Source organism: Nycticebus coucang, chromosome 14 (genome assembly GCF_027406575.1).
Source record: "Nycticebus coucang isolate mNycCou1 chromosome 14, mNycCou1.pri, whole genome shotgun sequence".
NCBI lineage: Eukaryota > Metazoa > Chordata > Mammalia > Primates > Lorisidae > Nycticebus > Nycticebus coucang.
This window is the reverse complement of record NC_069793.1, coordinates 12,449,798-12,738,155: the sequence shown is the minus strand read 5'-3', so window position 1 is coordinate 12,738,155 and position 288,358 is coordinate 12,449,798. Positions and strand designations below refer to the sequence as shown.

Sequence of the window (288,358 nt, the reverse complement as noted above, 5' to 3'; positions counted from 1 at the left end):
TTAGCAATGGTTATGATTTTATCAGGAACTACTATTTGATTTTGAAACCTAGAATCCCTCTAAGCCTGGGGTTTTTGTCACTTCTCTGGCTTTAAACATGTACTGGGATCCTCATCCCAGCTCTTTGGCAAGGATTCGGTGTCAATACTCTTCCCTTTCTAGTTCAGGCAACCCCACCCAGACTTCCACCCAGATTTCAAAATGCCCAGAAATAAAAATGAGCTCCTTACACAGAGAAATTAATTTTAAGTAACTCTTCAGTTAAGGTACTTGACGTCCAGAGAGCGTGAGACACTGGGCTAACGCAGGGATCTGGAAGTAGAAACATGGTGCAGGGTCACAAATATTTTTTTTGTTTTGAGACAGAGGCTCACTTGTTGCCCTGGGTAGAGTGCTGTGGTGTCATAGCTCACAACAACCTCAAACTCTTTCACTCAAACAATCCTCTTGCCTCAGCCTCCCAAGTAGCTGAGACTATGGGCACCCACCACAATCCTGGCTATTTTAATAGATGGGGTGTCACTTTTGCTCAGGCTGGTCTCAAACTCCTGAGCTCAGGCAATCCCCTGGCCTCAGCCTCCCAGAGTGTTAGGATTACAGGCATGAGCCACCACACCTGGCCACAAACATTTACTAAATATATTGGAGTGCTTGATATCACTCCAAGAGGCACACCACCAGGCAATCACATATACCATTCTCATCTTCACAAAGGTCTTTCATGATAGTATCATTACCCCCATTTTACAGAAAATGACTAGGACTCTAGATTTTAAGATCAAATACTAGTTCTTAATAAAATGATAACCAGTGCTAACAAGGAGGATGAATGAGGGGAAATAATCTGCCTGTGGACAGCTGGTCAATATCAGAGGACTTCCGATGAATGTTAGATGAAACTAATCTTCACTGAGAGTTTCTCAGGTGCCCCTCCCTACGATGAGCCCATTACGTGCATCATCTCATCTAACTCTCATCACAAACCTAGGAAGAGGCTAAAATAACTTGCTTATAGGGAATTCAGCAGTAATTGGTGGACATGGGGTGTGAATGTTGGACTGGACAGCAAGGCACACGCTCAGATGTGCAACTGGATGTCCAGGCATCAGGGACTCCCCTCCCAGGGCCCTTTGCCATCACCCCCACTCATAACAGCATTCTGGATGCCATTTTCAATCTTCACACACTACACATTCCATCAAAGAGAGCCTGGAACCATTCCTAAAACCCAAAGACATTGAGGAGAGACATCAGGGAGTAGACTGTGGCACTTTCAGAGGATCACAAGACTTTAACCAAACTCTGGCCTTGAGGAAGGAGAATGCAGTACCAAGCGCTGATCTGGGCAGCATTCCAGAGGCTGAGCTGGCAGGCAAGCAAACAACTGCTCCTTGAGTCTACACTGAAACTGTCAACGTCAGGGAGGAAGAAAGGGGAAGATGAGGAGAATGAATGTGGTACAGAGAAAAACATCTCATGCTTCTGACCCAGAAAGGCTCAGTCCAGTCATTTGCCAGTAACGCAAACGCAGGCGAGCGATAAGTATATTTGCTGCCATGTGTGCAACACATTCCATGTGCCAGGCTATGTGCCTTGAGTGACAATGCCATGTAACGAAAATCCATTAAATTACTAATTCCAAGTTTCTTATCTATAAAATGGATTTAATAACATTGAAGTCACAAGGTTATTACAAACATTAGAGCTACAATAGTGTCCGCAACATTAGGAAGGTTGAGAACCACTGATCTAGTGCCTGGAGTTCAGCAGGCAGGAGTTAAGTAAATGTTTATATTACTAATTGTTAAGCTAATGTAAGCATGGGGGAACCTTTTGGATGGGACAGTCCCTCTGGCTATGGGAAAGTGGAACAGCATCCAGACAACATATTAGTGCAAACAAAATGAAGACTGGAGGCCTTAGCAGGGCAAATGTAGCCCACAGCACAGGCCCAGGGGGTGGTGTGGGAATGCAGTGGAGGGGAAGCAGAGATGCGGGGGTGGGGGGAGACAAGCTAGAAGTCGGGGTCATTGCAGGGAGAGATGCAGAGCAGGCTCTGTGTAAACTGTTCCTCTCTCAACTGTAGGACTCGCAAAGGTGTCACAGCTTTCTACCGGTGCTGTCTTTCTTGTCCACGATGCAGAGAAAACCAGTCATGCTAGCTTTCCAAAGCTTTCTGGATCCCCCTGTTCTGGGGACAGGCAACACTTTAAGTAATGGAGAAAAACCTTCTGAGGTTCCTACAATGTCCATTCCAGAGTGGGGAATCTTTCCATGTTGGAAAGCCAAATGAATTGAGCTATAATCAAATAAGGCCGCATTCAATTGTACACTATCCTACAAAAACCTAACTGCTATGTATTTAATAATTTCAAAAAATGAAAGCTATTTGTTAATGTTAAAGTTTCCTAACCTTTGAATGACTTTGTTGTGCCTGCCACATGTGGTCTTAAGGCTGCAGGTCTCCCATCCCTGGGAGATTGAGGTCTGTAAGACTAATTTTGGAAACTAACCAAGGTCAGTGCCTCTTCCAGCACCATCAGCATCATGGTATCACAGGCCAAAACCAAAGGGGCTATTGACACCTTCACTCCAGAGGGCACAGTTATCCCCAAAACAGAGAAACCTGAACACACTTACCAAAAAGACAATTACCAACAGAATGATCTGCAAAAAGAAGCCACAGTTCTTGGGGTAAGTCCATCTCATTATAAGGGGGACACTGAGGAAATTTATTCTGAATGTATCAAGAAGACAGATGTATAGCGGATCTAGGGAAATCTTGCACTTGCTTCTGGCTGACCCCAGGCTACTTGGAATATGAAATGGAGTTTTGTTAAAAGACTATATTCTTCTGTACATTAAGTAAAACCACTAGGTCTTTTCTACAGAAATGCTCCACAATTAACAAACTAGTTTCTCTTAATTTGCCTTCAGTATGGTAGAGATTTTTACTCAATATGCTTGATTTTTACTAAACAATTTTCTCAGAATACTTAAATGAGAACTTACTTTGAGCTAGTTTTTAAACATTTTGAGATGATAAAATCTGTGCTAACATCACTATGTATTTAGCCCTGTTCACAGGAATAACTATAAGACACCCTAGCTCATCATTCTTCGTATCCAGAACTTTAACCTTCCTATGGTTCTGAATACTCCTTTGGATAATCCAAAAACTACCTCTTCCCAACTTAGAAACCTGCTCAACTGTGGCCTCTGAAATTTAGGGTCAGTTAGCATAATCATCTTTATACCCAACTCTGATTTTTCCTTAACTTCGTCAAGATTCATTGATTATATCCCTTTTCACAAAACCTTACTTCTTTATATGCTCACTTCTTTCCTCACCCAGCCAAGATCTCACGGTTCACTCTCTCTCATGAGCCCTCGACAACCATGTCCTCATCTTCCCATAGCATATGCTTCAAGTAAATGGAAACAGTGATTTAATTCTAACTCTCTGCCCATGTGCCTACTCCATACCTGCATGCAGGCAGCTGACTTCAGCTGAACACACACCCTTTAGATTTGTGACCATAACCTCCAATGGACTGTTAATGCTGCCCAAAAAGTAGATGATTATCTTCCATCTATTCACTTTCCTAAGACTCCAGAAAACTATAGTAGAACCTCTGTAAGTTGATCATCCAAGGGATTGGAACAGACTGCTCAAGGGATTGGAACAGACTGCTCAATGTGTGGAGGTGGCCAACATAAGGAACTAGGCCTGCGGTACTGATAAGTACATGAAGTGCGTGTCTAGGTTGTGAAAATTAGGTCAATTTAAACAGGTGGTCAATGTAGGGAGGTGGTCAACTGTGTCTACCGTATTTCATACTTTTCTCCCCTCAGACCTCTAATGATTCTTCCCTGCCCTCTTTCTCCATTGATAACTTTGTTAAGAGGCACATATAGCACTAAGAGGCAATCTGGAAAGTCCACAAGCTGACATGTGTCTCCAGTTACCCACATCCATGCCCATAATATCCTTTCTTTCCTCTCCGTTACCAGGAATAAATCTCCACCTTCTGTGTAATGATAACCCTCGATTTGTGCATTCTCTCCTATGTTAAATATATTTTTCACGTGGCTTCTTGAACAGCATGCCTTTCTTATTTTCCTCTTTCCTCAATGCTGCCCCTTTTTTACCTCCTTTACTGTTCCCAATTTATTTCTCTGACCCTAAAAATGGAGCACTACAGAGTTCTTTGCTTCTGTTCTCTTTCTATATCTGCTCCCCTGGTGGTCTCATCCATTAACATGGCTTTACATATCACTTTCACTTATGCTAGAAAATAATAAACTATCTTTTTTGCCTTGAGCTCTCCTCCAAACTCAAGACTCAGACATTCACCAGCCTACAAGCATTTCCACTTGGGTGTCTGCTCGACATTTCTCCCTTAACTTGTCCCAGGTTAGAACCCTGATCTTCCTCCCAAGCCCGCTTCTCATACAGTTATTTCCCATCTCAGGTAGATGTCAACACCATTATTTCAGTTACTCAGACCCAAACCCTTGGAGCCAACCTCATTCCTCTCTTTCATACCCCACTTTCAAACTGTCAAGAATTCCTGTGCTACTTCTCACTACCTCTGTTGTCAACATCAGCTCCCATATGAATTATCCAAATAGCCTCCTTAATCTTCTCCATGCCCCGTTTCTTTACAACCTGTTCTCAAAACAGCAGCTAGAGTGATTTTTTAAAATGTAAATATCTTTGTTCAAAATTACCTATTGGAATTTCCTTTTTGCTCAGAATGAAAAGCAAAGTTGCTTAAAAAAATTAGCCTACAAAGCCCTACACAGTTTGCACCGTGCTTCCAGTACTTCACAGACTTCATGCCCTACTATTTTATCTTAAGCCCATTCTGCCTTCCATGGAGCTTGTCTGTGGAGGACACAGTCCATGTAAGCTCTCCAATGGTCATGGCGTTCATTTCCTTTGTTCCCTGGTCCCTGGCAAGGAACAGGAATACAGGCGGTATCAATGGATATTAACTGTATGAATGACTGACTGCTTTCAACTTTATTTTTCCAGGATTTGCATCATTTTTCAATTGCATATGCATTAAACAGTGGGGAAAATATGGGCTGCAGATCAAACTAATGGCAAAAATCCCAGTTCTTCCTCTTGGCCATTTGTTCTAGTTAAAATGACTTTAACTTCCTGTGTCATACTTTTCTCATCTGTAAAATCGATGAGATGAACAGAACCTGGAACATAGAGCTTGTTCAAGAAATGTAAACTATTATGACAGGAAGCAGAAAAATTATTATTATTAAAATCCAATGACGAATAAAATAAGACAAACTGGTAGCAGTAGAGACAACCTGCTGTATTTATTTCAGTTGAGATCAAGACCTTCTTTAATAGTACTTTGAAAAGTTTACTCTTCACCTGACAGGACTGTTATCCAGAAGACTTTTCTCCTTTCACCTTTTAAAGAATTAAACAAAAAAGATTTGTCCAATGTCATCTTCAAGATAGTTAAAATGTTCATATGGTCAGTTCCTGATTTGCTAGTTTAAAAATCCTATCAGAGAAGAAAAGAAGTTAGCTATATGTGACTTTGTGCCTTATAAAACGTTTTTCCTTTTTAATATGACAAACTGTATTTTTATACTTTTTGTAATGCACGATGTGCACGCATTGAAGTAACAACTTTCATGTGTTCGAAGTGTGTTCTAGAATTTCCTTCTTGTGTCTTGCAGACTATCCAAATCCTATGTTGCCTGCTGATTTTAAGTTTGGGGGCCATTTTGGTTTCTGCTTCCTACCCCTCCCACTTCGATCCAGCGATTTCCAAGGTGTTGATGTCCGGGTACCCATTTGTAGGAGCTCTGTGTGTGAGTAGAGTGGGGTCCCTAAAAAGGTCATGCTTTGTAAATGCTAACTGGGTGCTTAGTTGTGGAGTGACTCAGTCTTCAGGAGGCAGGGAGCCAGGAGAAGTCCAAGGCCTCGATGCCCCCTCTACCGCTGCCCCACATCATGTTTCTCTTGTTCAAGAAGAGCAGCAGAGAGGCTTAATCCATCCTCCTGTGGGCGCATCCAGGGGCCAGCAACATGTGGGCATTCCAATATGATGGCTCTTACCTGACATTATAGCACGCTCCTGGAGAAAGAGAAGGGTTTTTTGATTTTGCAGCTTTGATGAGGCTACTGGATTTCTTCCATTTTAAGAATAATTCACTTGTCAGGTAGGAGTGAGAAGACAATTTTTAAACAATAAAATGAGCATAACTGGCAGATGCAGAGATTTTCATTAGCAATGGTGAGATTCATGGGAAGTAGGGGCACCCTTGCCAAGCATTCAGAGGTAACCCTGAGCAGCTGAGAAGCTGTTTGCTGCCTTCCAGATGATTACTCATGAACAAAGGTTCAGTGGATCTTTTTTATTTTCTTCCAGACAGTAGCCAGGGCAGACTCATGGGTCCTACAAAGGGTCATCTCTTTTCCATGTACTACCCTTGGCACACATTCTCTGCACACAGACAATTATGCCAAGGCACCATTTCTATGTGAATATAGTCCCTGTGTGGACACAAACTTTGATAACATGCAAGAAGGCCTGCTCCTGCCCCATAGCACAATTTGTTTTGACTTCTGTATGTAACTATGACCATGGGCCTCACGTTTCCTTGGGGAAGCTAGTGTTATTTCATGGCAGACCTTTGTCTGTGACTACATAATACCCAAACCACAAGCTTAACCAACATTTCAGCTTTTCAGACTATCCTCCATCCTTTATCTGGGTCCTTAATACTACTAGGACAAAATATTGACTTCTGGCGCTTTCTGATAAAGACTTAGCACTTCCCTCAACCCACAGACTGACTCAGCCCACCTGCCCCAATAGCTTCCAGTCCATACACTTCTGCACCTTATCTCACCAAAACTTCTTTCTTTTTTTTTTTTATATTGTGTGTGTGTTTATTTCTAAGTATTACAAGGGTACAAATATTTTTGGTTGATGAATCACTTTTATAATGCTTGAATCATGGTTTTAAGTGTGCCCATCACCCAGATAGTGTTCACATACCCATTAGGTTGGTTTTTGCCCAACCCATCCTTTACCACCTGCTTGATTTCCACTGAGCAAAACTTCTTTCTTAACTGCTTCTATTGGCAGCTCCCATCTCTCTATCCATTCAAGGCATTAGTCTCTCTCAGCCTCTTTCTTTCAACATTGTAATTTAGTAACACTTTCCTTCCCATGTACACCTTCTCTCCAGGGTTTCGCAGCTCCTAGTGACTTCCACTAAATTAAACCCACCTGTCCATGCATGTGCCTATTCTTCCAAGTCACAGTGGGCATCTTAACGGGAGAGATCAGGTCTCTCTGTCAGTAAGGACCTATACCCTTCCCGCTATGTTATCTTCCTAAAATTTTTCTAGTGTCACTTTTTGATGGAATGAGTGACAGTACCTTAGTGATCACATTTCCACAAGACAATTGAACTGATCATTTCTCTCTTCTTTGAGCAGTTTGGTGTTGCTGGATCTCTCTCAATTGTCTCTGGAATAAAATCAACTAAGCCCCTTGTAAGTATGAAGACTATAAAATCTCATTTGGTTAGAACTGTAAGAACATGTAAGAATCTGGAGTTAATGCTTCCAGTTCAAAATTTTCATTTTCCAATTTAGGGAAATGAAACTTGAAACAGATTATGGAGCCCGAGCTCTCCTGGCTGGTCCATTGGCAAGGCCAGGAGTGGAGCCCAAATTTCTTGTATTCTAGACCAGTGCTTTCTCCTAAAAATAGTGCTTCTGGGCTGGGCGTGGTGGCTCATGCCTACAATCCTAGCATTCTCAGGTGGGTGGATCCTTTACACTCAGGAGTTTGGGAGCAGCCTGACCAAGAACAAGACTCAGGAGTTTGAGACAGCCTGAGCAAGAAGATGACACCACGGTACTCTGGCCTGGGCAACAGAGTGAGACTCTGTCTTTAAACAACAACAACAAAAAAAAAATGATGCAAAAGTGATAGTTCTGTATCATATCCCAAGCTTGGAGGAGGAGGAGGTTCACCTCGGTTGTTAAAAAAGTAGAAAGTTTTAAGGGCGGCGCCTGTGGCTCAAGGAGTGGAGCGCTGGTCCCATATGCCGGAGCTGGCGGGTTCAAACCTAGCCCCGGCCAAAAACACACACACACACACACACACACACAAAAGTAGAAAGTTTTAAAGGTACCATAGACTTTTTACAAGTTGCTACTTTGACCTTTAACAGTGTAGCCAACTATCCCAGACAGGGCCTAAAGACCTTTTATGTTTTTTTTCCCTCAAAACCTTACCTCCTAATGAAAGTTCTTTTTGATGCCCAATATTCCTATTCCTAGAGTTGGAACTTCACACTAATTCCAGCCCTTTTGTATCAGGTTGACCGCCTAGAACTGTATCAGTTTTAGCCCCAAAAACCCCATATCCTAGGAAACTCCCTGGTCCCAGGCAAACCAGGATGGTTATTCACCCTACTCTGTGGCCATGGTAACAAGTTGTAACAAGTCCACGATATATTTTAAATTTTTCACGTCAAATGTCAGGTAGGAGGCATTCATTCTCCTGTCCCTCTCCTGCCCACAAGAGGATCTGGCCTTCTCTTTCTGGGCTGGAGGAGACTATTTCTACACAAAGACTCATCCTTGATAATTGGATGCCCAGGAAAGAAAATCAGTTCAAAGTGAAGTGGGGGAGAAGGAGGCTAAGCACATTTGAGTTCTGTCTGATGAGGTCTGCAGAGAGCACACAGGGGTGGGGAGAAGGGACACAGTTCAGCACTGACCGCAGCACAGAACACAGAGACAGCACTGCCCTGACCACTGCCGACACCTCCTTGATGTCCTCACAGCCTCAGAATCATATTGCCTTACGTGCCTCTAGGGCGTGGCCTTTGGTCCCTCCTGGGAAAGCCAATCTATGGCTGTGTTTTACTTAAAGGGTCAGCTTTGGAGAAAAGGCAAAGCAAACTGGAGATGCTGAAATACCTAACGGGTGGGTCAGGCCTATAAGAACCACATTCATCAGCCCATCCTCCTGAGTCCTAATCTACATTTTGGGGGGAAAGGGCATGATGATGCATTTGCAAAGACACTGAAACCCCAGCTTCCAGCACTTGCTCTTCTCTGTTCAAGCATCGCTGGAGGGTATGGTGTCTTGGGCAGGACCACCCTGCCCTCTTCTTCCCTGGCCCTAAAAATGGCTTCATGTGCTGAGTCCCTAAAGGAAGACTAGCTGGAAGGGGAAGAGCTTTTGCCCCAAATTTCCACATGAGAAATGGAGTCCGCACATTGTCCTGTGCCCCATATGTGGAGCCCATATTGTTGTCAGGTCACTCTAAGTATAGATTTCTCTTTCTGTGTATTCAGACACTTGGAAAGCCATTTCTGAGATCAGCATGTTCAACCTCCACATTTTATGAATGAGAAAACTGAAGCCCAGAGTAGGAAGGAACTTGTTCAAACACACAGACAAGTCAGTGTCAGAGCTAAGATGGGCGATCAAGTTTCCTGATTGCAAGCCCAGAACTCTGACCCCATCCAATGCTGTGAACTCTTTAAAACAGCAGCTTCAACCCCTGGGGGCGTATGCCAGGCACTATACCATCCATGTGTCCTCAAGCATGACCAGACGGACCCTGTGTTCTTGAATCAGGACGTGGCTTTTCCCTAAGTCACCTTGGTGGGTGTGCGGCGAGGGAGAAGGAAAGTTGCTGGAGAGAGAAGAGGCTTTTGTTGCTTCCTCCCCCAACCCCTCCAGGGTTTGTACAGAATGTGGCTACAGTCCCATAATTCCTTCATTTGAGTGGGTTGAGAGAGCACATGTTGTCTAAGTCCACACACATCCCCCTCATGCTTTGCCACTTAGGGAAACTGAGGATATGTGCCGCTTATCACCTTGAGCAAGCATTGAATGTCAATCGAAGGTCAGCGGCTTGTCAGTTGAAAGTGCATGCCATGTTCCCACAGGCCCGATTACCCTAGAGAAAGGTATTCCAGGTTCCCCTGGTTGCCCCTGCCTTTTCTCTGAAGCTGCTCCTTCGTGTAGGGCAAAGCCAGCCATAGACCAAAGCCAGCGGGGACCAAAGGCTATATTCTACAAGCCCCTTGGCAGTAGAATAATTCTAAAGCTGTTGAGGAAGTCAGGGGAAATGGTGGTGGTGGTATGAACAGTGCCATCCCTCTCTTGAGTGCTATAGAGAGTCACACAGCAGAAGCCCTCTCCCCAAAGGGGAATTATTCACGCAGTCTGTTATTCTACAAGCACTTACCAATCAGAGCATGTGATGCACTGCACAGTACAGAAGGAAACACGGAGGGATAAACATGATCTGTGCCCCTAGGTACACAGACTAGAGGAGGAAACAGACTCAGGAAGCTCCTTTGCAGCACGAGGGGCAGAGAGAGAACAGCAGGCCCCTGTGCCAGTTCTGCAAGGGGAGACAGATGTAGAAATTTCTCTTCCAGGCCCTGAGCAGCCTCATCTCAAATGCAGTGAGTTCTGTCAGCGCTGGAGCAGGCCTCCTCCTCCTCGCCGATGGCCTGGTGACCTTGGGGACAGCCTCTCAACACTGTGACTCAGACAAGGAATCTCTCTCCTCTTTGCCTTATTCGGAGTACTATTACTCATTGTATGAAGTAAAGGACTGTCTCTCAACCCGTGTTAGTCTAACGGTAAGTAGTTTCAGATTGCATATCCTGTCATATGAAATCTCAGTATCTCTCCTTTGCATAGTCTCTGCTTTGTCAGCAGTATTGTTGGTCTGAATGTCTGGAAGCAGACAGAAAAAAAACAAAAAAGTGTGGCTGAAAGAGGCCTATCAGGAGACTGCATGATGCTAGGAGACATTGTATAAATAGTCAAAAGAGGAAATCAAGAAGGGAAGTGGGGAGTCTATGCCTTCAGTGGTCTTTCTTAGATCATGCGCCTGTGGCTCAGTCGGTAAGGCGCCGGCCCCATATACCGAGGGTGGCGGGTTCAAACACGGCCCGGCCAAACTGCAACAAAAAATATCCGGGCGTTGTGGTGGGCGCCTGTAGTCCCAGCTACTCGGGAGGCTGAGGCAAGAGAATCGCTTAAGCCCAGGAGTTGGAGGTTGCTGTGAGCTGTGTGAGGCCACGGCACTCTACCGAGGGTGGTACAGTGAGACTCTGTCTCTACAAAAAAAAAAAAAAAAAAAAAAAGAATTCCAAACACAATAGGTTTACCTCCCAGAGTGCCCCCTTTCTAGAGCAGGCTTTTTTTTTTTTTCCTCAAGGCAGATAAATATTTTTTTTTATTTAAATTTGTTGTTTTCTCTTTTGGATCCTTCCCTGGAGTCAATTTCTTAGCGATGATTATCTTCTGATCTTCAGAGAACTGAGAACTAGGGAAAGCCACATGCCATAATTTCTTCAAATGTATACCAGTGGAGGCTAGACTAAGTTAGGCACAGAACTTGAACCTTAAACCCAAACCTTCCATTGTGGTACTTTGACCCGGCAGGGCTGGGAAAGTCAGGGGAGATGGAAGACAGCTCACCCATAGATTTGACTCCTCAGGGAAATGTCACCATCTCTTGCCACCTTTCCACCAGCTATTGACGGTGATGTGCCCGGCCTAGTCAATCCTCTAAATACAGAATCAGAGTTAAAACCACAAACCTGAAAGGTGTCTTCTGTGACTCCTCACAGTAGGAACAGGGGGACCCCAAGTCTATCTCTCATTCCCCTGGAGCTGTCTGGCAGATCTCAGCAAGTGTGTCCAAGCCTTTGCACTCCCAGCCTCCTGTGAGTTTGCCCGTGTGACCTGGAGGTTGTGAAAAGCAAGCCTGTTGATGTAGGAGGATGAGGAAGCAGCAAAGCACAGAGGCCCACCTGGGAGGGAGACGGTATAACCCCAAGGCAGGCAACAGACGCCAGGGAACGCAATGAGGGTGGAAGGAATCTCCCCCTATTGGGGGTTTAATTTAAAGGAAAAATAATTTCATTTCACCAAGCTGTCTCTAAGGAAGTATGGACAGAAACATTGGTGTCCAAGGCAAGATAATGGAGTTTTAATGCCCACGACAGGATTTGATTTTTCTCAGGCCCATGGAGCTCACATTGAGTATCACGCAAAAGCATTAGAAATTGAGACTGAATATTTAGTCAATTTGTGAAAATATGACAGATAAATCTTTCTGCACATCATTTCAAGAAGGGGATCCCTGCCATCAGCTCACTAAGCCTTGTGCAGATATGATATTCAAATTCATAATTACTTTTAAAATAGGGACCCTCAAATAAAGGGACTCACTTAAAAACTACTACTGGATCTGTGAAACCCCTAATATTCTAGCAGAATCAAACCTAAAACTACTATCTAAGGGGAGATCCATAAACCCATACCCACTTGTCAAAGGACCCCAACCACCACTATACACTGAAATTGTCTAATAATAAAAAGATTATCAGAAACATCATAACAACAACAAAACCATGGGAAATATTAGTAACCCAATAATTGTAGATAATATAATAATTTGAATGAAGCTATTGTGAAAATATATTTTAAATGATTAAAAATATAATAAGGCAATTGAAACCAAAATTAAAGAACTGGAAGATAAAGAAAAAAGTACAAGTAGATTTGGAACAGAACTAAATGACATGATTGGAAATGAAAACTGGGCTCTTTAAAGTAAAAAGCTGAGCAGATCAGTTCAACAAAGATTCAGCATATTTAAAGAAAGAGTAAGATCAAATTTGAGGCTGATTAAATCACGCAGAACACATGCACTAAAATAAAAACCTGGAAAATGTGAACAAGAGATTAAAAGAGAGGAAGTATACAAAAATAAATAAAGAATTTATTAAAAAAAAAAAAAGAATAAAAATGTGAAATTTCAGACTGTGGGAATGCACTGAGACCAATGTGGGGAAAACAGAATCAGATACATCTCTAGACACATTATTATGACAACAAAAAGCAACAAAAGCAAAAAGAAAGTGATAAAAGCAGCCAGAGATAAATGGCCGATTACGCTCACCTGTCATTATGCAAGGAGACAGTGGTTGCATATTTCCCTTCTTCTGTTAAGAAATCTGTAGGAGAAAGAGAGAAAGAAGATTCGACAGTTTTATCTTTTCCTTTTTTTTTTTTTTTTTTTTTTGTCTCTTCCTGGAGGCTCCATCCCCCAGGCTCCTTTTGGAAGAGGCACAAGTGCTAGCATGTGCTGGGTGCCAATTATTTGCATCCTGATTTGCAGGGTGCTCTGGTGGTGATGCTCACATTCACTGTGCTGGAGCTCTTACTAGCTGCATATGCTTCTGTCTTTTGGTGGAAACAGCTCTACGCTGAGAACCCTGGGGTGAGTATACTGACATGTTGCATGACACCCACTGCATCCCAGGTCTGAGCTATGATGATCCAGGCCCAAAAAGTGGTCGAAAGAGGAGATGCATGTGAAAGTGACTTTTTATCATGAGATGCAAGTGAAAGTGACTTTTATTCTTAAAAAATAAAAAAGAGTTCAATAATGGGCTCCTCCCTCAGGGACTGTGGTCCTCTGGGGTCAGCTGGGGCCTACCAGGCAGCAAGCAGACTGGACAGAGAATTGCTTAGCAGGGAGCTAGTTGGCATTAGTCATCACTTGGCCCAGCTCCTCCTGAAAGAACCAAGGCTTGGATAAAATTACGTGGAGAATGAATGATACAGATAATGGGCTGAGAATGAAAAGTTGTATCTCCTCACTGTCAGGAACACAGCCACCTGTCTGCCTAGGAAGTCTCCATAACTAAGTTCCTTTGCTAACATGACAGGATTTTACCAGGGACTTCTGTGCCCTTCCTTACTTCCTCTTAGCTTGTGATATCATATTTTCATTTCCTCTAAAATATTTTCATTTCCTCTAAAAGCTGGTTTAGTCTCAGAAAACAATATCCCTAACCCCAAAAGAAGGGATCAGATGCAGCCTTAGAAGGGAACATTTTTCCCTGACCTTTTCCTGTCCTCCTGACCCTTAGTGCCATCCTTCCCTGAGGTTAGGAATAGAAACTAGAATCCTCTCTTCTCATGGTAGGTCAGAGAAACCAGAATCTCTTCTCTCAAAAGCCAGCCATAAACCCAAAGAATATTCTATGTGAAAACTGGCCATAAGGAAATTATCTGCTCTACCTTGTACAGCTATCGGACATAAGATCCCTATTCTAGTGAGGAAAGAAATGCACGTTCAGTGAGACCAAGATGAATCAGACTGTACTTACTGGGCATCCCCACGCCATCTCTTTGTGTTAGACCATACTCTTTTTGTCGGATCATATTTCTTTCTATACAGCTGTCCGTACTTTGTTGAACCTAATTATAAAAGTGGACAAACTCCCCTGTAGCTTTGGCTCTTTATCCTGAAGGCTCTCATGTATGCAAGTTAAATAATGAATGCCTTTTTCCAATTCATCTTTCTTTTGGAAGTTGATTTTCCAGCAAAACTTCAGAGGACCAGGCTCCCTTGGCCCCAACAAGCTAGAGCAAAAACAGAAAAACTTCATAGGGTTTGTAAGAATTGATTTAACTGTGATCCTATTAGGAAACTGTAAATCAATCCACAGTGGGGAGCATGGTAGTTTTGGAACTAATATTGCTGCAATTATGCATGTGTACAGAGGGGGTCACAAAACGTACACAGGTTTTAGGAAAGGAAAAAAATTGTATTAAAATTGTAATACTCCAGACACATTTGACTTCTGCAATTAAAGAGATACAAGATTCCATATTATATGCCAGTAACATTTATCTTATACATTGCATCTTCTGTCTGTTTAATTGCAGAAGTCAAATGTGCCTAGAGTAACTTGAGTATTATAATTTTAATACAGCTTTTTCCTTTCTTAAGATGTGCATACATTTTTGACACTCTCTGTATTATGGTAATTTTGAGAAAGCTACCAATGTACAAAATTTGGGGGAAATGTATTATACATATTTATAAACTCTCCAGAATCAACATTTAAAAACTACTAACAAATCCTATTTTTTCTAGAGTAAATTATCCTTGCCTTAATCAGAAGATCATATCCAATATGCCCAGAAGAGTTCTTCATTAGAAGAAAAAGGAAGAAAAAGCTGACATGCATGCAAAGTATGATTAGACTTTCCTGAAATCTCAGCCATTTTAGATACTGTAAAATAGATTTTTTTTAAGAGAAACTTTTGTTTTGTACTTGTCCAGCACGTGTCATTTAATTTCTCTTGGAAATAATTTCCCAGAAGCCCAGGTCAGTAAAATGTTATTAGCCAGACTTCCAAAATGGCCATGCACGTTATAGACATCTCTAGGTAAAGTGAGTAGAAAGTGATTCATCTGTCTCTATATAAGAACAGAAAATGTGAACCCTTGTGCTCTTGTGGCTACACAGGTTCTGTTGCTGTATTATTTTTACACACACATTGCTTAAATATTAGATAGTAAGGATTTTAAGAACATTTTTTAAATAAAAATACTTTTAAAATATATGGCTCTTCTCTCTCTCATTTAATGACTTTACTCTTAAATACCTTGATACAAAGACTATAATTAAACTATTCTCTTCTTTTCTTGGTCCTTTCCTGCAGGCACGTGGCATATTCTTTCCTGGGGAATTTCTCAAGTTCAGGACCTTCTGTTTAGAATGATTGTCTTGCAAGCATTTCCTCTGCTTACTTTCTCACTTCCTTCAGGTCTTCCTTCAAATCTCTCAACCTCAATGAAAATGTCCCCCTTGATCTACACAAAATTCTAACCTTCTTTCACTTTCACTTGCTTATTTTTCTTCATAGTACTTACCACTATCTAAATATATAGAATTCCTGTAAGTTGGCTATACAAGGGACTGTAATAGACTGGTCAGCATACAGAGGGGCCAACATAAGGAGCTTTTAGCTTATAATATGATCTTGTATCTAGGCAACCCAAAAGACTCCACTGAGAGAGAGAGAGACTTCTGGAATTGCTAAATAAATTCAGCAAAGTCTCAGGATATAAAATCAGCATATACCAATCAGTAGCATTTCTATATGCAAATAACATTCAAGCTGAGAGTCAAATCAGAGACTCTATAGCATTCACAATAGCTACAAATAAAATAAAATACCTAGGAATATACTTACCCAAGGAGTGAAAGATCTCTACAAAGAGAACTATGAAACACTGAGGAAAGAAATTGCAAATGAAGAAACATAGCTCGTGAATTGGTAGAATCAACATTGTTAAAATGTCCATACTACCCAAAGTGATTTATGGATTCAATGCAATCACCATCAAAATACCAATGGTATATTTCATAGATCTAGAAAAAATAATTCTACACTTTGTTTGGGGCCAAATCAATCCTAAACAAAAAGAACAAAGCTGGAGGTATCACTCTACCAGACTTCAAACTATTCTACATGGCTATAGTAACCAACATAGCATGGTATTGATACAAACACAGAGACAGGGAACACTGGAAGAGAATGAAGAACCCAGATATAGACCATGTACCTATAACCAACTGAAGTTTGACAATGTAGTCAATAATGCAGAATGGGCAAAAGTAGCCCTCGTCTATAAAGGTACTGTGCAAATTGGATGGCCATGTGTAGAAGGATGAGACAGGAACCCTATCTCTCACCACTCACGCAAATTAATTCAAGATGGATAAAAGACTTAAATGTAAAGCTCGACACTGTAAGAATTTTAGGAGAATATGTAGGAAAAACTCATCTAGACATAAGTCTAGCCTAAAAATTTATGACTAATATCCTAACAGCATTCATAGCAAAAACAAAAAATAAATAAATAGGAGTTAATTAAATTAAAAAGCTTCTGTGCAGGAAAAGAAACAATCAACAGAGCAAAAAGACAACTTTCAGATTGGGAGAAAATACTTGTGCTCTACACATCTGATAAAGGGCTAATATCCAGAATCTACAATGAACTCAATGAAGCAGCAAGAAAAATATTAACCCCACTCTAAGTGGGCAAAAGACATAAACAGAAGCTTTTCACAAGAGAGTTGACAAATGGCTAACACGCCTAAGGAAAAATTCTCAACTTTACTATTCATCATGGAAATGCAAATTAAAACCACAGTGAGATTATCAACTTACTCCTATCAGAATGGCTTTTATTGAAAAGTCATAGGTATGGAGACTTATTTTTATGTATATCATCCATTTATTTGTGTTTACCATACTCAAATATTTACCAACAAATTGACAAGGGAGTAAGTCTTCCATATAAGTGCATCCTTCACCAGAAAGATAGGGGGCTATATATTCTCTAGAATTCTATGACTCTGTGACTCAATAGCCATGATTCTGGGGTTCTGCTATTGACTAGACTAAGTGCTAAGGGCTTCATTGCTAAGGACTCCATGTGATACTGGTGGAGAAGTAGATCATGACCTGGGCTGCAAAATTCACTCATTCTCGTAATAGAGTTCTGCCATTAAATCATGGAGTCACCATCCGAGGACAAAAGGGAAACTCATGTCATCACCATACAGCCAAAGGATACCATATTGACTGCATTGCCCTATAGACCTCATAGCTCTTTGCTGGAGTTCCTGAAGGGGGAGCCAAAAGTCTTGGGGGTAAGTCCTCTCTAATCAATAGGTCTTCTTGGAGGGGAGAAAAGAAGTTTCTTTATTCTTGTATGTCTACAGAGATGGCACTGTACAAAGATTTTCAGAGAGGGAGTTGATTCCATTTCCCCCCTTATCTTTCAACTGTAATGTATCCTTGATTCATTATAAATATTTCTGAGTCACTTGTACAAAGAATTAAATCACCAATAGAAAAGGCAATAGGTAGCCAATAATATCATTTCCCTAGATTTTGATAAGCAAGAGAAAGAAAAGTTTTGTTTAGAAAATACATGGTTTGCCTCAGGTCTTAGTTATAGTTCTGAACTCTTAACTCTAAAAAATAGATTACTTAACTCTAATTACTAAGTTTCCCAACCTGGAGGAAATTCTAGGGCTAGTAAGTACTAGTCTTTGAATCCTAGCAGAAGAGAGGCAGGAAACTGGTATATGTTTTTGAGATATCTTATCGAGGAAGTGACCTCAGGGGTATTTCTATTAAGAGAATAAGTGAGTGACCACCTCCCTTAGTGTTAAAAAGCCATGAAATGAGAGGCTATACTTCCCCTTTGTGCTCTTATAGCAGCAGTTCTCAACCTGTGGGTCACAACCCCTTTGGGGATCAAACGACCCTTTCACAGGAGTTGCCTAAATACATCCTGCATATCAGATATTTACATTACAATTCATAACAGTAGCAAAATTACAGTTATGAAGTAGCAATAAAAATAATTTTATGGTTGGGGGTCACCACAACATGAGGAACTGTATTAAAGGGTCGCAGCATTAGGAAAGTTGAGAACCACTGTCTTACAGGCATAGGTAGTTCTTTGAAAACTATATTTAAAGCACCATAGTGAACTACACGATAAATATACACAAAAAAAGTTTTGATCATAAATGTACTTAGGGGAGAGCTGTCTACACAGCCTCTATCATTAGTACAACAACAAAATCACTACTTGTGGTTTGGTGTCATAAAGGCGTGCTCTGGGGACAAAGCCTAGGCCTTCTAGACCGTCACTTTGCCCCATGATTAACCACTCCTGCAGGACCACTATTCATCTACCTGTAGAGGTGAATCCGGTCCTGTCTCTAGTCTGGCTTTTGGATAAACGATCTCTCTATGTCTGCAAACTTTAGAGAACTGGAATAAGTCCTAATTCCAAAAGCATATATTGAATGTTGGAAAATTGGGAGGAATGAGACTAGTGATAACATGCTTCTATAGAAGGGAAAAAATGTAAAGGGGAATAGTTTATACTTCCTGTTTTCAAGAAGCTTACATTCTAGGAGTAATCAGACATGTGCTCAAAACTATCTGACCCAAGATAATTTGCTAATGCCTGGGAATACAGAAAGTCACAAAGGACAAGAGCGAAGGATTCCAATGCAAAGGACTTAAGCAAATATGACAGGGAAAAAGACACTTGAACTAAGTCTTCTGAATGTCTGAGAGTGGTTGGCAAGTGGGAGGAGAAGGAGCTCAGATGGAGGGAAAAGTGTGCCATAGCACAGACAGGGGATGGGATGAGGGGGACCCCTTGCAACCTCATGTACCCTTTTCTCTCCTCACAGGCTCTTCAGATCCTGCTTGGTCTGTTCATTTTGGGCCTTGGAATTATATTTGTTTTTAGTTACATCGTTTTCTCCCAAAATTTCTCCCTCTTTTTCCTTGCAGGATATCCATTCTGGGGACCATTTATTGTGAGTACAATCAATTCGGAGCATTTGAGGAATTGATAAAGATTGATTTGAACTGTGTCAAGTCCTAGGATAATGAATTCCATAAATTTGGCCTCCCAGGGGACCAAAAAACACAGCCCCTTTCATGGCAAAAGAAGTGACTCCTTGTGGTCTTTGCCCTACCATCATTATAATAATAACTAATCTCAAGTGTAAAGTGTTTCAAAGTTTCCAATGCCCTTGTGTGAATTGTATGTCATTTATTCCTTACTACCAAAATGGGAGATTAAATGGGCAAATATCCTGTTTTCTCCTTTGCAAATAAGAAAACTGAGCTTGAGAGTAGATAGTGTTAATAACTTAAACATATCTAACTAGTGCTCACAGAATCACAGACTCTCGTAGCTGAAGGAGAATTTTAAGATTATTATAGCTCAACCCTCTTAGGCCCTGAGATAATTTTATGAATGTCACTCACCCAGATAGATAATAATAGAGCCATAGGGCAGCGCCTGTGGCTCAGTGAGTAGGGCGCAGGCCCCATATGCCGAGGGTGGCGGGTTCGGACCCAGCCCCCGCCAAACTGCAACAGAAAAATAGCCGTGTGTTGTGGCGCGCGCCTGTAGTCCCAGCTGCTCGGGAGGCTGAGGCAAGAGAATGGCGTAAGCCCAAGAGTTAGAGGTTGCTGTGAGCCGTGTGATGCCACGGCACTCTACCCGAGGGTGGTACAGTGAGACTCTGTCTCTACAAAAAATAAATAATAATAATAATAGAGCCATAAATATTATTCTTAGTACAGCGCTATGTTCATCCAATCCCCACAGCCTTAGTTCCTAACATTGGCCAAAATATTTAAGGATAGACTCATTAAAACCTTTTTCTATAATTTACATTTCAAAAACAACTGGAAGTGTTTTCACTTTCCCAATATAAATAAGACTGACTTTGATTTTGAAACTATACATGCTGCACTGCAGAAAATCAAACAAACCAACTCCTCACTTCCCCAGGTCACAACAGAACTTTCTCAGTGTGGCTGTGTGTAATCTGTGCACGTGAATCAGAATGACATCCTGGCCTGCTGCTTTTTAAAATGTCACTCTATTAAAAAGACACATACAGAGCATGTCTCTTCCCTCGATGCGAATGACAGTACTAATATTCAAGGCCCTGTATGAGAGCAGTGATGAATTATTCTTAGGATTAGACAAAGTTTGTCATCGACCAGGGAGGGTAGAAATGAAAAGCAAAAAGTAACAGATGTGTTCTTACACTATGTTAAGTGCACTAGGAGAGGAATTTCAGGTGCCATTTGAGGGCTTAATGGAGCATTCCCTGGGCCTTAGAGGTCCAGAAAATGCTTTGCACATAGGTGGTCACTGGGTGAAGTAGAAAGTAAGCATCTCCTCCCAAAGATGAGGCATGAATCAAAAATGGGAATCATGATGTGGGAAGGAACAGCCAAAGACCAATGAGTCTATGGTTGTGGCATAAAATAAGGCCATAAATCTAGGCTAAAATCAGGTCACCCCAGTCCTTGTACACATGCTAAGAATATGGAACTTCAAAATGAAAGCAAGGGAAATCCACTAAAAATTTTAAAAAGGGTGGTAATATTTGAAGACCTGTTATCATTGAAATATCACTGTTTTCTCAGTGGGAAATGAATTCAAGGATAGTAACAGCAAACCTGGGAGAGGTGACTGAACTAATCCAGGGAGGGAAGATGGTGCCCCGGGCTGGCAATGGAGCCAGGGAGAGATGGAGAGCTTGAGAGCGACTTGGTGGGAGAGCTGATAGGACCTGGAGATCTGAGGTGGGGAGTGGAGTGGAGGGAGGTATTAAAGGTACTTTTCCTCATCCAAGACCTGGATGTTCTCAAGGTCCAGTGCTAATTCCCACAGAGGAGGTCCCCATCCCCAGAACATTAAAAAAGTGACAGGTTCCATGTTGGGTGACAGAGTTCTCATCTTCCTTGAGGGGCACTAGTCTCTATGTTTATAGAAAAGAAGTAATGGAGAAAACCTCACTGGATTTCAGCCCCCATATCAGCCTTTACAGGTGTCTTCCCTGGGAAAGTCTCCCTCCACCTGCTCAGAAGGAGCAAAATTCCTTCTACCTTCTTCCAGGCAGGCCCAGAGCTCGGGAATCTCTTTCTTTTTTGGAGCCCACATGGGCCAAACATCTGACTGATATTTTCTGGACTTGAGCCTGCCTCTCCCCACTGAACCTGATAGAATGCTTTTGCTCAGCAGGGAGCAAATCCTCCACAGGAAGCTTTCTGACCTCAGTGCCTACCCTCCCTTGTCCCTAATCTCCCAGGGGGAAAGACTAGATGATCTGAGACTATACTGAAAGCTGGCCAAACACATCACCTGTTAACCTTTGGCTCTTATCTTCCTAACAGTTTATTCTTACAGGATACCTCACAGGAATAGATGATAAACCAAAAAAAATTCTGGTAAGTCACTATTGGGATGTCTATGTAATTTGAAATCTTCTATTTTATTTATGTGATTGTGTGTATAAAGCCTTTAGCCTCTCTCAGGAAAATGTCGATACATCAAATTTGCAATTCCTATTATTCCTATTTGTCAGTGCCACCATTAGCCCTCCATTATACTGTCCCCATTTTCCTGGTTAACTGAAAGTTGCTTATTGGACACCATTCCACATCCCTCTAAGTCCTTAAATGAGGATAATTCTCTGATTCCTCCCACCTCAGGAGTGTTTCACAACATCTAAAGACATGTTGGGCTGGCACAAGTGGGTGTAAGAAGCCATTGGCATCGGGTGGGTAGAAGCCAAGGATTGTAAGCACCCTACAATGAACAGAACAGTCTCACAGCAACAGCCACCAAAATTATCCCCTTCAAAACATGTATAGGACTGAGGCTGAGAAACCCTGCTCTAACCAAAACCAATTCTGGGATTCTAGGAATCCTCCCCCACAAAGCCAATTCTATCTCCAACCCCACCACAGGCTTTTCTTTGGAGCCTGCCCGAGGTTTAGGAGAGAGTCTGGTCACTGATGCTAGATTATTTTAAGATTGAATCAAGGCTACCACTGACTGCTTTGTCAACCTGAAGGGAAAAGTACCTACTTATAAGGGTAATCTTGAGGATTTACTAAGATATAAAAGGCCACATTATAATAAAGATATTTGTACCAGAATGTTTATTGCAGCCCAATTCATAATTGCTAAATCATGGAAAAAGCCCAAGTGCCCATCAATCCACAAATGGATTAATAAATTGTGGATTAATAAGTACACCATGGAGTATTATGCAGCCTTAAAGAAAGATGGAGACTTTACCTCTTTCATGTTTACATGGATGGAGCTGGAACATATTCTTCTTAGGAAAGTATCTCAAGAATGGAAGAAAAAGTATCCAATGTACTCAGCCCTACTATGAAACTGATTTATAGCTTTCGTATGAAAGCTATAACCAAATTATAACCTAAGAATATGGGGAAAGGGGAAAGGGACGTGAGGGGAGGAGAGAGGATGTGTGAAGGGAGGGTGATTGGTGGGATCACACCTATGGTGCATCTTACAAGGGTACATGTGAAACTTACTAAACGTAGAATATAAATGTCTCAACACAATAACTAAGAAAATGCCAGGAAGGCTATGTTAACCAGTGTGATGAAAATATGTCAAATGGTCTATAAAACCAGTGTATGGTGCCCCATGATCGCATTAATGGACACAGCTATGATTTAATAATAAATAAATTTTTAAAAATAATAATAATAATAAAATAAAAGGCATGATGACACTGGAATGTTGCTACTCCCTTCTAACTGCTCTCATCTGTGTAAGGTTCTGCACATGTGGCTTTCTCTCGGTCATTGTAACTGTGTTCCTACCGTCCTCTATCAGTCTCCTCCGGGGATAGTTACAAGCCATACAGAATTTGGGGGCAAGGGGATGAATGTTTCCATGTCTACCTATGAGAATAAGTGCAGACAATGCAGATAAAACCCCAGATGTTCTTTATGTATTGACTTCCATCCAGAGCTGAGAACTATCGTAAGGTTAAAGCAAACCTACCTCTGATTCAAAAAAGAGCCATGCAGACAGAGGTGGGCAGGAAGGCACGGGGGCTGGAGCTGAATTGGGCTGACTTTCCATCATAGCTCTGCCACCAAGTGTGGAATTGACTGCAGCCACTTAATTCCTAAATCCCATTCATCTGTAAAAAGGGCATGACAAGTGTCCTGCCTGCATCACAAAACTGTAATGAGGATCACAGGAGACGAGACTGGGCGTATTCTTTGTAAAGCACCATACACACGAGGGGTTACTTGTCTAGAGACATTAATCTATTAAATGTCCTGTGAGAGCCACAGTAGAGCCTTGAAAAAACAAAAGGCTAAAGACTGAGAGAGATGATACATCTGAATATGCTTTTGCATCTTCTGCCAAAATTCCTGTTTGCAATAAAGACCTGTGTTTAGGGAAAACATTAAATCATAAATGTGCCTCCAAGGCCTCCATGGCCTGCCGTGCTAAGCCATTAACTGCTCCAGGAAGCATCAGCGGGGTAAATACATCATTGCATTTACCATCCCAACAGACATAACAGTCAATAAAGTTATAGTGATGCCTGCAGAATTCAGATGGGAGGCTTTCTTTGTTTTTCCCTTTAAAGAGCAGTATCAGTGGTAGGGATGGGTAAGAAGAAACAGATGTTTCCTTTCCTTTGAAAGGACTCAGACATATGAGGGATGTCCAGAAAGCATCATGTGCTATGAAAAATATTATTTAAAATGTCTGGATAGTTTCCAGACAGCCCTCATACATACACACTTTTCTCTCCAAAAAAATAAGAATAAAGGGAATTGGGTGGGGCGATCTGAATTTTGCATGGCTACCGTGTTGGAACACTGAGATCAAGAACAGACACCTTTAAACCACAGACCAAATTTGTTATCATCTTTTTTTAATTTCAGATTAATATGAAGATACAAATGATTAGGCTAAATTCATTATCATCTGTGAATGTGTTAATGATTTTGTTGGTTATTGTTTGAATTATCCTGAAGAATGAATGTAAGCCAGGGCCTGGTACAGTGTCTGACACATATTTGGTGCACATTAATCACTTATTTTGTAAATGAATAAATAGATACTACCCTAAAGTGAGGTGATTCACATTTTTAAAGGTAGAAACTGAGATTCTAAGTATGAGGTAACAGTGAAACTATGACTCAAAATTAGGTCTCATTTTCTAAGCCAGTAAAGTTTCTAACATGCTCTACTGCTGCTAGATTATAAAATATGGTGCTTTGGGATAAAATAAACACTTTCTTTAGCATTAACCACAGATTATCCTTCGTCCATTCTAACATTTGGTTTCTGACTGTAATGAATGAGGATTTAACTTAATGAGACTTCCAACCCTACTGATCTGATGCAGTAATTTACCTGCATCAGAGGGGTAAATTACTTTATTCCTGAGAGGAATTCAGTAGGATAAAAGCACTATTGTATGAGTTTCTTACAATATATTTTTGCCTTGGTTTGGATTTTGTTTTATTAGTTTTTAAAACTATTTTTCAGGAACAAGGTATCATGGCCATGAATATTATCAGTTCATTCGTTGCGATAGCTGGGATTACACTCACCTTTATCAGCTACAAATATCAATATAAGTACTGCCAGAACCCTTCCCTGGAAGACATATGTGTTCTTTGGAGAACGTTTTTCATTGTAAGTGGTCTTGTTTTGTACAATGAATCTGTAAAATTGAATCTGAACTATGTCCTGATGCAATGATTCATTCATTTTTATTCCAATAATTGAAGCTGTGTCAGCATTTGAACTGACAGTTGTGGCGCGAGGGTTAAGTTGCAAAAGGAGCTATGGTGTATGGATTTAATCTTGATTTTGTCACAAATAAGCGTGTGATATTGGTCTAACTTCACATCCTCTCTGAGTCTTATTTTTCCTCATGTGGAAAATAAAGATAAGAATACCTACTTCTTGGAATCATGTATCCAGTGCCCCCCATCTAGGGACACAGGGCCAGCTTCTTCCTGCTTTGAATGGTCCCTAAACCAGTGTTCACTCTTCTCTACCTGTGCAGTTGACTCATCCTTACACTTTAAATCTCAACTCAAACATCACTTCTTTAGGAATTCCTTCCAGATCACCCCACTACAATCAGATGTGATCAGATTGCTCATTATAATAGCACATGGCCCCAGTCCTTCTTCATAGCATTTATCACAGCTTTAGTTGAATAAATAATTACCTAATTTTTACTGTCTGGCTTCCTTAATATGATGTAAGTTTCTCAAAAGCCATGACCATCTCCACCTTGTTCAATGGCTGCAGCCAGGAAATTGCACACAGCAAATTGCAATGTCTTCATACATTTCGGTTTTACCAACAATGGTGAATATCTAAGATTTGGGGGATGTATTAAAGGGAAACCAAGATTCAGAGAGAGAGTCACTTGTCCAAAGTTAAGTGTGACCTTGGACCCAGGTTGACCCAGTTCTGCCTTCAGATTTTAAGCTTGTTGGACATTATGCTGCTATACCATGCTATTTCTCGATCACAATATTACCTTAGAGCAGAGTGTACAGAATGGCCATCTGTGGGCTATTTCCAGCCTGCAGACATGTTCTATTTGGCTCACACAGGTGAATGAATAACCGAAAATTTTCACTTCGAATATAAGAATAAACAGCCTCCTAAGGAAAACAAAGCAAAGCAAAACAGGCATCAGAGTCCCTATATTCCCACAAAGCAACAATTAGCTGGAATGAGTAACAGACAACTCCTATGAACTCTCCTGCTTCACTCTGGATGGTTGACTGACTCCCACAGACATCGGAGTTTGTTATCCACTCCTTATCAGAAAGATGCAAAATGAAAATTGTGCAGCTTTTATCTTTAAAACCAAGTTTTCATTCCACTTATTTCTCATTATTTTCAGGGAATTTTGTCAATCTTACTGATCATCAGTATAGCAGAACTCAGCATCTCTGTGACTATTGCATCCTTTAGAAGCAAGTGTTGGACACATACAGATGAGGTACGTTCGATATAAGAGTACAAATGATTAGGTTACGTTGTTTGTGCTTGTTAGGTAAAGTTCAAGTTGTAGTTGAGCCTTTCACCCACGAGATGTGCCATATACCATGGTATAGTGCCATATACCATGCCATATACCATAGTATTCCATGGTATATATATACCATAATTTACTTATCCGTCCATGAGTTGATGGGCACTTGGGTTGGTTCCACGTCTTGGTGATTGTGAATTGAGCTGTGATAAACGTTCTAGTGCAAATGTCCTTAGATTTTTGTCTCCCTGCCAAATATATGAAATATCAGACTTAATGAGAACTCAAATTGCAGTGATATGGAGAACTTATTCCTGGGTGATAAGAGTCTGTGAAACAATCCCTAACCAGAGAGGAAGTGGAGGACAAAAATATTAACAGTGACATTAAATATTATTTATAATTATATCATTTCTATTTACAGAATGCTATGTCAGTCATTCTTACAATCACTGAGCATGGACTTAAGCTTTTATGAAACTATTATGACAGCTTTATTTTGCATATGGAGGAACTAAGGCCAAAGAGGTTAAATAACCTCACCAGTATGGCCTAACACTAGGTTTCTGAATTAGAGTCTCCAGAGCCTGTTCTGTCCCAAACACCACTCCAAGCCCTGTGATTGGAGGGATTTTTTTTCTCTTTTCTATATTAGCTTTATAAAAACATAATTTACAAACAATAAAACGTACCTATTTTAAATGTACCATTTGGTGAGTTCCAACAAATTGTAGAAATCAGTTTAGCCACCATCGGAATCGAGATATAGTACATTTCTATCTATTACCCAAAAAGGTCCACGGGACTCCTTGGAAGTAAATATCCTTATCATCTAGATTACGTCTGACCTTCCCAAATTTCATACATATGGAATTATAAGTACTCCTTGTATCTGGCTTCCTTCACATAGAAACCTGATTTCAGACTCATCCACGCTGTGGCATCCATTTGTAGTTTTTTTGGCCAGGGCTGGGTTTGAACCCACCACCTTCAGTATATGGGGCCAGCACCCTACTCCTTTGAGCCACAGGCACCGCCCTTTATAGGCCTTTTATTGTCATCACTAAAGAGTCCTGTTTAGTGAATGTATCTTGCTCTGTAAATCTACATCTTGCTCTTGCTCTGTAAACTGATTCTTTCTCTACCACAATAAACTTCGTTTCACACTCTAAAAAGAAATTCTATGTGTGGGTGCTCCATAATTTGTTTATCCACTTGGCTCTTTATGGGTATTTGGATAAAGTTCTGAACTCATCAATAGCTTGATAAGAACATTTGAGTTCAGGTCTTTACATGGCTATCTCTTTGTTCCTACTGGAGTGTTCTATCTACAATTTGATTGCTAGATCATATAGTAAGTGGATGTTAAACTTTATAAGAAAAGGCCAGTTTGTCAAAGTGGCTGTCCTGTTTTTTATTCTCATCGGCAATAAGGAGAGCTAGTTGTTCCATATCGTCACTAACCCTTGAAATTGTCAGTTGTTTTAGTAACTTAGCAATTTTAGTGGGTACATAGTGGTGTCTCATTGTGGTTCACATTTGTGCTTCCCTGTCCCAAGATCATAAAGATTTTCTTCTATATTTTCTTACACAAGTTTTATAGTTTCAGCTTTTATATTTAGGTCTATGCTTTGTTTTGATTAACTTTTGTTTAGAGTTGTGAAGTGAGGTTAGACGTTAACGGACATGCCCCATCACACAGCTATCCACTTGCTCTAACACCACTTTGTTGAGAATACAAAGCTTTCTCGCATCACCTTGGGATCTTTGTTGAAAATCAAATTACTGCTATTTACATGACTCTTTGGGATACTTTGTCTCTGATTGATATGACTATCCTTCCACCTATTTTGCACTGCTTTAATTTCTGTAGCTTTAGAGTAATTATTTTTGTTATAATAAATATACCTAAGACTTATCATTTGAACTATTTGTAAGTTTACAATTCAAGACATTAAGTGCAATCATAATGGTATGTAACTCTCATCACTATCTGTGCCCAAAACTTTTTCTTCATCCCAACAGAAACTCTATATCATGAAACGATAATTTCCCTTTATCCCCTCTCCCTCCAGCCTCTGATGACCTCTGTTCTATTTTGTATGTTGTAAATTTGCCTTTCCTGTGTATCTTTATTTTTTTTTTTTATTGTTGGGGATTCATTGAGGGTACAATAAGCCAGGTTAACTGATTGCAATTGTTAGGTAAAGTCCCTCTTGCAATCATGTCTTGCCCCTATAAAGTGTGACACACACCAAGGCCCCACCCCCCTCCCTCCGTCCCTCTTTCTGCTCCCCCCCATAACCTTAATTGTCATTAAATGTCCTCATATCAAAATTGAGTACATAGGATTCATGCTTCTCCATTCTTGTGATGCTTTACTAAGAATAATGTCTTCCACTTCCATCCAGGTTAATACGAAGGATGTAAAGTCTCCATTTTTTTTAATAGCTGAATAGTATTCCATGGTATACATATACCACAGCTTGTTAATCCATTCCTGGGTTGGTGGGCATTTAGGCTGTTTCCACATTTTGGCGATTGTAAATTGAGCTGCAATAAATAGTCTAGTACAAGTGTCCTTATGATAAAACGATTTTTTTCCTTCTGGGTAGATGCCCAGTAATGGGATTGCAGGATCGAATGGGAGGTCTAGGTTGAGTGCTTTGAGGTTTCTCCATACTTCCTTCCAGAAAGGTTGTACTAGTTTGCAGTCCCACCAGCAGTGTAAAAGTGTTCCCTTCTCTCCACATCCACGCCAGCATCTGCAGTTTTGAGATTTTGTGATGTGGACCATTCTCACTGGGGTTAGATGATATCTCAGGGTTGTTTTGATTTGCATTTCTCTAATATATAGAGATGATGAACATTTTTTCATGTGTTTGTTAGCCATTCGTCTGTCATCTTTAGAGAAAGTTCTATTCATGTCTCTTGCCCATTGATATATGGGATTGTTGGCTTTTTTCATGTGTATTAATTTGAGTTCTCTATAGATCCTAGTTATCAAGCTTTTGTCTGATTGAAAATATGCAAATATCCTTTCCCATTGTGTAGGTTGTCTCTTTGCTTTGGTTATTGTCTCCTTAGCTATACAGAAGCTTTTTAGTCATTAATTAATGAAGTCCCATTTGTTTATTTTTGTTGTTGTTGCAATTGCCATGGCAGTCTTCTTCATGAAGTCTTTCCCCAAGCCACTATCTTCCAGTATTTTTCCTACGCTTTCTTTGAGGATTCTTATTGTTTCATGCCTTAAATTTAAGTCCTTTATCCATCTTGAATCAATTTTTGTGAGTGGGGAAAGGTGTGGGTCCAGTTTCAGTCTTTTACATGTAGACATCCAGTTCTCCCAACACCATTTATTGAATACAGAGTCTTTCCCCCAAGGTATGTTCTTGTTTGTTTTATCAAAGATTAGGTGGTTATAAGATGTTAGTTTCATTTCTTAATTTTCAATTCAATTCCAAGTGTCTATGTCTCTGTTTTTGTGCCAGTACCATGCTGTCTTGACCACTATGGCTTTGTAGTACAGACTAAAATCTGGTATGCTGATGCCCCCAGCTTTATTTTTATTACTAAGAACTGCCTTAGCTATACGGGGTTTTTTCCGGTTCCATACAAAACGCAGAATCATTTTTTCCAAATCTTGAAAGTACGATGTTGGTATTTTGATAGGAATGGCATTGAATAGGTAGATTGAAGTGGAATTATATAATACCTGACGTTCTGTAATTAGCTAATTTACCTAAGCATGTTTTCAAGGTCTATCCATGAGTAGCATATATAAAACTTATATTCTTTTTTGGCTAAATAAAATTCCGTTATGTGCCCACACCACATTTTGTTGAACCATTCTACTGTTGATGAACACAGGTCATTTCTCTGTGTAGCCTGTCATGAATAATGCTGCTATGAACATTGGTACCCAAATATCTGATCCAGTTGCTATGATCAATTCTTTTGGATATATACCTGAGAGAGAAATTGCTGGGTTATATGGCAGTTTATGTTTAGCCTTTGGGGAAACTGCCAATCTGTTTTCCACATTGGTTACATGATTTTACATTCCCACCAGGAGTGCACAAGAGTTCCAACTTCTCCACATCCTCACCAACACTTGTCATTTTCTTTTTTTCAATTAATTTTTAAATTTATAATTGACACATAATAATTATACATGTTTATGCGGTACAGTGTGATGTCTCAAAGCATGTATACAATGGCTAATGATTAATTGTGGCAGTTACCACATTTATCACTTTAAACATTTGTCATTTCTTCGTGGTGACAACATCCAAAGTTTTCTAGGAATCTTGATAAATACACTGCATTGCTATTTGCTATAGTCACATTGCCATGTAATCAAACACTAGGACTTATTCTAACTGTAACTTCATATCTATTGACCAGCCTCTCCTGGATGCCTCTCTTCCCTCCCCTCCCCAAACTCTAGTAACCACTTTCTTACTCTTTTCTTCTATGAAATCAACTTTTTTGATTCCATGTATGGGTGAGATCACATGGTGTTTGTGTGTGTGATTGTTTCTCCATTCTCATGATGTTTCACTTAGAAGAATGATTTCCAGTTCTGTCAAGGTTTTCCAAAAAGACACTAGATTGTCATATTTTTTCAGGTAGAATAGGACTCGATAGTATGCATATACCACATTTTATTATTCATTCATGTATTGGTGAACACTTGGGTTGTTTCCACATCTTATTGTGAATTGCTCTGCTATAAACACTCAAGTTTAGGTGTTCTTTTTATGAAATGACTTTTTTTTTCCTTTGTGTATATCACCAGAAGAGGGATTTCTGGATCAAATGGTAGATCATTTGTCATTTGAGTTATCTCCATACAATTTTTTATAGAGGTTGTACTGGTTTGCAGTCCCATCAACAGTGTATAAGAGTTCCTTTCTCTCTTCATCCATGCCATCATCTATTGTTTTGTGATCTATTTGCATATGGTATAAGGTAAGGGTCATGTGGATACCCAGGTTTTCCAACACCTTTTGCTGCAGAGAATCTCCTTTTCCCATTGAATATTCTTTTTGAAAATTGAACGTCTATGCATGTACATGAGGGTTCATTTTTGGACTCCCTATCCTATGCTGGTACCATACTGTTATAATTATTGTCACTTTAAAATAAGTTTGAAATTTGGATAGTATGTTCTCTCAAACTTTATTATTATTATAACTGCCCATGTATTTTCCTTTACTGGGGATCTTTATTTCTTCAAATGGCTTCAAGTTACTGTCTAGTTTTTGCTTCAAGGACCTTTTGTTTCAAGGTCCTCCTTTAGCATTTCTTGTAGGGAAGTTCAAGTGGTAATGAAATTCCTCAGCTTCTGTTTATTTTGTAATATCTTCATTTCTCCCTGTTTTTGAGAGACAGTGTTCCAAAATAATAAATTTTATTTTAGCACTTTGAATATATTACCTCATTTCTTTCTAGCCTCCAAAGTTTCTGATCCCTACTTTTTGTTGCTTTATTAAACTGTAGAGTGTCTAGTACAGTGTTTAAAAGAAGCGCTGAGTATATCCAACTTTTTATTGCTCCTGATCTTAAAGTGAAAAGTTCAATATTTTATCATTAAACATGACATTACTTGTAGGTTTTTTACATAGTAAAGTTACCCTGTTTTTCAGAGATTTTAAAAATTGTGAATGGGTATTAGTTTTCCTTTGTAATTTTTCATCTCATGCTTACATCTTTATTGTATTATCTGTATATTATATCACACAACTACAGAAAACTCTTTTAAGCGCTTTAGGAGCAACACTAAAACAAATTGCTCATACTAAATAACTAGTCAGTTGAATTCAGTGAGTTGAGCTTTTCAAGGTAGTATGGAACAGAAATATGCAAAATACAACAGGGGTTCAAAAATAATGTGCATCCTGATCTCAAGAAAAGGAAAGAGAAAGTGAACTCTTTATATTTAGTAAGAAACTGCTGCGTGTCAATTATTCTGCTTAAAAGCATTATTTTATATGCTTGATTGTCAGTCATACCCTGAAGTAAAGAGTAATTACTTAAGTAATTATTACACAGAAGTAAAGAGTAATTACTTAATTATCACACTGAAGCATAGATTAGAGAGACAAGCACAGAACCTAGGATTTAATTGCAATGTATAAATCCTAGCTTCACAGGTAAATAGCTCTATGACACTTGTCTGGTTACTTAACATCTGTGAACCTCAGTTCCCTCAGTTGTAAAACAAGGATAGTAACCTCACAAGGATATTATAACAAGTACTTGAAATGACTCTGAAACCTTGTCTAGCACCTGGCCTCACCTAGTTATAATTAAGGATGAGGAAATTTAATACCATAGTTCTTAAAAGTTTAAATAGACTGTAATCCATTCTCTCAAGCTTCTATTTTAATAAATGAATAAATTCAAATTCAAATGAAACATTTGTGGATGTGTGTAAATACAGAAGGCTTCCGCAAAGTGCCATTTATTCTTCCCTAGATAGTCATTCACTAGGGATAAAATATAGACATGGAAACCAATAAGTAGGGTGGGGAATAACCATGTACAATTAACGAACTATTAAGAATCAGAAGGTTGTAAATGCAACAACAAATTCCTTTAAAAATTATAATAACATGAGAAAGAATGAGAAGCATTGACTAAAGCTTATAACAGATGCTGTCTCTTAGCTGTTAAAAGTAAATAAATAAAACTTCAATAGCCTCTCTTGTTTGTAAAGGAAAGTCCAAATTTCCTAACCTAGCATACCATCCACCATTATCTAGCTGCTTACCATCTGCCATGGCATCATGTTGTGTCACATCCCTGTGTTTTTATACCCACTGTTTCTCCTACCTGGACTATGATTCCTATCTTACTTCATCTTGCCCTCTACATGTGAAGAATTCCCACTCATCAGTAAAGATATAGATGAAATATCGCCTTTTCTGTGAAGCATTTCTTTCAGAATTAGGTCATTTTCTATGTTCCCATAAACCTATTTCTATAATAGAGGGTTTACTGAATTACATTACTGCTATCTACTTATATGCTGATCTACTTATAATTGTGAGCATCTTAATGGAAAAACCCACATTTAATTATCATTTATCCCCAGAATTTGGCTTACTTAAGTGATTAATAAATCATTATAAATTAAACATGATTATATGATATTGACTGGATGGTTTAAAATGTCTTAGAAGCTTTATAATATTAAGTATGACAATAATGTTTAAGGCAGTATTAATAAAATTCCTCTGTTCAATATTTGAGAAAATGAGAGGTGATGACTTGTCCAAAATAATACCAATGAGTTGATGGTGAAGACAGAAATGGTATTTACTTTCTGATTTCTCATCTTGATGTTATTTCCTATGCACTACTATTTTAAGTCAGGAATGAAAAATAATTTGAAAATACAAAACAAAAATATAATCAAAGGTGGATTCATCATACTAATTTCCACCCTCATTCATTTTATAGGTTGTGTTTTTCTTGCCTACAGATGTTGTTCCAGGTAATGAACCACATGGCCTAGGAGAAGATGCTCCATTACAATTTGAGCTGCAAGAAGAATCCTGTAGTGATGACACAACAACAACACGCATACAAACGGTCTTCTTTGGAGGCTATGCTTTCTTCAAGTTAAGAGTTACAAGAAGTCCTTTAGCCTCCCAACTCAGGTTACAACCTGGCAGGCATAGTTACCAGCCACCCTCTGCACCTGTGCCAAAAAAACAACAAAAAAGTTTCCCTTCACTTTTCCAATCTACAGAGGGAAATCCTTTGTCTCCACCAACGTTAGAAAAACAGCACTCAAAAAATATAACGCACACTCAGAAAGACTCTATATTTGAACTAAAAGATAAAGACCTGGAATCTGCTATCGTTCAACCCCCCAAGATCCAGACCCAACTGGTGCAAGATAAAGACTTACCACTCCAACTTTTGCCATCCTATTCTGTATTGAAACTCCAAAAATTATCACCTGAAGACTTGCCACCTCAAGGTCTGCCAGGACAAGCCTGGTCAAGTCAAAACCTTCCAGCAAAAGCCATGACATCTAAAACCCCAGCACCCCATGTTATGCAGTCTTATGATCTAACAAACAAAGATCTGCCCTTTCAAGACATATTATCCCAGGACACCCCTTCGGGATCCCAAAACATACCATCTCAAGACTTTTCTTCTCAAGATACGCTATCCCACACTCTGTCAAAAGCTATACTATCTGAAGCCTCAATGCCCCATATGGTGCAGCCCTCTAATACAAAATACCTGCTTCAGAAAACTCCAGATATTCAACCTCAAAACCAGCAACTTTTACAAAAATCATATAAAGACATTCAATCAGAAGTCAAGGAAGAGACCCAAAAATGGAACTCTGAGGAGGAATTCCCCAGAAAGAAATCCTCAAGACGACATTCCTTAGACTACCTTATCAAAGTCTGGAAATCCTCAAAGAAGAATTCCTTAGACAAGTCAAGCAAAAGCTGTCAATCCTCAAAGAGGAATTTTTTATACAAGCCAAGCAAAAGCTGGCAATCCTCAAAGAAGAATTCCTTAGACAAGCCGAGCAAAAGCTGGCAATCCCCAAAGAGGAATTCTTTAGACAAGCCAAGCCAAAGCTGGCAATCCTCAAAGAGGAATTCCTTAGACAAGCGGAGCAAAAGCTGGCAATCCTCAAAGCGGAATTCCTTAGACAAGCAAAACAAAGGCTGGCCATCTCCAACACGGAAAGCCCTAGACAGGAAAATCAAAGCCTTGCTAGCCCTGAAGAAAGTTCAGCATCATCACACTCCACAGCAACTCCCAGATCAGCAGGCTGAAGTCCAGCAGGCCAAAGGGGAACGATCCCCAAAGGGAATATTCAAAGATGGGCAAGATATGGACCAGCGGGCTGAGAAAGAGCAAGGCCCAGAGGAACAAACCCATGATCAAGAAGCTGATGACCAGCAGTCACCAAAGGAAAAATCCTCAAAGGGACAATCCCCATGTGCTCCCATCAAAGGACAGCAAAGTCAAGCAGAGAAAGCTCCAAATCAGCTGTGCCAGAACTGGGGATCTCAAACTCAGAAATACCGAGGCTGGCGATCCACAAACAAACAATCTTCAGACCATTCAATTCAAGATTTACAATTTTTCAGCCCACTGCAATCTCAAGAATCGGGAACTCAAAGTTGGAGAAGCAGAGATCAGATAGGATGTCAATGTGAAATGCAGCATTCTCTAAACTGGGGATCTCAAGCCTGCCAAGCCCAAAGTCCATCAGATAAAAAAGCCCTAAGGCAGAAAACTGTAGACCAAGAAACCCAGACCCAGCATACCACAGCCCAATATAACCTAGGTTGGCACTTACAAAACACAAAAAGCACAGGCCAATTTTCAAAGGAGCTGCAGTCAGAAGACACAAAACCAGATATTCTGTCTTCCTCTGGACAGAGTTCAGTGCAAGACACATCTTTAGGCTATTTCTCCAATATTGAATCAGAACAAGATATGCAACAAATCACTTCAGCTTGCTCCAATTCATACAGAGAAGATCCGAATGTAACTTCTGATTCTTCTTTTGCAAAATATCAACAATCTGAGGACTCGGACTAATGTGTGGAATCTGCTCCCCTAAAATGTGGTTGCTACCTAATCTCTCATCAAAATATGAAGGGGAATACAGAACACTCAATGAATCTGTCCCTGATTAAAATAAAATAACAACGAACCAAATGTTAACACTGTAGCCCTTTGTGGTGGCGAAGGCACAATTCACGTATAAACACTTCATCAAAGTTAGTGTTTCAATTACAATCAACTCAATTTATGACTTAATATTTGATGGAGCTACTTTTCTATGGTGCTAATATTTTTGCTTCATCTTTTATGCATAACAGGAGTTCAGAAAGTCACTTGGGGAGAAGCCTATATAGGCTCCCTAAGGGCTCATGAACCAAAAGAGTCAGCAAGGAACAAAAATTCCACCACTCTCCTAGTTTGCTGTTTCTAGTCCTCCCCTTTCCTCTCCCTCCCCAAATCTATATGGAGCTTCTATACACCAAGTTTGTTCAATTAATGAGGTAGAATGTGGCAATGAATACAGAATGTGATGGGGAGTTGTGGGGGCTGGCGAGGTTAAATCATACCTATAGACGGCAAAGTAGGAGTCAAGGAAAGGCAGAGATGCTGTCATATGGAAAATGCGACAAACTGTAATCTATTTAGGGAAGCTTTAGTTCCCTCGCTTCTACTTTCTCAACCCTTATGACATATAATTTCATCCTCTGTGGTCGAGGAAAATTGTGTCATCAAAAACCCTCAGTTATCCTCCATCTTCCAAGCTAATCACATTTTTTCCATCCTTTCTCTATGATCTCTTTAATACAGTTGGAGTTTTTAGCCGAGCCATCTTTCTGTGCTTTTCATCCTGCTCATTGGCTTCTGAGTTTGACTCCTCCTGTTTCGAAAATTCTATAATAGGTATTTCTAGGGATCTCTCCCCAATGCCCGTAATTTTCTGAAATCACGACGCACAATTGCAGTCTCTCACCTCCTTGTGAATAATCCAGACTGTGTCATATTCACATCTTTCACAGAATTCAGCACAAAAGCTTGCTTCTAGTAGACGGTCAATGAATTATTTTTAAAAGCATAAATGGGAGCCTGGACTCTCCACCTCCAGGCCTACCAGTGACTAATGACTGTAGGAGACTAATGAGGTATACGAGCCCCTTGCAGCCACTGCCTTCGAAGTGAGGATGAGCTTTCTGACCAAGGTAGGGCCCCGCCCCGAGTTGGCCTCCAGCTCCTGAATGGCCATCCATTCTTCATCTGACTCTGAAGGATCCTAATAATATGTTTGGGAATTATTAGTATCCCATCCAGCTTCAGCTGGATCAGAATATGTTTCTAAGGTGCTTGTGTCATGGGTTTGACTTTCAGTCCACAAACTCAGGTGTTCAGGAAATGCATGTTTATAATTTTTAATCAAATTCTGTCTTTGAGAACCTAACCCCTGCAGTCCTTCTTGCCCATTCAGCACATACCTAATCAACACACACATACAAGTTTATGCACACATGCACAAGGATCCTGGGGTCTTCAGGACTGCAAAGTCACTGGAGAGGCAATTCTGTCGTCAATGACTAACCCGCACTGATCACTGCTGTGAAACTCGTGGTCCCAATAGACCCCATGTGTCCTACCGCGTCCATACCATGCAGCTAAGTGAACTCCTTGCTCCCATGCTACACTGAGAACACAGGAATTTTTCCAAAATTGCAAGAATATAATGCCTATGGGCTAGACTTACAATGTAAGAATATAAAAATGTAAAAGACCATTCCCTCTGAGGTCTGTCTTTCCTACCAGGGGGCTGTGCTAGGGAGCAAGGCAGAAACACTCACAGTCCACCTTTCCAAGCTGCAGGAATCCCTCTTCCTTCTCATCTTTCAAAGGCATTCTTCCCCTATCTGCCGTTTCTGAGATTCCTAATAATATCCCATCAATAAGTTTGGGTCTAGAGTTGGCAAAATCAAATGTGTTTAGGGGCCAATAAAGAAATATGAATGTATGAAGTACCTGTCTATAAAACAAGATGCAGAAGACTGGGGGAAAGGAAAACATTCATGATTTACTTGAAAAGCAATTTAATTCTTTTAAATGCTGTCTTATTCCAAATATAATGTCTTTCTAGAATCTGTTAAGCTTGTTTTTTGGTAAAATTGTGATTTTGAGATGCTATGATCTTAAGCCCTCAGTTCCCAAGACACTTTTAGAAAAAAAGTGAGCTCACTGCTTACACATATTTTTTCATTTGTTGGATTAAATATCTTTCAGATAGATTATATATACTTCCCAGCCCCTTTGTGCCTAGGTGGGTGAGAAGGCAACTGTCACTAGTAGAATCTCACACTTCCAGGCTCAACCCCTAAAACCACCTGCATTATTTCCACAATATCTTTTTCCTTTATGCACTGACCAGATGCAGCAAATCCAGGACCCGGGAAATGCTGAGTCCCTAAATGTAGATTAAATCTGCTGCTGAATTCCAATTGGACTGTGACCTAAGAGAGAAATAAATCTTTTATGGTGTTAAGGCAAGGAAATCATGGTTTTCCTTTGTCATCGAAGTCAGCCTAAACAGAGTAACAGAGTCATTAACACAAAAACGTCAAATCTTACTCAAAATGACAAGCATCTCACTCTTATCCCCTTTGTGTTTGTCATCTATTGCTGTGTAATGAACTCCCTCAAATGTAGCTGCTTAAAACAGCACATTTATTCTCGCTACGTTCCTGCAGGTCACAAGTCCAGGAGAGCCTGGTTATCTTGTTCAAAATATGATGTGGCTAAAAGATTTTGATTTTGAGATGTTACAATCTTTTACTCTCAGTTCCCAAGACACTTTTTTTAAAAAGTGAGCTCACTGCTGGCCAGCGCTGTGGCTCTGGGCTTGGGTTTCTCTTTAAAGCCCATCCATTGTTCGAAGAATCTACTTCTTGCAGCTGTAGGACTGAGGTCCCTGTTTCCTTGCTTCCAGCTGGGAGCTGTTACCTGCTCCTAGAAGACGCCTGAGTTTCTTTTCAAGCAATCCTTTCCATCTTCAACCCAGCAACCATGTGTCTAGTCCTGCTCAGACTCCAAATCTGACTCCCTCCTGTCTCACCCACTCAAACTGAGACAATATACCTATTTTTAGATAAGTTTATTAACTGCAAAGTCCTTTTGCCCTTGAAGAATACATATTCATGGGTGCAATACCTCATCATAATTATAGTCGTGGGGATTAGGGCGTGGGATCTTTGTGAGTACCATAATTCTTATCACACCTTTCATAGGTGATAAAGAAAGAAAAAAATAAATACTTCAATATATACTAATGCACTATTTGTCCTTTTAATACGTTAACTTTTAGTGATACCCACAGCCAAATAGTTTTTTTAAATATTTTAGTAGTCACAGAAATATTCAGATAGTTTACAGAGTCGACTAGTCATACAGAACTATCTTGAGTAGCAAGTAGCAAGTAGACATTCCTATTTGGAACTCTAAATCCCTCTAGTTCAGAAATGCACAAGACAAATATCATTTTCAATAAATGTTGTATATGAGAAAAAGAAGGTTGAGGAGCAGTGGTCTTCTTACAATGGCAGATCAGGATGTAACTAGCTTTCCTCTTTCCAACTCCCAACCACCACGCACACACATTTCTCATCCCCCATGCTCCCTGTACAGTTATATCACCATTTGGGGTAGAGAGATGCATGCTGTTTATATCTCTAAATATTCAACTGGGGCTGAGCCACATCATAGAGATTTATTTTTCCTCAGCTGTGCCGTGTTTTCCTTTCCCTTCATTTATGTCTTTTCTTTCATTTTTCCTTTGTGTTTTCTTTATTTCAATGCCAAACTCTCCACCAGTTCTCAAAATCTCTGAACACATTACTTCATATTACAAATATATCCATTTCCCTTTCTTAAAGAAGTCTTTACTGGAGGTGCACAGGCTACATACACTTTCTCCATGACTGGTACCAGCTGCCATCCTGGGACCCCCTTGTCGTCATCCTGAGATTTTTTTCATTGACTTTCTTTTACCCTATACCTTACTTACTTCTCTTGCTGTCCTCCCTTGTTTTTAAAAAAGAAATATTCTGAGAGCTTTTCTTTTCTCTTTCCCCATATACAGATATAATACATTTTTCGTTTTTAATGTTCCTAAGAGCCATTTTCTGGGTTATTTTCTAGAATAGAAATAAAAATAAATACATGCGTTTGCTTTATTTTTATTTCATACTTCAATATACAATATGTACATATATGTTATTTTTCAAGTTCTGTAAATCTTTTTTATATTTTTGCATTTGGAATTAATTATAGACTCACCCCAAATCCTATCTTTGAAGGTGTTAAGACACTCAGGTGTACTCTTTATCCAGCTTCCCCCAGTAGTGACATCTCATGTAGCTGCCGTACAATATCAAAAGCAGGAAATTGACACTGGTACATTACCAACTAAACTACAGACTATTCCATTTTGGCCATTTTTTAATCCTGCATCCATTTGTTGTGTGTGTGTGGTTCTGTGCGATTTTATCCTAGGCATATATTTCTATAGCCATCATCACAATCAAGGTCCAAAATTGTTCCATCACCACAAAGAAACTTCTGCATGCTACTTCTTTTCATTAACACCCCACTCCCAACCCTGCCTTTGCTCCTTGGCGACCACTAATCTGCTCTCTATCTCCATTGGTTTGCCATTTTAAGAATGCTATATTAGTGTATTTATATTTCTTGAGACTGACTTTTTCACCAAGCATAATGCCTTTAAAGCCCATCAGTGTTGTGGGCTTTAAAGGCATTGATTCCTTTTCCTTTATCTCTGAGCAAATATTCCATTGTATGGATGTACAGAGTTAAACATTCATCCACTGAAGGACATTACTGATTTTTCTATTATGAATAAAAGGTATTAGAAATATTCATGTATAGGCTTGTGTGTGAACATAAAATTTCATTTCTGTGGGATAAATGCCCAACAGTACAATTGCTGGGTGGTGCGGTAAGTGTAAGTAAAGATTTATAAGAGACAGACAGACTGTTTTCCAGAGTGGCTTTACCATTTTTACATTCCCACCAACAGTGTATGAGAGAGCCCGTGTCTGCCTCTTCACCAGTATTTACTATTATCACTTTTGTCTTTGAACTATCTTAACAGGCTTATAGTGATATCTCATGGGGGCTTAATTTGCGTTTCCCTAAAGGTGAACAAGGGACATCCTTTCATGTTTCCAGCCGCTTTTTGAGAAAGAGCACAAGGGAGATGAAATTTGAGGATTATGCATGTCTGAAAATGTTTTAATTTATACCCTCTCAATTGTTTGATGATTTGTCTTGGCTACAGAATTCTAGATTAGAAGCAATTTTTCTTCTGAACATTTAGAGCTTCATTGTTTTCTTATTCCCAGTATAAAAAGTCCCAAACCATTCTGATCTAATAAACATTACTGGGATTATAAGATCTAGATTATTAGAGAAATAGGGGATTTCTGCAGTGATGTTGACTGTCCACATGGCACTGTTAAGCACAAATTTTCAGTGAACCATCTGTCTGGTTATATAATTTCTCTCCATGTTTTTCAACTCAATGAAATTCTGGTTTATTCATATGAATTGATTTTTTTTTCACCCTTGCAATCTTGAAGGATATTTCCTTTGTACCAACTGTTCTGAAATCTATTCATATGGGCCAATTTTTATCAACTTTTCTAGGTATTCACATGTAAATTATCTTCTTCCTTCTATTATTTCTCTCTTCTCTTTCCATAACTGCTATTGAACCTCTAGAATTGTCCATGTTGTTGTTATTATTATATTTTCTCTTCTCTTTTCTATCACTTTGTACTCTATATTCTGATTGTTTTACTTAACTAAATATCCCAATCCTTCCATTGAGATGTTCTTTTTTTTTTTGGTTATCATTTTTATTTCCAAGAGATCCAGTTGTTATATATTTTGCATTTTATAGTATTCTGTTTTCATTTATGCCATATTTTTCCTATACTTCTTTAGTGTATAAATGGATTTCTATCAAGTTTTCTTCTCCTACCTAGTCCTTAGTTTTTTCTCTTCTGGTCTCTATATTGGTCTACTAATTGTTGGTTGCCTGCTCATATGATAGAGTGAAATGAAGGAAAATTGTTTCAGAAGTGTGGAATACACAGAGTTTACCATCTGTGGGCTTCAATGTAGGATACACTTGCTATATTATTAGTTAAGAAACTCTAGATTTTGGTATCTCTAGCTTTTTCTTTCTCCTTTGATGTTCAGATTCCTTCAAAGAGACTATTCTATTCCCTTGCCTGGTTATTAAGGGCCAAATAGTAAGTGAAATAAGCAGACTGGGGGTATTAATATTTAAGAGCAATTGTTTCCATAATTATCCTATTTTCATCTGTTCCTCTCCCCTCACCTGTGACTGTACTGTGATCACTCAACCTCTAGTACTCTGTGGAATAATGCATTGTCTTCTACAGGGATGGAGACAGTCACTTGGCAGGGGGGTGTAGAGTCACAGACAATATTAATCCTCTTTATTTTGGAAACTCCTTTTTTGACTTCCCAACATAATTAATGCCCTCAATTTCTGAGGCTTTTGAGGACTCTGTAATATGCAGTTCTTAATGCTTCTTAGCACTGGCTTCAGATATAGATTCATTAGGTTTGTTACTGAACCATCTGTTTTCCAGATTTGAACATTTTTCTATTTTGTCTAATCTTCTATTCTCATTGTGATTCTAGGAATATGCCTTTATAAAATGTGGTCTGTGTCTACCATGTACTACTCAGCCATAAAAAGAAATTAATTAATGTCCTTTGCAACAATATGGATGGAACTAGAGAGCATTATCCTAAAGGAAGTATCTCAGGAACTCTCTAATCAGCTGGAACTAATCAATGGGCACACAAGTGCACAGGAAGAGGTAAAGGTCATTGGAAATCAAGAAGGAAAGAAGGGGAAGTGTGGAGGGGCAAAAGCCCACCTAACAGGTACGGGTGCTAGGCACTAGTAGCCCTGACTCAAGCATGATAAAAGCTATCTATGTAATAAAAACATTTGTACCCTCTTCATATTTTGAAATAAGAAAAAAGAAAAGGAAGGAGAAACTGGCAATGGAGACAGAGAAGAATGACAGAGAGAAAGAGAAGTAACAAAAAATTGGTCTGGGGTCTTACAAAGTAAGAGATGGTTTAAACTTGCCCCTGAGGTGACTCTCACAGGCTGATGGGATGTGTGATAATGATGGAAAAACATCCACTGGATTTGGCACGCTACTTGTTTTCAGTGAGCATGAAGAAGTAAAGACAAAGCAAGGAGCTCACTCTTTCAGGATTTCTTACTATAGAGCAGAGAAAAAGGTACAGAAACTAAAAGGGAGGAATTCTTTCTAACCTGGGTGACCCTGAGCCATTTATACTGATTGTCATAGTCAAGAGAAAGAGGAAGAGAGAGTGGCCAGATATGAAGGAAATAATTCAACTTTATGTAGACAGCAGGGGCATTTATATGAGGGGCATGGCTTTCACAGGAGGGACACTTCCTTCATTGTAACAAGAGCAAGGAGTAAGACTGGGTTTCACATGGGTTTTGAATTTGGCCACGTATGCTGCACTTCAGCTGGGAATTCAAATACCTGAGCTCATCCTTTCTCTCAACACGTTGTCCCCCAACATTAGAAGCAACCAGCCGATCATTCTTCACCAGCGTTCCAAAAGTGTTTGAAAGTGTCATATACATAAAAGAAAAAAGTGTCATATACAGCCACCCTGCCTCTTAGTCTTATAAGTTGTTATACTTAGGAGTATACAGTGGAGATATTTTTCATATCTCTATTTATACATCATGCCATGGACTATTGGTATTCTCTTTACTACTGAAAAAAAGTCATTGGTATCTTTAATTATATTTAATAAATACAATTAATTACATTTAGTTGTATTAGAAAGCCAATTTCAGAAATACCAGAAGCAATTTATAAATCCTACCCTTAAAATTTTATTCCTCTGGAACCCCTTCTATATGTCTTGCCCCCAGAAGGTGTGGCATGTACCAATCTTACTATTCGTGACTCACATAGACACAACAAGTGTCTAGGAGAGCACAGATCCCCTTTTCATGCATTAAGTTCTCCATAAATTCACCGGGTTCTGTCTGGACATTTGGGAATCCCCATCTTTCAATCTGCTCTCCCTATTAACACAGTGGATACACAGATCTTTCTTTGCTATGGTTGCTATGATATTGTTGTTGTTTTTTTTTTTTAATTGTTGGGGATTCATTGAGGGTACAATAAGCCAGGTTACACTGATTGCATTTGTTAGGTAAAGTCCCTCTTGCGTTGTTTTACTTCTCTGACCTGCCCCCAGAATTCAAGTATGGAGTTTCTGATCAGAGACATAAGGTTTTATGCATCACCAGAAAAATCTTTAGCCCTCAAGCCAAAGCTTGGAGGCATCAAACTGAGTCCATGGAAGGAATCCAAATCTAAACCATGAGATCATAATTTTGACTCCGCCATATTACTAGCAGGGATACTTTGGAAAGTTCCTTAAAGCCTCTGTGCCTCACTTTTCTCATCTATAAAATATGAATAGGACTAGTACAAAGCGCAGGGTTGTTGTAAAGATTAATTTTGCATGTACACTGCTTAAAACAACATCTGGGACAGAATAGGGGCTCCATTTTTTTCCATAATGAAACATCTGTAAAAAACGTATTTCTCTCACTAATAATTATTGCTTCTCATGTCATAATTTGGATCTAGTTTGGGCCAACAAAGTAGCTCTCTCTTTATTCCAAATTATATAAATTTATAGTCCATACTACTATGGACTGAACTCTTTCCCATCCCTGGATTCATATGGGAGAGCTCTAACACTCAATGTGATATTTGGAGATGAGGTCTTTGAGAAAGTATTAGGTTTAGATCATGATATATAGATGGGGCTCTGATGATAAGAGTAGTGCCCCTATAACAAAGATAGTAGAGAACTCCCTCTTTCTCTCTTTTTGTGCACGTGTGCATGTGTGTGCATGCATGCCTGGGTGCACACACATAGGAGAAAGCCCACAGGAAGATATAGCAAGAGAACAGCCATCTGCAAGCCAGGAAGAAAGTTCTTACAAGAAACAAAATTGGCTGCCACTTTGATCTTGGATTTTTCAGTCTCTAGAACTATAAGAATTTTGATTAGAAAATACAGCTAGTGGGAAATGTTTAGGGCCTGCCTTGGTGGGTGCTACAGAACTGCTTGCTATCATCATTTTTTAAAGTATGCTATACATTTCATATTGTGTTAGTACTACTTTCAGGTATTGAAGAATCAGGATAATAACTAAGGGACAATGCAGTGAGGAAAAGAGTCATTATACACAGGTGGCCAAACATGCAGAGAAAAGTCAGGATTCCATAGACCCAGGAAATCATAGCCTGAGGCCACTAGGTACCAGAGAGGCCCAAGTTGCTCCCTTCTCTCATATCCACTTGCTCCTTCCCTTGAGAGGCATACTGGGTTTTATAATAATTCATGGGATAAGATTTAGAAAAGGAACGCCTAAACTAACTAGCTCCATTTTGTTAATATCCTTTAACATGGAAGCTTCTGCTTAGCTCTGCACATAGGCTAAAGGAAGGACAACCGTTCCTTTCCCAAACCTAACTCCTGGAAAGATAAGGAAAGCATACATACAAGTAACAATGCTATGTTGAAGGTGGTTAGGAACATTCTGACCTGACCTTCCTTCTCCAGAGTTAACTGACCAAAACCAAAGAAGCTTTACAACCATCTCAGACTGTCACTGACACCCAGATGTCTGTGGTTCTTGGTTACCTCTCACAACCCACACTCCCTTTTCTCTTTCCCTTAAGATGAAAAAGAGCCTAAAGTTTATACAAACTTAAGATGGCTCCATAAAAACACTAGACTGACATTTTCTTGGTTTGTTGGCTAAAGTCCTTTTCCCAACCCCTCACCCCTTGACTTACTAGCTGTCTTGAGGCAAGTGCTTTATGTCTGACCTCAGTTATAATTTATTATTTATAATTTAAGGAGCAAGAAAAAACCAGAAGATTTAGGGACTCCTGAGCAAATGACATCTGGTCATGCTAGTTGCTAATATTGTGCTCTCCAGAGCATAGATATGGGTATTTTAAAAGGCATCCTTTTGCAAGGGAGAGAGAGAGAGACGAAAAACTTACAAAGAGCATTGAACTTCAGCTGAGGTAAGAAAAGAATGAGAGAACAGAGACTGTTTTTCTTGGAACTATCCAGCAAGGAAATCAGAGAAGAGGCTGAGAAGGACAGACCTAACCCCATTGACTTTAGATCCAAGAACAACTTTGATCATTATAACTTCACCAAAATAGCTAATAAGAAGCTTGAAATAAAAGTGTGATTTGTGAACATCAAGGAACAGCAGGATATTATTGTACATTGCTCCATAAACTACCTTAAGACTAATTTCCATGAAAAGAGCAGGTTGTGTTAGATTAGAAAATATGAAGAAATCTGGGCGGCGCCTGTGGCTCAAGGAGTAGGGCACCAGTCCCATATGCCAGAGGTGGCGGGTTCAAACCCAGCCCCAGCCAAAAACCACAAAAAAAAAAAAAAAAAAAAAAAAAAAAGAAAGAAAATATGAAGAAACCTAAGGATATGAGAATAAAGAAAAGAAGTAAACACATAGATGCCATCAATGTATAAATCATGGATTTAGCAGGAGGCCCTGGATTTTCACAGCCACCCCAAAATGGAGAAATTGTGTAAAATAACATCTGGACTGATTCAATATGAAATTTCCAGGATTTTTATAGCCAAACTCACAGAAATACACTTAGCTAATAATCAACAAAAATGAACTTTGGAAATAATGCAAACAAAAGGCAAGACAAAGTATTTGGCCACCATGATTAAAATGGTAATCATAAGAGAAATAATACTATTATTTTTATTATTACTACAATTATTATTTATTGTTTTATTTATTGAGTACTACTATGTTTTATTTATTTAGTACTACTATACTTTATAATTCACTCACAATAATCCTACAAGATAACAATTATTATTCCCATATAAGAAATTTAATGTTTAAATAAACATGTAAGTTAACTTAGCCTAAACCCAATAATGTGTAAATAAATGACTTTGGAATTAATTCTAGGTTTTTATGCTCCAAAAATTTAGTCTCCCACTACATATCCCACTACCAAAATTCACTTGCATGAATTGAAGCATTAAAAAAATTAAAAGTATTATTCTACTATTTGTCAGTTTTTAGGACATTCTAGTCATCACTCTTAGAGGAAAAAGGAAAGTGAAGCTAGAAAAGGTCTAGGGTAAAACTAAAGTGATGAGGGTGAAATGGTATTTTATAAAGTATACTGCAAAACAGTTTTCTTAACTCACAGAACACTGACCCAACATCATATGATATTCCTGAAGGATGACCACCTTTAGAATTCTATGTTTATGGAAAACTGAATTAGAGAGGGTAAATTCAAAGAAAAAAGGGGGATAAAATAGGGATGGTTCATAGGTAAAAAAAAAAAAAAAATACAGAATGAACAATATTAGCTCAACAAAATGACTATAATCATCAATAAGTTTGGGTACACTTTAAAATAACTAAATCAGTGGAATAGAAATTTTCCTAACAAAAGGAAATCGTAAATGCTTGAGGTGATGGATATTCCAGTTATCCTGGTTTGATTAATACACATTGTAATACCTGTATCAAAACATCACATGTACCCACCAATTTCATATACCCTTAATAATTAAAAATAAAATAATTTTTTAAAGAAGAAAAGATATTATAAGGGAGGAGTGGTCTTTCAAAATATTATAACTGACAAGTAGCTAGAGTATATGATATCAGAAAGAAGACATGATCTCAATGAGAAACACCAGAGGACGAGAAGGTAGTAGTAAAAATAGATAAATTCTTCCCTTCTTTTCATCCATGTCCTTGCAATACAGCAGTGCAGATCCTCCCATGAAGATTTGGAGGCTATTTCCTTATCCCTTGAATATGGGAGGGTCTATGCAATTTGCTTAGGCCAATGAGACATTAGCACACACGCCTCAGTAGAGGTTTGAAAAACATTTGTGAATTAAAGAATAATCAAGAATGTGCCAAATTCCAGATACAAGACTGAGGACATCCTAATAACTCATCTAACTCTGGATACATCACCAACTGACTACAGTTGCATGAGAGAATCTGGCAGAGAAGAGCTGAGCAGTACCAGAACAGAAAAACCATACATAGGACCCACAGAGTTGTGGAAAAGAAAAAACAAATAAAAAAGCGGGGGTGGTTGTTTGAAGTCACTAGGGGTAGGGACTTCATTACACAGCAAAAGCTACTAAAATCAGGTGGCAAAAAAAATAAAGTGACAGCCTAAATGGATGCTCTCTGCCTACTTTAAGAAGAAGCTAATTGGTTCGATGGCCTAAGAATTTTGTTCTTTAACCATCTAAAGAAACAGAATTGAGGCAATTGGAGGGAGGAGGGAAGGCAATTGGCAGAATCTCACCTCATATACACTATGTGAGGGTGTTCAGCATGCTTCCTGGGTGAAAGGCTCAACTACAAAACTTTACCTTGGAGTGAGAACAATGTAACCTAAAAATTTGTATCCTCATATAAACTTAATATAAGAAAACATTTTGTACAAAAAAATAAATGAAAGAAAGAAAGAGAATTGGAATAAATATGTAAGCATTTATTCCAGTTCTTATTAGTTTAGGAACTAAAATATATTTATATGTAAATCATCTACTCCCCTCTGGTCAATGTACATGTGAGGGAGCTAAAACTAAGAGAGGAGGCTATAACTTGGCCAAGGTCACAGCGACCTCCTGACCAAACCAGAACTATCTGCCACATCTTCCTCTCCCCAGTTCCAGGCATTTTACTTACTAACCTTCTTGGGACCTTGACCAGTCCCAAGATTCTATGGCTCTATGACATTATGAGTTTATAATTCCAAGCACAACAATGCCAGTGGTCCAGACAGCCTCAGCACAGGAAAACAACATAGTGTAGACTGAAGTACCAACTAAATGATTTTCTTTTATTTCAAAATATCAACTATGCCACCATGGATTCAAGCACTGCCCACAGTCCTGTGTTTCTGGTATTTCCTCCAGAGATCATGGCTCCTGAAGCTGAGTCAACAGAATTTTCAGGCATGACCTTTGGGAATCAAAACCCCTTGCAAAAATTAATTTCTTCAAAAATGAAAATCTTTGGGGTAAGTAAGACTTTCCCCTACATATATTCTACTGAGGCAGGGGAAAATGTCTGGTGGCACATGTTTTAAGATAGAAGCCAATTCCAATTTTCATTTCTATTCAATTCAGGGAGTAAGGATCACATTTTTATGTGATTTATATATAAGATTTTGTAGAGAGGAAAATCCAAGATGCATAAGCCAAGTTGCTGGGGTTCTTGAAGGTCACATTCCCTAAACTGACTATTTATGAGATTTATAAGTCAAGTTCAGAGAAAAAAAAAGGAAAAGGAAAATTAAGTAGAAGTCAATAGGCAGATTCTATATCCTAGATTATTATGTTCCAGAGTTTTATATTTACCAAATCAAAAGTCAGTATCAGAGTTTGACAACGTAACATGGTATTCTTTTTGTGTGTGGGGCTTTTAGAGAACATCCGCATAGTAGTTTAAGTGCTCATCTTTTTATCCATAAATTTATTCATTCCATAACTATTAATTCTCTTTTATTTACCACTTCTTATGTAAGCCAATGTGGGGGTTAAGTATATTTGAGGCTGTAATATTGCCTACATCCTTAAGAACATTTTTTCCATTCAATCCCCAGCCTCTAAAAATAGAAACTTAAAAAAAATTAATCTTTCCATTCTTGAGATACTTTGCTAAAAAGAATGTGTTCCAACTCTATCCAAATAAACATAAAAGATGTAATGTCTCCATCATTTTTAATGGCAGCATAGTATTCCATGCTATCCATTATGAAACCAATATATAAAACTCACACATTCATGCAAATGATAATACACAAATATAGTCTAGCAAGAGGGAGTGGTGAGGAGGGAGAGGAAGGGGAAGGGAGAGGGCAATTTGTGGGAGGTGGGAGGGCATTTGGTGCAATCTCACCTAATGTGCACAATGTAAGGGTATATTTCAAAATAACTAACAGTAAATTTTATTTTTTGTTGATTAAATCATAACTGTGTACATTGATGCACATATGGGGTTCAGTGTACTGATCTGATATACAATGTGAAATGCTTCCATCGAACTGATTAACACATCCATCACCTTGCTTACTTATTTGTTGTGGTAAGACAATTATACTCTTTTCTCAATAGTTTTGAAAGGTATCATTGCATTAGCACATTAGGTGAGGTCCCACCAAATACCCTCCTACCTCCCAGTGTCCCTTAGCCCCTCCCCTCTCCCTACTCTTCCCTCTTACTTTCTGGACTATAGTTATGATGAATGTGTAGGTGATTATATAGTGATTTCGTAGTAGCATTGAATATATTAGATACTTTTATTTTTCCATTCTTGAGATACTTTACTAAGAAGAATATGTTCCAGCTCCATCCAGATAAATATAAAAGATATGAAGTCTCCATCTTTTTATGGCTGTATAGTATTCCATGGTGTACATATACCACAATTGTTAATCCATTCATGGGTCATTGGTCACTTGAGCTGTTTCCATGTCTTGGCAATTATGAATTGGGCTGCAATAAACATTCTGGTGCAAATGTCTTCGTTGTAAAATGATTGTTGATCACATGGGTATTTATACTTAGTAGAGAAATTGCAGGAATGAATAGTAGGTCTATTTTTAGTTCCTTGAATATTCTCCAAAATTCTTTCAAAAAAGGCTGTAATAGCTTGCATTCCCATGAGCAAAGTAGAAGTATTCCCTTCTTTCTACATCCATGCCAACATCTGTAGTTGTGGTATTTTGTTATGAGGGCTAATCTTACTGGACTTAGATGATATCTCAAAGTGGTTTTGATTTGCATTTCTCTGATGATTAAAGATGGTGAGCATTTTTTCATGTGTTTGTAGGCCATGTGCTTGTCTTCTTCAGAGAAGTTTCTGTTTAAGTCTCTTGCCCACATAGAAATGGGGTTATTTGTTCTTTTCTTATTGATTAGTTTGAGTTTTCTGTGGATTCTAGTTATCAGACCTTTGTCAGAAGGATAACCTGCAAAAGTCTTCTCCCACTCTGAAGGTTGTCTGTTTTACCTACTGTGCTCTTAGCTGTGCAGAAACTTTTTAGTTTGATCAGATCCCAGTAATGTATTTTTTGTGTTGTTCCAATTGCACGGGGGTCCTCCTCATAAAATATTCTCACAGGCCAATTTCTTCAAGCATTTTCTCTGCTCTTTCTTCTAGTATTTTTATAGTTTCATATCTTAAGTTTAAATGTTTTATCCAGTGAGACTGTATTTTTGTTAATGGTGAAAGGTGAGGGGCAGTTTCAGTCTTCTACAATTCGCCAACTGGTTCACCCAGGACTATTTGCTAAGTAGGGGATCTTTCCCCCAACGAGTGTTTTTAATAGGCTTATCAAAGATCACATGACAGTAAGTGGCTGGATTCATCTCTTGGTTCTCTTCTGTTCCATAAATCTACTGCTCTATTTTTGCACCAATACCAAGCTGTTTTGATCACTATGGATTTATAGTATAGCCTGAAGTCTGATAATGTAAAACCTCCTGATTTTTTTTAATTTCTGATTAATGTATTGGCTATTAAAGGGTTTTTCTGATTCCAAATAAATCGAAGTACTATTTTTTCAAGTTCTTTAAAGTATAACAATGGTGTTTTAATAGGGATTGCATTAAATCTGTAGATTGCTTTGGGTAGTGTGGACATTTTAACAATGTTGATTCTTCCCAGTCATGAGCATGGTATGTTTTTCCATTCATTAACATCTTGAGCTATTTCTTTTCTCAGAATTTCATAATTCTCTTTATAGAGACCTTTCACATCCTTTATTAGGTAAATTCCCAGGTATTTTATCTTCTTTGGCACTACTGTAAAAGGAATAGATTCCTTGACTATATTTTTAGCTTGACTATTGTTACTATATATAAAAGCTACTGATTTGTAGGTATTAATTTTGTATCCTGATACTCTTCTGTGTTCTTCGATCACTTCTAAGAGTTTTGTAGTTGAGTTACTGGAGTTTTCCAGATATAGGTATGTTTTTCCATTCATATCATCAATGAAGAGTAAGAGTTTGATCTCCTTGACTCCATTTGAATACCCTTGATCCTCTTCTCTTGTCTGATTGAGATGGTTAGGACTTCTATTACTACGTGAATAGCAGTGGAGACAATGGGCATCCTTGCCTGGTTCCAGATCAGAATGGAAATGTTTTCAATTTTACTCCATTCAATATGATATTGGCTGTGGGTTTGCTGTATATGGCTCTGTCAATTTAAGAATGACCCTTCTAAGCCTATTAATCTTAAGTGTTCTAATCATGAACGGATATTGTATATTATCAAAAGCTTTTTCTGCATCAATTAAGAGAATCACATGATCTTTATTTTATTGATGTGATATATTATATTTATAGATTATGTATGTTGAACCAACCTTGTAACCCTGGGATAAAACCAACTTGATCATAGTGTATAATGTTTTTGATGTGTTGTTGAATTCTGTTTGCTAGGATCTTATTGAATATTTTTGCATTGATATTCATTAATGGTATTGTTCTACAGTTTTCTTTCTTTGTTGGTTCCTTTCCTGGTCTGGGGATCAGGATAATATTTGCTTCATAAAATGTGTTATGTGTCCTTCTTTTTCTATATTTTGGAAAATGTTATGTAATATAGGTACTAGTTCCTCCTTAAAGGTTTGGTAGAATTCTGATGTGAAGCTATCTGGTCCTGGACTTTTCTTTTTTGAGAGATTTGATATAGTCAATGCTATTTCAGTGCTCGATATAGTCTATTCATAATTTTTAATTCTTTCTAGCTGAGTCTAGGAAGGTGGCGTGCTTCCAAGTATTGGGACATTTCCTCCAGATTTTCATATTTCTGAGAATAGAGTATATGTAGTAATCATCAAGTATTTTTTTTGGATTTTGAGGTGTCTGTTATTTCTCCTTCATCATTTCTGATTGACAATATTAGAGATTTTACTTTTCTATTTCTGGTTAGGTTAGCCAAAGGCTTATCAATTTTATTGAACTTTTCAAACAACCAACTTTTTGATTCATTGATCTTCTGAATGATTCTTTTGTTTTCAATTTCATTTAATTCTGCCCTAATTCTGTTTATTTCTTGTCTTTTCCTGGGTTTCGGGTTGGAATGTCCTTCCTTTTCCAGTTGCTTGAGATGAACCATTAAATTATTGATGTCTTCTCTTTCTGTTTTCTTGATGAAGGCTTCCCACACTATAAATTTCCCTCTTAGGACTGCTTTTGCAGTATCGCACAGCTTTGATGATTTGTGTCTTCATTATCATTTTGTTCCAAAAATTTGGTGATTTCCTTCGTAATCTCATCTTTGACCCAGCTATTATTCAGCATAAGGTTATTTAGTTTCCATGACTTTCAGTATGAAGATTCCTATAGCTGTTGAGTTCTACTTTTATTCTGTGATGGTCCAAGAAGATACAAGGAATAATTTCTATCCTTTTAAATTTGCTGAGGTTAGAGCTGTGTCCTAAGACATGATCAATTTTGGAGGATGGTCCACAGGCAGATGAGAAGAATGTTTAGTCAGTTTTATTAGATGAAATGTTCTGTAGAAGTTGTTAAGTCCATATGTTCTAGGGGCAAGTTTAAGTCTAATATTTCTTTGTTTAGTTTCTCCTTGAAGGATCTATCCAAAATTACCAAAGGGGTGTTAAAATTTCCAACTATTATAGTGCATGAAGATATCAAATTGTTCATGTCTATTATGGTTTGCTTTATAAATTGAGGAGCGTTCTGGTAGGGCGCATAAATACTGAGTATTGAAATCTCTTCATGTTGAGGGTTTCCCTTGACAAATATGTAGTGACCATCCTTATCTTTCCTTATCTTTGTTGGTTTAAAGCCTATTGTATCTGCAAATAAAATTGCAACCCCTGCTTTTTCCTGATTTCCATTTGCCTATATTATAAAGGTCCATCCCTTCACCCTGAGTCTATTTTTATCCTTTAAAGTAAAACGAGACTCTTGTATTCAACGGATATCTAGTCCGAATTTATGTATCCAGCCAGGCAGCCTGTGCCTCTTTCGAGGCCAATTTAAGCCATTCACATTAATTGAAATAATTCATAAGCATGGAAATGTTTGGGGTGCCATATTCTTCAGATATTCAGTGGATATTTTTAATCCTTTCACCACTGTGGAAGTTAGGTTTTGTTCAAAAATTTCCAGGTGAGTTTACTTTGGTGGTAGACCATTGTGCTGATTATTATGGAAAATGGGCCTGAGAATATACTTGAGAGCTGGTTTAGTTATGCAAAATTTGTTCAACATGTGTACGTGAGTAAAATATGTGATTTCTCCGTCACAAACAAAAGCTCAGTTTAGCTGGATACAAGATCCTAGGCTGGAAATTGTTTTGTTTTAGGAGATTGATGGTGAATGACCATCTTCTTCTGGCTTGAAAGGTTTCACTTGAGAGGTCTGCAGTCATTCTAATATTTCTTCCTTTGTAAGTAATGCTTTTCTTATGTCTGGATGCTTGCAGAATTTTCTCTGTCTTAACTTTGGCAAAGTTAATTACAATGTGTCAAGGAGATGCTTTATTTGGATTGAGTCTTGCTAGGGTTCTGAAATGGTCTACTATCTGAATTTCTGTATCTCTTGCAATGCTTGGGAAGTTCTCCTCCATAATGTCTTAGAGTAGAGCATCTGTGCCTTTAGGATTATCCTCTTCTCCTTAAGGAATTCCTATAAGATGAATGTCTGATCTTTTAGAGTGTTCCCACAACTCTCTCAGGGAATAATCAATTTTTGCTCTCCATTTGTCTGCCTTTTTGAGCACTTAAGAACATTCAAAAGCTTTGTCTTCAATTTTAGAGATCCTTTCTTCAGCCTGCTCAACTCTATTACTGAGAGATTCTACAGTATTTTGGAGCTACTGAAATAACTTTTTCATTTCCTTGAGCTCTGCTATCTCCTTTCTCATTATGCGCATATCCTTGATGAGTTTATCTTTGAATTCATTAATTTCTTGCGACAACTTTTGCACAATTCTTTGGATTTCTATTTCCATCCTTTCCTCCATTCTATTCATCTTATTTGCCATCCATATTCTTAATTCTAATTCTGACATTTCAGCCATTTGTTTATGAATTGGATTTCTGATGTATCTCCTTTTGTCATTCCTTGGGGAAGTTGATCTACTCTGATTATTCATGTTTCCAGAGTTCTTCCACTGGTTCTACCCCATGATTATTTTCCACAGTTTGGCTAGTAAAGCTGGTAGGGTGAGATTAGATTGAGGGCTCCAAATTACCTTGTCTCAGAGTATATGTGATGAAGAGACCAGTTGGCATGAGGCCAAAATGAGAGGAAAGGTAGGGAACAGGAAGGGAGAAACAGGGGGAATAGAAGGAAAGAGTAAAAATGAATGAAAGAGTAAAAGAAAAGAAAAATGGAAGGAAAAATAAGTGTGGAAAAGAAAAGAAAAACAAACAAACAACAAAACCTGGAGAACAGGAGAGACAGAGGTCAGAAGAGAGGCTGAGAGTACAGAAGAATTGGTACTGATCAATGCTAAGTGGTGGTGCTAAGGCCACACTTGTAACTTAAGGTTTTTAAGGGGGCTGGACTTGGAGGTTTCTCAAAATCAGGCAGTCCTTACCAGCCTTAGCAGAGCCAGACTCTTCCTCTGCCAAAACTAGGAAGGGAAGGAAAAGAGAAAAAACAAAAAACACTAAGGAAAAATTAAGAGTGAAAATTAAATACAAAAATTCTGCAGCATGGTTTAGTCAATACTGTCTTCCGAGGACCAGAGATGTGGCCTACCTTCCAGGCCCTACCCATGTCTCCCCAGATCTCAGCAATAATAATAATAAAAAGAATAGTTAAAGGAAATTTATAAAAAAAAATTTTATCTACTAGAGGAGAGAGAGGAAGTGGAGTGAAGAAAGAATGGAGAATGACAAGAAAAAGGGAGGGGATATCTTAGCTGTTGCAGGGGCAATTATTGCCAGAGAGATGAGAAAGGTAGAAGTCTCTGTCCAAAGAAGAGAATGTACTGGAGAAAAATATGGAGAATGAATAAATGAGGCTAAGATATTGTATACAAAAAATACAGGAAGAGAAGATGAGAGTGAAAGAAGAATTAATGAAAGTGAAGATAGAAGTTAATAGAAGAACCAACCATACAAATAAGCAAGAAACCAAATGCAACAATATAAAATATTGAAAAGCCCTAAATAACCAAAAATAAGCAAACTTAGTAACAAAAGAAAAGAAAAAAGATAAGAAAAAAATCAAAAGAAAGAATACTAACAAGAAGAAAAAGACATGAACTCTATTCTCTTTATAGTAGTGCCAAAGAAGATGAAGTATCTGGGAGTGTATCTAACTAAGGACGTGAAAGATCTCTATAAAGAGAACTATGGAACTCTGAGATGAGAAATAGCTGAAGATGTCAACAAATGGAAAAACATAACATGATCATCACTGGGAAAAATCAACATTGTTAAAATGTCTATACTATCCAAAGCAATCTACAGATTTAATGCAATCCCCATTATGCACCTCTGTCATACTCTAAAGGTCTGGAAAAACTAGTACTTCATTTTATATGGAAACAGAAAAAAACCTCGAATAGCCAAGACATTACTCAAAAATAAAAACAAATCAGGTGGAATCATGCTACCAGACTTCAGACTATAGTATAAATCTATAGTGATCAAAACAGCATGGTATTGGCACAAAAATAGAGAGGTAGATGTATGGAATAGAATTGAGAACCAAGAGATGAATCCAGACACTTATTGTCATTTGATCTTCGATAAGCCTATCAAAAACTTAAATTGGGGGAAAGACTCCCTATTTAATAAATGGTGCTGGGTGAATTGGCTGACAGCTTGTAGAAGACTGAAACTGGACCCACACCTTTCACCTAACAAAAATTGACTCTCACTGGATAAAAGACTTAAACCTAAGAAATGAAACCATAAAGATTCTTGAAAAAAGTGCAGGGGAAACACTTGAAGAAATTGGCCTGGGAGAAAACTTTATGAGGAGGACCCCCAGGGCAATCGAAGCAATACCAAAAATATATTACTGGGATCTGATCAAACTAAACAGCTTCTGCACTGCCAAGAACACAGTAAGTCAAGCAAGCAGACTGCCCTCAAAACGGGAGATAATATTTGCAGGTTACATTTCGGACTAAGGTCTGATAACCAGAATCCACAAAGAACTCAAACTTATTAATAAGAAAAGAACAAGTGATCCCATTTCACTATGGGAAAGAGACCTGAACAGAAGTTTCTCTGAAAAAGACAGGAGCATGGTCTACAGACACATGAAAAAAATGCTCATCATCTTTAATTGTCAGAGAAATGCAAATCAAAACTACTTTGAGATGCCATCTAACTCCAGTAAGAGTAGACCACATAACAAAATACCAAAACTACAGATGTTGGTGTGGCTGTGGAGGAAAGGCACTTCTGCACTGCTGGTAGGAATGCAAACTAATATGTTCCTTTTGGAAAGAAGTTTGGAGAACACTCAGGGATCTAAAAATTGACCTGCCATTGGATCCTACAATTCCTCTACTAAGAGTATATCCAAAACACCAAAAATCACTTTGAAAGAAAGATATTTGCACCAGATTACTCGTTACAGCTCAATTCATAATAACTAAGTCATGGAAGAAGCCCAAGTGCCCATTGACTCATGAATGGATTAATAAATTGTGGTATATGTATACAATGGAATACTATGGAGCCTTTACCTCTTTTATGTTTACATGGAGGGACCTGGAACATATTCTCCTGAGTAAAGCATCTCAAGAATGGAGGAAAAAGTATCCAATGTAGTCAGTACTTCTATGAAACCAACTTATATTTACTCACACTTTCTTATGAAAGATAGAACACAACTATAGCCCAGGATAAAGAAGAGAAATGGAGTGGGAAGGCAGGGAAAGGGGAAGGTTTGATAGAGGGAAGGTAAATGGTGGGACCACACCTATGGAGCATATTGCAAGGGTACAAGTCAAATCTGTCAAGTGTAGAACATAAATGTCTTAGCACAATAATCAAGTAAATGAAGCAAAATGTTGCTTTAGTTTGATGTAAGCACGTCAGATGGTATTTAAAAAATCAACACATTGTACCCCACATATGCATAAATGTATTTATGATCATATATGACTTAATTTAAAAAAGAAAAAAGAAAACAAAACAAACAAAAAACCTAATTATATATACATATAAATAAACGCATATATATGTACATATATACCTCTGGAGAGTCCAACTTTAGTAGGAATATATTTGTGTTGCAATATATTGCTGGGACATCGGGTGGTGCTGTAGTTTTAGAGGACAACATTACCACTGCTCACATCTCTCTAGATCCTAGGCATAGACTAGATCCCCAGCTTCATTGTCCACTATGGTCGCCTGATTATTTCCTCAGCATTCAGGTTCCACTGGGTTGAGAACTCAGATTTCTTCTGGGTCCTTCTGAGGCAGGTCCCACTGTGCCCCCACACCACAGTTCTCCTGGGGTGCTGGAGTCCCTGAGCCTGTCGCGACTGGAGGATGGATCCTAGCAGGTTCCTGTAGGGGACCACCTTTATGACCTTCTCACGACCTCGCCATAATGGCCGACCTCTTGTTGCCCAGTCTTTCCCAAATTGGCCATCTCTACAGCTACCCAACTGGTGGCAAATCCGCTCCAACCAGCTCCTCAAATCTGGTATATACTATTCGGCTTTGCCCTCTCTTCCAGGCAATCCACTCAATGCCCTTCCCCTAAGAATCAAAAACTTCAAAAAGGCGTCCTCTCATCCCGGACCTCCGTGTCTCCAGCCAGCTGCTCACCCAAGACTTGCCTAGTGTGTCAGACATCCACCCTGCTGCATCAGTACAGCAACCAGCAACCCACAGTCTCGCAGCACACTCCAAGCCCCAGCTTCAGGCAAAGTTTCCTCACCAAACGTGCCCCGGAACTAATTCTCTTTTCTCAGTTGCTCTAGGAGAGCTCAGCCTGACAGTCTTCCTGATTTGCCATCTTGCTCGTCCTGTATAAGGACTTTTGACCTTCGTGGATATGGATGTTCATATCCCTCCTCACATTTGGGAAAATTTCAGCCCTTCTTTAAGTAACATTTCTTCCCCTTTCTCTGTCTCTTCTCCTTCAAGGATTACCAGAATGCCTAAATTAGTAACAGTAAATTTTAAATTTCTGACCACAAAAACCAAGTGAGGTGATGGCTATGTTAATCAGTTTGATTTAAGCATTCCACATGGTATATAAAATCGTCTCATTCTACCCTATGATTGTATACAGTTATGATTTTAATTAAAAATTAATTAACCTTTTTCAGACAAAAACAGAGTAGAGAAAGATGGCCTACCAAATGCATAAGAGGACCTTCCATCTAAACTGCTTTAGTATCTATTAAAATGTGATGGGATCCCAACTTCTGCTAAAGAGTTCAAATTATTTTAACAAATGTATATTAAACTTGGTGCAAGGAACTATGTTAGACACTGTGGAGTTTACAGAAATAAATACAACTTAGTTTTCCTTATTGAGGTGAAGAAATGTATGTATAATTCAGAAGTAGTAATAGAATGAAAATATTAAAAACTACATTTCAGTGGAGCATCCAAGAAGAGCCATACATGGTGGTGGTGATGGTGGGGGACCCAGAGAGATAAAAATTACTTCCAGCTAAAAGGGATGAGAAAACTTCATCACAAATTTAGCATTCAATCTGGACTCTGGAAAAGTTATGGTATTTCAGCAGGTATAAGTCATAGGAGGGAGACAAGATATTCTAGATGTGGAAAGCATCATAAACAGTCATATTCTAGCATAGTTGGGAATGACAAAGGAGAGATAGGAGGGGCTAACTTGCCTTAAAAAAATGTTAGAGGATTAAAAAATAAGAAGAAATAAGAAACAACTGGGATATATAAATAAACGGTGGCACGTCCACACAAGGAAGTGTTATTCAATGCCAAGAGAAGCCAACAAAGCCACAAAGAGACCTTCAATGCATATTTAAGTGAAAGAAGTCAGCTTGCAAAGGCTACAAACTATATAATCCCAACTATATGACATTCTGGAAAAGACCAAAAAAAATATGGGTGGTTTCCAGAGGAAGTGAGGGAGAGAGAGATGAAGATGGAGCACAGATGATTTTAAGGGAGGAAAACTATTCTGTGTGACACTATTATGGTACGTACATGTCATATGTCTGCCAAAAGTCACAGACTGTACAACACAAAGAGCAAAGTGAGAGAGCAGGGCAGTCTGGGGATGACGGAGAAGCATGTATGGGAACTCTGTTTTTCCTACTCAAATTTACTGTGAGCCTAAAAGCCTATACATTTTAATAAAACGGTAAGCATGATAAATTTTATGTTAGCTATATTTATCAAAATAAAAAATATAAAAAATAATACTAAGAAACTAGGAGGAGAAAAGAAACAACTAAGAAGGTGATTTGGAGAGCCAATTGCCAAGAATTCTATATCCCCTCCTTACTTATATTTTGTAATGTAGACAATTAATTTCCAATATTTAAAATTATTAAAACTATCTAAGGAATTTTATAAAATGCATACCAGGTTCCTAGGCCTTGTCCCAGAAGTGCTCAATCATGATTTTGAGAGAAGCTAGAAATCTGTATTCATAAAAGACCTTTCTGAGTAAATCGGATGACCACCAGATTTGGGAACTATTTTCCGGACAATACTGAGAGGAGTAATTGGATTGGAGTTCTGTACAGGGAATCTTATTTCAGCACTAATACAGCATTGGAATAGAGAAAAAATAAGACTGATGCAGAAAGGCAGTTAAATGAATGAGTAGTGGATATAGAAGTGAATGTACTCCCAAAATTTCCATTGCAAGAGAAAGGTTTGCCTCAGTAATACTCAGGGTATTAAAAAGTAGAGGATTGGGAGCTCACTTGCAAGAAGACAGGGAAAGGGGACTGTAGATGGAGAGAGGCCCAGAGACGGAGGACTATCTCTACATATATATCTAAGCATGGGAGAGACTTAGGGTGTATGAAGTAAGTGCCCCAATGTTGGCCACAACAATAAAGGGGGAAAGTCAAATATTTATGATTTTGCAGGTAGAGATAATAAGAAAGTTTAGTCATTTCTTGATTGTTGGGATGGAGAGGAGAACAGATGATGACCTTAGACTTGTAGCCTAAGAAAATGGTGCTAAGAAGAAACAAGGAACAAAGAAAGATCAAGTTTAGAAGGAGAAAAGTGAGCTTGCTTTTGGATATATTAGAATATAAAGTGTTACTAGGACATTCAAAGGCGGATGTTTGACAGGAGCTAAAATGATGAGTCTGGACTTGAAAAAAAAGGTGGTATTATTTAGCACTCACCTACTTAAAGTGAAAGGTGCTATGACAGCAAATGAGATTACTCAGATGAAGAAGGTGGTCTGAGCATAAAAGAGGGCAGAGAATATAGACCCATACATTGGGCACATCTTATTCTTTGTGTCCTTCTCCTCAGTCTTCCCTGGCTTGTGTGAATCACTGCTTGATGTTGCACTGTGCACCACAAGTGTGACTCAGGGAGAAAAAAGAGAAGAGATGAGGAGTACTCTAGGTCTGGAAGTACAGGACCTCAATAGCCTCCAAGTATCTGTCATCTCCAGGGAGTTTTCTGACAGTCCCCTGCTGCTCGAAGCCAGGTGGTACCATGATTTAGAATTCAGTGCTTCTCAAACCTTCACATTCATACGCTAGATAGGAGTATCTCAGTGGGTAGGGCACTGGCCACATACACCGAGGCTGGTGGGTTCGAACCCAGCCCAAGCCAGCTAAAACAATGACAACTGCAACAACAAAAAAAAATAGCCACCTGTACTCCCAGCTACTTGGGAGGCTGTGGCAAGAGAATCACTTAAGCCCAAGAGTTTGAGGTTGCTGATGCCACAGCACTCTACCGAGGGTGATATAGTAAGACTCTGTCTCAAAAAAAAAAAAAAAGATGCAGAGTTCTCTCCAAAGGGGCTGTATAAGTTTTCAGTATGACCAACTGTATAAGTGTTCCCTTCCACCCACACCAGCATCTGCAGCTTTGGGACTTTGTGATGTGAGTTATTCTCCCTGGGTTAAGCAATATCTCAGAATGGTTTTCATTTGCATTTCTCTGATGATTAGGGACGATGAACATTTTTTTCATCTTATACTCTTATATGGATTCAAAAAAATTTTCAAATGATGTAAAAACAAAAAAGACGCAGATTTCTCAGCCTCATCTGGAGAATCTTCTCAGTAAGTATGGTGCAGGACCTGACAGTTTGCATTTCTAGCTCCTAATTGATACTGATGTTGCTAATAAATGGACCATATTTTTAGGAGCTCTGATTTAGATCATTTTACTTATTACCAAATACCATATACATTATAGGGATTAAGAAAATACCCAGGAATGTCACAAAAGGATTTCTATCCTTCTCTTATTTACAAAAGAGGGTGACTGCCAACTTTTTAACCCCAAGATCTTCTAAACAGAAGGGAACTTCCAAATTCGCTTTTCCTTACCATGACTTTTTCATCTATTTGCAGAGTACCCAGATCCTGTTTGGAATTATGATCTTTTCTTTTGGAGTTGTTTTTCTTTTCACTTTGACAAAACCATACCCAAGGTATCCCTTCATATTTTTGTCAGGATATCCATTCTGGGGCTCTTCTTTGGTGAGTATAGTCAATCAAGTTCAATTTGACTCCATGATAACCACAATGGTAGGGGATTTTTTTGTTAGGAAACAAGCTAGATCCAGTTGTATGATATGCTTTGCATAGTACAAGAAAATTAACCTTGTTGAAATTATTTCCTCTTCATTTCATCAAAATTACTGATATTCCATCATTGGGTCTTTGTTGACAATCCTTTGGGAATATTTCTCTGGGTCTTGAAGTTATTTGTCCATTCATTCTTTCAAAATTGGTCCTTATAGGTATTATAAGCCAGATACACAGAGCAAGACAATGAGGGTCCAAGGGTTAGTAACACATGAGCCCTTCTCTCAAAGGGCTCTCGGTCCAGCATGAAAGAAAATATATAAATGGGTCACATCAAGGCACTGTGATAAATGGTATCACAGAGGGACAGGAAGTGTAAGCAGAGACCAAGAAGCAATTTACTCTTTAGAGAAATAGAGAAGCAGGAAAGGCTTCTCAGGTGTAACTTTTGAGCTACACAGAGGCATTGACTTAACCACATTTAATCATATTCAATAAACATCAATTTAGCACCCAATACTGCCAGAGAATGGGCAAGGTATACAGTTTCAGTAGAAGTTTCAGAAGAAAGGCAGTCGCTGGTCTCAATTGTCTGAGTCAGACAATTACTACAGAGCATGAAAAGGGATGGTGGGAGCCACAAAGGCTGCCTCCTATAAGGCACTGACAAAATGGAGGGGTTCCTGCCCAAAGACATTTCCAGCTTGCTTGAGCTTTAAAGGCCGTGTGATTAATCAGGTGAGAACTCACCCAGAGGGAGTAAGGGATGCCTAGAAGTAAGAGGGAGTGAGGGATGTCTTATTGAATACCAAGAAAGCAAAATGCTGGAGGTATGGAAGTGAGAGTGGAAGGATGAGGCCAGTGGAAATACTCAAGGGCTAGAAATTTAAACATGGATTTGAAATTTCCACTAGATAATGCTGTTACCACATTTGATTCATTTATATAAAAATTCTTGGCTATTTTTAAGACTTACCAGCACATTCGCTGCAACCCCTTCCTACATTCCCATTTCTAAGGGAATGCAGTGGATTGCAATAAGGTGGAATCCAGTCTTAATGGTTGTAAACTGATTTGACATCAGCATGTCATGATATCAAAGCTGAATCCACAATAGCTATGAAAGGAAGATGGATGAGAAAACTACAGCGTGGTATGATTTAAAATGTTCTCGTGTTCAAATACATACGTAAAGCAGATTGTCAGTCCAATGTTTTGTCCACTACTCATTTGAAGACAATTATACAAGGCAATGCACCTCCTCACTGCCCTAAGGATTGTGTAAACCTTGGGAGGAGGGCATGTAACAGAAATGCAAAGAGGTGTATTCTGTGAAAAGTCTTTGACATCAGCTAACCATTCAATCATTAAGATATTCATTCTTTGTAACAGTTCATTAATTCTGGAGCCTTCCTAATTGCGCTGAAAAGAAAAACCACAGAAACTCTGGTGAGTTAATTTCCACTTTATTAAAAATATACAACTTAGAAATAATTGATCCTGGCCTTGTTTTAAAATCATTAGGCCACCATAATTTCATGAGCTGTCAAGTAATAGCACCAATAAATGGCATTTGCTTCCTGTTTTCCTAGAATAATAAACCATTAGTATTAGTAGAGAGTTTTCTAGGTCACCCATTTTAATTGATTTTATATATATAGATAATTACATGATTTGTCCAAGTTCCCCAGACAATTAATGGTAGAATAGGTCTCAGTATTCCAGTTATTCATTCATTATTTCTATAAGTATTTTTGGTATCTACTGAATAAGAGACACTTTGATAGGCACCAGTTTGACTTCACCTGCAAGGTACACCATAGATTATCCAATTAAGCCATAAGCAGAGCATCAAAATATAGAATACGATGCTAATTCATGTGAAGTTATAAGTCACAGATAAATTATAAGTAGCATATTTTTGCTTTACTCAAAGAATAACAAATATAAGATATTAATATGCCAATAAATGATTTTCAGCAAAGGACATCTGTTAGTTTGTCATTTTGTGAAGAAATATAAATTTCAGAGGAATTCAATGTTTAAACACGTGGGTCTTAAAAATCCAAATAGACTACAATTTTTGTCAAAGCCTCAAAATACAATGCAACATGGCTACTTCCCCTTATATTTCCTTTGTTCTGCCAAATGAATGGGAGTTGAACTACACACAGAATGTGGGGGGATGGAAAGGTTATTAAATGCTCACTGGATCTTTTCTTCCTGTGGCTGAGGGCCCAAAGTCCAAAGGAATGAAGAGACTCACCTATGACCACATGGCTGCCTCTTGGCTTTATGATGTGACTAAAATCCTGCTCTCTTGTCTCCCCACCCATTGTTTCATCCATAGTACATGTTGTACCTGAGTCATCTTGCCAGGATCTTATTCTATTCCAGGTGCTAATGAGCCGACTAATGAACTTTCTTAGTGCCCTGGGAGCAATAGCTGGAATCCTTCTCCTCGCATTTGGTTTCATTCTAGATCGAGACTACATTTGTGGCTATTCTACAGGAAATAATCAGTGTGAGGCTATTACTGTCCTATTCATGGTAAGTATGTTGCATTTGTAGAGTGAGGACCAAATGGTTTCATGCAAATTACTTATTATCACCGAATCAACACCATCCAGATGTTGTGGACATGGATGTTTTGTATGTACTTTCTTTTATTCACAAACATTTATGGAATCCATAATACGTGATAGACATTGTACCCAGCATTGTGGAATAGAAAAATAAACACCTATAACTCCCACCTTTAGGAGTCCACGCATGATTAGAAGAGATAACACATGTATACAAATTAGTATTACAGAAATATAAACTGATATACTAAAAGAAAAATACAAGTACAGCAGTATGATCACAGTTCATAGTCCTAGATGTATCTTAGAATCACTGCCAAGTGTTTTTATGGTTTATTTGGTTTTAACATTAGGAGTTAAGCTGAACTGATGATAAAGAATGATAAACTGAAAAGAGACATTTCATTTTGTTCTTTCCAAAATATCAATACAATTATCTGTAAAGGAATGTAAAAGGTTTGAATCCACATGGAGAGAAAATTATGTCAATGAAAAATTGCTGAGGAAACTGAAAACTACCCACTTAATAGAAGTGAGATATTTTGAGCTTGGCATAACAACTCATACCCATAATCCAGCACTATGGGAAACGGAAGCAAGAGGCTCACTTGAGGCCTGGAGTTTGAGGCTAGGCTGGGCAACATAGTAAGACTCCATCTCAAAAAAAAAAAAGAAAAAGAAAGAAGGAAAGAAACAAAAGAAGGGAGGGAGGGAGGGAGGGAGGGAAGGAAGCTAGCAGGATGTGGTAGTATGCACCTGAAGTCCCACTTACTCAGGAGGATGAGGCAGGGGGATTGCTTGAGTCCAGGAGTTTGAGTTTGAAATAAGCTATGATGCTGCCGCTGTACTCCAGCTGGGGAGACAGAGCAAAATTATGTCTGGAAAAGCCTTTCCTTCATCATTTGAGAGAATCATATGGTCTTTGTTTCTGGTTTTCATTTTCTTTTTTTGTTAAGTCCTTTCCTGTTGTTATTTCCCCTTTATCATTTCTAATTAAAGTTATTAGAGATCTTACTTTCCTGTTTCTGGTTAGTCTAGCCAAGGGTCTATCAATTTTATTAACTTTTTCAAAGAACCAACTTTTTGTTTCACTGATTTTCTGAATGATTCTTTTGTTTTCAATTTCATTTAATTCTGCTCTAATTTTGGTTATTTCTTTTCTTCTGCTGGGCATGGAGCTAGATTATTCTTCCTTTTCCAATTGCTTAAGATGGCCCATTAGGTTTTTTATTTAAGGTTTTTGACAACATCCAGCATTCTTTTGGATAAGAACACTTAAGAAAATTGGCTTACGTGGGACATTTCTTAAACCAATAGAGGCCCTCTACAACAAATGCACAGCCAATATCATATTGAATGGAGTAAAAGTGAAAGCATTTCCACTCAGAACTGGAACTAGACAGGGATGCCCACTGTCACCACTGATATTTAACATAGTGCTGGAAGTCCTGGCCATCATAATCAGCCAAGAAAAAGAGGTCAAGGGTATAAAAATGGGGTCAGAGGAGGTCAAATTCTTGCTCTTTACAGATGACATGGTCTTATGTCTGAAAAACCCCAGGGACTCAACCACATAGCTCTTAGAAATAATCAAGGAATATAGCAGTGTCTCAGGATTCAAAATTAGTTTATTATGCAGCCTGAAAGAAAAATGTTTACATGGATGGAGCTGGAAAATATTCTTCTTAACAAAGTATCTCAAGAATGTAAGAAAAAGTATCCAATGTACTCAGCGCTACTATGAAACTAATTTATAGATTTCATATGAAAGCTATAACCCTATTAACAGCACAAGAATATGGAGAAAGGGGCAAGGGAGGGGAAAGGAGGGGAGAGGAAGGGTGGAGGGAGGGTAAATGTTGGGACCACACCTACGGAGCATCTTAGAAGGGTACAGGTGAAACTTACTAAATGCAGAATATAAATGTCTGAACACAATAACTAAGAAAATTCCATGAAGGCTATGTTAACCAGTTTGATGAAAATATTTCAAATTGTATATAAAACCAGCACATTGTACCCCATGATTGCGTTAATGTACACAGCTATGATTTAATTAAAAAAATTAATTCCCACAAATCAGTAGCCTTGACCAATAACAGTCAAGTTACGAATAAAATTAAATACTCTATACCTTTTACAATAGCTCTGAAGAAGATAAAATACCTGGAATTTATCTAACAGAAGATGTGAAAGATGTCTATAATAATAACTATGAAATCCTGAGAAAAGAAATAGCAGAAAATGTTAACAAATAGAAAAACATATCATGATCATGGCTGGTAAGAATCAACATCATTAAAATGTCCATTCTGCTCAAAGCAAACTACAGGTTTAATGCAATCCTCATCAAAGCATTAATGTTATACTCTGAAAAACTCGAAAAAATAGTACTTCACTTCATATGGAACCCAAATAGCAAATACAAGTCTTAAAAATAAAAACATATCTGGAGGTATCACGTTACCAGACTTCAGTTTATACCACAAGTCTATGAGAATCAAAACTGCATGGTACTGGCACAAAAATAGAGATATAGACCTATGAAACAGAATAGTGAATCTAGAGATAAACCAGCTACCTATCACTATTTGATCTTTGATAAACCAAACAAAAGCATGCACTAGGGAAAAGAATCCCTATTTAATAAATGGTGCTGGGAGAACTGGATAACCACATGTAAAAGACTGAAACTGGACCCACACCTTTCATCACTTACAAAAATTGACTCAAGATGGATGAATCTAAGGCATGAAGTAATAAAAATCCTAGAAGACAAAGCATGAGGGAAATTCTTAAGGATGTTGGACTGGATTTTATGGAGAAGACTTCCATGGCAATTGCAACAACAACAAAAATAAACGAATGGGACTTAATTAACCTGAAAAGCATCTGCACAGCTAAGGACACAGCAATTAAAGCAAATAGACAACTTTCAGAATGGGAGAAGACTTTTGCATGCTGCAAAGCTATTTGGCAGTTTTTTACAAAATTATGCATATACCTATTTTCTGCCTCATAATACATACAAGCATGTCACAGCCACCTCTATTCATGATAGTTAAAAACCGGAAGCAATAAAAATTCAAATCAACAGCAGAATGGCTAAACAAATGATAATTATTCAAATAACAGAATACTTCTCAGCAGTAAAAGACAACAACCTACTGCTACATTGAACAATATGCTGAATTTCAGTTCATTATAGTAAGCAATTTCAGATACAAAAATAAATAGTCACATTTAATATAATGTTAAAAGTTAGAAGAGTAGCTGACTCTTGACAGGGTGGGAGAAGTGACTGCTAATGGACACAAGTGAACTTATTGGGGGATAGAAATGTGCTATATCTTGATCTGGAAAGCAAAAAAAGAAGATAAAACACTTCTTTACATATAAAATTTGGTATGGTAAAAAAAACTAGCAAAATATGTTTGAAGCAGCTAACAGCAACATTTTAATGTTTTAATACAGATTACATTAACTAACAAAAAAGATCAAGAGCACAATAAAAAAATAGACAATATGAGGAAGGAATTTACAAAAAAAATAATAATAAGCTCTTCTAATGGCCTAACATACAGAGTGATGCCCAAATTCACTAGCAGTCAGAGAAATGCCAATTAAATTTAACAAGGGATTAATATTTGCATTCATTAGAATGGCAAAAATTAAAGAGTGCTAACATTTATGACTGGCCAGGGACATAGTGAAAAGAATACTCTTGTGTATCAGCTGTAGAACTGTGAAATGTTACTATCATTTTGGAAAGCAAGAAAACGACATTAATTTATCTGAAAAATATACTGGCCTTTTAACTCCAGTGTCTCTCTCCAGCGCAATTAAACCACCTATCTGGAAGGGTATACCTTCAGGAATACCATTGCAGCAGTGTTCAGAGTGGTAAAACAAACAAAAACCACAGCAAAGAAAAGGAGGAAGAAATCAGTTACTTCCTGTCACCCAAGAAGACATGCATGATGGCAAAACTACAGCATGAAATATTAGATGTCCATTTAAAACCATGTGGCTCTAAAATAAACCTATAGTTAAAAACATAGTAGACAAATAAGGCTGAAGAACAGGATGTATTAACCTTTGCGACGTACGTATAAAGTCCAGCTGTAAAAGGACCACAGACTTACCTGGCATAGTGCTGCGTCCAGCTCTGGGCCACGGAGGAGGTGTGTACCTGTATCTGTGCTCCCAGCACAAAGCATTTTAAAGGTCTCGTTTGCAGTGAGAAAAATAACTCAAAGTGGTACTCCTCACCACTGCTTTCCTTACGTCTTCTTATCTTTCTTTTACTATAAGTTCCTCTATTTTTCTGGGACTATAAGTTTTCCCTCTTTTTTCTTTCCTTTTTTACTTTTGCTTGTCTCTCTCATTTTTTTTTTCCTGTTTCTTCACCACTGTCTTCTTTCTCCTTCATCAGACCACTATTTTTTTTCCTCATTGGCTCAGGAGAATCTTGATACCAAACCTACCACAATCCATTACACTTTTTTAAGTGCATTTATTTGTATTTATAAAATGGACTGTTTCCTATACATAATTTAGAAAATGTATTATTTTTATGACTTTCTCTAAGAAAATAACATGCTGTTCTAAAATAGCTGTACACTCTCATGGTCCTCCATGAATTTAATTCCTAACCATCAGATACACTTGAGAGAGGTGGGGGAGCTTTTACTGTCTGGGCATTGCTACCTCATTCTAATCAGAAAAACTATGACTATTAATATCATGACTTTTCATTATTTTTCTTCTTCTGTTGCAGGGAATTTTGATTATGTTGATGATCCTCAGCATTTTTGAGTTATTGATTACATTGCCTTTCTCGATCGTGGGGTTCAACTCAGAAGACTGTGATTGTGGGGGATGGTGTTAAGTAGCACTATGAAAATAAAGAGGCCTTATAATAATATAACATTTAGAGATGACGCCTGCTTGTGAGGAAAAGCCAACTGGAGCATAAAATCTTAAGGCTGGCAACTCTTTAAAGGAAAGGGGAGCAACCCATCATAGGTGGTTCTGGTGACCTTTTGGCTAATAAAACACATCCTGCCTCTTAACAATGCCGCCTCACTCTCTCCCCAAATCAAATGGTCACCTTGGTGTTGTCACCTCTGTTAGTCATGCATTCTTTCAACTAAAGGACAAGCAAACATGTTCTTGCCTTTGTACAAAGATATGAACCAAAACCCAGGGTCTGGGGCGACCTCGTCAGCTCACTTGGCCTAGCTCATGGCATCTCTTGTTGATTTCTCCAAGAGATGCCACCCAGCGGCTCCTACTCTGTTGTTTTACAGAAAGATGAGTTGGTTGGAAGAACGGTCAGCCTGAAAATTTTGCATTAATGCTACAAGATCGTCAATGTTAAAAGCTGATCAGCTAGAATAAAAAAAAGGTAAAAAAAAAAAAAAAGAGGACAGATACTGGTTGAGCCGCTACTATGTTCCAGACATCATGCTAAGTGTTACGGGTGTGTTATTCACTTACTTTGACAAAAATCCTAAGAGGTGAATTTTATTATTTTATTCATTTTGTACACAAGGTGGATGAGGACGGAGAGGGTAAGTGATTTGCTCAAGGTCACAAAGTTTGCGATTGCTGAGCTATAATATCAACAGGCAGTCTGGCCGCAAAGCCCAACATCTCTTAAGCTCTTTGGTCTCAGAATCTCTTTGTATCTTAAAAATTATTGATGACTCATTACATATTGACACAAATAATATTTTTGCCAAAATAACCATATTATCCAAAATAAAATATCAGTGTAGAAGGTAGCCCTGATTTATATTTTTGCAAATTTCTTAAATGCAGCGGTTCTCAAACTTTACTGCACATTTAAATTATCTGAGGGATCTTTTTTTATATTGTTGGGGATTCATTGAGGGTGCAAGAAACCAGGTTACACTGATTGCATTTGTTAGGTAAAGTCCCTCTCATACTTATGTCCATCTGAGGGACTTTGATAAACCCCCAGGCTCTATAAACCACCCCAAACCAATTAAATGAGAATGTGGTAAGACCTGAGCATCAGTAAAGTCTAGAAGCCCCTGCTTTCCAGAGAAGAGAGACAACGGATTCTCTTAACAGCTTTTGCATTCAATCTATTACAACATCTTATGTTCTGCAGCTCACAGAACACCATTGACATCTTGTGAAAAAGAGAAAAAAAGTCTTAGTATTATTGTAAATATAGTTTTAAATCCATAGACCACCTACGGTAAAAGGATCTCACGGACCCCAGGAAATTCCCAGACCACACTGTGAGAACCATTGCCTGGTGCTCTCTTACCTCCCTCCCTAAGTATTAGAAACCTCACCTGCGCCATCACATGTGTCAGGACAGCCCTCCAGGGTATGTGCCTTTTGTCACGGTCATAAAAAATGAAGCTCGCAAAGTGCCTAACTTTCCTCACACCACAAAAGACATGTAATTTAAAATCAGCATTTGAAGCAAGATCTCTAACTCCAAATCCTATTACCCTACATACTGCTTCTGGTATAGGAAACAAAAAAAATACGTGGCTCACTCAAAGAAATAAACATATAGGCTTGTATTTATGCTAGGAGCTAGAAGGAGCTTATGTCCATAGGTGGATGTTGTCCTGAAGGTGAGGCACAAAGGATGATAGGAAAAAAAAAAAAAAAACTGTTAATTTCTTTATTTCCAGTAAAGTGAGGTTCTAATGAAAAAGATTTGATGAGGTTTGAGATACATTATAGTAAGAGCTTTTAAGTCAAACCTAGGTTTTAATGTCATTTTCCATTTAATGCTGTATGACTTGAACAAACTATTTAATCTTTGTGGGCTTTAAATCTTAGACTAAAAGATTGAACTAGTTGGCTAGAATAATACCTGCTAAATGGGTTCACCATGAATCTAAAATATGTGAAGTGATTTTGTCAATGCCTAGAACTCAAAAATCACTTAGTAAATGGTAGTTTCTAAAAATTTACCACAGATTTTCTTGCTTTTTAAACATCACTTATTTTATCCCTTTACTAGCTGTGTGATATTGGACCAGTTTCCCCTCTTTCTTGAACTTTACTTTCCACAATTATAAAGCAGACTCAATAGTATAAGTGTTACATATTTTAACACAATGCTATATATGTTACACTGTCAATATGGACAGTGCTTGGCCGTATAAGTAGGTTTTTAACTAACATTACGTCCCAGCTGTTAAAAATGTAATATTGCCCTTTAGAACAGAAAGAAGATCACAAACTATAAAACTTTCTTTCTTTGAAGCAACGATCTTACAGGCAATTTAATTTTATACAAAGAAGGGAAAACTGGGGGTGGCACCTGTGGCTCAAGGAGTAGGGCGCCAGTCCCATATGCTGGAGGTGGTGGGTTCAAACCCAACCCCGGCCAAAAAAAAAAAAAAAAACAAAGAAGGGAAAACTGACATATCAGATTTATGTATCATTCTAAATCAGTACTTTTATATCTATAATAAGACAACATTTAATGAAGTGAAAATTCTGCCTGCATGAAACTAGTCATAATAAAATTAGGTTGGTTTGCTCTTTCACAGAGAACATATTCCAGATGTTTAAGTGGTTCAAGGAAAACCCACATTATAAGGGCTCCCTTCAATGATAAACTATAAAGCTCTTAAGCATTCAGATTTGCATTTTCCTTAGTATGAGATTTTTATAAGTACAACATTGGGATCTTCTGACCTATAACTCAATTCTATTTGCAATTAGATCTTTAGGCTCACCTCTGGGGGACTTACTAATTCTCTGATACCAAAACTTAGTGCCTGGGGCGGCGCCTGGGGCTCAGCGGGTAGGGCGCTGGCCCCATATGCTGAGGGTGGCGGGTTCAAACCCAGCCCCAGCCAAACTGCAACAACAACAAAAAAAAAAAAAAAAAAATAGCCGGGCGTTGTGGCGGGCGCCTGTGGTCCCAGCTACTTGGGAGGCTGAGGCAAGAGAATCACCTAAGCCCAAGGATTTGGAGGTTGCTGTGAGCTATGTGAGGCCACGGCACTCTACCGAGGGTGATCAGGTGAGACTCTGTCTCTACAAAAAAAAAAAAAAAACTTAGTGCCGGGGCCTTGCTGAGCTGCTGGGAGGGAGCACGGCATAATGTTACTTCCTAATACTGAATACCTGGTGACAATCACCTAGATGGGAGAAAGAGCCCAAGCAGAGCTATTATTTCTCACAGAACCGCAGAGGACACAGCAATCAGGAGAAGCAACTCTGCTTTCAAGGGACGTAGAAACAAGGACCGAGAAAGTCAAGGGCAATGATGATGTACAATGGAGTTTTCATTCATAAGAGAGGCAAAATGTTTTAGGAGTTTTAAAAAAAATGGAGTGTGAGGAGGTGGGGAGGAAAATTCATACCAGGCAAATACTAACTGCATAAAAGTTGGCATACTTTATGGAGACTTTAAAAAAGAGATTGTCTTTTGGAAGCAAAAAGGTCACTAGATAATGACAATAGGCTTATTGATTCAAAGGGAAATATTTGTTTGTTTTTTTTAATATTTTTATTTTCTTAGTGGAGTGCCCTTAGTTGTAAAATGAGCAAACACCCCAAAGTAAGGCACCTGTAAAGCAAGGTTTATTGAGGAAGAGAAAGATAGGTTTACAGAGTAAGAGCAAGATACAGGCTTATAGGGCAAGATACATTCACCATAGACAGAGAATGGGCCCCCATTGTCATGACAAGGAAGGCAAAGATATTTTAAATGTGTTAATGACCTAATAAAATATCCTGAAGCTGGGGGTGGGAGTGGTGATACATAAAAGAAGGTGCTATGGTCAAATCCAAATTGTAGCAGGAATTTCCACACACACACAAACTGAAAAGTCAATCAGTTCAAATCAGCAAAGACAACGTCAACATTTATGCACTCATACAAATTCAAATTCAGGTTTATTGGGGAAGAATCACACATGGAACCACCTAAGTTATTCTATTAGCCTCAAAGATCAGAATAGCAACACTAGGGGTCGGGGGAGAAAGGACTTAACCAGAGAAAATGATACAAAAGATCAGGTTGTGCAAACCCAATTCAATCCTATGTTTGCCAGGTCCTGACTCCGCTCCCCCACCCACTAAAACGAAGGCACATGCCTCTAACCAGCCCACCTCCCGCACACAAATCTCAAGACTCTTGATCCCCCACAGCCCACACCCCATGTAACTGTCATCCCTGTCACCACCCATTGAAGGATTTTACCAGATATGCACAGACTAACAACTATAATCTCAAATGGGTGGTGGACCTTCTGTTTCCACTCTCCTACTCTTTAATAGCATTTCTGAGAGGTGACTGCCTGGGTGTTACTTGAGTATTCCTGATGACAGCAAATTCTCTATTCCAGTGGTAGCAAGTTCCCATAATGGACTGCTTCAATGATAAGAAAATATTTTTTTTCATGTTGCACCAAATTCAGCCTCCCCAGGAATACATCCACCAATTGCGTCTAACCTTGTGGTTCCAAATCCTCTACCAAAAAAGAGAAGCAGGGATAGAAATAGAAGAGAAGGAGGAAAAACCTGAATGGACCTCAGATTAGGTATCAGAGCTGCCAAGTTGAATCCCTTTAGATTAAATAAATAACTGTAACTAACTATAGCTCCATGTCTTAATAAAAATAAAACAATGGTGGAGGAAACTAAAAAGTTTAAAAAGATCCAACATCTGAACACAAAGTTTACATATGGTTGGGAGAGAGGGATGACAAGATCTTTGAGCGAAACTTTAAAGATCTCGAGATCTTTAAAGCCTGCTCGAAGTTTAGACTGTCCTGATGCCACCAACTTCCTCCATTTTCCCACTTGATCTAGCACTGAGCTTGATGATCTTACAGCTCCATTCCAGACTGAGAAGAGAAGGGACACCAGGGAAGTAGGCAGGTGGAAGAGAAAGGCCATCAGTGGGTTTGTAGGTGAAGGTGCTATTTCAATTTTTATCTCCAAATATGGAGGCTAACTCTTGCCTTGAGCTCCTGGGCACATGTTCTGTTACACCAAAGTGTATTTTAGACCATTTCTGCTAAACCTGACACAAGATATACACGGTCCACTAGAAGCCTAAGTGTGAGCAATTGAGGACAATATTTGGAGGCAAGTCAGTACAGCATCGAGCAGATGGGCTCGTGATTCTCGATTCTCTGCATGGATGTCTCCTCCCCACCTACTCACTCCTAAAAGTGAAACCAGAAGGTAAAAGTCAGTCCCAGCGGCCCATCTTTGAAGATTTTCTAGTGTCCCTGTTGTCCTTAGGGACGGACCATCCACACCTGCTCACAGGGTGGGGGCTGCAGAGTTTCTTCTAATTAAGGTAGCATGAACAAGGCCAGGCAGTCCCCAGGGATATTTTTCAAGAAGTGAAACCTCCGGGTAAGGCAAAAACTTGTTCATACAGCCTGCAGCACTGGTAAGCGTACATTAAACCAAAGTCATTGGAGCGAAGCACAAGGTAGCAGAAGCTACCAATTTCCTGTCACGTGGTATCTATCAGCAATTTCAGCCCCAGGTTTGGCCCATCACAGTCACTCTTCCTGTGTGCTTGAGAGCTAGCAGCATCCAAAATCAGCCCTTGAACCTTGAGGCCTTGGAGATTCAGGTGAGGAATCAATTTTCTTTCTTTAAATGACTAAAAGGAGGTGATGGATAAGGCATAGAATGGTTTTGGAGACCGAGATTCTCAGTTTCGATTCTAAGACTTCCCTGTCAGATTTTCTAATAATGTCGTGATTTGAGGAGAGGTGAGATCAAGGCTTGCTGCCCACTCACTCTCTTAACCACTCTCTCTCTATATATATACAATCAACTGTGATTCATTCCACAAAAGTTGGAGATTGCAGCCTGCAGATTAAATCATGGTTCCTAATCCCTTGGTTTCAAACTGGAGCTACCCTGTTACAACACAGCAGGGTTCCTTGCCCATTGCTTGGTGACATCCACCAATATACTAAGACAGCAGGTGTCGCAATGGATAAAGTTTTATTACACAAAGTGCCGGGTGAGGAGAAGGGGGTAATTTCTCAAATCCATCTCTCCAAAAACTTGTGATAAAGGCTTTTAAAAGATAGTTTCATGGGCAAAGGCCAATGCATTTGGGTCTGTTGGTTGGTGGAGGATGAGTTCACAGAGATTATCTCCTCAGCTGGGAGATTTTCTGAATGGAGGTCTCGAGGCTGTTGAATCCATTCCCACACCTATCTGTGGTCTGGTTGGCATCAGTCAATCCTCCCAAAATACAGAGCCTGAAAAATACTTCAATGTCCAGCCTTACCTATAGAATCACAAGTCCTTGGGCTGAGATAGCACTATTATCTATAGAAGTAGCAGGGGAAGTCACAAAGCTTGCACCTATCTAGAAGGACAGTGTCATTGAGAAGTAACCAGTTGCAGCAGTAAGGAAGTTACAGAACAATGGCTGGTTAATTTCTGGCTGTATCTATACTTTTATAAAAATAAGACTTTGATTGCTATTTATACCTCATGGCTCTACATTATTTTAATATTGACAGTTTCACTACCACTCACAAGCCATAGAACCTTGGGCAAGTTAGTAGGCCTCTACATGCCTCAGCTTCCTCATCTATAAAATGGAGACAATGGTTAACATCCGCCCCTACATTATGAAGATTAAACTAGCTATATTTCTGAATTCCTTAGGACTGCCTAGTACCAAATGAGAAAATAATCACCCATAGCCATAATGAAAATAACATCATTCCTCTTGCTTTAAATGCTTTTGTCTGCAAAGATACTCCATTAAATGTAAACACACCTAGATTATATGAAGACTGACTGGCTAACATTTTCTGGAGGGGGTTGGTGGACACAAAACTGAGCACATCCATCACATAGGAAGCTGAGAATGAGAATGGGCACTGGATTAATATTTATCATGCCATGATTACATCCAGAAACCAGTATGGAAGTGATTCCCCTTGCATGTTTCCCATAAAGTGGCGTGATCTCATTGAGCATCAGCTGAGATGAGATGTTTAATCCAGCATCCTAAGCATGTGTAAACCTACCCTGAGTTGGATAATCAGTTTAACATTTATTGAGCTCATCATGTGTAGAAAACAGGTTCCTCGTGTAATTCCGGTGTGATATATGATCCCATTAAGGAATTTACACACCATTAAAGGAGTTACAACATAGCTCCGGGAAGAAAAGCCGGGGGCTCTGAAGGTAGTGATCCTTGCAATCAGGCTGGAGAGCAGGAAGAGCCTCAGGTGATGTGAATCTGTGATGGAGTTTGATGGAAAGTGAAGAGGGAAGGAGGAGGAGGGAGGTGTCAATGTTGGGAGGTTTCAGGGAAGAAGACAGAAAATGTGTCCAGACCAGGGGCTCTGGTGGAAAGTGGTGGGATGAGAGCTTTGGGAGACATGCATGGCTGACCTGTGACGATCCCGAGGGGCCAGAGGAAGGGTTTCTCCAGGAAGCAATGACAGGCCAGCAAAACAGTTCAAGCTCAAGACTGGAGCTTGACTTAAGCAGTGATTGAAGGAGTCTGACTAAGCAGCCCTGTGGAGAATGGATTAGAAAAGAGGAAGATCACACAGAAAAGCAATATTTTTGTGCTAAACCTCCAAAGAAAATGAAAGCCAAATCCATGGAGAAACACTGGATGCAGGAAAAAGGCCGGCACGCAAGACACACTGGCGAGGCGGAACGGAAACAACGGCCAAGGTGAAGACCGGCTGAGAGGCCAAGGAGCTGGGGCAAACCTTCTGCCTCGGCGGCAGGAAACAGAAAGTAATCTGTGGCGTGGTGCCCAACAGGAGGCTTTTGATTTCATAGTACAGTCCTCAAAGAGTGCAGGTCAGTGGAGGCAGCGGCAGAAACTAGTAGCAAAGCGTTGAGGGGTGAGTGGCTGGTGAGGAAGTGGGGAAGAGGGTGGAGCACAAAGCTGTGAAGAAGCTGAGGTGAAGGGAGGGCCCTGGCACCAGCAGGGCGCATGGCCAAGTTGAAGGAAGGGGGCTTAGGGATTGGGGGAGGGGACGCAGCCGCACATTTTTGTCATTTAAAGGAGTCCAATAATAATGGTTATTCTGGGCGGCGCCTGTGGCTCAGTCGGTAAGGCGCCGGCCCCCTATACCGAGGGTGGCGGGTTCAAACCCAGCCCCGGCTGAACTGCAACCAAAAAATAGCCGGGTGTTGTGGCGGGCGCCTGTAGTCCCAGCTACTCGGGAGGCTGAGGCAAGAGAATCGCTTAAGCCCAGGAGTTGGAGGTTGCTGTGAGCTGTGTGACGCCACGGCACTCTACCCGAGGGCCATAAAAGTGAAACTCTGTCTCTACAAAGAAAAAAATAATAATAATAATAATGATTATTCTTTGAGTTTTTAGTGCCTTATCAATTTGCAAATCATCTCATGTTCTCACAATGATAATTTGAAACGGGCAAGGCAACCGTTAGTCTAAATTTACTGAGAGATCAAACGTAGCAAGCATCAGAGCTGGAACTCTTTTTTTGTTCCATGTTACCACAAATTGAGTGACAGACCGCAGATGTAAGGAAGAAACAATTCCCTGGAAGGGCTAAAATCTTGGTGGAAAGTGTTGGGCTGAAAACAAAGGGAAAGGAAGTAAGAACATTCTTCCCCGGAGATAAGTGCACAGAAGGCCAGAAAGGATAAAAATGCAAAGCTATTTTGAGTGGCACAGGAGGAAGTTGAGGTAACAAAAGTAAGCTAGCTCTGACCCCCTCAGTACATGATGGTGTTGGCAGATCTAAAAGTCACTATTCAAACCAAAACTCCTAAAGGCTCTGAGATCTCCTTCAGTAGATGGACACAGATGCCTTTTAAAAATGAAAAAATATTTACAGGAGTTACCGTCAGTAATAAAATGAGGTAGTGTGTGATAAACTGAATCCTGATTTGATTATCAGTGCTAATTTTAGTATTAGTGAAAATAAAATACTATTTTTACCATATCTTGACCAATTTGGTTAATAACCCTGTAATGCCAGTTTTCTAATTCAACCAGACCGGAGAGGAACTCTGACGTGGAGGGCAGGTATAAGATGCTTCACTCAGCTCACGGGCAGCTGGTGAGCTAAGTTACATGGCAGGTCCATCCTAGGTCCCGGTGGCCGGGGAGCTATTGCACATTGCAATCTGAAATCCACAATCTGTGCAAGGGGAAGGTACTGTGCATCTTCATACCCAAGGGAACAAAAGTAGCCACGTACCAAGCAGCATGATTTCACTGCGCACAGTTATGGCTATACCAGGCACCTTCCCATGGGAAGAAAGTCTAGACAGTTTCATCTTGTTCCACACCCACGGCCATGGCCCACTTTTTCTTATTCCTACTATGTCCACTTCCACAGCTGCAAAAGGATAAAGAATGACTACTTAGGAAGAAAGGTATTTGAATAGTTGGAATAGCATACACAATATCTCTGGAATATACTAAGTGCTCAGTAAACAGCTACACTTATCTATTAGCTGTAGCAGAAAAAGCATCAGTATCAGAGCCAGGGTGACGTCTCCTGATTTCATTTTGTTACTAAGTGTAAGATCTTTACCAGGCTGAAGTTTCCTCATTTGTGAAATGAGCAGAATAACTTGAAGTTCCGACTAGCTCTAGAAAATTCTCGTTGATGACCAGAGTCCATTTGAAAACTCTTTACTGAGATATATTTAATATAATCTCTTTTTGTTCATGGTCTTAGGGGGAGGTTTTGATACAAAGCAGATCCCCAGGACCATATGACATCTGGCTATAGAGGGCAGGGGCAAAATCAAGCAAGAAACATTCTATGAAAACCTCTTTTCTTCCCTCTAGCCCAGACCCCAAATAATCTGTTTTTAATTGATTTACAGTCATCCAAATAGTACAACTATTTGAAGGAGAAATGATGGGTTCATAAGGGAAAAACTGAAGTCTATTCCCCACAGGAGACAAAGTAATGTGGTATCATGGAGTGTCATTTGATAGGTATGAGTCTTCATTTGAAATCCTTAAGAATGATGTAACTTGTTCCAAGGTATTTTTCTGTGCCCTGTTTCCTCTTCTATAAAACAGAGGCAGTGATTCATCCCTTGCCTATTCCGTGAGACTCAGATGAAATGCCATATGTGAAATTTCCTTTTAAATCTAAAGTTAAATGTGAGTGACTTCCAGCTACCTAATTGTCTTACGAGCTACTTGTCCCAGCTCTGGTGGATGTGTTTTAACCTGTAGTCTAATGGCTAGCATTGGTACTGATTTAGCAAGATAAGCAACTGCATAGTCTTGGCTTCCAAGGACCCTTACACTGCCTAAAACCATTAAAGACAAGACCAAAGAAGTATCCCCAAACAGGGACTTCCAGGCCCCAGGGAAGACCCAATAAACTTCACATAAGTGGATGACATAAATGAATGTGCAAATACCAAAAGGAAGCCCATGATGTAGAAGATTGAACAAAGCCTTAAAATGTTAGAGCTGGAAGGACTTTAGAAATGAATAATCATGAACACCAATGAATAGCTTTTACTACGCTCTTCCTGTGGACTAGGCACAATTGCACGTCACATTATTTATTTCTGACAATATCTCCAAGAGAGGAGTATTATTCTTTTCACTTTACAGATGGATAAGAAACCAATGCTCAAAAGGTAAGAAGAAGAAGAGCAACAAAACAGCTTCTATTTACTCCCACGTGAGGGGTGCTTCAAGCATTATTTTAGAAACTCAACAAGAGAGAACAAAAGCTCTACTTTGATGGAACTAACATTCTCTGGGGAGAGACAGGTAACAAACAAGTAAATGAACAGGGTAATTTCCCACAGGCATGATAAATGCCATGAAGCAAATAAAATAGGATTTTGTGAGAGAAAGAGAGCAAACAGGAGTATGTGTTATAGAGCATTCGGGGAAAGCTTCTCAAAAGAGGTGACATTTGAGCTACACCTGGATGAAAAGATACCAGCTATGCACAGACTCTGAGCCCAGTTAAGCTTTATGACAGCTTACGAGATAAGAATTATTATTATCATCCCCATTTTATTGTTGAACAACTTGAGACCCGGTGAACTTAAAGCACTTGCCCAAAGTCTCAGAGCAAATAAAAGAATTGCCAATTCTAGGGCCATCCCGCTCAGGAAGCCACAAGTTTACATGCAGTATTAGATAGCCTTCTTTTCTTTCTTTTTTTTGAGCTGGGTCTCCTTGGCTACCCTGGGTAGAGTGCTATGGCATCATCATAGCTCACAGCAACCTCAACTCTTGAGCTCAAGTGATTCTCATGCCTCAGACTCCCAGACCAGCCAACCACACTGCCTGGCTAATTTTTTTTAGAGACGTGGTCTCAACTGTTGCTCAGGCTGGTCTCCAAGTCCTGATCTCAAGCAATTCCCCCATTTCAGCCTCCCAGATTGCTGGGATTACAGGTGAAGATAGCCTTCTTGACATGACTTGCTCAAGATAGCGGACTTAGAGGTAGAGGAAGGCCTAGAATCAGGTCTTCCCTGCTGCTTTCTGTTTGTTTTTAAAGTTTGTGTTTAATTTCAATAGATTGTAACTGGTGCAAGTGTTTTTTGGTTACATGGATGAATTATACAGTGGTAAAGTCTGGGCTTTTAGTGTACCTGTCACCCAAATAGTGTACTTTGTACCCAGTAGTTAATTTTTCTTCCCTTGTGCCCTTCCACATCCCCTTCTGAATCTCCAGTGTTCTTTGCACCACTTTCAGGACAGGAAAACGGTGGCATCTACCATGATGCTTCTGACCCACCACAATGGACAAAGGTAAATAAGCAAAAGGATAAAGCAAATTGATAGAAAATATAATTTATGCTATTAAATCATAAGAAAAGCATCTAGAGATGAGAGGCAAATAGGACATACAGTCATATATCTGCATGGTTTGAGGAAATGTATGTCCCAAAGACGGTTGCCAGGAACTCTGGCAGGGATCTGAGGCAAACACCTCCAGATCCTTTCTCAGAACTCAGCAGCAGGACTTGCCTCAGAGCCAAGGCCCCTGGGCACCAAGAAGAAGCCAGGTCTACCCTCAATGACACCACGGAGAGAAGGCTGAAAGAAGCCTTTAGAGGCATGACACGGGTTAAGATTGCTAAAAATCTTCTTACTTTCCTTGATTTGTTTTATTTTTAGGAGTTTTGAGAGCAAAATGACAACACCCAGAAATTCGGTAAATGGAACTTTCCCAGCAGAACCTATGAAAGGCCCTCTTTCTGCACAACCTGTTCAAAATGTGACCCTGAGAAGGATGTCTTCCCTGGTGGGCCCCACGCAGAGCTTCTTCATGAGGCAGGCTAAAGCCTTAGGGGTAAGTCAGGTGTCCTCCATGACTTATCCTAGGATTCTCTGGCTTATAAAAGCTGGTGCTATAGGCCATGTACAGAATTCAATCCAACTTGAAGGGTTTTCACCCAACCTGATGTGTCTGGCACAGTTGGCCAAAGCAGGGAGGTATTAGAGAAGTTATCACCTGGATCATCACAGGGCAATCTTATGTCACCTTTTGGTTCGAGGGCATGTAAGACTAGGGGTCTCCTATTGCAGTCCCTGCCTGGATCCCAGTTAGAAATGCCCCATGTGATAGGGACGATCAATCTGAACAAGAAAAAGACAAAATTGATCTCACCTCCACTGCTGCCTTTAGGCATTTTGCATGGCTCCAAGTCGGGAACCAGGGCTTCCAATCTTGCCTCTGCCTTCTAACAGACGATTTCAGTTCATCCATGGGTGCCCCTATTCTCTCCCCAGGCTGTCCAGATCATGAATGGGCTTTTCCACATTGCCCTGGGGGGCCTTCTGATGATCCCCACGGGGGAATATGCACCCATCTGTGTGACTGTGTGGTACCCTATCTGGGGAGGCATTATGGTGAGTAAAAAAATAGCAACCATTTGGGGGAGTGGGACAGACAAAAACATTAAAAAGTTCCACAGGGATATGCTAGATTATTTCTGTGTAAAAGGAAAATATGCATAGGAAATAGGTTACTGAGTTAAAAAAAAAAAAAAAAGCAGTAAGAGAGGCTGAATAAATTGAGCAGGTGCACCATGGTTAAGAGTCAGTGGTCATTGCTTCACATGTAATCAGAGAATGATAGACGTTTTCATGGATCTATGCAGGGACTATTTAAAGCAGAACCTCTCCATAGTCAATTTTGGTGGGGAGGGAGGCACCAGGGATTTGGACTACGGGGGATTGTGCTTGGGGATGTGAGGGGGGCAGGAACATCCCACTTCCTCCCGTCTACTTCTTCTCTAATAACACTGTTCTGTGACAATGGTTGTTTCATATACACTTTTTCTAAAGTAACCCTGCCCGGGCATGGCATGAGGCAGTGAGTGATCTTTATTTTCCCCATGATACTTTTTGTAGTTGCCACTGTAAAGATGAGTCCAGGATTGAAATTTTCAAAACAAGGAGAGAAGGGTTATAAGAAGACTTATCGTCATTCTATAGCTTAAACATTAGAAAAGGAATATAAATAATCCTCATTTCCTGTAGCAGCCAACATTTTAGTAGAATGCCTGTGACATTAAGGTCAAGTATTCTACACAGATTCACTCTTCATTAGAATCAAAGTCATCTAAATCAATGTGAATCCCAAAGAGTATTTCAACAAATTTAACAAAAAAGGAAAGAACTAAAAATGAAGACTTTTCAATTCACAGTGTAAGTATTAATTGACAGGGAAATAGGCGTTCTGTCTCTTCGGTCTTATTCTATTCTTAGCCATAGCTTTCCAGATGGTTGAATGAAAGTTATGGATTGAATGTAGCTGAAAAAAGGAGAAATATGACTTCTGAAAAATAAATGAACTTATGTAATAAAAATGGGTAGATACTTTGGTGAAAGTGGCTGAAACTATAGATGTCTTTTTTCTGGCCAGTCATCAATGTTAGAAAACGATCTCATCTCTCCCTTTTCTCTCTCCCCTCCCACCCCCTCTCCATCAATTACTTCTCTTTTTTACAGTATATTATTTCTGGATCACTCGTGGCAGCAGCAGAGAAAAACTCCAGGAAGAGTTTGGCAAGTAACCATAGTTCCTTCTTTCCCCACCCATCAGAGACACACCTATTCTTTAAGCTGAAAACTCCCTGAGAGAACCTTGACATCACAGACTTTCAACCCTAAAAGAGCGAACGGTCTTCCACAATGCTGTCATGATTTTATTCATGAAAAACTTGGAAGTGACATCTACCTGAAGTATGTCCATGGAAACAGAACTAAAGGCAGATCTATGAAGACCGTCTTACAGTCTTATGAATGTTAAATGCTATGTGAAAGCAGTAGACATTTTTGAAGGCCATGTCGTTTCTCTCAGACCATCATTTAGGAAAATGATCTGATCATTGTTGTGATTGGTTCAAATTCTAGCTAAGCTAATTTTTAGCTGTAACCATGAACATACCAGTTTATCTCTATGTACCTCTGAGTTTTCACCTATAAAGTGGAGGCAATAGCCCCTTCTACCATATGAAACTGGCATGAGGATGAAGTGGAGTAATGGGTGATGCAGTGTTTCGGCAGCTGTAAGGAGCTAGGGTGGTCTTGCTCGTATATCTGCCAGGTATGCATCTATACTAAGGCAGAAGCCACGCTGAGAGCTGGCAATTCTATGTAGGTGAGAAGGAGCTACCAGCAAGTTCCTTCCCAAGAAAAATTCCCCCAGCACTTTTACTTCCTATGCTGAGTCACTTTCAAAGTCAGTGAGAGAATAAGTGGATTAGATGGTTCCTCCTCGGTCTAACCAACTCAGTTTTGGGGGGAAATTTTATGAAAATCAATGAATTCTATTCTCCAAATACAGCCAGACCTACTGACTTGCCATTGGAAGGGCAAGTAGCCAGGGATGAAATATGTGTGTCATGAACTAATCCCAGATCACGAAGTAATCCCATATAATTATGGCACTTGCCACATATAATTTCCTGTTTCAACTTTTTATCATTCTGTTAGAGTAGAACATTCACACTGACATTTTCTTACCTATGATAGTTAAAGACACAAGCCCAAAATATATTTTGAAAGATTGGTGGACTGCGGCTGATTGTAGCCTATATCAATAGGGGAAAAAATATCATTGCTGATGCTTTTAATTTCCATTTGATAGTGCAGACCTAGGGGGCTCTATCTGCATCCTTCCCACCTATACCCACAATACCATGCACTTAAGCATCATGCAAGAACCTTCTTTTCTCTGTCCTCTATCTTCTTATGCAGACATGTGATCTGGAGACTATTTTTCTTATGTAGCAAATATTTACTGAATACCTACCAGAATGGTGAGTAGCAGTGAAGGAAGTGCAAGGGTACAAGATCTAAGAATTAGGGATCACTCCTAGAATTACGGTTTGATAAAATGAATGAATAGTGATGACAGAAACTGCAATGGGGAGGACTGAGGAAGGAGCAGGACAGAGACGTGCTATTATTTTATAGTGACCAAGAGGATAAAAACAACTCAGAGAAGAACTTTAGTATGATTTAGGGGGTGTACTTTTGTGAGTCAGGGGAATGACCTCTGGAATTCCTGCCTAACTTACATTCTTCAAACGGAAATAAAATCTAATTAGTATGTCTTTGCCTCCACTTTAGGTCAAAGGGAAAGTGATAATGAACTCACTGAGCCTCTTTGCTGCCATTTCTGGAATGATTCTTTCTATCTTGGACATACTTAATATTAAAATCTCCCATTTTTTAAAAATGGAGAGTCAGAATCTCATTAAAACGCCTGTGCCGTATATTAACATATACAACTGTGAACCAACTAGGCTCTCTGAGATAAGCTCTCCATCCACGCAATACTGTTACAGCATACGAGCTGTGTTTTTGGTAAGTAGTTTGGATTTCTCTTCAGGGAGGACGTATGGTGTTTATGAGCATCAACTCTGGATCCAGACATTCCGACTTTGCTACTTACTGCCTATGTAGGTTTGGGCAAGAACTTTAAGCACACTCTGCCTCAATTTCTACAACTATAAAATGGGGATGGTAACAGTATTTATTTCTTTGGGTTGTTTTGAGGAATAAATGAGTTAATGTATGCAAGTTACTTAGAAAAGTGTCTGATACATAGGCAGTACAATACAAGATGATCATTAACGGCATTACTATTTATCATATTATTAAGATGAACATGAAAGAAATACCTAAGGTGTTTTGAACATTTTTTGACTCAAGGAATTTTTAGGATAGAGTTTGAAGGGGGAAAAGAATGTGTCTCCCAAAATGGAGAGATTTCTTTGGTATGATGCCACATTGTTTAAATCTGAATACAGTGTAATTTGGGGCTCAGTAGTTATTATTTCCTACATAGAATTGATTCTTCAACTCACTATTCCTATCTTACTTCCTATCAGCACCATGCATTAACCCTCTCTTGTGTGCCAGTTGTGTTAAGGATTAGGGTTATGAGGAAACTGTCTGTTAGGCTAGCAGTGCTCACAGTCAGTAATCTACTTGCATAAAGAATCGATCTTTGAATCATTTAACTCAGTCAATAGTAATTTACTGAACACCAACCAGATTCTTTGTACCACTGTGACATTTTCACCTTCATCCTTCTGCTGTTTTCAGGCCATCTTGTCAGTGATGCTCATCTTCGCCTTCTTCCAGGAACTTGTGGTCGCTGGCATTGTTGAGAATGAATGGAAAAGAATGTGCTCCAGACCCAAAGCTGTAAGTGGTAGTCACTCTGTAGATAGCTGTTCTCTAGAAGATTCACCTCTACAAAGGATCATTTATGGAGAATGTAACCTGATGAGGCCTTGAAAAATGGGGAGCTTAACATAAATGGTTCTGATGTACTGCTAGAAAGAAAAAAATAGCAAGTGAAGAAAAATAGTGAACAAATATAATGAAGAAAACAGTGAAGAAAAATATCTTGAAATTTGAAATAAGTCTCTAGCTAGAAGACACTGTTCTAACTTTCCCTTTTGTTTGAGTTCAGGCTTCAGACTTCCATAAGCAAGGTGCAAAAGCAGGATGGTTAGTGATGGGTGAAAGCTGCTTAGTCACTAATTCTTTGATTTCATTTCTCCTCACTGCACCCTTTTCACCTAAATCCTCTTCCAAAACAATAAGTACAAAAATAATAATAATAGTAATAAAAACAAGTTCAAAGTCACTCCACAATTGGGAAATTTTTAGCTGTAACCTATCCAATGATAGGCCTATTGCCAACTGCTCAGAAGCAGACTGCTAGATTCAGAATAAAATTTAGAGATCATCCCTAATTCTTTCATTTAGCAGATGAAGAAAATAGGATTATAAAGAAAATTACTTTCACAGGATTACTTTCACAGAAGCCAAATCAGAAATAGAATCTATGATTGCCATGTTCCTAATACCATGGATCATTCCAGCAACAGTGGCAAATGTCAATTACCTTTGGGTTTTAATAAGTAAGTGTTTGATAACAATTTGAGCACATGGGAAATCAATCCTGGTATTTGGAGGAATATAGTAAATAAGATAAGTAGCACTAAAAACTAGGAAGTAGTTGATAAATATTTGTAGAGATTATTGAGAAAGGTATCAATAGTAAAAGTCAAGAGAAGTTTAATTTTGTGTTCTAGAACGTGGTTCTCCTGTCAGCTGAAGAAAAAAAAGAACAAGCCATTGAAATAAAAGAAGAACTAGTTGAGCTAGCTGAGATACCTTCCCAACCAAAGAATGAAGAAGACAGTGAAATTATTCCAATCCAAGAAGAAGAAGAAACAGAAGTAAACTTCCCTGAACCTCCCCAAGATCAGGAATCCTCACCAGTAGAAAATGACATCTCTGCTTAAAACATCTCTTCTTTTTCTGTTTCCTTTTCTAAGTATTAGTGTTCATAGCTACCAAGCAATACATTTACCTTCATTTCATGAGGTACGATGCATAGTTCCTCCATATTTCTATGTGGTCTTACTATAGAGTGGCCACAAATCTTGTTTTCTCACATTCAGAGAATATAGCCACTGTAGCAGATTGTGTTGTCACATTTCTTGTTTTGGGTAACTTTGCTACATTGAAAAAAGGCATAATAAATGCTGCAGAATGTGCTTTCCCATTAACCTTTTCTTGGATAGGCTTTTTCGTAGCAGAAGTAGCTTTTTTTTATTTTTTTTTTTTTTTTGCATTTCTTCCAGCAAAAGGAAGACTCTGTACCTTATAGAAAAAATATGTGACTGTTCCATGCCATCCTTAAACTATCTTTAATTCCCTCCATCTACATTTTTGGTGGAGTCCCTTTTATGCTATTGTTTTAAGGGCAATAATTAATAATATTAATGAGAAGCAATAGGAAGCTAACCCATCTATCTTTCTATGGGACTGACACATATACCAAACCAAAGTCAACAGGTTTTTATACTCTGACTAGAACTGAACAGGTGTTGAGAAAGATAAAAAGAGTCGGGATCAGATTTTACCCTTGGGAATCAAAAGACTTAAATATTCACATTTGGAAAATTACTTGCTTCATTATTATGTAATAAACTGGTAGATTGTATAATACAGATACTAAGTGCTAAGACATTCTCAGGAAGATTATGCTTGGAAGCACAATTAAAATGCCAAATCTCAGGCGATAGCCTCGCTGCTTTTCAATTCAGATATAGCAGTACCTTATCTAAAAAGAACGTTACCCTAGGATGACATCACTATAATCTAGGAACCACATTTAGGCATTTGCTACATGTTGATTGCTGGCAGTAGATAGGTAGACAATGTAATTTTCACTGCCTATGATATTTCCACTTCTTTAGGACCACTAATGGAAGATAGTCCAGGTAATTAGCAGAAAAAAAAAAGGAGACAGAATCTTTCTCTACATAGAGTCTTCAAAATTAGCTCTAAATGAATAAAACTATCTTTATTCCTGTCCTTGTTCACAATAGATGATTCCAGCATGGGTATTTCCCCATACTTCCTTATTCCCAGGACATCAGAAAATGAGACTTCCATGGACTCAAGTTCACATAATGCCAATTCTGGGTCTAAACTGTGAGATGTGGGTCATTAAATAGTCACATCAGCATATTTTTACCGATACACATTCCCAAGGGAAATTTTTATGGAATTTGTCATTGATAATGCATTCCTCACTCTCAGCACTCCAGACCATGACTGAACATGTGGCAGGTACTCTTGCCTGGACTGGTGAAGAGGGAAAAGGGCATGGCAATGTCAGGTTCAAAAAAAATAATAAAAATCAGAAAACTATCAAAAGATAATTGTTTCTATCTCAATATCTCCACTTCAGAAGTGGGTATAAGGATTCCTCTCCAAACTCATGGTCTCCTTAAAAGTTTTGAGACATCATGAATGCAAATAATTAGTTTTTACACATCCCACATAATTCATTATAATAGGAGACCCTTTTGATATCTACTATTAAAGAAGAAAAATTCTTGCTATGACCTTTTCCCCAATTAACCCTTTGTAAGATGGAATTTAAATAACAACATTGGGCAAGAGCAAACATATTGTCCAGAAATGGAAGATATATTCTCTGGTCTTAACTCAGTTTTGCCTCTCAATTTTTATTTTTGTAAAAATTTTATAATGACAAACTTTTAAAAATCAATTGTGCCCATTGACAAAGAAGTTGACCAACATCTCTTTTTCTTATGATCCTTGTTCATAAGAAGGATGATCAACCATCCAATTTGGTCACATCTGAGAGATTTCTTAAGATGTTGGATTTTCAATGTTAAAACCAAAATAGTCTCAGGTAAACAGTAGGGTTCATCAGCCTACTTCATAGTAATATATAACTTTACCCAGTTGCAATCACTGCATAATATAATCTGCCTTTTATATATAATAAAGATTTTCTTTATTGATATACAATTTTCATGAGTGTCACCTTTTTTATAAAAATAACTTTTAATTGCAACTTTAGATTTCATGAATCATTAAAAATAAATTCACGTTTCTTCTATAATTGGGTGCTTATGTTATTTCCAGTTTTTTTTTTTCTTTTTGAAAATCTCTTTTGAGGCTGCCCAGATTGTGAGCAAGACACATTTAAAGCCCTGTCAAAGTCTACCAGTCAGAAGTACTGTCACCTGCTAAAAATCAGGAAATTGACTTTTACTTTCACTTTAACCAGAGAATAGTCAAAGATCCAAAACATAGAAATGAGATCTTCAGATTGATTTAATATGAGTTCATTTATGGAACAAAATTTTATTTTTTTAACTTCTTAAAGAAAAACCTATTTTTCTAAGTTTTGAAGAAAAACCCGAACCTACACTGATTGGCTGGGGTGAGGGCATGGTTCAAATCTGAAATTTTCCTAGGTTAAGGCAAAATGGTTTCCTTTTATTCAAAACCTGGTCATGTATTCTGAGCTAAAGTGGACCAAGAAATGAATGGCAGAGTTCTGTGGTGGCAAAATCCAAGCAAAGTTAGTATAATCCCCTATCAATCCCAGCCCACTCTGCAGTGCAAAATGATAAACAACAATGAACACGTTGTCTCCTCTTAGATCTTACTATCTGATTGGAGAAAAAAATTAGTAAACCATCCATCAGGCACCTGTATGGGCAAGGCATTCTGTTAAGTATAAAGATGTATATCTAAAGAAAAGAGAAACCCCTGATCTCAAACTGAAGATTATAAAAATGTCGTAGAGGTCAGAGAAAATTCAATGGGGAAAGAAAAATCTTTTCAACAAATAATGATAGGGTAACTGGATAACCACAAGCAAAAGAATGAAATTGGACCTTTACTTCATATCTATACAAAAATTCACTCAATAGATAAGAGTCCTAAATGTAGAAGATAAAACTCTTAGGAGAAAACATAAGGATAAACCTTGTAAGCTTGGATCAGGCAATGAGTTCTTACATATGACATCAGAGGCACAAGCAACCAAGAAAAAATGGACATCATCAAAATTAAAACATGTGCTTCAAAGGACACTATAAAGAAAATGCAGAGTCAGTGGCCACACAGACATGGACTGTTTCCACGTCTAGATCTCACAGATTCTTTTTCCAGGTCAGTGGGCATTCACAGACTTTCTGATGCTTGGCGGCTATCTTGTTGTTGATCTATGACCCGCCCACCACCATGATGTACTAAAGTAGCATCATCTTGATGACTAGATGGTGGAGTAGAGTCTTCTCCAGCCTCCTCCCCACACTTGGAAGAAGCAAAATGGTGTGTAGAGATTCACACTGTGAACTTTCATTCAAGAAGGAACACAGTAATTCAACAGAAAAGCAAATATCCCAGGGGAAAAGGTGGTTATACATCCTGGATGGTGTCGTCCAGCTGAAAACTGAGTGAACATCCAATAAAGCAGAGAGGGAGAGAGTGTCCCTGTGTGAACTACTTTTCTACTGGGGAAGCACACAGCACAGTCCACAAGACAGCACCTTGTCCCTCTCAAGCCCTAGAGCTAGCCTGGGGAAGAGGTTAAGACACTGTGAAAAAGAAGAGCATCAAAAAGTGTCCCAGGATTTTCCTACACCCAGGACCCAATTGGAGGATTGAGTAGGATTCAGCAATCAAGAATCAGTGGCAGCTGCAGGCATTAGAAAGTTGTGAGGGAAGGGGCCTCAAAGCCAGAACTCAGAGCTGATTATGAGTGTACTCCAGCCATGGGCACTAGAATTGAGCTCTCTCCCTTCGTGGGACCAGAATAGGAGAAGATTTTTCCAGACAGCTGTGGTTTTGTTTGTCAGTGAGTTTTGCAGACAGGGATGGCTTTGGGATCTAAAGCCAGATTGTATTTGATTTTGTTCTTTGCTGAGTACCACATATAACACCCTTGGTTGGGACAGGGGAGTAGCCCCCACTGATTCTGAAGAGCGAAAGGGAGCTAGGTGCTTTGGCTGTCCCTTCCTTTCCTGTAAGGAACTTGGTGCAGCAGTGGCTTCTCTGCTGTTTTCCTTCCGGCATGTGGTGACTGCCCCCTGGACGAGCACAAGAGATGGTGCTTGCAACTGCCATCAGGAAGACAAAATGTGGGCTTGCCCACTCCAGGCTCTACTAGCTTCACTCCCACTCCCAAGGCTGAGTATGGAACCCATACGACTAGGCATTCCACAGGCCAGCCAGCCCATTGCCTGGGAAAGCAGAATCTTCTCCTGGTAAACAAAGATGAAGCATAAACCCCAATGCTACCATCACAGTTGGCTCTTACCTTCCAGCATCATCTATTGGTCTGGAGGTTGACCTGCACAACCCTATACAAAATCTGTGAATATGATCAAGTGCACAGCACATGGGAACAAGATAAGCTTCTTTTGACTGTGACAACCCCTGCTCCTTAGGAGGCCATGAGCCTCTTCACCCATCTGGTATATCACTGTTACAACTAGCATATGAAAAAGCCACCACACTAAGGCTATCTATAACCAAGGAATTCATGCAGTCTTTGCCACTGAATGCTTCCAGAAGCAAACCTGGTAGAGTAGGAGACAGGGTAAAGACTGGGTTCAGGAATTTAAAGATTGGATTCAGGTATTAAAACAAACAACCCTCAAGCAGAAGTTAACCAGAGAGGCTGATAACTGCAAGGAAGAGCCAGCTTCAACTGGCTTATCAGCTACCTCTGCCTCCTTACTTAAACTTTGCCTAATTATGACATCATTTACATTGTGGTTTTAAAATTTCTCTGCTTTTGAAATAACCATGACAATTCCAAACAACCTTATAAACTATGAAAATAGAAAGGGGCCCATTTCTAGGAATTACTCCCCAAATTCTCAGTAAAAGCCAACCTGCTAGCCCTGAATATTCCTGCCCTCAATTAGTAAGACTTCAAAAGACAAAAATCCACATCCCTCTAGTGTGGTTGCTCTTTTTGAACATGTCCTCTCTCTTTCTCTTGAGAAAGTATACTTTTGCTTTTAATCTTTCAATTACAAAAACTGCTCGGCTAATGTAATTCATCCTAAAATTCTTTTCTCCCAATGATCACTAAGAACCTGGGAAAATCACTCAGAGGCTGACAACAAAGCCATTGGCCCCATTAAACATACATTATACTAATAGATATCTCCTCAATAAAAAAACAAAAAACCTGTCCAAATGAAAGTAAATTTAAAGAACAAAACAAAAGCTAGGAGAATATAAGAAAGAGCAAACATCAGGGCAGAAATACCTAAAATTGAGACCAAAAAATCAATACAGAGTATCAGTGAAAGTTTGGTTCTTTGAAAGATAAATAAAATTAATTAACTACTAGCTAAACTAACCAAGAAAAAAAAATAGAGAAGATCCAAATAAAATCAGAAATGAAAAGGCAGACATTACAGCTGATATAATAGGAAGACAAAAGATCATCAGAAACTATTATGAATAACCTTAGGCTCACAAAGTAGAAAACCCAGAGGAAATGGATACATTCCTGGAAACATACAACCTCCCAAGCTTGAAGAAGGGATAAATAGAAATCCTGAATATACTAATAATGAGTTGTGAGATTGAATCAGCAATTTCAAAAATATCTCAACTAAAAAAAAAAATCCCAGGATCAGATAGATTCACAGTAGAATTCTATCAAATGTACAAAGAAGTGTTACCAATTCTTCCGAAATGGTTCCAAAAAGTTTGAGAGGAAGGAATTCTCTGTAACTTATTTTACAAAGCCAGTATCACCCTGACACCATAGCCAGAAAAGAATATAAGAACAAAAATTATTACCAATATCCCTGATAAACACAAATGTAAAAATCTCAACAAAATACTACCAAACCAAATCTAATAGCACATCATAAAGGTAATATACCATGACAAAGTGGGTTTTATCCCAGAGATGCAAGAATGGTTCAACACATGGAAATCAAGAAAAGTGATTCATCACATAAACAGAAGGAAGGACAAAAACCATATGATCATTTCTTTAAATGCTGAGAAGCATTTGATAAATTCAGCATCCCTTCATGATAAGAAAAAAACCTTATAACCTGGACACAGAAGAAACATAACTCAAAGTAATAAAGTCCATATATGACAAACCCACAGCCAACATCATATTGAATATGGAAAAGTTAAAAGCAATGCCTCTAAGAACTGGAACAAGACAAGAATGATCACTTTTACCACTCGTATTCTATGTGGCACTGGAAAGCCCAGCCAGAGCAATCAGGTAAGAAAGAGAAAAAAAATGTATCCAAATTGAAAAAGAAGAAGTCAAATTATATCTGCTCTTTGACATACAATTTTATATCTGAAAAACACCAAAGACTCTTCAAAAAAAACTCTTAAATTTGGTACATGAATTTAACAAAGTTTCATAATACAAAACCAATGCTCAAAATTTAATAGCATTTCTAAACACCAATAAAAATAAAGCTGAAAATCAAATCAAAAAGAGAAGCTAATTTACAGTAGCTACAAAAATAAAATAAGATATCTAGAAATATATTTTACCAAAAAGGTGAAAGATTTCTATAAGGAAGACTATAAAACACTCATAAAAGAAAGCAGATAATACAAATAGAAAAACATTCCATGTTCATGGATTGGAAGATACAATATTGTAAAAACGACAATACTGCCCAAAGCAGTCTACAGATTCAATGCAATCTCTACAAAATATTGTTATCATTTTTCACAGAATTAGAAAAAAACAATGCTAAAATTCATATGGAACTGCGAAAGACCCCAAACAGCCAAAGCAATGCTAAGCAACAAGAGCAAACTTAGAAGAATCACATTCCCTGACCTCAAATTATACTACAAGGGTATAGCAACCAAAACCGTATGCGGATCAATAAAACATAACAGAGAACCCAGAAATAAGGTCACATATCTATAGCCATCTATCTTTGACAAAATCAACAAAAATATACACTAGGGAAAGAACACCTTTTTCAACAAATGGTGCTGGGAAAACTGGATCCTTCTTTTCAGAAAAGTGAAACTAGACCTTTTTCATTCATCATGTACAACAAAAATCAACTCAAGATGGATTAAAGATGTGAAATTATTAAAATGATAGAAGAAACTCTAAGGAAAAATGTTCTGGAAATTAGTCTAGGCAAAGAATTCATGTCTTAGACCTCAAGAACACAAGTAACAAAATAGACAAATAGGAACTTAGGTAAACTAAAAATCTTCTGGACAGCAAAGGAAATAATCAAAAGAGTGAACAGATAACCTATAGAATGAAAGAAAATATTTACAAATTATACATTCAGCAGGGGCCTAATAACCAGAATTTACAAGAAAAACAACTCAACAACAACAACAAGAACAAATAACCCCATTAAAAAGTGGGCCAAGGACAGAAATAGACATTTGTCAAAAAAGCATATAAAAAAAAATGTTCAACATTACTATTTATCAGAGTAATGCAAACTACAACCACAATGAAATGCCATCTTCTCCACTGAGAATGGCTACTATTAAAAAGTCAAAAAGTAGCAGGTGTAGGGGAAGATGCAGAGGAAAAGGAATACTTATACACTGTAGGTGGGAATGAAAATTAGTACAACTTCTATGGAAAACGGTATAGAGCATTTTCAAAGAACTAAAAATTAGAACTATCATTCAGTCCAGCAGTCTGACTGCCCAAAAGAAAAGAAATATTTTACATCAAAAAAAAAAAAAACTTGCACTCATGATTATTGAAACACTATTCACAAAAGCAAAAATAGGGAATCAACCTAATTGTCCATCGATGCGTGATTGAATGATGAAAATGTGTTACATGTATTCAATGGAACACTGTTCAGTTATCAAAATAAAGAATGTAATCATGTCTTTTGCAGCAACATGAATAAATCTTCAGGTTGTTACCTTTAGTGAAACAACTCAGAAACAGCCTAATACTACATTTTCTGACTTAAAAGTGGGAGGTAAAAAATGTGTACACATGGACATAGAGAGGGGAGACTCAGCTGGGTGGGAATGTGGGAGGGGGATAAGGGATGAGAAAATAATGTATGCAGTGCACATTATTTAGATGATGGTTACTCTAAAAGTCCAAACATCATCAATATGAAATATATCCATGTAACAGAGCTGCATGTGTGTCCCTTAAATTTATAGAAATAAAAAAATAAAGAACCAAAAAAGAAGAAAGAAAATGCAAATACAACCCACAGAAGGGAAGAAATATTTGCAAATCTTATATCTGATAAAGGTCCAGGGTCCAGAATGTGTAATGAAAGCTTACAACTCAATTCAGTACTAGTAATAAACTGGAACTAGTAGATTAACACCAACATGCTCACATGAGAGAAAAATCCAGTGAAATTCAAGGGATGGACAGGGGTTGGAGAGACTATTCCCACCCAGCGGGTATGTTGCAGTAAATTTAAAGAACAAATATTGCACACTTCCTGGGTGAAGGACACACCTACAACTTGGACTTTAACCTTACAAAAAAACAATATATAACCTAATCGTATGTACCCCCATATTAATCTGAAATTTAAAAAAATAAAATCTTTAAAGAAAAGAAAATGTGGTATATCCATACGATGATACATAATTCAGCTATCAAAAAGAATGAAGTACAGGTAAAGGCCATAACATAAATGAACCTTGAAAACATGATGTCAAGTGCAAGACGTCAGATACAAAGAGCCATATATGTCTGTTACTCCATTTATATGAAATTACAGAATAGGCGAATCTATAGAAATAGAAAGTAGATTAGTGGTTGTCAGAGGCTGGGGGTGGGGTGTAAAATGGGGACTGAGTGCTAATGACTTTGGGTTTCTTTTGGGAATGATGAAAATACTCCAGAAGTAGATAGTGGTAATGGTTGCACTATCTTGGGAATATATTTTTAAAAACAACCTAAAAGGATATATTTTTTAAATCTTATGATGCGTAATAATAGTACATATTTATCAGTTGCATGCAATATTTTTATACGAGCGTACCATGTGCAATGATCAACTCTGGGTAAGTGGAATAAGCTTACCCTTAATCATTCATCAGCTCTGATGGCCATTCTAGAAAAAAAAAGTTCCAAAATTGCTTTGAAGGCTGCACTATGTACTAGTGTCAGCGCATAGCTTCCCAACGGGAGTACTTTGAAGGTCACCCTAGTGATATTCAGCAACGAGATATGTAGCACATTTCCTAGGATGAATTCACAAACTTAATTGTTACAGCTCCTATCATTCACTGAAAAAATGAATGTGACATGAAAATAATCAAATTGGGAGAGCAAATGTTGGGTTGAGAAGTTTGGTCATCAAGGAAAGGAGATAATTGATCCAGTGATTTGCCTAAGAATCAAGGCACATGACAATCTCAGAATGGTGGGTAGACTAAAGCCAACAGCGCAGATGCACATAAGGCTATACTTATTTAGCAAATTCAACAAATATTTATTGAGCACCTATCATGGTACTGTTCTAAGGGACAAGGATACAAGAATAAACAATTTAGACAAAAATTCCTGCCTTTTTGAAGGAAATGCATTAGTCTGTATCTCCCTAGTGAGTGGTCAAGAGAATGGTGGCATTTAGATACCCCTGCTCACTTAGAGATAAGGTTCAGTCACATCACTTCCAAAAACTCATTGACAAATGTGTGTTACAAACCCATATTTGCTCAGCTGTGACAGAAACAACCACAACAATCAGTAAAAAATTTCTGTGAACTGCAGAGACAAGAGCAAGATAACTCCCTGGAGCAGATGAGATAAAGAGAAAAAGAAGTCCCTTGCTCCAAAGTGTTGGAAAGCTCTCCTTGTATAAATAACTGTGGCACCATTTTTTTCATCAACTTCTGCAGTAAGAGAGCTGCCGGGAGAGCTATCCATAACTTTCTGTACTTTCATCTTTATGGGAAATGAAACTTAAAGTTATGCTTTTGAGTTTCACAGGAAACAGCTGCAATGAATCTAAGTTGATGACAGGAACAATGAGCATCACGAGATGGTAGAAAACTTATTAAGACTTATTAAAAGAGATAGACACAAATGTTTCCTCTTAAATGAGTTTGAATTAGATGTTTGTCAAAATAATAAGCCAAGCTCTATCTAGAGTGTATAATTTCCAGACCTTTTGTTTGCCAATGTGGAACTGCAAGAAATTCTTTTTTTTTTTTTCTTTTTTTTTTTTTTATTGTTGGGGATTCATTGAGGGTACAATAAGCCAGTTACACTGATTGCAATTGTTAGGTAAAGTCCCTCTTGCAATCATGTCTTGCCCCCATAAAGTGTGACACACACCAAGGCCCCACCCACCTCCCTCCTTCCCTCTTTCTGTTTCCCCCCCCATAACCATAATTGTCATTAATTGTCCTCATATCAAAATTGAGTACATAGGATTCATGCTTCTCCATTCTTGTGATGCTTTACTAAGAATAATGTCTTTCACGTCCATCCAAGAAATTCTTTTAAACTTTTCAGAGTTCTCTTGAAAATTTTCTAGTTCGGAAAGGTCTGAGAAAGAGAAACTCAAGAAATCTATTATTGAAAAAGGGAAAAAGGAGTAGATGTCAGCTGAACTGAGTTTTAGGCAGGCATTTTAGCAGTCTAAGCTAAGACACAAGACGTTTCAAATGACTAGTTTTCAACTGCAGCTGTGCAATGGAATTATCTTGGGGAACTTTTAAAAATTCTGCTGCCTGAGTGCTAACCTAGAGATTCTAATAATTGCATCTAGCCTTGACTTAGGCATAAAGTTTTTTTTTTAACAAAACTTTTACTTGATTCTAATATGCATCAGTTTGATAACCACTATTCTAACTTCCTTCTGTGGAGCATGAGACATACCAAACTCAAAACCTGAACTTTGTGGAATAAAGTTATGTCCCCTTTTTTCCTATTCTTTCTTTTTGTTCTTTTCCTCTTTATTTTTCTCTTCCTTTCTTTTCTTTATTTTGCTCTTTTTTTTTTTTTTTGAGGAAGAACCTTGAAAGAAGGATAATGCTAATTTAACTTCTGAAGAAATGAAATAGTAAAGAGAGTCCTACTGAGGAGATAATTTAATAGAGATTTAGAGATTAGAGCTGGTGACAAAAAATATTCAATTAGGTAAAGAAGGTAGGATGAGAATCTCATCAGAAAAAGAGAAACTTAACAACATTCTATAGCATTATCCCAGACAAAGACGCGGAATAATAGGGAATATCCTTGCTGAGCCAAACTACTTGTCATAACAGGTGAAATGAGAGTTGCTCTTTTTGTGATCTTATCTGAATATCCAAAAAGCAGAGAATGCTTGTGTCTCTGTGCAAAATAGTTCAGGCAGTTAATCACCAATGTCTCCATTTCATCCAGCAGAAGGAATAGCAAAGAGACAGAGATGGCAAGAAAGAGCAATGCTCTGCTCTATGACTCATTAAAAGGCATCTCAGTTTAAAACTATGCCTACACTTCAGAGGGCCGAGACGAGAGAAAATCGACTTAAATTAATACAGAATATTTTGGTTTAAAATGAGGAGAATAAAAACTAGTTTCTGTTAAATATATACCATGTGACAGCCATGAAGATAACATCATATCCAGTAAATTGTTTATTCTTCCTCACTCTAACTGAGGTGGGGGTGATTCCATATTACAGATAAAGAAATTTTTTGAAAATTTGAGTGATTCCATATTACAAATAAAGGAATTGAGTTTTAAAACAGTCATTTCCAATCCTAGCACGCTGGGAGGCCAAAGTGGATGGATTGTCTGAGCTCAAGAGTTCAAGACCAGCCTGAGCCAGAGAGAGACCCCCGTCTCTTAAAAAAAAAAAAAAGCCAGGCCTTAGAGAAGGCACCTGCAGTCCAGCTACTTGGGAGGCTAAGGCAAGAGAATCGCTTAAGCCCAAGAGTTTGAGGTTACTGTGAGCTGTGACGGCACTCTATCAATGGCACTCTACCGAGGGCAACATAGTAGAACTCTGTCTCAAAAAAAAATAAAAATAAAAATGAATTAAAAAGTCACTTCCCGAAATCTCACATAGCTGGTAAGAGAAGAACTGGAATTCAAACCTCAGTCTAATTATAAAGTCTTCATTCTTTCTCCTACTGTCTTGCTCAACACTAAAAAGAAAGATCCCTCTATTTTCCATCTAAAGATATACCACATTATTTCTTCACTTTTTTTCCACATTGTTACATCTCTGAAATTTTACTGTATCATAAGCTAAGTGGTATAATTATTCTTTCTTGGTATAAAATAATGGTGCATCTTAACAATCATGTGAGTTTCAATGAAGTACTGACTGACTGCTAATAGAAGTTCTGACAGAGACATTTAAAGAATAATTATATTGAAATATAAATATTGGATATTCATTTTTGGATGGGAATAGATTTGGATGGTACTCTTGGATGGGAGGCAGGAGCCTAGAATAGAAAATCTCTAAGAGATTGCTTCTTTGTTTAGCTCTATTCTCTTCACACTTAGATGATGGCCCTTCATTCTGAAATATTATACATATCTTCCAAAATCTTCACGAAAATATTTTTTAAAGAAGCTCTTTCAGGAAGTGTGGAGAATCCTCAAAAAGCTAAAGGTAGACCTTCCATTTTATCCTGCAATCCCATTCCTAGGGATCTACCCAGAAGAAAAAGAAATTATTTTACCATAAGGATGTTTGCACTAGAATTTTTATCGCAGCTCAATTCATAATTGTCGAGATGTGAAGTCAACCCAAGTGCTCATCAACTCATGAATGGATTAATAAACTGTGGTATATGTATACCAAGGAATACTATTCAACCACAAAAAGATGGAAACTTTCCATGTTTTGTATGGAAAAATACTCTTCTTAGAAAAGTATCTCCAGAATGAAAAAGCAAGTGTCCAGTGTACTCAATACTTACATGAAACCAATAGATAAATATCTACACCCCTACATGAGAGAAAAACAAAATTAAGTTCAAGTAGGGGAGAGGGAGAAGAGGAAAAGGGGAGAAGGAAGGAGGGAGAGGGATTGGTAATCCCTTACCTACTAGGCACAATGGAAGGGGATACAGCATACCCCCCGGATGAAGGGTTCAACTACAACTTGAACTTTACCTAACAAACACGAACAGTGTAACCAAATCATCTGTATCCTCATATTAATCTAAACTTTAAATAAATAAAAATAAGTTAAATAAATAAATAAAATGTTTTAAAAGAGGGTCTTTTGCTTTGCTGATTTGGAAAAAAAACTGTTCTATAACAGTACCCACAAAAAGAGCCTTCCATTAATAAAGCAAAAACTAAGATGTGTTTGGAGCTATCTTATAAAATCAGAGAAGGATCAGGGAGAAGAAAACTTGGGCCCCAAGAGACAAGGCCCACACTACACCTCCTTCACTTCTAATTCCAGGCAACAGAAATTCATACGGGGAAAGAGGTTATAAACAAGATATTCATCTAGTGATGGACAGTCCCATATTCCCCAAATCCCCTCACCTTCATTTCTCCCTCTCTCAACCCCAAAGAAGATATGGGCTCTTATCCTTTCCAGTGAGTGGGGCCTAGGCCTGGGGAAGAGTCTATGAGCAGCCTGAAGAGGTCGCTAGTACAAGAGCCCATTGTATTCACCAAATGCAAATTTTCATGCTGCGGCTTTTAAACCAAAGATTGATTCTTAGCCCCAGAAAACCTACAGACCCTCCCATCTCAGAGGGCATCCTGTTCAAAGAAAGGGTCAAGGATGACCTCTTCTGCCTCTTCTGTGAATTCTCTTCCCACCAAGCACTTCAAATTCTTATCATGTGGACTGACAGATCTCACCATAGCCATGTGTTTCACCAGGTCAGACCCTCCTCTCCCTAGGTTATACACTTCATGAAGGTGAAAACCATTTTTATTCACCTTGGCATCCCCAGTTCCTGCTCAATCAATTCTCTTCTAATACCTATGTTAGACTTTATTCCCTTAAGAACCTGGTAAAATCATCTCCAGCACAATTTCCATCAGCATCACTAACTCTCTAAGGCACTCAAATGAAAACAAAAGCAAGTACGTGCTTTATCCCCTACACAATTTTACTTTCCTCAAGTGATAAGTTATGAGGTGATAGATATATTAAATATCTTGATTTAATCATTCCACAAGAGGTGTGTGGGTGTATCTCCAAACATCTTGTACACCATAAATATACACAATTTTTCATTTGTCAACGAAGATACTTGATCAATATGCTGTTTAAATTTTCCAGGGATCAGTTCCAAGCACTTCAGTCTTTATTCTCTTGGCTCAAATTTTTTGAGAAAGGGGAGGTAGTTTGGATCACCATTTGTAGTTTAATCTTCTTATCTATGATTTTCTAATGCCGGCAGATGGTCCCATCTGTGTGCTCCATGCAACAGCTGATCTACTCCTGCAAGCAGCATCCTCCACCCAGTCTCCCTGTGATAATTCTGTCACTCTTCCTCTAGGATTCTTCATCTGCCTTTATTTCCACATCCACCTTGACCCATGTCAGTCAGTTCTTGACTGTCTTCCTTCATGTCTCTTACAAAAATTACAAAAGTTTTTGAGTCCTCCCTACGTATCAAACACTATACAAAGTATTTTGTAGACATGTTTCATCCTTACAATAACCCTTTGGTATAGATATTGCTGTTTTCTGATTCCAAAGATGAGGTGGCCAAAGCACAGACAGGTCAACTAACTTGCCCAAGTCACAACTGGAAGAGGAAGAACAGAAATCTGAAGCCAGGGGCTGCATTAGATTCTATCATGTTCTCAACCTCCATGGGCTCTACCTTCCCTCTTTCTTTTCAAATTCCATTTTTAGTCCTTATATTTTTCAATGTAACACCCCACAGGGTTTGTTGTTGTGTTGTTTTGTTTTTACTTTTTATGCTGCAATAATTTTAGATTCACATAGAAGCTGCTAAAATAGTACAAGGAGCTCCTGGGTACCTTTCTGCCAGCTTCCCTTATGTTTGCATTTTATGTAACCATAGTTCAACTGCCAAAACCAGGAAATTGACTTTTGTATAACACCATTAACTAAAGCTCAGCATTGATTTTAATCTCACCAGTTTCTAAACTCATTCACTATGTTTGTGTGTCTATAGAACTTATTCTTTACATGTAGAGATTCATGTAACCAGCACCATGATCAGAATTCAGAGCAGTTCAATCAACCCAAATACACACCATTGAGAATACAGATCATTTCCATCACTACCAAGAAATTCCTGTCACCTGTTTGTAGTCTCAACCTCATCCCTGGAAAACACCAGTCTATTATCATATATTTTGTCAGTTTAAGACAAAGTTCTAGAGATAAAATAATAGAGGATGCAACATTTTGAGATGGCCTTTTTTCACTTAATATAATGCCCTTGAGATGCATCAATTATTATGTGTATCAATAGTCTGTTACTTTTGGTTAGACATGGTGATTCATGCCTATAATACCAGAACTTGGGAAGGTCAAGACCAGAGTATTGCTTGAAGCCGGGAATTTGAGACCAGCCTGGAAAACAGAGTAAGACACCTTCTCTACAAAAAATTTAAATTAGCCAGGCATGGTGGCATGTCCCTGTAATCCAAGCTACTCAAGGGGTTGAGGCAGGAGGATCCTTTGAGCCCAAAATTTTGAATTACTGAGCTATGATCAGACCACTGCACTCCAGCCTAGGCAACAGAGTGAGACTCTGTCTCTAAAAAACAAATAGTTTATTATTTTCTTTTTTTTATTTTTGAGCATTCCATTGCATGGGCATATAGTTTCTTACCTATCACTTTTATTTTTTTCTAGATTCCTATAGTCTTTATGCTAGAACAATCCAACAATTCTCAAAATACACTGGAAGGCCTTCCTTCAAGTGGGCATAACATCAAAAACACAGAATTCTATCTGTACCCCCATTTCAGATCTATTTAATCTGAATATCTTAGTGTTAGAATATTTGTAATTCAAGAACTCTAATAAAGACAGTGTAATATTGATTGATTTTCAAAAAAAATAAATATTGACTGCATTTTAGTTGTGTTAAGCTAGAAACCTACATAGCTACCATTTTTATTATAAATGGTGATGATTAACTAGCATTCTAATCACAAAACCTATTCTCCAGAGGCATTTAGTGGTATTGATCAACATCAGATCCTTTTCTAATTAGAATAATAAATGTCAGATTATTTAAAATATAAGTGGCTTATTACATAGCATATTAGAAATGGCTTCTCACTGGTGAAATTAAAGGTATTAGCATTTTAGAGATCTCTCCCACCCCTTGCATCAACAAGTATCTAACAATGTCTGCAGGCTTTACCCATAAAAATTGAAGTGTAATTGTCCAAAACAAGCCAAAATTTTTTTAAAAAAGCAAAAATTGATTTTATGATAAACTATTATTTTTTTGTTTGTTTTTTTGGGGGGAGGGAAGGAGATTCATTGAGGGTGCAAAGAACCAGGTTACATTGATTGCATTTGTTAGATAAAGTGTCCTCTTGTAATTGTGTCCTACCCCCAAAAGGTGTATGTATCACACCCTGGGACGCCCCCACCTCCCTCCCTCCTTACCTCTCTCTGCTCTTCCCTTCCTCCACCTCCCACCGTGCACTAGGTCATCAACTGTGACCATCATGTCACAATTGCTCCTCTGGACCACGTTTGTCACACCGGACCACTGCCTAGGCTCAGATACCACATGAACACAGAGTTTCAAGCCTTGTGAGAAGCCACACCATGGAAGCGCTGTGCATTCATTCCTGAGCACCCTCTTACACTCATTCCACTCTTCCTGGTTGACTCAAGTTTACCTCCAGACTCAGTCAGACCCCATTCCCTACAAGTACCATACTTTAGTAGAAGAAGTATAGGGTTTAGACTCAGACACACTAGGACAGACCTTCTGCCACTTCCTAACTATATGACCTAAATCAGATTGCTCTCCATGACGAGACTCAAGTTCCCCATGTTTAAAAAATGGCAATTAAATCCATATTAGAAGAACTAAATAAGAAGATTTATGCAAAGCTAATCACTATCCAATAAATGGTGTATGTTATTTCTAAACTAATCCCAATCCTCTTTTGAATATATACCATCTTTTGTCCATCAGTGATTGAGGTTTTGAATGTCTTATTTCTATACATTTTCTAGGAGCCCCAAGCATACTGACTCTCCTCTTTCTGCCTTTATTCTGACTCAGTTTAAATGACTAGGCCTTGGTTTCTTTATTGACCCCTCCTGCCTGGGTGACCTAGGCCTCATCACTCCCCTTCCCGGAAAACCAGACCTGACTCCATGTACCTCTAGGGAGCAGGATGCCACAGGACAGAGCCTGTCTGGCAAATATGGTGTCATGATGCTTCACATAGGCTGGGGGTATGGACCTATGGACCACAGACCAATGCTAGAACATTTTCCCACCCTCCCTTCTTCCCTCCTTCCCTTCCTCCCTTTTTCCCTTCCTTTCTCCTTTCCTCGCTTGCTTTCTTCCACTCTTTCTAGCCAATCCATGAAAACATATAAACAGAAAATGAGAATAAAGCATTTATCCTTTCTTGGCCTTTGGGCTAAGATCAAGAGTAGAGAGTAAAGCACTTAGTGACTTTCATCTCATTGAAAAAGGTTCTTTATCTGCAAATCCTAGAATAGCAGGATGTAGGCATTTTAACAAATGGACCAGCCATTCATTTGTTAACACATGAGAAGTTATCTTTATACAGAAACGAATAGGAAATAGCTGACCATGTTGTAGTACAGACTTACCTTGGCAGCTAGCCTGCATCGCTAAGATGCTGGACCAGAAAGACAGCACATTTGGTGAATCTGCTTGGCCTTCTGTCACAAGGGCCAAATCATTCTTCTGATTGTTCCAGTTTGGGGGAAATTAGTAGGCATGGATCAATGTCCTCCTGAAATGATAGTCTCGCAACAATATAAAGCCGGTGAAATGGGCTATTTACTTGCAATAATGATTCAGCAAGAAGGTGGAGCAAGATGGTGACCATCAGGAAGACCATCAGGCGGAGCTCTCTTAGAACAACTGAGAAATGAAGAGTTAGTTGAGTGGCGTTTTGAGAAGAGATTTTGCCTGGAGCAGGGGATAGGGGTGTGCTACAGGCGGCTGTGAGGTGCTGGTTGCTCTAGGAGAACTGGAGGTGGAGGGGCACACATCTGACACACTAGGCAAATCTTGCACAGTCACCAGTGGGAGCCCGGGAGCCCCAGAGCCCCAGGTGGCAGTTGCAGCTGGGAGCCACGGAGGTATTGGATAGGAGGAAGCCTTTTGCAGCTTTTGGTTTTCAGAGGAAGTGCATTGAGTGGATTTCCTGGAAGAATGGGCAACCTGAACCGTGTTTAGCTGCTGGTTTGAGGGCTAGTTAGAGCGGATCTGCCACAGAACTGGCAGAGATAGAGATAGCTATTATGGGAAGGTCCTGGTAGCAGGGATCAGCCATTATGACAAGGTCGTAGAAAGGTCGTCAGGCTGGACCCCCTATAGGAACATAGCCATTTTAGTTCTGCCTGCTAGGATCAGTCCTCTAGTCATGACAGGCTCAGGAACTCCAGCACCCCATGAGAACTGTTGTCTGGGGGCACCGTGAGACCTGCCTCTGAAGGATCCAGGAGAGATCTGAGTTCCCAACCCTGTGGAACCTGAATGCTGAGGAAATAATGAGGCAATCACTGTGGACAATTAAGTTAGGATCTAGTTTACACCTGGGTTCCAGAGAGAGGTTATCAGCTGTGTTGTCCTTCCCCTAAAACTACAGTGCCACCTGATGTTCTGGCAAAATATTGAGACACAAATATATTCCTACTAAAGTTGGACTCTCCCACCATATATATATGAATGAATGTGAAAACATATAAATATATAAAAACTAATTATATATGTACATATATACATAAAAGCATAAATATATATTTAGATATATTTCTAAATATATATGCTTATATATACATATATAAAAGCATGAATATGTATGCTTTTATGTATCTATGTAATTAGTTTTTTATTTTGTTTATTTTTTCTTTTCTTTTTTCCTCTTGTTAGTATATTCTTTTTTGTAGTTGTTGTTGTTCTTTCCTTTATTTGTTACTGAGGTTGCTTCTTTTTTGTTATTTAGAGATTTTCAATATTTGTTGTACAGTTCTGTTTGGTTTCTTGCCTATTTGTATGGTTGGTTCTTTTCTTAACTTCTATTTTTACTTTCATCAAGAGCAAGGACTCCTATATTTTCTGGTTACAGTAGTGTAGCCTCATTTCTGTCTCCATATTTCACTCTAGTACATTCTCTCTTTAGACAGAGACTCTCCTACCATTCCCACTCTCCCACAATAATCAGCTAAATTATCCCCTCACTTTTTCTTGTCTTTCCTCTTTCTTTCTTTACTCCACTTCCCTCTCTCTCCTCTATTGAATACAATAGTATTTTTAATTTCCTCTATCAATTCTTATCTTAATATTATTTCTTTTTATAATTTTTTTATTTCTATTATATTTTATTTTATTGCTGAGAGCTGAGGGGACACAGCTGTGGTTTAGCAGGTAGGCCACATTAGTGGTCTGGCTCAAGGGGGCTAAGAGACATTTTTACCTCTGGCCCTAGAAAAATAGTATTGGCAATACCACACTGCAGAATTTTTCTATTTCATTTTCATTCTTACTTAATTTTTCTTTAGTGTTATTCGTTTTTGTTTTTGTCCTTTCTCTTCCTAGTTTTGGCAGGGGAAGAATCTGGCTCTGCTCAGGCTGATGAGGACTGCCTGATTTCAAGGAAACCTCCCAGCCCAGCCCCCTCTAAAACCTTTGAGTTACAAGCATGGCCTTTGCACAGTCCTGATTAATACCATTTCTTCCATCACTCTCAGCCTGTCTTCCTGACCTCCTTCCCTTTTGTTCTCCAAGTTTTATTGTTGTTTTGTTGTTTGTTGTTGTTGTTTGCTTTCTCTTCTGTTATTCATCCTTCCCTTTTTTCTTTTTCTTTTCTTTCACTCTGTCATTCTTTATTATTCTGTCTTTATTTTCCCCCTGTTTGTCCCTGCCTGTTCCTCACCTTTCTCCTCATTTTGACCTCATACCAAGAGGTCTCCTCATCACATAAACTCTGAGACAAGGTAATTTGATTCAAAGGAGGAACTGAGAGGAAAAAGGAGCACAAAGAGGTGAACAAGAAGAAAGCACATATGAGGAGGAACCAACAGAAAAATTCAGGTACCATGAAAAACCAAAATAGAGCAACTCCTCCAAGGGACAACAAGGCAGAAGACTCATCCTATAAAGAACTAATAGATCTGACAAAAAGGGAATTTAAAGTGTGGATGATTAAGACAATAAAGGGAATGATGAGAAAATAGAAAGACAGAATGAAAAGTTGACAAGAGATATGTAAAATATAGAAAAGACATGGATGAGCTTAAAGAAATGAAGAAGACAATCAGAGAATGTAAAGAAGCAGTAAGAAGTATCAAAAATAGACCACAGACAAGAAAGAACATCAGAGTTAGAAGATAAAGTCTTTGAGTTAACAAAGGTAGTTACAGAGTCAAAAAAGAAGAGAGAAAAAGCAGAGCAGGCACTTAGAGAACTACAGCACTCCATAAAGCATTCAAACATATGGATAATAGGAAACCCTGAAGGGGAAGAAGATTGTCCCAAAGGTATAGAAGCCCTACTGGAGACAATCATAAATGAAAACTTCCCAAGTGTTACTAAAGATCCTGACACTCTTTTCAGATGCATATTGAACCCTGGGCCATCTCAAGTCTAACAGAGCCTCTCCAAGACACATTGTAATGAACCTGTCCAAAGTCAAGATGAAAGAGAAAATCCTGCAAGCAGCTAGGAATAAGCACCAATTGATCTACAAGGGCAGAACCATTAGGTTGACAGCAGACTTTTCAACCGAAATATTCCAAGCCAGGAGAGCATGGTCACCCACCTTCAACACCCTTAAACAAAATAATTTTCAGCCCAGAATCCTGTATCCTGCCAAACATGGCTTCAAAATTGATGAAGATATCAAATCTTTTGCAGATACACAAGCAGTGGGGAAATTCATCACAACAAGACCAGCTCTAAAGGAAATACTTAGGCCTATTCTTAATACTGAACACCACAATGGACCACCACCGAAGTAAATATCTAGAAGCCAAAGGCCAGAAGTTAGCTTCCACAATGGCACAAAGGATAAAACTACACAACCACTATCTCATAATAAGATGAATAGCATTCCAACACACTTATCAATACTCTCAATAAATGTTAATGGATTGAATTGACCACTGAAGAGGCACAGGCTGGTTGGATAAAAAAAAAAAGCCATCCATATGCTGTCGCCAGGAGACACACCTAGCCCTGAAGGACAACTCAAGACTCAGGGTTAAGGGATGGAAAACAGCATTTCAAGCAAATGGAAATCAGAAGAAAGGACGGGTTGCAATTTTATTCTCAGATATAAGCAAATTCAAAGCAACTTTAGTTAAAAAAGACAAAGATGGACACATCATAGGAACAATATAAAGGAACAACACAAGAAGACATCTCATTGTTAAACATTCATTTAACCTAACTTAAATGCTCTCAGATTTGTGATTTATGATTTATGAAACAGACCTTGAGGGGTCTGAGCAATATGATATCCCATAACACCTTAATGGTCAGGGACATCAACACCCCTCTGACAGAACTGGACAGATCCTCTAAACAGAACTAAACAAGGAGACAAAGGACCTAAACATGACCGTAGAACAAATGGGATTAAAGACACATATAGAACACACTATCCCAAAGCAAAAGAATATACCTTTTTCTCATCAGCTCATGGTACATAATCCAATATAGACCAATTCCTAGGGTACAAACCAAACCTCAGCAAAAGTAAAGGAATAGAAATTATGCCATGTCTTTTTTCAGACCACAAGTTTATAAAGGTGAAACTTAACTCCAACAAAAATGTTCATCCCCACACAATGTCTTGGAAACTAAACAACCTTATGCTGAATGATAGTTGGGTCCAGGATGAGATAAAATAGAAATTTGTTAATTTCCTCAAAGGTAACAACAATGAAGACACAAGTTACCAAAACCTGTGGGATACAGCAAAAGCAGTCGTGAGAAGAAAATTTATCACACTAGATGCCTACCTTCAAAAAACAGAAAGTAAGCACATCGGCATGCTCACAAACTATCTTATGGAATTGGAAAAAGAAGAACCCTAAACCCAGCAGAAGAAAAGAAATAGCCAAAATTAAATCAGAGATTAATGAAATTGAAAACAAAAAAAATCATTCAGAAAATTAACAAAACAAAAAGTTGCCTTTTTGAAAAAGTAAATAAAATAGATAAACCTTTGGCCAGACTAACTAGAAACAGAAAAGTAAAATCTCTAGTAACCTCAATCAGAAATGACAAAGGGGAAATAATAATAGATGCCACAGAGATATAAGAGCTTATCTCTGAATACTACAAGAAACTCTATGCCCCGAAACTTGACAATGTAAAGAAAAAATGGAATTCCAATACTTGGAATCACACCCTCTCCCTAGACGTAATCAAAAAGAAATAGATGACCTGAACAGACCAATTTCAAGCACTGAGATCAAAGAAACAATTAAAAAATCTCCCAACCAAAAAAATGCCCTGGTCCAGATAGCTTCACACCAGAATTCTATCAAACCTTCAAAGAAGGGCTTATACCCATACTGCATAAATTATTCCAAAACATTGAGAAGGAAGGTGTCTTTCCCAAAACATTCTATAAAGCAAACATAACCCTGATACCAAAACTAGGAAAAGATTCAACTAAAAAGGAGAAGACCAATTCTTAAACACCAATTTCACTAATGAATATAGATGCAAAAATTCTCAACAAAATCCTAAACAGCAGATTACAGCTTATCATTTAAAAAGTCATACATCGTAAGCACATAGGTTTCATCCCAGGGATGCAAGACTGGTTTAACATATGCAGTACATGAACATAATTCACCATACCAACAGAAGCAAAAACAAAGACCATATGATCCTCTCAATAGATGCAGAAAAAGCATTTGATAAAATTCAGCATCCTTTTCTAATTATAATTCTGAAGAATATAGGCATTGATGGCACATTTCTTAAACTGATCAAAGCCATCTATTGGAAACCCACAGCTAATATTTTACTGAATGGAGTAAAACTGAAAGCTTTTCCACTCAGAACTGGAACAAGACAAGGTTGTCCTCTATCACCACTACTATTCAACATAGTGTTAGAAGTTCTAGACAATACAATCAAGCAAGAGAAGGTAATAAGGGGCATCCAAATGGAGGCAGATGAAGTAAAGCTCTCCCTCTTTGCTGATGACATGATCTTATACTTAGCAAACCTCAAAGACTCAACAACAAGATTCCTGGAAGTCATCGAAAAATACAGTAATGTCTCAGGATATAACATCAATGTTGACAAATCAGTAGCCTTTGTATGTGCCTATAACAGCCAAGATGAGTAGCTAACTAATCAAGGACACAATTCCTTCTCCGTAGCTTCAAAGAAAATTAAATACCTAGGAATATACCTAACAAAAGAGGGGAAGGACCTCTATAAAGAAAACTACGAAACCCTTAGAAAAGAAATAGCAGAAGATATTAGCAAATGGAAAAACATACCATGCTCATGGCTGGGAAGAATCAACAATGTTAAAATGTCTATACTTCCCAAAGTGATCTATAGATTCAATGCCATTCCTATTAAAATACCAACATTATACTTTCAAGATTTAGAAAAAATAATTCTTCATTTTGTATGGAACCAGAAAAAAACCTGTATAGCTAAGGCAATTCTTAGTAATAAAAACAAGGTTAGGGCATAAGCTTACCAAACTTGAGGTTGTACTACAAGGCCATAGTGATCAAAACACAATTTTTGTGTTTGGGCACAAAAATAGGCATAGACATCTGGAATTGAATAGAATACCATAAGATGATACTAAAATCTTACAGCCATCTGATTGTTACAAACCAAACAAGAACATTCACTGTGGGAAAGAATCCCTATTCAATAAGTGGTTCTGGGAGAACTGGATAACCATGTGTAAAAGACTGAAACTGGACCCTTACCTTTCTCCTCTCACTAAAATTGATTCAAGATGGATGAAAGATCTAAATCTAAGGCATGAATCAATAAAAATCCTCAAAGAAAGTGTGGGGAAGACACTTGAAGATATTAGCCTGAGGAAAGATTTTATAAAGAAGACTTCTGTGGCAATTGCAATAACAACAACAAAAAAAAAAACCAATGGGACTTAATTAAATTGAAAAGCTTCTGTACAGCTAAGGAGACAACAACCAAAACAAATAGATAACCTCCAGAATGGGAAAAGATATTTGCATATTATGAATTGGACAAAAACTTAATAACTAGAATCTACAGCGAACTTAAATTAAGCAACAAAATAAAAGCTAACAAACCCCGATATCATTGGGAAAGTGAGATGAATAGAACCTTCCTCAAAGAAAACAGACAAATGGCTAACAAAGCATATGAGAAAATGATTATCATCTCTAATTATCAGAGAAATGGAAATCAAAACCACCCCAAGATATCACCTAACCCCAATGAGGATGGCCCACATCACAAGACTCAAAACTGCAGATGCTGATGGGGTTGTAGGGAGAAGGGAAGACTTTTACACTGCTGGTAGGACTGCAAACAAACACGACCCTTTGGAAAGGAAGTATGGAGAACCCTCAAAGAACTCAAACTAGACCTCCCATTTGATCTGCAATCCCGTTATTAGGCATCTATCCAGAGGAAAAAAAATCATTTTACCATAAGGGCATTTGCACTGGACTGTTTATTGCAACTCAATTTACAATAACCAAATTGTAGAAACAACTTAAATGCCCACCAATCCAGGAATGGATTAACAAGCTGTAACATATGTATACCGTGGAATACTATACAGCTGCTAAAAAGGATGGTGACTTTAATTTGGGTGGAGTTGAAATACATTCTTCTTAGTAAAGCATCACAATAATGGAGGAGCAAGAATCCAATGTACTCGATTCTGATATGAGGACACTTGCTGCTAGTCCATGGTGTGGAAAGAAAGAACGGGGGAGGGAAGAGAGGGAAGGAGAGAGGAGGGGGTGGGGCCACAGTGTGTGACACACCTCCTGGGGGCAGGACACTATTAATAGAGGGACTTCACCCAGCAAACTCAAGCAGTATAACCTGGCTCATTGTACCCTCAATGATTCCCCAACAATAAAAATAATAACAACAATAATAATAATGATTAGGCAAGCAAAATTACAGGCAATCCCACGGAAAATTCATACTAAAACAGCAAGAGTGTTTTCTTGTTTGTCAAAGGAAACAATTTTTTTAAAGCATGTTTGCCTTTGATTCAAGAATTAACATTAACAAAAAAAAAAAAAAGAAATGCTAAAAAAAAAAAAAAAAAGAATTAACATTAACAAAATACAGTTCATCAATCCATGCATTAGCATCTCGTTTTCCTTCCATGAAACAAAGGGAGGCGAGCAAAATAGCAATAGACAAGTGAAATTTAGATTATGACATAGTTACCTTTTTTTAGTAAGGTATGAAACCTTTTTGAGAGATTTCCATTCAAAAACACTGAAAGGAAAATATTTACATGCTTAAAAAAACATTTTTTTCTTTTGAGACAGAGCATCACTATGTCACCCCAGGTATGTCTCTGGAGATGGTGCGGTGCTACCCATGGGTTGCTCCCATGCAGGGTTTGTTTTATCCTTGCTCAGAATTGACTGCCCTCTACCCCAGTCTTTTCAGAGCATTAGAAAGACTTCTCAGTACTTTTTGGCTTCCATTCAATCTTGTTTCTGGGAAAACAAGAGCCAGGTATAGGAGCTGTTTCTTTCTGCCACCTTGAGTCACATCAGAGCAATTTGTTTCTCTGTTTGGGTACCACTATACAAAAGCTGCTTTTTGGTTTTTTTATTTGTTTGTTTGGTGGGGGGTGGGGGGGTGAGAGAGTCTCACTTTATTGCCCTCCATAAAGTGCTGTGGAGTCTCACAGCTCACAGCAACCCCCAACACTTGGGCTTAAGTGAGTCTCTTGCCTCAGCCTCCCAAGTAGCTGGGACTACAGGCGCCCACCACAACACCCAGCTATTTTTGGTTATAGTTGTCATTGTAATTTAGCAGGTCCTAGCAGGGCTCAAACCTACCAGCCTCAGTGTATGTTGTCAGCGACCTATTCACTGAGCTACGGGCACCAAGCCTGCATGCTTAAAATCTTAATGCTCACTTTTCTGTAAAAATTACCATAGTCAGAAAACAACCCCATCACCCACTAAATGTATGAAAGTCAGGTGTTACAACGTATGTGAAATTGGTACTGGGAAGCCTTATTCTTTGGCACTTACAAGCTGTACCACCCTGAGAGAGTTATTTAAACTCTTTGTAAGTTTTAGAAATTTATCTATCACAAAAGTCTTAGAAGTAGGTCTTTCAAGTCATAAGTTTATAACAAATGTTAGCTATGTTGTAATAATAATAATAGCAACTACTATGAAATATCCCTTGTTTAGTTAGAAGCTAATTAACTGCTGTTATAAATTTCAACCTTGTCTCTGAAGATCCTTTCAGTTATAAATCACACAGTTGCAACCCCACAGGATCACATAATGGCTAGAACTTTTTCTTAGCTAGTTGGTAGTATTACTGAAAGTAGGGAATGCATTTTCTAGACACTGACAGACCCCAGTATAATGAGCTCTATAGTGGTTTAAGAGAGCATCTTTCTCTTCCTTTATAAAAAGGAAGTAAACATTTTATTTCAAAATTGAGTTTAGTGACATCAGTCACCTTTCTTTAGTGTTCAACTAAGTTTTACAAGTGTGTTCCTAATCTAATGATACCAAAGCAATTATAACAATGGTACTATACCTCCTCCCCTTTTGGAAGTTAAAGCATGGTTGCAGAAATAAGAAACAGAATAATACATGGAATAATCACATCCCTAATGGCACCAACCACACAATTAACAAAAGATTTACTGTATGGAGGTGGATATGCAAGGCCGCCAGGAAAAGGGAGGGAATTCTGGGCTTAAAAGCACATTGTTCATTTTCAACTTTCTCTTCCTGCTTCCTGGATAACATGAATTGGGTCTATCATATGACACTTTGCTAGTCAAGATAATTCTGTGTTCCTTTTTTTTAGAGACAAAGTCTCACTTTGTCACCCTCGGTAGAGTGTTCTGACATCACAGCTCACAGCAACCTCCAGCTCTTGGGCTTAGGCGATTCTCTTGCCTCAGCCTCCCAAGTAGCTGGGACTACAGGAATTCTGTGTAATTTTTAAAACGATGCTGACTTCTTATTCCTTTAATTATTTTTAGCCTTGAACAACATTACTGCCTAAAGCTGTCACTTTCTTCAGCTCACAACATTAATAAATCTGCAGGAAATTCTTTTTATTTTTTATTTTAGAAAAAGACACAAAAAAGTAAAACCACAAGAGAACAAAAATCTTCAATTGTAAACACAAAAATGGTAAAACCATGGATAAAGAATCTGCACTAACTGATTCAACGTGTATTTAATGAATCTTACCATGTGTGAGACACTGTGCCATCCACAGGCTTAGAGGTGAGGGTAGATGTCAGCCCCTGCCCTAAGGATCTCTGGTCTTACAGTACTCATTTGTACCTGTGAAACAGTACCAAAACTAAATCATTATAATGCAATAGGAGACTTCCAAACAATGAAACAGCTTGCCACTATCAATAATTATAATAACTATATTTATTGACATGAAAAGCTTTTCATAAGCCATTAAGCTAAAAAGATTATAAAATACATGATTCCAACCTAGTGATTTCACAAACTCATATTTGTCTCTGTGTAAAACATTCTATATTTATATCATCTATATGTGCACTCAAAAGGTTATAAATCTAAATGAAAATACTATAATTAGGTCTGGGTGGTGGGATTATGAGTGCTTCTTTTACCTTCTTTTTCATTATCTGTATTTTCCAATTTTGTTTGTTTGATTTAAGAGGCACTAAAGCGCAGCATGATATTGCAGTGATGAGTATCACAAAGCTACTGAGAAAGCTAACAAGAAAAATGATACTAAATTGATAGGCAAAATCCAAATACAACAGTGTTTGGGGGCGTCAGAACAGGCCTTCCAGTATTCTGTGCTTTCACCCCTTCCTCTTGTTTCTTTTCTGTTTGTCAAATGGGGCAAGTAAGAGTATCTTCCTTATAGGGACACTCTGAGAATTAAAGAGTTATTCTATGCAAAGTTCTCAGAATAGCGAGAATAGTACAAACAAGAGGAGGACGTAAAAGCACAGAATGTTGCAAAATTTACAAATGAGACTATGTATTCAGCTGGGGTAAAAGAGTGTCAACAAAAAAGAGACTTTGGAATTATGTGACTATAGGAGATAGTTTGCTTGAAACAGGAAGTAAAAGGGACCTATAAAACTCAGGTAAATAGCTGACACTGGCACGGAGGGTGGCAAGAGAAAGACATTACGGAGGTGGCAAAGGAACCAGGTGAGTCCACTGAACCTTCCTTGCCTATCTCTTCGCCCAGATCAATGGCACAAAGGGGGATGGTGTATCTTTGGGGGGTTCTCTGACGTATTCCATCCTCTAGGCTGGGGAGATAAAACAAATTCTTGTGTCTGTGTTGGGGTCAATAGACAAATGAGGCACTATAAAGTCGTGAGACGAGTGAAACAGGAAAAAAAGGAAATAGCAAAGGCATGAAAAAGCCAGCTGCTATGAAGGTGGTAAAAGGGACTACAAGAAAGAAATTTCAAAAGCTAATGCTAAGAAGGGAGACATTGTCGTCCAACTTATGCCATTCCAGGAACATTCATCAACAGAGAGGTGGCAGTGCCCAGATGACGATGCTCCCACAGCACTGCATAGCACGGCAGGAATACCCAAGCTCTCGGTTTTGTAATACATTTTAATTCAGACACTTCATTCCGGGAAAAAAAAAAAATGATGGGGGGAAAAAGTCATTCATTTTCACTAGGTGGGCATTTGGGGAAGTTTATATACCTGTATATCACCAAAATCTGGTGATTTTGTGGAAAGGATTCAGTTCCATGTGTACTGTGTACATTGCATGACGCGCTACAAGATAGTCTCAAAGAGAGTAGTCATCTTCACTCTGCTAAAAATGAATTTAATGTGACATCAAGGGAGAAAGAAAGGAGAAAAAGGAAAATTTTTGAATTTTTATTTGAAATATTTATTTGAAATGTAATCAAAGCGCAAATGGGGAGCTTTTCTTTTATCACTAGAATCTCATTCTTTTGATCTAATCAGATCTTCTATTTTTTATGTATTTCTTGTGCTTAAAATAATGGCAGCTGTTCTAACTTTAGAAAAGATAACTGATGGTAAATATCTTACCAATTGTCAGAGGAAAATTGCGAGTGGTAGAGAGGTAGAAATCTATGAAAAGAATCTATTAATTAGTGTCCCTTTTCTTGTATAATTTACAGGATTATCCCCATTTCAATTGAATATATAATTTACAGGATTATCCCCATTTCAATTGAATAATCAATTATCCTCTCAAGCATGTTAACTGTTTTCATATTAGGTCATTTTGTTATAAACTAAAAGGATTGGAAGTGGCTCCGATCTTTGACTGTTTTCATGAAACCAGAACTTGACCCAATAAAAATGTATCCTGAGACTAGCCATAATTTTATAGACCTAGCCATTGCTAATCTGGGTTCTATTTGAAATGTGTAGATCTTTGTCCAGAAACTAAATAGCAGATATGAAATGAGAAATTGTTGACAAATAAATTGTCTTGAACTTTTCTTATCACATTTCTCAAAAGACCAAAAAAAAAAAAAAATGCAATTCTCAACAGCATAGGAGAAGGTAATAAAATCATACACTTGCAGAAACATGGGACAACTGTTCAACCGTATCCCTTTCAAGAAAATTCTTCTTCTGATTAATTACTGTACCCTGAGCCTCCATCTCCTATTTCCTGTCTCTTGGTCTTCTTTTGAAGCTCAATCCTTTGAATAAACTTTTCATATGGCCACATCTACTGCTTAAAACAAAATAGAAGACCATGGGCTCTAATAACAAAATAATAACTACCTTCTACCAAGCACTTGCCATGTGCCAGGCACTGTTCCAACAGCGCTACACAAGTTAGGATCATTTGGTCTTTATATTAACTCCTTTAAATGGCATCATCTGTTATTTTACAGTTGAGACATAAGAACAAAACAGGATGCAGATTAAGAGACTTATTCAAAGCCCCAGAGTTAGTGAAGTAGCAGATTAAGGATTAGAAAAGAGGGCTGGAACAACATTTGGCCACAGAAACCAGATCCACAGGGTGCACGACTTCATGTTCTCAAATGTTACTTTAGAGTTATAGAGAATCACTCTAACATTCGCGGCTATGAAACTGTTTGTTTTTCCTTATTTAAAATAAGCTTTTGCTAAAATTTGTTTCCATTTTGAAGAAATAATCGTTTTGCAATCAGATATTTCAGAAATGCGTTTTCTCATTCTTCGCCCAGTTTTCAGACATTTTCAGCTGTATCTAGCGTCTTAGGGTAAGGGTGATGAATATAGCTTCGGGATTCAATTGCCTCACTGTGAAATAAGGATGACATTAGTACAGTACCTACCCCATGGGGTCTGTTAAAGAGCAAGAGAGAGAATTTTTCCACACACTTAACAGAGCAATAACAGAGTCAACCTGGGTAGCTGTCATGGGCACTATTCTGAGAACTTTGCATAGGATAACTCTTTAATACTCAGAGTGTATCTGAGTATTATCTCAGGACGATATTCTTATTTGCCCCATTTTACAAACAGAAAACAAAGGCAAAGATGGGTTAAGAAACTTGCCAAAGACTGTAGCTGATGTCAAAACCAGGACTCTATCCCCAAATTCACATGTCTAAATGTGCAAATCTACAGCCCCTCTTGTGCCCACAGTCAGTGTCTAATAAATGTTAGCTCTCTCGATAGTTCACCTGAGGTTTGCTAAGGAGAAGCCTTACTAACATAATTACTGAGTCACTGAGAAGTCATCGATCTGATTTATAATTCTCTCTCCACGGCGTCTGCAGACAGCAGTTTTATTGCTGGGTTGTTGTAGGAGCCGAGTCAATGCCCTGTCACTGAGGTTGGCTGGAGGACAAGTTGCGAGAGTTCACAGGGAAGCTGTGTGGCTGCAGTGGGGGACACTGAACCAATTGTCAAGTGTTCCATTTCTGAGTCCTATCGGTGCCATACAAATTTCTATATAGCCTTGATTATGTCCATTAACTCCTCTCAGCTTCAATTTCATATCCGTAAACCAAGGTATATGAGACAGGATAATTAGAAGAGTTCCTTCCTGCCTTGAAATTTCAGGATTCTATGAGCACAGGTTCGGAATAAGTGTCCCTGTTAAACACCAATGTGCAATGTGCCAACAGGTTATTTGTATTTTTCATACTTCATACTAAGCATGAGGGCATTCATTACTTCTCCTTTCTTGATATTCATGAAGTACAAGAAAATAGCTTGGAGAATAAGATTTCAACAACAGGAATCTAAAAACACCAAAGGCAATTTTTTTAAGTGTCATAATTTTCTTTCAAGGATTATGAGTAACTCTTGTCCATTAACTAGTTGTGCTGGTTTATTCCAATAAAATTTCCCTTGGCCACAGGGGGCTCGAGATGCTTTAAACTTTCACAGGGGCAGATATGAATAAGAGATCTCAAGAGTCATTTTCTCAAAAAACAAGAGAATTAACTTAAGTGGCTATGTACAAACTATCTACTTTTCCAACTACTAAAAAACAATTTTCACCTTGGCCTGCTTTCCTTGCCATCCAATTGTATTACTGACTCTTGTACATGTATGAGTCTTTTATTTGTTGCTGTAACAAATTCCCACAAACTTACTGGCTTAAAAACAGCTCCCTTATTTTATCTGATGGTTCAGATAAAGGTCAGAAATCCAACACTGTTTGCACAGATAAGGCCAGGTTTCAGCAGAGCTATGTTCCTTTCTGGAGGATCTAAGGAAGGATCTGTTTCTCTGCTTTATCCAGCTACCAGAAGCCACCCATATTCCTTGGCCTACAGATGCCTTCCTCCATCATCAAAGCCAGCAGTATAGCATTTCTCCAACCCCACTTCCGTAGTATCTTCTCTTTCTCTGACTTTCTTCTGCCTCCCTCTTCTACTGAAATGGGCCTTTGTGATTACATTGGGCTCACCCAATAATCCAGGACAATCTCCCTATTTTAATATCAGTAGCTTATTAGCAATCTTAATGACACTCGCCACCTTAATTCCCCTTTGCCATGTACCCTCTCATATTCACAGGTTCCTGGATTCAAATGTAGTCATCTTTGGGAAGGGTAGTATGCTGGCAATCATAGTCTCTTCTTTCTGTTGTCCTTCAGATACAGGGAAGACACACACACATACACACACATTCCTATGTATACACTTTACAAAATCAAATGAAAATTGGAATCACTTTACAAAATCAAATGAAAATCATCTTCCGCTCCTTCACTTATTCCAAATTATAGGTGATACAGGATTCCAGTGTCAAACGAGAATCACATTTCTATGAGTTGTCATTGCCCACTGCTCACTTGCTGTCTCCCATCAGCATAGAGTATTGACATTTAAGAAGATTTTCTTTTGTTTGTTTTCTGGGAGAATGTATTACTTTGGTATGTTTTGTAATACTTAGGACACAATGATGTCATCAAAGCCAACGAGCCACCCTAAAGTTCATGACACGATACCCAACCCTTACCCAGCAAGCAGCTTTATGGCTCTCAGGTTTCAACAGCCTCCAGGTTCGATAAACAAAGGAAACCAAGCTCAGGGTGACCAGCCTCCCTTCATCATATTGCCAGGAATCGTTGCTGGAAGTCATCGGGGTCAAGAAAATACACAAATGATAAATCCAGCTTTGGGAATAGTGTCAACAAATTTTACAGAAGAAGCAAAGGCACTAGGGGTAAGTATTTTTACCAACAGAATTTTAATCACACATCTTCAAGATTTTCTTGTACCTATAAATTATAGGTAGAGAGAATACCAACCAATTATTCTTTTTTCAGGAAACTCTCTCTCTTTTTAGGTAGAAACAGTTACATAGATCAAGTTCATTTTATTTTAGATTCAAGAAAGAATCTAACAGGTGACAGAGGACTTTAATGTTAGTATGAAGATTTTGTAATACTCACATGATAAAAACACCACTGCTTCTAGCTAGAGCTCACTGCTGCAAACGATTTTTTGGACAACCCCAACCCTGTCTCTGGATTGGTTGCAAACTGGTATCTGTATATGAGTGAGTTCACATTAAAATGAAAATTAAATGGCTGCCTTAAAGGGGGAGAAACCAAACACGCAGTCTGGTGAAGGCTGAGTGTGAAAGAATGAGGGAACCTTCCACCTGTGCTGTATCACAAGTTCCCTTGGAGATGCTGTGACTTAACTATCACCCTACTTCTGCAAAGGGCACTTTGAACTGAACACCTTATTTCTGCAGGCATTGTAAAAAGGTGAAGTTTCTACCTGCCTCGGAAGAATTGTTTGTCCCTTTGCTGTGCCTTCCAGATATCTCATTCACACCCCTAATGCAATTCCACCAAATTGTATTAAATCTCTCCCCATGAGTGGCTCCAAATTCTCTATTAGATCACTCTGTAAATCTTACTTACTGCTCATTATGTCTCAGAAACTCTTCTAGTCACCTCACAACCTATTTCAAGTTTTGATGCTTTAGGAAAGTAAAAATAAAAATCAGTTCCCCTCCAGGAGTCCAGCGAAGCTGTGGAGGCAGCTCTGAGGAAACTGCAGATGGAAGAAACCCTCTTCCTCCTATTCATCAAATGGGGCAAACTAGCACACTCAGCTGAGCCCGCACAGACTCCACACAGGTGGAAACATCAAAGAGCACCAGGCTCTACACACAGTACAGGAGGAAAGTGCCCTGTGTGTCAACTACAGCTGGGATGTCACCTAACAAATGCAAATGATGTAACCTAATCATACGGACCCTTATATTAATCCTAAATAAAAAAAAAATTAAGAAGGAAAACTAAGAAAAAAAGGTATTGGAGGGAGGGTGATTGGTGGGATTACACCTGCCGTGCATCTTACAAGGGTACATGTGGAACTTAGTAAATGTAGAAGGTAAATGTCGTAACACAATAACTAAGAAAATGCCAGGAAGGCTATGTTACCAGCGTGATGAAAATGTGTCATATGGTCTATAAAACCAGTGTATGGTGCCCCATGATCGCGTTAACGTACACAGCTATGATTTAATAAAAAAACAAAAGGTATTAAATGATATAGAGAGAATAAAGAAGTATAAAAAGGATGAGAAGTTCCAGGCAATGAGGGGCACTGCCAAGTTGATTGGGTGGGCTCTCCTGGGTACCCAAAGACCCAGCAAAGACATGAAGTTAGGAGTGAACCGATGCCGACATTGAGGCAAGAGGAAACAACCAGCATAAAGGTCTTTAGCCGAAAATGTGTGTGATGTGTTTGAAGAACAGGGAGGAGGCCAGTAAAGCGGAACAGAATGAGCAAGGGCCGGAGGGCAGGGGCGGCAGAGGCCGGATCCAGTGAGGCCTGGAGACCCAGAGGGTTTGGCTTTTACCGAGTGGAATGAGCAGCCACAAGAGCACGCTGCCTGTTATGAAGAGGCGTGTAATAAAAATACTTTCAAAGCTTTTGCTTTGTAAAATCTCTAGTTGGCAGAAGCTACCTCCTGTCCCTGAAGATTATACATCCACACCATTAACAGCCCCCGGTCACCACTACAGTGCAGGGTGTGGAGCATCGGCACCAATCGATCCAGAACTTAAAGTGCCTCTGTGGCCAAAAATGCAGGCAAATTTTTGTCCAAACTTTTTTTTGTTTGAGACAGAGTCTCACTATGTCACCCTCGGTAGAGTTCATGGCATCACGGCTCACAACAACCTGAAACTCCAGGGCTTAAAGATTCTCTTGCCTCAGCCTACCAAGTAGCTGGGACTACAGGTGCCCGCCACAACGCCCAACTATTTTGTTGTTGTTGTTGCCATTGTTGTTTTTTTCAGCTGTTCCAGGTCGGACTCAAACCCGCCAACCTTGGTGTATGTGGCCGGCGCCCTGCCCACTGAGCTATGGGCGCCACACTTGTCCAAACTTTTAAATCGGTCCTGCAGGCAATTTGATCAATACATGGTTCAGCAGGGCTATCAGAAGAGAGAAGGAGGCTGATATGAGTCCAAGATCTAACTGCCCCTCATCAAGATGACAGGAAGGATGAGATGAGGAGTCTGCAGTCAGACTCTAGATGGCTGCTCTAGAGAAAAGCTTGTTAAAACAAATAGAAAGTCTAATGCGGAAGCTCTTCCAGTGAGACTGGCTAAATGGTCTATCACCCCTGGGAAGCTGTGTGTGGGAGTATGGTGTCCATGTGCATGGATGAGCAGGAAGAATTTTTCAGAGAGAATGAAAAAACATTTGTAAGTTTTATCTGAATCTCAAAGAACTTCATTATTCAAAAAAATTGAGCTCAGCATTATTTATGAACCTGAGTTCTTTCCCCCAATGTTACTTCAATTTAATTGTATTCAGTGGATATTTTTTGAAGAAATAAACACAGAGACCTTTGTATGTGCAATCTTCTTGGATAGTTAAGACATAAATATTGGAAGAAATGAAGTACATAAATCTACAATCAACTTTTAGAACAATCTACAATGAGTCTTTCTCAGAAATTTCTGTTTGTCTAGGATTAAAAAGGTAATAAGAGGTACAAGGGAGTAAAAGATATATCTCTTATCTCTGAGGATGTGTCTCTTGACTGATAAAATTCTTTCATAACTGAGATTTTAAAGAAAATGAACAATATAAATCAGTATAAAGCCAAGTAAAAAGGTGCATTATATAGCATGAGATACAACATAAATCTAGGAAGAAAGGGAAAAGGTTAATTTGTCCGGTACAATCAGGAAGACTGCAGGGAATAGGTGGAGCTGCCACGACCCCAAGAGAAGACAATACCAGAGGGCTCCCCAGGCAGGTGTCAACTCTGGACTCAATTTGCTGCATTAAACTCTCAGATCTTCCCCTTAGTAACTGTGGACATTGGACACCTACTTTCTTTATGTATCTGTGTCTCTATAAAATTATTTTTTGCATGAAAAAAATAAATGTATTTAGAACAGAACCAAGCACATAATTAGATGATTCTGTCTTCATTGATTCCTTTACCTACAACTGGTGTTACCTAAGCGGAGAAGTGATTCGTTTGAACAATACAGTCACCGAAGTCACAGTTAAACTGTTGTGTTTTTTCCTAACAATCTTTTAGAGGGTGCCCAGGAAATTTCAATGCACGGGTAAGCAATTGTGTTTTCAGAAGAATTCTCCTTGGGCCACCCCAGCTAGTTAATCTCCCCAAATACCTCAACAAAGCCTTATGCTGAGGTTCTAGAGTGCCCCCCCACACCCTTATTCTAGTGCCTATCAAATCTCAGCCCACCTCCTGCTTACAGCACATGCCTAAATGATGCCCACGGATACTGGCAATATATAAGCAAGTAATAATCAGGGGTAGGGTTGATAGTAATGTTTCACAGGCCCAAAAGTGATCAGGCAACTTTAAAATGGCTGCTTGCTTTTTTTTTTTTCAGGCAATCCAGATCATAATTGGATTGGTGCAGATTGGTTTTGGAATTACTTGGGGCATAAAATACCTCGATACACACATTCTCTCCATTACTTTTACTGGCGGATATCCATTCTGGGGAGGCCTCTGTGTAAGTACATTGATAGAATTCCTCTCTTTCTCAGACCATAAAGCATACATATCTCCAACTCAGTCACAACCCATTTCTGGATAAGCTCTGCATCTGTGGGCCAGAGAATTTAGAGTAATAATTGCTCTGATTAGACATATACAGGGAAAACTTACTCCCCATCTGAACTAGAAGTTTAAGCCTATGTCCTAATGTTTACTATAATCAAGTAATCAGCAAGCCAACGTTTTAGTTCCTTATTATATTTTAGATGGAAATGTACGTGCTGGGTGGAGACTGGCAAAGAAGGTGACCAGAAACATGACTAAAAATATGTAATAGATGACAAGAAGAGCTGAAGTGGTAAGCCCAGGAGCCATCAGAACAAGGGAAGCTTTTACATGCACAGTTCTTCATATGCAATAAATTAAGGAGAAAAAATTCAAAAAGGAGTTAGGAACATACCCCTAAGAGTTATTCCAGAAAATTGAGAAGCACGAGAGGAAATTTTAAGAAGGGAACTAGATGAATACAAACAGACCAAATTTTCATACAAAGAGAAGTTCCCAAGCACAACCAGAGAACCCACCATTTCACACATTTGTCTGTTTCTACAGTTCATTACTTCTGGCGCTCTCTCTGTATCCAAGGTCTTTTTCCCTTGTCTGGTAAGTTGAAATGTTTCTAATTTTTAAACCCCTATAAATATCAGTTTAATTTATTGGCGAGGAAAATTGAAAAGGCAGATTTAGAAACTGGGAATGGGTACACATTTCCCAGAATACCTGTTGGCTGTTTTCATGGTCTGTGTGTTGGAATGGGGGAATGGTTCACGCCATCGGCCACTCAGAAGTGGCAGTGCTCATATCCTGACACATTCACAAGGGAGGGAAGTAATAAAGATAAGGCTTATTTAAGCTTTAACCTAAAAGCTTCCTAATTTGTTCAGGTCACAAAAGTAGAAATGCAACTAAGAATGGGAAACGCTGACTCGCCACTTCAGTAACAAAAATCTCTGCTATCCACTAGTCATGCTCAGCTCTGCCTTGTGCTGTTACCTTTCATTTGTGCACGTCTCCTATTCTTATTCAGATTGGGTTTTTGTTTTACAGTTCTCTAAATCACCATTACAAGCATCTAGCTCATTCCATGAGAATTGATACAAAATAATCACTTAGACAAGGCTTTCAATTCTCTTGGTCACAGCAACCCAGCTACTTCAATTTCTTGGTCTGTACCACAAGGAAGAAAATGATTTGTTCAGAACTAGAGCCAACTAGAGCAGTTTGGCAGTTATATGTAATCCAACAGAAGAGGAAAGGATGGGGAAATGGGGACACAGAGTGGTGCAGCTCACACTCCTCCAGACAAAACCAAAACAAAATAATTAAATTAAATTAAATTAAAATCAGCCTAATCGGGATTATCCAATCCTGGTGTCATCCAATAACAAAATAAAACTCTTCTTCTGCATCCTCTATGAGTCCTTTCCTCTCCCTGAGATTGTCCAAGCATAGACTCTGTCGTTTGGGAGAAAAGAAGCACTGAAACGTATTTAAGGTAATTCTTCTCAGAGCTGTGTGGGGCCCTTCGGGAGATGCCAAGGTACGGTGCTACAACTTAAAGAATTTGACCCTACCACCCACAGCAAATCAGCTGAGGACTTGGTTTCACAATTATTCTGCTTTATGTCACAATACCATTGTAGAAATGGATAGACTTGCCCACGCCTCTACCCACAAATGCTGAAAGACTTTCTTCTTCTAAATTTGAGGTTCTTTACCTTGTCCCTAAAAAGACTTTGGGGCGTTCCTTAATTCTAAATTTATTAGTAAAACTGTTATGTCTATATACTTTTCTATCTATAAAATCATGTGCTGTAGTCCTACCTCATACAATGGCTGTAAGAGTTAAATAAGATAATGTATTTAAATAATGCATCCAAATAATTTAATATTAAATTAAATATTGTCTATTGTTATAGACAAATTCTCATTAAAAATATATTTGTTCTTTGTTTTTATAAAGAAAATATAGTTGTTATTGTGGATGACGCTTTTAGATAAATATAAAAGCGTACATTTTGGTACTGTTAGAAGTACCCTACGTCTAGACTACACACTGAGTAATGTTTATGATAACTTCCCAGAAGGGCAGAAAAGAAAGTCATTTCAACTTGAAGAATTGTAGCAGGATTTCCAAGATTAAGAGCCATTAAATCTGATTAACTCTTTTCATTTAATTTCATGGACCCTATATCCCACATATAATTTATTTTTCTTGTCATCTTGACTAGATAAGAGGCAGTCTGGGAATGAATATTGTTAGTTGTATCTTTGCCCTTACTGGAGTGATTCTGTTGGCGGTGGATATGTACATCGATGTCAAATTTCAACAAAGCAATGTGGCAGTGGTAAGTGGACTATCATCTAGCACATGCCTGTCCTCTTTCTACTCCCATGGAGTGGGTCTTTTGTCTTTTATTACTGTACATCAACTCTAGTGGAAAATCATTTTCTATTCTGGCTCTATGCCAAGTCAAATAATCTCTAGCACTGTTGAACCAAGTGAGAGACTTACCTCTACAGACAGGCTAGGCAGAAAGGGCATCCATTTTTGTTCCACCTCACTGTTAATCACATAAATAATAAGGAAGGGTTTAGAGAGGCCTCCAAGACTCCTAAAATTGCCCCACAATTGTTTTCCAAAGGTTTTTGGAAAATTTATATAAATTTTGGAATTTATATAAATTTTGAAATTCCATATAAATAACATAGTCAATTTATTGAATAGCTTTCTTTTTTCAAGTAAGAATGAGGTGAGAGAGAAATGGGAGTGACAAGAATATCTGATTTCTACTAAAGACCCGAAGAATGAAGCAGATGTAAAATGTGGCACATGCCTCTGACTGTGCTCAAAACAGAATCACCTGATCATTATCATTACATAGGCCAACCAGGGACTCTGTCTCAGGAAGAAACGGGTAACCTGAAGCCACAATTCTTAAAACCTGTAAAGATGGAACAACATGGCATAAAATGAGGTGTCATCCTGCCCCACAGCCAGCCATCTTAAGGATTTTAGTCTTCATTCTGAGAGCAAGAGAAAGCCACAGAAGGGGCATTTTAGGTTTTGGTTTTGGTTTTTTTGGAGGGGTTGGGGGTTTTGAGGTAGTATTCACTTTTAAAAAGCAGAGTCTCTTAAATTGCTGTGGGTCACATATATCTTAATAAATAGAATGTATCCCTTTTATATCTAGAAGATAGAATATTAGACAACATTAACAGGCTAGGCACAGTGGCTCACATTGTAGCAATCTTAGTATTCTGGAAGGCTGTGGCAGGAGGAACTTCAGCTCGGGAGACCAGCCTAAGCAAGAGCAAGACCTCATCTCTACTAAAAATTTAAATTAGCCTGGCATTCTGGCAGATGCCTATAGTCCCAGCTACTTGGGAGGCTAAAGCAAGAAGATTTCTTGAATACAAGAGATTGAGGATGCTATGAGCTGTAATGACACCATGGCACTCTACTCAGGGCCACAGAGTAAGACTCTGTCTCAAAAGAAAAAAAGACAAGCAGTGCCTGTGGCTCAAAGGAGTAGGGCCCAGACCCCCCATATGCCAGAGGTGTTGGGTTTAAACCCAGCCCCGGCCAGAAACTGCAAAAAAAAAAGGACAATATTTTGAACAAACAGCCACAAAATATTTCTATTATCAGTTCATTCAGTACTGTGTAAGTAACTCCAGTCCACTAGAACTTGAAGTAGCCATCTTCTAAAGCCACATGCTTCTCAACTAAAGGATTCTGGAATCCTGACGCCAGTCACTAGTATGACCTGAATGAGATGTCTGTTGTTTAAAGTGTCGATAGTTTGAAGCAGCTGGCATACTACTTTTCCATCAGGCTCTGAGATTGTTCTTTGCTAAAGACACAGAAGAGTTTTAAGTGTGGAACAGAAATGCTCACATTTGGGTTTTGAAAGAACCACTCTTTTTGCAATGTAAAGAAAACTTTTTAAGGGGGCAAAAAATAGATAAGAAGGCCTCTTGGTGAATAAGACAGAGTGAAAGAAGAACACAAAATTCATCCTTTAAAATAAAAACCACAGGCCAGGCACAGTGGCTCATGCCTATAATCCTAGCACTCTGGGAGGTAGAGGCAGGAGGATCACTTGACCTCAAGAGTTCAAGATCAGTCTGAGCAAGAATGAAACCCTGTCTCTAAAAACTAGTGGCCATCACGGCAGGCACCTGTAATCCAGCTACTTGGGAGGCTGAGGCAAGAGGATTACCTAAGCCTGAGAGTTTGAGGTTACTGTGAGCTATGATGATTCCATGGCACTCTACTGAGGGTGACAAAGTGAGACTCTGTCTCAAAAAACAAAAAAAACCCAGCTTTTGTATAGTGGTGCCCAAACAGAGAAATAAATTGCTCTCATGTGACTCAAGGTGGCAGAAGGAAACAGCTCCCATACCTGGCTCTTGTTTTCCCAGAAACAAGACTGATTGGAAGCCAAAAAGTACTGAAAAATGTCTCTAATGCTCTGAAAAGACTAGGGTAGAGGGCAGTCAATTCTGAGAAAGGATAAAATAAATCCTGCATGGAAGCAGCCCATGGGTAGCACCCCACCACCTCCAGAGACGTAGGAGAGGGCACTGTCTTCCAGGGCACTTGGCTAACATGGCGGGGTGCACAGAATTCCACAGCAGTAGAATCTGCCTCCAGTGATGCAGAAGGCCTGGGTATCGGACACGTAGCAGACTCTCAGAAGAAAGAGAAAGCAAAGTGCGTGTTCAGTAGCAGGCACCATGCTTAGTGCTGGCTAAGCTAGCTCCCTCCCTGCGACCCCTGCATGATTAACACTGAGGAAAGTGGACAGGAAGCAATATTTAGTGTTCAAGATGTAGAGGGAAACAGGAAGACACATGGGACCCAGTAGAAGAGTGAATCAAGGAAAATTCACCTGCACTATATCTGATCAAATAGAAGGCCTGTGCAGAGTTTGAGTAAACTGAAGACAGTAGAACCTCTGTAAAGTGAGAACTATAACAAACTGGTCACCATATGGAGGTGGTCAACATAAGGAACGAGGGCTACTGATGTGGTGCATGTCCAGTCTATGAAAATTAGGCGGTGGTCAGTGTAGGGAGGTGGTCAACTATGGAGGTTCTACTGTACTTTTATTTCAGAACAGGAATAACGTGATTCTCCTCGTAGAGAAGGATGCTTCTCTTTTGACCTTGTTATTGTTGTCACCCACTTGTGCTAGTTTTCCATACATAGCCCTTCTTCCATCTGCCTTTGTCTATACAGAGAATAGAATAATGGTCATTAATGTTCATTTTGGCATTTGGAATGACTAGTTTGTTTCTATATTAGTTAAGGATTTGTAATGAGTGGGTAACATTTTAATAAACACATGGGGGCCACTGCAAAGAAAAAAAAATACCACCTTTTAAATATTTTTAAATGAAAAAGTGTACTTGCCAAAAGGAAAGTCTTCTGGTTGTTTTTTGTTTTTTTTTTTCCAGTTTTTGGCCGGGGCTGGGTTTGAACCCACCACGTCTGGCATATGGGGCCAGCGCCCTACCCCTTTGAGCCACAGGCACCACCAGTCTTCTGGTATTTTTAAAACAACCCAAAATAAATTCACCCCTACAATAAGCATTTGATGATAATGAATCAAATCATACTCACTGAGCAAGTTGAGTATGAAGAACAGCACATTTGTTGAGTCAATAACTTTTTGAAGCTTGTGTGAGGCCTTCCTAGTACCCCAAATTTCACTGAGTTTATTTCTAGTTTCAGATTTCTCGAAATGTCATTTCACCCATCGTATTCATCTTCTCCATCTTGGAGTTCTGCATAGCCAGTGTCACCACCCATTTTGCCAGGCAATCAATCTCCAACGTCAGTAGGGTGAGTTGGGTCTCTACTCTGTAAAATAACCTGAATACACCCAAGAGAATACATACTTGGGTCTGCTAAATCCCACTGTGGACTTACCAAATTGTCCTTTATCCTTGACTGTGCTGGGACCAGGGGAAACTCAGTAGCATCACAGTAACAATATTTCTTGTTCTATTCATTCTTTCCAGTCTGTTCTGGTTGTTCCAACTATGTATGCAAACAACCCCTTGCCATCAGAGTTGTCCTCTCCCCCTCCCATAAATGAAAGCTATCTACATCCTGAGGTATTAAAAGAAAAAGAAGCATCAGTCTACTCTCATGCAGTAAAACCACTCTCAGAAACTTAAGAAAATGTCTTTTATGGTCCATGGTGATGGTGATTTCTAATCTTTAAAGACTATGTCTGAGATTTGTTCTTAGCTTGGTCCCTGATGATTATTCTGTCTCTCGGTCATGGTCTCTCCCCACGTGCCATAAAAACACACTGGCAAAAGTGTCAGACTAGATGACTGAAAAATGACTCTGCGACTCTCTTAAAGTTAGAACATTTGCTGTTCATGTTACCTTTTCCTCAATAAAATGTTACTAGAAATATAAGCTGTTTTTAGTATTTTTTAAATTTGTTTTGGTTTTGTATAGGTTGTAGAGCAAAGCTTGGTAGATATTCAAGAGGCATGATGTTTGATCATATAACTACAGTCTTTTCAGGCACATTAAACTCACTTGCGATGGGGCAATAGCAGGGCAAGGAGGGTGCATTGAGGGGTTTTGATTTGACCTTTGGCCTTTTATTTTTGGTGTGTTTAAAAGCCAGTGAGAACAACCCAAGGAAGAGGGAAGTCGAGAGATCAAAAGAAAGATGAAAGAAATGGCCAAAGTCATGAAAAAGGGCAGTTTCTCTACCTAACAGAAAGAAAGTAAGATGTGATTGTTGCCGATATCCATAGGTTTCCAGTATGTGGTAGTGAGCACATAAGGAGGTTCCAATATGATGGCTCCTGTCATCCCTGTCAAAGTAGCAGTGAGGTCATGTCCATGGTGGGCCACATGGGTAGTTACACCATTTAACACAATGGGAAATGTGGGGAAAGTCATGGAAATTAAGAATAACGTGATCAGAGAAACCAAGGAAGACTGTCAAGCTGTACTGAGAGCACTTTGAGGGGGTGATAGCATATTTATCGTACGAACAAATTGTTCCAGCAGAGCTTGGCTGCTCACATATGGACCTAGACTAAGTATCTATTTGATTACATCCAGCATTAAATGTTTGGTGCCCCTAACCCTCACGTTGTTCAAGGGTCAAATATCTACTTTCAACTCTTGCTTCCTGTAAGTTATTGTTACCTTTTAATGGTACCTGGGAACCCCTAACTATCTAGAGCAGTGGTTCTCAACATGTGAGTCATGACCCCTTTTTAACAATGAAAATACATTGCGGCATTAGGAAGGTTGAAAACCACTAATCTAGAGTGTCAATTGCTTCTCTCCCTAACTTCTCTTTTAACTGGATAGTCGAATGATGCTAATAGAGTTCATTGTCAACCATGTAAAATTTTTATTTGAGGTTCTTAAGAGCATGAAAAATACCTTAGCAATTTAAATAATACTGCAATAATAAAATGCTTATGTAAAGGATTCATTTAAATCAATGCTATCATGCTTTTATTCAACTAAGAATGAATGCTATTCATTCATTCATCAAACAAATTTTTATTGAGTACCTACTTTGTACAGGGCAGTGTTCTGTGTACTTGAGAAAAATAGTCAAAAATTCTGTTCCTTGGAAGCTGATATGATCAAAGCATTAAACTTCCTGTGAAAAAAAATAAAAACAAATTTGATTTCAAAGTTTAAGACTTCTAAGTTTTCTGAAAATATACCTGTATCCTGAGACCCAAAAAGGTGACTGAAGTAGAAATATATTCTAGTATGCAGGTCACAAGCCTACTAGTAATGTGTTACTGTTTAAAGTTCTTATGATATTTTCATCCTGTAATTCTAAAAGAGTGTTCATTTACTCATTGATTTGCTTTTAAAAAAATAAGTATTACACTATTAATTTGTGGCCAAACACTATGCTAAGCTATTGCATAACATTTAGGCTTTACATATTTTTTTTCATTTGGGGCAGTATAAAATGGGATGGAGTACTTGAAAGAGTTCATGGCACATAGTAGATAATAAATATTTGTTGAATGAAAAATAAAAATAAAAAATAAAATGGGATGGAGTTGGATCTATTTCAAGGCCAGTGCTCATGTGGTTTTTTCTCACACAAGTAAGTAATGCTGGATTTGAGTACAAAGACTTTGCCTGAGAAATATGACCTAAGTTATATATATACACACATACACACGCGCCTGCACACCCAACTGCATCCTTTACTCTGTCTCTTCCCTCCTCAGAAGTTCAAAGGTGATTATTAGATCTTTAGGGTTCTAGGGTGTCTTCTAATTCTAAACCCTAAGGTTTTAGAGAAGATAAATAATTCATCATGGAATGCATGAGTTCAGGAGTTAGTTATGACCATGGAACACTATGCAGCCTTAAAAAAGATGGAAACTTTACCTTTTTTATGTTTACATGGAGGGACCTGGAACATATTCTCCTGAGTAAAGTTATCTCAAGAATGGAGGAAAAAGTATCCAATGTACTCAGTACTTCTATGAAACCAACTTATATTTACTCACACTTACTTATGAAAGATAGAACACAACTATAGCCCAGGATGAAGGAGAGAAATGGAGTGGGAAGGGAGGGGAGGGGGTGAGGTTTGATAGAGGGAGGGTAAATGGTGGGACCACCCCTATGGAGCATATTGCAAGAGTACAAGTCAAATCTGTCAAGTGTAGAACATAAATGTCTTAACACAATAATCAAGTAAATGAGGTGAAAGCTATGTTGATTGGTTTGATGTAAGCACGTCAGATTGTATAAAAAAAATCAACACATTGTACTCCACATATGCATAAATGTATTCATGATCTATGTGTATTTGACTTAATAAAAATAAAAAGAGTTAGTTATGTTTCCAGAATCCATAAATATATCCTAGGTATGTATGTATTGTGTACATGTATGTGTGTGTGTGTGTAATCATATATAGTTGATCCATACCTGGCCAACACAACATTTCTGAAAGCTCTCTTTCCCACAGCCTGATTGGATTTGTTCTGGCCCTATAATAATCAATCAATCACAATTTTCACCTTTTCTCATGCAGTAGATGCTGGCCAAATTGAGTTTTAATGATCAGGTTTAGCAACAGTCCTCAACCTTATTGGCACCAGGTACCTGTTTCATGGAAGACAATTTTTCCAGAGACCAAAGGAGGGGGGCCTGGTTTCAAGATGATGGCATTTTATTTTTCACTTTATTTCTACTACCGTAATATATGATGAAATAATTATACAACTCACCGTAATGCAGAATCAGTGGGAGCTCTGAACTTGTTTTCTGGAAACTAGATGGTCCCTTCTAGGGTTGCTGGGAGATAATGACAGATGAAGCCTCACTTGCTCACCTGCCACTCACCCCCTGCTAGGCAGCCTGTTCCTAACAGGCTACGACTGGTCCACAGCCTGGTGGTTGGGGACTGCAAGGGTATAGGGTACAGAGCATCCCCAGGCATCTATTTACATGGTGATCAAGGGAAAAATCCTATGGAAATTTTGAGTTCAGGTATCTGAAGCTCGAGCTGAAAGCTCCAGGAAATGGAGTCCAGTGACCAAAACAGGTCTGATGCCTCTGGAGAAAGAGATGTGCTCTCACGAGGAAGACTGAAGAGAGCACAACGGTGCTTGAACACCTGCAAGGCTCTGGAGCGTGGGGGCCCTGGGAGGGAGCCCCTGGGCAAGGCAGCCTTCTTCTGGAGAAGGTGCAGCACAGCCTGAGAAGCCTAAGAAGCAGATGCAAAGTAGTGGCTCTTCACACACTGCAAAAGCTCACAGAGGCCTGCCGGAGAACACATGTGGAAAACTCTGAGGCCTCCCAGAAAGACTTTGGGGAAGGGAGGGTTGCAGGAAACTGACGTCATTCTTTTGCAAATATGAATGCAAATGAGGCAAATTTGGCCATGCAGCCAAATGGAGAAGACTTCTGTATCAACGTCTTGGAAAAACTGGCTGATTTTTGCCTTTTCCACTTCTTTTCGCATTTAAGACAAAGTCTTCCTCTCTCTAGGCTATTCTCTGTAAGACAATTTTTAATGTTTAACCATTGACTCTTCTCTCCTGACTCCCCTCATCCCCACTCCTCAGTAACTTGGCTTCATTCTTAAAAACAAATAGCTGTTTATTCAATTTTATCATCTCAGCAGAGTTCAACAGGTGTCACTCAATCTCTTTCTCCACACATGTTCCCAGGGACAGCTTCCCAATTTAAGTGTCATTTACAACTGGACTTTGTATTTTCACAACTCCTCCCACTCACCCAAGTAGTTAGTAACACTTTTGAATATGCTATGGACTTTGAAACTGAATATCACTTCAACCAATGCTTCAGTTTATGACCCTAATTGTACGGATGAGAAACGAAGCCAAAGAGTAATATGGTGGATTAAACACGACCATATTGGAGCTGGGAACCATCCCAAGACCTTGTGATTTCTTTAACAATATTCTTTGTGGGCTCAACAGGCCCATAGCTCAGTAAGTAGGCTGCTAGCCACATACCCTGAGGTTGGCAGGTTTGAACCCGGCCCAGGCCTGCTAAGCAACAATGACAACTGCAATAACAACAACAACAACAATAAAAAATAGCCGGGCATTATGGCAGGTACCCATAGTCCCAGCTACTTGGGAAGCTGAGGCAAGAGAATCGCTTAAGCCCGAGAGTTTGAGTTTGCTGTGAGCTGTGATGCCACAGCACTCTACTGAGGGTGACATGGTGAGACTCTGTCTCAAAAAAAAAAAAAGCAATATTCTTTGTGCAATTCCATGTCACTCAGAAAGCAGAGCCTTTCCTCGAGGAGGCACAGAGGGAAAAAAATGTGGAGATAGGATACAGATTCTGAAACTAGATTTAAATTACTGGAGTTAGAACCTCAACTCTAACATTAGCTGTGTGACCATGGACAAGACCCTTAATTTCCTCAAGCTTCAGTATTCTCGTCTCCTAAAATGAAAATAACAATCATAAGAGTGTTTAAACATCATAAGCAATGTGAAGCATTGAACATACTGCTTTGCTATAGTAAATACAAAAAACAGAGAAATAATTTTTAATTATTAAATATCATCTTCAATAAGCATCTTATTAAAGCATCTTATTTAATAGCATCTTTCTTTGGTAAGCACCTTATAAAAGGATAGCATTTAATAGTAATTGATATGGTAACAATTATATATGAGAACTGAAATCTACTACATATGTATACATGCATACCTATTATATAAATACACATATGTAAATACACCGCATTTCTACAACCAACTTCATTGCTTAGTTTCCACAGCTGATATTAATTTATTTCCACTTTTCTTATTAGAACACCTGTCCTTACACAGAAGAAACATTTTTTGTTTTCTACTGTGTAAAATGAAATTGCTCATAGAAATTTAAACAAAGTATTTTATCAGGACTTACAGCCAACAGGGTCTGTATAATAATGATTTCACCAATGGTTTTAACAATGTGTGTTATATGAGGCACTGTGGTTCCAGCACATTTTCTCTTAACATCTTTTGTAGCCCGGGAACAAATTCAAGGGAAATTAATAACATGGAGAAATATTTAAGATGACAAAGATTAAAAAGTAAGTCATATTGGGTATTAAACCATGATTGGTTGACTCTTTGTTGAAAGATACAGAATTTTTTTTTTTTTTTTTTTTTTTGTAGAGACAGAGTCTCACTTTATGGCCCTCGGCAGAGTGCCGTGGCCTCACACAGCTCACAGCAACCTCCAACTCCTGGGCTTAAGCGATTCTCTTGCCTCAGCCTCCCGAGCAGCTGGGACTACAGGCGCCCGCCACAACGCCCGGCTATTTTTTGGTTGCAGATTGGCCGGGGCCGGGTTTGAACCCGCCACCCTCGGTATATGGGGCCGGCGCCTTACCGACTGAGCCACAGGCGCCGCCCAAGATACAGAATTTTTAACAAAGAATAGGAATTGAAATGGAATCAATTCTGAACGTCCAAATCCAGGTTGTAGGCATTAGAGAAAAATCAATGTTGATTTACTGATCTGTGACATTATTAGAGGAATTAAGAAGTGCCAAGGATCTGTGCCTGCCTCATAGTTTAGTTCGGTCTTCTATTCCCGCCTGTGTTCTTATTGTACATGCCATTGGCACCTGTCCAAGAAAATGTTAAATCCAAGATAATTTCCAGAGACTGTTAGATAAATCTTAAACGAAAAGATATGTCACTTCTGTACAACCAAATAGTTCTGGCAGCAAATAACAGTAAGGGTCCATCTCATTAAAACTGGCTCTTACTACTACAGAGTCCACTAAATCTGTAAACTTGAGGTTAAATGCTCAAGGGAGCTCCTCTTTCTACAGCACACGAAATGCTTAATACTGTGAAAGCCCTGTCTGCTAATAAGGCAAGTAAAACAAAAAGAAAACTAAAGTGCTATATTATTTAAGAATGAAGTTAATATCCTCAATGATATACTGAACAATACAAAATGTAAAGACTATAAAAGAGCCTGGGCATTTTGTTTTATTTGAGGGGATTTTGGTGTCCCAATGTAAGGAAGTTTGCTGTGAGGCTAAACATGAAGTTGCTGAGTTCACAGTTGATTGTTCAGGCTCTAAAAACATCATAAAAGCTCTCCGTGGCTTTAAAACATAAATTTAGCTTTTATAAATAAAGGCACTAGAAAATTTCCTTATAAAAGCAAAATCAATTTTGTTTTCTGAATGTTTTACTCACTGGCTATCATTCACTAAGTATTTACATTGTAAGCCGAAATTTTAACCTTTCCACAATGCCAATTTAAATTTTACAACAATAAATGAAAACACATGACATTCAGTAGTTGCTTTCCAGAAATTTAATGCTTCAATAAGTCATGATAATTGCATTAACAGGGTGATCTGCACTTGTCAGTTAAAGATTACATTGTTTGCTTGAGGATTTTTCCCCCCACTTCTTAACCTCCTTCTGGATATGATTCTGTGCTCCCTCTACCTCTTTACATGTCTCTTTATAAACACTGTTATTAATCACGATCTACATCAAATACAAAACTAACACCACGTCTAACAAGAAAGGTAAATCCACCTCAGCAAGTGGATCTAAAAGTCATTTTGGCATTCATTAATTTCCTTCGTTACTTATATTTAAAAGGGGGGGAAGTGAGCCATTGACCAGCTATTTTCCTCTTTCAAACACTCAGACCACCTCAAGTGCATTTGTGTTCAACTGACTTTTCATCAGTAATTCTGGTCACTCTGCAGTGGCCGTGTGCATAAGAAACGCACCAATAAGGGCAACCTTTGGATCTAGGTTTGGAAAAGCCATTTCCGGAGACAGTAGTCCACAGGTACCCCGGCCACGTGGCTGGCAAGGCCCTAATGAGTCTGCGCAGACGACCTCCTGCAGCCAGGCCAGAGCACGCGCAGGCGCAGTACGAGCACGCTGCTGCGGCTGCGGCTGCCGCTGCGGTTGGAGACGTCACCACCCCAGGCGCCGGAGGGCCGGCTAGGTGCTGGGCTCCAGGCATCATCTGTGATGGCCGCTCGTCAAGATCTGGGATTCTGGCGCTAGGGGCACGTTCAGCCAGGATCTTCCTCTTCAGCTGGGCCCAGGCACCTGGCGTGAAGATCTAGACTCCCTGTTCATCTCTGCCCCGCGGGGACCCCTATAGCCTGGGCCTGGACCTGACAGTAAAATGCAGGGTATTAACGTTGCTTTCTCTTAAATGATTTCTTCAAAAGTCATAGAGGAGTAATGGAGGCTGAGTACGGGCCCCTCCCGCCATCTGCCCCTGTAGTCTCCTCCCTCTCTGGGCGGAGTCTGCGTCTCCACCCACCAGCCACCCTCCGGTTCTATTTCATCAAATACCGAGTCTCTCTGTCCCAGCCCAGGATTGGCCCTGGACACACGGAAATGAATTCCTTGACTTTGGAGCGCTCAGTGGCTTCAGAGCCAGTCCTGAGTTCAGAGCCAGTCCTAAATCAGAGTTAGAATACATTGTGATAGGAATTATGCACATAATGTGAGGAGAACAAGAAGAGAGATTATCTAAGAGACTTAAGAGTCACAACAGGCTTCCCAAAACCTAGGAGTGGCTGGATGAGGTTGAAAAGATGGGCGGGGAGCAGCCTAAGGAATCGGAATTTTATTCTGAAGACCATTAGGGGCAAGGGGGTTGCATCCCTCCTGAAGGTGCTAAAGATACCAAAGTGGTTTCTAGACAGGAGCTTTCTGTGACTGTTAGAGAATTTCAATGTAAAGTTGATGGAGTAATAATAGGCTTGGGAATAAGGGCTAAGGGACAGTCCTGCAGCTACTTTTGGATTAGTGATGGGTTCACCTCAGAAAATAAAAACAAATGATTATGTCTATTTTTTTATCGATTGATTTTTACAAAGAGAAGGATGCTTAAGTGGATTTCAAGTAACCAAATGTAGGATTTTTTTGTTAAATATTCCAATCATCATCTATTCCAAGAATATGGTGGAGGTATAGGAGTGATTCTTCCTTTCTTCCTTCCATCAGTTAAGCTGAGGATTTTAAACACATCCTTGCTTTCTCTTTCTGATTAATATTTTTTATGAATACTGAATCTGGAGTGGTTTTGGTGGACCTGATAGAGATTTATGCTAAATATTCTACTCCCCAAGTCACTTGATGGTATCTACAAATGTGAAAAGAATTTTTCTGTACAGTTTTCCCTTCATATCAGCAAGGGATTGGTTCCAAAACCCCATGGATACCAAGATCCAAAGGCTACTTAAGTCCCTGATATAAAATGGCATAAAATTTGCATACAACCTACACATATCCTCACATATACTTTATCTCTAGGTTACTTATACTACCTAATTCAGTGTAAATTGTATTGTTTATTTAATTTGTATTATTTTTGTCATTATGTTATTTTTTTTTGACTATTTTCAGTCTGCAGTTGGTTGAATTCCTGAAACAGAAGGCAGACTATGCAAAAGGCCTTATTTTCAGTTTCTTGTTTTCTGAAAAGTGAACATAGCAATGTAGATGGGGCTTTTTCTCATTGCTGTATATGAATTTTAATTATATGGCTTTTATTTCATTATACAGTGACTGATCTTGGTTGTCTATACAGGCAGTCCCCAGATTACAAACTTAATGTATAATTCACAAACGGAGGCTGTTACAAGTAATAGGTAAATGTACTAGTTCCAACTTACATACACATTCAACATAAAGAACAAACCTACATAGACAAGCAAGAATCCAATGCACTTAATTCTGATATGAGGACAATTGATGCTAGTACATGGTGGGGGCTGGGGGCATAGGAGAGTGCAGAGAAGGAAGGAGGGAGGAGGGCAGGGAGGTCACACTTAAAAGAGGGACTTTACCTAACAAATGCAAGCAGTGTAACCTGGTTCTTTGTATCCTTCAATGATTCCCCGACAATTAAAAAAAAAAAATCTCCAGAAATTATCTTGTTCATAACCCGGAGAACGCCTGTAGTTCTAAATGTTTGGTCATTTCTCAAAGACGGTGTTTGAATAGGTAAAGCTTACTTCGGTGACTAACATTGCTTTCTCTCTGGCTATCACTCTCATGTTCTTTCCTAGATTTTTCTGTCTCTATGGTTTATGAGACAGAAAAGAAAGAGACATTGAGAAAACAAATTTTATTAAGAGACATTGAGAAAACAAATTTTAGAAACTGATAATCAGTTTATGAGATTTTTAAAAGAAAGGTCATTTAGTCAAACTCCTTTCTGAAAAGAACAAGCCTCAGATTTATTATCAATAGTCAGGTGGCATGACATGAATAGCAAATGTAGAATTTCAGTTCTACAAAGAAAGACAATCCACAAGATGATCTAAACACCAGGAAGAAGTCCAGACACATTGGATCAGGAGAGAGCTAGATTTGGTTAAATCAAAAAGAAAAACGGTATGCCATTAGGATTTCAGAAGCAGCTTTGATAAGTTGTCTGATAGAAGAAACAGTTGTTTTCATATGGAAAGAAGTTAAGTAGCAGGTATAAGAATAAAGCAAAAATCAATTTAAGTATAGGAACTTGGTTTTGAAAATGGAAATAAGGCTTTATGAATTGCATTGAACTGATCAGGAATTGCAAATGAATGATTGATAACGTTACTGAAAATTCTCTAATACTGTTCCTCAGGAGAACCTTTACTACTCAGAGACAGTATATGTAACATACCAATAGTTTATAGTCATAGAGAGAAACTTTTCAATTATAGAGGCTGTTAGTTCCAAACGTGTGGTTGCAAACTGATGCCTCTCAGAATAAAAGGCTTAGGAAGAAGAAAGCTGTTGCTTCTGAATTGGGGAAAGCACTTGCCAAACAATAAGGAAAGAATCAAACTTATGTATTTTCTCCTGAGAAAATCACGTGTATGTGTTTTGTATTGTTTTGTAGAAGTTTCCTAGTTAAGATAACACCAAAAGTTAAAGACAAAGTCATCTAGAAGAAATGCTGAGAGTATGGCATGTGGGGACAGAAGACTATCTCCAGCAAATGCTCTTCTTATAGGGGTAAGATTTTTTCCTTGACTAAATTCTGGATCATGAACTATTTTAGTATTATAAAAAGTATTTTGTATCTAGAGAGGGACAGATTTAATTTAAAAGGGTAAAATTTATTTTTTATAATGTTGGCTTCTATAAATTTTGACTGATCTCATGTTCCTTCACAAACATGTTCTTCGTGTGTGTACTGACTAAACAAACATACACAGGATGATAGAGAAATCCAGATAAGGAATAAGGAAAAAAAGAGAGTATATATATAGGGGGTGGGGTTAACTTTGAGAGAGATCTATTACCAGTGTATTTACTGACATCATGCAGCGGGAGGATTATGAATTTACCCCTTCATATACACGTGTGAGATTATAGACCATCTATCTGGCTCTCTAAATAAACATAAAGGAATTGTGAGGACCATGCTTTTTCATATTTAAAGAGGAGAAAACTTTTTCCACTGATGTGAACTTTTCCTGTGAATTCAGATGACTGTTCAGCAGAGGTTCTTAAACTCTTTTGGGTCACAGACCACTTTGTGGTGTATACACCTGTGCTGCAATCCTGCACGCTCCATGGGGGGAGGGGAGCGAAAGGGAGTCTGATTTCCAGAAACCCATTTGTTGGTTCTAAGAACAATTTTTAAATAAAAAAGCATATCGTGTCCTTCACACACTGGCAGTTCTTTAAAACTTTTGTCTAGGGCAGCGCCTGTGGCTCAAGGAGTAGGGCGCCGGTCCCATATGCCAGAGGTGGCGGGTTCAAACCTAGCCCCGGCCAAAAAAAAAAAAAAAAACACAAAAAACAAACAAAAAAATAAATAAATAAAAAATAAAACTTTTGTCTACTTGGATATTTCATGGTTTTATATAGAAAAACAGCCAGTCATATAAAAGGAGACACTATTTTTCGAGACTACTCCTTTCTTTTTTTTCGTTACAGTTTTTAGCCAGGGCTGGGTTTGAACCCGCCATCCCTGGTATATGGGGCCGGCGCCCTATTCCTTGAGCCACAGGTGCCGCCGAGACTACTCCTTTTAACAATTGGGAAAGACACATGGAATTACTATTGTTGACACCAATACGCTTACACAAAAGTTATTTCCTGGATGCTTGTGTGCTGAGCACCATATTACAGGCTGATGATGTAACAGTGAGAAAACCAAAGTCTAGCCCTTAGATTTTGCAGTCTGTTGGGGATATTTCTCCCAATCAAATTCAAAGAACCTCTGGAAATAATAACCATTCTTGCAAATTTGATGCAGGAGGAAACCAAATGTGGAATGTAAAGGTCTTAGCAAAATAACTAAGAAAATGCTACAAAAGCTATGTTAACTAATGTGATGAAAATGTGTCAAACGATCTATGAACCAAGTGTATGGTGCCCCACGATCATACTAATGTACACAGCTATGGTTTAATAAAAATAAATAAATATAAAAAAAAACTCTTCTCTAAAATGTATTTTTAAAATTAGCCAATTGTATTATTTTATAGACTACTTGCTTTGCAAAGAGCTGGAACTCTTAAAACATTAAATAGCTTCCTATTAAAGTTTCTACGAAAATAAAAAATAATGTATCCTGTCATTTTTAAAGAATAATTAAAATGTAATTCAGTATATGAAATATTAATTCGCATACAAATTGAGAAATAAATTTAATGGGGCATATTTACTGTGATTATCATTACCTTCTTATAAATTAAGGTTTAACAATAATTCTCCCCATTCTAACTAATCACCTATGCAGTGGGAAGGCCTAGTGAAAGCAAGTGCACCTTGGATATCCTTTGTATCCCTGTGTTAGATTGTACCCAAGTCCAGAATACTTATTTAAAAAATCCATACCAGGTAGTCCTTGAAAGAAAAGATAAATCAAACCCTGGTAAGTTTTAAAAGGTTATTCATCCTTAATAAATTACTAATGTATAAGGAAAAGTTAGATATATGGCTTCCCGCATCCAGGTACATTAGTAAACGCATTTTCTCCCAAGTACCCTCAACATTCTTCTCTCATGCCATTACCTGATAAATGGGAGGCTAACCAGTGGTACAATCAAACTGTGAATTTTATTCTCCACAATTCTTTGTGGGAACATTGGCCAGAGCTACTATTATTGAATAATCTGTTGCTTCCAAGTATGACTGATTCCTATTTGGTAAACCTCAGTCCTTCTTGGTTTGGGCCTTCTTTCTAAACTAACCAATCTAGGAAATACTTTATTGAGTGTACTGTTATTTTACTTTCATCTTTTATAAAGGTGTTAAATGTTTCTTATAGTTAATCCTTATTGGAATTGTGTTTTAAATTACATGATTTTAGTACTAATAGCATTCTCTTCTCACAGACCATCCAGATTATGATTGGCATCTTTGAAGTTCTCATGTGGTATTTCCTGCTGGTTTTATATATGGGACAAATTAAAGGAGTCTTTGGAAAATATGAACCTATAACTTACAAAACAGGATGTTGTTTATGGGGAATTTTTGTGAGTAAAATATATAATGATTTAGTCATTTAATAAAAAATATTTATAACAATAGTGGAAGGTAGGACAAAGTTTCTAACCAAGGTCTTCAGGAGAATTACGTAACTAGATCATCTTGTGGATTGTCTTTCTTTGTAGATCTGAAATTCTACATTTGCTATTCATGTCATGCCACCTGAGTATTGATAATAAATCTGAGGCTTGTTCTTTTCAGAAAGGAGAGAGTTTGACTAAATGACCTCTCTCATTCCCTGCACTCTTAAAATCTCATAAATTGATTATTTTAATGAGTCTTCAGTTTCTAAAATTTGTTTTCTCAATGTCACCCAGGCTGGAGTGCAGTGGCCATATCATAGCTCACTGCACCCTTAATCTCCTGAACTAGGACAATCCTCCTGCTTCGGCCTCAGAGTAGCTGAGGCCCACCCCACCATAGCTGGCAAATTTTTGTGTGTGTGCTTTGAGGGGAATGGGTCTTTCTATATTAGCCAGGCTCATCTCAAACTTCTGATTTCAAGCAATCCTTCTGCCTCATCCTCCAAAAGTGCTGGGAGGTGCATGAGCCTCTGCGACCTGGCCTATATTCGGAGATAGTTCTTACCACCACTGAGCACCTCCTTAGAAATCTGAGCTTTTGTTAGGGAATGAAGTACTGAATTTGTACATTTTAAGTTATCCTTGAGGAGTTTGCAACTTCAGATTTGGCTTTCATACATATGGTTTGAAGCACGAATGCTGTCTTTCCAAAAATTTGACTTGGATCTTCACCAAAGCCATGAAAACAAATAAAACAAGGAATATTTCAAGAGACTCATGCAGCCCAATACAAGATAACATTAAATTTACAATACACAATACGAGATAACATTACATTTCTTAGAAATAAAGTTCTTGGACATGAAATAATGGAACGTCTTCTTTTAGAAAACAAAGGCGAAGGCATTAATAGCAACCATGACCTTAATAATGACTAAGGTCTCAGCTAAGGGTCTGTATATTTTGTATAATCACAATGTGGAATAGACTCTTGGACCACACATTCTATATCTGGATATGTACATAGTAATTATAATCAGTAGCATCATTTCATTAGGAAGGATAGCATAAGTAATAAGTGAATGAGTTACAGATGAGGTAGCTCACATGCATATAAGCAAACCTAGTTTTGGGTTCAGGACTCCAAAGGCTATCTTTGGCATATACCACAATCTGAGTTCTGCCCACTGTCCACTGTATGTGTCTGTCACAAGTGACCTGTTACCTTTCAATCCATTACCGTATGACAGAAACTTGACCACTTTACTTTTAGTATTCTAAAAAATAACTGACTTAGAAGAGCATTGTCATTTTAAGTTGGCAAGCATTATCAATGAGTATTTATAAATATATGTTTTTATGTCCAGCCTATCACTTCAGGAGCTATAATAATAAGAGTAACAAAGCATCCCTCTCGATACCTGGTAAGTTAAATGTTTGGGATATCTTTATAAGTCACTTGTCATAAAACTAAACATTAGATTTTAACAAAAAGATAGTGTCTACCAGAGGTGTCCAACCAGTGGCCTATGGGCCGTATGCAGATTATCTGAGGACTGTTCTGCTTATCTTGTGATGTCAGATATTGCAAAAAGTATGCCCTCACCTTTTCCTTTGCTCATCAGCTTTCATTAGTATTTGTGTTTTTAATGTGCATCCTAAGACGATTCTTATTCTTCCAATGGGCAGTGGAAAAGAAGAAAGGTTGGACACCCATGGCAAATGAAAGAATCTACCCTACCTGTAAAATAAGTGACAGAATTAAGTGCAAATCTAAGAGCACATAATTTGATATAGACAAATACGCTGAATTGCTTAAAATCATGATTACTTTATGTAAAATTTTATTAATTTAAATATAGTTTTTGTTTTGTTTAGTGTTCTATCTTCTTTTAACATTGTGTAACCTATATGATTAGAAAAAATTTTAATAGAACCTAACGCTTTTATATATAGATATTATATTTCTGTAAAACTTCATTCTCTGAACTATCCAATTTGAAAACAGGATTCTACCTTTCAACAAAGTAGGAAATTTGTCCAGAATAAAGATGCATCCATAGTATAAGTAGAAAGACATTGGGAATAAAAAGCCTTTAAAAATCTTAGAACTAAAATATGTTTTAGAAATTAGTCTGATCTATAATTTTACACATAAAAAACTTATATCCAAAGATATTGAGACATAATTCCTCAGATAAAGAAACCACAGAATTAAAATGTTCTAAGTACTATTTAGTTGTATTTCTACAAGCAGAAATTTTTCCTGTTTCCTTTTTTGGTCCCTTGTATTCAAATCATATCTTACAGATTTTCTTCTTTCTCTTTTTTCCCCCCTTGTGATGGAACACCATTTGTTCAAATCATATCTTAGCAGACAGTGACTCATAATAGAACATACTATTTTTAGAATAGTATAGTGTTCTACATTCTATACTATAATAGTATATTCATAATAGAATATATGAGCACATGTGGAATATCAGTAAGTGCATGTGGAATATTTGAACACGTGGGATATCAATGAGCTGATTTCTGGTTTTAATGTTTCTTGTAGATCAAACTGGGTTTCATGTAAACTGGAATAATACTTCACACTAATGATAAGCACACGGACATGTCCAACACTTAAGAAACTAGATCAAAGTTTTAGCTAGATGACCTTTTTCAACAATACAAACTATTTAACCAAAGTGTTTGTTCTGAATATAATAAGTTTACCCTGTGTATCCTTTTCAGATTTCAAGTGCTTTCTTCCTTAATATCTTCTGCATAATTACCACAATTATTGCAATAATTCTAACAATAATTGAGTTGGCTTCTTTTAAATCTCTGTCATATAGGAATTATGGACAAGCGGTAAGTGGCCAATTCTGTAGAAATATTTTAATTTCAAAATTATTCTTTCCAATGGTATTAAAACCTTTGGAGGTAAGATGAGGCTTTTATCGGTCTTTGTGAAATTCTTTTAGCAGCAAGCTTTTGATTGGTTGAAAGTTTTCCTTCAAAAATAACTCTAAGATGTGATTTTTCAGTAAATAATAATAGAACGTTTGAATCCTTGACTTGCTGAATTAAAATAAAGAAAGTAAAAAATTTGAAGGCTTCAGTAATAAGTGTCTATGCATTAAGCACAGGGTCACTAATGATTCTCTTTATGCTAGAATGGTATAATCCTGTACCGTAAAACCATTCTCAAAATCAACTGAAGAATTTTTCTATTGACCCATAACAGTTCAAATTCTAGACACTTGGTGAGCTCTGATTTAACATAGAGCTTTTCATACACAGCCTATCTTATGTGAATTTTGCATTTAGTCTGCAAATTCTAAATATAAATGCATAAACCTATCTTGCTTCCATTTAACTGAAATTCAATCACATTTGTAGTAGTACAGAAATAACTATTTTTCTTCCTAAAATGGTAACATTCTCCAGTAAATGTATCTTTACCGATAACACAATAGATTTATTTTATTTTTTTTAACTCGCCTGGTGATTTTATTATCTATTTTAGGTTACATAAAATAATTAAAATATTTTTATTTACAATTCTTTTATTAAATCATCACTGTATACGTTTATGGGGTACAATGTGCTGATTTGATATACAATGTGGAATGCTTAAATCAAACTGATAAACATAACCATCACTTTACTTACTTGTTGTGGTAAGACCCATTGTGCACAATGCAATGGTATATTTCAAAACTATTAAAAGTAGAGTATAAATGTCTTACCACAATAGATTTATTTTAATTGCTTAAATAAAATAGATTTATTTAATTTAATTCTTTAAATTCAGAATTTTAGCTATGTTAACGAGTCTGATGAAAATATTTCAAATGATATAAAACCAGCACATTGTACTCCATAATTGCATGAATGTACACAGCTATGATTTAATAAAAAAAAAATTCGGAATTTTAAAGAATATTAGCCCTGCAAAAGACTTTAGCAGTGCTTATAAAAATCTTGCCTTTAAAATAAGGCCAAATGGAAATGGAGCTTCTCCTTATTTGACCAACAGAAAACAAATAGTAATTACAATACTGCGTGGAAGAGTCATTATAGGCGAGGGATTCCCCTACACACTTCCTCTCCATACCTGCATCAGTGGAAAGAATCAAAATATGGAGAACAACAGCCAAAGGGCAGTGAGACAATAACATAAAATGCAGTAGTACCCCAAAATAGATTATGTGTAACAAAGGATGATTTAATTAAACATGGACCAAGTTTTCCCTATCAGTTGTAAGAAAATTCTCCAATTACCCTACAGATTCAATCTAGAAATCTTCAATTTTGGTTTTGAAGGCAGAGAATAGGGGACGGAGGACTTAAGTTATTAAATGCATAATTGTTTCAAGTTACTTTTACCATTTTTATTTATAAAATTTTAATTATCAGTTTAAGATAATACAGCATAATTGCCTTTTTTTCCAATCGGTATTATGGACCATTATAGACTATATTTATCTGATCTGAACTTTGTATTAATGATCAGTTTTACAATCACTTTTCAGCTTTGTTTGCTGTAATTAAACAAAATGAATTGTATATTGGCACTCAGCTAAATCCACAAACTCATCAAGTTACCAGTGTTTTACAAGGTTACGTGCAGCTATGTCCAGAGTGCATGCATCTGAAATATGCTTTTCATGTATCAAAATGATTAATAGGATAGACTCCAAAACAAGACTGGATTTATGTAAATACTATCCTCAGTCACTCGCTCCTCAGTCACCCCTTAGAAAATTTTTGTTATTTGTTTTCTTATGTATAAAATGGAGAAAATGCTAGTAACGCATGCCTATTAGTTAACTGCTTTGTTCTCTCTTCCAAACTCCTGGCCCGATGTTCTAATAACTGGCTTGACTTTTCTACTTGGATGTGCTTCTGTCATTATCATCTCAAACTCAAGAGATATAAAATGGAAATTAATTACCTCCTTATTATACTGCAAGACTCTCTTTTCTCAATCTCCTAAGCTAAAAACCTTGACATAATCCTTCACCTTTCTCTTTCTCCTGTCTTTCTAATTACCAAATATTGTTCATTCTTTATTTAAATTATTATGAATTCTACAGTTGTCTTAGTTTCAAGTAATAGGAAATATAACTCAAATTGACTTAAGTAAAAAAAGGGCACTTACTAACTTAAGCTGAGTCCAGAAGCATGCAATCAATGTCAGTAACTCAGTAGCTTTCCATCTCTCTCGTGTTTTCTTACTTGAACTTCTCCAGGAGACATTTGCTACTTTCAAAGGAAAGTTTTAGAATAACATTAACTTGTATAAATTAAGAAAAGTAGGAAAAATGACTTTTTACAATCTTGCCAGCTAAAATGTCACAACACTTTCTAGCAAAAATGTTACGATTGTGTGCTTTTGCCAACAATATCAAATTAGATTATCTTTACCTTGGTATTTCAAATGCTGCACAGTCCTTTACTTACCTTGTTTATATAATACATAAAATAATAGTATACTTCAGTTAAAAATTATTTTATCATTTTCTCAAAGCATTAAATTTTTGCATTCAGTTTTTCTGCTCACATTAAAAAACTGTACACTGGGGGTGGCACCTGGGCTCAAAGGGGTAGGGCACCAGCCCTATATGCCAGAAGCGGTGGGTTCAAACCCAGCCCTGGCCAAAAACTGCAAAAAAAAAAAAAAAAAAAACTATAGGTTGTCATGATATATGTTTTAAATTTATTATTGGTTCTATTTTATGCCTCCATTTCTTAAATATTTTGTCCCGATTTTAATTTATACAATTTTTTTCTGGAACAAGATAAGTTACAAAGAAACAACTAGATAAAAATTTAAAGTTGCCTAGAAGGCTACTTCCCCCCTTGAATTTTCTCAGTCCCACCTTATTTCCGGGGGTTCTACCTCTTGACGAAGCTTTCCCAGAGATGAATGGTTTATAGTAAACCTCCTGTGCCCTAGAATTATTGAGCAAGTTTTTATCTATTTGGACATATTTAACATATTGTCATGTATCACCTTCTATTACATTTCTGTCTTTTCTACTTGATTATAGAAAGAGAAGAGAAAGAGAATGAAGAGGAAGAGAAGGAATTGAGGGAGAGAAATATGTTCTCATTCTTTCTAGATCTAAATATCATTCTTGTCTTTCCATAGCTAGCACATAACTCACATTTTCAGAATGTGAGTATCACTCACAAAAGTCACCAGGCAGGTGTGTAGTTGAAAATATCTTTCCAATAGCAACAGAAGGGAATCTGACTTATTATCACAGCACTTGCAATAACCTGTGTGTCTAAGTGAAATGTTCTTTTAACTGTTTTTGAATTGACTCATCATTTTCTGATATTACATCAATATATATGTAAGATTTTTATCAGCACATATGTAAATTTAAGTAAGTTTGTAATCAACAATAACAACTTTTAATAGAAGAGGATTGCTTGATAAAGCTCTTTATCTTAGTAGTGCTCACAAAGTGGTGGCCATCTTATCACTAAAGATAGGAGAGTCAAATCTTACCGACTAAAGAATTTAGGTAGTGAGCTAAGTCAGGACATTAGGGAGGCCATTAATGAGAATAAAAAGTTGTAAGAAGGGAGAAAAGAATGTTGAGTTGTTGAGTGGTGAAGATCAAGGGTGGACACTGCAGATGATGAATTAAGGAAATGAAAACCAGGAAAAGTAAAGCAGAAGGCAGAGGAGTAGAAATGCTTAAGGAAATTAAATGGTGAAAGAATTATCTTTACTTTCCTTGACATTCATAGTAGGTGTTCTCTCTGTGAGTGTATTTGTCTTATGAAAGATAATAATGGAAGATTTCTCCCTATATTTTTGGTTACAGAAACTTGGAAGGCAAGCTTCACGAATTTTATTGTTTTACTACTTCTTAGAAATTGTTATTGCACTTGTATATACGATATACACCTGCATGTATTTGGTAAGTGTTTATTTACTCTGGAAAATAAGAGGTGTTGATTTCTAGTAAGCACACACTATAAAGAAATGAAGCGCATTGATACAATATGCTATGGACCAATAAAAATAGAATATTTTATAATAATAGAATATGATAATAATTCCCTTACTTTTTTATTTTATAAATAGAATACAAAATTAGGAAAGTAATAAATGAGACTGTAAATTTAAAAAAGAGATACATAGAGTGAAAAGTGATTGTTCTCTTAATATAGTTCTTACCATACCCACATATTCACATCTATATAAAAAAAGACCAACATACTCACAGTTTTCTGTCTTATTAATTCTATGGTCATAGTCTCATTGCCTTGTCATGTGCATTTTTTGCAATCATCATAAAAATATTTTCCATTATAAAACATGTCTAAAGAATGCCTTTGACTAGCTTCATTATTTTTCTTAATATTTATTGTGTGATATATTCTCATTGCATTATCTCATGTGTTTTTTTAACTATCATAAACATCTTTCCATTATAAACATATCCAACCAATGCCTTTGATTAGCTTTATTATTTTTCTTAATTTCTTTATTTTTCTTAATTTTCTTTGTTTCAAATTTCTTCTAAATTAAGAGTGACACAGTGAACAATCCAATACAAATTTTTTTATATACAAGATAACTATTTCTGAAGGTGGTTGATTCCTGGAAGTGTGTAATTAAAGGGTCAAGTTTAATAACATTCCAAAATTTTATAACAATTCACAATATAGCACAAATTTATCAGAATGGTTATTTTCTTACAAGCTTTAAAAACTACATACACACAGAGGCTACAATGACTAACAAGACAATATCCCTACCTTCAGGGAGTTTGCATTCCAGTAGGGGAGAAAGACAGTAAACAAACAAATATATAAAATAATGTCAAGAAGTGAAAAATGTTATGAAGTAAAATAAAGGAGGATAATGAGATGAGGCAAATATTATTTTACATAGGATAGTCAAGAAAGACTACTCTGAGCAGCAACTAACTGAAATACATGCACAGATGCAACTGTGAGACTATGTGGAAAACCAGTTTTTGAATTGGGAATAAGTAGGACTTTCAAAATGGTTAAATGAGGACATGGAAAACCTCCTTAAAAAGAAATTATAAAACTGTATAGAACTGTCAAAACATTGCCTTTTAAATGTTGAGAAAATTTACCAAAGCATACAACAAACTGAGAAGTGTGTATTTAAGAAAACCTGGACCTCAATAAGAACAACAAATATCTGTGGCATGTTAGCTTGGGGCTTCTCCCATTCCTATCACAACCCAGGTTCCATTATGCAGAAGTTTACTTTCGTGAGTCACACTGTGAGGACTAGTGCATCACTGCTTGAGAAGGCTAATTTTATTTGGAACAGGGCACAGTAAGTTCCTTGACCAGGAATGTTATTTTAAAAAATAGTGATCTCAGCAGCAAACAAACAGATAAGGCCAATGTCACACCTAGCCTGACTAAGATCACAATACTTATTGGAAAAAGAAATTGACTGGCATCAAACCAGAAACTCAACAGAGAGATTCAGATTAAAAGGCAGCCAATGGGGCCTCGATAATATACTACTTATCTTTTGGTCTGGAGGAATATAAATACACATATATGCAAAGCTAGACAGATGCTAAGGAGAATGGTGAAGGCCTCCATGCACTATATAAGAGGCCTTGAAAAAGTAAAAGCTGGAGCATATTGCTGTGAGCCGTGTGACGCCATGGCACTCTACCTGAGGACCTGAGGGCGGTACAGTAAGACTCTGTCTCTACAAAAAAAAAAAAAAAAGCTGGAGCATATGTATGCATGGCCTAAATTTTCAATACATGACTCAAGCTACACTGATTTATTGGGAAAGGGTAGAAGGGTAGAAGTCTTACTGACTAAAAATACTTAATAATTCACTAAAATAAAATACATAAAAATGTACCACATAACTGTGTGTTTTAAACAACAGATTTATTTTCACATAATTCTGGGGGCTAGAAGTTTAAGATCAAAATATCTAAAGAGTTAGTTTCTTCAGAGACCTCTCTCCTTGGCTGTCACATGACTATCTCTCCATATTCTTCACTTGGTCTTTCTTCTTTATTGTTTATGTCCTCAGCTTTTACAAGGACACTCATCATAATGGATTAAGGCCCATCCTAATGACCTCATTATAACTTCATCAACACTTTAAAGACCCTATCTTCAAATGTAGTCACATTCTGATATAGTAGGGATTAGGACTTTAACAAAGGAGTTTTTGGACGTAGTTCAGATGATGAGGTGTTTCAGCACAACCTCTAATTAATCACTGACTGATCACTTACGATGACCCAAGGAAGAACCCTAGGCAATCAGTCTTAAAAATAAAATAAAGAATTTAGAAAATGAAAAAGTTGAGTAGGTACATCAGAAACCACACATTGCAAGGGAGAAAGACTCCACATAATTAGTATAGGCAAGTCACTAAAAAGACAGCAAAAGCTACCACTCCTGGGAGATGCACTATCAGATTCTAAAGTTGTTACAATATATCATCTAAAATGTGCAGTTTTCAACAACAAAATTACACAAAGAACTGAAAATAGTAACCCATACATTTGAAAAAGATCACTTGAGGGGCGGCGCCTGTGGCTCAGTGAATAGGGCACCAGCCCCATAATGCCTAGGGTGGCGGGTTCAGACCCAGCCCCTGCCAAACCGCAACAGAAAAATAGCCGGGCGTTGTGGCGGGCGCCTGTAGTCCCAGCTGCTTGGGAGGCTGAGGCAAGAGAATCGCGTAAGCCCAAGAGTTGGAGGTTGCTGTGAGCCGTGTGACATCACGGCACTCTACCCGAGGGCGGTACAGTGAGACTCTGTCTCTACAAAAAAAAAAAAAAAGAAAGAAAAAGATCACTTGATAAATAATTTTCTGAGGAGAGGACAAATGTTGGATCTAACAAAGAAAGACTCAAAAAAACTAAAGAAAGTATTCCTGAAGAATTAAAGGATGATAATAATGACTTATCAAATAAGAATATCAATAAAAGATGAAAATTATTAAAAACAAAATGGAAATTGTAGAGTTGAAAAATACAGTAACTGAAATGAAAAACTCACTTGAGGGACCCGGTGATTTTCTTTTTCTATTTTTTTTTTTTTTTTGCAATTTTTGGCCAGTATATGGGGCTGGTGCCCTACTCCTTTGAGCCACAGGTGCTCCCCAGACCCAGTGATTTTTTAACTGACAAAATACAAAAGATCAGCAAACATTGAGATAGGAAAAAAGAGATCATCTAATCCAAAGGATAGGAAAAACCTAAAAGAATAGAACCATAGAAACTTTTTAGACCATCACATGTATAATGTGAGTCCCATAAAAATAGGAGGGATAAGATAATGGCCAAAACTTTTCCTAATTGATGGAAAATATTATTTAGTACATCCAAGAAGCTCAATTATTTTCAAATGGATTAAACACAAGAGACCTACTCCTAAACACCTCAATGTCAAATTGATACAAAAGAAAATCCTGAAAACAACAAGAAAAAAATCCCTCTTCATGTACAAAGGAGCCACAACAGCTGGCTCTGAACTAATACAATGGAGGCCAGAAGGAGAAAACAGTCAGTCAGCAATTCTATATCCTTTATTAAACTATCCATCAAAAATGAAAGTAAAATAAAGACATACACAGATGAAGAAAAGACAGAGAATGTATTGCTAGCAGAAGTATCTTACAAGAAACAAAAGGAAGTTCTTTAGACTGAAAGGAAGTGATATCAGGTGAAACTCAGATGCACATGAATAAAGAGCACTAGTAAAAGTAATTATGTAGACAATTATAAAAATCAGTATAAATACATCATTTGTGTTTTCTAAAGACAGATGAATTGCTTTTGCTCGCCCAGGTAATCCAGGATAATCTCCTTAATTTAAGGTCATTTGATTAGTAACACTAATTCCACCTATTCTAACTACTCGACTCCACCTTTTAGCATGAAATCATCCATACACAATACATAATAGATGCAGCTTTGTTCCAATAAAAATACAAAAATAGGCAGTGGGTCAGATTTGGTTCAAATGTCATAGTTTGCCAGATACTGCTCAACAGATATTTTTCTCTCTTAAATTTTAGGACATAAAATTACAAAAACAATACTTGTAACACTATATTATTATCTAGCAATGTATGTAAATGTAACACATGACAATAATATACAAAGAAACAGGAAGAGAATAGAGCTGTATGTGAACAAAGTTTCTGTATTTTCTTAGAATTGTTAGTATTCATCTGAAGTACATTGTGAAAAATTAAGATGCATTTGAAATGACTTAGAAAACTCAAAAAAAATGACAGCTAAAAAAGCATCAATGAAATTAAAGTAACATACATAAAGTATATTTTCTAAAAGCAGATAAAAGAAGAACCTCGATATATACCAAGATAAATCCTTGGTATATATCAAACATAAATGTTTGCACAAGAATACGTATAAACAGATAAACTTCCAAGGATATAGCAGTATTATTTATAATATCCCCAGAGTGGAAACAACATAAATAGGCGAGTAGTAAACAAGCTGAAGTATATTAGTCCCATAAAATTCTACTCAGCAATTAAAATGAATTATACCTACACTTAACAGCATGGATGAACCTTACACATATACTGTTGAGTATAAAAAGTCAGGCCTAAAAGAATGCATACTTATTTATTTCATTCATATGAAACTGAAAACCAGATAAAACCAAAACTTAATTACAGTGTTTAGGGATGCAAGCTTAGCTGAAACTAGAAAGAAAAAATAAGATTAATTGCCTAAAAGTCAAAATGACAATTGCCTTGGAGGGAAAGAATAGTTGGGAAATACCGTGAGAGGGTAGGGTAACTTGAGGCACTGGCATCTCTTTATATTCAAGACCATGAATATTTGTATTACAAAAGTATGGAAGTATAACAAAAGTTGCAAGTGATTCAGTAGGAATTAAGAAAATATGATGAAGTGGGAGTGGGACAGAAATAGAAAAAATGGCTTTTAATATTTTATTCTATATTGACCTAATCTTCGATAAACCAAACAAGAACATACCTTGGGGGAAAGACTCCCTATTCAATAAATGGTGTTGGGAGAACTGGATGTCTACATGTAAAAGACTGAAACTGGACCCACACCTTTCCCCACTCACAAAAATTGATTCAAGATGGATAAAAGACTTAAATTTAAGGCATGAAACAATAAAAATCCTCAAAGAAAGCATAGGAAAAACACTGGAAGATATTGGCCTGGGGGAAGACTTCATGAAGAAGACTGCCATGGCAATTGCAACAACAACAAAAATAAACAAATAGGACTTCATTAAACTGAAAAGCTTCTGTACAGCTAAGGAGACAACAACCAAAGCAAAGAGACAACCTACACAATGGGAAAGGATATTTGCATATTTTCAATCAGACAAAAGCTTGATAACTAGGATCTATAGAGAACTCAAATTAATACACATGAAAAAAGCCAACAATCCCATACATCGATGGGCAAGACACATGAATAGAACTTTCTCTAAAGACGACAGACGAATGGCTAACAAACACATGAAAAAATGTTCATCATCTCTATATATTAGAGAAATGCAAATCAAAACAACCCTGAGATATCATCTAACCCCAGTGAGAATGGCCCACATCACAAAATCTCAAAACTGCAGATGCTGGCGTGGATGTGGAGAGAAGGGAACACTTTTACACTGCTGGTGGGACTGCAAACTAGTACAACCTTTCTGGAAGGAAGTATGGAGAAACCTCAAAGCACTCAAGCTAGACCTCCCATTTGATCCCGCAATCCCATTACTGGGCATCTACCCAGAAGGAAAAAAATCCTTTTATCATAAGGACACTTGTACTAGACTGTTTATTGCAGCTCAATTTACAATCGCCAAAATGTGGAAACAACTTAAATGCCCACCAACCCAGGAATGGATTAACAAGCTGTGGTATATGTATACCATGGAATACTATTCAGCTATTTAAAAAAATGAAGACTTTACATCCTTCGTATTAACCTGGATGGAAGTGGAAGACATTATTCTTAGTAAAGCATCACAAGAATGGAGAAGCATGAATCCTATGTACTCAATTCTGATATGACGACAATTAATGACAATTAAGGTTATGGGGGGAGAAAAAGCAGAAAGAGGGACGGAGGGACGGGGGTGGGGCCTTGGTGTGTGTCACACTTTATGCAAGACATAATTGCAAGAGGGACTTTACCTAACAATTGCAATCAGTGTAACCTGGCTTATTGTACCCTCAATGAATCCCCAACAATAAATAATAAAAAAAAAAGATTTTATTCTATAAATCTAACTATTATATTTTTTTAAAAATTATCTATTACTTGTATATAATTTTAAGAAACATGATTTATAAGAGGTTACTTTTTTTCCAGGGTCAAACACATGAAGAATCTCTTACATCTGTTGTTGAGGATGATTGACCAAATCCTTAGAAATGTGAGAATTTTGCTGGTGCTGATGCCTGGTGTGGGGCCTGATAATATCTCTGTATAACAAAGCTGCTCCATATCCCACAAATTTTGTGCAAAATAAAATACAAAACAAGTTGGAGTTTTCTCCTCAATATTCAAGTCTGCACACATTTTTCTAGGCTCCAAGGAAAGCTTTTCCTTGTTATCTAGGCACTCTGAACAACTCTCCATAATAGAGCTTTTTAGAGATTGATTATGGATTGATTATTAGATCTAGAGTATAGGCTATCAAGTCTTGGAGTGTGATGTATAACTCACAGGAACACTTTAAATAATTTATGTCCCTATAAGTAAAAAGCACCTTTCACACTCTTGACTTCTACACAATCTAGCTTCTGCCTCAACAAAATATGAATCAGAAAACTTCCAATTCATATTATTATTATTCTTTAATTTGTACATTAAAGTTCCTTTCTGCCCTCAAGATCTCTGCTTTCTTCCCCTATATCCCCGTTTCTTACTTATCATTGTTTAGATCATCTTTTCAGTTGCTTTTCAGAACAAACATACTTCTTTTGCACAACAAGAATTTCCCAGAAATCTGTTCTGAACTCACCCTCTCTTTCTAATGTGGAACATTGCTTCAGAAAGACTTGCTCAGCAATAATAATCATGTGTTGTTTATCAAGACGTTTCACCGATTATATAATACATTAAGTTTTCTTGATTTTAAGAATGTCAATACTTAGTTCATTTCTTTCAGAGTGTCTACTTGTATGCCAATGAATATATAAAACTCTGGAGTATTAAAGATTAATAAGGCATCTAATGCCAAGGAGGTTTTACTTTATGGGAAGAAACAAGTAACAAATCAAGACTGCGCAATACATGAATTAACATAAATGTACAAAAACAGAAATAGAAAAAAAGAAATAATGGTCCTTCTGATGTGAATTAGAGGGAATAACTTTATGAAAGACCCCTGAGCAGGTGATTAGTACTTTACAAAGCAGAGAGGTGGAAGGACGTTTTTTTTTTGGAAGGACATTTTAAATAGAAGAATTCACTCATAAGAAATGGAGTGTGCAAGAGAGTATTAATTACTATTGCAGAGAATCAGAGAAACAAAGAAAAAGGGTAAATTTTACCTTTGTTGGACAATAAGCATAAGCATAAGTTATGAAGGAATCTAAAATAACCTACAAGTTTCTGGATTTGATAACATGCAGTGATATTAAACATAGAAGACATAGCAAGATGGGATAAAAAAATAACTTCAGTATTAGATGAGTTTGAAATGACTATGTAACATCAAAGTAGAAGTATCAATTAAGACGCTAAGCAGACAGCTTCAGAACCCCAGCACGATTCAACCCCAGTAAGTCATCCCTCAGGCATATCATAATTAGCTTCACTAAAGTTAACATGAAAGAGAAGATTCTCAAAGCAGCCCAGCGAAAGAAAACTATTACGTACAAAGGAAAGAATATTAGAATAACTGCAGATCTCTCTGCTGAAACTTTTCAAGACAGAAGAGGGTGGTCATCAACTTTTAATCTCCTAAAGCAAAATAACTTTCAACCCAGGATCTTGTATCCAGCTAAACTGAGTTTCATTTATGATGGAGAAATTAAATACTTCAATGACATTCATATGTTGAAAAAATTTGCCATAAGTAAACCAGCTCTTCAGGATATTCTCAGACCTATCCTCCACAATGACCAACCCAATCCTATACCACAAAAGTAAACTCACTCAGAAACTTTGGATCAAACTCCAACTTCCACACTGGCAAAAGGATAAAAAATGTCCACTGGACCTTTGAAAAACTCGATACCCAAAATTCCACCAGACTTATCAATACTCTCCATTAATGTGAATGGCTTAAACTGTCCTCTAAAGAGGCATAGGTTAGCTGACTGGATACAAAAACTCAAGCCAGATATTTGTTGCATATAAGAGTCACATCTTAACTTAAAAGACAAATACAGACTCAGGGTGAAAGGATGGTCATCCATATTTCAGGCAAATGGTAATCAGAAAAAAGCAGGTGTTGCAATTTTATTTGCAGATACAGTAGGCTTTAAACCATCAAAAGTAAGGAAGGACAAAAATGGTCACTTCGTATTTGTTAAGAGTAATTACTCAATATGATGAGATCTCAATTATTAATATCTATGCACCCAACCAGAATGCACCTCAATTTATAAGAGAAACTCTAACAGACATGAGTAACTTGATTTCCTCCAGCTCCATAATCGTCGGAGATTTCAACACTCCTTGGCAGTGTTGGATCGATCCTCCAGTAAGAAGCTGAGCAAAGAAATCTTAGATTTAAACCTAACCATCCAATATTTAGATTTAGCAGACATCTACAGAACATTTCATCCCAACAAAACTGAATACACATACTTCTCATCAGCCCACAGAACATACTCCAAAATTGACCACATTTTAGGTCACAAGTCTAACCTCAGTAAATTTAAAGGAATAGAAATTATTCCTTGCATGTTCTCGGACCATCATGGAATAAAACTTGAATTGAGTAACAACAGGAATCTGCATACTCATACAAAAACATGGAAGTTAAATAACCTTATGCTGAATGATAGCTGGGTCAGAGATGAAATTAAGAAAGAAATCACCAATTTTTTGGAACAAAACGACAATGAAGACACAAACTATCAGAACCTCTGGGACACCGCAAAGGCAGTTCTAAGAGGGAAATTTATAGCACTGCAAGCCTTCCTCAAGAGAACGGAAAGAGAGGAAGTTAACAACTGAATGGGACATCTCAAGCAACTGGAAAAGGAAGAACATTCCAACCCCAAACCCAGTAGAAGAAAAGAAATAACCAAAATTAGAGCAGAATTAAATGAAATTGAAAACAAAAGAATAATACAACAGATCAATAAATCAAAAAGCTGGTTTTTTGAAAAGGTCAATAAAATAGATAAACCTCTGGCCAACCTAATCAGAAAAAAAAAGAGTAAAATCTCTAATATCATCAATCAGAAACAACAAAGATGAAATAACAACAGACTCGTCAGAAATCCAAAAAATCCTTAATGAAAATTACAAGAAACTTTATTCTCAGAAATATGAAAATCTGAAGGAAATTGACCAATACTTGGAAGCACGCCACCTTCCAAGACATAGCCAGAATCAAGTGGAAATGTTGAACAGACCCATATCAAGTTCAGAAATAGCATCAACTATACAAAACCTCCCTAAAAAGAAAAGCCCGGGACCAGATGGTTTTACATCAGAATTCTACCAAACCTTTAAAGAGGAATTAGTACCTATATTACTCAACCTGTTCCAAAAGGTAGAAAAAGAAGGAAGACTACCCAACACGTTCTATGAAGCAAACATCACCCTGATCCCCAAACCAGGAAAAGACGCAACAAGAAAAGAAAATTATAGACCAATATCACTAATGAATATAGATGCAAAAATATTCAACAAGATCCTAACAAACAGAATCCAGCAATACATCAAACAAATTATACATCATGACCAAGTTGGTTTTATCCCAGGGTCTCAAGGTTGGTTCAATATACGTAAATCTATAAATGTAATTCAGCACATAAACAAATTAAAAAACAAAGACCATATGATTCTCTCAATTGATGCAGAAAAAGCTTTTGATAATATCCAGCATCCCTTCATGATCAGAACACTCAAGAAAATTGGTCTAGAAGGGACTTTTCTTAAACTGATAGAGGCCATCTACAGCAAACCCACAGCCAATATCATATTGAATGGAGTTAAATTGGAATCATTTCCACTCAGATCAGGAAACAGACAAGGCTGCCCATTGTCTCCATTGCTTTTCAACGTTGTAATGGAAGTTTTAGCCACCGCAATTAGGGAAGAAAAGGTGATCAAGGGTATCCATATAGGGTCAGAAGAGATGAAACTTTCACTCTTCACAGATGATATGATTGTATATCTGGAAAACACTAGGGACTCTACTACAAAACTCCCAGAAGTGATCAAGGAATACAGCAGCGTCTCAGGTTACAAAATCAACATTCATAAATCGGTAGCCTTTATATACACCAACAACAGTCAAGTTGAAAAAGCAGTTAAGGACTCTATCCCATTCACAGTAGTGCCAAAGAAGATGAAATATTTGGGAATTTACCTAACAAAAGACATGAAAGATCTCTATAAAAAGAACTATGAAACTCTAACAAAAGAAATAGCTGAAAATGTTAACAAATGGAAAAACATACCATGCTCATGGCTGGGAAGAATCAACATTATCAAAATGTCCATACTACCCAAAGCAATATATAATTTCAACGCACTCCCTATTAAAGCTCCACTGTCATATTTTAAACATCTTGAAAAAAACAATGCTTCGTTTTATATGGAATCAGAAAAAACCTCAAATAGCCAAGACATTGCTCAGAAACAAAAACAAAACAGGAGGAATCACACTACCAGACCTCAGAATTTACTCCAAATCGATAGTGATCAAAACAGCATGGTACTGGCACAAAAACAGAGAAGGAGATGTCTGGAACAGAATAGAGAACCAAGAGATGAATCCAGCTACTTACCATTATTTGATCTTTGACAAGCCAATTAAAAACATTCAGTGGAGAAAAGATTCCCTATTTAACAAATGGTGCTGGGTGAACTGGCTGGCAACCTGCAGAAGACTGAAATTGGACCCACACCTTTCACCATTAACTAAGATAGACTCTTATTGGATTAAAGATTTGGACTTAAGACATGAAACTATAAAAATACTAGAGGAGAGTGCAGGGAAAACCCTTGAAGAAATCGGTCTGGGCGAGTATTTTATGAGGAGAACCTCCCGGGCAATTGAAGCAGCTTCAAAAATACACTACTGGGACTTGATCAAACTAAAAAGCTTCTGCACAGCCAAGAACACAGTAAGTAAAGCAAACAAACAGCCCTCAGAATGGGAGAAGATATTTGCAGGTTATGTCTCCAACAAAAGTTTAATAACCAGAATCCACAGAGAACTCAAACACATCAGCAAGAAAAAAACAAGGGATCCCATCACAGGGTGGGCAAGGGATTTGAAGAGAAACTTCTCTGAAGAAGACAGGCGTACGGCCTTCAGACATATGAAAAAATGCTCATCATCTTTAATCATCAGAGAAATGCAAATCAAAACTACTTTGAGATACCATCTAACTCCAGTGAGACTAGCCTATATCACAAAATCTCAAGACCAGAGATGTTGGTGTGGATGTGGAGAAAAGGGAACACTTCTGCACTGCTGGTGGGAATGCAAATTAATACATTCCTTTTGGAAAGAGATATGGAGAACACTCAGAGATCTAAAAATAGATCTGCCATTCAATCCTGTAATCCCTCTGCTGGGCATATACCCAGAAGACCAAAAAACACAACATAACAAAGATATTTGTACCAGAATGTTTATTGCAGCCCAATTCGTAATTGCTAAGTCATGGAAAAAGCCCAAGTGCCCATCGATCCACGAATGGATTAATAAATTGTGGTATATGTACACCATGGAATATTATGCAGCCTTAAAGAAAGATGGAGACTTTACCTCTTTCATGTTTACATGGATGGAGCTGGAACATATTCTTCTTAGTAAAGTATCTCAAGAATGGAAGAAAAAGTACCCAATGTACTCAGCCCTACTATGAAACTAATTTGGGGCTCTCACATGAAAGCTATAACCCAGTTACAACCTAACAATAGGGGGAAGTGGGAAAGGGAGGGGAGGGAGGGGGTTGGTGGGTAGAGGGAGGGTGATCGGTGGGATCATACCTGTGGTGCATCCTACAGGGGTATTTGCAAAACTTGGTAAATGTAGAATGTAAATGTTTTGGCACAGTAACTGAGATAATGCCAGGAAGGCTATGTTAACCATTGTGATGAAAATGTGTCAAATGGTCTATGAAGCGAGTGTATGATGCCCCATGATCATATCAATGTATACAGTTATGATTTAATAAAAAGATAAATAAATAAAATAAAATAAAATTAAGACGTTAAAAATACAAATCTGGAGATTGGGGAAAGATTAGCTATAGAGATATTGGTTGTGATGGTAATCAAGAATATTAAGGAGATGACATCTCTAGGATGGCATAATAGGAGATAATCTACTCTTTCCTCCTAACAAATAATACTTCTTTACCCATTCACAAAGTTTCTCTGCAGGAGCCTCAGAATTTAGGTAGCAGTTCATTAAATCCCACTAGAGCCCAAAATCTCAAAGGGTCATTTTGAGATTTCAGACCATCATTCAAGTGGCAGATCTGCCAAGTTTGTTTCTGGGTTCAAGCTAGGAAATGGCCTAGTCCCCAGAGGATCAGGGCTATAGCCCCATTTGGCCTTGAGCCTACAGCCAAAACTATATGCCAAAGGGTGCAGAAGGAGTCACATTAGTGCAGTGACAAAAAGGCTTGTATACCTACTGACATCCATCTTGGCAGTGAACTTGAAAGTTGCTCTATAGCTTTACTCCAGACTCTCAGCTGAGGTCCCATCATAGAATTGTTCAGACAGGGACTGAGAGGGTCACTCAGTCATATCTCACAGATCAGGAGCCTAAACCTCCCTTAATGGGCTAATTAGCCTCTAACAACAGATCCCCAGGTAGCCTAGCCCCTGAGGTCCCATCATAGAATTGTTCAGACAGGGACTGAGAGGGTCACTCAGTCATATCTCACAGATCAGGAGCCTAAACCTCCCTTAATGGGCTAATTAGCCTCTAACAACAGATCCCCAGGTAGCTCCAGCCCCTCTCACTTCAATCAAGGAACTATCCCATCTGTGCTGAGACCTGCTGGGACGATGAAAGGAGCTCTCCAGCCTCCATCCCACAGGAGAGCCAGGGTCCCATCAATGCAAAGGCAGGTATTCATTCACAATCATCTCCTTGGTTGCTAACTCTTCGTATCTGGTGTCCCAGTGCACCACAGTGGAAGCAAGTGGGGCATAGTAATACCCAACCTTCTCTATCATACATGTTAGGCCCCTTCTGGTGACACTTTTTTTTCAGATGCCCCAGTTTACCATTGTTGAAACACATCTGGCCAGACTTTACACTGCTACCAGAAGATAGTTGTCTCTTTTGCTCATCTTGTACTGGGCCACAGGTATTGGCTGCAATAACAGCTCCTAACAATTTAATTTTTTGGCATTCTTTACTTGCCTAGTCCAGGTCACAGTTGTTGAACACTGAAATGGCCAAGTTCAGTAGCTCATTTCAGTCACTTTGGGGTCCTAGTGCCTTTTGCTGGAGTTTTCTACAGATTTCAGGGGTTGATTGGTTAAACTTCCAAATCATGTTATAGTTTAAACTTCTATCTACAGGCCAGACTTCCTTATGTGGTAACTGATGTTGAGGCCAAACTGTATTGCAAAAGAAAATTAACTTAGACTTTCAGAGGCTTTATAATCTAAGGGTCTTCCGGTTTTTTTTAAAGGCATTCCAAGGGTAAGTTAGAGGGCACAGAGGCTACTTATCCCATAGTCCCCTATGGGAGAGTAAAAACAGAACATTTCTGCCCCCCAGGCGTCTCTCAAGTGCAGAGTGCCTTCACAACTCCAGACAGGCATCCCTATCTGGTAAACCAAGCCTGTCTCTAGGGCTGTGTGTAGGGCTCTTGGAGAAGTTATGTAAAAATACTTTTTCACGAGAAATGTCATATGGGGCCACTTTATTCCCTTGTGATGGCTACCAGAGTAGTATTAAAGCATTACTGCTGGGACCAGACATGTCTTTTATCCTTCTCACTCCCCACACCTCCATGGGGAGTAGACTCTCCTCCTTCTCTCTTGTTCTGATTGTCTCTCAGTTCATTTGGACCTCTATAGGTGTCCATAAATAAAGTCTAATTTGCAAAGAAATGGGAACTGGCCTGTGGACATGGTTTGTCCCTTGAGGGCATTAATGAAATCCTTCAATACAGCTTTCTTACCTCTTATAGTGTTGGGGGGATAAGCCCATCTCACAAAACTGGGGGTTTTGCATGAATGAGGTGTCGGAAAAAGGTTCCCAAAACCTAACAAGTGGAGAAGTCTCTAGATAAAATACATTAGTTGTGGTGAAAAGGCAAAAAAAAAAAAAAAGAAAGAAAGAAAGAAAGAAAAGAAAAGACAGGACAATCCCCTCTGGGCTGACACTAAAGGAAAAGAAATCAATCACCAGAGGAAAAGTGGACAAGACTGTATGGCATTCTGTGAATTCCAAGTGAATCCTCCATGCTAACACTTCCCTCTTCCCTCTCCAGGATGCCATGTTGGATCTGCCATGTTGGATCCTCCATGCTCCCCTTGCAGGAAGCCATGTTAGCCTCCTCCTCCCCTTCTGGGATAGCATGGAAGCAATATGGTCTCCTTGTTCCTCTTCTGGGAAGCCAAAAGAAAACACTGTGTTTTCATATTCCAAATTTAGTCTAGAGAAGTTCCTTTCTCCTCCCAGGAGAACCTACTAACCTTCAGGCTAATGCTTTTCTGAGCACACATGAGGAAGAGGATGAACAAAATGCCATTTACCAGGGCTGTACTTAGCACACACAAGAGCTCTATCATCTTACCTAGGCTCCAATGTGAGATATGAGGAATACAGGGGTTCTCTGTGGGTCTTCTTCCTGGGGCTTTTGCACCAGGAAATATGTGTTCAGGGTTTTCTTCTTCTTAGGTTTCAGCACAGAAAAGATGTTGGGGGCAAGGATCCTGGTTTCCTAAACCTAATTGACCTGATTCAAATACTTGACTAAGCTAGAAAGTTCAACCCAGGCATATCAGTAACTGAAGGTAAAAATGAATAGAAACTGATAATAAAATTGGAGTAGCACAGGCAGTGTGAATAGAGACCAAAACTAACCTGCACAAGTTTCAGTATAACAAAGAGAAATTGTATTTAAGAAGAACAAAGAGAAAGTTTAGAGCACTTCCAAAGAGAGTTGGAAGTGGGTCCCTCTTATGGTGGAGCAAAGGTGAGAGAGAGTCAGAGATGCAAAGGCCTACAGGGTATAAATACTCTCTCCATTTGAAATTGACTGTTAAAGTCTTGTATTAGCCTTTCAGCACCTCAAGGCAGTACTGCCCTTTTCTATCGGTCATTGATTTTCTCTTTCTATTGGTCATTAGTTACCTAGATTACTTCATACCTTCATTCTTATAGTCCCTTCAAACTTCCTGGTTCAGCAGGCTAGGTTATTTTTTATTCCAGCCTCTTGATGCCCCTTTCTTTGTTTGCCTTCTCAAAATAGATTAATAGTACTAGGAGAGGCCAGAAAAGATGATGTCCTCTATCACCACTACTATTTAACATAATTCTAGAAATTCTATCCAATGCAATCAGGTAAGAGAAGGAAACAAAGGGCTTCAAAATAGAGGCAGATAAGATCAAACTCATGCCAATGACATGATCTTATACTTAGAGAACTCTGAAGACTCAACCACAAGACTCCTACAAGTGATCAAAAAATACAGTAATGTCTTAGGATATAAAATCAATGTCCAAATATCAGTAGCCTTTGTATATGCCAATAACAGCCAAGATGAGAAGTTAATCAAGGACACAATTGCCTTCACAGTAGCTTCAAAGAAAATGAAATACCTAGGAATATACCTAACTAAAAAGGTGAAAGACCCCTACAAAGTAAATTATGAAACTCTAAGGGAAGAAATAGAAGAAGACATTAACAAATGGAAGAATATACCATGCTCTTGGCTGGAAAGAATCAACATTATTAAAATGTCTATACTTTCCAAAGCAATCTACAAATTGAATGCAATCCCCACTAAAATACTATCATACTTTCAAGATTTGGAACAAATAATTCTTCATATCATATGCAACCAGGAAAAAACCTATATAGCCAATGCAACTCTTACTAATAAAAACAAAGCCGGGGTATCACCCTACCAGACTTCCAGCTATACTACAAGGCATAGTGATCAAAACAGCATGGTCTTGGCACAAAAAAAAAAAAAAAAGAGACATAGAATCTGGGACCAAATAAAAAACTAGGAGATGAAACTAAGATCTTACATCTGCCTGATCTTTGATAAACCAAACAACAGCATACACTGGGGGAAAGACTTCTTATTCAGTAAATTATGCTGGGAGAACTGGATATCTGCATGTAAAAGACTGACACTGGACCCACATCTTTCTCCACTCACAAAAATTTATTCAAGATGAATAAAATATTTAAATCTAAGGCACAAAACAATAAGTTGAAAAAAATGTGTTAAAGAAAAAAGAGGGGCAAGATGGCCAACCGAAGTCAGACTCTGACAGAAGTTCCTGTCCAGAGGGAAGGATAATGTCCAGAAAGTACTGAATTAACCTGAAGACTGGGAGCCGAGCCGAGAGAGAAGAGTGATAACTGCAGGTCACCTCTGCTGGGTCAAGCTGTGACTCCAAGAAAGCAAATTTCAGGTACAAAATTTATCCCAAAGGAAAAGCATCCGTCCCCTCCCCCAAGAAAGTTGTGTTTTGTGTGTGTGTGGTTTTTGTTTATTTGTTTTTCTTTTTCTCTTCGTTTGTTCCTGTAGGTTTTCTATAGGCAAGCAGTGAACTGAGGACCTCTTGTCTCACCCCACGGGTATGAGGTGTAGGAAGTGGGGTCTACTTCCCCAAAGGGACCCTGTTGTGACCCTGATCACTCTCTTGCCAGGCAGAAAAATTGAACTAATGTTTTCCCTGCCATTCTGAACTTCCAATCCACCCTTCTCCCCTTGTCTGATGAACCAGAAACTTAACCCCTGCAGAAACTGCGGGAGGAAGCCCTCCCACCCTGCTGGACCAAGCACCCCGCCTCCACCTGGCCAAAGCCTTGCCTCCTGCCCTGCTAGAGCCACATATCCTGTGTTCCGCCCCCCTGAGCTCAGCCCTGCAGAAGCCTCCACGTGGGGCCTGCCCGGCCAGAGTCATGAGCTGAGCGCTCTCCTTGCTGAAATCACTGGGCACCAGGCACTGCCAGAACCGTGTGCAGTGTCCCCACCCTGCTGCTAGATCTGTGTGCCCCATGCTCCCAGAGACATTCCTATAGCCAGAACTCCCTGGCTGTGGCAGTCACCCGGGAGATGCACAGAGTCACTTCCCACAAAGAACCAGCAACAATAGAGTGATCCGCTGGGGTCTTATCTTGGAAAGACACCTCCCCAACTCTGAGGACAGCCAGAGGAAACCAGAACTCGCTCTATAGGGATACTGGTGCTGCAGAGCGGCAGGGGCAAAGGCACAGTGGCTAAGGGAGAAAAACATTTGCTGACTTGTTACCCTCAGGATTAGACTGAGTCCAAGTGGAACACTTACCAGTAGCTATTGAGTACCTGAGGCAGGCAGGCCTCAGCTCCCCCAGCCAGCTTGTGGCACAGGGTAGTGGCCGGGCAATGGGGGCACTTACCTTCCTTTGACTCTGACAGGCTCAAAGCTCCGGCACATCTGCTTATTGGTGGGACCTCCTGTGGGGTCACCAGTGACTGGGCATGAAAGAGGAGCAAAGTGGAGAAAGAGACACAGCCCCCTGGTCCAACTCTACTACTGGGTGGGCCTTTCCGACTCCACAGAGCACCAGAGTGAGCCAAATTTGAGCAGCCAGTAGACCTCTGCCATCTAGTTGCTGGAGACCTTTTGAACTTGAGTTTGTACTGACTGGGTCAATTGGTTTGGAACTCCTAACCTGGGCCAATCACCCAAGGACCCTCTCGGGTGGTATCCTGGTTGTGTGGTAATGGGAAGGATTGACTTTCCTCTTCCAGTTGTTGTCCATCGGGGGTGGGGTGTCTTAGTTGCTTGTATTTCTCCACAGCTAAGACTTCACCAGAGTCACTGATCCACTAGGATCAGACAAGAACCAGCTGAATACAAGACAGAGCCATCTGACCTCACCACATCAAGCAGGTTTCCTCAGCCTCAGCCTGTAATACTGTACAGGTCCTTTGCAAAGCTATAGGAGAAAAAGCTGCAGTCATCAGTCCCAGATCCTTGACAAAGGGCTGATTAACCACAGCTCCAGGAACTCCCAATCCAATTTCACATTACCTGCCTATCTAGCCAATGGTAAAAAACAATCATGAGGCAGAATCAGTGGAAAAACTCTGGTAACATAAATAATCAGAATAGATCAACTCTCCCAAGGAATGATATGGCAGACACAGCATAAGATCCCATTCATAAACAAATGGCTGAGATGTCAGAAATCAAGTTCAGAATTTGGACAGCAAATAAGATCAACAGAATGGAGGTAAAGATGGAATTATAATTTCAAGAAGTAATTCAAAAGATGTCTCAAGAACTCAACAAATTCAAAGACAAAATCACCAAAGATTTCGACACAGTGACACAGTGAGGCAAGAACTTGCAGTCCTCAAAGATCTGAGAAATACAGTAGAATCCCTCAGTAACAGAATGGAACAGGCAGAAGAAATGATATATGACATTGAAGACAAAGCTTCAGAATGCTCTCCAGTGCTCAAAGAGGAAAAAAAGTTGAAAACAAAAATGAATCGTTCTCTCAGAGAGCTCTGGGATAATTCAAAGAAATCTAATATTTGTCATATAGGAAGACCTAAAGGTGATGAGGTTGCTGCAAAGGATACAGAGGCTTTACTTTATGAAATAATCAAAGAGAATTTTCCAGACATGCCAAGAGATTCTGAAATTCAGATGGCAGACAGTTTCAGAACACTGGCACAACTCAACCCAAATAAAAATTCTTATAGATACATTATAATTAGCTTCGCTAAAGTAAATATGAAAGAGAAAATTCTGAAAGCAGCCAGACATAAGAAAACCATAACCTACAAGGGGAAGAATATTAGATTGACTGCAGATTTGTCTGCTGAGACCTTTCAAGCTAGAAGAGAGTGGTCATCAACCTTTAATCTCATTAAACAAAATAGCTTTCAACTCAGGATCCTATATCCAGCTAAACTGAGTTTCATCTATAATGGAGAAATTAAATACTTTAATGACATTCACATGTTGAAGAAATTTGCCATAACTAAACCAGCTCTCCAGGATATTCTCAGACCTATCCTCCATAATGAACAGCCCAATCCTCCACCACCAAAGTAAACTCACCCAGAAACCTTTGATCAAATTCCAACTTCCACAGTGGTGAAAGGATTAAAAATGTCCACTGGATTTGTAAAAAACTCGATACCCAAAATACTATCTGGCTTATCAATACTCTCAATTAATGTGAATGGCTGAACTTACCCTCTAAAGAGGCACAGGTTGGCTGACTGGATACAAAAACTCAGGCCAGACATCTGCTGCACACAAGAATCTCATCTTACCTTCAAAGATAAATATAGACTCACGATGAAGGGATAGTCATCTATAATTCAGGCAAATGGAAATCAGAAAAAAGCAAGTGTTGCAATTTTATTCACAGATACAATAGACTTTAAACCAACAAAAGTAAGGAAAGATAAGGAAGGTCACTTCGTATTTGTTAAGGGCAACACTCAACATGATGAGATTTCAATTATTAACATTTATGCACCCAACCAGAATGCACCTCAATTTATAACAGAGACTCTAACAGACATGAGCAACTTGATTGCCTCTAGCACCATAATAGTCGGAGATTTTAACACTCCTTTGGCAGTGTTGGATAGATCCTTCAATAAGAAGCTAAGCAAAGAAAATTTGGACTTAACCATTCAACATTTACATTTCACAGCCATCTACAGAACATTTCATCCTAACAAAACTGAATACACATTCTTCTCATCAGCCCATGGATCATCCTCCAAAACTGATCACATCTTAGGTCACATCTAACCTCAGCAAATTTAAAAGAATAGAAATCATTCCTTGTATTTTCTTGGACCATCATGGAATAAAAGTTGAACTCAGTAACAACAGGAATATGCATACGCATACAAAAACATGAAAAGTAAATAACCTCATGCTGAACGATAGCTGGTCATAGATGAGATTAAGAAGGAAATTACCAAATTTTTGGAAGAAAACAAAAATGAAGATATGAACTATCAGAACCTCTGGGATACTGCAAAGGCATTCCTAAGAGAGAAATTTATAGTGTTGCAAGCCTTCCTCAAAAGAACAAAAGAGAGAAAGTTAACAACTTAATGGGACATCTCAAGCAACTGGAAATGGAAGAACATTCCAACCCTAAACCCAGCAGAAGAAAAGAAATAACTAAAATTAGAGCAGAACTAAATGAAATTGAAAACAAAAGAATCATACAACATATCAACCAATCAAAAAGCTGGTTTTTTGAAAAGGTCAATAAAATAGATAAAACTCTGGCTAACCTAACCAGAAGCAGAAGAGTAAAATTATAAAGGCCAAACAACAACAAAATCCTTAGAAATTCAACAAATCCTTAATGAATATTACATAAAACTCTATTCTCAGAAGTATGAAAATCTGAAGGAAATAGCTCAATACTTGGAAATATGCCACCCTCCTAGTCTTAGCCAGAAAGAAGTGGAAATGTTGAACAAGCCTACAACGAGTTCTGAAATAGCATCGACTATATGAAATCTCCCCAAAAAGAAAGGCCTGGGACCAGATGGCTTCACATCAGCATTCTACCAAACCTTTAAAGAGGAACTAATACTATATTACTTAACCTTTTCCAAAACATCAAAAAAGGAAGAATACTTCCCAACACATTTTATGAAGCAAATATCACCTTGATATCCAAACCAGGAAAAGACCCAACAAGAAAAGAAAATTATAAACCAATATCTGTAATGAATATTGATGAAAAAATATTCAATAAGATCCTAGCAAACAGAATCCAACAACACATCAAACAAACTATACATCACAACCAGGTGGGTTTCATCCCAGGGTCCAAAGGATGGTTCAATATATGTAAATCCATAAATATAATACATCACATAAACAAATTTTTAAAAAGACCATATGATTCTCTCAATCGATGCAGAAAAAGCTTTTGATAATATCCAGCATCCTTTCTTGATCAGAACTCTCAAGAAAATAGGTACAGAAGGAACATTTCTTAAACTGATAGAGGCCATCTACAGCAAACCCATAGCCAATATCGTATTGTATGGAGTAAAATTGAAATCATTTCCACTCAGATCAGGAACCAGGAAAGGATGCCCACTGTCTCCACTGCTTTTTAACATTGTAATGAAAGTCTTAGCCACCTCAATCAGACAAGAGAAGGCAATCAAGAAGATCCAAATAGGACCAGAGGAGATCAAACTGTCATTCTTTGCAGATGATATGATTATATATCTGGAAAACCCAAGGGAATCAACTACAAAACTCCTAGAAGTGATCAAGAAATACAGCAACATCTCAGGATACAAAATTAATACTCACAAATCTGTAGCCTTTATATATACCAACAATAGTCAAGGGGAAAAATCAATTAAGGACTCTATTCCTTTTACAATAGTGCCAAAGAAGATGAAATATCTGGGAGTGTATCTAACTAAGGACATGAAAGATCTCTATAAAGAGAACTATGAAACTCTGAGAAAAGAAATAGCTAAAGATGTTAACAAATAGAAAAATATACCATGATCATGGCTGGGAAGAATCAACATTGTTAAAATGTCTATACAACCTAAAACAATCTATAGATTTAATGCAATCCCTATTAAAGCACCTCTGTCATATTTTAAAGACCTGGAAAAATTAGTTCTTCATTTTATATGGAAACCAAAAAAAACTCGAATAGCAAAGACATTACTCAGAAATAAAAACAAATCGGGAGGAATCACGCTTCCAGACTTCAGACTATACTATAAATCGATAGTGATCAAAACAGCATGGTACTGGCACAAAAATAGAGAGGTAGATGTATGGAACAGAATTGAAGGCCAAGAGGTGAACCCAGACACTTATCATCATTTGATTTTTGATAAGCCTATCAAAAATATAAATTGGGGGAAAGATTCCCTATTCAACAAATGGTGCTGGGTGAATTGGCTGGCAACCTGTAGAAGACTAAAACTGGACCCACACCTTTCTTCTAACAAAAATTGACTCTCACTGGTTAAAGGACTTAAACTTAAGACATGAAACTATAAAAATTCTTAGAGAGAGTGCAGGGGAAACACTTGAAAAAATTGGCCTGGGAGAATACTTTATGAGGAGGACACGCCAGGAAGTTGAAGCAACATCAAAAATACATTACTGGGACCTGATCAAATTAAAAAGCTTCTGCACTGCCAAGAACACACTAAGTAAAGCAAATAGCCCTCAGATTGGAAGAAGATTTTTGCAAGTTATATTTCTGACAAAGGTCTAATAACCAGAATCCAAACTTATTACTAAGAAAAAAAACAAGTGATCCCATTTCATTGTGGGCAAGAGACATAAACAAAAGCTTCTCTGAAGAAGACAGGCACGTGGTCTACAGACACATGAAAAAATGTTCATCATCTTTAATCATCAGAGAAATTCAAACCAAAACCACTCTGAGATACCATCTAACTCCAGTAAGAGTAGCCCACATCACAAAATCCCAAAACTACAGATGTTGGTGTGGATGTGGAGAAAAGGGAACACTTGTGCACTGTTGGTGGGAATGCAAGCTAGTACGTTCCTTTTGGAAGGAAGTTGGGAGAACACTCGGGGATCTAAATGTAGACCTGCCGTTTGATCCTGCAATTTCTCTTCTAGGTGTATATCCAAAGGACCAAAAATCATTTGGCAATAAATATATTTGCACCAGATTGTTCATTGCAGCTCAATTCATAATTGCCAACTCATGGAAGAAGCCCAAGTATCCATCGACCCATGAATGGATTAATAAATTGTGGTATATGTATACCATGGAATACTATGCAGCATTAAAAAAATGGAGACTTTACCTCTTTTATGTTTACATGGATGGAGCTGGAAAATATTCTTCTTAGTAAAGTATCTCAGGAATGGAAAAAAAAATATCCAGTGTACTCATTACTACTGTGAAGCCAATTTATAATCACTCACACTTGCATATGAAAATGAAACACAACTATAGCCTAGGATGAAGGAGGGACGGGGAGGGAGATGGAAAAGGAGGGGGTGGGTCACTAGAAGGAAGGTTAGTAGGGGGACCACATCTATGGAGCATATTGCAAGTACAAGTTGGATCTAGCAGATGTAAAACACAAATGTCTTAACACTGTAATTGGGTAAATGAGGTGAAGGCTATGTTGATTAGTAAGATGTAAGCATTCTAATTTGTATAAATAACCAATACATTGAATCCCATAATGGCATAAATGTATTCATGATCTATGTACAAATGACTTAATAAAAAAAAAAAAGAAAATGTGGTAAGAACACTTGATGATATTGGCCTGGAGAAATATTTTAGGAAGAAGACGTCCATGGCAATTGCAACAATAAAAATAAACAAATGGGACTTAATTAAACTGAAAAGCTTCTGTACAGCTAAGGAGACAACAACCAAAGCAGATAGACAACCATCAGAATGGAAAAAGATATTTGAACTTATAAGATGGACAAAGGCTTGATAAGTAGGATCTATAGAGAACTCAAATTAATCAATTTTTAAAACCCTAACAATCCCATAAGTCACTGGGCAAGAGACATGACTATAACCTTCTCTAAAGAAGACAGACAAATGGCTAGCAAACATATGAAAAATGCTAATCATCAGGGAAATACAAATCAAAACCACCCTCATGTACCTCCTAACCCCTGGTGAGATTGACATAATTATGATACCAGGAGATGGCTACTAACAAAATCAAAGACAGAGGCTATCAGTGCCAGCCACATACAGGAACCACCATGGTCCTCATTGGCTTGCTCCACAGAGGACACTGATATCTTTTACCACTGAGATAACCAATAGTCATTCTATAAGGGAACCCTAAAAAGGAAGATACAGCTGTTTACACCTCCCCCCAATAAAAACATTCTGAAAATCAATCAATGTAATTCACCACACTAGCCACCTAGAGAAATGTTATATTTATATTATTATCTCAATACTTGCAAAAGGGCTTTTGAAAAAAATTCACCATAAATTTCATGATAAAAATGACTATCCAAGTTGATATTGAAGAGAAATAAAGTTGGAGGATTCTATCAAGACTTATTATAAAGTTACTAATATTCAAACAGTCTCTGGAATCCCTGAGCTACTGTATAGGAAGTACCACTACAGTGAGACTGCCCTATTGAAAAATCCACATGTAGGAGCTCCCATCAGAGTCTCAGCCATTGAAAAATTTGTTCTTAATAACTTTCCCAGCTATTAGTGTACATGTTAAAATATGCTAAAGAAACAGGGAGTTCAAAAAGAGATTCACACTTTTGGGGGAGGTTTTTTTATTTTTTTTATTTCAGATTAATATGAGGGTCCAGAACATTAGGTTACATTGTTTGCTTTTGTTAGGTAAAGTCCAAGTTGCAGTTGTGCCCCTCACCCAAGAGGTGTGTCATGTACCCTTATATTGTGCCTGTTAGGTGAGAGCTTACTAATCTCCCTCCCACTTGTGTTTAATTGTGTTTTTCTCTTGTGTGGGTATTTGTTTTTCTACTTGTTTCACATAAGTATTGAGTACATTGGATACTTACTTTTCCATTCTTAGAAGCACATATTTATAACAAAGAGAACATTTCAAAGCAGCAAATAAAGTATAGTATTTTCAATTGTCTTCCATTGGAATAAAATTTATAAATTTCAATAAATTCATAATAAAAATCCATTCCTGGTGAATCAAAGATAAAATTGTTAAAGATAATGCAATCATCAAAATATTAGTGAGTCAAATCAAACAGCATATCAAAAGAATTATTTACCATGACCAGGTGAGATTTAAACCAGGAATGAAAGGGTAGTTCAACATAAGAAAATCCACTAATGTAATATATAACATTAATAAAAGGAGAAAATAACACATGATCATCCCAACTGATGCAGAAAAGGCATATAAAAAAAAATCAACAACTTTCAATAAAAACTGTAAGAAAACTAGGAATAGAAGGAAAACCCCTGAACACTATAAAGGGTATTTATGGAAAAAAAACAACACATATAATATCATACTCTTTGGTGAAAGACTCATCTCTGCTCTTCAACATTTGCCCTCATCCCACTTGTCCTACAAGGTAAGTTCCATAGGCAGAAGGGCTATTTATGTATTTTCATCACTGCTTTATCTTCTATACATAGAACAATACCTGACACCTATTGATGTTTAACAGGTATTTATTGAATGAATTATATTAATAGAATATGTGAAACACTTGATACCTAAAGCCTCAATATGTTAATTCCATTCCCTATCATTGCCCTGCCCTTAGTTAGCCTTCAAAACAACTCTGTTTTACTCTTAAATTGGGACTTGTTATGAACTGAGAAAGTTTGAATAGATGACCTTTAATTCATTCATTCATTTCTACTATGTACCAGAAGCAGCACCCTTAGACTGAGTCGTTCAGTGATTTAAAAAAAAAAAAAAAAAAGAGGAAGAAGAAAGGAGGAAGGGGAAGGGGTAAAAAGAAGGAGGGAAAAGAAGGAGGGGGGGAGGAGGAGAAGGAGAAGAAGTTGTTCTGCATGGTACCTGGCCTCATGGAGATGCCCTTCAAGTTAGGGTTCTAACATAATAGTTGGGGGGACCTGATTACAGCAGTAGATTTTACACTTGTATAACCTGATTTCAATATTCAGAGTAAGTTAGTGTGAATGTGGAGGGTACACAGGACATATATTGTCTCAACTGTACAAAGAAACTAATTAACTGGAAAGATTAACAACCATTTTACCAAAGCACACAATTATCTAATGAAAGAGAGTTAAGGACAAGAGCCCAGGTTTGCTGACCAGGACTGTTCCCTAGATCATGTGGCTATTAAAGATAAAAAGACTGGCTTATACTGGGCGGAGCCTATGGCTCAGTGAGCAGGGCGCCGGCCCAATATACCGAGGGTGGCGGGTTCAAACCCGGCCCCGGCCAAACTGCAACAAAAAAAATAGCCGGGCATTGTGGCGGGCGCCTGTAGTCCCAGCTACTCGGGAGGCTGAGGCAAGAGAATCGCTTGGGCCCAGGAGTTGGAGGTTGCTGTGAGCTGTGTGACGCCACGGCACTCTACCGAGGGCAATAAAGTGAAACTCTGTCTCTACAAAAAAAAAAAAAGACTGGCTTATAGTAACGTAGTAGAAAAGAAGAGAACAGGGGATTTGCTTGACTGAGACAACTCTGCCGAGGCAGCCAGGAAATGGACCTGCTGTTGAAATCAGGCGCAGGGCCCAGGTCCGCGGACAGAGTGGGACGCTAACATGGGCAGGAAAGCGTTCGTTTGTGTCAGTTCCCTCGCCAACACCTTATTCCTTATCCTTCTCCTGGGAACCAGCAGGCTCAGCAGAGTTTTGAGGCCCGCACGGCACCAGTGAACTACGCTTATGACCCTAACCGTGGCGGTGATACCGCGTGAGAGGTAATAAAGGGCACGCCTGAGGAAGCATTGCCCACCAGGGAGGTGCTGTCTCCAGGACTCCCAGAGCTGGCAGGCCCAGGACCAAGGATGCCACCTGCAGGATGGTCCCTCTCTAGCCATCTGATCAAGTCAGTGTAAGGATCCATGGTCCGGCGTGGACCACCCTGAGGACAGGCTTTGACAAGGTCCTCTTGTTGGGGGTTCAGTTTTGTGCCGGTTTCTTTTGTTTGCTCTCCAGTAAGGCTTTTGCTGAGGAGGAAAGAGGAAATATGGACAAGGTTACATAAGGCAAGATTGGAAGTCACATCTGGCAAGATTTGACTCTTTCCAGCATTCCTTTCTATACTTTCTTAGTTTCAAGTGTCAGTAGGCCATCTTTAGGGCAACTTAAACCTTAATCGTTCAGGGTTTATATAGTTCATATATAAAACTTATAAATGAAGAATTTGAAGATAGGATCTTAGACTTCAGATATGGGCATCTATAAGAGGTTAAAGAAAAAATAGGAAAGAGGAATCATCAGACATTTGAGATTGGGGAGAGTGGACTGTCAGAGCTATGCGAGAAAAATTAGAAGATAAAGCCACTAAAAAGTAAAAACTTTTGGTTGCAAGAAACAAAACCTATCTCTTCCTAGTTTTAGCAAAATTAAGATATATTTATTATAATATACAAGTATTTTATATCATGTCAGCCACATTTGCAAAAGAAATTGGAACTGAGAAATGGAAAGCCATCAGAAATTTGGGGATTACTGCTCCTTGTCCATCTCTACTTTTCTCTGAGTGTCCTCTCTATGCTTGTCTTTCTCAAAACTTACTTTCTCTATCACTCTGTTAGTTATGGTAGGCACTGTTCCTAAGTCTTTATATCAATAGACCAACCGAAATGACCTGAGAAAGTGTCATAAGCTCAGCTTGAGTTAGATGTTCCCTTTGACACAATCAGCTAGGATCAAGGAATAATTATCTGGATATTAAAGACAGAAGGCAGAGGGAATTGACATGAGTTGTGCAAAATAACAGAATAATAAATGTTATTCATAACTTTAACAATAGTTACCAGTTAGTTGTAATTTTATTATCTATTGAACACCCTCCCTACATTTTTATGGGTCCCTAACTTGGGAAGCCTACATTGCCAAAGTCTAATATATAGCACTTTATTTCTGACCTCCCCAGCAGCTGGTGAAGGCATGTGACATGGGTTCTTCCCTTTAGGCACCCCTGAACCAGACTTTCATTTGTAAGGAAACAACAATGAGTAAGAGAATAAACTGTGAAAATTGGAAGATGGGTAATTTCTAGACAGGTTAGCGTGATTGGGGCAGCCGCCATATACTATTTACAAGTCTAAGGTTGGTAAAAGAACAAAACTATCTGAGAGGTAACTAATGGATTGTCAAGATACTAGTATCAGTGGTTTGATACAAAAATATCTCTTAGGGGACTATAAAATAGTGAGAAATGAGCAGCTGTAAGATTAAAGTATCTTATCCAATAAAATAATTAATGTTAGTCTATCTCCATATGTTCCTACAGAAAAGGAACACATTTATACTCATTTCTCTATTGTTTCTTAGTGGAAAATGCCACAAGATCAAAATCAACTATGGATAAGAGAGGAGACACGAATACTTGGGGTAAGAACTAAATGCTACTTGGGTGAATAAATGACTATAGTCCTGCAATTTCTAAATATGAAAGGGAAGATACTAGAACTTTATTATGAACCTCCCAAATAGAGAATTAATAAAAGTAGTCTAAATTATAGATATACATCTGCATTTTCCACATGCAAACTGAGTACATAAAGCTGTTTAACAGGCCAAAGTCAGAGAAAGCAGAAATTATGAATTATCAACTACTTTTAAATGACCCAACAATATCACAACTTACACTCTCAGAAAATATACCCCAGGGTGAGCAGAAAACTGAGATTTTCGTTACTTCCTATCAGGAATGAGTTCCCTACTGCAGACTCCTCAGAATCAGAAGCGGTCACATACGGAAGCAGTAATATAGTAACTGTAGCACCACCCATGAAGGCATCAGCTAGGCCTAATGGAGATTCTGAACCTACATCCCCACCCAACAATACTAATGTGCTCCTCCTCGCTAGGTGTCAACTAAGGCTAATTGGGAAATCTAACCTTTTACTCCCACCTAGGAATAACAAGGCTGTGCCACCATGCTCTTACCAGAGCAGTATCAGAGAGATCTTATGAAACATAAGTTTGAGGTAATATTTTTTAGTTGTCAGGAAATTCACAGAACAAAAAAATTATAATCAAAACCATTTTTAAGCATATAGTTCAGTGGCATTAAGTACATCCACATGGTTGTCCTACCATCATCATCCATCCACAGAAGTCTTTTCATCTGGCAAAACTAATACTCCATACCTATTACACAATAACTCCCCATACTCCTCTCCCCATAGCCTCTGTCAAAAATCATTCTATTTTCTGTCTTTATAAATTTGACCACTCTATGTAACAGGAATCATGAAACACTTGTTCTTTTGTGACTATCTTACTTCAATTATCATCATCAGGGTTCATCCATGTTGTAATATGTTTCAGAATTTCCTTCCTGTTTAAGGCTGAATAATATTCCCTTGCATGTACATACCATATTTTCATTATTCATTCACCCATCAGTGGACACTTGAGTTGTTTCCACCTTTTGGCTATTGCAAATAATGCTGCTATGAATGCGGGATGCAAATATCTCTTCTAGTTCCTGCTTTAAATTCTCCTGTACATACCTAGAAATGCAATTGCTAGGTCATATAGTCATTCTATTTAACCTTTGAGAAACTGCCAAACTGATTCCATAATAGCTATACAATTTTACATTCACATCAACAGTGTACAAGGGGTGTAATTTCTTCACATCCTTTCAACACTTATTATTTTCTGCTTTTATGATATTACCTGTTCTACTGAGTATTACATAGTGTCTTATATTTTGATTGGCATTTCCCTAATGACTAGTAAGGTTGAGCATTTTCTCATGTGTTTATCAGCATTTTGTACATTTTCTTTAGAAAAAATGTCTATTCAAGTCCATTCTTCATTTGATAATTGAGTTGTTTTTGCTGTTCTGTGACAAGAGTTTTTTATATATGCTGGATATTAATCCTTTATCAGGTGTATATTTTCTTCCATTCTGTGGGGTTTTTTTTTTTCATTCTGTTCACTGTTTCCTTTGATACACAGAAGTTTCTAATTTTGAGGTAGTACATTTTACCTGTCTTTCCTTTTATTGCCTATATTTTTGGTATCATATCCAAGAAATCATTGCTTAATACAATATAATGAATATTTTCCCCTATATTTTCTTCTTTAAGTTTTATACTTTCAGGTTTTACATTTAAGCCTTTTAGTAAATTTTTTTATATAATGTAAGGTAAGGGTCTAAATTCCTCCTTTTGTATGGTAATATCCAGTTTTCCTAGAACCATTTATTTAAATACTGTCCTTTCTCATTGAAAGGTCTTGGTGCCCTTGTTAAAAAATCATTTGACCATATATGTGAGGAATTATTTCTGGACTTTCTGTTGTATTTCACTGATTTGTATATCTGTCTTTGTTCCATTACCACACTGTTTAGATTAATATAGCTTTCTAGGAATCAGAAAGTGAAAGACATCCAACTTTATTTTCCTTTCATTTTCAAGTCTATTTTGGCTACTCAGAATCCCTTAAGATTCCATGTGAATTTTGGAAAGGATTTTTTTCTATTTCTTCTAAAAATATTATTGATATTTTTATGGGGATTGCTGTAGGAAAGCCAAGTGGAGGTTTCATAATGAAAAGTGCAATAACTTAAATTCAGAAAACTAACTGTATGGGCTCAAAATCAGCATAGAAAAAAAGAGAGGAAAGAATCAGTAAGCTAAAAAGTAGAACAATAATAACTACCCAGTTTTGGCTTGGCATCCATGCTCAGTGGTTAGGGCGCAGGCCCCAGCCCAAGTTTGCTAAACAACAATGACAACTGCAACCAAAAAAAATAGCCAGGTGTTGTGGTCCTAGCTACTTGGAAGGCTGAGACAAGAGAATTGCTTAAGCCCAAGAGTTAGAAGTTGCTGTGAGCTATGACACCATAGCACTCTACCAAGGGATTGAAAGAAATAATGACTGAAATTTTTCAAAGTCTGAGAAATACGTAAACCTCTGGATTTAAGAAGCCAAGAAAATCCCAAACAAGATAAATCTAAAGACATTCATCCCAAGACGGATAACCAAACTTCTGAAAACTGAAAAATCTTCAAAACAATAAGAAAAGCCCTCACCTAGGAGGGAAAACAACTAGAATGGCAAAGATTTGTCATCAGAAATAATGGAGAACAAAAGGAAGTAGCACAACATTTTTTGAGTACAGAAAGAAGAAACATTCTCAACACAGAATTCTATATCCAGCAAAAAAAAAAACTTGGAGAGCTGTCTGAAGACCATATGACAGCATTGACTCAGAGAAGTTGCTCAAACTGGAATACACACACACCTGAGTCATAAGCAGCACAGCACCATATTGAGAGTTCAGCCCTCAGATTCTGCTCTGTGGCCCAATAGCCTTTGCATCTCCATATCCCTGGACCCTCACTGGCATCCCCCTCCCACAGCTTCCACTACTACTGACTGCCTCCACTGGGGCTGCAGCATGAGCCACCCCCAGCTGCAAGGCTGCCATTCATTTATATGTGCCCTGAAGACACACTGTTTCACCCAATGCCACTAACTGAAGCTGAAGTACATACCTCCCAGCCTTCAGCTGCCAATGAAAGCAATTCAGCTAACCCCAACAACAGAGCCACTGAAAAACTGCTGTTGCTCCCACCTTACCACTTCACTTGGGGCCTGGGAATCACCTCACCTCTGCCCACCACAGCCAATATCTGTACGCACAACCAGAGGCCTGCAGGCCCACACAGAATGCTTTTTCAATGTTCTCTTCATGAAGAGACCTAAGTTTTATACTACTCTTTTAACCATCTGACTTCTTTGAAATAGATACCTTTTTAGAATTTCTCCTGATAAATTCCCAAAAGTAGTGACCACTGTCAATGTCTTTCAAGCACTGAAAAGGCTGTTATTTTGTATGAAGTTGTTTTCCTCCACTATGTACATTTTATCAGTTCATCACTGAATATACACTCTCAATATTACTGACTAGTAACAAATACTTCCTTTATGAGCAAGTACTTTAGATAATTACTATAAAAGGTAAACTTATTACAATCTGATTTTGAATTTGTTGAATAAATTGTCTAAATACTGTGGAAAATAAATAAAGAAGAGGAAAGATTCAAGTGTTGCCAATATAGAAAACCACTAAACCAAAATGATAAACAATAAGAGAACAGCAAGGAACAAAGGATATATAAAACAACAAAAATCAATTAATAAAATAACAGGACTAAGTCCTCACATATGAATATTAACCTTCATGTAAATGGATTGAATTTCCACTTAAAAGATATAAACTAGCTGAATGGAGTTTAAAAATCATGAGCCAGGGGTGGAGGCAAGATGGATGACTGGAGCCAGCTTTCCACAGAGGGTCCTGTCCAGAAGGAGAGTTAAAGGACAGAAGTTTAGCAAGTAACCTGGTAGATAAGAGCTGAGCCAAGAGAGAAGGTTGAAGAACACACATCAACCCTGCTGAGGTGAGCTGTGACCCCAAGGATGCAAACAAAAGGTACAAAATCCATCACCAAGCAGACCATGAGAACGGCTCACAGTACTCCATATAAACAAGCAAGCAGAGTTCAAACATCCTCCCATCTTATCCCATAGGAAAGACCCTCTAAAAACTGTACCTACTTCCCCTACTAGGAAGTGCCCCATGGCACTCTCCTGCCAGGCATAAAACTGTATATATTCTCTACCTGCAATTCTGAATTCCCAGCACACCCCTCCACCCTCCTCTGAGGTCTGGAAGCCTGCCCCCCTGGACTCCAGATTCTTGGGTATTTTCTTTAGAGTTATGGGCAGGGCATGGACTGCTGCTGGTCAGTGCTGATTCTGTGGCACAGAAGTAAGGAGAGGACAGTCAGCTGAAAGGGAACCATACAGGAGTGGTGGTACCCCGAGACCCAGAGCAGCAGCCACATTGGCAACAATAGGGATCTCACCCGTGAATATTCTGGAGCCACACCCCCGTCTCTCTGGGCAACCAGAGGAGGCTGGGCATCTTCTCTAGTGGCAGCCACTGGCGAAACAGATCTGAACGGAAACACAGGCCTGTGAGTAAAGAGTTTGCCTGAGGCAGTACCTGCCTGGGGTGGAGCGGGGACTAGAATATGCTTATGCTGAGATGGCAACCCCCAGGGCAGAGCTGTCCCAGAGGACCACTTTACTGAGCCTAAGACACACCTGGCCCTCAGGGGATCATAGCTGAGACAAACGCGGGCAGGCAGAGGCTGGAACTGACAGCTAACTGTGCAGCCCCAATATAAACTGCAGCCGAGAATAGGAAGTGGCACAGACAGGGCCTGAGTTTATTTCTGGGGAACTCAAACAGCATCTGATCTGTGGGGGAATATAGCCAGGACAGAAACAAATTTGCAAAAGTTGTTCTGTTCTGTCAGCAACATCAATCAGGGGCGGGGCTGGAACTGAGTGAACCACCCCAGCCTCCATTAAGCACCCGAGGTTGTCAGGACCCACCTTCCCCTGTCAGATAGTGGCACAGAGCAGCGGCCTGGCTGAGGAGACATAGATCTCCCTGTGATTCAGGCAGGACAAACCCCTGGAGTATCTACTCATTGGAGGGAACTGAGTCACAGCCCTGTGGGGTTATCAGTGACTGGATGTGACAGAGGTGCAAGGTAAGGAAGGAGGCATCAACCTTCCCGGACTAATCTATTTGCTGGGTGGGTCCTCCTGACCTCCCAGAGAACTAGAGCAAGTCATACTTGGGTTGCCAACAGACCTACGATCTAGTTGCCAGAGACCTTTTGAACTCTCTCACCTGAGACAGGTGCTGAATGACACAATTGATTTGGACCTCTTGAACTGGGCCAATTACCCGAGGACTATCCAAGTGGTACCCTGGGTGTGTGGTTGTGGGAAGGTTTGATTTTCCTTTTCCAATTGTTGCCTGTGGAGGGTAGGGAGACTTAATTGCTGGTATTTCTGCATGGTGAGACTTCAACCCAGAGAAGCTGATTCACTAGGGTAGGACAGAGACCAGCTGAAAACAAGACAGAGCCACTTAGCCCTACCACACCAAGCAGGTCTCCAGTTTCTATGGCTGTAGCACTTTATAGGTCCTTGGCAAAGCTCCAGGGGAAAAGGTATAGACACCAGTCCCAGCTTTTGGGCAAATGGCTGGTTAATCACTACTCCTAGAGCCCTCAACCCAACTTCTCTTTATCTGCTCATCTAGTCAAATGGTGTGAAATAATCATGGGGCGGAAGGAGCAGAAAAACTCTGGTAGCATGAATAACAAGAATAGATCAACCCCACCAAGGAAAGATACAGCAGACACAACTGAAGATCTCATTCATAAACAGATAGCCGAGATGTCAGAAATCAAATTCAGACTTTGGATTGAAAACAAGATTAATAGAATAGAGGAAAAGTTTGAATTAGAAATTCCAAAACATTTCAAAAGTTGTCTCAAGAATTCAAAGAATTTAAAGACAAAATCACCAAAGATTTTGACACACTGACACAAGAATTTGCAGCCCTCAAAGATCTGAAAAATACAGTAGAATGCCTCAGTAACAGAATGGAGCAAGCAGAAGAAAGGATTTCTGACATTGAAGATAAAGCTTGTGAACACTCCCAAACTCTCAGAGAGGAACAGAAATGGACAGCAAAAACAGCTCATTCTCTCAGAGAGCTCTGGGATAATTGAAATAAAACTAATATTCACTTCATAGGAATCCCTGAAGGTGATGAAGTGGCTTTGCAAGGCACAGAGGCTCTTCTTCATGAAATTATAAAAGAGAACTTTCCAGACTTGCCAAGAGATTCTGAAATCCAGATAGCAGAGAGCTTCAGAAACCCAGCACTAATCAACCCAAATAAGACATCCCCCAGGCACATCATAATTAAATTCACTAAAGTTAATATGAATGAGAAAATTCAGAAAGCAGCCACATGTAAAAAAAAAACATAACCTACAAAGGATATTAGATCTATTAAATTCTACAAAGAACATTAGAATGACTGCAGATCTCTCTGCTGAAACCTTTCAAGCTAGAAGAGGGTGGTCATCAACTTTTAATCTCCGAAAACAAAATAACTTTCAACCCAGGATCCTGTATCCAGCTAAAATGAGTTTTAAATATGATGGAGAAATTAAATACTTTAATGACATTCACATGTTGAAGAAATTTGCCATAACTAAACCAGCTCTCCAGGATATCCTCAGACATATCCTCCAAAATGACCAGCACAATCCTCCACAACAAAAGTAAACTCACTCAGAAACTTTTCACAGTGGCAAAAGGATTAAAAATGTCCACTGGACTTTCGAAAAACTCGATACCCAAAATTCTACCAGGCTTATCAATATTCTCCATTAATGTGAATGGCTTAAATTGTTCTCTACAGAAGCACAGGTTTGCTGACTGGATACAAAAACTCAGGCCAGATATCTTCTGCATACAAGAATCTCATCTTACCTTAAAAGATAAATATAGACTCAGGGTAAAGGGATGGTCATCTATATTTCAGACAAATAGAAATCAGAAAAAAGCAGGTGTTGTAATTCTATTCGCAGATACAATAGGCTTTAAACCAATAAAAGTAAGGAAGGATAAGAATGGTAACTTCATATTTGTTTAAGGGTTATACTCAATATGATGAGATTTCAATTATTAATATTTATGCACCCAACCAGAATGTGCCTCAATTTATAAGTGAAACTCTAACAGACATGAACAACTGGATTTCCCCCAGCTCCATAATAGTCAGAGATTTTAACACTTCTTGGGCAGTGTTGGATAGATCCTCCAATAAGAAGCTGAGAAAATAAATTTTAAATTTAAACTTAACCATTCAACACCTGGATTTAACAGACATCTACAGAACATTTCATCATAACAAAACTTCATCATTCATCAAAACAAAACAAAACAAGAATACACATTCTTCTCATCAGCCTATGAAACATACTCCAAAATCAATCACATCTTAGGTCACAAGTCTAACCTCAGTAAATTTAAAGAAATATAAATTATTCCTTGGATTTCTCAGACCACCATGGATAAAAGTTGAATTCAGTAACAACAGGAATCTGCATACTCATACAAAAACATGGAAGCTAAATAACCTTATCCTGAATGATAGCTGGGTCAGAGATGAGATTAAGAAGGAAATTACCAAATTTTTGGAACAAAACGATAATGAATACACAAATTATCAGAACCTCTGGGATACCGCAAAGGCAGTCCTAAGAGGGAAGTTTATAGCACTGCAAGCCTTCCCAAGAGAACAGAAAGAGAAGACATTAAAATGTCAATGGGACATCTCAAGCAACTAGAAAAGGAAGAACATTCCAATCCCAAAACCAGCATAACAAAAGAAATAACCAATATTAGAGCAGAATTAAATGAAATTGAAAACAAAAGGATTATACAACAGATCAATAAATCAAAAAGTTGGTTTTTTGAAATGGCCAATAAAATAGATAAACCTTTGGCTAAGCTAACCAGGAAAAAAAGAGTAAAATCTCTAATCTTATCAATCAGAAACGACAGAGACTAAATAACAACAGACTCCTGAGAAATTAAAAAAATCCTTAATGAACATTACGAGAAACTTTATTCTCAGAAATATGAAAATCTAAAGAAAATTGATGAATACTTGGAAGCACGCCACCTTCCAAGACTTAGCCAGAACCAAGTGGAAATGTTGAACAAGCCTATGTCAAGTTCTGAAATAGCATCAACTATACAAAATCTCCCTAAAAAGAAAAGCCTGGGACCAGATGGCTTTACATCAGAATTCTACCAAACCATTAAACAGGGACTAATACCTACATTACTCAACCTTTTCCAAAATATAGAAAAAGAAGGAATACTATCCAACACATTCTATGAAGCAAACATCACCTTGATCCCCAAACCAGGAAAAGACCCAAGATGAAAAGAAAATTATAGACCAATATCACTAATAAATATTGATGCAAAAATATTCAACAAGATCCTAACAGAATCCAGCAACACATCAAACAAATTATGCACCATGACCAAGTGGGTTTTATCCTAGGGTCTCAAGGCTGGTTCAATATGCATAAATCTATAAATATAATTCAGCACATAAACAAATTAAAAACAAAGACCGGGGTGGTACCTGTGGCACAAAGGAGTAGGGTGCTGGCCCCATATGCCAGAGATGGAAGGTTCAAACCCAACCCTGGAAAAAAACAAAAAGACCATATGATTCTCTCAGTTGATGCAGAAAAAGCTTTTGATAATATCCAGCATTTCTTCATGATCAGAACACTTAAGTGGCATAGAAGGGACATTTCTTTAAGACTTTTATTTATTTATTTATTTATTTATTTTCAGTTTCAGGCTGGGGCTGGGTTTGAACCCGCCACCTCTGGCATATGGGGCCAGTGCCCTACTCCTGTAGGCACAGGCACCACCTGGGACATTTCTTAAATCACTCTGAAATCATTTCCACTCAGATCAGAAACCAGGCAAGGTTGGCCATTGTCTCCACTGCTCTTTAACATTGTAATGGAAGTTTTAGCCATCACAATTAGGCAAGAAAAGGTGATCAAGAGTATCCATATAGGGTCAGAGTAGCATGTTTATAGATTTAGATAAGATTATCTAAAATGTATATAGGAAGGTAAAGGAAATAAATCAGCTAAAAATTGTTGGAAAAGACTAAAGAAGAAGAAATCATAGTACTTGATTTTAAGATATTCTATAGCTATTCTAATCAGCACTATGTGGTAGTGGTATAACAATAGATACATAGACAAGCAGAACAGAACACAACACTCCAGCAATAGCCTCAAAAGCACAGTCAACTGATTTTTAATAAAATAATTCAATGAAGGAAGTAGAGTCTTCTCAGCAATGGATATTAAATGGCCACTGGCAAAAAAATAAAAATAAAAATAAGTGAAACTTAAACTTAAATATACCACATTACACAAAAATTAACTAATTAAATCTACGACACATAGATTTAAATATAAAATGTAAAATTATAACTTTTTTCTGGTTATTTTATTTTATTTTTTATTAAATCATAAATGCATAGATCATGTATTCTTTAATGCATTTATGGAGTACAATGTACTTTTTTTTTATAAAATCATAGGTGTGTACATTAATGCAATCATGGGGCACCATGCACTGGTCTTATACACAATTTGAAATATTTTCATCAAACTGGTTAACATAGCCTTCCTGGCATTTTCTTTGTTATTGTATTAAGACATTTATATTCTACATTTAGTAAGTATCACATGTACCCTTGTAAGATGCACCATAGGTGTAGTCCCACCAATTACCCTCCCTCCACCCAACCTCCCCCCTCCCCTCCCATCCCCTCTCTTTCCCCTTTCCCCTTTCCAAATGTTCTTAGGTTATAATTGTGTTATAGCTTTCATATGAAAGCCATAAATTGGTTTCACAGTAGGACTGAGTACATTGGATACTTTTTCTTCCATTCCTGAGATACTTTCCTAAGAAGAATATGTTCCAGTTCCATCCATGTAAACATGATAGAGGTAAAGTCTCCATCTTTCTTTAAGACTACATAATATTCCATGGTGTACATGTACCACAATTTGCTAGTCCATTCGTGGGTCGATGGGCACTTGGGCTTCTTCCATGACTTAGCAATTATTGCACTTGGGCTGCAATAAACATTCTGGTACAAATACCTTTGTTATAATGTGATTTTTGGTCTTCTGGATATATACCTAGTAGAGGAATTGTAGGATCAAATGGCAGGTCTATTTTTAGATCTCTAAGTGTTCTCCAAACATCTTTCCAAAAGGAACGTACTAGTTTGCGTTCCCACCAGCAGTGCAGAACTGTTCCCTTTTCTCCACATCCACACCAACATCTCTGGTTTGGGGATTTTGTGATGTGGGCTAATCTTACTGGAGTTAGATGATATCTCAAAGTAGTTTTGATTTGCATTTCTCTGATGATTAAGGATGATGAGCATTTTTTCATATGTCTGTAGGTGGTGCACCTGTCTTCTTCAGAGAATTTTCTCTTCAAGTCCCTTGCCCATCCTAAGATGGGATCACTTGTTCTTTTTTGGCTAATATGTTTGAGTTTTCTGTGGATTCTGGTTATTAAACTTTTGTTGGAGACATAACCTGCAAATATCTTCTCCTATTCTGAGGGCTGTCTGCTTGCTTTACTTACTGTGTTTTTGGCTGTGCAGAAGCTTTTTAGCTTGATTAGGTCCCAGTAGTGTATTTTTGAAGCTGCTTCAATTGCCTGGAGGGGTCCTCTTAATAAAATATTCGCCCAAGCCAATTTCTTCAAGAGTTTTCCTTTTGGCACAGTAACTGAGATAACGCCGGAAAGGCTATGTTAACCACTGTGATAAAAATGTGTCAAATGGTTTATGAAGTGAGTGTATGATGCCCCATAATCATATCATTGTATACAGTTATGATTTAATAAAAAAAAATAAAATAAAATAAAAAAGAGTTTTCCCTACACTTTCTTCTAGTGTTTTTATAGTTTCATGTCTTAAGTTTAAATCTTTAATCCAGTGAGAGTCTATCTTAGTTAATGGTGAAAGGTGTGGGTCCAGTTTCAGTCTTCCACAGGTTGCCAGCCAGTTCACCCAGCACCATTTGTTAAATATGGAATCTTTTCCCCACTGAATGTTTTTAATTGGCTTGTCAAGGATCAAATAACTGGGTTCATCTCTTGCGTCTCTGTATGTTTCTTACAACTACCTCTCTGTTTTTCTGCCAGTACCATGCTGTTTTGATCACTATTGATTTATAGTGTAGTCTGAGGTCTGGTAGTGTGATTCCTCTTGCTTTGTTTTTATTTCTGAGTAATGTCTTGGCTATTTGAGGTTTTTTCTGATTCCATATAAAACAAAGTATTATTTTTTTTGAAATCTTTAAAGTATGACAGTGGAGCTTTAATGGGATTGCATTAAAATCGTATAATGCTTTGGATAGTATGGACATTTTAACAATGTTGATTCTTCCCAGCCATGAGCATGATATATCTTTCCCTTTGTTAACATCTTCAGCTATTTCTTTTCTTAGAGTTTCATCGCTGTCTTTATAGAGATCTTTCATGTCCTTTGTTAGATGAAATATTTCATCATCTTTGGCACTACTGTGACTGGAATAGAGTCCTTGACTGTTTTTTCAGCTTGACTATTGTTGGTACATATAAAGGCTACCAATTTATGAGTGTTGATTTTCTAACCTGAGATACTGCTATATTCCTTGATCATTTTGAAAAGTTTTGTAGTAGAATCCCTGGTGATTTCCAGATATACAATCATATCACCTGTGAAGAGTGAAAGTTTGATCTCTTCTGACCCTATATGGATACCCTTGATCACCTTTTCTTCCTTAATTGTGATGGCTAAAACTTCCATTACAATGTTAAAGAGCAATGGAGACAATGGGCAACCTTGCCTTGTTCCTGATCTGAGTGGAAATGATTTCACTTTAATTCCATTCAATACGATATTGGCTATGGGTTTGCTGTAGATGGCCTCTATCAGTTTAAGAAATGTCCCTCCTATGCCAATTTTCTTAAGTGTTTTGATCATGAAATGATACTGGATATTATCAAAAGCTTTTTCTGCATAAATTGAGAGAATCATGTGGTCTTTGTTTTTTAATTTGTTTATGTGATGAATTATATTTATAGATTTACGTATATTGAATCAGCCTTGAGACACTGGGATAAAATGCACTTGGTCATGGTGTATAATATGTTTGATATGTTGCTGGATTTTGTTTGTTAGGATCTAGTTGAATATTTTTGCATCCATATTCATTAGTGATATTGGTCTATAATTTTCTTTTCTTGTTGGGTCTTTTCCTGGTTTGGGGATCAAGGTGATGTTTGCTTCATAGAATGTGCACGGTAGTATTCCCTCTTTTTCTATATTTTGGAAAATGTTGAGTAATATAGGTACTAGTTCCTCTGTAAAGGTTTGGTAGAATTCTGATGTGATGACATCTGGTTCCGGGCTTTTCTTTTTAGGGAGATTTTGTATAGTTGTTGCTATTTCAGAACTTGATATAGGCCTGTTCAACATTCCCACTTGATTCTAGCTAAGTCTTGGAAGGTGACGTCCTTCCAAACTTATAGGTCAATTTCCTTCAGATTTTCATATTTCTGAGAATAAAGTTTCTTGTAATATTCATTAAGGATTTGTTGAATTTCTGAGGAGTCTGTTGTTATTTTGTCTTTCCCATTTCTAGTTGATGAAATTAGAGATTTTACTCTTTTTATCCTGGTTAGCTTAGTCAAAGGTTTATCTATTTTATTGACCTTTTCAAAAAACCAACTTTTTGATTTATTGATCTGTTGTATAATTCTTTCGTTTTCCATTTCATTTAATTCTGCTCTAATTTTGGTTATTTATTTTCTTCTGATGGGTTTGGGATTGGAATGTTCTTTCTTTTCCAGTTGCTTGAGATGTCCCATTAAGTTGTTAACTTCCTCTCTGTTCTATTGAGGAAGGCTTGCAGTGCTATAAATTTCCCTCTTAGGACTGCCTTTGCAGTATCCCAGAGGTTCGAATAATTCATGTCTTCATTATCATTTTGTTCCAAAAATTTGGTAATTTCCTTCTTAATCTCATCTATGATCCAGCTATCATTCAAGATAAGGTTATTTAGCTTCCATGCTTTTGTATGAGTATGCAGATTCCTGTTGTTACTGAGTTCAACTTTTATTCCATGGTGTTCCAAGAAGATGCAAGAAATAATTTCTATTCCTTTAAATTATTTCCTTTAATTTGAGGTTAATAATTGAAATCTCATCATGTTGAGTGTTACCCTTAACAAATATGAAGTGACCATTCTTATCCTTCCTTACTTTTGTTGGTTTAAAGCCTATTGTATCTGCAAATAGAATCACAACCCCTACTTTTTTCTGATATCCATTTGCCTGAAATATAGATGACCATCCCTTTACCCTGAGTCTATATTCATCTTTGAAGGTAAAATGAGATTCTTGCATGCAGCAAATATCTGACCTCAGTTTTTGTATCCAGTCAGCCAACCTGTGCCTCTTTAGAGGACAATTTAAACCATTCACATTAATTGACAATACTAATAAGCCTGGTAGAATTTTGGGTATCAAGTTTTTTGAAAGTCCAGTGGACATTTTAATCCTTTCACCACTGTGGAAGTTGGAATTTGATCAAAAGTTTCTGAGTGAGTTTACTTTTGTGGTGGAGAATTGCTCTGGTCAATATGGAGGATAGGTCTGAGAATATCCTGCAGAGCTGGTTTAGTTATGGCAAATTTCTGCAACATGTGAATATCATTAAAATATTTAATTTCTCCATCATAGATGAAACTCATTTTAGCTGGATACAGGATTTTGGTTTGAAATTTATTTTGTTTTAGGAGATTAAAAGTCAATGACCACCCTCTTCTAGCTTGAAAGATTTCAGCAGAGAGATCTGCAGTCATTCTCATCATCTTCCCCTTGTAGGTTATGGTTTTCTATGTCTGGCTGCTTTCAGAATTTTCTCATTCATATTAACTTTAGTGAAGTTAATTATGATGTGCCTGGGGGGTGTCTTATTCAGGTTGAGTCATGATGGGGTTCTGAAACTGTCTGCTATCTGAATTTCAGAATCTCTTTGCATGCCTGGAAAGTTCTCATTCATAATTTCATGAAGAAGAGCCTCTGTGCCTTGTGAAGCCACTTCATTACCTTCAGAGATTCCTATGAGGAGAATATTAGTTTTCTTCAAATTATTCCAGAGCTCTCTGAGAGAATGATCCATTTTTGCTCTCCATTTCTCTTCCTCTTTGAGAGTTTGGGAACATTCAAAAGCTTTGTCTTCAATGTCAGAAATCCTTTTTTCTGCTTGCTCCATTCTGTTACTGAGGGATTCTACTGTATTTTTTCAGATCTTTGAGGCTGCAAATTCTTGTCTCAATGTGTCAAAATCTTTGTTGATTTTTGTCTTTGAATTCATTGAATTCTTGAGACAACTTTTGAAATGCTCCTCAAATTTCTAATTCCAACTTTTCCCCTATTCTATTAATCTTGTTTGCAATCCAAATTCTGAATTTGATTTCTGACATCTAGGCCATCTGTTTATCAATGGGATCTTCAGGTGTGTCTGCCATATCTTTCCTTTGGGGGGTTGATCTACTCTGGTTATCCATGTTACCGGAGTTTTTCCACTGATTCCACCCCATGGTTATTTTACACCTTTTGACTAGATGAGCAGATAAAGAGAAGCTGGGTTGGGGCCTCCAGGAGTAATGACTATCCAGCCCTTTGCCCAAAAGCTGGGACTGGTGTCTGTACCTTTTCCCCTGGAGCTTTGCCAAGGACCCATATAGTGCTACAGCCTGAGAAACTGGGGACCTGCTTGGTGTGGTGGGGCTAAGTGTCTCTGTCTTGTTTTCAGCTGATCTCTTTCCTACCCTAGTGAATCAGATACTCTGGGTTGAAGTCTCAGATGTGGAGAAATGCCAGGAAGTAAGTCACCCCACCCCCCCACAGAGAAAAGGAAATCAAACCTTCCAAACCAATTGGAAAAGGGAAATCAAAATCTTCCCACAACCATACACTCAGGGTACCACTTGGATAGTCCTTGGGTGATTGGCCCAGTTCAAGACATGCAAATCAATTGTCTCAGTAAGCACCTGTCTCAGGTGGGAGACTTCAAAAGGTCTCCAGCAACTAGATAGCAGGTGTCTGCTCACAGCTCAAGTATGATTTGCTCCGGTGCTCCATGAGGTCAGAAGGACCCACCCAGCAAATAAATTAGTCTGGGAAGATTGATGCCTCCTTCCTCACCTTGCACCTCTGTCATACCCAGTCACTGATAACCCTTCAGGTTCCCTTGAATGAGCAGATGCTCCAGGGGATTGCACCTGCCTGATTCACAGGCAGATCTATGTCTCCTCAGCCAGGCTACTGCTCTCTGCCAGTAGCCAGCAGGAGGAGTGAGGCCTGACAACCTCGGTTGCTTAATGAAGGCTGGGGCAATTCACTCAGTTCCAGCCCCACCCCTGATTGATGTTGCTAACAGAACAGAACAACTTCGCAGAATTTGTTTCTGTCCCAGCTGTATACCCCTGTGAATCAGACACTGTTTGAGTTCACAGAAACTGTGACTCAGGCCCAGTATGTACTGCTGCCTGGCCTCAGCTACAGTTTGTGTTGGGGTGCCGGTTAGGGCTCACACTCAGCTATTAGCTCCAGCCTCTGCCTGCCCGCCTTTGTCTCAGCTGTGATCCCCTGAAGGCTGGGTGCATCTTAGGCTCAGTAAGGCAGTCCTCTGGGTCAGCCCCACCCTGAGAGTCTGCTGGCTCTGCGCATGCTTATTCTAGTCCCTGCGCTCCACCCAGGCTGGTACCGCCTCAGGCATACCCTGTACTCATGGGGCCTGCATTTCCGTCCCAGATCTGTTTCACCAGTGGCTGCCACCAGAGAAGATGCCTGGACTCCTCTGGTTGCCCAGAGAGACAGGGGATGTGACTCCGGAATATCCCCAGGGGTGCGAGCCCTATTGTTCCCGCCATGACTGCTGCTCTGTGCCTCGGGGCACCGCCGCTCCTATATGGTTCCCTCTCAGCTGACCATCTTCTCCCTACTCCCCGGCTGCAGAATCAGCACTGACCAGCAGCAGTCCATGCCCTGTTCATACCTCTCGAGAAAATACCCAAGAATCTGGAATCCATGGGGGACAGGCTTCCAGACCTTGGGGTGAGAGTGGAGGATAATGCTGCGAGTTCAGAATTGCAGGTAGAGAATATGTACAGTTTTATACAGTTTTATGCCTGGCAGAAGAGTACCATGGCACCCTAGTATGGGAAGTAGGTCCAGTTTTTAGAGGGTCTCTCCCGTGGGATAATATGGGAGGACTTTTGAACTCTGCTTGATTGTTTGTAGAAACTGTACTGTGAGCCATTCTCATGGGGGAGGAGACTCCCATCTGCTTGGCAATGGATTTTGTACCTTTTTTTGTATCCTTGGGGTCTCAGCTCGCCTCAGCAGGGTTGATGTGCATTCTTCAACCTTCTCTCTTGGCTCAGCTCCAGTCCACTAGGTTACTTGCTAAACTTCTGTCCTTTAACTCACCTTCTGGATGGGAGCCTCTGTGGAAAGCTGGCTCCAGTCAGCCATCTTGCCTCTGCCCCCCAATGTACTGATTTCATATAGAATTAGAAGCATTTACATCACACTGGTTAATATATACCTCATCTTGTTTACTTAATTATGTGTTAAGACACTTAAACTCTATACTTAATAGATCTCACATGTACCCTTGCATTATGCACCATAGGTGTGATCCCACTATTCATCCTCCCTCGATCTGACACCTTCCTCCTCTCCCAACCCTCCATCCTCCCTCCTTCATCCTAGGTCATAGTTGTGATCTATTCTTCATATGAAAGAGTGAGTGATTGTAAATTGGTTTCATAAATGTACTGAGCACACTGGATATTCTTTCTTCCATTCTTGAGATACTTTACTAAGTAGGATATGTTCCAGCTCCATCCGTGTAAATGTAAAAGAGGTAAAGTCTCCATCTTTTTTAAGGCTGCATAGTAGTCCATGGTATACATATGCCACAATTTATTAATCTATTCATGGATCATTGGGCACTTGGGCTTCTTCCATGACTTGCTATTATGAATTGAGCTGCGATGAACAATCTGGTGCAAATATCTTTGTTATAAAGTGATTTTTGGTCCTTTAGATATACACCTAGTAGAGAAATTGAATTGAGGGCTGCTGGGGTTGTAATTAACCAGCCCTTTACTAAGGAACTGGGACTGGTGATTGTAGCTTTTACCCTGGAACTTTACAAAGGTCCCATTCAGTACTACAGCCTGAAACTCTGGGTACCTGCTTGGTGTGGTAGGGCTAGATGACTCTGACCTGTATTCAGCTAGTCTCTGTCCAAATAGTGAATCAGTGGCTTTGGGCTGAAATCTCAGCTGTGGAGATATGTAAGCAACTAAAACAGCACACATACACACACACACACACATATACACACACACACACAGGTGAGAACTGGAAGAGAAGAATCCCACACTCCCACAACAACACAACCAGGGTACAAAATTAGTGGGTCCTGGCGTGATTGGCCCAGGTCAAATGTTTCAAACCAATTGTCCCAGTCCACACAATCACTGATCAGGTGGGAGAGTTCAAAAGGTCTTCAGCATCTAGGCAGCAGGGGTCCCCTATCAGCTCAAGTGTAACTCACTCTGGTGCTCTGTGGAGTCAGAAAGACCCACCCAGCAAAATAGTCCAGGGAGGCTGGTGTCACCTTCCCCACCCTGCACCTCCATCACATCCAGGCACTGGTAGCCCCACAGGACTGTGGCTCAGTTCCCTCCAATGAGCAAATGCACCAGAGATTTGGGCCTGCCAGAGTCAAAGGGAAATCAATGCCTTGTCAGCCAAAGCGACCACCCTTTGCCACCAGCTGGCTGTGGGAGTTGAAGTCTGATTACCTTGGATGCTTGATGGAAACTGGGGAGTGTTCCACCAGAGCTAGTTCCAAACCAGAGGTCAAAAAAGCAGCAAATGTTTTTCACCCTCAGAGACCGTGCCTCTGCCCCAGCCACTCTGCTCCTCTAGTATCTCTGCAATGCTAAATCTTGCTCCCTCCGGCAGTCCACAAAATTGGGGAGGTGTCTCTCTGAAATTTGACCCTAGCGGGATCGCTCTATTAATGCTGCTGCTAGGTGGGAGGTGTCTCCACTCGGTTCCCACACTTCAGTTGTTCCTGAGCCTCCCCTGCTGAGTTGCTCTTTCTCAGAGCCAAGCCAGACACCTTCCCCCCTTTCTGCACTGTTACTGGATTCACAGTTATAGTGTAGTTCCACTATCTCAGACCATGCAATGCCCAGGCTTACCTAAGAACCATGAATGTTCTGGTCTCTGCAGGTGTTGGACATCTAGACTGCCAAGCCAGGGGGAAGAGTGGACTGGTAGTTCAAAGTGGCAGGGAAAATATTTGTTCAGCCTTCATGCCAGACAAGAGAATGCCCAGCCTCACAGCAGGGACACTCTGGAGAAGGAGTCCCAGCTTCCAACAACTCACTCCTGCGGGGTGAGAGAAGAGGACCTCAGTTCACCACTGACTAGTAGAGATATCACAGCAAGCAAGCAAGCAACTCTCTTGGGGGAGGGGACAGACATGCATCCTCATCCTTTGGGGTGGGTTCTGTACCTGAAATTTATTTCCTTGGAGTTGCAGTTTGCCTCAGCAGAGAAGACATGTAATTATCGGTCTCTTCTCAGCTTGGTGCCCACCCTTCAGCTTCGTTGGGTTCTTTCTGGCCATTATCTCTCCTTCTGGATGGGAGCTTCTGTTGAAAGCTGGCTTCAGTTGGCTATTATCCCCCACTCTCCTTTGCACTTGTTGAATGTAAAAAGTGGAGTTAGGAAAAATAGCCAACCTGAGGTTTTAGCAGAACACAGGCACATTGAAACAAAACAAACTAATAGACAAACAGAAAACCAATCAGACACACAAACAAACAATCAAAAACAAAAACAAACACACATACACACACACAAAAAAAAAAAAAAAACTTGAATAGCCTGATGTATGCACTCTCAGCAACCATAAGAGGAAGGGGAGGGCTCAGTGCCCATAGCCCAGTGGCCAGAGCACCAACCACACACACCAGAGCTGGCGGGCTTGAACCCAGCCCAGGGCCTGCCAAACAACAATGACAACCACAACCAAAAAAACAGGCTGGTACTGTGGTGGGCACCTGCAGCCCCAGCCACCTGAGGGGCTGAGGCTAGAGAACCACTCAGCCCAAGAGAGTTAGACGTTGCTGTGAGCTGCAATGCCACAGCACTCCACCAAGGGCTACATAGTGAAACTCTGTCAAAAAAGGCCGGGGGGGAGCAGAGGAAAAAATAATAATAATAATTTTTTAAACTTTAACAATAAGTCCTACCAGAAAGAAGAAAGTGGGGGAAGCAAAATGAACAAGCAAAGAGAGAAAAAAAAAACAACAAAATTATATATATATATATAATATATATTATATATTATGTACATATATATATATTATATATACATAAGACTATATATATGCCGTAGGGATCAACTTTAGTAGGAATATATTTATGTTGCAATATACTTTCTGGACACCAGGTGGTGCCGTGAGTGGTTTCCAGGTTTATACCTATCTCCCGGCTTAAATGTTCTTGGTGTTAGCCTGATTACCGGCTTAACGCCTAGACCTCGCAGAACTGCTGATTCCACCAATCTCAAAAAATCTTCACAGGCAGATTTCCCAAATTCTCCCTGCAACAGTTCCCATGAAGTGCGGGATACCCTGGGCCAGTTCACAGTGTAGGATGACTGTCTGCAGCTGAGACTCAAATCGCTGTGCCTGGCCCCAGCAGAAAGACAGAATCTTTCCTGTCTCAGTATCTCTCCTGCCACTTAACGGTGGTGGTGCCACACCAGATGGCACCCCACTCTGGCCACCTAATTCCTCTCGGGAGTCCACACTTCGCCCATCTTTCCACATACTACCTAGTTTCCCCATGAACTGGGAACTGTAATCCTCTGTGGTGGGGCTGGTTGCTACCACTGCCACCCCACAGCCACTACAGCTGTGGGGCGAAAACTTTCCTGGCAGTCTCTGCAGCTCCAGATTACACTCCAAGTCAGCAGTCCACCAACTCGCTGCACACCCCAAACTGCCACTCTACACCAATATTTCATGCCGGGAATGATATAGCCCACTCACTCACCTGTTGTTCCAGGAGAGCTGAGCTAAATGTCCTTCCCATCTTCCATCATGCTCTGCCTCCCCTATAACATTTTTAGAAGAAAGCAAGTAAGCATAGGAGAAAGTATTTGGTACCTATAAATTGATGGAACTTCTAAAAATTAAAGTACTTTTGTTCTGTGCAAGACCCTGTTAGAAAGATGGAATGACAAGCTATAGTCTGGGAGGAAATGCTTATAAACCACATATCTGACAAAGGATTTATATCTAGAATATATTTTTTTAATTCTCAAAACTCATCGGTATACAAAAACACAAATGATCCAATTTTAAAACCACCAGAAGATATACAGGTGGCAAATAAGCATGTAGAAAGACATTCAGCATCATTAGCCATCAGATAAATGCAAGCTAAGATCACAATGAGATATGACTACCTGTCTTGCAGGGCCATCCAACCTTTTATTTTCTCTGCTTGATAGTGGAAGGATAGGAGTTGTCTTGGGCCATACATTAAATAGACAAAGACTAATGAAAGCCGATTAGAGAAAAAAAAAAAAAAAAAGGCCATGCATACTTTTCATGATGTCTGACACCACAGAGAAGAAAAAAGAAAAGTCTTAACAAAATCAGCATATGGCCTGGGGGCCACAGGTTGGCCATCTCTATTAGAACAACTAAACTGAAAAGCTGAATTTATGAAGAAGACACCACTGGCATTTGCAGCAACAACAAAAATAAATAAATGGGACCTGATCACATTAAAAAGCTTCTGCACATCTAAGGACACAATCAACAAAGCAAATAGATAACTTTCAGAATGCGAGAAGATATTCACATGTTATGAATCTGACAAAGGGCTAATAACCAGAATCTACCAGATTAAGCAAATCAACAACAAAAGAACAAACAACTCCATTAATCATTGGGTAAGAGACATGAACAGAATCTTTTCCCAAAAGGACAGACAAATGGCCAACAAGCACATGAAAAATGATTATCATCCCTTATCATCAGAGAAATGCAGATTGAAAACACTGTGAGATATCACCTAACCTCAGTGAGAATAGCTCACATCACAAGGTCCCAAAGCTGCAGGTGCTGGAATTCAGTCATAAAAAAGATGGAGACTTTGCATCTTTTGTATTTACACAGATGGATTTGGAAAACATTCTCCTAAGTAGAGTATCTCAAGAATAGAAAAGCAAGCATCCCATGTATTCAGTTCTATGTTAAAACTAGTAGATCAATAACTACAGGCCCAAATGAAAGAAACACACAATTAAATTCAAGAAGCTGGGCTGGGGGTAGTTCAGTAAGTTCCCACCTAATGGGTACAATATAGGGGTATATCCCACACTTCCTGGATAAAAGTCTCAACTTCAACTTGGACTTTACCTTACAAATGCAAACAATGTAACCTAATCATATGTACCATCATATTAATCCAGAAAAAAAAATGTAACAACTAAAATGAGAAATTCTAACAATGCCAAATACTGGAGACAATGTAGAGAAAATGGATCTCTCTTACATTGCTATTTAGAACACAAAAATGATATAGCCACTTTGGAAAGAGTTTGACAGATTCTTTATATACTAAACATATACTTACCATTAAACTCAGCAAGTGCACTCCAGGGCATTTTTCCTGGAGAACTGAAAACTGATGTCTACAAAACTATACATTACTATTCACAGCATCTTTGTCATGGCCCCCAAACTGGAAACTATCAAAATGCTACTAAATAGCTGAACTGTTAAACAAACTATAGTCATTTATATCATGGAATACTACTCAGAAATAAAAAAGGAACAAGCTATATGAATATGCAAAACAACTTGATAGATTTTAAGGATATTCTGCTGAATGGAGAAAGCCAATCCCAAAAGGTACATACTGAATTATTCCATTCATAAAACACTCTCAAAATGAAAAAAAAAAAAGTGTAGATATGGAAAACAAATTATTGACTACAAGAATACCAGAAGTTAAAGATTGGGGAAGGGAGAGTTATCATAAAGATACAGCATGATGGAAATCTTTGTGGTGATGGAATGATTCTGTATCTTATAGTGGTAGTTATGAAAATATAAATATGTGATAAAATGGCATAGAACTATATACACACATTATATCTGAGTCAATTACCTCATTGTGCTATTGTATTATGATAAGATGTAACCATTAGTGGATTCTATATTCAGGATTCAAGGACCTCTCTCTACTATTTTTGAAAATTCCTGTGAATCTATAATGACTTAAAAATAAGGTTTTTTTTTAAATCCTGTATCCTTTACTAAACTCAGACTTCAGAGGTGCCATTGTGCCGATCAAGAAGATGAAACTTCATAGTACAGCAGTAGTGAGAAAAATCCTATCCACCCAAATTTCCCCTTGCCTCCTCCCTCTGCCACAGCCTGTTATAAGTACCACTATATACATAGATCTATGTGGCCTCAGGGTCTGAGTGATATGTGACAGGAGTATTTCCACCAACTCTTGGCATACCCCATAATCGCATACCAGAAAGAAGCCCTTTAGAAACTTTAAGTCAAAGTTGTCCTGTGTGTTAAGACAATCTATGAGAAAAAGGTTATAAGAGCCCCCAGGCATTGTAGAAGAAATATGGTTGCAGTAAGGTAAGAGGTGCTATGTTCTGAACTCCAATACAGGTCCTTCAATTTTTCAGACTTAACTTGTGTGTTTATGTGGGGGGTGTGAATGGAAGAAGCCAGGAGATTGGCTCATTCAGCTGTGGCAGAAAAAGGCACACCTGAAAAACATCTATTTGACAACCAACTGAAAGGCACTACAGTGAAATGTTAGAAGGCTCTACATAGCATCTTAGAAAAGTCCTCCTCCTATGGCCCAGATACTACCATAGCTAACCTATGATTTCACTGGGCAGAAATTATCTGATACCCTCACACCATATAATGACCCCTTGGAAGAGTTACAGAAAACCAAGGATCCCAAAGGTTTGCTATCTTTTTTTATTTTTATTTATAAAGGGTCCAAGACTGATACAAATCACAGTTACAGATGGTATAGAGTGTGCAAAACAAAACTAAAGGTCCAAACCCCATGTTTGGTAGGATAAGAGAAGGGTAGGTAAGGTCAGAAATACCAAATCCAGTCACCTGTAGAATATAAGAGCTATTATAACATGCAGGATATGATTGTTGATCTATGGCAAAAATTGTTGACCATTCAGATCAAGGATTGTTGACCACACAAGTACTAAGTCTTGAAGAAGATCAATTCTTTTGGGGTCCTGGGTTCAGGTTGTATGACCTCAGATAAACAGGCTCCTACTATAATTTTACTGGAAATATACATAGTCATAGTAGCTACAAACTGCTCTCAAAATTATAAAAAATTCTCCTAATCTGAGTTAAATATCAATAAACCTGAAATTCTACTTTCAGGAAGGTTAGGTCATAACCTTCCTTCTCTGTAGCAACCTGTATAGCCTATGGCTAGGAGTGAGAGTTATAAGAAATACCTGTACAGCTCAATAATGGAACACTGTGGTGAAAAGGGCATGGAGAAGGATTTAGCTCTCCTACCAAGCATGAGAGCTCATGAGATGAGAGCATTGGTGAATTGGCAATCTCTACCTCTGTAGTGTTGAGAGGCACAAGATAAGCCTTATATTAGGCTGGAAGAGAAGGCTGTCAGAGGATGTGCATTCTATCACTGACCCGCTTACTCTGACTCTGTCTCCTCTCCTGCCTGCAGAATGCCAGCACAGCGTCTCTCTGCTGAAGATTACCAAGCTCTACTAAAGACTAAGATCTATCTATTCCAAGACTGCTTTACTCTCTCTAAGTCTCTCTCTCTGTATCTCTCCTCCCCCCACCCCTGCATAAGTAGATAGCCCTCAGGCATCTAAGAGAAATTGTTCTTGAGCAAGGTAGCTTAGCAGTCTGTGTCAGGAACCTAGTTAAACCTGTCCGAGACCTGGCCAGTCCCAGGCCCTGACAAGCGGTAGCAGCGGTGGGCTGTGACACTTATCCATCTTGCTTTTTTCTTGTGTCCCTTTCAAAGGTTAGACTAAAAGAGTAATGATGGTGTTCTTTTCTTCTAGGTCATACAAATAATGACTGGCTTGATGATTCTCAGCATAGGAGTACTCTGGTTGTATTTGGTTGGCTCTCAAATTGTGGCATTTGGAAAAGTGTATCTTCCTATTATAGCATTTTCAGGATACCCAATTTGGGGATCTTGGCATGTGAGTAAATAATCTAATCCCTGATTCGTTGTTCATTAATTTATTCATTACATTTAATGACTGCTTCTGAGCTAAGCAGTGTGCCAGAGTTAGAATAATGCACAATCTCGGTTCTCAAGGAGCTCAATTCTTTCATCTAGTTGTTGAAAAAGAACATATCAATATAAAAGAACTTTCATATTCTTACCCCTAACATTCTTTCATAATAACAGTCTATCCTGTTAAAGGGCCACTTATTACATCCTACTTGGATATGGGGAACAATGGAAAACCTAAAATGGTTGGTGACCATTTAACCCCTTCATATGGCATTTATCTTGCCAGTGAGCAAGAAAAAATAGGAGAGTATGATTGCTGAGGAAATATTGGGATATAGAGAACATGTGTAGGGAAAAAATGAAATGTTTATGTTCTATTAATCCAAAAAGAATGTGATATAATTGAACAGCAATTTCTAAAGTAAATTCTATTCATGTCTGAAAGTATGGCAAGTAATGTGCCATTGTCCTTAAAGGAGAATATTCCAAAAGAAGAATCTTATAATGGGTGATGAGCCATTGCCCCTGACAAAATCCTGAGTAAAAGTCATTACAATATCACATTCGAAGTTTGGTTATTCAAACAATGTTTATCAAGTATTCAATAAATACTCAATAAACACAGTTAGGCACTGTTTTAGGTACCTGAGACACAACAGAAAAAGAAAAAAAAAAATATCCTAGTCCTTAGGTAGCTTTTTGTCTAATAGGGGGTAGTGTGTGAGAAAGATGGTAAGGGCACAGAAGAATAAAGAGACTAGATTAAGGGAAACTAAACTAATCACCTGTACACTCATATTAATCTAAAATTTAAAAATAAAGTAAACATTAAGTCCCATTTTCAAAAAGAAAAGATTAAGGGAAACTAGAATTTCTGGGAAAGTGGGGAAGAGATATCTGTTATCATTTAAAACTGGATAGTTGAGTTAGAACTCACTGAAAAAAAAAGACTATTATTAATCTATTGTTCTATAACAAACCACCATAAAACCCAGTGACATACAACTGTTAGCATTTATTTCTACCCATGCAGAGGTGACAGAGATTCAGCTGATCTAGGCTAGAACTAGGCAGACTTGGCTTCAATCTTCACATATTTCTTATTCTCCTTAGACTAGCTGCAGGGGTCCTCAAACTGCGGCCCGCGGGCCACATGCGGTGGTGTGATTGTATTTGTTCCCATTTTGTTTTTTTTACTTCAAAATAAGATATGTGCAGTGTACATAGGAATTTGTTCATAGATTTTTTTTTTTAACTATAGTCCGGCCCTCCAATGGTCTGAGGGACAGCGAACTGGCCTCCTGTTTAAAAAGTTTGAGGACACCTGGACTAGTGGTTACTAGAAGCATATTCTCTTTATGAAAGGCAGAAACACAAGAGGACAAATCTAATCACCCAAGAACAGTTCACGTCTTGGCATGGGCCATGTCTGTCAAAATCTCAGCCAAAACAAATAAAATGGTCAAGTTCCAAATTAAGGAGGCAGGAAGCATAAAGCAACCACTATGAGACCATATAAGAATGTAACAAGATATTATCATTGCCTGAAATAAAAAGCTGTGACCAGCTGTTCCAACTACCATGGTGACATGACAGCAAAGACTTGAAAAAGTTACAGTTTGGGCTGCACAGATACAGGGGGAATGAACGTTACAGGACGGGAAACAGCCAGAACCAAGTCTTTCATGTCTGATGTGCCTGGAGTGTTCCTAGAAAAGTGTGGCCAGTATATTTGGAGCAAAGTGAGACACAGCAATAGTAGTAGAGGAGGTCAGAAAAATGAGGAGCCTGATAACTTAGGGCTTTGTAAGCCACTGTAAGGATTTTGGCTTTTACTATTGGTGAAATTGGAGTTATTATACTGTTTGATGAACAGAGCTTGTTATAGTCTGGCTTAAGAGTATCACTTTCGCTGCTGGGTTGAGAAAAGAATGAAGGTGGCCAAGGAGTCCTTTAGAAAGCTTCTTAAGAAATTGAGGTAAGGGCGGCGCCGGTGGCTCAGTCAGTAAGGCACCGGCCCCATATGCCGAGGGTGGCGGGTTCGGGCCCGGCCCCGGCCAAAACTGCAACCAAAAAATAGCTGGGCGTTGTGGCGGGCGCCTGTAGTCCCAGCTACTCGGGAGGCTGAGGCAAGAGAATCGCTTAAGCCCAGGAGTTGAAGGTTGCTGTGAGCTGTGTGAGGCCACGGCACTCTACCGAGGGCCATAAAGTGAGACTCTGTCTCTACAAAAAAAAAAGAAAAAAAGAAATTGAGGTAAGACTTCAACAAGGTTGGTAAGATGTGGAGTGAAGGTGGTAAAAGTAATTATTTTAGATTTGAGGGATACCAATTGAATATCCTGTTTGGGGGTGGAGTGTGAAAGAAATTAAAGATAATGCCCAAGTGTGGGTTTAAACTAACAGAAGGTATGATTTGATACTTCCCTGTAGATACTGATACAGGGAAGATCATTAATCGAATTGGTTTACAGAAGAAGACAATGAGTTTGCTTTGAACATACTGAGTGTGAGATATTTGTTTAACGTCCTTTCTTATTATTGTTTCAGGTTAATGTGAGGGTTACGTTATAATGTTTGCATTTGTTAGGTAGAGTCACTCTTATAATTGTGTCAGCCCCCAAGAGGTGTATCATAAATCCTCACATTGTGCCTATTAAGTGGGAGCAGACCCATCTCCCTCCCCCCTCCCCTCTTCCTACTCAGTCATTCTCCCACCTTCCACCTTGAATTGATTTTTCTCTTCTTTGGGCATGTATTAAATCATCTACTGGCTTCATATTAGTACTGAGTACATTGGATATTTCCTTCTCCATTCTTGTGATACTTTTACTAAGAAGAATGTTTCAACTCCATCCAGGTTAATACAAAAGATGTAAAGTCTCCATCTTTTTTAATGTCTGAATAATATTCCATGGTATATATATACCTCAGGTTGTTAATTCATTCCTAGGTTGGTGGGCATTTAGGATATTTCCACATTTTGGTGATTGTAAATTGAGCTGTGATAAACGATCCAGTGCAAATGTCCTTATGATAAAATGATTTTTTTTTCTTCTGGATAGATGCCTAGAAGTGGGTTTGCAGGATCAAATGGGAAGTCTAATTTAAATTCTTTAAGTTTTCTCCATACTTCCTTCTTAAAAAGTTGTATTCATTTGCAGTCCCACCAATAGTGTAAAAGTGTTCCATTCTCTCCACATCCATGCCAGCATCTGCAGCTTTGAGACTTTGAGATATAGGCTACTTTAATTAGGGTTAGGTGATATCTCAGGGTAGCTTTTTTTTATTTCTTTTTTTTTTATTTCAGGTTAATGTGAGGGTACAAACAACCAAGTTACAATATTTAAATTTGTTAGATAGACTCCCTTTTGTAGTTATGTCCTGCACCCCAAAAGTGTGCTATATACCCCTATATTTTGCATTTCTTTGATGATTAGGGACAATGAGCATTTTTTCAAATGTTTCTTACCCATTAGTCTGTCTTCCTCAGAGAAGGTTCTCTTCATATCTCTTGCCAGTGGTAGATGGGATTGTATGCTCTTTTTGTTGATTAGAGTTATTGGTAGATTCTACTTATCAACCTTTTGTCAGATTCATAATATGAAAATATCTTTTACCATTGTGAAGGTTGTCTTTTTGCTTCAATTGTTGTGTCCTTATATGTGCAGAAGCTTTTCAGGTTAAGTAAGTTCCATTTGTTTATTTTTGTTGTTGTAATTGCCATGGAAACCTTCTTTATTAACTCTTTCCCCAGGCCAACATCCTCAAGAGTTTTTCCCATACTTTGTCTTTTAGGATTTTTATCACTTAGTGCCTTAGATTTAAGTCTTTTATCCATCTTGAGTTAATTTTTGTAAGGGGCAAAAGGTGTGGGTCCAGTTTCAGTCTTTTACATGTAGTTATCCAGTTCTCCTAGCGTTTGTTGAATAGGGAATTCTTTTCCCCTAGTGTATGCTCTTGTTTCATTTTCAAAGATCAGAGGCTATACAAGACTGCTTTTATCTCTTAGTTTTCTATTCTGTTCCATATGTCTATGTCTCTACTTTTGTGCCAAAGCCATGCTGTTTTTATCACTGTAGATTTGTAATACAATCTAAAGTCTGATAGAGTGATGCCTCCAACTTTGTTCTTATTACTAAGAATAGCCTTGACTCTACAGGGTTTTTTCTGGTTCCATACCAAATGAAGAACTATTTTTTCCAAATCTTCAAAGTATGGTGTTGGTATTTTAATGGCATTGCATTGAATCTGTAGATTGCTTTGGGTAGAATAGACATTATAACAATGTTGATTCTTCCCAGCCAACAGCATAGCATGTTCTCCCATTTGTTAATGTCTTCTGCTATTTCTTTTCTTAGGCTTTCATAATTCTCTTTGTAGTGCTCCTACACCATTTTTTTTTTTTTTTGGTTAGGTATATTCCCAGGTATTTCATTTTCTTTGAAGCTACTATGAAGGCAATTGTGTTCTTCATTTCCTTCTCAACTTGGCTGTTATTGGCATATATAAAAGCTACTGATTTGTGGACATTGATTTTATACCCAGATATGTTACTGTATTTCCTGTCACTTCCAGAATTTTTATGGTTGACTCTCTCTGGTTTTCTACATTTAACATCATATCATTAGCAAAGAGTGAGAGTTTGACCTCCTCTGCCCCCATTTGGATCCTCTTCATATCCTTCTCTTGCCTGATTGCATTGCCTAGAATTTCCATAACTATGTTGAACAGTAGTGCTAATAGAGAACATCCTTGTCTGGTTCCAGTTCTAAGTGGAAAAGCTTTTAGTTTTCCTCCATTCAGTATGAGATGTTAGCTATGGTTTTGTCATAGATGGCTTCAATCAGTTTAAGAAATGTGCCACCTATGCCTATTTTCTTAAGTGTTCTTGTTAGAAAAGGATGCTGAATTTTATCAATGCTTTTTCTATATCTATTGAGAGGATCAGATGATATTTGATTTTGTGTCTATATTGGAAGTCACAAGAGGCTGATCTCCTTCCCAAGAGCACTTGTGTTAATAGATTTTGGGTTGTGCACATTGAGCTCCAGGCCAGTACATGGTAAGAGCTGGCTGTGGTGACAACAGTAGGGTTTATTAATATTTGTTTACCCAGTGAAGCTCTCCAGTGTTTCAAGAAATGGGCTGCGTTATGAGACACTCCAGTGATTTTTGTTCCACATTCAGCCTCTGAGGGAGGATGAAGTCAGGCAGATCTGTGCCAGGAAATCACACACTCGGGTCCTTTAACAGTAGGCACAAGGAATATGAAGGCAGTAGATGAGCTAATACAAGGGGTGAGGTAGGAGAATAAGGGAGCAGGGAGAGGGAGAGAGGGAGGGGGATGGGGTTCATGGTGTATGGCATACCTCTCAGGTAATTATAAGAGGGACTTTATTTAACAAATGCAACCAGTATAACCTAATTCTTTGTACCCTCAATGAATCCCAAACAATAAAAAAAAGACAGTAGGCACAAGGACCAATTCTAACAAGGACCTAGAAAACAGTTGCCAGCTGTCTGATATTAGGCCTGGATGAGGAGCAGAAAAATTACCACTGAACCAAATTCCCCACATGGGAAGGGAAGGGCCACTCAAGCATGTAGTCCAGGCAAGCAGATGTGGAACCTGCCTCACTCTTACTCTTCAGAACCAGCAGAGCTTGCTCTCTGGTGTTCCTAGCAATGAGCTATGCTATAGAATACTCATTGGTTTGGGTTCCTTTCTCAGCTTGAGGGGGACAGAGTGGGCAAAGATGCACTAGGCAAGTCCACACTTGAGTCAGCAGAAACAGGAACCAGCTATACCAGGAGTCCAGTAGAAAGTCACCAAATGTCTGGAATTATGGCAGTATAATGAGAAACCGTCATTGTACCAAGTTCCCTGCATGGGAAGAAAGGGACAACCCAAATATCTAGTCTAAGTGAGCAGGTTTGGGACCCACAATCCCCTCACTCCTTAAAACTGGAAGGGCTCACAATTCCATCCTGACCAAAGGAGAGTTGGGTCACTCAGAAAAGTCACACACAGACAGGCTTTAGATTACAAAGCCATCCAGAACTAAAAATTACTACCTGGCAAAACAACAGCTCACCAGGAAATACCCTCTCACTCTTGTCCCATAGATGGGGAGAGGCCAATTCCAGTGACCAAGGCTGAAGGGCATTTCACACTCACCTCTCAGTTCTGTCTTTGGGGCCACTCCCCTACTCCAGACTCAGAACTCCAATCCACAGCCTGGAAATATATAACGTCCCTGGTGGCTGCTGCTGCTAGGTTGGCAAATTCCACCTAGCTTGGTGTGAGCCAAGATTGGGAATGGCATCTTCCTATTCAGTCTGGGGTCTGGGAAAATGCCTGGAACACTTCCCTGGGCCTTTCCTTCTCACAGTCTCCCAGCCTCTCCCCATGTTAACCCCAGGGATTGGAAGGGGCCAGGTGCTCCCACTTGGCCTAGGTGGCATGCTTTCCCAGTTGAAAGTGGATCACAGTGAGGCAGAGGCAAGAAGGCCAACTGGAGACTGTTTTCCACACAGGCTCCTATCCAGAAGGAGAGTTAAAGGACAGAAGTTTAGCAAGTAAGCTGATGGTTTGGAACTGAGCCAAGAGAGAAGGTTGAAGAACTCACATCAACCCTGCTGAGGTGAGCTGCAACCCCAAGGAAACAAACAATGGGTACAAAATCCATTGCCAAGTGAATGGGAGTCCCCTCCCACATGAGAATAGCTCACAGTATACTTTCTACAAACAAGCGAGCAGAGTTCAGATCTCCTCCTATTTTATCCCACAAGAGAGACTCTAAAACAGGAACTCCTTCCCCAGAGAGGATCTGCTAGTGTGCCATGGCACTCTCCCGCCAGGCATAAAACTGTATAATTCTCTCAATTTTTCTATCTCAGAAAAAGCTTTTGATAATATCCAGCATCCTTTCATCATCAGAACACTTGAGAAAATTGGTATAGAAAGGAAATTTCTTAAACTGATAGAGGCCATCTACAGTAAACCCACAGCCAATATCGTATTGAATGTAGTTAAATTGAAATCATTTCTACTCAGATGAGGAATCAGGCAAGGTTGCCCATTGTCTCCACTGTTTTTCAACATTGTAAATGGAAGTCTTAACCATCACAATTAGGCAAGAAAAGGCAATAAAGGGTATTCATATAGGGTCAGAGGAGATCAAACTTTCACTCTTTGCAGATGATATGATTGTATATCTCAAAACCACCAGGGATTCTACTACAAAACTCTTAGAAGTGATCAAGGAATACAGCAGAGTCTTGGATTACAAAATCAACACTCATAAATCTGTAGCCATTATATATAACAACAATAGTCAAGCTGAAAAAACAGTCAAGGACTCTATTCCGTTCACAGTAGTGCCAAAGAAGATGAAATATTTAGGAATTTACCTAACAAAGTATGTGAAATATCTCTATAAAGAGAACTATGAAACTCTAAGAAAAGAAATAGCTGAAGATGTTAACAAATGGAAAAACATACCATGCTCATGGCTGGGAAGAATCAACATTGTTAAAATGCCCATACTACCCAAAACAATATACAATTTTAATGCAATCCCCATTAAAGCTTCACTGTACACTTTAAAGATCTCAAAAAAATACTTCATTTTATATGGAATCAGAGAAAACCTCAAATAGCCAAGACATTACTCAGAAATAAAAACAAAGCAGGAGAAATCACGCTACCGGACCTCAGACTATACTATAAATCGATAGTGATCAAAACAGCATAGTACTGGCACAAAAACAGAGAAGTGGACGTATGGAACAGAATAGAGAACCAAGAGATGAACCCATACACTTACTGTTATTTGATCTTTGATGAGCCAATTAAAAACATTCAGTGGGGAAAAGATTCCCTATTTAACAAATGGTGCTGGATAAACTGGCTGGTGACCTGTAGAAGATTGAAACTGGATCCACACCTTTCACAATTAACTAAGATAGACTCTCACTGGATTAAAGATTTAAACTTAAGACATGAAGCTATAAAAATACTGGAAGTGCAGGGAAAACTCTTGAAGAAATCGGTCTGTGCAAATATACTATGAGGTGGACCCCTGGGGCAATTGAAGCAGCATCAAACCTACATTACTGGGATTGGATCAAACTAAAAAACTTCTGCACAGCCAAGAACACAATAAGTAAAGCAAGCAGACAGCCCTCATAATGGGAGAAGATATTTGCAGATTATGTCTCTGACAAAGGTTTAATAACCGGAATCCACAGAGAACTCAAACGTATTAGCCAGAAAAGAACAAGTGATCCCATCTCAGGGTGGGCAAGGGACTTGAAGAGAAACTTCTCTGAAGAAAACAGGCACACAGCCTACAGACACATGAAAAAATGCTCATCATCCTTAATCATCAGAGAAATGCAAATCAAAACCACTTTGAGATATCATCTAACTCCAGTAAGATTAGCCCACATCACAAAATCCCAATAAAAACAAAGCAGGTGGAGTCATGCTACCAGACCTCAGACTATATTATAAATTGGTAGTGATCAAAGCAGCATGGTACTTGCACAAAAACAGAGAGATAGATGTATGGAACAGAAAAGGGAACACTTCTGCACTGCTGAGGGGAATGCAAACTAATTTGTTCCTTTTGGAAAGAGTTTAGAGATCAGTTAGGGATCTAAAACTACACCTGCCATTTGATCCTACAATTCTACTAGGTGTATTATCCACAAGACCAAAATGACTTTATAACAAAGATGCAGAATGTTTATTGCAGCCAATTCATAATTGCTAAGTCATGGAAGAAGACCAAGTGCCCATCAGCCCATGAATGGATTAATAAATTGTAGTATGCATACACCATGGAATATTATGCAGCCTTAAGAAAGATGGAGACTTTACCTCTTTCATGTTCACATGGATGGAGCTGGAACATATTCTTCTTAACAAAGTATCTCAAGAATGGAAGAAAAAGTGTGCAATGTACTCACCCCTACTATGAAACATATAGTTTCATAGGTTATGAAAGCTATAACCCAATTATAGCCCAAGAAGAAGGGGAAAGGGGAGAAGGAGATGGAAGGGAGGTGAGGGGGGAGAATGCATGGGGGATGGTTTTTGGTGGGACCACACCCACAGTGCATTTTACAAAGGTACGTGTAAAATTTACTAAGTGTAGAATATAAATGTCTTAATAACTAAGAAAATGCGGTGAAGATTATGTTAACCAGTTTGATGAAAATAGTTCAAATTATATATAAAACCAGCACATTGTACCCCATGATTGCATTAATGTACACAGCTATGATTTAATAAAAGAAAAGAAAAGTGGATAACAGAGGCACAATCTCTCCTTCTCTCTCATATTGGGGTTTAACTCACAGTTTGCAGCCAGATCCTGCCACATGGGCTGCCTGTCACATTCTCCTCCCTGGCATCTGAAGGGTCCTTTATTTTTCTATTCAATTTCTGTTTCTTCTTGAATAAAAGTTCACAGGTGATTCTCTACACACTATTTTGTTCCATCCAAATGGGTGAAGCACACTGGGAAATCCTCTATTCCACCATCTTCAGGGAATGGGGAAGGAATTGTCTTTTTGATGATTTTGTTTTATGTTTTGATTTTCTGGAAGGTTCTTTGGAACAAGGACTCAAGTGGTGGGAGTCCAGGATGCTGAGAAAAATAGTTTTCTTTTGCTAATATGTAGACTGTCTAAGATAAATAGCTAGAAGAAAAAAGAAACAATCATTTCAAAGTTCTAGGAAAAATCTCAAGTATGTGGAATTAGAATACAGTAGAAACTAATAAAAATTAATAATATTTGCCATTTGTACAAATTTGGGGCCCTGTGGTAAAGTGATTGCTTCAGTTCAAAGTTTTGTAAAGGAAACAAGGGTTAAGAGAATACAGAAATTAGTATGAGAATTAAAGCCTACATGAATATGTGTTCCTAGAAAAGAGAAGATTTGGAAAGGAGACTTGGAAATCTTAAATACAGTCACTACATGCTCTGATCTAAGGCACTAGCATGGGTAGATAACTTGAAATCATAATTCAATCTCAGAAGACATGGCTTCCTGGCCAACAGGATGGGGTTCCAAAGGGAAGGTCATGGAGAAATCTTAGAACTTCCATCTCTGGAAAACAAAGTGGAAATAGAACAGAGAAGAGAAAGAAAAGAAATAAGACACAGTTGCTATATTTTATCACTGTGATCTTCTAAGAGTAATAGTTTTTGATACCCTTCTGCCTTCTAAATATTGCTTGATCTTCTTCATGGCAAATTTAACTAGGAAAAGAATTCAAAGCCTTAGATGGTAGTGGTAGAAACAAGTTGAACATAAATAATTTAGTACATAATTTTATATGTAACTATTATAACACTATCACAATAACAAAATGAGGTAGAATGTAAATCCAAATTATACCAATGAAAAGGCAAAACTAAACAATGGGTTAAGAAGTTTTCCTAAGCCACAGAGAAAGAAAAATGCAGAGAACTCAAATTCAGATCCTTCTGACTCCAAAGTACTACTTAATATCAACGTGTTAGTGTCCCCATTTTTGTGGGGAAAAAACATTCCTCTCACCTACTACTAACTGAATAGTTCATTTTTTAATGTTGTGGGAATTTTTTATGCTTCCATAAAAGTCACACCAATGATAAAAATAAATTTCTGATACACCATAACTACCATCTTTCTAGCAAAAGTTAGAAAATGATAGAAGGTCTCAGAACAAGCTACTCATGGAAGACATTGTGATGCTCAGATTTAAATATGTAAATGAAACGAGTGTTTTCTGATAGTTTCTATTAATATTTTAATATTGTACTAAAAGTATTTGTATGTGAAATAAGATACAACATTGTCTAGTACTGAATTAATTAATTGGGTACTTTTTTTGTAATTCACCTTATGGACTTAATAAATTTTGGTTGACAAAATCTAAGTAAAATTTGATACTAAGTAAAATAAGTAAATAAGTAAACTAAGTAAATAAGTAAAATAAGTAAATAAGTAAACTAAGTAAAATACTCCCTTTCCAGTAAAGTCACTTTAAGAAGTCCTTAAATTCCATTTCCAATGCATATTTTGTTAGTGGCCAGAGATTTTATGGCTTTAGCCCATCTCTGTAATGGAAATACCTTAAATTATTTCCTGAATGATTTTCTCAATGGTCCTACTAACAAACTAAGATAATATTCTTCATGTTACAGCATTCCAGAACTCTCTTACTTTTTAAGTGTCTATAAAAACATAATGATTGGGTATTAATAAATGTGATCTTTGTTTCCAGTTTACCATGTCAGGAATCTTCGCAATGGCGGTAGAGAAGAAGTGTACGAGGTATTTGGTAAGTTAAAATACTTGTAGCAACTCTAAAACATTTTATTTGCAAAAGAAGAAAAGTCAGCATTGTTGGGTGAGTCTACTAGAAACCTATCCACACTTTTTGGAAGATTTTTTATAAATGTAAAAAAATGTAAGTTTTTATTGCATTTTGATCCAAAAACAGATACACACCAGTTCTCAAAATTATCATTATATTTCATTAGTTATAAAAATAACTCAGGACTCTGACGTTAATCAAGAAGTTAAATTTTTATGATAATCTGTGTAATTCAAATTAAAATGTCAATTATGGCATGTAAAAAATACAGATATCTTAAAATGACTTAGTGTCTTCTGTTACCTTCTTTTTTAATGCTTATTCACATGTCTAGGAACATTTTAATTACATGGTGGACATTGTGTGTGAAGTGTTGTAAAAAGTCTGTATTATGTTGATTTCCTTTGGAAAGTTGTGAGTTTTGTATTGATGGTAAATTGGAAGAATAAGAAATTAGAATAATTATGTGTGTCAATGAAAGCAGATTGACTTCTGGAAAAGCAGAATGAGCAACTCCATGGACTCATTCTTGAAAAAAAAAAAAAAAAACAAGAAAAACACTGACAAACAACTAAAATTAATGATTTCAGAACACTGAGAATTAAACACAGCCACCATTTTTTAATCAGAGGTTGTTTCCATCTTCTTTCCCAGTTCATTGGCAAGGTGTCCATGAAAAGCTAATAGTATTGCAGCCAACTGATAGGTTTGACATCATTTGATTTCCTATTAAAAGCACTATTGTCTGAGCATAGTCAATATTTTGTCTGAAATGGCTAGAAAAAAAATACCTAGCCAAATGATAGGTTTGAAATCATTTGATTTTCTATTAAAACCACTATCTTCTAAGCATAGTCAATATTTTATCTGAAATGGTTGGAAAAAACAATCTCTATTCTCAGGATGCTATGGCTATTTGTTTGGACACATCTCACTCTGTTCATTAAAAACAGAGCCCTAGCACTAGGTGGCTAAAACAGTATCAATATGCTGGCAACAGTACCACTGAATTATGCCATAAATTCAGGTTCAGAAATTTAAAAGGAAGTCCCAAATAAATAGACATCCATAGAGAGCCTTCAAAAACTCTGACATATTCTTGAAGCTCAAAAATGTTTTACACATTTGGACCATTATGTACATGCCCAAGAAAGACCTGAGAAAGAAGGGCCCACTAATTGACCTCTGGCTAACTGAGATGTCCTATGCAAGGAATAAATGAAAGCTAAGGCTGTCTTGTAAACTGATGGATGTTGTTTTAAGTATGTAGTATCACATAGATTCCTTTTGGTGAAGAATCATTGGCTGACATTAAGTTATACTGACCCCTGGGTAACTAACTCATGGGTCCCACATTGAGGAAACATAATATTTCCAGAATTTGTCAACGAAAGTAAACAAATAAGCAGGAATACGAAAAACAACAAGAAGCAGAAAAAATCACAAACTCTCAGGAGGAAGCATAGCCCCTGGCTCCAGCTGGACCTGTGAGCAGAGAAGTGGACAACAGTGTGGACTGAGTCTGGTGGATGGGAGTGTGGATCCCTGCCTCCAATTGTGCTGTTGGGGACCATTGAATCCCTCTCTGTTGGGCAGGGTTTTCGCTGCCTGAGACAATTTGGTAGAAACCTGTGTCTGGGGCTGTCCACTCAGGGACATTCTGAGGTTGACCTTCGAACTTCTGTAGCAGAAAAGAACTAAAGGGTGGGGGCTTGGCACTGCAACTATTTGTATCTCTTCACAGTCAAGATTTAAACCTAATACTGTGGTTTCTTAGGATAGAGTAGAGGTTGGCTGATTCAAAACAGAGCTAGCTTGTGCTAGCTCACCAAGGTCCTCAGAGTCTCTAGCTAAAACTCTGAAAGGGGCCTTTGTAAGGTTGTAGGAGATAAGCCACAATTACAAAGCCTCGCGCTTTGGTAACAGGCTATCTCTACTACCTGGAAACCCCAATTCAATCTCACCTACCAGTTTCAATAACCAAACGGTGGAAAATAAACATGGTGTGGACCCAACAGAAGAATTCAGGCAACATGAATAACTTGAGTAGATCAAGCTCCCACCCCCACCCCCAAGAAATGACAAAGGAAAAAAACCAAAGATGCCATGCATTCTGACAGCAATATCAGAAATTGAACTCAGAATATGGATTGCAAATAAGATAAATAGAATGGAAGAAAAGATAGAAATTGAATTCCAAAGAGTAGTTCTAAAGTTGTCTCAAGAAATGAATGAATTCAAAGCCCAAGCCACCAAAGATATGGACACAATGAGAAAATAGATAGCAGAGCTCAAGGAAACAAAAAATTTAGTTGAGGAGCTCCAAAATACAGTAGAATCCCTCAGTAATAGAGTTGACCAGGCAGAAGAAAGAATCTCTAAAACTGAAGACAAAGCTTTTGAACATTCACCAAGAAAGTTCAAAGAGAGTTGAACATTCCCAAAGAGAGTTGTGGGATCACTCCAAAAGATCAAACATTTGTCTTATAGGAATTCCCAAAGGAGAAGAGGATGGTCCCAAAGGTACAGATGCTCTACTTCAAGAGACTTTGGAGGAGAATTTCTCAAGCATTGCAAGAGATACAGAACTTCAGATAACAAACATTCAGAACCCCAGCAAGACTCAATCCAAATAAAGCATCTCTTAGACACATTTTGATTAACTTTGCCAAAGTTAAGATGAAGGAGAAAATTCTGCAAGCAGCCAGACATAAGAAAAGCATCACCTACAAAGAGAGAAATATCAGAATAGCTGCAGATCTCTCAGCCAAAATGTTTCAAGCCAGAAGAAAATGGTCATCAACCTTCAGTCTCCTAAAACAAAACAACTTACAACCCAGGATCATCTATCCAGCTAAACTGAGTTTTATTTGTGATGGAGAAATCAAATACTTTAATTACATAGACAGGTGGAAAAAAATTGCCATAACTAAACCAGCTCTCCAGGATATTCTCAGACCCATCCTCCACAACAACCAGTGCAATACTCTACCTCCAGAGTAAACTCACCCAGAAATTTTTGAACAAAACACAACTTCCACAGTGGTGACAGTATTAAAAATGTCCACTAGACATCTAAAAATCATGACACCCAAAATACAACCAGGCTTATTAATTCTCTCAATTAATGTGAATGGTTTAAATTGTCCTCTTAAGAGGCACAGGCTGGCTAACTGGATACATAAACTCAGACCAAATATTTGCTGTATACAAGAATCTCACTTTACCTTAAAGGATAAAAATAGACTCAGGGTGAAGGGATGGACTTGTATAATACACGCAAATGGAAAAAAGCAGGGGTTGCAATTTTAGTAGCAGATACAATTGGCTTTAAACAAAAAAAGAAAAAGAAAGATAAGGAAGATCACTACATATTTGTCAAGGGGAACAACCAACATGAAGAGATTTTGATAATTAACATTTATGCACCCTACCAGAATGCTCCTCAATTCATAAAGCAGACCCTAATGGATATGAACAACTTGATATCTTCCTTCACTATAATAGTGTGAGATTTTGACATCCCTTTGACAGTTTTGGATAGATCCTCCAAGAAGAAACTAAACAAAAAAATATTAGACTTAAACCTGATTCTAGAACAAGTGGACCTTATAGACCTCTACGGAACACAAACTGAATATACATTCTTCTCATCAGCCCATGGGTCATCCTCCAAAATAGATCAGATCCTAGGACACAAGTCTAACCTCATCAAATTAAAAAGTATAGAAATTATTCCTTGTATCTTCTCAGACCACCATGGAATAAAAGTTGAGCTCAACAGCAACGGGAATCTTCATACTCAAACAAAGTCATGGAAGCTAAATAATCTTAGACTGAGTGATAGCTGGGTCAAAGATGAGATTAAGAAGGAAATCACCAAATTTTTGGAACAAAATAATAACAAAGACACAAATTATCAAAACCTGTGAGATACTGCAAAGACAGTCCTAAGAGGGAAGTTTATAGCATTGGAAGCCTTCATCAAGAAAACAGAAAGAGAGGAAGCCAACAACTTAATGGATCATCTTGAGCAACTGGAAAAGGAAGAACATTGAACCCCAAGCCCAGCAGAAAAAAAGAAATAAGCAAAATTAGGGCAGAATTAAATGAAATTGAAAACAAAAGAATCATTCAGAAGATCAATGAAACAAAAAGTTGGTTTTTTGAAAAGATTAACAAAATTGATAAACCTTTGGCCAATCTAACCAGAAATAGAAAAGTAAAATCTCTAATATTGTCTATCAGAAACAATAAAGGAGAAATAACAACAGACACTTCAGAAAATTAAAACAATCCTCAAGGATTACTACAAAAATCTCTATTCCCAGAAATATGAAAATCTGAAGGAAATGGACCAATACCTGGAAGCACTCTACCTTCCTAGACTCAACCAGAAAGAATTAGAAATCTTGAATAGACCTATATCAACCACTGAAATAGCATCAACAATACGAAATCTCCCTAAAAAGAAAAGTCCAGGACCAGATGGCTTCACATCTGAATTCTATCAAACCTTTCGAGAGGAACTAGTACCTATATTATGTAACCTTTCCCAAAACATAGAAAAATAAGGAATAGTTCCTAACACATTCTATGAAGCAAATATCACCTGATACCCAAAGCAGAAAAGGATCCAAGAAAAAAAGAAAATTATAGACCAATATCATTAATGAATATCGATGCAAAAATATTCAGTAAGATCTTAGCAAACAGAATTCAACAACACATCAAAAAAAATTATACACCATGATCAAGTTGGTTTTATTCCAGGGTTACAGGGTTGGTTCAACAAATGCAAATCTATAAATATAATACATTACATCAATAAACTAAAAAACAAAGACCATATGATTCTCTCAATTGACCCAGAAAAAGTCTTTGATAATATGCAGCAACTTTTCATGATCAGAATTCTTAAGAAAATAGGCATAGAAGGGACATTTCTTAAACTAATAGAGTCCATCTACAGCAAATCCACAGCCAATATTGAATGGTGTAAAATTGAAATCATTTCCACTCAGATCAGGAACAAGGCAAGGATGCCCACTGTCTCCACTGCTATTCAACATAGTAATGGAAGTCTTAGCCATCACAATCAGGCAAGAGGTGATCAAGGATATCCAAATAGGGTCAGAAGAGATCAAACTCTCACTCTTCACTGATGATATGATCCTATACCTGGAATATTCCAGGGGCTCAACTGAAAAACTCTTAGAAATGATCAAGGAATACAGCAGTGTCTCAGGATACAAAATCGATACTTACAAGTCAGTAGCTTTTATATATACCAACAATAGTCAAGCTGAAAAAACAATCGAGGACTCTATTCCTTTTATAATAGAGCCAAAGAAGATGAAATATCTGGGAATTTACCCAACAAAGTACATGAAAGATCTCTATAAGGAGAACTATGAAACTCTGAGAAAAGAAATAGCTGAAGATGTTAGCAAATGGAAAAACATACCATGCTCATGGCTAGGAAGAATCGACATTGTTAAAATGTCCATACTACCCGAAGCAATCTACAGTTTTAATGCAATCCCTATTGAAGCACCATTGTCATACTTTAAAGAACTTGAAAAAATTGTACTTCATTTTATACAGAATCAGAAAAAACCTTGAATAGCAAATACATTACTCAGAAATAAGAAAAAATCAGGAGGTATCACATTACCAGACTCCAGGCTATACTATAAATCTATAGTGATCAAAATAGCATAGTACAGGCACAAAAACAGAGAGGTAGATGGATGGAACAGAATAGAGAACCAAAAGATGAACCCAGCTACCTATCGCCATTTGATCTTTGACTAGTCTATCAAAAATATTCAGTGGGGGAAAGACACCCTATTTAACAAATGGTGCTGGGTGAACTGGCTGGCAACCTATAGAAGACTAAAACTGGACCCCCACCTTTCACCATTAACAAAAGTTGGTTCTCTCTAGATAAAAGATTTGAACTTAAGGCAAGAAACTATAAAAAATACTAGAAAAGAGTGCAGGGAAAAGACTTGAAGAAATTGGCCTGGGAGAATATTTCATGAGGAGGACCCCCCAGGCAATGGAAGCAACACCAAAAATAGATTACTGGGATCTGAGCAAACTAAAAAGCTTTTGCACAGCCAAGAGCACAGTAAGTAAAGCAAACACAGCCCTCAGAATGGGAGCAGATTTTTGCAGGTTATGCTTCTGACAAAGGCCTGATAACTAGAATCATCAGAGAACTCAAATTAATCAATAAGAAAAGAATAAATAACCCCATTTCTATGTGAGCAAGAGACTTGAACAGAAACTTCTCTGATGAAGACAGGTGCATGGCCTACAAACACATGAAAAAATGCTCATCATCCTTAATCATCAGAGAAATGCAAATCAAAACCACTTTGAGATATGATCTAACTCCAGTAAGATTAGCCCACTTCACAAAATCCCAAAACTAGAGATGTTGGCATGGATGCAGAGAGAAGGGAATGCTTCTACACTGCTGGTGGGAATGCAAGCTAATATGACCTTTTTGGAAAAAAGTTTGGAGAACACTCAAGGAACTAAAAGTAGCTCTACCATTCGATCCTGCAATTCCTCTACTAGGCATCTACCCAGATGATCAAAAATTATTTTACAACGAAGACATTTGCACCAGAATGTTTATTGCAGCCCAATTCATAATAGCCAAGACATGGAAACAGCCCAAGTGCCCATTGACCCATGAATGGATTAACAAATTGTGGTATATGTGCACCATGGAATACTTATGCAGCCATAATAAAGACGGAGACTTCGCATCTTTTATTTTTACCTGGATGGAGGTGGAACATATTCTTCTTAGTAAGGTATCTCAAGAATGGAAAAAAAAGACTCAGCACCTGTGGCTCAAGCTGCTAAGGTGCCAGCCACATACACCTGAGCTGGCGGGTTTAAATCCACCCGGGGACACCAAACAACAATGACGGCTGTAACCAAAAAACAGCTGGGCATTGTGGCAGGCACCTGTAATCCCAGCTACTTGGGAGACAGAGGCAGGAGAATCGCTTGAGCCCAGGAGTTGGAGGTTGCTGTGAGCTGTGATACCATAGTACTCTACCCAGGGTGACAGCTTGAGGCTCTGTCTCAAAAAAAAAAATGGCAAAAAAAGTATCCAATGTACTCAATACTACTATGAAATCAACATATAACCACCTACACATTCATACGAATGGCAAAACATAACTATAATCCAGAAAGTAGAAGGGAAGAGGAGAGAAAGGGAGGGGGGTATGGAAGGAGGGAGAGTATTTGGGGGGGGACCTCACCTAATGTGCATGATGCAATGACACATTTCAAAACTATTAAGAAATGAGTATAATTGTGATAGATGTGTTACTTGGTTCAATGTAAGCATTTCACATTGTATATTGAAGCAGTACCCTGAATCTCATAAATGCATCAATGTACAAAGTTATGATTTAATAAAAAATAATTTAAAAAATAAAAGAAATGCAAGTGGAGACACTACTTATACATAAGAATTGTAAGAAAGCATTATGAACAAGGTTAGAAACTGAATAACATCAATGAAATGGAATAATTTACAAAGACTGAATTCTGAAGAAATGGAAAATCTGAATAGACATAATTAAGAGATTAGATCAGTTATTGAAAGCTCCCCAACAAAGAAAAGCCCTAAATCAAATGGCCTCACTGGTGATTTGTATAAAACATTTAAGAAAGAATTAATACCAATCCCTCTTAAACTCTTCCGAAATTGAAGAGAAAGGAACACTTCCTAACGCTTTCTATGGGGTCAGCCAAACCCTGATATCAAAGTTGGGCAAAAACACTACAATTGGCAGTGCTGCCAATGCCCTGGTGGAGATGCTAAGGTCAACATCATACCTGAAATGTTTAAAGTGGATACAAAACTATTTCAGCAATGCAAACAATTAAGTGCATTGTCGTGGGTGATGGTGCTGTTGGTAAAACCTATCTCCTGATATACTACACATAAACAAATTTCCATCCAATATGTTACAATTGTCTTTGACAAATACACAGTCACAGTTATGACTGGTAGAAAGCCATGTACTGTTCGACTTTTTGATACCATAGGAGAAGAGAATTATAACAGATTATGACTACTGAGTTTAACTTTTTACGAAACTGCAAAACAATTTTCCACAGTGGTTGCAAATATTCATTTCAACCCACAGGCTGAGTACTCCAGTTTCCCTATACCTTCACTTCCTTCTTGTAGTACACCCCTGATACTACCTCAACCAAAACAAGTGCCCCCTCGTTTTACTTAGACAAGCTTTTGTCAGCAAAGCTTCACACTCTAGAGAAGAACACCTGCTCCAAGTGGTATTTTCTAAACAAGGTGGCCCTTTGGCTAAAAAAAAAAAAAAAATATATATATATATATATATACATACATATATTGTTTTGGCATAACCATTTGTAACTGAAAATTACTTAAATACTTCATTTTAAAGATTGGATTACATTGATATTCTACAATTTACTAAATAATAATGTTGGATGTTTAATTTATAAAATGAGTTAATGAACATTTTAATTTAGTTGCCTTTCTTTAAAGGAGATTTGTTTCAAAAAAAATAAATTAGTTGAAATCACTGCACAATTTACAATAGCAATTTAGATAAACATATGCTTTATCCAGTAATGTGGGTTTCTGAAAATTACTGAAAATTACTTAAATACTTCATTTTAAAGATTGGATTACATTGATATTCTACAATTTACTAAATAATAATGTTGGATGTTTAATTTATAAAATGAGTTAATGAACATTTTAATTTAGTTGCCTTTCTTTAAAGGAGATTTGTTTCAAAAAAAATAAATTAGTTGAAATCACTGCACAATTTACAATAGCAATTTAGATAAACATATGCTTTATCCAGTAATGTGGGTTTCAGAATTCAGTAGTTTAAGTTTTCATAATTATTTTCCAATTCATATTATATAGAAAGAAATTTATTAGTTCAAATGTAGACAAAGACATAAATAAAAGAAACAGATCTTCTCCACAGCAACATCATATGGCTTATCACCTCTCTGACCTCAAATATGAACAAAATGCAATTATGCGGCACTACACATGTGCATCAGCTGAAGTACATAGCCTGACTTGAATGTGGTCTGAAAACACAGTCAGTGACTTCAGCAATGGAGTTCCCTGCCATCTTCAAGATAAAATTCCGTCTAGCTAGATAGCACTTGTCTTTCCAACAAAATTTCCAACCACTCCCCTTCTTGCACTCCAAAATGAACCATAGAAAATGCCTGAAACATTAGCTTTCTAGTACTATGAAATGGTTTGACTATGGATTTGCATATACAGTTGACAGCTTTCTACATTCTATTCACATTTAACATGTACTTATTTGTCTTTGTCAACAGTGTGAGGACTCCTTGAATGCAGAGACAATTTCTTTTCTGCCTTTTTATCTACTAACATAAAGAACAGAATGAAGGGTAGAGAATAGGCATTCAACAAATCATTTATCAATAAAGAAATATACGTATGCATGCTATATTGGAAGTTTTATCATCTTAAAAATTTTTCTGTCTGAGATCATGAAAATTTGAAGTTCTGACAGGCTTTTAATGATTTAACTATTCCAAAAAGATCAAGATGTATATTAATCTTATAACTGAATATTTTTGGCAGTCATGCACATGAGTAGCTTACAATGACTACATGATTCTTTTTATCTATTTCAGATGGCCTATACTCTATGTACAAATGTTGTAAGTGCCTGTATTTCAAGTATTGGTATTTCTTTATTAGCATTTGAGCTTCTGATATTTTCTACAAATACAGATCCTGTTCAATGGCCACATGTAAGTATCAAGTTTCTATAGAATTTCATCACAATTTTAGAATTATGTATTGAATTCTTTGGTAAATGATGAGAGTATTAAAGTACTATGCAAAAGTCATGGACATGACCCTCATCATTAGTTTACTCTTTAGTATATGTACCTACTACAAATGCAGATCAAACTAGACATTACCATCCGAAACCTGGGGCAACCAAAAACCTCAAGTAACCAAATGGAAGGTATTATAAATATTAATGGATGTATTTTGAGTGATGAAGCATTATATTTGATATTTTTCTGATGGGTAGTTCTTTCCAGGTACCTAAATCTCTGAGGCCAGTTCTCCCAGGGCTTAAAAGATCGAGTTTTTTACAGCAAGGTTTGGTCTGCAAAGAAGGAAATGGCATCCCTGTGTATTAAATACCCATGATACTCGGGGATTTATGTTCAATATCAGGGCTGTAGCCTATACACATATGTAATTAAAAATGCACATGTACTCAGTTTTATAGGAATATGACTATGTAGGTATTTATACCTTGCCTGTTTTGAGTCTGCCCATCTGTCAGGAGGTCTGTATTAGTTGAAGTGTGTCCATGTTTGGATTTTAGTATCTATATTTCTATGCCTGTTGGACCCTGGACATATGTGCACTTATCTATTAACATATGTTTGTTGGTGTGGACAGAAGGGGCTAGGAGGACAAGAAGATTGAAGTGAGAGTTAAGTTGTATAGAAAGTGAAGCCACAGGTGCAAAAGTCTTCTCTAGGATTCCTGTCTTTCTGATCTATCCCATCTACCCAGAGCTTGACAGAGGGCCTTTGACCAAAACCTAGAACCAAATTTGTTTGAATTGAGCCTATTGGAAGTTGCTTATTTTCAAGTTCCTAGCCTAATTAAGTAAGCTCTACTTATTTCAACTTCCAAACTCTTGGCCAATTAGCTAGTTCCAATGCATACGTTTGTTTATATTTTGCTAGATTTTTCTTTTTTTTTTTTTTTTTTTTTTTTATTGTTGGGGATTCATTGAGGGTACAATAAGCCAGTTACACTGAGCTAGATTTTTCTTAATTCGCTGCAGCTCTGAAAATGATTTTACAGTGAGTGTGATGGCAAACTTTCTCAAGTAATGATTTATGTCTCTGATTCAATGAAGGAAAAAGTTTAGAAATGCTAAGCTACTCAGGGTCACATTGCTAGTCATTTTCTGAGCATTTATTCTAATCAAGAATAGTCTAAATTCTATTTTATTTCACCACACAAAACTGAATCTTTACAAAAATCAATACAGTGGCACATCAAGGGACTATTTTGTTGCTATAAGAAATGCTAATATTTTCTGATGCATAATCCAATGGATCCCTTAAATGATATTTTAAGCAAACATAATGATACTACATATTGTTTAAAACTATATTTGTAGAAAATGACATATTTTATTGGACTAAACTATAATTATGGTCCTATTTTCCATATTTTCCCAATTCATCTCTTGAACAACCAATGCTCATATTAGTAGGAAATCCAGGATCTTTCTCTTAAAGTCCCTTTCCTATTGATCCTCTCAAACATTAAAACACATGGGAGCCAAAAATTCAACATTGACTCTAAACTATTAGTTTATAGAGTCCTGGAACATCTCAGCAATTCATCAGCATGCCCATAATTTCCACTGTCATGATTCAGTTATTATTGCTAAACAAATGGTGTCATTATTGAACACTGATCTGAATATCCCATGGTGGCCTTGTCACAAAAGTACTTTGTATACTGAAGAGTCTTGTGATTCCAATATTACTGATTCTGCATTCTTATTCCCAACCCAACTATTCTGTAGTAGGTTATGGGTCTACTGGGGTTTATAGCCAGAGGCACAATTCCAGGAGGAAACAGCCTACTCCCAGAACTCATAACCCCTTGTATTAAGCCTAGGTTATAAATCCAAACCTTCTCTTCTTTCACTTTGAGTTCCACTTTAAAGTGTCTTCCTAACAATGGGGCAGATTTTGTAAATATCTCCATTAAATAAGTTCTATAATACTGAACCTCAAGAGTGCCTCGATTCCATCTTCTTCGGAGGTGCCTTGACCTCAGTCAAAATTTGCTGATCTTATTCACAACAACAAACAGAAAAACTCAATGATTCTCACTATCTATTTGGCAGAAATTCATTAGTTTATCCTCATCTTTAATAATTATCATTTATTATCATTATGATCAAAAATTACATGGACTTTATGGCCACCCTGTATACCAAAAATGTTACTATTAAGGGTAGTAAACATAGTGAAGAGTTTTCTCTTCTATTTTTCTTCTTCCTGAAATTTTATGATACCTTTATTATTTTAAAAGTATTAACATACAAATATCTAAAGGAATGTACATTTTCTTTTTGAATACAGAAGAGTGGTCAAATACTTTCAGAGTATTTGCTCATGTTAAGCGTCTTGGAGCTCACTGTGGCAGCTACAGTGACCAACTGGGTATATGAAGCAAAAGCTAGAGGATAAAAAAGATGCAGTGAGTATCCCATTACTCCCTTGGTGAATCAGAAGATATTGGCTTCCATTATGAACCCTATTTGAAGAACTACGGTTTTGATAAGAAGTAATATAAGTAAGTGCCATCTCTAAGCTGTGATTGGAGATAGTTGAAAACACTCTGCACTATTGTTCATTATATGGATAAAGACCATACAGTTGAAAATAAATAATTTCCCCATATAAATGTTTAGTGTTACAGAATATTTTAATATCCACACTCTTGAGAGAGAATAAGGTAGAAGATATTTGATTTTGTGGCTCAAGGCTGTTTAATTTAACAGCTATTTCCCTAGAAACAAAAAGCCTTGTAGAGATTGTTATCAGGCACAGGGATATGGGAATGTTGAAGCCTTAAACTCTTAATTCTCAAAATCTTAGAGAACAAGTTGAATATCAAGGTATAGCAACTTTAGTGTCTTCAGAAACCAAGATTTGGGGGTAACAGAAGAGTTAGAAAAGATGGTAAAAATGTTGCAGGAAATGATGAATTGAAACCAACAGACTCTTGCACCAAGACTATAGAGGAAGGAATTTTTAATTGCTGGTGGGAACTTTGTGGCCTCAAGGTGTAAAATGCTGAGCCCACCGAGTCCAAAACTCTTTTATACTTTTTCAGCTCAGTTACAATTACAGAGTTATAGTTAAGGATGTCAGGGAAAAGTTTTTAGCTAGCAGGCAAAAAATCATAAAGAATTAATGATTATATTTCTCAAGAAACCAGAGTGCTGTTATTTGTTACATAGTCCCTTTCAAGGTTATATCTACTTAGCGTTTCTTGTAAAGTTCTTTCTTATCTTTGGAGACTGGGTTCTTCTGCAGCTCTCTGCTGCATTCTAAGGACCATCAAGAAGTTCAAGATTTATTTCTCCTTCCTCATGAATGAAATCTCATCCCATTCATCATCTGTAACTATGGTTACTTAAGGATAACACTGAGCCATGAATACTTCGCCTGCATTCTCTTTTATCACAATTGTAGAGACTATTTTTTTTTTTGAGCAATTGAACAAAGATAGGTAATGGGCAAGGCAAAAGTAAACATCCTCCAATCACAACAAGAAAACTTATGATCATAGTTTTAAGTCCTCATAGTTTAGAAAACCATCCACCAAATAAAGAATCGGGGATTCTAAGAAGAGAACTAAAATAGCTCATGTACCTGTACAAGTGTGTAAGGTATGTACTTGTACAGGTACACGAGCTATTTTAGTTCTCTTCTTAGCTATATCTTCAGTTACTTGTCCTCCATCATCAATCTCTAAGCAGCAGTTCGTTAAATTGAATTTTCTACACACTCCTCCTTCGGCTGCCGGAAGATAGTCTAGGGCTAATTGGTTGTGATAAATATAGCATTTCTCATTTGGGTCTCTTTGTGGGCTATTAGGGTTAAGCCTTTGCTGGTCTCATTTGTTATTATTTCTAATACTGCTTGTAATTGGATAATCCAATTTCATATATATATGGGTGTGTATATATACATACACACACACATATGTGTATGTGTCTGTGTGTGTGTGTGTTTTCTGTATTCCCACGACCCATCCTCAGCCCATGTGGATTATTCACTGGGGAGGCCATTTATTGGCCCTCCAATCTCCTATTACCATATCACATTTTTGTCTTTCCAGTTCAGATGCATAAACTGGAAAACCTAACAATTCTCCAGTCTCTACGGGCAGTAGGAAGAAGGAAGATTTGATCATACCTATTGTACAATTCCCATACCATCCATCAGGAAGCTTAAAGTAGACCCGGTATCCACAGATCCAGTGGAGACCAGGTGGAGCTGCCCATTTGATGCCCAGCTCCAGATAGTCCCAAGCCACTTTAAGTTCTGGGAATCTATTCAGGGGGGTTAGTGCAGTTATGTTTTTGGTCCACCAGATAGTGCTATTAGTGCTTTCATTATCACATTATTCATGGCTTCCCCATCGGGATGGTGAAATTGCTTCCTTCTCTAGCTAAACAGTATTGACCTATGATAGACGTTTTTAGTGTCCAAAGCTTGCCCTGACTATGTGCTTAGAGTGAGTGACATTAGGAGTAGGATCCTAACGGAAACCACTTCTCTAGTTTCCCAGGGCCTTTGCTGCTCATTGTGCCACCACAAACAAAGCAAGATGTTATATATAAAGATTGAGCAATATTTTCTGCCAGGCAAAAGAGTATATTTTTAGTTTTAGGAGGAAGGTCTGGAGCAGACCATTGTAGAAAGCCTGGTACATAGGCTTTGAGTTTCTTCTGAATATTTTACTTTTAATTGTTATACCTGTGATAGGGTCCCTTCCTTGTACATTTATTCCTAACATAGGGTCAGAAGGGTTGGTTATATTTAGTATCCTTACAGAGGAAGGAGGTTTTCTGTCTGAGTAATAAGTTCCTGCTATACATGGGGAAAGGGCTTTTTCTTTTATTAAATATACTGGATTGTTGTCATTGGGATTAATCCATGTGGCCTAAATTATGCATGATCAGTACATACATCCTGCCCAGGTGCCTAATCTGTGACCTATGTACTAATCTTCTTTAGTATATTGTTTTTCCCAGGATGGGAACATACATGTTCCTGGAAAGGTTACATTATTGAAGACTTGACATGCATCAAAAATTAGTAATACTTGCTTAGGTATCCCTTCAGTTATGACTTGGGCTATTATCTTTTTCAGGATATCAGTATACCACATAGCAAATTCAGTCTGCTCTGGGGGTTGAGAAGGATTGTAACAAACAGCAGACCCATTAAGGAGAGCACATACCTGATACTGAGTTTCGTTATATATGCAAGTCCCCTTCAGGCTTTCCTGTACATTCATGATAAAAGTTAAAACAATAATACAGTTTTTATAGTTTGTCCAGTTTGGGTTACCTCTTGGATGCATTTTTCACAACCTTCATCATGTCTTAAAACTAAGATTAAAGAAGTAAGGTGAAAAAGTCCAAGGTAAAGAATCCCATCCTACACTGCTGCTGGTACTAGCAAAAGAGAAGCATTCCATAATGACTGTAAGGGGCCGGTAATGCCATAAGATCTTAGTCTGTTTAAAGGAGCCTGACTTTCCTCTAGTGTTGCCCTTGGCCTTGGATACCACCTTTGTCTGACAGGTTTTTCCCCTCTCTTTAGTTCCACATATGCAGGTTCTTGGTTTATAGCCAGTCCAGGGGGGTTGTCCTCTGCCCATACTCTAAGCCACTTAGCAATTGACTCAGACTCTAAGTTTTCTTTTTTCTGGCCTCATGAATAATCTCCATTTTTCTTCCTAGAGCATAATTACAGTTAACAATGGACATGAAGTAGGAACCTTGAGATCAACAGTTCCCTTTTCAATAAATGTTATCAAGACCTTTAGTTTACTTCCTAATTAGGGTAATGGGCAGTCTGGCATAGAGAAACTGATGAGTTACTTGATGTCCTCCAGTGGTGCAGGTTCTAGGTAGGCAGAAAGGTCGGTGGCTATAATTCCAGTTCCCCCCATTACATCTATGTTCTGGGAGAAGAGAGGAACTACAGTCTTAGTCTACTAAAAAGTACTCTTGCCCCCCACTTTCATTCTAACCATAGGCTGGGGAGAGGGGGTCACCGTCAGTTGTCTTTTCACTAGATGGCAGTGGGGGGGCATTAGGCTCTACTTCCTCCCTTTTAGCAGCTAACAGACATTCACTCTTCCAGTGGGCTCCTTCTCTGTAGATGGCAGACTGGTCTCTCTGCAGTTGAAAGGGGGGTGGGGGGTCACCTGGTGTTCCTCATCCTTGTCCTCTGCCTCTATAGCTGCTCTTCCTCATTCCCCCATTGCTGCTGCTAGGAGGTTAACTTTACATTTCAACTGCCTGGTTTCTTCCTTTCGTGCCTCCCTCTTAGAAGTAGCATCCCTATTTACAAACACTCTGTGCTACAGAAAGTAACTGAGTTACGGTCATACCATCAAACCCTTCTTGTTTCTGAAGTTTTTGCCATAGGTCTCCTACACTTTGGCTTACAAAAGCCACGTGTACCATGCTCAGGCTCTCCGGGTCAAAGGGAGTGTATATGCACAGTGCCTTGCATAAGCGTTCATAAAATTGTCCTGGACTTTCCCCTTTTCTGTGCAAAACTTTATACACTCTATGACAGTTAGTGGCCTTTTGGGCCCCCCTTTGTAACCCTTGCCAAATTACATCTCAGTATCTGGTCACTCTCTGCATTCCTTGGGGTCCCACTGAGGGTCCTCACCAGGCAGATGAGCCCATGCATACTCCCGTGGGTTCTGATAATCTAACAGGGCATTTTGCTCCAACCATTTTGTTGCCACTTGCAATACCCACCTGTTCCCATCAATACTGAATAAATACATTAAGAGCTGATGGCAATCTGCCCGTGTCGGATTATGGATTTGAATTATGATATGCATGAGCTCTACCACTGCTTGGGGCTTTTCTGTATAAAAAGGTGTGTTGTTTTTCCAGCTTAATAAGTCAGTAGAGGTGAATGGTTAGTACACCATTACCCTCCTTTCTTGCCAATGCCCATCCTCATCTGGTCTGGCATATGGGGTTACTTGGAGCCACATTTGTATGCCAGGCTAAGGTCTCAATCTGGTAGCTAGTGGAGAAGTTTTAGGTGGATTAGGCTGACCAACAGTGCCCCTACTGCACCCTTTTCATGTCCATCAGGCTTTCCTGATGGTTGCCAGGCTCTGAGGAACTGATGGGTTGTCTCTCATTGTCTGGAATATAGGGTGGTGGCCTTATCTGTACTTCAGGTGGGTCTTCTGTATTGGAATCCACTAGCACTTTCCCTTTTAATTTGTCACCAGGTCTTTTGGTCTTTTGTTCCTCTGCTTTGGCTACCATAACAATTGCCACTTGTCCTCTCAACCACAGAGGTGGCTCTAACACTAGTGTCAGCCAAGTGTCTATGTATGGGAACTGGTCAGGATGTCCAGGCTTACTAGTCACTATTCTCCATACCTTCTTTACTAGACTTACATCTAAACTCCCTTCCAATGGCCAGCCCATTCCAAAGGATGGACATTCTAGCTCACAAACCTTTCTCAGCCTTTCAGAGGTCATAGTAACGCCATAGTCCCCTACAAAGCCTTTCTTAAAATTTTGAATCATCAACCCTAGGGGACTGCATGACCCATCCTTCTGGTGCAGACAAATGAGGGGAGGGGTTGGAAGATTTCTCAGATGCCTGCCTGCCCGCACCTTAGCTAAAGTGCCCCTGTACAAGCCCCAGGCCCGATTGCCACTGTGCAGCAAGTCACCATTATGCTTTATGACATCTCCACAGAACCGCAGGTTAGGGCCCACTCAAGTTCCGTAACTGTAGTAGTCATGGAGCCATACAAATAGTCGCTTGCTCTCTTACACACCACTTATTCACAGAGGCTAAACAATTCCTCCTAATTCCTTCCGCCTCTCTTACTGAGGCTCTTGCCTCAAGGAGATCAATTCCTTTTTGTCCCTTTTACTGAGGCTCCTGCCTCAAGGAAGCGATCAAACTCCTTTTCCACTCTTAGAAGTGGGCTTTACTAGTAGTATACCCTTTTTAATCCAGTTCTCCTAACCCAAGTCCAGAGGCATGCTTTCCTGGTGTTTCCCCTGTACGTTCGTTCCTCTGTTGGTGAGTGGCCACCAGAGGACCACTGTGGGGACCACCCCACTGCTCCACTGGGGCTTCCTTTTGTGTAACCAAAAATGGGAGCACTCTGAGGAAATGGAATCAGTTGGGGGCACCAGAGAATACCCCTACAGGGTGCTACACCCAGCATGGGGAAGCCCCCAGAATCTCTCAGTCCTAATCCGCCTGCTCAATTCCCAGTCAGGAAACCAGAAATGTTGCAGGAAATGATGAATTGAAACCAACAGACTCTTGCACTAAGACTATAGAGGAAGGAAATTTTTTTTTTAATGTTGGGATTCATTGAAGGTATAAGAAACCAGGTTACACTGATTGCATTGGTTAGGTAAAGTCCCTCTTACAATTGTTTTTAATTGCTAGCAGGAGCTCAGTGGCCTCAAGGTGTAAAACACTGGGCCCACAGGAGTCATTCTCACAAAACTCTTTTAATACCTGCCTACACTTATCAGTACTGAATAAGCACATTCAGAGCTGGTGGCAATCTGCCCATGTAGGATTGTGGGTTTAAAATATGATATGCATGAGCACTACCACTGCTTGTAGCTTTTCTGTATAAGAAGGTGTATTGTTTTTCAAGTTTAATAAATCAGTAGAGGTGAATGGTTGGTACACCATTACCCTCCTTTCTTCCCAATGCCCATCTGGACTGGCATATTACAGTTACAGAGTGACAGCTACAGATGGTAAGTCATGAGAAAAGTATTTAGCTAGCAGGCAAACAATCATAAAGAGTTGATGATTATATTTCTCAAGAAACCAGAGTGCTTTATTTGTTACATAGTCTCATTCAAGGTTATTTCTACTTAGTGTTTCTTGTAAAGTTCTTTCTTATCTTTGGAGGCTGTGTTGTTCTGCAGCTGTCTGCTGCATTCTCAGGACCACAAAGAAGTATAAGATTTCTTTTTCCTTCTTCAAAAACTTTTTTCAATAAAGCTAAGTTCCTACTTTCTCCACACCAACTGCTTCATGTCTAAAGGTAAACTTTATCTCCAATTGACCAAAATGTAACTAAATCAGAGGACTTGGGTGAAAGGTATGCCTGCCTTTATCTCCAAGTGCCCACTCACCAGGCTTGGAGATCGAGGAGATCATAAGAACAACTCAGAAGGAGCAGAAGTCCAAAGTTAACACGAAGGAGAGAGTGGCTTGTCCCTACATCCTGGACCAGATATGCAGGGAGTTTTAGGAAAATGTAGCTGCCTCTCCATTTCACCACTTCCTAGTCTCACAAATTTGAGCCTTTGAGCTGGCTTCTTACCTATGCCATAATCTCTTAAGCTGCTATTTTGTCCCTTGACTTTTCCAACTATACTTTACAGTTCCTCTATGGAAAACTTGGTTTTCCTACATACCTACAGCTTGGTTAACCACCTAGAAAATTACAACAGTCCTGCTGAATCTTTATCTTAGACCTTTCTACTGAGCTGTAGGTTCATATTTCTAATTCTTTCTAGAGATTTTGGCCCATGTGATTCCAAAGCACCTCAAACAAAATATACCTAAGCCTGAATTAATCATCTCACTCACACGGTCATTTGTGTGTCTCTTTTCTATTTAACAGCACCACCACCCACCTGACTGCCTTGGCTGGGGAGCCAAGAGACACCGCAAAATTGAAACAATCCGACGATCCTTTTTATAAAATTTCCTAAATATACTCTGCTCTGTGGTTTTCTTCATTTCTCATGATGAAAGTTTACACAAGCAACTTAAGGCAGGAGAGCCTGATATCCTAGCACAATATTTATTTCTGTAATAATTTATCCCCACTCTACTTTCTTAATTCCATTTCCCACCACTCACTTCCACAAACACTGTGCTCCAGGCTTACCAATTTACTTACCATTTCATAAATATGCCTTGTTTAGTTCCCCATCTGAATATATAGATAGCTTTGCTTGAATAATCTTTATTTGTTAATTAGCCTGATAAAATTAATTAGGAAGAAAGAAGAAATTATTGAACTAATTTTCCCTTGGATTTCTCACTAACTTTTGACACTCAGAGGCTGGAATATCTTTCTTACATCTTTATTTGTACTGCAAAAGTCATTTCTTTCTAAAAACATGTGTTAGATGTTATCCCAGAGGAATTAAGGTATTGAAAATACCTTGATGTCTGGATCACTGATTACTTTTCAATGAAATTTCTTAAAGTACTAAAAGGAGGAGAGGGCAAGTTCCACCTAAAGGCATATAAACTGTGATAATCTAGAAAAAATTATAGTTCTAGTTAAAAGGAAAGTAAACAAACAAAAAAACACATCAAACACACACACACTCGTGCACATATCTCATTCTTAATTCTCTGAATTAAGTAAAAAGAGAAAGAACATGAATTGCACATTTAAGAACACATAGGTTTCTAATCAATCCTTGTCTTGGAGACTGTATTTTTATATAGCACTGCATTTAGATTTCAACCTAAAGAAACAAAAAGAAGTAGGGAAGTAAGGGAGAAAGTGATGGAAGTGGGAAAAGGAAATTTAAAATCATCAAAGGTACGTGGTTTGATTTAAAAATATCAGTGATGGCTCAGCGCTCATAGTCAGTGGTTAGGATGCCAGCCACGAGCACTGGGGCTGATGGGTTCAACCCCAGCCAGGGCCTGCTAAAAAACAATGACAACAATAACAAAAAAATAGTCAGGCATTGCAGCGGGCACCTGTAGTCTCAGCTACTTGAAAGGCTGAGACAAAAGAATTGCTTGAGCCCAAGAGTTTGAGGTTGCTGTGAGTTACGATGTCAAAGCACTCTACCCAGGGCAAACACAGTGAGACTCAGTCTCAAAAAAAATAAACAAATAAATAAAATAAAAAATAAAAATATCATAAGAATATTCCTATCAGAATTCTTTCTGAAATGTTGCCCCAAACCCTATAGTTCTTTATTTTAGAGTGTATTAATGATCAATTTGTTAACTTATCTCAGGTTCATGGCAGAAGAGGATCCTTTTCCTACATATTAAGGAACCATCAGGACCTCACTCAAGGAAGAAAGTTTAGTGGTGAAAGAAGAACTTCATTTGTTCAAGAGGCTTCTTGAAAAATGTAATTTAATTACATCCATCTCACTACTTTCTTTCGCCTATCTCATTAATAAAAATTTAAATTGATGAACATGGTTACTCATTTATGTGTGGAGAACTAAGCATAAATTATAAACTGTCCTATTGCCTGTGAAGGTCTTTTCACAGATTAGCTCTAAATATTATTTCTAATTCTTTCTTACTGGATATTGTTAAAATAGGCCTACTTACTTATAATAAAGAAGATATATTACAGTCAGCTGCATCCTTTTTATTATCAAGACTACATAAATTAAAAAAAAAAAAGACTACATAAATGAGGGGGTACTAAATTTTAGTTTTTCAGGAAGTTCAGATCTTTTTATGTAGTTTTACTCTATGGCTTATCACACTCTGAAGTTTTTAAATACCTTAGGTAAATTATTTTGTTAGAGATGTTTTGTTGTCTGTAAACATGCTTCTTATGATTTTAAATATTCTTTGATCTCCATACCCCACTCCTACTTCCTTCCCTCTATGAGCAACCATTCCACTGTGCGAAACAAATATTTAATTTGTAAGCATCCCCAGAGAATGTATGGCATTCTATCGTAGGCAGGTATTTGTTGTAATTCATGAAGATCATACACACGCATACATGCACACATTCAGTTCTCCTCTCAACGGTATGTTGTTAAGATCCATCCATGTTGCTATCATCTATCAATTGATTTTTTAAATGCTGCCTAATAGCCCATGGCATGTAGCCAACATATTTATACATTCTCTCTTCCAGGAATGGACCTCTAGTTTGCCTTATCTTGCTTCCTTAAATAATTTCCTTGGGAAATGAATTCAGCAGTGGTAGATCTGTCCTACATATGTATATGCCATTTGTTTATAAAGAGCAAAAATTTTCACCATTTAGAAAAGTCTTGTGTGGCAGGAGCTTCATTTTGTGCACTTTTGTCTCAATCTCATCTGTATACTTTCGGTCTCTTTGGGATTAACTGATCCTGGTCCACCAACATGTTGCTTCTCCTTTTCCAATGTGGCGAGGGAATTTTTTATTTATTTATTTTTTGGGGGGGCCATTTCTTGAATTAGAGTTCATGTGAGGAATAAACAGCATCTGTTCATTCTATCTTCATAAACTAGAAACCACAACTGTGAGAGAAACTTGAGTACTGGTATGGGTTGAGAGCAAATATAGCATAGGAAGAAGATTTAAATATATTTGAAGAAATAAATAAGTGATGGAAGAAGATTGAGGACAGGAACAAATATATATTTTAGAACAATTGAAGGATGACTAATTCTTAGCAAGTAATAAAATAATGAATAATTAGTTTTTGTGTAAATACATATATTGGGGAAGGATAGAAAAGAACATAAGGGACTTTGTTTTTCTTTTGAAAAATGGAACAAGGCAGTCGGTTAAGAGTGGTGGGTAGGAGTTAATAAAATATCTTTTTGGATTAAGAGTTATCAAGAATCAAAAACAGCAATGACCAAATTATAGTCAAGGAGTTAGTTAGAAGCACAAATGACACTGAGATTTTGGACAGCGTATTTGCTATGATGCTTGTCCATGTGACTGTGAGGTTTTCCTATAGTATTTCACATCCAGAGGTGGGATACAAGGTAGAAAACTTGAATTTGTGGTTTTTAATATGATAATGAGCTATCTGTGGGATACAGGCTGAATGAGGAAGAGTGTGATGCCAAAAATCTTGAAAGTAATGTCCACCAATAATCTGAAACAGGACTAATAACACAAGTGCCTTTGTAGGATCTAGAAAAAAGCACTTCTTCCAAAAGGACAGATTGCTCAATGACAACCCATCTGGGAAAATGAATTAGAAGGAGAGTCCTCCTCTGTATAGTACATATAATTAAAAACTGATGCCCCTTACTCCTGGTTGGTCAAATCAACACCAAAAAAAGTCTGCTTTGCAAGTAAAGACCAGGTGGGACTCCAGCCCCAATCCTTGCCCCTACTGACATGCACCTTTGCACAAGATCGCAGCTTTAGAGCTTGACCTAGTTTAACACAATAGTTCTAGATAGGAAGTGGTATGATATTTGGAGCTGGAGAGTTATTTTTGATCACAGAACAGGATATTAAAGTTAAAAGAGAAAACCCACACAAAAGCATAGAAATTAAACAACCTTATGCTGAATGACAGTTGGGTGCAAGAAGAGATAAAAGAGGAAATCATTCACTTCCTTGAGCATAACAGCAATGAAGACACAAACTAGCAAAACCTGTCGGAAACAGCAAAAGCGGTCCTAAGAGGAAAATTTATCACTTTAGATGCCTACATCTGATAAACAGAAAGAGAGCACATCAACAAACTCACAAGCCATGTTATGGAATTGGAAAAAGAAGAACAATCTAATCTGACAATCCCCTAAATCAGGGATTAATGAAATTGAAAACAAAAAATCATTCAGAAAATTAACAAAACATTGATTTTTTGAAAAAATAAATAAAATAGGTAAACCTTTGGCCAGAATAACTAGAAATAGACAAGTAAAATCTCTAGTAATCTCAATCAGAAATGATAAAGGGGAAATAACAGTTGTTACAGTGATACAAGAGATTATCTCTGAATAATATAAGAAACTCTATGCCCAGAAATTTGACAATGTGAAGAAAATGGATCAATATGTGGAATCACACCCTCTCCCTAGACTTAGCCAAGAGGAAATAGATCTCCCGATCAATTTCAAGCACTGAGATCAAAGAAAAAATAAAAAATCCCCCAACAAAAAAATGTCCTTGTCTGGATGGCTTCACACCAGAATTCTATCAAACCTTCAAAGAAGAGCTTATTCCTATACTTCAGAAATTTTTCCAAAAAGTTGAGGAGGAAGGAATCTTCCCCAATGTGTTCTACAAAGCAAACATCATCCTTTAATATACACAAGTCCATAAACATTATTCACCAAATCAACAGAAGCAAAAACAAAGATCATAGGATCCTCTGAATGGATGCAGAAGAAGCTTTCCATAAAATCCGGCATCCTTTTGTAATTAGAACACCGAAGAGTATAGGCATGGGCAGTACCTGTGGCTCAAAGGGGTAGGGCACCATATGCTGGAGGTGGCGGAATCAAACCCATCCCTGGCCAAAAACTGCAAAAAAAAAAAAAAAAAAGAAGAAGAAGAAGAGTATAGGCATAGGAGGCACATTTCTTGAACTGATGGAAGCTACCTATGACAAACCCACAGCTAATATTTTACTGAATGGAGTAAAACTGACAGCTTTTCCTCTTAGAACTGGAACCAGACAAGGTTGTCCTCTGTCACCATTACTATTCAACATAGTGCTGGAAGTTCTAGCCAATACAATTAGGCAAGACAAGGAAATAAAGGGCATCCACATGGGAGCAGAGGAGGTCAAACTCTCCCTCTTTTGCTGATGATATGATCTTGTACTTAGAGAACTCCAAAGACTCAACCACAAGACTCCTGGAAGTCATCAAAAAATACAGTTATGTCTCAGGATATAAAATCAGTGTAATTGCCTTTGAATAGACCAATAACAGCCAAGAAGAGAGACTAATTAAGGACATAACTCCCTTCACAATAGCTTCAAAGAAAATGAAATACCTAGGAATATACCTAACAAAGGAGGTGCAGGACCTCTATAAAGAAAATTATGAAACCCTAAGAAAAGAAATAGCAGAAGATATTAACAAATGGAAGAACATACCAGGCTTAAGTCTGGGAAGAATCAACATTGTTAAAATGTCTATACTACCCAGAGCAATCCACAGATTCAATGCCATTCCTATTAAAATACCAACATCGTACTTTCAAGACTTGGAAAAAAATAATTCTTTGTATGTGTGAAACTTAGTAAATGTAGAATGTAAATATCTTAACACAATAACTAAGAAAACGCCGGGAAGGCTATGTTAACCAGTGTGATGAAAATGTGTCAAATGGTCTATAAAACCAGTGTATGGTGCCCCATGATCGCATTAATGTACACAGCTATGATTTAATAAAAAATAAGAATAATAATAATTCTTTGTTTTGCATGGAACCAGAAAAACTCCATATAACTAAGGCAGTTCTTAGTAATAAAAACAATGCCAGGGGCATCAGCATACCAGACTTTAGGCTGCACTACAAGGCTGTAGTGATCAAAACAGCATGGTATTGACACAAAAATATTTTCCATAGACACTTGCAACCAAATAGAAAACTAGGAGATGAAACTAACCTAATCTTTGATAAACCAAACAAGAACATACACTGGGGAAAAGAATCCCTATTCAATAAACAGTGCTGAGAGAACTGGATATCCACATGTAAAAGACTGAAACTGGACCTTTCTTAACTAACAAAAATTGATTCAGGATGAATAAAATATTTAAATTTAAAGCATGAAACGATAAAAATCCTCAAGGAAAGCATGGGGAAAACACTTGAAGATATATCAGGCTGGGAAAAGACTTTATGAAGAAGACTTCTGTAGCAATTGCAAAAACAACAAAAATAAACAAATGGGACTTAATTAGACTGAAAAGCTTCTGTACAACTAAGGAGACAACAACCAAAGCAAATAGACAACCTACACAGTGAGAAAGGATATTTGCATATTTTGAATAAGACAAAAGCTTGGCTGGGATCTACAGAGAACTCAAATTAATCCACATGAAAAAAGCCAACAATCCCTTATATCAATGGGCAAGAGTCATGAATAGAACCTTCTCTAAAGAAGACAGATGAATGACTAACAAACATGAAAAAATGCTCATTGTTCCTAATTATTGGAGAAATGCAAATGCAAACCACCCTGAGATATCATCTAACCCCAGTGAGAATGGCCCACATCACAAAGTCTCAAAACTGCACATGCTGGTGAGGATGAGGAGAGAGGGGAACACTTTTACACTGCTGGTGGGACTGCAAACTAATACAACCTTTTTGGAAGGGAGTATGGAGAACCCGCAATAAACTCAAACTAGACCTCCCATTTGATCCTGCAATCCCATTACCTGGGCATCTACCCAGAAGGAAATAACAATCCTTTTATTATAGGGACACTTGTACTAGACTGTTTATTGCAGCTCAATTTACAATCACCAAAATGTGGAAACAGCCTAAATGCCCATCAACCCAGGAATGGATTACCAAGCTGCAGTATATGTATACCATGGTAAACTATTCAGCCATTAAAAAAGATGGAGACTTTACATCTTTTGTATTAACCTGGAGGGAAGTGGGACACATTATTCTTAGTAAAGCATCACAAGAATGGAGAAGCAAAAATCCTATGTACTCGATTCTGATATGAGGACAATTAATGACCTAGTACACAGTAGGGGGTGGGGGGAAGGGACAGCAGAGAGAGGGAAGGAGGGAGAGGTATTGGGGGTCACAGTGTGTGACACACCTTTTGGGGGCAGGACAGAATTATAAGAGGGATTTTACCTAGCAAATGCAGTCAATGTAACCTGGTTCAAAAAACTAAAAAAAAGAAGAAAAAAATCTATTAGGACTTAATTTATGGCCTAATATAGGTTCTATCCTGGAAAATGTCCCAGAGGCACTGAGAAGAACATGTTTGCTGTTGTTGTTTAGGAGAGTGGTCTGTATATGTCTGTCTGATCTAGTTGGTTTATTGTATTATTTAAGTCCTTTATTTTCTCACTTATTTGTCCATTATTGAAAGTGAGATATTAAACTCTCAACAATTATTGTAGAAATGTATTTCTCTGTTCAATTATATAATTTTTTTGCTTCATAAAAAAATTTATTTATTTATTAAATTAAAAGAGAATCAGCTACAAATGATCAAAAACCATAGGGTAGTTCTCTCATTCATTCATATGTTTACCAAAAACTATTCATTGGAAGCCTACTATGCAGGCATAATTCCATACCAGGAATAATTCTCACTTCTGAGAACAGACATAAACGAACAAACAAACAAAAAGACCCTGTCTTCCCTCGTGGAGTTTACATTCTAAAGAGAGGAAGTCAGTGACACTATATGGATCACACACTGGTCAACAAACATTAACATATTAAAACAGAAAAGGCTAATCCTGCCCCACACACACAGAAAAAAGAAAAAATCTACCTTTGGAGTGTGTTCATTTTTCTAAAATTTCATAAGGAAAGAGAAAAAGTCAAACAGTTTTCTTTTTTATAACAGTTTTGTCAAGATATAATTCACACATAAAATACACCTATTTAAAGCATATAGTTCAGTGGTTTTTAGTGTACTCACAGAGTTGTGCAAACACTACTCTAATTTTGAATACAAACCTATTAGCAGTCATTCTTTTTCCTCACTCACTCACCCCATTGGTAACGAACCACTAGTACCTACTTTCTGACTTTATGGGTTTACCTGTTAGAGCCTTTTCATATGAATGTCTCTTGTGAGTGGTTTCTTTCATTTAGTGTAATGCTGTCAAGGCTTGTCCATGTTGTAGCATAAACTAGATCTTTGTTCTGTTTCACTGTCAATTGATATTACATTATCAATTTGGTCATACCAAATGTTGTTTATTCATTCATTAGTTGATAGGCACTTTGGAGCTATCAGTTGAATAAATGCTGCCATAAACATTTGTGTACAAGTTTTTGTGTGGATGTGTGTTTTCAATTCTTTTGGATATACACCTAGGAGTGAAATTGCTGGGAATTTTGTGTCTAACATTTTAACAAACCACCTGTTTTCCAAAGTAGCTACACAACTTTACATTTCCACCATCAATGTTTATGAGTTCCAACTTTTCAGCACCCTCACCAACACTTTTTATTTGTCTTTTTAATTATAGTATGTGCATGAAGTGGTATCTCAAAATGAGTTTAATTTACATTTGCCTAATAACTAATGAGATGGAGCATCTTTTCCTGAGCTTGTTGGTCATTTATATACATGGCTCATTTTGAAAGTTTTGACACACACGAAACTGAAGAAATACAAAATCCATGTCAATGGAAACCAAGGAAGCTCTCTGAGCAGCACCATTACAGCTGAGCAAGCTGAAACTTATACAGATGAATCAGAAAGGACATTGTCGACTGTGTTTCTTGGAAGTGAAATAATGGACCACAAGAGTCTGTCTCAAAACTGTGGTAGCGACCCACATATATTCTTTAGGGAAATGTCATTTTTAGAATTATATTCTCCTAAGGAATTTTAAAACTCATTGGTGATTTTTACTTAGATCAATATCATTAAGAATCAGACAGTGGCAGTTTTCTCAATGTAATCATTTCTTCTTAATTTATTGTCTGATATTTTTCTGAAAAGAATAAAACTTCGTGGGTGGCACCTGTGGCTCAAAGGATAGGGCATGGGCCCCATATACTGGGGGTGGTGGGTTCAAGCCCATCCCCAGCCAAAACTGCAAAAAAAAAAAAAAAAAACTTCACTTGAGGGATTATACTTACTACAAAAATAGTTTACATAAGAAAGGCAAAGGGGAAGCAGATAGGACCTTCGAAAATGTGCCCCTCCATATAAGAAATGAGAACATTGAGGGGAAAAAACTTCAAAATCAACTTGTCAGAATCCTGGAATTTAACCAAAGGCTTGCAACAATCTGAAAGAAGTGTTTTCTCAGGAAAAATTACTTTTGGTAACAGCAGTGAGCTTCGTGGTGTTTTAATTTGCCCTGTTCTCATCCCCTTTTCTCACTTTCTTGGTAGTCTTTGTAACTAGCAGCCTCCGAAAGATGGGAACTATGAAAGCAAGCAGCCTGGCATCCACAGAGGGGGTTTAGAACTCCCACAAAAGTCCTCCCACAGGATAATGGTCACTATTTGACCTCACTGGCAACCCCCCTTTCACAGGATACCTTCAGTGGTAACATAGTTGCAGTGACCAGAGACTTAGATTCAATTCCATTTGAGTATGGGGAAAACCTTCACACAATGGACAGGTTCAAACAAGCCCAGAGTGTGTGGATTAAAATAAATGCCTACCTCTTCAAAAAAAAAAAATAAATAAATGCCTACCTCTTCAATACCTAAAGATTGATGAACATACACGAGCATCACAAACATCCAGGAAGACATGACCTAAAGAATTAAATAAGGTAACAGTGATCAATCCCAGAGTGATAGACAGGGGACCCTTCAGACAAAGAATTCAAAATATCTATCCTGAAGAAGTTCAGTAAGTTTCAAGGCAACATAGATGAATTCAAAAACCTAACAGATTGGAATAATTTAAAAAGCAGAAAATTTAGACCTTATAAATTTAATTGAAAAACTGAGAAAATGCATCAGAGTCTTTCAACAGCAGAATTGACCAAGCAGATGAAAGAATTAGTGAGCTTGGAGACAGGCTATTCAAAAACACACAGTCAGAAGGGAAAAAAGAAAAAGTAAGAATGAAGCATGCCTATGAAAACTAAAAAATAGTCTCAAAAGAGAAGATCTAAGAGTTATTGGCCTTAAAGAGGAGATAGAGATGGGGGTAGAAAGTTTATTCAAAGAAATAGTAAGAGAGAACTTTCCAAACCTAGAGAACAATATCAATATTCAGATACAAGGTCATGTAACATCAAGAAGATTTAACCCAAACAAGGCTACCTCAAGTCATTTCATAATGAAGCTCCCAAAAGTCATAAAGAAAGGTCCTATTGTACCCTCAATGATTCCCCAACAATAAAAAAAAAGGCTTGTTTTATATTGGAGTTGCCACAAGCATTAAAAGTAATATTTTATAATGTAAGAAAACTTACATACTTAACTTTTTTACAAGATAGTTACTTCATTTCGTGTGTTTATTTGCTCTTTTCAAACTATTCATTCATTATAGTTTTGATTTTGCATTTGGACCCAAGCATCAAATTTAGGAGTGTGACATTGATTTTTTAGTAGTTGTTTTCATTTCATATTTTGAGTTTAATTAATTTCTCATTCATTTCTTAAAGTTCAAAGAATATGACCCAAATTGTATTGTCTCTTTCTTTAGATATATTCTTTGTGCTTAATCCATAGTTATCACTTTTGAGGGTTTTCTGTATGCATGTCAAGGAGGTTATATGTCATGCATGTAGAAGAGGAAATTTAATATGTACCGTATAATTATTAAATAAACTTATTAATTAAAAAAAAGAAAGGTCCTAGGGAGGCAAGAGAATACACACACACACACACATTTCCATATAAAAGAACTCCAATACACCTGGCAGAAGAGTGGAAACCTTAAATTCCAGGACAGAGTAGCATGACATGCTCAAACACTGCAGGACAAAAACTAAACCCTAGAACATTATGTCCTGTAAAAATGTCCTTCAAATATGAAGGAAATATAAAGACTTTCCCAGACAAAGAAAAGCTGAGAGAATTCATCAATACCAGATGTACAAAGAAATGCTAAAAGGAGTTCTTCAATCTGATAGAAAAGGCCATTAGTGACCCATAAGAAGTCATGTGAAGGTGTACAACTCACTGGTAATGGTAAGTACGCAAACACAGAATACTCTATTACTGTAAGTGTGATGTATAAATCACTCCTAAATTGGTTAGGAAGACTAAAAGACAAATCTACCAAAAATGCCAACTTTCTGAGAGCTCCTATAAAAAAACAGGGATGGAAACAACAAAAAGTTAAAAATGGGATGTAGTTTTTTTATTTATGTACTTATTTATATATTTATTTTATTAAATCATAGCCGTGTACATTAATGCAATCAGGGGGTACAATGTGCTGGTTTTATATACAATTTGAAATATTTTCATCAAACTGGTTAACATAGCCTTTGTGGCATTTTCTTAGTTGCAGGGTCTTCTTGGTTTGTTTTTTGTTTGTTTTGTTTTTGGCAAGGCCAGGTTCAAACTCAGATCTATGTGTATATGACTTAATAAAATAAATAAATAAAAATTTTAAAAAATCTTTTGCCCATTTTTTTAAAAATGGGAGGATGGAGTGAAAGGGTAGAATTTGCTAGATTTCTCTTTGCTATTTTAATCATATTATTTTCTACATGTTTGACATTTTCCATAGTAAAAAGTTGAACAAAAAAAGAAGCCTTCCTTTGCCTGGCACCTCCCTCATAAGTAAAGCCCAAGTCCTAACGAGACCCTATGTGATCTGGCTCCCCATCACCTCTCTGCTCTCTCCTGAACTCCCTGCCAGCAATATCCTCCTCCTTGAACACCAGCGAGGCTCCTGCTGTCATTTCTGTGCCAGGCATCTTTTCTTTCCCAAGTATCTACAAGGTTCTCTCCTTCACCTTTTCTTTGATCACACATCCTCTTGGCAGTAAGGACTTTTCTGAGTGTTCTCATTGAAATTCCCATCCACCCCACCTCCCTACCACACTTCTTCTCCTTGGCTCTTACTACTCTTACCAGACTACCAGTTTTCCTTATGGATCTTGTTTATTACTGGTTTCCCCCTTCTTCACATAAGCCCCCCAAAGGCAAGGTCTTTCATCTGTTTTCTTTACTGCCCTATCCCCAGCATTGAGAACAACGATTGGCACGTGCTGACACTTAATGAAAATTTACTGAATTAATTAACTGACAAAACACCAAACATAAAGGGGTTCAACAAACACTATGCCCATTTCATAATTAGCCATCTGATGCAAATACTTTCACAATTAAGACCAGACCTGGCAATCATTCCTTTCCACCATGTGCTGGGGACAGCTGTTAAAATGAGTATGAAAGGTAAACTGTCAGATTCAGCATGAGGGACACAAAGTTGTAGCAGAGGAATATGTTGGTAAAACAACGTTAATTCTCGAAGTTCCGTAGCATGAGCGTGTGAAGTATAGTACCTGAGCACATACCGCCACTCTACAAAAGAATAAACTGAAGACCAAAGAAGTTAAGTGCAGCTCTGTACCCTCCGCATCTTGTGGAAGAGTCCGACAAGGACGCTTCTTCCCAGCGGGACGCCTCTGTGGTTAGCGACCCGCAGGCCCCAGGATCAGTGGTGTCAAACACATCCTGCTCTCCTTGGGTGTGCCCAGGTTCAAGGACAGAGTACCACAAGGACACAGCCAGTGAGCCGGTGCGTCTTTTTCAGCCCAACTACCCAGCCTTTTTTCTCCCGGAAGCGCCGGAACTTCGCCGCACCTTCGCCGCACCTCGGGGTTAGCCGGGTGTCCTTGCACAGCGCTGCCCTGGGCCACAAGCGGGCGTTGGAACCCCTCGTGGGCAGGATGAGGGGCCAGACCCAGGAAGCAGCGCCCACCAGCGGGCTGGGGGCCCAAACTGAGGGCGCTGCCTGCGGGATCACAGCCCCCACCCCCCAGCCCTGAGCTCAGGGCATGACATGAGTGTAGGGAACCTTGGCCAGATTTCCGCTAAGGACTCAGACCGAGTTCAGCTGAGGTCAAGGTTGCCAGGCCCTGGCACCCTGCGCCTCCCTCGCCCTGGGTTCGGACACAGCTAGGAATGTTTTACTAGTAACAACAGTTGAGCGGAGACGATCCATGCACATCTCAGGCTTTTCAGGAAAATTCAGACGTTAGGTGGCTCACCTGGCATTACTTGGGAGAATCTTCCATCATTTTAGGTAAGTAAACACCGGCGGGGGAGTCGGCCTTGAGAGCTGCAGCACCGTTACATACCAAGGACTAAAGTTCTCAGCATCCGCCCAACTTGAGCTCCCATCTGAATGAAAGCAGTTTGTTTTCTCCTTTCGTTCTTACGCTGCAAATCGCTATAGGATATCCTCCTGAGACTGAGTAGCTGTTTTGTAAGATCACTGTTTATCACCTTAAGATGTTTCTCCAGGGTCCCTAAAGTGGATTTTATGTGTTCAAATAGGCTCGATTTTAAGTCACTCCATTCCAGACTTACCATCCAAATCTGATGAAAACTTACCTGTAGTTTAAGCTTGCTCTTTAGGACCGTAGTAATAATAGTACAATTACAATCTACCAGACATTTACCTAATTTCTTTCCCTAGTAATACTAAATTCATGAAGGTTGTGCAGCCATGGTGGTCTCATCTAAATTTCAAAAATGTATCAGACAGCTTTGGGACCCAGATAGAAGCCTGCAGCAGGGACAGAGCCAACCTGAAGTTCCCACTATTTCAATGCCTAATGGAGCCACAGAGGTGGAGCCAATCCTGACTTGCTGGAATCCTAGAGCCACCAGCACACAGCCCCAGCTTGGGACAGCTGGTGGCATGAAACTCCAACCTGTGAGAGCTGGTGCATGGGCTGAGCCCAGCAAAGCCATAGGGGGCTAGGCTACCCAAGGTTTTAGGAACCAATTCCATTGTGTCCATGAGGCAGGACATGGAATCAAGCAACAGGATTATTATGGAGCTTTAAGATTAATGTTGTTTACCCTACTGAGTTTTGGACTGGCTTAGGACCCAGTACTCCTTTCTTCTCACTGCTTCTACCTTTTGGAACAAAAATGTCTACCCTATGCCTGTCCCACCATTGTTTTTTGGAAGCACAAAACTTGTTTAATTTCACAGACTCACAGCTGGAGGCAAATTTGCCTCAGGATGAATTGTGCCTTGAATTTCACCCATATATGATTTAGATGAGACTCTGAACTTTGGACTTTTGATGAATGTTGCAGCGTGAATTGTGATTTGGGGAGGGGAGGAGCCTATTAGGATGGAATGAGTGGATTTTGTGCATGAGAAGGACATATGTTTGGGAGAAGCATAGGGGTAGTTCTAAGGTTGAAAGTTTGTACCCTTCCAAAATCATGCTGAAATTTAACTGCCATTGTAACGATATTAAGAGATAGGCCCTTCAAGAGGCAATTAGGCCAGAAGTTCTCTTCCCTCATGAATGAATTAATGCAGTTATCAGAGGAGTGGGTTTGTTGTCACAAAGTGGACTCCATATAAAAGGACAACAATAGCCCTGTTTTGCCTCTCTTATCTCTCATCCTTTCTTCACCTTTCCACTATGGGATGAAAGAACATGAAGGTCCTTACCAGATGCCACCACCTTGATCTTGGACTTCCCAGGCTCCAAAAGCATGAGCCTATAAATTTCTGTTCATTATCAAGTACTCAGGTGGTGGCATTCTGTTATAGCAGCACAAAATGAGCTAAGACAGCTTGCCTGATTGGCTTAATATATGATGTATCCTAGAGGATATTTCATGTTCACCAGAGAAGAGTGTGTATTCTGCTGCTGTTGGATGGAATGTTTTGTATTTATCTGTTAGGTCTGTGTGATCTAAACTTAGCTCAACTACAATGTTTCCTTAATTATATGCTATCTGGATGATCTAACTGTTGCTGAAATTGGGATATTGAAATCATCTACTATTATTGCATTACAGTCTCCCTTTCCCCTTCATATTTGTTAAAATTTGCTACGTTTTATATACACACACACACACACACTTTTTACATATAGTATGCACATAACATTCCACAGGTGTGGGTATGTGTTGATATACACACGGTAGCCATATATATGATGCTGCAATGTTAGGTGCATGTATTTTTACAATTGTTGTGCCTGCTTGATGAATTGATCACTTTATCATCACATTATGACCTCATTTGTCTCTTTTTACAGTTTTTTACTTAAAGTTTGTTTTGTCAGATATGTTAACTACTCATGCTCTGGTTTCCATTTGCATGGAATACTTTTTTTTTGTCCCTTAACTTTTAGTCTACATGTGTCTTTCAAGGTCAAGTATCTAATAGGCAGCATTTAGTTGGGTCTTACTCGTTTATCCATTCAGCCATTCCATGTTTTAATTGGAGAATTTTAGCTATTTGCATCACATTTAAGGTACTTTTTGACAGATAAGGACTTAGGATTACCATTTTGGTAACTAGTCACTGACTGTTTTATAGTTCCTTTGTTCTTTTCTTCCAGTCTTGTTATCATCCTTGTAAACTCCTCCTGCAATGAATTTTTGAGGATTCTCTCTCATTTTAGGGAAGTATTTGATAATAGCTTTAAGTTCAATTTTAAACCATAGGGTAAAGATGGTTATAGTAAACAAACCAGGCCAAACAGATGGACTTAACTTTGTAAGGAATCTGCCTACCTGTCTTTTTCAGTCTCTTCAGGGTGAAAGGTAGTGGAATTGATGCAGGTCCTGTCCCATCGAAGGGAGGAAGCAACTCCAAACTCATAGAGGGGTTCTCGGCTTCACGCAGGAATAAATTCTAGAACAAGCCAACTAGTGACAGGAAAGTTTTATTGAGACAACAGATCCTAGTCCACAAATAGAGTCAGAGTCTTTTCCTGAGCAATGGTAGCTATTGGTTATTGGTCAATGGCAAAATTTTTAAATGTTCAAAAACCCCATTAGGAAATAGCCGTACATGACCAGCATTGTCTTGTGGTCAATCCTTAAAGGTTAATTATAAACTGCTGTCAGAGAAAGGTAGGTGCAAACAGTTTGTAAATGATCCAACCCTGGATCGTTTACAGCTGGTCCCAGACCCACAACTTGCTGGTGACTTCTTGCTCAAGGTGATCAGGGTTTCGTATCAGTGAAAATGGCTGCACTCAGGCTCTCCCCACCTTCTTTCTCTGCCTTACCCCTGCATTAGAATGAAGAAGTCAATAGACTTGAAGTGTTAAGGCAAGGGTGAATAAAGAGAAGGAGCAGATGTGGTTAAGTCAGTCAATGTACAGTCCTTTTTCATATTATCCTTAGTTTGTTGATTAAGCTTTTCATTTGCTTTTTTTTTTTGCAGTTTTTGGCCAGGGCTGGGTTTGAACCCACGGCCTCTGGCATATGGGGCCGGCGCCCTACTCCTTTGAGCCACAGGTGCCACCCTTCATTTGCTTTTTTCAAGGACTCTTTTAAAGAGGGACACTATTATGGAGAAAAAACATAGCAATCAGGAATCCAAACCTGCATGACCCCATGGACTTAGGGAAACCAGGTATCTCCTAGAAATGGTGAAAATAATGAGAGCAGGCAACTATATCAAAAGGTATCTGCTCACTCTCGTTTAAAGGCCATGACAGAAGAATAAAATCTGAAAGGTAGCTCTTAGTTTTTGCCAGGGAGTTGTGGCTAGTTAACAAAGTATCAGTAGGTTGAGGAGAAAATAAAAACATTTTTCAAGGAATTATGAAATATTAGAAAATCAAAGGCTGCCCTGTTAAGCATCGTATCTCAAAAAATAGTGTTTCTAATTAACACAAAAATTCTGTGTTTCTCTACAGAAAAGGAGTCCATTCATCCTCTGTAATTTCCAGACCATATCTTAGTTAAAATGACAAGAACATATATCATAAGAGAGGACACCAAAGCAGTGGGGGTAAGGACTAAGGGCTACTTGTGTTAATAAATGACTAGTGTTGCTTCTTCCTAATATAAAAGAGAAGAGTCATTGATCACATCGGCAATGAACTCCCGAAAGGAAGGAAAATTGATGAAAATGCCCTGAGGTGATGATAATTGGACTAGAACTAACTGGACACAAATTATGGATCCACAGGCCAATCCTGAATAGTTCAACATCATCACAACCTACCCAGGTTTCTAGCACATGCTATTATCTGAGCAGCAGTTTCTCCCTTTGTAAATAGTTTGAAGCAAAGCTTACAGACCATAAATAAAGAGGTCAGGTAATGGGCTCAAAATGAAAAAAGGATATAGACCCTGGGGTCCTGTTCTGTCTGCATGCTCCCACTACGTGGGAGCTCAAAGGGGTGACATTCTGCAACAATTCCTCAACCTTAAAATGCTATGCCCTTTCATATTATCCACCAATATCTGTGGGACATTGCATAGCATTTGCATCTAATTAAGCAACATTCAAGCTTACACCAGGAAAAATCCCAACAAATCAAGTCCATGACTATCTCCAGATGGTTGGAACTGACCTGTGTACACTATCCAAATGCAAGGCACACTTACATGCAATAAAGCTCCATGTATACACTGTACCCTATGTCCAATCTTTAGAATACCCAGAAACATGGGAAGCATTATTTTTTTAGCATGTCTGTAAGCTTCCAGAGGAGATTAGCATATGAATCTGAGTGGATTAGATGGGGGAAATTCACCCTCAAGTGTGGACAGGCACCATCAGATCTACAGGGGGGCTGAAGAGAATAAAAATAGAAGGCAAATATGTCACTCTATCTGCTGGAGCTGGAACATACCCTTCCTCTCTGTCCTTGGGCATCCCTGGCCTTCAGACTCCAGAACTTATACCTGTGGCCTCCCAGGCTCTCAGGCCTTTGGCCCTGGACTGAGAGTTATACCATTTGCTTCCCTTATTCTGAGACCTTTGGACTTGGGCTGAACCATGTTTCCAGCATCCTAGAGTCTCCAGCTTGCAGGCGAGTTGCCCTAGGGATTCACACCCTTTAATTGTGTGAGCCAATAAATCCCTGCATTTATGATATGTACACATATATATCATGCACAGAGGGTGCCAAAAACATGTATATACAATTTAAGAAGGGAAAAAGTGTATTAAATTTATAACACTCAAGTCATGCCTGACTTCTGCAATGACAAGAGGTACTCAGTGTGACTTGGATTCATCTTCTGTTATTGGTATATATATATTTTTTTAATTCTTAAATTATTTTTTTTATTAAGTCTCACTTTATTGCCCTTGATAGAGTGCCATGGCATCACAGCTTGCAGCAACCTCCAACTCCTGGGCTTAGGCGATCCTCTTGCCTCAGCTGCCCGAGTAGCTGGGACTACAGGTGCCCATCACAATGCCCAGCTATTCTTTGTTGCAATTTGGCTGGGGCCAGGTTTGAACTCACCACCCTCAGTATATGGGGCTGGCGCCCTACCCATTGAGCCACAGGCACCACCCTGTTATTGGTATATATTGAGTATTATAATTTTAATAAATCTTTTGCTTTCTTAAAATATGTATATGTTTTTTGGCACCCTCTGTGTATATCTTACTGGTTCTGTCTCTCTAGAGAACTCCTAATATAAATTCTGGTACCAGGAGTGATTCTAGAAGGACACAATTCTAAGAGTGAGTTTTTTTAATTGATTTGTGTGGTTCTGGAATCAGCTGTTTAATATGATTAGAACTAAAAGTACAAAGGACTCTACTTCTAATAGTACAGAGATGACTGTCTATAGAAATATGTAAAATTCCATAACTGGTAGAATCCCCATGTTGGCTGCCTGAACCTATGGAGTGAGATATATTATGGTGAAAGACTAAAGTGGAAGCAAATAGAACTGCCTCTACTTAGAATAATGATAATATACTAAAAGCAATATTGTATTCCTAGAGATTACATCAAGGTCTTGAAAGACACATGGGTAGTGATTCCTGCCTCATTCACTTTCCATATTTGGCCTGTGCAAAAGAAATATGGATCTTGGGGAATGACAGTAGATACCTTAATGAAGTTGTGATTCTCATTGCAGCTGCTGCACCACTGTGGTTTAATTGCTTGAGAAATTAGCATACCCCCTGGTACTGTGTGTGCAGCTGTTAAGCTAGCAAATGCTTTTTCTACATCCCTGTGATTAAGATCACCAGAAGCAGTTTGTTTTCAGCTGGCAAGAACAGCAGTACACCTTCACAGCTCTTCCTCATGAGTATCTCACCTCTTCAGCCCTATGTTACAATTTACTGCACACAGATCATGGTCACTCTTCTCCATAATGCTGGTCCATTACATACTGGTCCATATCACGCTGGTCCATTACATTGATGACCTTATGCTGATTGGACCTAATGGGCAAGAAGTAGCAACTACTCCAGACATATTAGTAAGACATTTATGTGTTGGAGGTGGGCGATGAATTCAACAACTTTCAAAGAGTTCTCTACCTCAGTTAAATGTATAAAGTTCCAATGATACAGACCATGTCAAGCTATCCTTTCTAAGGTGAAGGATAAGTTGCTGCATCTGGCCTCTCGTAAAATCAAAGAGGCACGACATTTAGTGGGCTTCTTTGGATTTCACATTCCTCATCTGGGTGTGACTTGAAAAACTCCAAGCGGGGTCCAGAACAAGAGAAGGTTCTGCTGTAGATCTAGAGTGTGGAGCAAGCTGCTCTCCCCTTCAGGTGTATGATACAGCAGATCCTACGGTGCTCAGCATCTCAGTGGCAGACAGGGATGCACTGCAGAGCGTCTGGCAGGCCCCTACAGGTAGATCACAAGGCAGGCCAAAGGATTTTGGAGAAAAACCTGCCATTCTCTGATGGATAACTCTTTCTTTTTGAGAAACAGGTCTTGGCCTGCTACTAGGCCTTAGTAGAGACTAAATGTTTAACCATGGCCACTGAGCTACTGAGCAGCCTGAGTATCATGAACTGGGTGTATTCAAGGCAACCCTTTATTCTCACATTGACACTCTATGTGCAGTACATATACAGCCTGCCCTCCACAGTGCAGGCAGAGCTCATCCAGTTAGTTGAAGGCCTGACTAGAGCAAAAGTTTATTCCTTCCTCCACTTCCCGAGTGGAGATATTATTCTCCAGAAGACTGCCTTAACACTTCATCAGCACCATAGGCTATCCAGAATCTCTAGTTTGCCCATCCCACGGTGAAGAATTTGGACTTTCAAGTCTTCATTTTATATAAAGGTATAGGTGAATATAGAGATAGATGATAGATGGATAGATAGATAGAGTGCCAAAAAAATGTATGCACATTTTAAGTGATGTGATCTATGTGTTACTTTTCAAAGTTGGATTGAAGGTACCATTACTGGTCAAATGGACATAGACATACTATGCACATCTATTTTGCCTGAAATTCATATATTTTTGGGGAATGATCAATTTTACTTCCAACAAGAGCTCCTGAAATGTGTCCACATTTTTTGGTACCTCTAGTGTATACACACACACATGCTGTTGGTTCTGTTTTTCTGGATAACTCTAATATACTTCCCCATAATCTCAATTCCCCAAGAGAAACCTATATGTTCCTTATAAACATAAATTTTTAAGGTAATCTGATGTCAATAACTTAAATCCACTTTAAACTACCGACATGGATCTGATAGAGAGAACCAGCATCAGCAAGTAAAGCAGTTGCAGGGTCAGTGATGCTAGATCCCAATCTCCAATCTAGCTCCTTCCACAGCTGCAGGCATCCTCATCACTGGCTAAACTCCAGTTGGGAAACAAGCACAGCCCCTGATAAGCACTTTACATAAGAGTTACAGAGAACCAGGGGTCACTGGAGATCCTTCCTTCATGCTTTTGTGAACAAAACTTAGGGCTGTGGTCCAGACTGGTTCCAAGTGTTGGTGCAGGCTATGGGGGTAGGCAGAACAAATGGAAATCAAAGTCCAAGTCCCAAAAAAGAGAGGCTGATAAAAATAAATAACATGAAAAGTTCCTATTTGGAGATTGTGGTGGAGTATAAGAGCTGAACCTGCAGGCTAGAGTCAGCCTAACAGAACCACTCATAGGAGGGAGAAGGGGCAGCAGGCAGAGCCCTAGAGAACCTCAGAGCCAACAGCTCTCCTCCTACCTGCATGTCCTCCTGAACCAAATAGACAACAAGGTTCTGCTTTTTACTTAACTGGAATTAACTAGAAAATTAAATGTTAATTATCTCTAAAGGCCACTATGAAACAAAAGACAAATAGTCCTTCTTTAAATAAATGAGGAGGGAGGCAAGATGGTCAACTGGAGCCAGCTTTCCACAGAGGCTCCCGTCCAGAAGGAGAGTTAAAGGACAGAAGTTTAGCAAGTAAGCTGATGGTTTGGAGCTGAGCCAAGAGAGAAGGTTGAAGAACCCACATCAACCCTGCTGGGATGAGCTGCAACCCCAAAAAAACAAACAATAGGTACAAAATCCATCACCAAGTGGACCGGAGTCCCTTCCCCCATGAGAATGGCTCACAATGTATTTTCTACAAACAAGCAAGCAGAGTTCAAATATCCTCCTATTTTATATCACAGGAGAGACCTTCTAAAATCTGGAACTACTTCCCCTACTAGTGTGCCATGGCAATCTCCCACCAGGTATAAAACTGCATCTCTACCTGCAACTCTGAACTCCCAGTACTCCCCTCCACTCTCAACCCAAAGTCTGAAAGCCTGTCCCCTGGATTCCAGATTCTTGGGTATTTTCTGGAGAGGTGTGGACAAGACATGGGCTGTTGCGGGTCTGTGCTGATTCTGTGGCGCAGGTCTAAGGAGAACACGGTGGACTGAAGGAACCATACGGGAGAGGAAGAGGTGGTGCCCTGCAGCACAGAGCAGCAGCAGTGGCAGCAGGAAAAATAGGGCTCACACCCCTTGGGATATTTTGGAGAGACACTTCCTACCTCCCTGGGAAACCAGAGAAAGCTGGACATCTTCTCTGGTGGCAGCCACTGGCAGAACAGATATGGGATGGACACATAGGCCTCATGAGCAAAGGGTATGCCCGAGGCAGTACCTGCCTGGATGGGAACAGAGAATAGGTGCACAGAGACAGCATACTCCCAGGGTGGAGCTGAGTCAGAAGGACTGTTTTAGTGAGCCTAAGAAGCACCCGGCACCCAGGGAATCATAGCTGAGACAAAAGCAGGTGGGGAGAGGCAAGAACTGAGAGGGGATTGTGAGTTCTAACCACGACCACCCCAACACAGAGTACAGTGGAGACAGACATACCAGCTCCTGGCAGCAGCACAGACCAGGGCTGAGTCACAGTTTCTGTGAACTCAAACAGCACCTGATCCTGTCCCTAGCTGGGACAGAAACATCAATTCTGTGAAAATATAAGTGTCAGCAACATCAATCAGGGGTGGGGCTGGAACTGAGTGAACCGCCCCAGCTTCCATTAAGAACCCAAGGTTGTCAGGCCTGAGCTACCCCTGCCACATGGTGGCAGAGTGCAGTGGCCTGGCCAAGGAGACATAGATCTCCCTGTGACTCAGGCAGGCGCAAACCCCTGAAGCATTTTCTCACTGGAGGGAACTGTGTCACAGCCCTACTGGGTTACCAGTGACTGGATGTGATAGAGGTGCAAGGTAAGGAAGGAGGCATCAACCTTCCCAGACTAATTCATTTGCTGGGTGGGTCCTTCTGACTCCATGGAACACCAGAGTAAGTCATACTTGAGCTGCCAGCAGACCCGTGCTATCTAGTTGACAGAGACCTTTTGAACTCTCCCACTTGAGACTGGGTGCTGACTGGGACAATTGATTTGGATCTCTTGAACTGGGCCAATCCACCCAAATACTATCCAAAGTGGTACCCTAGGTGTGTGGTTGTGGGAAGGTTTGATTTTCCCTTTCTAGTTGTTGCCCTGTTGGGGGTGGAGTGACTTCATTGCTGGTATTTCTCCACAGCTGAGACTTCACCCCAGAATAATTGAATAACTGGCATAGGACAGAGACCAACTGAAAACAAGACAGAGCCACTTAGCCCCACCACACCAAGCAGGTCCCCAGTGTCTCAGGCCATAGCACTGTACAGGTCCTTGGCAAAGCTCTAGGGGGAAAGGTAGTGACATCGGTCCCAGCTCTTGGGCAAAGGGCTGGTTAATCACTACTCCAGGAGCCCCCAACCAAACTTCACCTTATCTGCTCATCTAACCAAACAGTGTAAAATAATCACGGGGCAGAATCAGTGGAAAAACTCCAGTAACATGAATAACCAGAGAAGATCAACTCGCCCAATGAACAACATGGCTGACACAACTTAAGATCCCATTCATAAACAAACAGCTGACATGTCAGAAATAGAATTCAGAATTTGGATTGCAAATAAGATTAACAGAATGGAGGTAAAGTTGGAAGTTGAAATTCAAGGACCATTTCAAACGTCTCAAGAATTCAATGAATTCAAAGACAAAATCACCAAATATTTTGACACATTGAGACAAGAAATTGCAGCCCTCAAAGATCTGAGAAATATAGTAGAATCCCTCAGTAACAGAATGGAGCAGGCAGAAGAAAGGATTCCTGACACTGAAGACAAAGCTTTTGAATGCTCCCAAATGCTCAAAGAGGAAGAGAAGTGGAGAGCAAAAATGGATCATTCTCTCAGAGAGCTCTGGAATAATTTGAAGAAAATCAATATTCACCTTACAGGAATTCCTGAAGGTGACGTAGTTGCTTTGAAAGGCACAAATACTCTACTTCATGAGATAATGAAGGAGAACTTCCCAGACATGCCAAGAGATTCTGAAATTTAGATAAGAGACAGTTTCAGAACCCCAGAATGACTCAACCCAAATAAGATATCTCCTAGACACATTATAATTAATTTTGCCAAAGTTAATATGAAGGAGAAAAGTCTGCAAGCAGCCAGATGTAACAAAACCATAACCTACAAGGGGAAGAATATTAGAATGACTACAGATCTCTCTGCTGAAAACTTTCAAGCTAGAAGATGATGGTCATCAACTTTTAATCTCCTAAAACAAAATAACTTTCAACCCTGGATCCTGTATCCAGCTAAACTGAGTTTCATTTACGATGGAGAAATTAAATACTTTAATGACATTCACATGTTGAAGAAATTTGACATAACCAAACCAGCTCTCTGGGATATTCTCAGACCTATCCTCCATAATGACCAGCACAATCCTCCACCACAAAAGCAAACTCACTCAGAAACTTTTGATCAAATTCCAACTTCCACAGTGGCGAAAGGATTAAAAAATATCCACTGGACTTTCAAAAAACTCGATACCCAAAATTTACCAGGCTTATCAATATTCTCAATTAATGTGAATGGCTTAAATTGTCCTCTCAAGAGGCACAACTTGGCTAACTGGATACAAAAACTCAGGCCAGATATCTTCTGCATACAAGAATCTCATCTTACCTTAGAAGATAAATACAGACTCAGGGTGAAGGGATGGTCATCTATATTTCAGACAAATGGAAATTTGGTTGAAGAAAAAAGCAGGTGTTGCAATTTATTCACAGATACAATAGGCTTTAAACCAACAAAAGTAAGAAAAGATAAGGATGGTCACTTCATATTTCTTAAGGGTAACACTCAATATGATGAGATTTCAATTATTAACATTTATGCACCCAACCAGAATGTGCCTCAATTTATGAGAGACTCTAACAGACATAAGCAACTTGATTTCCTCCAGCTCCATAATAGTCAGACATTTTAACAGTCCTTTGGCAGTGTTAGACAGATCCTCCAATAAGAAGCTAAGCAAAGAAATTTTAGACTTAACTTAACGATTCAACAATTGGATTTAACAGACATCTACAGAACATTTCATCCTAACAAAACTGAATATACATTCTTCTCATTAGCCCATGGAACATACTCCAGAATTGATCACATCTTAGGTCACAAGTCTAACCTCAGCAAATTTAAAAGAATAAAAATTATTCCTTGCATCTTCTCAGACTATCATGAAATAAAAGTTGAACTCAGTAACAAAAGGAATCTGCATACTCATACAAAAACATGGAAACTAAATAACCTTATGCTGAATGATACCTGGGTCATAGACAAGATTAAGAAGGAAATTAACAAATTTTTGGAACAAAATGATAATGAAGACACAAATTATCAGAACCTCTGGGATACTACAAAGGCAGTCCTAAGAGGGAAATTTATAACACTGCAAGCCTTCTTCAAGAGAATGGAAAGAGGGGATGTTAACAACTTAATGGGACATCTCAAGCAACTCAAAAAGGAAGAACATTCCAATTCCAAACCCAGCAGAAGAAAAGAAACAACCAAAATTAGAGCAGAACTAAATGAAATTAAAAACAAAAGGATTATACGACAGATCAATAAATCAAAAAGTTGGTTTTTTGAAAAGGTCAATTAAATAGATAAACCTCTGACTAACCTAACCAGGAAAAAAAAAAAGTAAAAATCTCTAATTTTATCAATCAGAAATGGTAAAGATGAAATAACAACAGACTCCTCAGAAATTTAAAAAATCCGGGTGGCGCCTGTGGCTCAAGGAGTAGGGCACCAGTCCCATATACCGGAGGTGGTGGGTTCAAACCTAGCCCTGGCCAAAAAACAAAACAAACAAAAAAAAAAAAAAAGAAATTTAAAAAATCCTTAATGAATATTACAAGAAACTATATTCTCGGAAATAAAAAAAATCTGAAGGAAATAGACCAATACTTGGAAGCACACCACCTACCTAGATTTAGCCAGAATGAAGTGGAAATGTTGAACAGGCCTATATCAAGTTCTGAAATAGCCTCAACCATACAAAATCTCCCTAAAAAGAAAAGCCCAGGACCAGATGGCTTCACATCAGAATTCTACCAAACCTTTAAAAAGGAACTAGTACCAATATTACTCAACCTTTTCCAAAATATAGAAAGAGATGGAATACTACCCAACACATTCTATGAAGCAAACATCACCTTGATCCCCAAACCAGGAAAATACCCAACAAGAAAAGAAAATTATAGACCAATATCAATAATGAATATTGATGTAAAAATATTCAACAAGATCCTAGCAAACAGAATCCAGCAACACATCAAAAAAATTATACACTATGACCGAGTGGGTTTTATCCCAGGGTCTCAAGTCTGGTTCAATATATGTAAATGTAAATCTATAAATATAATTCATCACATAAACCAATTAAAAAACAAAGACCATATGATTCTCTCAATTGATGCAGAAAAAGCTTTTGATAATATCCAAGATCCTTTCATGATCAGAACACTTAAGAAAATTGGTATAAAAGGGACATTTTTTAAACTGATAGAGGCCATCCACAGCAAACCCACAGCCAATATAGTATTGAATGGAGTTAAATTGAAATCATTTCCACTCAGATCAGGAACCAGGCAAGGTTGCCCATTGTCTACACTGCTTTTCAACATTGTAATGAAGTCTTAGCCATCGCAATTAGGTAAGGAAGGCAATCAAGGGTATTCATATAGAGTCAGAGGAGATCAAACTTTCACTCTTCGCAGATGATATTATTGTATATCTGGAAAATACCAGGGATCTACTACAAAACTCTTAGAAATTATCAAGGAACCCTCAATGAATCCCCAACAATAAAAAAAAAAAAGAAATTATCAAGGAATACAGCAGTGTCTCAGGTTACAAAATCAACATTCATAAATTGGTAGCCAACAATAGTCAAGCTGAAAAAACAGTCAAGGACTCTATTCCTTTCACAGTAGTGCCAAAGAAGATGAAATATTTGGGAGCTTATCTAACAAAGGACGTGAAAGATCTCTATAAATAGAACTATGAAAGTTTAAGAAAAGAAATAGCTGAAGATGTTAACAAATGGAAAAACATACCATGCTCATGGCTGAGAAGAATCAACATTATTAAAATGTCCATACTACCCAAAGCAATATACAATTTTAATGCAATCCCTATTAAAGCTTTACTATCATACTTTAAAGATCTTGAAAAAAATAATACTTCGTTTTAAATGGAATCAGAAAAAAACCTCAAATAGCCAAGACATTACTCACAAATAAAAACGAAGCAGGAGGAATCACGCTACCAGACCTCAAACTATACTATAAATCGATAGTGATCAAAACGGCATGGTACTGGCACAAAAATAGAGAGGCAGATATATGGAACAGAACAGAGAACCAAGAGATGAACCCAGCTACTTACCATTATTTGATCTTTGACAAGCCAGTTAAAAACATTCAGTGGGGAAAAGATTCCCTATTTAACAAATGGTGCTGGGTGAACTGGCCAGCAAGCTGTAGAAGACTGAAATTGGACCCACACCTTTCACCATTAACTAAGATAGACTCTTACTGGATTAAAGATTTAAACTTAACATCAAACTATAAAAATACTAGAAGAAAATGTAGTGAAAACACTTGAAGAAATAAGCTTGGGCAAATATTTTATGAGGAGGACCCCAGGGCAACTGAAGCAGCACCAAAAATACAATACTGGGACCTGATCAAACTAAATATAAATAAAACTAAAAATAAAATAAAACTAAATTGTGATATCATCTAATTCCAGTAAGATTAGCCCACATCACAATATCCCAAAACCAGAGATGTTGGTGTGGATGTGGAGAAAAGGGAACACTTCTACACGGCTGGTGGGACTGCAAACTAATACGTTCCTTTTGGAAAGATGTTTGGAGAACACTTAGGGATCTAAAAATAGACCTGCCATTCAATCCTACAATTCCTCTATTAGGTATATATCCAGAAGACCAAAAATCACATTATAACAAAGACATTTTACTAGCAATAAAATAGAATGTTTATTAGCGATTCATAATTGCCAAGTCATGGAAGAAGCCCAAGTGCCCATCGACCCATGAATGGATTAATAAATTGAGGTATATGTACACCATGGAATATTATGCAGCCTTAAAGAAAGATAGAGACTTTACTTCTTTCATGTTTACATGGATGGAGCTAGAACATATTCTTCTTAGCAAAGTATCTCAAGAATGGAAGAAAAAGTATCCAATGTACTCAGCTCTACTATGAAACCAATTTATAGCTTTCATATGAAAGCTATAACCCAATTATAGCCCAAGAAGAAGGGGAAAGAAGAGAGGGAGGGGAGGAGGGAGTATGGATGGAGGGAGGGTAATTTGTGGGACCACATCTACAGGGCATCTTACAAGGGAACATGTGAAATTTACTAAGTGTAGAACTAAGAAAATGCCATGAAGGCTATGTTAAGCAGTTTGATGAAAATATTTCAAATTGTATATAAAACCAGCACATTGTACCCCATGATTGCATTAAAGTACACAGCTATGATTTAATAATAAATAAATAAAAATGAGGAGACCCCAACATCCCACTGTGGCTGCCATTTCTCTATTCATCTTGGTTCCTCCCAGACACATAATTTTTTCAACACTATTTCAGAATTACCAGAGTAAACTGCATATTGTTGTGGCCTCTAGCCCCACCTGTAATTGCCTGTGATAGATGTGACATGGGTAATAATGTTGACTCTCTCTTCTCATAGGCTCTGCAAATAATGATTGGCCTGATTCACGGTACGCTGGGGACTCTCTGGATACATTACTATTTCCTACAACCAGAGTCAAGTAAACGTCTTTACGATACAATTGTCATAGTAAATTATTCATTTTTATCAGCATTTTTTGTGAGTAAACACTGGTGTTATCGATTTAAATTCATTTATTGTTTTTCTTCCAAATCAAGTGAATTACTCAGGTGGTCAAGCAGTGGGGTAAAGACCCAATCTCTGACTTAAAGGATGTCATCTTGGTGTGGAAACAGACATGGGAATGTCTTTTTCATGTTTATTGCATGGTTTGATAAATTCCCTTTGCTATGTGGAAAAGATATTAAAGGAGTATAAAGAATAATCAAGAAAGTGGCTATTTGGAAAACTCTAAGGCTTATCTTTTGGAGACTGAGAATCCAAATGCCTTAGTTTAATGTTTGGGGCAATTTTTAGAGAAATTGTATCATGGAAAAGATAAAAGGAGAGACCTTGGAGAACAGGAGGAATTTGGGGAAATTAAACAGAGATTTCTAAAGTATATGTTTGAATAAGATATCATGGTAGGGGTAGCACCTCTGGCTCAGTGAGTAGGGTGCCAGCCCCATATACCAAGGGTAGTGGGTTCAAACCCTGCCCCGGCCAAACTGCAACAAAAAAATAGCCAGGCATTGTGGCAGGCATGTATAGTCCCAGCTACTCAGGAGGCTGAGGCAAGAGAATCACCTAAGCCCAGGAGTTGGAGGTTGCTGCGAGCTGTGACGCCACTGCACTCTACCAAGGGCAACAAAATGACACTCTGTCTCTAAAAAAAAAAAAAAAGATATCATGGTCGTAGCTGCTGAAGTTTTCACTGGGATATGGTCAATTACAAGTCATTACACCCAGGGAACCCCAGTGCTCTGGCTTTCCACAGCTGTTTTCAGTTCAGTTATGTTCAGTCCAGAAGCATTTTATTAAGCAGAGGTCATTTTTACTCATCAGCAATGTGGCCTAATAACACAATTGACATTCCAATTGCATCAAGTTTTCAACTGAACAGAAGTAGTAAGTTAATCCAAGGTCAGATTTCTCCATAGAGGAGAAAGGGTTTCTTTCCCTCCTTATCCACACTTTTGCACTTTTCAACCTGTAACAGGGCTTCAAGGGAGAGAACATTTTGAGTAGTCTCTGGGCTTTGTAAAAAAGACTCTGCAGGGCGGCGCCTGTGGCTCAGTCAGTAAGGCGCCGGCCCCATATACCGAGGGTAGCGGGTTCAAACCTGGCCCCCGCTGAACCATAACAAAAAAAAAAAAAAAAAAAGACTCTGCAACATGCAAGTACAGTCCTTTTGCCTAGAGAAGAGCCTGGAAATCACTGCTGTGGATGAAAGAGAGTATTTCCTCAGAGGCTTTATTATGGTGGGAGTCCTCAAGTGGAAGAGGTTTACCAACACTCTGAACTTTCTAGAAATGGCTGTATGCAATAAAGAGAGATTATATAAAATGAAGTTATACAATGATTCACCTATTACAAAGTGTCTAGAAAGGATCATGAGCCAAAGATGCAGACGAGGCGCTGATGGCAGAAATTAGCCAGAAATAATAATTATTCAATTGTTTATCTATTGTGTATTAGACACTTTCCAAAGGCATTTCAAGCTCATTTTACCTAATTGTCCCAGAAACCCCATGAAATAGCTATCACTGATTCCCATTTTACAAAGGGAAACCAATGCTTAAAGAATCTGAGTAACTCTTACAGAGTAACACAGAAAAAGTGTCAGAGATTTCAAAACAAGTTAAACTAAGATGCTTCTTCTATCATGACAGGATTTCATTCTTCTGGACCGGAGAATTCCCAATTCCCTTCTTAGCAATATTTGAGTCTTTCATTAGTGCTGCAGAGAGAACAAAGGCAGGTATTAGGTCGACTACGGGACAAAAATTAAACCCTTAATGTATGGGAAAACACCATCCATTCAAACTAGTGCCAGCAGGTGGTGGTAGCACTTAGGACATAATGTTCGTAGAAGGCAACCTATAAATTTTCATATCAAATGCTTCCAGAAACTATGTTCCATTGATGGAATATTTTTCTCTACACCATTATAGGGGAAGGTGCTTCTTGCAAGTGAGAGCCACTACACTAGCCACTGTGGATTACTTGCTAATAATTCAGGTCATGGTATCAATAAATGATAATCAAAACACATGAAGTGCCTCCTACTTGTCCCTCATAAGATCATTGTGAGAGCCCTAAGTTCCATGACCTATACAAAAATCTCATTAATGAACAGAAAATTAAAACATCTTTTCATCTCTACAATAGAGAAATAGTGGATCTATTCCTTAGAGATTCTACCACTGGTCACTAAAGAACTGAAATTGGACTTTTCATGTTAAAAGCACATTCTTCAGAAAATTCAGTGATAATTTAAATATCAGGAATGCCATTAGCATTAGGAAAAGAACTTGTCGTAAGGGATGGGTGCTTATAAATACCTGTTTCTATCCCTAGTTCATCAAATCAGGATCCAGCACTATAATACAGAAGCCTCGTACAAAATACAAGGTATGTCAAAATGTAGGGAGCAACTGCAAAGAAAAATGTTACCTGACAAAAGAGAAATTATTTCTTGTGAGCCAAATTTGGGGGAAAATAAAAAACTTTTCCACAGTTTTTGAGAGGAAAATTTTCTTGGCAATGCCCTGGCCATGGCTCTAAAAGATTAGCTAAAGGAGGGATCTCTCCCCTCAGGATTTTATAGTAGAAGTTTAATAAACTTCTTCCATAAAGACTAAACCAATGAAGAAAGCCCTCAAAATAGAAGGAGGCCTGTCTGATAGACAACCAAAAATGTGTGTGTCCATTTAAGTAGCCTTCTTCTGTTGACTAGCATCAAGTCATACCCATCTTCCATTATTACAAAATAAATAACCAAAACAAAACACTCCTTTTGACATGTAACTATCCTTCACACATGCACATAGAGCAAATGCAGGCCCTTTTCTAAGGAGCACAGTCTGTTTTCACAGCTCATGTCAGGCCCTCAGTAATATCCTAAAGAGTGTGGATGCTGTCTTGAAGGAAGCTGAGAACCACTGAAAGGTTTTAAGTAGTAGGTGACATTATTGGAGGAATGGCAATGACAAATACTAAATTTGAAGCTTATCCAAACCATGACATTTATTAAGTTTTGTTAAATGAAATCAGAGTGTTTGTAATTCTGTCACCCCAATTAGATTGTCAGCTCCTCAAGTAGAAGCCCAATGCTATTCTTCGTATCGTGTTTAGCATATTACATAAGCACTACATAATTATTTGTTGAATGAATAAACAAATGCCTCTTCTGAAAAAAAATTATCTTACTGGCTTCTGCACAAATTTGAAGTGGAATCCTGGCATCAACCACTATTAAGATTTCAGAAACTCAGATTTTTAAAAAAAACTTCAACCTGAGTATTCTAGTCAATGTGACAGTCTGATTGCTTCATCAAAATCTGTCCCTGCTATCTATGACAAGCTTTTCTTGTCCTGTCTATTCCAGCTTGTTGTAGCAATTGTAATGAACACCATAAGTGCAAGCGTGAGTGTAATTGGTATAATTATAGTATGCATTGGGATTGCAATTTTTGAAGCAGCAGCAACTACATATGCTTGGGAAAATGTAAGTACCAATTTTAGTAGTAACTGGATCAAAATTTTAGATATAAATGAAAAAACTAAGGTGAATGTTGTGAGTAAGTTGAAGTAAGGAAGGTATAGAAAAGGCAACCAAATTTGTCAATCATCATTGGCATAGAAACATAAAAATAAACTGCATTTCCTTGCAATTTTTGCCATAGGCATATTTTAAAAAACAGATTTGGGGGATTTTCTTGTTAGTTTGTCTTGGATTTTTTAGAATTTTCCAGAGGCACCTTCAAGTGTGTTAGATAGAAGAGGACTAGTCCTTCTTTTTGGCTCATACACCAGAAAACTTAAAGATAAAAAAATATATATATATAGCATTATTTGAAGATAAAATGATGGAATACTTTGAAAATCCCAAAGACTTGCTTGAAAAAGCTACTCTAGAAGTAAAAACAGTTTAGTAAGGTGGTTGGATAAAAGAAAAACCTACAAAAATTAAGAAATTTAATTTACGTTAGAAATAATTACTTAGATGGTGAAATGGGAAAAATAATAAATAATCCAATCAAAATAACAGCAGAACTATAAGAAGGTAATTAGGGGCATAAAAAAGAAATGAACACTTTGAAAAAACATGTTATCAAATACAAATTCACGATATCATCAAATTGCAAACTTCTATAAACTAATACATAATTGTGATTAAGTCCATTTAGAATTTTAACAGTATTCAGAAGTAATGCAATAAATGACTCTAATACGCATATGTATAGAAGAATAAATTGCCAAGAAAGTCTAGAAGTTACATATGATGGGGAGGGCCAAAGAACATGCCGCACTAGATATTCAAATATGTTAATAGACTATTATAATGAAAAAAAAAACTGAGCAAAGAATAGAACAAAGAGTTGAGAAACACATCCAATACATATATATAATTTTATGGGAGATAACATTACCAGTCAATAAAAATGAAACTGAAATAGTATCAAATCAACGAGCTATTTTGAAGAAAATAATAATGGACGTCTACTTTACATTATGCAAGAAAATAAATCACAATTTAAGTGTATAAGCATAAAAACTATAAAAATTAACATAAAATGTAGAATTAATATGTTAGTTACACAAGAGAGAAAATTGAGAAATAAAGCAGAAAAAAGAATACATTTCGTGCCACAAATATTAGCACTTTTCACATAATACAGGTTGAAATAGCATAGCCTAAAGAATAAGAACACTGCCCCACTGAGCTGAAAGAATGAGGCCACCATCCAGTAGGTCAGTGGTTTTAATTTTATAGTTGGGGGTCCGTGGTTTTAATCTTATGGTTGGGGGTCACCACAACATGAGGAACTGTATTATAGGGTCGTGGCATTGGAAGGTTGAGAACCACTGCAGTTAGGTCAAAGAAAAAAGCTGTCTCCCCAGGAGGCCCAGGGGACAAGCCCTGGGGGATTATTCTAAAGCCTTGAAATCTAACAAAATTTGCCCTGTTTGGTTTGGTCTTACACAAGGGCCTGTGATCCTTTTTTTTCCCCTTATTATTTCTCCTTTTGGGAAAAGAAATATATACCCTTATGCCTGTCCCACCACCGTATCTTAGAAGCAGATAAATTTTTCTGTGGTTTCACAAGTCCATACATGGAGGGGAATTTTACCCCAGGATGAAACATACTATTCATATGAATCTCACCTATTACTGACTCAGATGATGAGATTTGGGGCTTTTTGATTTTCTGATATTTAGGACAGGTTTTAGACTTAAGAATTGGTGCTGGAATTATGCTAAATCTTCTGGAGATGTTGGGATCAGGTGAATATATTTTGTACATGCGAAAGACATGAATTGGGGAGTACTAGAAGCAGAATATTGTGGGTTGACTTGTGTCCCCAAAAAAGATATGCTGAAGTCCCAACCCATAGTAGGTCAGAATGTGATATTTTGGGAGAATGACTAATTGCAGGTGTGATTAGTTAAGATGAGGTCATACTAGAGTAAGGTGGCCATTAACCCAACATGACTGGTGTTCTAAGAAGAGGGAAATTTAGGCTGGGCATAGTGGCTCACACCTGCAATCCCAGCACTCTGGGAGGGCGAGGCGGGTGGATCACCTGAGCTCACAAGTTTGAGACCAGCCTGAGACAGAGCAAGACCTCTACTCTAGGCAGCACCCATAGCTCAGTGGGTAGTACGCCGGTCATATACACATATACATAGGCTAGTGGGTTCGAATCCGGCCTGGGCCAGCTAAAACAATAATGACAACTGCAACAAAAAAATAGTTGGGTGTTGTGGCAGGCGCCTGTAGTCCCAGCTACTTGGGAGGCTGAGGCAAGACAAGAGAATCACTTGAGCCCAAGAGTTAGAGGTTGCTGTGAGCTGTGACACCACGGCACTCTACCAAAGGTAATAAAGTGAGACTCTATCTCAAAAAAAAAAAGATGAAGAGGGAAATTTGGATACAGACATGAAAGGAAGAAGGGCACGTGGACATAGAGGGAGAGACAGGAGTTATGCTGCAACAAGTGAAGGAACACCTGGACTGCCGGAATCTGGAAGAGGCAGGGAAGAATTCTCTCCTGGAAGCGTCAAAGGGAGCATGGTTCTGCCAACACATTGATTTTGAACTGTTAGCCTCTGTAACTGTGAGACAATGATTTTCTCTTGTGTTAAGCCACCCAGTTTGTGGTACTTTATTACAACGGCCCTAGGAAACAAATACAGAAGGCCTATAAACAGCCATCTAATCTTCTCCCTGTGTGTTCTGAACCTACTAAGATAGGACACAAGAATCAAGTAAAGGTAGGCAAAATGATTAGCTTTCTCATCCATTATTATAATTGGAGAACGAATTTTAAGTCTTTAAACCAAATAAGCTTATTAATACCTCCTTTCATAAATTAAATCCATTCACCTAACTATAGACAGACAGGTTTCCCTTTGCTGAAGCCAATTATCAAATGTGGGGAAGAAAGTCTCATGGTTATAATAAACACAACCCATTCCGAAAGAAAGGATCCAGAGGGCTGAGTTCCTTCTCTCAAAATCACCAACTAGATATGTTCTTCATATGGAAATTTAAGTGAAGAGCATTGAGAAACACCAGAAGCCACTTTCACCTATTCCTAAGAAAAGAAAAGCACAGATCATTCAATCAGTCTCACAAAAAGAAAAAGAAAAAGAGAATATAAAGAGAGAAGAAAGGCACCCCATGCCAAACTTTGAAAAACTTCAGCAGACCATGGTACTCTAAGTTCTCTCTCTACTTTTCAGTCTCATCATGTATAAAATAGAAATAAAAGTATCTAACTTAGGTTGTTGCTAAAAGTAAGTGCTTAACATAATGCTTGACCCATATACAGGTACTCAATAAACTTAAAACATACTTAGCTGCTATGAAAAGTACCCCAAAAGAATCATATTTGTCTGAGACTGCTAGGATGGATATTCATTCTCTAGTTTCTAAAAGTTGATCTTGTATAATCTTTAAATAGTTCACTAACGTGAGGACTTTTTCTCTTTTTTTAATTCAGATGGTTGGTATGTTGCTTTTACAGTATTTACTCGTCTTCACCATCTTAGAGATGATCTGTGCATTCACAATTATCCACTGGATGAACACAGCATCTCATAATGAAGAATGCAGGGAAGAAAGTGAGTAATCTTGTTTCTGGCTGTCAAATCAAGACAAAATAGTTTCTTTTTATTTTTTCCTGCAGTTTTTTTTTTTTTCGGGGGGGAGAGGGCTGGGTTTGAACTCTCCACCTCCAATATATGGGGCCGGCGCCCTCCTCCCTTGAGCCACAGGCACCGCCCAAAACAATTTCTTTTTAAAGAACTTTTTCTGAGAGTCTAAAGTTTAAAATTGGGGAACAGAAGTATTTCTCTAAAGCAATGTTGTTTTTCAACCTTTTTTTTTTATCTCACAGCACATTTGTACCTATAGTTATACTTCCACAACACATTTAAATTATGTTGATCAAAAAGAATAGTAAATATATACATATATATACACACACACATTGTATACTTACTGTACTCTGAACATTCAAAAATAATTTAATTAATGATCTTTAAAATTTTCACAGCACACCTAAAATTCTCTCATGGCACACCAGTGTGCCACAGCACACTGGTTGAAAAATCACTGCTCTAAAGTAAAGAGCTACTACTAAAATCATGCTGAAATGTGTTCTGCTTGACAGTGTGTGAAATTAAAGTAACACATCTTACCCTGGCAGGATTCCCCCAGGAGAGAAATTTAGACTTATATCTTTATCTCAAGAGATTAACAGAGGAGACATATAGATCAAGAGGTTTCAGAGGTCATACCAGTGATATGCAGATACTAAATGCATCTATCTATTCAATTGACATGGCTGAATCTTGGTAAGAACAGTGATCATATTTTGCAAACCTGTGCAGAGAAGGGGAATGAACCAAAGTGGACACGGTGGGGACTGAGGAAATAAATCAGAAGAGAAGACACAGGAGAGATGAAAGATGAGGTTGGGAGGTCTGACTCAGCTGAAGGCTGCCGCCAGCACCAAAACACAAAATTAGCTTTATTATATCTTGGCAGGGTTGTTTATGGGGAAGTACCGTAGACAAAAGACATATTTTTGGTCTTATAATATGATTAGAAAACATAAGTAAATCACCCTGTTAATGGTTTCTACTTAACTTCGTTAACATATGTTAAGAAGTAAAAAAGGAAAGAGCACAAGGATTTCTGCATAGTTCCTAAAGATTAACTAGACAAAGAAAAAGGTTTCTGGCACTAGGGAGCCTGAAGAAAGGAATATGGTAGTTTGGGGAAAGGAGGAGAAGTAGTTGGGGGGTCATTCTCTGAATGCTCCCCCCAGCTGGGAGACGCCGCCGTGCCACCTCATGGCCTGCTCTCCACAATCATACTGTCCCTAGTCATTGGAGAACAGAGATTAATCAGCAAAGAGCAAGGCTGGAGACAAAGAAGTAGGTGGTTGCTCCAAGACACCAGCCAAGTGATGAGTACCTAAACTCAGACAATGGTGAATAAAGAGAAGAGGATAAAAGACATTTAGAAAATTTACTAATATTGTGTATATTAGTTTCACACACAATCTTGCTAGATAACTGAGATCTTATATTAACTCTTAGTTTCATAAAAAAGCTTATCCTTTATTTCTAATTCCTATACTGCTTGATAACTGTTGAACATAGCCTTAAATACCAATCTGTATTTCATTTGATTAGAAAAGTATTTTCATAATGTTCATAGATCTTCAGTTTAGTGTATATGTGTGCTTATACAGCATAATATTCTGCATAAAAACAAAGGACATAAAAATTGGTTTTACTCATGAAAAGAATGATGCTGTTCCCATTAGAATGCCTTCTGCAATGACTCCCAAAAGTCCTATAACCTGAGCCAGATAGCTGTGCACGCCACTGGTTGTTCAGATATTTCCTTTCTGACCTAAAACATGAAGTAGAAGACCTCAGAGGAATCTCTAGACTCACCAGAGTCCAGCGGAAGGAAAAAGTCAATTTGAGAGAATAATATTTTAGTTTAATATGGTTGTTGTTTGTTGAAACCTCTGGTTTCTGACACGCCATAGGTTTGATGTGTCTTTGGTGAGGCCCCTGGGGGCAGAGCAGGTGCTGTCTTCTCAGTATAGTTTTGATGGTCACATTCTAGGTTTATGTATTTGTTTGTTGTTTTGTTTTGTGTGTGTACATGTGTGTCTTGTTTTAACTCAGTGATTGAAGACAAGTCTCTTAATTTAGAATAAAAGAAGGACTAATTGGTTATTTCTCAACCCACTTCAGGTTCCTGCGCCTCAGAAGATTCAACACCAAGTCCCTTGGAAATCACTTCACAATTTGCAAATAGCCAATGTGACTCCAGTCAAGCATAAAAGATAAATTGTGAATTAGTGAAGAACTCCATAATTTTTTTTCAAGAGCCTCATGGAAAATGCCTTCTAATGAAGTCCCTTCCAGTACTCCTTTTCCTTAGTTCTTTAATAAAGGATGCAATTTTATCACAGTTGATTCTTCCCTTTTTAAAAGCCAATGTGAGGCCAGTCTCAGTGACTTATGCCTGTAATCCTAGTACTCCGGGAGGCTGAGGCGGGTAGATTGCCTGAGCTCACAGTTTCGAAATCAGCCTGAGCCAGAGTGAGACATGGTCTCTAAAAATAGCCAGGCATTGTGGCAGCACCTGTAGTCCCAGCTACTTGGGAGGCTGAGGCAAGAGAATCACTTGAGCCCAAGAGTTAGAGGTTGCTGTGAGCTGTGACACCACAGCACTCTACCAAGGTTGACATAGTGGGACTCTGTCTCAAAAAAAATAAATAAATAAAAATAAAAGCCAATATGGGTTAACATGGATAAATATAGCCTCTCTTACTCCCATGGGAGTTGAACACCCACTTTATCTCAGATTGGAAGAAATTGGCCTGGATGAAGAAACTCCTTCATTCAAGAGAAGACATATTCTGACTCGAAAGTACACATAATGTCGATGTAGCTATAGCAAACCTCTTGATTTCTCTGTACTTCTGTTTCCTCAGTTGCAAATCAGAAATAATAGTCCCTAGCCTGAAGAGTAGATGGGAGGATGAAATGACAATACATGATTTTAAAAGCTCGGAATAATTTCTGACTCATAGTAATCCCTCAAAAAATTATTTATCATGTGTTAGCCCTCACTGGCTTTTATTGAAATCTCAGGCATGAGAAAATACAGTACAGCAAAACTTTCAAAAAGAGAGTTCCAGGGCAGCACTTGTGGTTCAGTGGGTAGGGCACCAGCCCCATATACTGAGGGTGGCGGGTTCGAATCCAGCCGCAGTCAAACTGCAACAAAAAATAAAATAGCCAGGCATTGTGGTTGGGCACCTGTAGTCCCAGCTACTTGGGAGGCTGAGGCAAGAGAATCGCCTAAGCCCAGGAGTTGGAGGTTGCTGTGAGCTGTGTGATGCCATGGCACTCTACCGAGGGCAATGAAGTAAAACTCTGTCTCTACAAAAAATAAAAAAAAATTAAGTTGTTGTAAGTATGTACAGACGTCTATTATGTCTACTGGTTTACTGAGGTTTTAAATTTTATGGAATGAAATAGATGTTTTACTATAAATTCATTTTATTTGCCCTTTATATTACAGTTAGGCATTACACTGATTTCTTTCAAGTTAAATAGATCTTACTATATATGACTTCCATTTTAGGATATTGAAGAAGTTAAGGAAATTTCACACAAAATAAGATTCCTTGGTATAAAGAATATTTTGAATTAAAGGCCATTCATGATCAGAAAACATTAGAGGAGGACTTTCCTCTATCTACATAAAACCTGAGTAACCTGATTGGGAATCAAAGGGGGCTGTTGACTTTCTTATTATATGCTAATAGACCTACCTGGCCCTAAGGTCATTTGTAGCACAATACCTGTCTCTCAGGTTAATCTGCAAATCAATCTGTTTCACCTATCTACACGACCCCCTGGCAACCATTTGCTGCACCTCTACTTTTCACATTCTCCACCCCCCACTTCCAAAAGGCATCTATAAAGGTCTCTGACTATCTCTGGGACTTTGGGTAATCATTCTTGTGATTTCCCCTCATGAACATGGTATTTGGAAATAAATCCTTTTCTTATTAATTTACCATAATTGTGAGTTGATCTTTCAATGAACCAACCAAGGGAAAGGGGCAGGTTTCACCATGATCCCTACAGTATAACATATTGGCAGGATCTCAAAGCCACTCTGCTCTCCCGAAAGCCACAGCAGGAAGATTGGAACTCTGACACCAGCCGGCATGTGGTAAGATATTTTACTTACCAGTCAGTCTCCCAGTCTTTCTCTCTCGGGGGGCTCCAGTTGAACACATGTTAAGAGATCTTTGTGATTTAAGATTAATGAGAAAACATTTTTGTTAGTGACTAGTCTTGTAAGTGACTCTGGCATTGGTATATTTTTAGGTACTGTTGAAAGACTTGGGGCAGGACCCCCCCACTCTGCCCTGAGCTCTGACGACCCCAATCAACCGCAAGAGATGGTGCTTGATGCAAACAGCAAGAGGATTTTATTCCAGCATGCTGGGGCTTGACTCGCAACTCTTTTAGGAGCCAAGGAGTCAAGCCCTGAACAGCAGGTTTTACAAGCTTATAAAGGCAAAAACCATAAAGTAGGGAGGAGTAGCAGACATAGCAGGGGCTTTAGGGAGGGGTAGCAGACATAGCAGGGGCTTTAGGGAGGGGTAGCAGACATAGGGGCTTTTCCAGATAAGAAGAACTCTGGTTCATTACTCATCTGTCTGAAGACAAGATCAGCAGTTAAACATTTGCTTAGCTTTTTTCTTTCAGAACCAGTTACCGGTTATCTGCTTCAGCTCGGGGCTATTTCCTAGGACAGTTACAAAAGGTCACATTCTTATGGTAGGGGGCGAGGGGTGCTGCTACATATCTGGTCCCCCCCCCTTTTTGGATTTGGTAGTACTTTCCTTCATTCCCCCATTTGTTTTTTGGGAAGTTCTAATCATGGAACTTCTGGCTCTATGTATTCATTCTCATGGCTATCGTCCCGGCGGAGAGACTGGTAATGCTGTCTGAGCATTAACGCTTGTACAGCACTTACTCTCTCCCGGACGAAGGTGACTATACGGTTGAAAATGCAGGGCCCAAAGGTAAGAATTAGAAGCAGTATGATAAGGGGACCTATTAAACTGGAAACGAGAGTGGTGAACTAAGGGGACTGATTGTACCAACTTTTAAACCACCCTGACATATAGAAACGGAATCCCCATGTTCTTCCTTCTAACCAATCTCGGGCTTGCTTCCCTCTCTCCGTGAAGGAAATATTTAGGGGGTTTGACCCTGTCCAGGTACTGCTTCTCTTTACGGTTATTAAGTCCCAAAAGGACATGGGGTGCCAGGAGGCCTGCCCAGTCGTTTCACATCCCCATTGCTTACAATAGAAATTTTCTATCCCCCTTCATCTGTTGGCCTGGCTTCTCATTCTCCCGTCCCTGGGACAGATATAGAACTCCGTTTGTCGCATCCGGCACTGGGCGGGCAGGTTGCCACAGCCAGGGGTGTCTGCAATGTACTGGCCTTGGGATGTGGAGCCTCGGGTAAGCGAGCACTTTGCCAAATGATGATCAAGGCTCGATGGAACCTCCTCAAAGGTCTCATCGGGGATATCCCAATTATCTAGCCCTGCTATTAAGGCGCAAATATCTGGGGTGAGGGACGACCACCAGGTCCAAGGAGGGTCCTCTTTTGTAGTACTCCATACTACATCACCAGTCTGAGAGAGAACCTGCCAGGTTAACCTCTGGGGGGCATGGGGATTGGGACCAGAGCTACTTATCACCGGGAGTTGTATCAGCAGGAGCAGGGCTACTGCGGCGGATGCGGAGCTTGAGGGGGTTGTCCATCTTTTCCACTTTCCACCCAGAGTCTGGCGGCGGTGCTGGTTTGACATGAGACGCGTGGATCCAGCCTGCGATGCCATCAACTTTTACTTCGGTCAGGGTTGTATCCAGTACTAAGTATGGTCCTTTCCACCGTGGTTCAAGGTTGGCTGTCCGGTGGCGCCGGATGTACACCGAATCTCCAACCTGGAACTGGTGAAGTATTTGCAGATCTCCGGGCTTGTAGGCTTCGATCAGCCGGCTCCACACTTCCTTTTGCACAGTTTCAAGGGCTTTTAATCTGGTGTATAGAGATTGAGAGGAGTAAGATTCTGGGGAAGGGAGGTGCTGCATGGCAATGAGCGGGGGGTGAGCTCCATATAGGATTTCAAAGGGGGTCAGCTTAAGAGTCCTAGGGGTGTTGCGCACACGGAACAGGGCAAAGGGAAGGAGGACTGTCCAGTCAGTAATGCCAGTCTCTAAGGATAATTTAGTCATGGCCTCTTTTAGGGTTCTATTCATCCTCTCTACCTGCCCTGAGCTCTGGGGCCGATAAGCACAATGTAATTTCCATTCAAGCCCCAGGATTTTGGCCAAACCCTGACTAACCTGGGCAACAAAAGCGGGACCGTTGTCAGATCCGATTACTTTGGGTAGCCCAAATCTTGGAAAAATCTCTTCTAATATTATTTTGGCCACAACTTGAGTAGTCTCCCTCTTTGTAGGAAAACTTCGACCCATCCTGAGAAAGTGTCTATGAACACTAGCAAGTACTTGTATCCGTACTTAGCCGGCTTAATCTCTGTAAAATCTGTTTCCCAGTAGCTTCCAGGGCGATCCCCTCGGAGTCGTTTTCCCCAAGGTAGTGTGCTAGGCTGGGTGTTTACTAATTGGCAAGGTCTGCACTCTTTTACAGCTGCATCAATGAGCTTACTTAATTCTATAATATAGTATGGAGAGGACTGAACAATGGTTTTCAGATGCTTGGGGCTCAGATGGGTTAATTTATGAAGTTGCCTGAGAAAGGTGATTGCCTGCTCCTCAGGGAGGATGTTTTTCCCTTCCGGGGTTTCTCGGATCCCCTCTGGGGATTCTAGGTGGAGGCCTAATCTGTCCATCCTCTCGAGATCCCGCTCCGAATATTTAAGTTTTTGATAAGGGGGGGTGCTATTTCTTTAAGACTAGGCCTTAAAGTGTTTTCATATAGCGGTAGGATGTTGAGCCCTTGAGCCACCCACTTAGCTTCTCGGTCGGCTCTTTGGTTTCCCTCGGCAACTCTGGACCCCCCTTTCTGATGTCCAGGGCAGTGGATTATGGCCACTCTCTTAGGGAGGTGAACAGCCTCCAGTAGACTTAGGATTTCTTCCCTGTATTTAATTTCTTTTCCTGCTGAAGTCAACAGTCCTCGCTGTCTGTAAATGGCCCCATGGACATGGGCTGTAGCAAAAGCATACCTGCTATCGGTGTATATGTTAACTTTTTTCCTTCTGCCAAATGTAAGGCCTGGGTCAAGGCGACCAGCTCAGCCTTCTGGGCCGACGTCCCTTCAGGCAGACTACTTGCCCAGATGGTCTGCTTATCGTCCACCACCGCCTCCCCGGCCACCCTTTTACCTTCTATTATGGAGCTGCTCCCATCAGTGAACCAGGTCAATTGGGCATCCGGCAGGGGCTGATCACAGAGGTCCCTCCGAGTTCCAGTCTCCTCAGCCAGTACTTCTTGGCATGTGTGTAATACATCCTCCCGGACAGAGGTATCAGGTAGTAGGGTAGCCAGGTTGAGGATGACAGGTGGGCCAAACTGGACTCTGTCTTCATTTAATAGGAGACTCTGGTAATGTGTCATGCGGGCATTGGACAGCCACCAATCAGGGGGCTGTCTGATGATGCTTTCTAAGGCATGGGGGCCAATGACTGTCAACTTCTGCCCCATAGTCAATTTGTCTGCATCTTTTACCAGTACCGCTACTGCCGCCACAGACCTCAGACAGGCTGGCCAACCACCAGCGATGGGGTCTAATTTCTTGGAGAGGTATGCTACCGTTCTTTTCCATGGCCCTAAAGGCTGCGTCAGCACCCCTCGGGCCACTCCTCTTTTCTCATCTACGTATAGGACAAAGGGCTTTGTTACATCTGGTAGAGCCAGGGCCGGGGCTGATAATAATGTCTTTTTAATGTTGTCAAAGGCCCGCTGTTGGCTGGCACCCCACTCGAAGGGAGTGCTTTCCTTGGTCAAAGGGTAGAGGGGGGCTGCCAGAGTAGCAAACCCCGGTATCCATAAGCAGCAGAACCCCGCAGTCCCTAAGAATTCTCGCACCTGGCGGGGCAAGCGGGGAACTGGAATCTGAGTCACAGTATGCTTCCTGGCTTCTGTTAACCATCTCTGCCCTCCTCTTAGGGTGTAACCCAGGTACGTTACCTCTTTCTGGCAGATCTGGGCTTTCTTGGCGGAGGCTCGATATCCTAAGCGGGCTAGCTCTTCCAGTAACAGTTCTGTGCCCCAATGGCACTCTTCCTTTGTCGTTCCAGCTAGTAGTAAGTCATCTACATATTGTAGGAGCGTTACCTGAGGGTGGCTGGCGCGAAAGTGAGCTAGGTCTTGGTGGAGGGCTTCATCAAAGATGGTTGGGGAGTTCTTGAACCCCTGTGGAAGTCGGGTCCATGTCAATTGCCCCGTCATTCCAGAGTCCGGGTCTCTCCATTCAAATGCGAAGATGTTCTGGCTAGAGGAGTGTAGTCGGAGGCAGAAGAAGGCATCCTTCAAATCCAGGACAGTGTACCAGATATGGTCCAGAGGGAGAGAGCTTAACAGATTATAAGGGTTAGGCACGGTGGGGTGGATGTCTTGTGCCTGCTTGTTTACTTCTCTCAAGTCCTGCACAGAGCGATAGTCTCCTGTGCCGGGTTTCTTGACAGGTAATAACGGGGTGTTCCATGGTGACTGGCACTTTACTAGTATGCCCAGCTGTAGGAGACGCTGAATGTGAGGCCTAATCCCTTCCCGAGCTTCCCTAGTCATAGGATACTGGCGCACTGCCACAGGAGTGGAAGTAGCTTTGAGTTCTATGACTATAGGCGGTCTTTCTGCGGCCAGTCCCATTCCGGCAGTTTCGGCCCATGCCCTGGGAAATTTTTCTAGCCAGTCATGTATGAGACTAGTCCCTTTCTTCCGTTGCTTTTCAAAGAGTCTATGTTCATCCTCCAAACGCATGGTCAGGGCTGTTACTCTCTTATTCTGGGTTACCTCTGGGCCATCAGGAGTGAAAGTGATCTGGGCTTCCATTTTGGTGAGTAAATCTCTCCCAAGGAGGGGCACAGGGCACTCAGGGATAATTAAGAACGAGTGGGTTACCCGTCCCACTCCCAGATCTACTGATCTTCAGGTAGTCCATGAGTACTGCTGATGCCCTGTGGCCCTACAATCCAAGATTTTTTCTTGGAGACGGGTCCTGATGGTTTGAGTAGGACTGAGTGTTGAGCTCTGGTGTCTACTAGGAACTCAACTGGCTTCCCCTCCACCTTAAGTATTACCCTAGGCTCGGGGAGGGGTTCCAAGCCCCGTCCCCACTAATCTTCTTCTTTCTCTAAGGCCAGTACTTTCTTCCTTTTTTAGGACATTCCCTGGCCCAGTACCCCTTCTCCTTACAGTAGGCACATTGATCCTTATCTAACGGGACATGGTTGCCCAGGCTACCTGACTTCTTAGTTCTACCTTGGGTCTGTTCTTGGCTCTTCTCCCCTACTACTGCGGCCAAAATCCGTGTTAAGTTTTTCTCCTGTCTTCGGTCTCTCTTATTTTCCCTTTCCTCTCTCTCTTTCTCCTTTCTCTGCTCTTTTTCTTCCTCAGTTTCTCTTTTATGGTATACTTTCTCAGCTTCCTTAACTAAATCCTGCAAGGTATAGTCCTGCAATCCTTCAATCCTCTGCAGCTTTCTTTTAATGTCTACAGCTGACTGCCCTATGAAAGTCATAGCCACAGAAGCCCTCTGTCCTTCAGAGGTAGGGTCAAATGGGGTGTAGTGTCTAAAAGCTTCCATTAGACGCTCAAGAAACACTGAGGGGGGTTCCGTGGCCCCCTGTATTACTTCTCTTACCTTAGCCAAATTAGTGGGGCGTCTTGCCGCCCCACGGAGGCCAGCCACTAGAGCCTGACGATAGACTGTCAGTCGCTCCCTACCTTCTGCCGTGTTGAAGTCCCAGTCAGGTCTGGAGAGGGGAAAGGCAGCCTCGATGATGTTGGGGAGCTGGGTAGGATGCCCATCAGCCCTGGGTACATTCTTCCTAGCTTCTAGTAAAATCCTCTCCCTCTCTTCAGTAGTGAAGAGTCTGTATGAGCTGCTGGCAGTCATCCCATGTGGGCTGATGAGATAACATCAGGGACTCTACCAGCCCAGTCAGGCATTGGGGGTCTTCTGAAAAAGGGGGGTGATTAGTTTTCCAGTTATACAGGTCTGCAGAAGAAAATGGCCAGTACTGGAGGGGCTGGAGAGGAGGTGGTCCCTCATCTGTTGCCACCGGCGGGAGGCTGTATGCCCTCAGGGGCAGGGCAACAGTAGTGTCGGGAGACATTCCTCCCCGGCGGTGACTCCTGGTACCTTGTGCAGGCCCCAGTGAAGGTTCCCCTGGGGGGTGCAGAGGGGGCAATCGCCGGATCCGGTGATGCTGGTCCTCCCTGCCCCCCGACAGGAGCCAAGGCGGGAGGGTATGGGGGAGGAGGGGGCGGAGGGTCGAGGAGAAGATGATCAGTCTGAATTTCTGGGTAGATCTTCTTAGGGGGGGTCCGAGCTGTCACCCCCTTTTTCTGGAACCGGAAGATTGGACAGCGAGCACCCAAGGATTAGACGGGGGCCTGGATGTGGCAGTCCACGGCCGAACCCAGGGGGGTGGATTCTGCACCAGGTCCTGCCAGACTATGATGTAAGGTTGTTGATCCGGATGGGCTCCGGGTCCTCTCTGAAAAACAATCTCTTTGATAGCAAAAATAAGAGATAAGTCAAAGGTTCCTCCTGAGGGCCAGCCGACGTTAAAAGTGGGCCACTCCGAGGAGCAGAAAGTCTGCCATGGGCCTTTTTTAACCTCTACTGACAGGTCATGACCTCTTCTCTTCACTTCAGTCCAATGATCTAGAGTCAAACTCAGAGGGGTTGTCACAGTCTGTCCCATCATCAGTAGATATGTCAGAAACACAAATAACAGGAATAACAGAAATATTACAGATACAAGGACCTACCTACCACACTTGGTCCCTCACAAGCCTACAACAGAATCAGACGGGCGCGTTTCCCGTAATTTTTGATCGAACAACTGGACTCGATCAGCGCCCTTACAGCAGGAGACAACCAGGCATCCCTGGTTCTCCTCAGTTCCTGGGGTGTCCCCCAGGATTTCAGCCTGTGGTCCTCCGGGCACATCTACCGACCACTGTCTGGCCACTCTCACGAGGTGCCGAACGGCTGCGAAACCGAAAGCATGCACACAAAGTTAAACAAAGGACTGAAAACACAGACCAGACAGTTTTCGGGGTACCCCTTTCTTACCTCCAAGGTCGACTCTGCAGGTGAGGGGTGGTCATCAAATCCCGGGAGAGCCCCCAAATGAAAGACTTGGGGCAGGACCCCCCACTCTGCCCTGAGCTCTGACGACCCCAATCAACCACAAGAGATGGCGCTTGATGCAAACAGCAAGAGGATTTTATTCCAGCATGCTGAGGCTTGACTCGCAACTCTTTTAGGAGCCGAGGAGTCAAGCCCTGAACAGCAGGTTTTACAAGCTTATAAAGGCAAAAACCATAAAGTAGGGAGGAGTAGCAGACATAGCAGGGGCTTTAGGGAGGGGTAGCAGACATAGCAGGGGCTTTAGGGAGGGTAGCAGACATAGCAGGGGATTTAGGGAGGGGTAGCAGACATAGGGGCTTTTCCAGATAAGAAAAACTCTGGTTCATTACTCATCTGTCTTAAGACAAGATCAGCAGTTAAACATTTGCTTAGCTTTTTTCTTTCAGAACCAGTTACCAGTTATCTGCTTCAGCTCGGGGCTATTTCCTAGGACAGTTACAAAAGGTCACATTCTTATGGTAGGGGGCGAGGGGTGCTGCTACATATCTGGTCCCCCCCCCTTTTTGGATTTAGTAGTACTTTCCTTCACTGTGTGGTATATGAATGTTCACCTTGTTTGATTGATTCCATCTCTCAGAAATAGATTCTAATCACTGTCATTGTTATTGCTTGTTTTTGTTTTGTTGCTTGTCTTTCCGTGTCATTTTATCTAAAGAGGGTTACCATAGGGTGGAACCGGGCCTAATTCCCCAACAGCCAGACTTTCAAACTAGCCCTGCATACTAGCCAGTTACACGATTCTGACTACTCTGGCATCTTTTAAGACAAACTTTATTGCAAGTCCCTGAAACACAAACTGTATGAGGTTTCCTCTCATCTTGTTTTATGTCTCTGAGCTTGACTTTGTGACTGAGTGGGAATTCTCTCCTCAGTCTCTGCCATCCGGAGGGGCATGTTTTGTTGGGAACACATCAGGTGGCCAGTCTGTTAAGACTGTGAGTCTGAGACAAGTAAGATTCTAATCAGCCCACTGTGTGTACCAACCAGGTCAAGCTTTGAGGAGTGAGGCTTTTGTCATTGTCTATTCTAACACAAGTCTATTTCTGAGAGTAAATTTTTGGGAATCTTAGAAATGGCCTTTTCTATGAAGAGGCATTGGGCCTTATAAAGAGACATTGAATTGAGTCACTTTTCAAACAAATATACCATTATGATTAGTGGCCAAAGATGGATCCTTTAAATTAAAAAAAAAAACCTTCTGAATTTTCTTTAAACTTTCAGAGATCTCTTATTTGAAATAATTACATTATATTAATACAGAGTTAGATTAAAAGAAAAATACATAATGTTATAGCTAGCCCTAAAGATTCTCATGACAAAATTGAAAAGCAAATAACTGATGTAAAACAAAAAAATCTTTTGAATACTGCCCCTGTAAGAACAGTGATGGGCCAGTTTATTTCATAGTCTAATGATTAAAATTATTTTTGTTTTGTTTTGTTTTGGTACAAGAAACCAGGTTACACTGGTTGTATTTGTTAGGTAAAGTCCCTCTTACAATTATGCCTTGCCCCCAAAAGGTGTGTCACACACCAAGACCCCACCCCCTCCCTCCTTCCCTCTTTCTGTTCTTCCTTTAAATGTAGATGAAAATTCTATATTTTCATCTCAGCAGCCTTAAGTTTGATTCTAGAACAGAAAATGAACCTGTTACAGTTTGATATTTATAACTTAAATAGTTCATTAGTTCTTTTCCCTTCTGTGCTTTCCTATACTTTTGCTTTTCTATATTCTATAGAGATATAAAAGAGTTTTAAATATTTATATATAAATGATCAACAGAAAAACTGGGGCCTAGAAAATATGACTGAACAAAATTATAAATTATATCTCATTCATGACTAGTAATCGTAGTCATAACTAGTAATACTGTTCTTTTGTGGATATTGTAAACACTGTTCTCCACCTCTTCAGATACTTCTTACATCTTTAATTACATAATAACCTTGATTAAAGCTTATTGGTTCTACTTACGAGATAAAAAGTTCAGCTGTTTATACTCAGTAACGTTTGCTCCATTCATCTTCACTCCTTTCTACTCTTTCCTCTCTGTGGATCATAAAATTTTGGCCAATCAAAAATGGTCAGCTATTCAAACTATATTTAAAGCAGGCAAATACTAAGCTGTAGCCAATCCAGCTCCCTTTCTCTTTTCTGTCCATGCATCTTCACAACATTAGAGTCTTTGCTCAGTTTAACTCTGTTAAATTTAATTTTTATCAAAAGTAGATTCTGAGATAGAATACCCAAAGACTCCCAGAAACAGAGAGCCCAAATACCAAAAGTTCCAGTAAGGTACCTGCTGAACCTGTTCACTCTCTCACTCCAACTGAAGCCTTTGGGTAATTTCTCTCTCAAATTCCAAGATACCACCAACTCTTGAGTTTATTTGAACAAAAATTTTAATCCTGTCTTAAACAGGAACAGAAACTAAAATAAGTCTAATACTAAATTTAATAATTAAATTATCTTAAATTTTGTTGAAAGCCTCAAATAGCTGCATTAGGCAAAAACTATCAGTATTTAATTATACTTGGAAAAATGCAAACTTCAGCTTTTAAAAATTTACAGAAATTTCTGTTTTCTCCCTTTGTTCCTTTTTCTTATGTATTTAAGTAAAAAACAAATCATTGCCTAAATTAATTATGAAAATCTGAAAACTAAAGACAGACTGTATAGTAAAGATAGAATCTTTAATTTCTAAAAAGAACTGAGTACTCTACTATCTGTCAATGTCTACCTGTACATATGGAAGTATTAGATTCCTAAAAACAACAAATGCATACAAAAATGACAAAACCTTACAAAAAGTCGTTGCCTAGTTAATAATTACTTAAAACAATAAAATAAGTAATTCAAAGATTAATTCTGAATTTAAAAACTAGTAATATTTAAAAGCCAATGAATAAAAATTATATATAAAAGCCATTAAATCTATAATATCAAATAAATTACATATTAAGCTAAGCAGACTCCCTGGTCCCCGTTTCTTTTAACTTTTTGATGTACTTATCTCCCATCATACGGAAATATGTACAAATGGAGGATGATTTTTTTTAAATGTATATATAGTTAGTATTGCCTGAGATCTGCAACAATCTCAACCAAATTATTTCCCAGTGTACTATTTGTAAATCTCATCAAATCACTGGGGAAAATTAGCCCCTAAAAGCTCAGACTATCCCTTTTAAACACTCCAAATTGATTTTACAGATTTACCTCCAGATTCAAGCTTTTCTCACTGTTGTTTATTATTTAATGGATAAACTAAATGTTATTTAACTAGATACACTGATACTATAAAAGTGGTTTAAAAAATTAATAACTGAGATTATCTCATATTTTAACATTCCTTTATAGATTAATTCAAATCAGGGGATTCATTTTAAATCACTTATTTACAAAGACTCTAAGATATTTATTTAAATTGTAAAGCCACATCATCCCCAATCCTCTGGGCAAGTAAAATGTAACAATCTAAAAATAAAAATGATTTTGAAAAAGTCTGTCAAGATATTAGACTTGGTGGAGCAAGATGGTGGCCGAGTAACAGCTTCCCTGCAAATGGGCAGGGTGAGTCTAGGGAGATAAGACTCCAGGCATCTCTGGCTGGTGGGATCTGCCTATAATCATCCCTTTGAGGATACAGGGAGTCAGCAAGGGACTTCTGGACCCCAAGAGGAGGACAAAAACAGTGGAAAATTGACAAGTGGTTGCGTGTGTTCGATCAGCCTAATCCTGCTGGCAACTGTAAGTACAAGCATTAGTGAGACTGCAAACCAGAAAGGCCTTACCTGTGAACTGTTTCGGTGTTTTTGGACTTGGCACTCAGTTAAACTGCCTTGGGGAGAGCTTGAACAGGAGTGCAGAGAACTCTGGGCATTGTCTAGGGCCCCAGACTGAGCTGCTGAGCCGGACAGAGCTAATACTATTCAACTGTGCACCGCAGGGAGCCATTGTGAGAGAACTGCCCTGGCAAGTTCTGCCCTCAGGTCACAGAGCAAGGATTGGGTGGGAGCTAGTAACCTAGTGACTGAGCAGCCTAAAGGTGGGGACTGAGCTGCCTTACAGCTTTAACCCTCAGGGGCAGAGTGAGACCGGTTTTGGTACACTGGAGCCTCAGGCTGTTGCCCTGGGTAGAGTGCTGTGGCAACACAGCTCATAGCAACCTCAAACTCCTGGGCTTGGCACTGCCCAGACCTCCATAAAAGCTGTGCCGTGACCCCTGACCCATGACCCACACACGCCGGGCCTCTGCATGCCCTGACCAGGAACTGCAGAATCCACACAACACTGCATCCTCCCTCCTGTACCCTCCCTGCCTCCACACCAGCTCGCTCGTCTAGCCAGGGACACTGGTAGCCACGTGCCCTCTGGAGCCCTCCCTGCCTCTGAGCAGAGCCCTTCTCCTGGCCAGAGACTGCTGGAGCCTTGGGCTCTCTGTGCCAAAGTCACTGGGTGCCATGCACTCCCAGAACTGTGCACACCACCTCCCACCCTGTTGCTGGATCCGGGTGTGTCACACTCCAGAGCTGCTTCCACAACCAGAACTCCTAGCTGGGGCAGCCCCAGAGGAACTACACAGGGTCACTCCCTACAAATATCCAGCAACAATAGAGTGATCCCACTGGGGTCTAATCTTGGAGAGACACCTCCCCAATTCTAAAGACGGCCAGAGGCAATGGTGAAAAACAGTCATGAGGCAAAAGCAACAGAAAAACTCTGGCAATATGAATAATCAGAGTAGATCAAATCCCCCAAGGATCAGTGGGGCAGACACAGCACAAGACCCCATGCACAAACAAATAGCTGAGATGTCAGAAATCGAATTCAGAATCTGGATAGCAAATAAGATCGAATTAGAACTCCAAGCAGTAACCCAAAAGATATCTCAATAAGTCAACAAATTCAAAGACCAAATGACCAAAGATTTTGACACATTGAGACAAAAGTTGCAGCCCTCAAAGATCTGAGAAACACAGTAGAATCCCTCAGTAACAGAATGGAGCAAGCAGAAGAAAGGATTTCTGACATTGAAGACAAAGCTTTCAAATGCTCCCAAACTCTCAAAGAGGAAGAGAAATGGAGGGCAAAAACAGATCACTCTCTCAGAGAGCTCTGGGATAACTTGAAGAAAATCAATATTGATCTTATAGGGATCCCCGAAAGTAACAAAGTGGCTTCACAAGGCACAGAGTCTCTTCTCCTTTAGATTATGAAGAACTTTCCAGACATGCCAAGAGATTCTGAATTTCAGATAGCAGTTTCAGAACTCCAGCACGACTCAACCCAAATAAGACATCCCTCAGACACATCATAATCAATTTCACTAAAGTTAATATGAAGGAGAAAATTCTGAAAGCAGCCAGATGAAAGAAAACCATAACCTACAAGGGGAAGAATATTAGAATAACTGCAGATTTCTCTGCTGAAACCTTTCAAGCTAGAAGAGGATGGTTATCAACTTTTAATCTCCTAAAACAAAATAATTTTCAACCCAGGATCCTGTACCCAGCTAAACTGAGTTTCATTTATGACCGAGAAATTAAATACTTCAATGACATTCACATGTTGAAGAAATTTGCCATAACTAAACCAGCTCTCCAGAATATTCTCAGACCTATCCTCCATAAAGACCAGCATAATCCTCCACCACAAAAGTAAACCCACCCGGAAAATTTTCATCAAATTCTAACTTCCACAGTTGCAAAAGGATTAAAAATGTCCACTGGTCTCTCGAAAGGCTTATCAATATTCTCAATTAATGTGAATGGTTTAAATTGTCCTCTAAAGAGGCACAGGTTGGCTGACTGTATACAAAAACTCAAGCCAGATATCTGCTGCATACAAGAATCGCATCTTATATTAAAAGACAATTATAGACTCAGGGTGAAGGGATGGTCATCTATACTCCAGGCAAATGGAAAGCAGAAAAAAGCAAGCATTGCAATCCTATTCACAGATGGATAGGCTTTAAATCAACCAAAATAAGGAAGGATAAGGATGAACACTTCATATTTGTTAAAGGTAATACTCAATATGATGAGATCTCAATTATTAATATTTATGCACCCAACCAGAATGCACCTCAATTTATAAGAGAAACTATAACAGACATGAGCAACTTGATTTCCTCCAATTCCTTAGTAGTTGGAGATTTTAACACCCCTTTAGCAGTACTGGATAGATCCTCCAAAAAGAAGCTAAGCAAAGAAATCTTAGATTTAAACTTAACCATTCAACATCTGGACTTAACAGACATCTACAGAACATTCCATCCCAACAAAACTGAATACACATTCTTCTCATCAGCCCACAGATCATACTCCAAAATCAACCACATCCTAGGCCACAAATCTAACCTCAGCATATTTTAAAAAATAGAAATTATTCCTTGCATCTTCTCAGACCATCATGGAATAAAAGTTGAACTCAATAAC

General features: G+C 38.7%; 6 protein-coding genes across 7 annotated transcripts in view; all 6 read left to right on the top strand.

Moving 5' to 3' along the window:
* Window positions 1-15,423, top strand: part of MS4A7 (membrane spanning 4-domains A7) — a 17,778-nt gene extending 2,355 nt beyond the window's left edge. For both annotated transcript variants that reach the window (XM_053562844.1, XM_053562845.1), the window contains exons 2-7: window positions 2,535-2,694; window positions 5,716-5,850; window positions 7,490-7,546; window positions 10,466-10,672; window positions 13,228-13,329; window positions 14,998-15,423. In XM_053562844.1, the coding sequence (XP_053418819.1) occupies window positions 2,548-2,694; window positions 5,716-5,850; window positions 7,490-7,546; window positions 10,466-10,672; window positions 13,228-13,329; window positions 14,998-15,018 (669 nt within the window). In that variant the 5' untranslated portion in view covers window positions 2,535-2,547 and the 3' untranslated portion in view covers window positions 15,019-15,423. The remainder of the gene's footprint in view (window positions 1-2,534; window positions 2,695-5,715; window positions 5,851-7,489; window positions 7,547-10,465; window positions 10,673-13,227; window positions 13,330-14,997) is intronic.
* A 2,008-nt stretch (window positions 15,424-17,431) lies between these two features.
* MS4A14 (membrane spanning 4-domains A14) lies at window positions 17,432-35,923 on the top strand. Its single transcript, XM_053559780.1, has 7 exons — window positions 17,432-17,569; window positions 19,139-19,267; window positions 21,654-21,707; window positions 24,817-24,966; window positions 26,201-26,299; window positions 33,803-34,940; window positions 35,103-35,923. The coding sequence occupies exons 1-7, from the start codon at window positions 17,432-17,434 to the stop codon at window positions 35,921-35,923; spliced, it is 2,529 nt and encodes an 842-aa protein (XP_053415755.1).
* A 13,058-nt stretch (window positions 35,924-48,981) lies between these two features.
* MS4A5 (membrane spanning 4-domains A5) lies at window positions 48,982-70,294 on the top strand. Its single transcript, XM_053562093.1, has 5 exons — window positions 48,982-49,134; window positions 62,642-62,770; window positions 64,211-64,267; window positions 65,216-65,368; window positions 70,184-70,294. The coding sequence occupies exons 1-5, from the start codon at window positions 48,982-48,984 to the stop codon at window positions 70,292-70,294; spliced, it is 603 nt and encodes a 200-aa protein (XP_053418068.1).
* Window positions 70,295-75,919: 5,625 nt separating this feature from the next.
* On the top strand, window positions 75,920-88,504 carry MS4A1 (membrane spanning 4-domains A1). Its single transcript, XM_053562513.1, has 7 exons — window positions 75,920-76,012; window positions 82,520-82,694; window positions 83,135-83,254; window positions 84,359-84,415; window positions 85,985-86,221; window positions 86,966-87,067; window positions 87,967-88,504. Exons 2-7 carry the CDS (start codon window positions 82,536-82,538, stop codon window positions 88,177-88,179), a joined length of 888 nt encoding a protein of 295 aa, XP_053418488.1. The 5' UTR covers window positions 75,920-76,012; window positions 82,520-82,535; the 3' UTR covers window positions 88,180-88,504.
* A 32,456-nt stretch (window positions 88,505-120,960) lies between these two features.
* MS4A12 (membrane spanning 4-domains A12) lies at window positions 120,961-138,707 on the top strand. Its single transcript, XM_053559779.1, has 6 exons — window positions 120,961-121,227; window positions 124,910-125,035; window positions 125,632-125,682; window positions 127,311-127,427; window positions 130,817-130,928; window positions 138,385-138,707. The coding sequence occupies exons 1-6, from the start codon at window positions 120,961-120,963 to the stop codon at window positions 138,705-138,707; spliced, it is 996 nt and encodes a 331-aa protein (XP_053415754.1).
* Window positions 138,708-143,951: 5,244 nt separating this feature from the next.
* MS4A13 (membrane spanning 4-domains A13) lies at window positions 143,952-247,751 on the top strand. Its single transcript, XM_053559778.1, has 5 exons — window positions 143,952-144,080; window positions 145,484-145,540; window positions 146,856-146,975; window positions 150,953-151,048; window positions 247,461-247,751. Exons 1-5 carry the CDS (start codon window positions 143,952-143,954, stop codon window positions 247,749-247,751), a joined length of 693 nt encoding a protein of 230 aa, XP_053415753.1.
* Window positions 247,752-288,358: the final 40,607 nt, after the last annotated feature.

What these genes read in the sequence shown, in the direction of transcription:
- MS4A14 (XM_053559780.1), top strand. Translation starts at nt 17,432, where the DNA reads ATGGAGTCACCATCCGAGGACAAAAGGGAAACTCATGTCATCACCATA. An exon ending in ATAAACCAAAAAAAATTCTG is followed by an intron (nt 21,708 to 24,816) that starts GTAAGTCACTAT and finishes ACTATTTTTCAG; the next exon opens with GAACAAGGTATCATGGCCAT. An exon ending in GAATTCTTTAGACAAGCCAA is followed by an intron (nt 34,941 to 35,102) that starts GCCAAAGCTGGC and finishes CCCTGAAGAAAG; the next exon opens with TTCAGCATCATCACACTCCA.
- MS4A5 (XM_053562093.1), top strand. Translation starts at nt 48,982, where the DNA reads ATGGATTCAAGCACTGCCCACAGTCCTGTGTTTCTGGTATTTCCTCCA. An exon ending in CAAAAATGAAAATCTTTGGG is followed by an intron (nt 49,135 to 62,641) that starts GTAAGTAAGACT and finishes ATCTATTTGCAG; the next exon opens with AGTACCCAGATCCTGTTTGG. An exon ending in CATTCTGGGGCTCTTCTTTG is followed by an intron (nt 62,771 to 64,210) that starts GTGAGTATAGTC and finishes TCTTTGTAACAG; the next exon opens with TTCATTAATTCTGGAGCCTT.
- MS4A1 (XM_053562513.1), top strand. Translation starts at nt 82,536, where the DNA reads ATGACAACACCCAGAAATTCGGTAAATGGAACTTTCCCAGCAGAACCT. An exon ending in AAAACTCCAGGAAGAGTTTG is followed by an intron (nt 84,416 to 85,984) that starts GCAAGTAACCAT and finishes CCTCCACTTTAG; the next exon opens with GTCAAAGGGAAAGTGATAAT. An exon ending in TGTGCTCCAGACCCAAAGCT is followed by an intron (nt 87,068 to 87,966) that starts GTAAGTGGTAGT and finishes TTTGTGTTCTAG; the next exon opens with AACGTGGTTCTCCTGTCAGC.
- MS4A12 (XM_053559779.1), top strand. Translation starts at nt 120,961, where the DNA reads ATGATGTCATCAAAGCCAACGAGCCACCCTAAAGTTCATGACACGATA. An exon ending in AAGAAGCAAAGGCACTAGGG is followed by an intron (nt 121,228 to 124,909) that starts GTAAGTATTTTT and finishes TTTTTTTTTCAG; the next exon opens with GCAATCCAGATCATAATTGG. An exon ending in AGGTCTTTTTCCCTTGTCTG is followed by an intron (nt 125,683 to 127,310) that starts GTAAGTTGAAAT and finishes CATCTTGACTAG; the next exon opens with ATAAGAGGCAGTCTGGGAAT.
- MS4A13 (XM_053559778.1), top strand. Translation starts at nt 143,952, where the DNA reads ATGATTGGCATCTTTGAAGTTCTCATGTGGTATTTCCTGCTGGTTTTA. An exon ending in AGCATCCCTCTCGATACCTG is followed by an intron (nt 145,541 to 146,855) that starts GTAAGTTAAATG and finishes TATCCTTTTCAG; the next exon opens with ATTTCAAGTGCTTTCTTCCT. An exon ending in TATACACCTGCATGTATTTG is followed by an intron (nt 151,049 to 247,460) that starts GTAAGTGTTTAT and finishes GGGTGTGCCCAG; the next exon opens with GTTCAAGGACAGAGTACCAC.